The sequence below is a fragment of the Trematomus bernacchii genome, unplaced genomic scaffold, assembly GCF_902827165.1.
Source record: "Trematomus bernacchii unplaced genomic scaffold, fTreBer1.1, whole genome shotgun sequence".
Taxonomy (NCBI): Eukaryota; Metazoa; Chordata; class Actinopteri; order Perciformes; family Nototheniidae; genus Trematomus; species Trematomus bernacchii.
In genome coordinates this window covers 350,477-638,834 of record NW_022987591.1, presented here as the reverse complement: position 1 = coordinate 638,834, position 288,358 = coordinate 350,477, and the positions used below count along the sequence as shown (strand labels likewise).

General features: G+C 40.2%; 12 protein-coding genes and 1 pseudogene across 17 annotated transcripts; 8 read left to right on the top strand and 5 right to left on the bottom strand.

Annotated features, from left to right (window-relative positions):
- Positions 1 to 2,873, top strand: part of LOC117481457 — a 12,876-nt pseudogene extending 10,003 nt beyond the window's left edge.
- A 98-nt stretch (positions 2,874 to 2,971) lies between these two features.
- Positions 2,972 to 8,702, bottom strand: LOC117481446 (GA-binding protein alpha chain-like). The gene is given in 11 exon segments (XM_034129132.1): positions 2,972 to 3,603; positions 3,605 to 3,674; positions 3,858 to 4,050; positions 4,349 to 4,474; positions 4,868 to 4,924; positions 5,082 to 5,276; positions 5,371 to 5,592; positions 5,715 to 5,799; positions 5,961 to 6,105; positions 6,196 to 6,295; positions 8,451 to 8,702. Coding segments are annotated over 10 exon segments (1,323 nt in total). The 5' UTR covers positions 6,273 to 6,295; positions 8,451 to 8,702; the 3' UTR covers positions 2,972 to 3,450.
- Positions 8,703 to 10,777: 2,075 nt separating this feature from the next.
- On the top strand, positions 10,778 to 15,361 carry u2af1 (U2 small nuclear RNA auxiliary factor 1). Its single transcript, XM_034129142.1, has 8 exons — positions 10,778 to 10,889; positions 12,109 to 12,196; positions 12,459 to 12,525; positions 12,835 to 12,884; positions 13,249 to 13,347; positions 13,459 to 13,592; positions 14,763 to 14,855; positions 14,954 to 15,361. The coding sequence occupies exons 1-8, from the start codon at positions 10,846 to 10,848 to the stop codon at positions 15,156 to 15,158; spliced, it is 780 nt and encodes a 259-aa protein (XP_033985033.1). The 5' UTR covers positions 10,778 to 10,845; the 3' UTR covers positions 15,159 to 15,361.
- Positions 15,362 to 18,852: 3,491 nt separating this feature from the next.
- cbsb (cystathionine beta-synthase b) lies at positions 18,853 to 32,421 on the top strand. The gene is made up of 14 exons (XM_034129152.1): positions 18,853 to 18,989; positions 19,707 to 19,813; positions 20,882 to 21,016; positions 21,128 to 21,207; positions 21,778 to 21,982; positions 22,168 to 22,259; positions 22,446 to 22,559; positions 22,665 to 22,749; positions 22,856 to 22,961; positions 23,556 to 23,633; positions 23,702 to 23,836; positions 30,663 to 30,771; positions 30,870 to 30,954; positions 32,279 to 32,421. The coding sequence occupies exons 1-14, from the start codon at positions 18,853 to 18,855 to the stop codon at positions 32,419 to 32,421; spliced, it is 1,611 nt and encodes a 536-aa protein (XP_033985043.1).
- A 32,035-nt stretch (positions 32,422 to 64,456) lies between these two features.
- On the bottom strand, positions 64,457 to 73,641 carry sik1 (salt-inducible kinase 1). Of its 3 annotated transcripts, none has more exons than XM_034129121.1 (14): positions 73,402 to 73,641; positions 72,685 to 72,888; positions 72,470 to 72,586; positions 70,037 to 70,100; positions 69,739 to 69,900; positions 69,336 to 69,460; positions 69,116 to 69,239; positions 68,807 to 69,027; positions 68,437 to 68,583; positions 68,137 to 68,247; positions 67,826 to 68,051; positions 67,457 to 67,711; positions 67,155 to 67,344; positions 64,457 to 67,035 (listed from the first exon to the last, which is right to left on the bottom strand). In XM_034129121.1, exons 2-14 carry the CDS (start codon positions 72,835 to 72,837, stop codon positions 66,516 to 66,518), a joined length of 2,415 nt encoding a protein of 804 aa, XP_033985012.1. In that variant the 5' UTR covers positions 72,838 to 72,888; positions 73,402 to 73,641; the 3' UTR covers positions 64,457 to 66,515. The 3 variants fall into 3 exon arrangements, with proteins under 3 accessions (XP_033985012.1, XP_033985013.1, XP_033985014.1); XM_034129122.1 differs by having other exon boundaries at positions 72,685 to 72,851; XM_034129123.1 differs by having other exon boundaries at positions 66,893 to 67,035; positions 67,146 to 67,344.
- Positions 73,642 to 99,704: 26,063 nt separating this feature from the next.
- Positions 99,705 to 114,838, top strand: ankrd10b (ankyrin repeat domain 10b). The gene is made up of 6 exons (XM_034129134.1): positions 99,705 to 100,055; positions 100,886 to 101,038; positions 102,058 to 102,149; positions 111,285 to 111,550; positions 112,097 to 112,198; positions 114,178 to 114,838. The coding sequence occupies exons 1-6, from the start codon at positions 99,858 to 99,860 to the stop codon at positions 114,408 to 114,410; spliced, it is 1,044 nt and encodes a 347-aa protein (XP_033985025.1). The 5' UTR covers positions 99,705 to 99,857; the 3' UTR covers positions 114,411 to 114,838.
- A 773-nt stretch (positions 114,839 to 115,611) lies between these two features.
- On the top strand, positions 115,612 to 119,962 carry ube2al (ubiquitin conjugating enzyme E2 A, like). Its single transcript, XM_034129144.1, has 6 exons — positions 115,612 to 115,808; positions 117,424 to 117,504; positions 117,601 to 117,626; positions 117,871 to 117,960; positions 118,046 to 118,134; positions 119,166 to 119,962. The coding sequence occupies exons 1-6, from the start codon at positions 115,765 to 115,767 to the stop codon at positions 119,292 to 119,294; spliced, it is 459 nt and encodes a 152-aa protein (XP_033985035.1). The 5' UTR covers positions 115,612 to 115,764; the 3' UTR covers positions 119,295 to 119,962.
- An 827-nt stretch (positions 119,963 to 120,789) lies between these two features.
- ing1 (inhibitor of growth family, member 1) lies at positions 120,790 to 124,928 on the bottom strand. Its single transcript, XM_034129137.1, has 4 exons — positions 124,818 to 124,928; positions 123,544 to 123,715; positions 122,841 to 122,989; positions 120,790 to 121,746 (listed from the first exon to the last, which is right to left on the bottom strand). The coding sequence occupies exons 2-4, from the start codon at positions 123,680 to 123,682 to the stop codon at positions 121,105 to 121,107; spliced, it is 930 nt and encodes a 309-aa protein (XP_033985028.1). The 5' UTR covers positions 123,683 to 123,715; positions 124,818 to 124,928; the 3' UTR covers positions 120,790 to 121,104.
- Positions 124,929 to 125,556: 628 nt separating this feature from the next.
- naxd (NAD(P)HX dehydratase) lies at positions 125,557 to 132,808 on the bottom strand. 3 transcript variants are annotated; one of them, XM_034129127.1, is made up of 11 exons: positions 131,329 to 132,410; positions 130,778 to 131,224; positions 130,402 to 130,552; positions 130,247 to 130,292; positions 130,051 to 130,139; positions 129,463 to 129,571; positions 128,956 to 129,006; positions 128,748 to 128,852; positions 128,530 to 128,650; positions 128,284 to 128,407; positions 125,557 to 126,058 (listed from the first exon to the last, which is right to left on the bottom strand). In XM_034129127.1, exons 1-11 carry the CDS (start codon positions 131,843 to 131,845, stop codon positions 125,908 to 125,910), a joined length of 1,911 nt encoding a protein of 636 aa, XP_033985018.1. In that variant the 5' UTR covers positions 131,846 to 132,410; the 3' UTR covers positions 125,557 to 125,907. The 3 variants fall into 3 exon arrangements, with proteins under 3 accessions (XP_033985018.1, XP_033985020.1, XP_033985019.1); XM_034129129.1 differs by lacking the exons at positions 130,778 to 131,224; positions 131,329 to 132,410 and adding an exon at positions 132,550 to 132,808; XM_034129128.1 differs by lacking the exons at positions 130,778 to 131,224; positions 131,329 to 132,410 and adding an exon at positions 132,420 to 132,626.
- Positions 132,809 to 135,437: 2,629 nt separating this feature from the next.
- On the top strand, positions 135,438 to 139,897 carry rab20 (RAB20, member RAS oncogene family). The gene is made up of 2 exons (XM_034129141.1): positions 135,438 to 135,916; positions 138,791 to 139,897. Exons 1-2 carry the CDS (start codon positions 135,727 to 135,729, stop codon positions 139,384 to 139,386), a joined length of 786 nt encoding a protein of 261 aa, XP_033985032.1. The 5' UTR covers positions 135,438 to 135,726; the 3' UTR covers positions 139,387 to 139,897.
- A 657-nt stretch (positions 139,898 to 140,554) lies between these two features.
- Positions 140,555 to 194,896, bottom strand: col4a2 (collagen, type IV, alpha 2). 2 transcript variants are annotated; one of them, XM_034129117.1, is made up of 48 exons: positions 194,734 to 194,896; positions 194,368 to 194,487; positions 194,232 to 194,283; positions 178,105 to 178,185; positions 158,675 to 158,809; positions 158,537 to 158,581; positions 158,320 to 158,436; positions 158,155 to 158,223; positions 157,986 to 158,021; positions 157,815 to 157,868; positions 157,533 to 157,568; positions 157,362 to 157,403; positions 156,879 to 156,950; positions 156,691 to 156,735; positions 156,545 to 156,592; positions 156,416 to 156,451; positions 156,297 to 156,341; positions 155,895 to 155,958; positions 155,443 to 155,556; positions 154,865 to 155,014; positions 154,302 to 154,373; positions 153,957 to 154,108; positions 153,797 to 153,869; positions 153,389 to 153,495; positions 153,113 to 153,296; positions 152,691 to 152,732; positions 152,379 to 152,453; positions 152,196 to 152,294; positions 151,855 to 152,076; positions 151,536 to 151,697; positions 151,271 to 151,441; positions 150,806 to 150,949; positions 150,597 to 150,722; positions 150,335 to 150,516; positions 149,946 to 150,009; positions 149,766 to 149,840; positions 149,543 to 149,650; positions 149,335 to 149,442; positions 149,165 to 149,236; positions 147,074 to 147,199; positions 146,822 to 146,938; positions 146,333 to 146,494; positions 145,855 to 145,953; positions 145,603 to 145,749; positions 145,397 to 145,513; positions 144,390 to 144,581; positions 142,671 to 142,957; positions 140,555 to 141,860 (listed from the first exon to the last, which is right to left on the bottom strand). In XM_034129117.1, exons 2-48 carry the CDS (start codon positions 194,415 to 194,417, stop codon positions 141,606 to 141,608), a joined length of 5,031 nt encoding a protein of 1,676 aa, XP_033985008.1. In that variant the 5' UTR covers positions 194,418 to 194,487; positions 194,734 to 194,896; the 3' UTR covers positions 140,555 to 141,605. The 2 variants fall into 2 exon arrangements, with proteins under 2 accessions (XP_033985008.1, XP_033985010.1); XM_034129119.1 differs by lacking the exon at positions 152,691 to 152,732.
- A 136-nt stretch (positions 194,897 to 195,032) lies between these two features.
- col4a1 (collagen, type IV, alpha 1) lies at positions 195,033 to 231,660 on the top strand. The gene is made up of 52 exons (XM_034129120.1): positions 195,033 to 195,260; positions 212,834 to 212,887; positions 215,440 to 215,529; positions 215,698 to 215,742; positions 215,876 to 215,920; positions 216,201 to 216,263; positions 216,349 to 216,402; positions 216,586 to 216,612; positions 216,701 to 216,775; positions 216,895 to 216,957; positions 217,139 to 217,174; positions 217,284 to 217,322; positions 217,931 to 218,023; positions 218,158 to 218,193; positions 218,311 to 218,370; positions 218,477 to 218,512; positions 218,626 to 218,670; positions 218,768 to 218,800; positions 219,304 to 219,364; positions 219,602 to 219,637; positions 219,756 to 219,902; positions 219,997 to 220,080; positions 220,265 to 220,348; positions 220,962 to 221,032; positions 221,133 to 221,324; positions 221,457 to 221,625; positions 221,772 to 221,864; positions 222,141 to 222,245; positions 222,353 to 222,450; positions 222,756 to 222,906; positions 223,207 to 223,320; positions 223,588 to 223,755; positions 223,965 to 224,054; positions 224,201 to 224,353; positions 224,471 to 224,569; positions 224,775 to 224,864; positions 225,116 to 225,255; positions 225,880 to 226,006; positions 226,348 to 226,428; positions 226,585 to 226,683; positions 227,059 to 227,109; positions 227,196 to 227,381; positions 227,509 to 227,642; positions 227,734 to 227,806; positions 227,925 to 227,996; positions 228,128 to 228,256; positions 228,362 to 228,460; positions 228,546 to 228,758; positions 228,860 to 229,037; positions 229,286 to 229,400; positions 229,799 to 229,971; positions 230,134 to 231,660. Exons 1-52 carry the CDS (start codon positions 195,186 to 195,188, stop codon positions 230,219 to 230,221), a joined length of 4,932 nt encoding a protein of 1,643 aa, XP_033985011.1. The 5' UTR covers positions 195,033 to 195,185; the 3' UTR covers positions 230,222 to 231,660.
- A 21,425-nt stretch (positions 231,661 to 253,085) lies between these two features.
- Positions 253,086 to 265,770, top strand: irs2b (insulin receptor substrate 2b). Its single transcript, XM_034129116.1, has 2 exons — positions 253,086 to 256,634; positions 263,383 to 265,770. Exons 1-2 carry the CDS (start codon positions 253,298 to 253,300, stop codon positions 263,385 to 263,387), a joined length of 3,342 nt encoding a protein of 1,113 aa, XP_033985007.1. The 5' UTR covers positions 253,086 to 253,297; the 3' UTR covers positions 263,388 to 265,770.
- The last annotated feature ends 22,588 nt before the right edge of the window (positions 265,771 to 288,358 follow it).

Below are 288,358 nucleotides of genomic sequence, written 5' to 3'. Positions count from 1 at the left end.
CGACCTGGTGAGTGTGTGTTTGTGTGTATTTCTGACCATTTCTGAGTCCAGTATGACTGTGAGCACTTTAAACATGACTGGGCACTTTACATTTTTTTATTTAAATGTACCTTGGGGTGATGTGGCTGCATAATATTGTTTGATACCAATCATGATGTGAGGAGAACAAGTACAAATGTTCTGTTATGTTAGATCTTGTAGTTGACCTGTGGAGATTTCTGGTTAAAACTATAATTATTTTAACGCTCAGTTTAAATCTGGGAAACGCATCAACTAAATGAAGTAACGCTGAGTTTCAAATATCTTTTTAGCTTTTTTTTAATACAGTACAAATATAATATAATGCAATATGTATTTCGTTATTACATTCCTTTATACATGTATGTGTTTTTATAACAAATATTTGCTGTGTATTTTTGTTTCAGTATCACCCCTGAAGCCAGAGGAGATGCCAAAAGTGCGGATAAATACTGACGAGAGGCAAAGTGCTGGATATGAAGTCAACCCTCAGAAAACTGGTATGAAAGAGCTGAAATCCAACAATACGCACATAATGGTGTCTTTTATTTCTGGCCCTGCACTTATTTCTGTTCTTTCTTTTTCCAATTAACTGCAGGTGTTTTTCGCTGAGGATGTTGGATCCAATAAGGGGGCCATTATTGGACTTATGGTTGGAGGGGTTGTCATAGCAACCGTCATCGTCATCACCTTGGTGATGCTGAGAAAGAAACAGTATACTTCTATTCATCACGGTGTGATCGAGGTAAAGAAAGGGTATTTTGAAAAGATGTGTGTGAGGAATGCAGCAGTTAGTTTGTACAATCGTTAGTTCTTTGTGACACTGATCCCCTCTCTGTGTGTCTGTAGGTCGATGCAGCGGTGACTCCAGAGGAGCGTCACCTGGCCAAGATGCAGCAGAACGGCTACGAAAACCCCACCTACAAATTCTTTGAACAGATGCAGAACTAACAGCTCATCAACATTTCCCCCCCCTGAAGTATCCCTAAAACTCACTGTCTGTTCCTTTCTGCCCCCTTAGCCCCTACACCTTCAGTTTCTCACCACTACAGGCAAAGGAGAGGTGTGAAGAGTCCTGCAAAGGCTGATTTGTATCTTGCTTACAAGTTAGGAAATGATGAGAGGGAAGTATTTGTACCAGTTTATGTCTCAATCTGAAGTTTGGGGCCGAAATAATTACATGGCACAATCCCTTCTTTATCCCTCAATTGTAAAGCGCCACACATTATATTTACCTGTAATTGATAAGACAAGGGTCCCTGTTTTACCTGCACATTTCTGCAAATCAAAACAAAGACATCAGTGTTTGTAGTGAAAAACCCTGTTGACGATTGACTCGCCACTGAGACCAGAAACATGTAAATCCAAGCTGTTTAAATCCCTGCCTCTCCCTCTCGCTCTGCACGGTTTGTTCCATTTTGCGATGGCAGCTGTGCTTGATGACATAACAGCTCTTAGAGCTGACAGCGGGCGGAGGCTCTCGCACGATTAAAGCCCAACTGTTTCAGGTTTGTTTTTCAAAAAAGAAGAAAAAAAAGAAAAAACCATAATCAAAATATGTAAAAGTTGAAGAATTTTGAATGTTTTTTTTGTTTTCTTATTTTTTTTTTTATGTGTAATATATTAAGACAGAGATTAGCTGTAAGTATATGTAGTGCATGGCAATATTGAAGACAGATGCAGTATATTGTATGTTGAGGTCCTGGAGAGAGGTCCTCTTACTAGATATTTTAGCAGGATTGTACATTTCTCGTGTCTTCTTTGTGATCTTGTGATATGAAGAAGAAAAAGAGTATTCAGAACCGGTCTGCTTTGTTGTCACAGACTTGCTTTAACTTTGGCTCATTACACTCATCTCCATGCTTCACTGTTGTGTTAGCTGCATGGGCAGAATGCTCTATATGTAATATATATGAAGTGTTATAGTATCCGAAAGGAAGACAATTTTGTTACTGTTTGCGTTCTATGCACTCTGTCATTTTAGAAGATCACCAAATATTATTCCTGTTAATTCCCTAATGCCAATTCATGCTGCTCATTGGGTTTTTAACAGGTTTAAATCGAACTTTCTAAATCTATCATTCCAGATCTATCATTCCACTCTTGAGTTTATATATTTGGAGATCAGCTCTCAATGGCCCAGTTTCATTATCAAGCTCCACCTCTCAAGTCTTTCCCCCTTGTTTAGTTGTTCTTCACTCTCTTTCTAACCCCTGTCTTTCCTGTTTATCCACTCTTTCTGTCTGTGTCAGCATTATTGTGAAGCACAGCACTTAGGAGTATTTTGCTAAAAAGACAAGTTGTTGTTGAGCCAACAGATATGACGCGTTTCTCCTCTTCACACATTCCTTCACCAAATCTCTCTCTCATTCTATTTTTCTACATTTCCTGCGTAAACATGTACAGTGCTTCTGTTCGTCCTGTGGTGAATGTTTCTTTGCCTGCATATCTGTTGTTAACGATCATCATGAAGAGATGAATTATCACCATCAGTACTGGGAGTGGACCACATGTCACATCGGCATAGAGACACATTTCCCTCTCCCTTGATTAAGTTATTAATGCCACCTCCAGTAAACATGAATGTGACATGAATATTGTGCTTTTTATACCATAGAATACAACACATATCGCCTCTACACATTATACTCACATGTGATCAGACACACTTAGTGAAGCCCTTAATCAGGTGAATGTTTTAAAATTTGAATTGATGCTCACTCTGGGTGTCTTTGGAGAAATGTGTTTTAAAAAAAATGATGCTTTCCCCCATTATTGTGTAGTTAAATGGACCATTTGCGTAGAGTAAGGAAAAAGCTTTCTACACTCACTATAAATAAAATTTTGAATGTACATAAATTGCTGGCTGTTTGTCATTTTAAGTTCCTTACTATGATTTATACAGAATATTTAATAAGTTCAGAGATGAAAAGACTGAATCACAGACATTAAGAAAAATGCTCGCCACTTTATTCCCTCTAGTGGACAAAAAAGGGTCCAACAATTTAGGGAACAAACACTAAATAAAATACAAAGCAGGTCCTCTATAAATGGAAAATATGAAAATACACTTGTCCTGGTGGCTATCAAAAACATGAAGTACCGGTATATACAGTGGAAATGATTCTAAACTACAGACAAGGGACTCATTCACTCACTCAAGCATTCAAGCAACATGCACGCAGCAATACTCCATCACAGACACCCGCCTCCTCCTCCAGAACACATCTCTTGGTTAATTCATTTTTACCGCCTCAGACTCACTTCAAACTGTAAAGATAATAACAAAGTTGTTAATCCACAATGATCAGCCTTGCATTTTTGTGCCTGATAAACACAGTTGTATCAAAAAAAGAATAAAGTTGATTTGATTTCCAATCAGCGCTGGAGAGCAAACTTTGGCGGCAGGAGAGCGTTTTCACATGTCCTCCTTCAACTGTCTTTGTCTAGTGCGGTGGTGGCCAGCGTCACCGTGGTGATGGGCTGACCAATGCCGTGCATCTGCATGCGGGCCAATTTTTTCTGTTCACACTCGGTCACCAGGTTGTTGAGGTCAGCAGCACTGTAGCCAATCAGAGTTCTCAGGGTCGCACACAAACTTGTAGACGAAGCGCTTGCCCTGCACCTTGCTGATCATGTCCCCGTCGTAGTAATACCTGAGAGAGAGAATGAACGTTAGAAAACTGCCTGAAAGGAGCCCAAATAAAATCCTGCAACTTAAGTATTTTACCACATGGAATTAAATAATTTCTTGTTATCTAATATCTCATTTTGACCAAAAGCTCTTCAACTTTATGGGAGTACAATACTAAACACCCCTTTAAAAGGAAGAAACCAACCTGAGGGCTCTGCTGAGTTTCTCGTAGTTCATAGTAGGCTTGTTCTTGCGCTGGCCCCATTTCTGAGCCACCAGCTCCGGCTGGTTGAGTTTGAACTCGCCCTCCTCGCCCACCCAGGAGATGCAGTCTCTTGCATCCTTGTCTGTCAGCAGCTCTAACAGGAACTGCCACAACTGGATCTGACCGTTGTTGCCTGGCACCAAAGAAACAGAGCATTCAGTGTAAAATACCAGTCACAAAAATCACATGAAATAATAGATGCATTTCTATAATTGATTATTCTGCCAATTTATGTAAAGTTCCACATCTGTATAGACCTGGCCAACAATACTGACAGATTGAAAGCTTTGTAAAAATACAGTATATGGTATAACTCTGGTAAACAAACCCTCCTCCCAGTCTTTTTAGTACTTTAAGGTTGTGTGTCTAAAAAAAAGTATGTAACCTGCTTAGATTTAAATGACACATCAACATCATGGGTTATGAATTACCTGTGCGGTTGCCCGGTGAGCTTCGCTCCTCTCCTCCTGAAATACGCGGTGTTCTGGGGCCACGGCTCTGCTTCATCACCTTTATGGTAGTGGGTGTGCTTACTTGTGTTGGGATTATCTGTACGGCTGAAGACACAGACGGAAAGTTAATGATAACCAGAATATTAATGATCAGGAAAAACTGCTAGTGTCCATTACAATGTAAGTAGAGCTTTTCCTTCTGTAAGCCAGTCCCCAACTCCGGGGGACTTCCGGCCGGGGACTCTGGGTGGCAGTATACGCCGTGAAGTTGTTTGCGGCCTGCCAGTAAATCCAAAGCAGAAGAAGACGAAGTGACGTCAGCGGCTCATTTGCGTAATCTTCCCTCAGGGAATTTATTCCGGTGTGAACGCGATCTGCACTAAGTGCCCTGGGGTAATAAGTGCCGGGGCACTGAGTACGGCAAAGTACTTGGTGTGAACGCGGCTATTTTCTCCCCTAATGTGCTAGCTTTGTTGGTTTTTTCAATAAACCACTTACGCTGATCAATGGTGACAGTAGCGTCCCCACCAGACTGGTCCTGGCTTGCCAACACATCTGAAATAAATACAAGGCATTAGTACTGACACATTTATTAGGCTATGATTTCTGTCTTAGGTATAAACAAGGTGGGACTTGTACTTCCATTACATCTGGTGACCCCTTAAAACACAAACTTTACGCTACAAAAACATTTAATAACTATTTAACTTACATTTGCGCAGCAGCTCCAGGTGACTCCAGAGTATCTCTCCGTTGGGAACTTTCTGAAGGAACTCTTCCTGGCTGAAGAAGCAGAGATCTCGACCTGGAATGTGAATGCTTCCGATTTCCATCTCATCGATGTTGAACTCCTTCATTACCCACACTGCCCAGTGGATCACCTGGTCAGCAGACCAGAGCACAGGATCTGGGGAAGGAGAGGAGGAAACATCAAACACCATGTTCACCACGTTAAATATGTTTCTTCCCACAATAAAGCGTCTTATTCAAGTGATTCTCACCATATGGTATGCCCAGGCGAACCTGCTCTTTTCGGTATCCTTCCAGTGCTGCAGCCCAGCGTGTAACCTGCTCCGAGGTCTCATCAGAGAGGCCAGATCGCTCCACAGCAATGAGTTGACCCTCCTCTACCATCGTTCCATCCTCTCCCGCATCTGGGTCAATAACCACTTCTACTGTTTCTACCGGCTTCACAATTTCCAAAATGTTCAACTTCTCCTCTCCTGGACAAGGGAAAGAAAACAAATAGGTGAGTTTGGTTTGGTGTATGATGAATGTTAAGTTTGGATATCAAAAGTAATACAAAGCTTTATATTATCTGATATTTAAAGCATCATCCGAGTACCTGGTTTGGTTATTATCTGCAGGCTGAGCTGCACGGTGCCATCGGTTTTTACACCCTGGTCAAAGAGGCTGTGGTCAGGGTGAAGCTAAAAGGAAGAACACAACAGATAAGCTTTAAAAAAAAGAAGCAACACTTGGCAGTTCAAAGGACTACTATAAGATCAATTACATGACTATTGTGTTAGCAGCAAAAACATTATCGAATCATAGAGAGATCTTAATATGTTGTATTTATCTCAATTCTTACCTGAATGTCCTGCAAGCAGATCTCATACGGATCCAGTGATATCTGGATGCGGGGCTCCAAAAGCTTCTTCAAATTGCCAATGGGCTCATTGATGTCAATATCTTGTTGAATCAGATCTGACGCAGTAATGGTCTGCTCCTCAACACTACATGTACAAGAGAGGGGGGGGGGGGATTAGTGTTTATTTGCTTCATGTGCAAGAGTATGCCATTCAAATTATCCTCTTCCTGCTTACCCTTCCTCCAGGCATGCCTGCTTCTCCTGCTCATCTATCTCGATCTCTATCATTTCTTCAGGTTCACCTTTAGACATTATGTTCTACGCAGAGAAAAAACCTGTAGGAAATTTAAAAAAAGGTTGCGTTACTAATGCTTAGATACACTACATACTATAGCCGACCATAATCAAAAACACATTCACACCAGGTCAATGATGATGTCTTCAACGTATGCAATACAATACTGTAAGACAAAGAAATAAAGAAAAGTGTCACATTTCAAATGGCACTAAATGTTATTTGGGAGGGTCAGACTGTGACTACCAAGATCCTGGCAGACCTCATGCTGAATGAACATACTATATTTTGAGAGTCCAAAATTGTAATCGATACAGCAGGATTCGCAGGAACAGTTTGAATGTTGGAAATTAATGCAGACTACTTTCATATATTTCGGAGCTGCTCTCTAAACAATTCATATTTGCAAGAGATTCAATTAACCCTTTTTCTTAACACTACATATTGATAAATAAAAACTAGTGGGAAAATGGACAACATACTTAGGGGATGTGACCTACTGTTTTATATTGTTCCATGCTCACTGCTTGTAGCACTTCGGGATTTTAACTCATATATGAAGTGCGTTATAAATGAAACCCATTATTATTATTATTATTATTACTGTAGTTGGAAAACCCCTCAATCAATGTTTTGGTACATGCAATCTGTTGTACTACTCTTTTTTTCCCTCTTTAACCTGAAACTACCAATGCAATAAGAAATGGTAACCATGCATAATAGTTGTTTTACCTAATGCTATAAATATTGAATTATATATAGAACCTTTATTTAGTCAGGAAAATCAATTAAGAACAAATTCTTATTTTCAATGATGACCTGAATATATATATATATATATATATATATATATATATATATATATATATATATATATATAAACATACATTAAAAACATTAGCCTTAAAACAAAAGTTTCACTCTATGGCACAGACACACTATTGCCCACTGAAGGAAAATAACTGCTTGTGTTTTTGTATTTATTATTCTGTGATTGGAAGGTTTGTGAGCACAGACAACTAAAAGTGCATACAAAAAGTTTAAATAATTGAGGTTTCGATACGTGAGAATATTCCGGCTGAAGTGTGTATTTACGTGGTGCTGGCTAAAGTTTGCAGTTGGGGGGGGGGGGGGGTTCTACTATAGAGGCCTCTTGCCTCGACTCCTCATTGTCCGCCTACAACAGTTCACTGACTGCTAACGTTAGCCAACTCGAGGGCGAGGCATTGGTTTCTAAAGGCCAACTGGTAGGCCATTAGTTACATTAGGTGTTACCACGTATAACTACACATAATGAACTGATGTTGAAAAATCACATAAAAGTAAAATGTATACACCAGGCTACACGTGTCGACACACTGAAGCTTGTGTACAGTGAGCCGAGTTAGCTACTATTTTGCACGCGAATGCAGCACGGGGCGAGGCTGCCGTTACACAACCATTGCTCCCAACGTGAGAAACAGCCGTTAAAATACCACAGAAACACATCGCGCTTCATAACCGTAACAAATCGTTGTTAAATCCCACTTTAACTCTGCATGTAGAAAAGTTTTAAAAAACGGAAATAGAATAAACGGAAACAAAACAGCATAGGGCAAATGGAAAGGAGCCGGAAATCCTGGCTAAGGTTTACAGCGTTACAAGACTTCCGAGAGCAGCCGCCATAAATGCGACACGAGCTTCAGGAGAAAAGAGCAGCAGCGGTGTTGCTATGACACCTAAACATCGTTCAGTTACATACTGACTGCAACAATACGGAGAAGTACGAACTAAAAAAGCAGTTTTAATCGTGTCTGGACGTATACGCACTGTGTTTGAGGCTGGACGGCGATCAGAGGCGCGGCAGCAGTCTCTCCTCTTCACTGCAGATAGCAACCCGGCTAACACTAAACTGGTACAACAGAGATTGTCTTAAACTATACTCCGGCTGTTTTAATCTTCCATATGCAGAAATGGCACAAGTAGCAGCGTTGGCCTAGCTTCAAGTTGGCTAATGCTCTGTGAGTGTGTTTTTATGACTGCCTGAAGGTAGGCGGCCTCTTCCTACTAGGCTAGGAAATAAACAACAGCTAGCAGGCTAGTAAGCCACAAAATAGCGGGAAGAGTCTAAAGCACGGCAAACAGACCCCTTCACATGGCTGCGATTTAGTACATTTCCTCTTAAATAAGCAGCGCAATCTGCGAGATATCCATACCTGTGAAAATGCAGGCCTTGAGAGATGTTTGATTGTGTTCAACTGTGGTAGATAGGCAGCCAAATTTCACACAGTCGAGTCGTATCATGCAAGTTTTTGGTCAACACACTCTGGGGAGGGGCGGAGACTAACTGGCAAGACAGTTACCCTACACTTGTATGGAAAATACAAAATGTGACTAGTGTTTACTTGTGTAACGTTTCCATAGTTTGGGGTTCTCAATACAAATGTGTGTCCAGCATAATGTTTTAATAACAAACATTTTTTCCCATCAGCTTTGAATTTCATGTTAGTGGTCCATTTAAATGGCCAACACACTTTCCAGTTCTTCAACCATATTATTCCCATCAACTTAAGTTTCAAAGGCTTTATTGTCATATGCACAGTAGCTACAGTGTGGTTATGGTAATAGATAATGGAAAATAAATGTCACAAACCCAATACAAATAGTGCAAGACCAATGTGCAAGAAATGCAGGAGAAGTGAATTATATACATGTCAAGTAAAAAACAACAAGCTAAATGCTGCATAGGGTCTCTATGCATGTACATAGCATAAGATAAACAAGAACAGAATGTAAAATGAAATACTGTACAGTGGAATAAATACTGATTGTTGTAGTAATACATACATTTGTGAGAGACTGAAATGCTGTGAAGCCTCAATTGACTAAAGTCATATTTATGTTGAACTTCTTTGTGTTTCCTGCAGACTGTTAACGTTAAAAGAAAGCATTAGGTATAATTACAAGCAAGATATGAGGAGGATCTGGGCGGTGATAGCCCACTATGCGATACTGGGGCAAAGATGAGCCTCTATTTAGCCTCACTCTGCACACATTTGGTCACGGTCACACAAACCAAAATGTTTTCCTGTTTGAAAAAGTGTGCACCATGTAAGCACAACATTTTAAATGTATTTTGACACAGGCCCCCTTGACAAAATCTCAATACAGGAGCCACATTAATATTGAGGCCCCTAACAATTCAGTACCTGGTCCCTTGGGGGCTAGGGGGTTTGGAGTTCTGGGGCAGTTTCCCTTTTTCTGTTTCGTAATCCAACTTTATTTTTGCAATATACTACTTTATATATATATATATGTATATATACTATATAATAGTTTTTTATCGGTACATGTTTTGGATAAAACACATTAATACCAAGTACTATGGTAATTTTGTAAATAATAATGAAAACGTCTCTTAATTTTCCTTGATATACAGTATCATGACTCTTGTATCTGTTGAATGTTATGTTTGTACTGTTTCATGTTAGTTCATCTTATTAATCTAGTTAAATATTATATAAAGCTAGTGTCTCTACTCTCTAGATGTGCTGATGATGGTTTTCTTTTTGTGGATGATTTGTAGTCAGTCAGGACTTCACTTTTTATCAATTGTTCCTAAATAAAGTGCAAGAGATAGTTTAACTAATAAATGTATCTTGATAAAAAAAAATTGGTCATGTTTCTGTTTTTACATGACCTGTTCCTTGTTTTTGTATGTCTTATGTTCATGTCTTCCATAATGATGCTTCCCTCCCTGGAGATCACAAGGATGTATGTTATAACATCTTTATAAAATAATGTCATTACATTTAAATATCCATAATATTGAAAGTTGTTGCTTTAATGAGCAGGTGGTATTGCACACTCACTTTTACTGTAAGTCCCTCAAGTTCTCAGCAACACCAATACTCAGGCCTTGTTTGGGTGCCACTCCCTTAAAAAAAACCCTTACATTCAAAGGAATCTGGTAGCCTACTTTACCTTCTAATGCATATTTGTCACTGAATATATAATACATGACAACAAATTATTTAAGAGGTAAAATATTTAATGATTCTACAAATTCAACAAAAGAGGACTTTAAAGTGTGGAAAAAGCTTTTGTTTCGAAAAGCACTGTAGACACGGAAGTGAGCGAAATGACACATGTCCGGTGTGCGCGCTGCCCTTCAAAATAAAGGCCATCAGGTTTAAGTTTTGATTTCTAAACTACCTTATCAGTCGAGAAGTCTGCACAAAAAAGACAATCTGCATTATTATTTTTTAAATCATTTTCTTTGATTAGTAATAATGGTAAATCGATATTCTTCATGATGCAGTTTATAGTTAATGTATGTTATGCTTTTCTCAGCGAAACATAAACCGATGAAGCCTAATTACTAGCTAGCTACCATAAATAAATCCAACGAATTGATAAATAGGATAAGATAACATTACAATGACCACGTGTAATGAATATACTTTTGCATATTTCAATAATTTGAGCAAGTTTTGTGGGGAAAAAAACACATTTTTAGCGCAGTTATATGTGTGGAGACATTTACTCTGAAGGAGGAGGACGGAAGCCTTGACGCTGCTGCTGCTGCTGGTTGAGCGCAGGCTAGCCAAGATGGCGGAATACTTGGCGTCCATTTTTGGGACAGAGAAAGATAAGTAAGTATTTATCTGTTATTAAGTCATTGTTAAGCAATGTGTTCAATAATCACTTCTTGCACCTGCTTTGATGACTAATAATGTATACAGTAGCGTTTGTAGACTCTATCTGGACACGTTTCACCGGCTCTAACAACTAGCAGCTAGGCTAAATGCTAGCACGCTGGCTAGCGTTTGTAAAATACCGCGCCGCGACTGTTAGCCAACATCTGGCTTCTGCTGAGCATTTCTGGGATGGTTAGAATAAAACGATTACAACGAGTTTGTTTTTGTGAATACAAATCTCTTAACCAATTAAATACACTAACTACTCTCTACTATTGGAGTTGGCTAATGATACTTAGCTACTTAAGGAAACTCATAAGAAGCCTTTGTTACAGTAGGTCATACCCGGATTGTCATTATCCAACATTAAACAAGCTAATCACAATTGTATCCAAATAACAAATTGTACCAAACGCCATAGCATTTAATTGCACAGTGTTTCTTTTGGTTTTTGGTTGCCGATATTACGCCAAATCACAAGTTACGTTAATGAATGGGTGCAAGTGTATCTCCCCCGCTTCACTATTAATTAATTTCAGGATCGGTTTCTCCAAACGGATAGCTCTCCTTTAATCATATACGAAAGTTTAGAAAAAACTTAATTTAACCATGTCGGTCCAAAACAATATATTTTTGAATGAGTCCTGAACAAGATAGGACCTGTGGAGCATTTCAAACTACATACACGCGTAAATTCAAACGTACATCAGCAACCCACAGAATGAAAATATCGTTTTTAATCATATTTTGTAAGCATAGCAAGATTTTTATTTGGGTACCTCTCTGTGACCAAAATATGCATGTTTTCCTAGTTAAACTCAGCTCAAAAACTAGTCTGTTTGTATTACAAAGTAGCTTCACATATACGAGCACTAGGTTTTTGTATATGTGGTGCATACAAAGACACAGAAAGAAGAATACACACTGATAGACCTGAAACTGAAACTAGCAGATTCATTGGTAAATATACAAGGGGCTGGTAGATTTGCTTTTCTTACCAGCTAAAAAACTCAAGGATAATCCCTTAACTGGCAGGTCAAATGTGATAATATGCTTGCTATTTAGCCCGTGGACAAGAAACCTAAGCCACATAACCTTTAGCAAACATGGAGACAGGGTCAAGAGAATGCTTTTATGTTTACTTCATCTGCATTTATTGTGTCTTTCTCCCTAGGGTCAACTGCTCTTTTTATTTTAAAATTGGTGCCTGCCGACATGGCGACCGCTGCTCCAGATTACACAATAAACCAACATTCAGCCAGGTAAGATTATTTATAAATGTTTATTTCAAAGTATTGTTATGATAAAAATGATACAGACCAGAGCTTTTATTTCTCATGTCTTGTGTATATAATAGGAGCTATAAGATTGTCTAAGTTTTAACTGTGACTCACACATCTTATTTGTCAGTTTTCTATGCTGTGGACACATTGTGTGATCATTACTAGAAAATAAACACAGCAGTTTAATACCCAGCCCCTATCCAAACAAATTGTTCCAATAATTTTATTTTTTCTGTTTCAGACAATTGCCCTCCTGAACATTTACAGGAACCCTCAGAACAGTGCCCAGTCTGCTGATGGCCTCACCTGTAAGTGTTTCTCTGGATTTTCAAGCCAATTCTTAAAAAGCAAGAGCATGTTTTTATAAAGTGTACACAACAATTGTTTTTTTCATCTTATCGATATTTTAATGATAAATAAAGTGAAAGAAAGGCCAACAGTCTTTGAGGGTTGTTCAGGTGGAAGTCCTATGATCCGATGTCAGCATTTTGAGTGGCTGAAACTACTTAATGCAGGCTTGTCATTGTTGCATGAAAAATGTATTTGTTGAATCACTGGCATTGAAAAGAAAGGACATAATATATCTGTTTTTTTAAATTCTCTTTTATAACCACAAGGTGCCATCAGTGACATGGAGATGCAGGAGCACTATGATGAGTTTTTTGAGGTAAGTTCTGAATATTTTCCTCAAACCCCAACCACACCACTGTAGCTGATACATTCTCTTTGAGGAAATGATTCAACAAACCTTGTTTTAAAATGGGTTACACCTTTTACAGTATGTAGCTGTTGATGACATAATAATAGGCCTGTTTTAAAAATACATACATCAAGTATCACATTATGGCGGCTGTACTATTTTGCGTAAACAGACCCAACTATCTTTATATATTACATTTGTAGCAGTCATAAGGTAGAAACAAAATAAGAATGATTCAACAATCATTCTATTACTTTTCTGGACTGAAAATCAACAATGTAACTACTACTCATGATCATCTATGTCATTTTTGTCTTTCTTAACCTTACAGGAGGTCTTCACAGAGATGGAGGAAAAGTATGGAGAGGTGGAGGAGATGAACGTGTGTGACAACCTCGGTGACCACCTAGTTGGAAATGTGTATGTCAAGGTGAGCATCGGTTCTAAAAACTACATATATTACCACTGCTTTAATACCAAGGTTGTTAGCTTAGAAACAGAGACTGAGTTCTATCAACTACTCTCCATATGTCTCCTGTAGTTCCGTTATGAAGAAGATGCGGAGAAGGCTGTGATAGACCTGAATAATCGGTGGTTTAATGGACAGCCCATCCATGCTGAGCTGTCTCCCGTAACAGACTTCAGAGAAGCCTGTTGTCGCCAATACGAGATGGGGTGAGTGCTATGTGATTGCATGTATCCTATTTAATGATTAACCAATATCAAGGATTCATACCTCATGGTTACCATTTTGATTCTTTTACATCACAACAAGGAAGTAGGCGTCAGCTGCAGAATACCACTTTAAACATAATGTCTGGTCACTACTATATCCCTGAACCCACTTCCTGTTAACTTAACTCATTTTTATATTTACCAAGCGTGTCAACATTTATCTTGTTTTATTTTAACTATAAACTGAAACAGAATCTCTCAGGTATCCCCTTATACAATTCACATCACATTTTTTATATTAAATAGTAGGGATGCACCGATCGATATCGGCCGATACTCACTCTCTGCCGATCGATCGGTGCTCTCTAAAAATGCCGATCACGAGAGCCGATCGCATGATGTAAAATACATGACACTTTTCTCTGTGCGCAGCAAAACAAGCTCGCAAAAATGGCTTCACGAGTCTGGCAGTATTTTAAGGTGTCCGAAAAGGACAATAAAATAGCGGTATGCAACGTGTGTGTGAAGCAGAAATCCTGCAGCTCCACCTGTTGTGACGGACCGGTGAGCGGAGCGAAACACACAAGAGTTAGACCTAACACACTTAGCTATTTTATCTACCTCTGGAACAAGCTAAACTAGTTATAAATATATGTATTCTTCACTGTCGGGTCACTCATTACTGGATCAGTGAGCTGCATGAGATACTGACAGGCTGTCAGGAGAGAGAGAGGGGGGGGGGGGGGGGGGGAGGGAGAGGAAAGAGGAAAGAGAGGAAAAGAGAGGAGCGCTTATCTGCTCATTTCTCCCGTGTTATTATCCAAAGTTAATGTAAACTTGAATAATGTACTTCATTCAATGTATTAATTATGTTGGTTGTTGTTTGGAAGCGCCAGTGAATGAGCCCCATTAACTGAGTTTTAAACATCACTTTAAATGGAAGATCCCCATAGGCCCCGCCCACTCGATCGGATCGGTATCGGCCAATACTGATTCCGGCGATCGGAGCATCCCTATTAAATAGGCTCTCTTGACATTCAGAGCAGTGCAGCAGCTCGTCTTTCTGAAATAATTTCAAACGGATAACGTTATGTAGCAAATATTCTTAACATGATTTTATCTTCTTATACCTTACTGATATTTCTGCTACCCGTTGCCTTCTCTCCACAGGGAATGTACTCGTGGTGGCTTCTGTAACTTCATGCATCTGAAGCCCATCTCACGTGAACTCAGGAGGGAGCTCTATGGTCGTCGGAGGAAGGGGTACGAACACATCCAGTATTACATTGAGGCATTAAGTAAACATGCATGCGTAGTTGTTTGTGTGGCATTTTATAATAACTACTCCTTCTCTACCACAGCCGCCATAGGTCCCGGTCTCAATCGAGAGAGAGGCGATCTCGCTCAAGGGACAGAGGTCGAGGAGGAGGAGGAGGTGGAGCTGGTGGAGGAGGAGGAGGTGGTGGTGGTGGTGGTGGAGGAGGAGGAGGAGGCGGAGGAGGAGGAGGTGGCCGTGACCGCGAGAGACGTCGCTCTAGAGACAGAGAGCGTTCAGGACGATTCTGAAGCAGCACCCGTGACTACTTGTCCCTCCCTCCCTGTATCCACCCCCGGTCTTTTTTTAAGTTTGTACCCATCCAGAACTATTCTAGGACTTATTAAAAGGTACCAGATTTTGAAGCTGTGACAGCATTGATGAACATGTTTTTTTCTTGATTTCTGAAAATGACTTTCACTTCCATTAAATTTAACATTTTTACTGATTATGACTGATTTGTGAATTGTACGTGTTATTGGATTGCATAAATGGTTTTCTAAAGCACCAGCTGCTCCAGATGGGATGCAGTACTACATGTACACAATGACTATAATTGAAAGTAAATTGAATAAACTTGTTACATTGCTAATGGGTCACAATTTCAACACCATATTAACTTCATCTGAAACACTTAACAGTTGACCGTCCTGGACTTGAGCCTTACAGTCTCTTTAAAAAAAAAAAGGAAGCAAAACGTTTATTTCTGTGGGTCTTTTGAAAAACGGCAGACTTTCAGCCTTATAGGAACAAACATGATGTTTAAAAACGAGTTTAGCATCTCGTTAACTTGCACAGATCAAGCATACATCGTCTCTGCAGCCACAGTTTTTGATGTACTTTCTTGCCAAAGGTGCGGCGTTGGTTTTACATTTGTCCGTGCATGCAAATTAGTCGCTTTTCGGCGCCTCTCGCTTTTTTAATGCTGATTTTGGTGACTTGTGTAATTCGTGGAGAACCGAAGAGTTTTCGTTTTGGGGTGGGGGTCCGACTCAAGGACTGACGGACAACTTCTCACTTAAAAAAATGTTTAAGAAATCTAGACCGCAAAAGAATTAAACAAACTAGTGCCTGTTTTTCCTGGCCAAAGACACGTTCCTAGAACACAACACGAGCGTAACGTGTCATCACGTGGTGTAGTGCTGACGGAGAGCACCGGAACCCCAAGGAGCATGCCGTACACATGCCGCAGTTTTTGCGTGGCTGTGTCTTTAGTTGTAACTTGTAAGCCCAAAAATAAGAGACTAAATGAAAACGGGTATAAAATGCTATATGACAGAAACAAAAAAGTTGTTAACAAGAATACAGTTTAAAAGGGGAGTGATTTGTAAAATATCCATAAAGAAAAATCTGCTTACAGGTCTGTTTCATATGGGTGTTGAGAGATGTATCCATAGATCTCTTCATTTTGCTCTCAAAGTGCACCAGATTGATGCTTTTAACTTCAACAAAATCTTCCCGGGGGGCTTGCCCCCGGACCCCCCTAGAGAAGGTTAGGTCCCCCTCCCACTTAAATGATGTCCACATGGATAGGATACTAAATACATTTGCACACATCTTGTGTCCATATCTTTCTGTTTTGGTGGTCATGCCACAACAACCGTGTATGCATGCATGCGCGAGTCATGGTAAAATATCTGGATTAAGAGGTTGCTTTTTCTTTGCACAGCATGAAAGAAAGGCGAAATGAATTGGCTGTGATTTAGTTTTTTTAAGCAGAGGTTGAGTTCAATCATTTGTACGGCCCTCGGAGGATGTTGTAAAAATTGAAATGGCCCTCGGTGTAAATAATAAAAAAAACCTTGATTTATAACTTAACATCTCTGTCTCCTATTGATCTGAGTATATTATAAAGAATAGCCAGTTAATTGAAGCATTATAGCACAAGCCTTTGTCAGATGGTATATTACGCTTTTTTTTTTTCTGCTTCGAATAGTTGTCTCTTTTTTCAACATACGTGTGTTTGCATCCCTGATTTGTATTCAGGTTTAATATTGTCACACAGAGATGAATTATAGAAATGAGATGCTTGTGGATGGTTCTCATGGCTTTGGTGATTATTACACACTAAAATACACATGACATACATAATTAAATATGTATATATAAAACAGTGCTAAATGTATTTAGTATAATGCATAGTATTAGTATGTATCATTAATTAATAGACCATTCTGAAGGGTTGTCTATTCAAATAGAAAAAAACTATTGTAAGTTGCACGTGTATAACATGTATTTTCAGGCTCTTTAACACACTCCTACACACAATCCAATCGACTTCACATTTGGTCACTAGGCATGCCTTCTTACGACAGTAAGTATACAACGTTATTAAAAACGTTCTATTACATGGAACACCATTTGAAACACTCGCCATTAAACACCAAGTGGTTATAGAGAAGTCTCCAATATGCTCCAAATTCCTTGTGCTTAGTTCCCGACCTGAAGGATTTTATAGGTTAATATTGAGTCATAGTCACAGCGACACCTACTGGGAACAATAAGTCAGCCTTATGTGACAAACATCATCCCATTTATATTTGTATGTTTAATGTCTGCACTTGAAAGAGCAACATACTGTTTGTTTTGTGCGTGTTCTCTAGCTTTACATTGGAAGAGCTCCAAGATTTGCCAAACATGTATTTCAGCGGTAGGTTTGTTGTAGGTTTTAGTTTGTTTGTAGCCTAATGTTTTTTAATTAAAGTGGGTTTGCTATGGGAGCAGCAGCGTCAGGATGCAAGTGTTGGCCGGACATGGAGATAGGCAGAGGCGGGGCTGATCCGAGAGGAGGCTTCATGTCACCTGAACGCATCATGTCTCGGCTGATAGGTGAGTGCAAAGCTCCCTAACCCTCGACGCGTTTTCTACACAGAAGGTAACTATTGCATCGACTTTATTTTCATGTCGGCAGGATGAGAAGTAACCAAAAAATGTCTGGGACAAAATATCCTTGTTTCTGTTTGTTGCAATGGTTATCGTGAATTAATATAACATTTTAAATCGTAGGCCTATATTGTCCAATCAAAAGGATCAATAGGATATTTTTCTTTAAATTAAATGATAGAATGTTTATCTGGATTGCTTATTTTTGACCATCTGTCAAATAAAATAGAACAAAAGACTACATCAAAATCGGTATTGTTCAAGATACAGTATGACTATTAACCTATTATGACCACCTTATACCTCATAAACAGAAATTAAGCTAATGATTATTCCATCACTTAATCTGTAAAAACATTCTACATATCACATTTAGTCTAAAAAGTTGGTAAATAAAAGTATAAAATATTAAGTTAGAGGTGCACAAAATACTAAGATATACTGAAGTATAAGTAGTAATACCACATTTAAAAACGACTTAATTTCAAGTAAAGTCCTGCATCTAAAAGTAGTCTACAAGATTATTAGCATCATCATTTATTTTAAATAGGGCAAAGTTGCTGTTCTTGACAAATCAAAATGTGTTTTATAATTTAAACATGACAGGAACAAGACCAAAGATCATTTTCATTAACCTCCTCCTAAATTGCACTTCTATATTCAGAACAGCATCTCTCTTTCTGGTGATATAATCAACTGTTTTAAACCTTTCTGTGAAATAATCGTTTAGTTCACAAAGTCCAAACTGAGTCAAACTCTTAAGTACAGGACATGTTGGGCCAGATTTAAGTAGAGAGAACATGCTATTTATTGATTAAAGTCAGGATTTTGTTAATGTTTGATGGTTGCTTGTAGTACCTCTCCTATCTCCATACAGGTGATCCATGCAGTACATTTTAAGTACATGTTTTCAAAGAAGTTTCTACCCTTTGCCCAGTTCCAGCAAACGTTATAAAAGCAGATATCAGTCAGGATCAAATGTCTGCCAGTCGTCACATGTTATCTGCAAATGGAGAACAGGATTGTCTTAAAGGTGAGCTTGAATCTCACCATGAGAGTGGGATGGGAAGTCATTTTGAGCCGGACTACAGAGACAAATCTGCTGACAAGTGGAACTGGATCAGCCCTGATGTGCCCAGCAGATGTACCTGGAGCCTGGATGCACTCATTTCAGAGTCTCCACACAGCCTCCAAGCACGGTGAGGGTGATGTTAGTCAGATAGAAATCAATATTTGCCTTTGTTAAAATAATCACTTTAAAGTGATGAAATAATCAATATTTGAAAACCTTATTGGTAATTTAATCATTTAGTATGAATTAGTCCATAACAAAAACATTGTGAGGGGAATTCATATAAAAAGTGAAATAGATAAAAACAGATATACAAAAGAATACAAAACAACTTTAAACAGAGACTCAGCTGTGTTAGCAAGCCATTTCTGCAGATTTTGAGTTATTTTCAGGGAAACCACAGCTGTAGCTAATTACAATTGTCATACTATGACATTAATGCTAACTCTGCTCTGTTAAAGACACTCTGTGGAGTTTTTTGGTAAGCAAAGTAATAAGACGCATTTTGTGTATCCATCCAACAAACCTGTTCAAAGAATTTGCAATGTTTATTTTCCAAACCTTTTGAAATCTGAAACTGGTACTGTCTCTCATCAGTGTTTATGAAATTGCAGTCTTCTTCTTCCCTGCCTTTGTTTGCATGTTTTTGTGTTTATGTCACCACCACCTGTTGATTTGTTGAATAGTAAGAACCCATTGGCATAAAAACATTCTTCAATATGGCCATAACAGTGGTTAAATACTCCACAGGATTGCTTCCATGTAAATTACCTTCATAAGGTAAAGTGACAATATCCTATTGTATTTACTAACTGCTGATTGTAACTTTTTCACTCAATCACAGCATGGAGCCCCCCAGCATCCTCCCCAACATCCTTGGAAAAATTGGAGACACACCTCTGGTTCGTTTGAACAGAATCCCTAAAGAGTTTGGACTCAAGTGTGATATTTGTAAGTAAACGTTCTTTTTTGGTAAAATCGTTACTTTTAGCTTTATATAATAATAATACAACTTTGACTTATTGTGGAGGAAACTTCTGTGTAGCAATGCATGGAGTCACCGACTCAGGAAGGAGACACGGTGAGAGTTGGAGCTTTGATGTCAAACACTGATGGGTATATTCAGAGTATTCGGCCGGAGGATTCACATCACAAGTCAAAGAGTCAGAGGTTCCGACTTCACGGTAGAGTTGCCACGTCAATTCTGAAGAGCCTCTCTCTATGCTAGACCTTTTAACTGGTTCACAGAGAATCAACATCTCTGAAGGAGTAGACTAAACAGCTGGGAACACTGAGCCACCTGCGTCCGACACTCATGGCCTCAAAGATTTCACATCTTAGAGTCCACAAACACCGATAAGGAAGTGCCTTAGCGTTCTCACAACAATTACCATTCGTGCCAGACAAGTTGACCGGTCACAAACTGGTGACAACAACACATATGGCACCAATGCCTTTCCTTAAAGGAGATAACAGACGTCAGAGTAGATCATAAAACGTCACAGAGCAAAAGGTTAGATATCTAGAAGAATTATTCCTTAACACTTATCACAAACAAATACCATAGTAAAGTGACAGAAAACATTTTCTTAAACAAAATAACAGGAATAACAAGCAACACTTTCATGTAACATTCCTCATTTACTGCTGGCATGCAAAGAAAATATCTTTGAATGAAACTTGAATTGGATGTCACACAGGTTTTTTTACAACTTGGTCAGACTAGTTCCAGTCTGTTCAGATGAAATAATGATGCACACCTGCCGTCCCTGTCACTAATTGATCAGATAATCTGCAAAAACTGAACAAGCTTCTGTTCTGTTATAGTTAACCGATTAAATAACTTAAAATAATACTATACACAAAAAAATTATGTTGGGAAAAAGGAAGAAAGCAACCTGCAATGCTAACTTGTTGGATTTTGCATCCTATACTGTAACAGTGATTAACAATAAAATAATAGCAGAGACGATGAATCAAACTTCAACACTCATGTTTCTTTTTAAATGTGTTATTTAGTAGCCAAGTGCGAGTTCTTCAATGCAGGCGGCAGCGTGAAAGATAGGATCGCCGTGCGGATGGTGGAAGACGCTGAGCGAGCCGGGATCCTCAAACCAGGAGATACAATCATCGAGCCCACCTCTGGCAACACAGGTACCTGTAAAGAAAGATGTAGGAACAGCTTGTTATCAAGGCGAGAACACAGAAAACTATAACTTAAAGGAACATGGCACGTTGCTTGAATTCTCCTCTGGCCGTCTGCAGGTCTCGGCCTCGCCCTCACAGCTGCAGTGAAAGGCTACCGATGCATCATAACCATGCCTGAGAGGATGAGCATGGAGAAGGTACACAACTCCTTTAAAGGAATATTACCAACAAAATAATCATGTGTCAGATCCTCATCCTGCATTAGCTTACATTTTTGGAGAAAAACATAGTTTTTCTGGCACGGCTCCATGATGAACGAAGAATATATGGATAAGAGAACAGCACACATTTAACAACGGCAAATCTATATCAAAACATGAGTTGACCAACCCTCACAAAATGCATGCAGAGCAATCCAAGTCTCATTTAACTACTTCCCAAATGAATTTCACTTCAGCTCAGGATTTAATACATTGGACTTGTCCATTGTCTCACAGATTCGCTGCGCACACATGGACTATTTATGTTGAAGTGTTTTAAATAACATGTTTTAATGCAAACATGTATGTGTTTGTGAAGTAGTGACTGGATGAATGAGATTTTGATTATATTGAAAGCATAGTGTGAGACTTTGTAAACAGATGTTTTGATATAGTAATTGTGTAATAGATATGGAAATGGTAAATTTGTAGTCCTCCTTTAATGATCAATACTAGTGCATTATAGACTAGTGGCTAATGAAATGTAATTCCACTATATGTTTTTAGGAGGATGTGCTGAGAGCTCTCGGGGCAGAAGTAGTGCGCACACCTTCTGCTGCTGCCTTCGACTCCCCAGAGTCTCACATAATCATGGCGTGGCGTCTGAAGAGCCAGATACCCAACTCACACATCCTGGACCAATATCGTAATGCCAGCAATCCTCTGGCTCACTACGACACCACAGCTGAAGAGATACTGGAGCAGTGTGGTGGTTTGTGCTTTAACATTGTACGGCAGTCCACACAATATGATTTAGCTCAGTGATGCTCTATGCTTAGTCCTTTAGAAGACCAACATGTGTAAAACAAATACAAGGAATAGCCATAAGTGTCCTGTGTAGATTTATGCTAAACTATTCCTAAAGATTGGAAAAGAAAGGGTTGCTTTTGCTTCCAGGGAAATTGGACATGTTGGTGGCAGGAGTTGGCACAGGCGGGACACTAACTGGTGTTGCTCGGAAGTTGAAGGAGAGGTGCCCCAATGTCAAGGCAAGACACACACCTCATTGTGATTAAGAACCTCATTCATTGCTTTATATTTAGCTAAAACGATTAGAAGATTTGTATGGAGAACACGTGATGTTCAGGTGAGTTTATGTTTCAGGGCGGTGGTGCTGACTTTACATTTTTACACTTCAGAGTTTACAGTTTTCACTATTGTTTTCTATGTTTCAGATAGTTGCTGTGGTTCCGGAGGGCTCCATTCTGATTGGATCAAATGAAAATAAGACTTCCTATGAAGTGGAAGGCATTGGATACGACTTTATCCCAACAGTGTTGGACAGATCTGTGAGAGAGTTTGTGCATGCATACATTTAAACTGTGCAAGATACACATTTTGGTTTAATCGGCACACTGAGCAATAATCATGTGTTTCCCTCTCCCTTCATGTAGCTTGTTGACATGTGGTATAAATCGACTGATATGGAGACGTTTACCATGTGTCGCAAGCTGATCAGAGAAGAGGGCCTTCTTTGTGGTACGATCACTATGATACGGTTCAGGTTTTCCTTATATTGTACATTTTGCTACAGTCATTAGTTCCCTCTCATTAAGTTTGAATTCCTTTTTGTTTTTTTCTGCAGGTGGCAGCTCTGGCTCGGCCATGGCAGCAGCAGTGAAGATGGCTCAGCAGCTGGAGGAGGGACAGCGCTGCGTGGTCATCCTGGCAGACTCTGTCCGCAACTACATGTAAGACACAGATTTACTGAACTCTCGTAACATTACTTAATAATATTGACACCCAGAAAGATAAACATCCAATTAACATGGTGCTAATTCTACTATACTTGATTTAACTGAGCCTCACTGTTATCCTTGTTTTGGTGTCTTCTACTGAACGTTGGCTGCTTCTCATTATGATTACTGGATTCTATTGTTGTTGTTTCTATTTGAATAATTATTTGCATTTATTTAAATATTTTCTTAATTTATTTTTGTTTTTTTATACATCTTTGAGCTTTTGTGATCTCAGCTAAATAAATAGTTGCTCACAAAACAAACAGACAGAGGACATGGTGCAGTGAGTGTCCAGTCAGGATTATCTGTTGTTTTAATTTGCCTGTCCACCATGATGAAGTTACTAGGACAGACACTTTGATACTAAACCAAAGGGCCTGGCTGTTAGGGGAAGACACACAACAACACATTGCTGGCTGCATCCCCTAATAATGATGGAAAGTAACAACTTTAGTCTCGAGCCTAACCAAAACGTGGTATTGTGTCAAAAACAAGAGTTGCCAATTATCTGTTTTGTTTTGTGCACAAACTCATTGCTACGTCCAGGTCAAAGTTCCTGAATGACAATTGGATGTGTGAAAAGGGCTTCCTCAGCCCCGAGGAGCCAATGGACCTCAAACCCTGGTGAGAAAGTTAATCATAAGGCTAACGGGAAACCTTATCCAGATGTCAAATAACTTCCTCTCTTTAAGGTGGTGGAACATGACGGTCCAGTGTCTGAAGCTGTCTGCCACCTTCACTGTGTTACCGTCTGTATCCTGCCAGAAAACCATCGAGATCCTGAAGGAGAAAGCCTTCGACCAGGCCCCAGTCGTCGATAAGTCAGGGTATATCTCTTCAAAAGAATGTTTGATTGTTTTCATATACTTTGTTTTTTATCTGGTCCTCCTCTCATAGCACAACCTGCTGTTTTTAAAGACATATACTATAAATGACTTCATTAATTTAAAATATATATATTTTCCCACTATCGAAACCCCTGGGTCTTCCACTATTTATTTAAATCATTAAAGTAAATTATGTTTAAGTTATATAGCCCAATTTCATCAGCATAGCCGACATTTCCTCAAGTTGCATTAAAGGCACAATGATCAGGTTTTGTTGGTTGCAGTTTGTAAGCACAACATCAGCTTCACACTCATGAGCTTTGTCTGCATGTCTTCTTTGCCCTGCTATATATGCTATTTATGAGCTGTGTTGTCCATGTTCATAGCTTTCTCTGTACCACTTTACAATAAGACTACCCTTATAAAGGGTTTACGAATAGTTTGTAATTCATTTATTAATTAGGTTTTGAACACTTTATAAATCATTAATAAGCTTTTATAAGACATGAGATAAACAGGGCAACTGTGACCGGTTGCTTGCCAAATAGTGAGCCCACATTTATCTGTACTGCTAAGCCTTATATTGGCTACTTAGCTTACTTTGTCTTCTTCATCAGCCAGCATCCTTGGTATCTGTTGCTCACTGAATTGATTCTCCCCCCATCCATCTTGATGTTTCTTGGCATCTCTTATGACCATCTATGAATGAGTTACTACCATTTATCATTGGTAAAAGGGAGCCTTATTGTAAAGTGTGAAACACATCACCATCTATTGATGAGTCACTAACATTTATAACTACTGAAAGGGTGCGTTGTTTTTAAGTTTAATACACATGTCCATTTATGAATGAGTTATAACATTCACGCTTACCTAATACACATTTTTCACATGAAATGCAAAGTAAGATGCAACAGAACCAAGCAACACACATGAAGAAAATCAGGCCTCAAAATAATGACTGTTTAGTATGACTGTAGTGGAGAGTTAGAGATAACTCAGTGTTGGCACTAGTTTTGTGTTTATCACTAGGTTCACGCAGGTGTGTCGGCCAGAACACCACTTAAGGCCAAAGGTCCAGAATAGAGGAAATGAGGAGCTAAGATGAGGCTTGACTTCTTTACTTATTTAGGCAGACATACAGATATTTGTCTGTGTGTGGTTTTTCCTACAAGGGAAATAAACAAAATACAATCAATATAAGATAACTTATGCATACATAAATAATATACATAATAATGCCAAACCCTATAGAAATAATAATCTAGACAAGCTATAATACAACATGTCTCCCTTCTCTTATAATCATAAACACATTAACATATAATGTCAAACACTCATTACGAGGGACACGCAGAGATTCAAAGTTAAGCTACCGCTAATGAATAACGTTCCACTTCCGGTTGGCGGAAAGCGGCAGCCGATGCTCTTATTGTGAAACGCTACAGACATGCTACTTCCGGTAGCCGAGTAGCGGAGCAATAAATGAACTGTAAACACATAATATCTCACCTTTAACGCCACATAAACATTTATCCACATAAATTACATCCTATTACATTAATAATAGGTCTGTGCCACTGAGCTGCCATAATAAATATGCACGCAGCATGCACAGATCACATGAGCACGGAGACTCTGCATTAAGCCACATCGGCACAGAAGTTATCACAATAATAATAAAGTGTAGAACAACATAACAGGCAGCACTGTGGACAAACACTCACGTTCATTTACGCACACAAGACGAAGATTAAGACGGCATAATTTTCCTGCAACTACTGACGCACATAGAGTGGCGAAGTCCCTCCCCTTCCGGTGGACCTCCATGGGACCTTATTTCGGAAAAATTATGTATTGAAGTCAATGGAGAGAGAAAGATTATCTATCGATCCCGTTTGAATTGTGCCACGAATTACACATATGATGTTTGTCAATTTAAAAGATAATTTTGCAAGTCAAAAAAAAAAAAATGTGTCGTAAAACTGTGAAGTAACACATTTGTTTGTGTGAAACGCTCAATGAACTACATCTCTGGTCAACAACACACGTCACCAAGATGGCCGTCACTACTGTCTTGTCAACAAAACGATTGACTACCTTCCAGAGGTGGGAGTAAGTCCTACATGTGCAAGTCATGAGCAAGTCTCAAGTCTTGACCTACAAGTATCAAGCAAGTCCCAAGTCACTGTGGTGAGAGTCAAGCAAGTCAAGTCAAGTCATTGCTCAGGTCAAGTCAAGTCAAGTCTTACGAAATTCTGATGAATAAGCCCAGTTTCCGCATTTAAATCAGTTAAAAGACAGTGGTTATGAAAATGGATTTAACCCACACTATGATCTTCATTACATACACAGTTAATCATTTGAAATCTAATTTAGACCGATGACAATCATATTAGATTCATATTAACCCTAGAACTGCAGACAATATAGCTAGGACTCAATCAAAAAGTCTGTTCAAAAAGGCAGAATTCCAGGTAAGAAAATCATATATGGCATTTGCCATTACACATATTTAATTTAAATTTCTGTTAACAATAGAACCGCCAACAGCGTCAGCACCTACATAGATATCATTTTCAAATCATTTAATTTGTTCCTCTTCATAATTTCCTTATAAACTAAGTAGGACGATTTAAAACTCACTTAATTGGGTTAATTTAGAAATTGCTTCAGTTTATCATCATAACAGATCAAAAAGTTCAGATTCATTTTACAATAAATCAAGGAATGATGCACTTCTACAAACAAAAACAACATAATTAAAACATTGAAACAAACTACTAAAAGTAGATGAACTACATTATTCAACAGTTTACAGTAACTTCTGATAACACAGGGGAAATAAACGAGGCATCTTTTTTCCTCTCTCTCTCTCTCCCTCTCCTGACGGCCCGTCAGTATCAGGGTTAGTCAAAATGAATCCCTTGGCGGTTCTAGTGTTCATTTACCGTTTTGTCTTCTCTTTGTAATGCTTAATCGATTTGAAACCAAGTCTAACGTAGCTTAAACTTAACGTTAGCTTTCTAGCTAACACAACACATTCACGCACCTTTCTCTGTGGATTTTTTTTGTAGTGACGAATGAAGTTGGATGTTGTGGTGGTCGTGTCACTGATCTTTATGCTGCAGACCCTGCATACCGCTGCTCTCTTCTTATTAGCGTCATCAACAACATAATCCTTGAATCCATCTTCACTATTTGTGGAGTAACGCTAGCCGCTGCCATGTTAACTGACGGTCCTGCCGTCTAGTGGGTTGCCAGGTTTGCGCGCACGGCGCTATAATCACCCAATCACGTTTTTCGAAAAAACTAAATGCAATATCTCACTACAAAAACAAACGCAAATATTTAATTTTAAACAGACAAGTCCTTTCAAGTCATCTGTCTCAAGCTTAAGTCAAGTCTCAAGTCATGAATACCAAGTCAAAGTCAAGTCAAGTCTTTTATCAATGTTAGTCAAGCAAGTCTCAAGTCAAAAATATGCGACTCGAGTCTGACTCGAGTCAAGTCATGTGACTCGAGTCCCCACCTCTGGCTTGTCTACATGATCGATCATAGCGAATTTAAATGAACCTTAGCGATGCATGCATACAGTTACCTACCTCATAAAATATCTATCTAACTTACAAGGATGACCTTATTTTACCAACCTCAAACAGAAGCCGTTTATTCTACAGTATTATCCCACTTAATCCTTAACACTTCTCTATTACGTTTTAACTTGGAGGCTACGATTAGCATCGTTAGCACAGATGTAGCTACCACTTGCTTACATGCTAACCCAAGCCTACATTCATTAACGTTAGCTGACTCAAAACATAAGCCACACATAAATAAAGTTCTCGAATTTCACTTACCGCAAAACCGCATTTATGCACCGTCTGTTTTAACCGCAGAGCGAGTCACAATAGTCCGATAGAAGCATGAAGAATAGTCCACAAGGCACCAGCAAAACAAACACGGCCGAGTTCAAGTTATGTTCCCCGGATGAGTTGAGCAGGCTGAGCCCCTGTAGCATCACGGAGCTGCTAGCAGTGCAGAAATCTAACAGCAGCAGTCACTGGACATACCTGTCACTCAATGTGACCACGCCCTAATTTATGCATAACTTTAAGGCTTAAAGGGCCCATGTCATGGCCATTTCCACTGATCATAATTACATTGTTGAGGTATACTAAAATAGATTTATACTGTGCAATTTTCCAAACTCACATTGGTTTCGCATACAGCATCTCTGTCAAGCATGTGTATTCAGCAGTATTCACTTTCTCCACTAAACGACTCGTTGGAGCTCTTGCCCCCCCCTCCCTGTGAGCCTAGTGTGCTCCGATTGGTCAGCTCGGCCACTCGTTCTGATTAGTCAACCACCAGAGAGGCTGCGCCCATGTCAGTGCTTTTCCCGGCTGCTCTCAGCGTAACATCAGTCTTATCATGGCGTCGGTACAGCGGTATATTTTATATACATATATATTTTTAACTGTTGTTATAGAAGAGTGTGACGGCCCCAGGGCCTTTGTCTTACGATGGGGTGGAGCTGAAGAGGCTAATCAGCACGATCACGGACACCTCCGGACACAGTCTCTCTCCAAAGCGGCTGCAGGAAGACTAACTCTGCGATCCTCTCAACCACCTATCTTTGCATTTACCACAATAAATGTGCCGTGGTTTTGTAAACTCGTGTATGTCTCCTTGTCTTTCCGTTGTGGCCTACGAGCTACTCTCATAACAAAGAGTAAGTTATTTTTACCCGTTATAAACTACTACTGTTTGATGAGAAATCAAATCATGGTTTGCTATATATGAATTCAGGGAAGAAAGGATAGGCCTACTAAGTATTTCCATTAAACTTTATTTTTAGAAATGTACAAAATGAACATAAATATACATATATACACACGGTATATCATCCATTCCTCCTCCTCTTGCCTGCGCACAGCCGGTGCGGTGCGGTGCCTTTTAGCACGAAGCCTCAGTAGTAGTAGAATCCCTTCCCCGTCATGGATTGTCCGCCAGGATCTGGCTGGACGAAATCAAATGCAAATCACAAAATATTAGAGAAACTTAGTTGTTTTAGATTAGTTAGTAGTAGTTGTGTAATGAACAGCTTGCCTGCTAATATGCTAACCTAGCTTTGTTTACCTTGGTAGCTAACACGATATGAACGTTAGCTTGGAGGAAAGGCAACTATAATGCAGTGTAATAAAACTACTATGAACAAAAGCTAGTGGTTCATATTAGGCTAGCAATAACGTGTTTATAATTGCAATCGTATACGGGTATTCTGCTACCATACAATGTAACTTGCATGAATACATTGTTTTGCGCTAGCATACAGCTAGCCTCGTTAGCTACATGCAGTATATGTACGGTCACAATGTACGGTAAATCACAGTACAGTATACTGTATGAGTATTCCGTGTGTGTGACTGCAGACATTCTCCTGCCATGACAAACATGTAAGGCCATCTGCTGACATTGTAGTTGATATATTTAAACGCTAGCAACGTAGCATCACAAAAATGTTTTTCTGACCAAAACTAGCTCTAGCTCCGTGTGTTAGATCGCTACGCCAGCTATAATGTAATTACGTTTCGCGACTGACCGGCAAATCACCCGGAGTATACTGTCAATAGGTATTTTGTGTGTGAATGCAGACATTCTCCTGCTATGAGATACATGTATGCAAGGCCATCTGCTGATATTAGAGTTGATATATGGAAACTCTAGCAACTTAGTTAGCACAGTTAGCACTGTGTCAATGGCTTAGCAGTCCAACACAGTTTACACATTTAAACAGTCTTGTTTGATAAATACACAAATAACAATGCAAACTTACAGGTTGTATACCCAGATCTTCCCCTGCTCCAAACGGTCCAAACAAGCTGTGCATATCCGGCCTCAAACTGGGCAATGTTTTGGAAGCTTTCGTCTGTGAAATGCCGGTTCTTCGAACCTCTGGAGGAGGAACACGCCGCTGCTGGTGTGGCCATAGCTCTTCGGGATTGGTCCATTTCGTTCCGGGTACCGCATGACATCATGCGGTACCCGGAAGAATCAAATGGGCAGTGACGTATCTCCAACGAGGCGTTTTGGGGAGGTATTTTCTGTGTTAGAGTTTTACTCGCTACAGGGTGTACTTTGAGGGTTTTGACTCTGCACACCGTTTACATGCATAAAAACCTTCATAACACACAAGGGGACGGGTAATAACCGGAAAAGCATGACATGGGAGCTTTAATATAACTTATAAATGGTAGTAACTCATTAATAAATGGTGATTTGTTTAACACTTTACAAGGCTCCCTTTTGGCAGTTATAAATGTTAGTAACTAATAAATAAATGGTCATAAAGAGATGCCAAGAAACATCAAGATGGATGGGAGGAATCAACTCAGTGAACAACAGATACCAAGGATGCTGGCTGATGAAGAAGACGAAGTAAGCTAGTGCCAATATAAGGCTTAGTCATCTTGCCAAATAGTGAGCCTGTGTTGATGTATGAAAACTATGTTAGAACTGGTTTATAAATGGTTCTTAATTAATAATAAAGTGTTTACAACCTAATTAATAACCTAATTATAAACCCTGTATGAATCCTTTATAAGGGTAGTCTTATTGTAAAGTGGTACCGCTTTCTCTTTTTGAATGTGCACTTCTGATTTGTAAACCTACGTCGTCGTCTACACTTGACTTCCAGAAATTTCCCGAACATTTAATCAGAATACTGATATCATTATACCGGTACAGACAGTTTACACTCCTCATTTAAAGCCATAGGAACTGTGTCATAGCTAATATATTATCTGTGTGTGTGTTTCCACAGTGTGATCCAGGGGATGGTGACTCTGGGAACAATTTTGTCCTCTGTGACGGCTGGAGAGGTCAAACTCTCAGACGCTGTCAGCAAGGTGCTCTGCAAGCATTACAAACAGGTCAGTCCGTAGAAACACATTGTTTAGCATACTATAACATTCCATGCATTCAAAGTGAACATGTTTACATGATGGACTCTCTACACTTGTTCTCCCAGCTGCACCTGACAGATAACCTGGGCAAGCTGTCCCACATTCTCAAAACCAACCCCTTCGCCCTGGTGGTGAATGATGCGGCTCAGAGTAAGATACTATTTTGTTTAGGTTGGTAAGCTTGTTGCTTTTCTGCAACTCAGCAGCACAGATGGGTTGATAAAGGACTCCACCTAGTGGCTGAAATCTTAAAACAGGGACATTTGTTGCTGTGTTTGAAAAAGCCTGGAGCCTTTCGCACACTGATTGAAGTGCCTTTAAACTCACATATTCATTTTAAAGTCTCCCTTCCCCTAGAAAAAAAGAGACATTCCTATGGAGCTAATTTCCTGCCATAACTCCACAAACAAACTAAACAGGTTTTACAAATGCCTCATGATTCACTAACAAACACAATGTGGTTTGCAAATACAAAACACCATCTACAAACTAATGCATTTAGTTTTGCAAAGAAAAAACGTATCTATCAAATAAACACATACCATTATTCTAATAAATCATGTTTCATAGACAAATTCAGCATAGGTTTTACAAGTACACACATTTTTTTTACAACTACAACACTTATTTTTACAACTACAAAACTTGTTTTTACAACTACAAAACTTTTTCTTCTCACGGCGGAATATTACTGCCAAAAGTCACGTGACTGAGTCACGTGACTTTTGGCAGTAATATTCCGCCGTGAGAAGAAAAAGTTTTGTACTTGTAAAAAAAAGTTTTGTAGTTGTAAAACAAAGTGTTGTAGTTGTAAAACAAATTTGTGCACTTGTAAAAAAAAGTTGTGTACTTGTAAAACCTAAGCTGAATTTGTCTCTGAAACATGATTTATTAGAAAAATGTTATGTGTTTGTTTGATAGATACGTTTTTTCTTTGCAAAACTAAATTCATTAGTTTGTAGATGGTGTTTTGTATTTGCAAACCACATTGTGTTTGTTAGTGAATCATAAGGCATTTGTAAAACCTGTTTAGTTTGTTTGTGGAGTTATGGCAGGAAATTAGCTCCATACATTTCCTCTTTTGTTACTTAGGCCTACTTAAGCTTCACTGTGCAGAATCATGTACGTGCAGACACTGTTTTTACATTTAGATGTTGAAGGAAACGTTTTTTTGTACTAACTCAATTCTCAGTTTAACATGTGTCCATATATGGTTTAAAAGAAAATCATGGCCGGATAGCATTTTCTTAAGAATTTTGCATTTGTTTAATTGTAGATGGTAGATTAGGGATGACAACATGCACACACATCCTGAGCTGATCAGTAGTGATGGTTTTGGGTGTGAAGGTGATACAATTGCTGCTTCATTTTGATAATGGTGTCCACTTTAAATGTGCTTGTATAGGCTGATATTGTTGTTAAGGATTTTTAGAGAGTATTGTCAGTGTAACTTCAGTCTACTCTGTCTCTCCAGATGGGGCTGATGGGTCAACTTGTCAGAGGCAGATGGTGGTTAGTGTTGTGACACCTATTGACCTCCTAAACCACATCACCACACACAAGATGCTGGATCTCTCGTCCTCTGAATGCTCGCTGTCAGACACACCGTCTCTGTGAGCACTTCCTGTTGAAGACATCTATAACCTCCTGCACACCATGAGGCAGCACAGAAGTACTCTCTCTTTTATATATTTAAAGGTGGGGTAGGTAATTTTGGAGAAAACCAGCTTGAGTGCGCTAGAATTTGAAAATACACAACCGGAAAAAATCTGCCACTTCCTTACAGAGCCCCTCCTCCAACACACACGAACGCGCACATGACCAATGAGGGCGCAAGATAAGTTTGTGCACAGATGGAAGGCTGACAGGCAGGTAGGCCATCCAGTTATTTTAGCCGGGCCGACTAAAATGATTGGTCGTGCTTTTTACAGTATTACGGCTTCCACAGATGACATTTTTTTATGGATTTATTGTCAAAGCACTTAAGATATTCATTGCTATCGGGATGTTAAGAGCATTCCATGGAATATAACAAAAAGTGTTTCTCGAGCCGGTTTCTCAAACGGACCTACCCCACCTTTAAGTATTAAAAGAAGTAAAGGAAGTTATCATGGCCACACATTTTTCATACACTTGTTTCATATCAAAATCATTCATTATAAGTTTTAATTGATTATTGATTAACTGATTAGCGAATATAAAAAACACTGTTTTATTCAAGTTAAAGTAAAAAATGTGCAACATTTTGTTTAGTCAGTCAATTTCTTCTTGTAAATGTGAAATGTTCCCAAGAATAAAATTAGTTTTTTATTAAAAAACAAAGTTATTTGAATCAAATCTATCACCTTTGAAGTTTATATAAATGTCCTCATTCTGAAGTTGACCCGTAGTCTCTCATTCCCACTCAGCGGTGACGCCTGTTCTAAAATGAAGTTACCATGGTGAGCGGGTGAATTGCTCTATTACAGTCTATGGTCAAGTGCGAATTTGGTCGAACTTTGTCATACTTCATGATAAAATGTCTTCATATACACTCTAGTTTCTTTTGAGGACCGAATTATTATTGTTGATAGACTAAAGCTAACTGCTGCTAACATTGGCCGCCGTTAGCTAATTAGCTGTTAGTACCGTTAGCTTTGAGTGTCGCTGCTAACACAAGCGCGCTGGACGGACGCCCCGGGTGTCAGAACCAGAACCGGGAACGGGACCAGGCGAAAGTGAAACAGAAACGGGTTCAGCAGCCTCTACGGAAAAGTGAGTGAAATAAGATCGCTTTTTTATCTCGTGTTTTTGCAGTTGCACTTTGTGATGTAAAGTTGTCATCTTGCTAGTTATTGGTCGATCACAAGTAGCCTACAAATATTAATATCCTTCTAAAACTAGCAGCGCTAAATCGCAAAAATACCAAATATTGTTATGTTATTTATTTATTTAATAGTTTATTTGGCAGGGACAATGCACAGTAATGAACACTTAAAACATTAAAATGTATCAAGCGTAACAGTGCCAGATTTAGCTTTGAGCTAATTTCCATCCACAGTCCCTCACATAAAACATTTAAGAAAATTACATTTGACAAACATAGCAAAAACAAAATACATGATATACAAAAAGTGCAAAAGAGCAAGAGCAGCATCCACAAGTATTTATGACATGGTAATACAATACAGCAGCAACGACATATAAAGTGCAAGAGAAGATACAAGAGCTACATACAGTGCAAGAGAAGATACCCCTGTATTAAAGTGCTTTTAGCGGTGATTGTATGGAGCTAATTTCCTGCCATTCTCCACAAACAAACTAAACAAGTTTTACAAATGCCTTATGATTCACTAACAAATGTGTGTGGTTTGCAAATACAAAACACCATCTACAAACTAATGCATTTAGTTTTGCAAATAAAAAACGTATCTATCAAACAAACACATAACATTTTTCTAATAAATCATGTTTCAGAGACAAATTCAGTACAAAACTTTTTTTTACAAGTACAAAACTTTTTCTTCTCAAGTCACGGAATATTACTGCCAAAGGTCTTGTGAGTCACGTGACTTTTGGCAGTAATATTCCGCCGTGGTTGTGCTCAGGATTTTCTCACAAATGTACACATGCTCACTCACACATGCTCCACGGCAGCAGGGGGCGCTACTGAGTCCATTTGGACGGCAGGAGGTTGAGCAGAGCATAGAGAGGCGAAGTCCCTCCCTTTCCGGTGGACCTCCATGGGTCCTTATTTCAGAAAAATTATGTATTGAAGTCAATGGCGGGAGAAACGTTATCTTTCGATCCCGTTTGAATTGTGCCACGAATTACACATATGATGTTTGTCAATTGAAAAGATAATTTTGCAAGTAAAAAAAAAAATGTTTTGCCGTAAAACTGTGAAGTAAGACTTTTTTTGTGTGAAACCGCTCAATGAACTATATCTCTGGTCTCGCACAACAACACACGTCACCAAGATGGCCGTCACTACTGTCTTGCCAAACAAGGGATTGACTACCCTCACTTTCACCACAATGAAACACGTCCAGAAGAATGTCATGCAAAGCTGCCTGCCTGCCTTCCTTCGATTCTCCCTGAACTGCCTGATCTTTTTAATGTTCAATGTTAACCATTTGTGCAGATAGCATGATGTAATAAAAGATCGCCGATGCTAATGTAGCGTTACTGTAGCATGTCTCCCTCGGGGGCATCCGGGCTTAAAGATGTATTATAGAATGATCACACCGGTGTGACAGTACTCTTCAAAGGGTTCACGAAATATGACTACTACTCTACTGTTTAACACTGTGGTTAACTTAATGTTACTTCATGTTAAGGCTAATAAAAATAACAAGGCTAAGCCGGCTGTAATGCTAACTAACGTGCTTGCTACTAGCTAGGTAGCTAAGTTGATCCAGCCAGCCACTCCTGGTCCTTTCATCAGACGGGAAGCGAAAGAACGAGTAAGACCCATTGCTGGTATGATTACAACCTGGTACTAAGCACACAGGCATATTGTTAAAGTTATCTTAGCTATCTCTTATATGTAGTGGAGGAAAACAATTGTGACATCACTTACGCGACTCTGCGATTTGTAGTCTTTCTAGTTGTGTATTTTTCATAGTCTTATATTTCAACAGTTTTACGACAAACTCTGACTTTTTTGACATGGAAATTATTTTTTAAGATTGCCAAACATCATATGTGTAATTCATGGCACAATTCAAACGGTATCGAAAGATACGTTTTCTCTCCCCATTAGGCGCTTTCACACCGCAGTACTTTTCCCACAAAGGTTCATCAGAACTTAGTTAATGAGAACTCTTTAGTTCTCATGAACTAAGTACAGATCGCGTTCACACCGGAATAAGTCCCTGGGGGAGGATTAGGCAAATGAAGCCGCTGACGTCACTTCTTCTTCTTCTTCTTCTTCTTCTGCTTTGGGTTTACTGGCAGGCTGCAAACAACTTCACGGCGTATACTGCCACCCGAAGTCCCCGGCCGGAAGTCCCCGGAGTTGTCCCAGCAGCTTCTACTGAAGCCTTCCGAGTAAATCGCCAGAACGCCGACACCTCCTCATCTCCACCGCTCCCATGTTTTCTTTTGTGTTGCCATAAGTTAGTCTCTCTGCATTTCTGCGCTGGGCTAATGCTAATGCTAATAATGCTAATGCGAGGATAATAAAATGGCGGCTTCACAAAACTTTTTGGGAGTTTTACGTGGCGTGGTTTGCATTCCGCCCAGCCAATCAGACATAGGAACCTTTTTCTCCCACGAAAGTACCTGCTCTCTAGCAGGGACGGAAAAGGGGGTAAAAAGGTTCTCATGAACTAATTTTAGTTCGGCTCTTTTTGGTGTGAACGCGACATTTCGGAACTATATCGGAACTAAAGTGGGAAAAGTACTGCAGTGTGAACGCGGCTATTGACTTCAATACATACTTTTTCAGAAATAAGGTCCCATGGGGCGGAAGTAGAAGGGCGGGACTTCGCCTCTCTATGGAACAGCCCTTGCCATTCTGATGACAGCGGTGTTTTTAGCGATCCAGCGATCTGATACCGGACCTCATTTAACAATGGGTTCACAAACAGGTGAGTTTGTTGTTTTTTTCTGGTGAAAAAGCCAATGTTAACTCAACTAATTTACTGTTTCATGAGTATGAGCAGACTGCAGGAGCTACTTTACACCAAGCTAGGCACATTTCATGTTGGTTCAGAAGGAGAACTCAGGGTATATACACTCATTCCTCCACTGATCACTGGTGGGCAAAAGCCACATTTTTATATATAAATATATATAAAGATATATATAATTGGTGTAAGCTAGCTCCTGCAGTCTGCTTGATATCATCCTACACATAAAACAGTAACTTGTGGAGTTTAACATTTTTCACCAGAAACAACAACAAACTCTTCTGTTGGATTTTTTTCTTTCAGCAATTTAAGACATTACACAAACACATAATCCCCAAGAGAATAAATAAAAATAAATACAACAACACAATAAACAAGAAAAAAAGTAATACTTAAATAAATAAAATATACAAATGGTGTCAGCATAATTCATAAGAGAAAACTCAAAACAACATAAATTATAAAAAATTATGTAAATGGGTATGGGACATTTACAAAAGGTTTCAACATTAGGTTACAAAGCTGGTAGTATCCTGAACATCAGCATGATGTTCATTCAATAATATCTAGCATATAAATCGCCAAAGTCATATCTAGTTCCTTTCTAAAACTGTAAGAATTTCCCCCATATTTGATTAAAGATATCAGATTTTCCCTTAAGGCCAGACAATGAGAGATATTTAACATATTGTTAGTCTGGTATCAGATCGCTAGAAACACCGCTGTCATCAGACAAGGGCTGTTCCATGCTCTGTTCAACCTCCCACCGTTCAAATGGACTCAGTAGCACAAAAGTCACGTGACTCACGTGACTTTTGGCAGTAATATTCCGTGACATGAGTAGAAAAAGTTTTGTACTTGTAAAAAAAGGTTTTGTACTTGTAAAACCTATGCTGAATTTGTCTCTGAAACATGATTTATTTGAAAAATGTAATGTGTTTGTTTGATAGATACGTTTTTTATTTGCAAAACTAAATGCATTAGTATGTAGATGGTGTTTTGTATTTGCAAACCACACTGTGTTTGTTAGTGAATCATAAGGCATTTGTAAAACTTGTTTAGTTTGTTTGTGGAGTTATGGCAGGAAATTAGCTCCATATAATTGCACGTCTGTTTGTTTCTCAACCATTCTTTGAGTTGACCTTTGAAGCTATTGAGAGTGGGACAATCCCGTATCTCAGTTGGGAGGCTATTCCACAATGAGCTGCCTTTAATGGAAAGGACATTTTGTCCAAAAGTGGTCCGTCTGCAGTGGACTTCACTAGTTCTATTTCTGCTCCGTTTAAAAACACGTTGGATCCTTCGATTCTGACTGGTCGTTGACGTTTACTGAACATCATGCATACTGTTTTTTTTTACATTTAACTGTAAGCAAATGTTGTTCAGCCAGTGTTGAACCTTGTCCAATGCATTACACAAGGTTCATGAGATCATTTCAGTGATGTACTGTAGTTGTTCAAATTCACTAGTGCTTTATCCTAATGTCAATTTTCATGTATATGTATAAACAATATATGTTCCAGGGTGTTTCTTGTTTGTCCAGTGTAGTGATAATATGTAGTATGAATGAGTTTTCAATAAAACACGATTTTCCTAATAATAATACTAATTATATAAATTAGAAGAAGCACCAAAATCCAATAGAAAGAGGTGTGCTTACTTGTCCATTGTAGAAATACAATTCTGCATTGAGTTGGATTAGGTCACATGATGTGGAAGCTATTGAGAAAATCCAACTGTCTGTGAAAAAAACGTTTTCTTATAAATAAATAATAATATTCATATAAAATACAAGGTTGAGTCCAATTTAGAGAGGTGTGTTCTACATTTAGTAGATGCAGTGTAGTAATAGAACCCGTTTTACATTTAGCTGCTGAAGGTGGAACGTTTCTCTTAAATCTCAGTTTGACGTGTAAGAAAATGTTTGGTTTGAAAAACAATCATGGTTCAACAGGAGTGAAGTCCATAATGTGATGTGAGAACTTGAACCTCCAGTTCACAGAAACTGACATCCAAATATTGCATATTCATATAAGGAGATGTAATTGTAAGAAATGTCTTACTTAGTAATTGAACTCAAGGACACAAATTATGGCTCAAAGCAAAGTGTTTTTTGTCTTAAGACTGGAGGATATTTTTTCAATAATGATAAAAGAGTAACCTTTCATAAAAATAAAAAGCAAACAAACTGATCACTTGATTCTTGAATCCTGTCCTCATTTGGCCTGTTGTTACCACGTGTTGGCTCTCAGTAGACCAGAGGGAGGCAGCACTGACGCACTTAAGGGCAGTTACAAAGGCAGTAAACTGTGTGTAGTACAGCTCTGTACTTCAACACACTACAGTATATTATGTTCCTCATGAGAACATTGAGTTCTTGGGAACTTCAAAGGCCATGGTGTCTCCAGTCATTCACAGTGTTTATTCTTCATTCAAGTGGATTTGATGCATTGGTTTGTAAAACATTACCTCATGGGAATTAGGGGAAACATATTTTTAATCATAGGAATCCTAAAAGGCTAAATGTGAAAACAGATTTGCGGGGCCAAATACTTTCATTAGATGATACATTGAAGCGTCATCCCCTTTCACACCCTATGTTGTTGCAATGTCTAACATTTTCTTCAAAGCTTTTCTTTTTCTGTTATATGCCGTTTTAAACGTTACCCTGTTGAATATGAATTAAATGATCAAGGCATTGATAAAGTGCTTTTGTCAGAGACTTCTAAAGTGTTTGTTTTGAAATAAAAAAGTTACATTTATGTAACTGCATGCTACAGCTTTGCATTGTAGCATGTGCTGCTTGTGCAACTGAATAATAGGACAAATGGTCATGTCAGCATAGCTGTTGTTATATTATTGATCCCATCAAATACAAATAAATTCAGTTTTATAACTGAGAATTATTCCTTTTTACTTTTGTGACTCTTTCCAAGGAGTGTTTCAAGAATGAACAATTCAGTGGTTTTTGAATATGGAGGTGACACTGACATTGTGCTAAACTGGTAGCTGTAACCATCAACGTCATTATTAAACAGGACCACTCTAAAGGGCCAAACTAGTCATATAGCACAACCAATATAACAGCCGATGGAAAACCCCAGACAGAACATCATACTGTTCTTGACTGTGGATGACGCTCGTTTCTAACAGTCATGAACACAAGACTGCATTTACAATAATACCTAAATGTAGAGTTTCAGAAACCATTTCCTCAAGGACCTTTTGCAGCAATGTGTCACAACACTGGACAAATAGGACAGACTTATTTGAATTTAATCTTTTTAATTAATTCAGCATTTTTTATTGTCAATTTTAGTTTTTTTCCACTAGCTTCCATGTCATGGTCATGGTCATGTGACCAGGAGTGGAGTGCACCAGCTGGGCGTAAAAAAGTAGGTGTTAACCAGAGGTGGGGACTCGAGTCACATGACTTGACTCGAGTCAGACTCGAGTCGCATATTTTTGACTTGAGACTTGCTTGACTAACATTGATAAAAGACTTGACTTGACTTTGACTTGGTATTCATGACTTGAGACTTGACTTAAGCTTGAGACAGATGACTTGAAAGGACTTGTTTGTTTAAAATTAAATATTTGCGTTTGTTTTTGTAGTGAGATATTGCATTTAGTTTTTTCGAAAAACGTGATTGGGTGATTATAGCGCCGTGCACGCAAACCTGGCAACCCACTAGACGGCAGGAACGTCAGTTAACATGGCAGCGGCTAGCGTTACTCCACAAATAGTGAAGATGGATTCAAGGATTATGTTGTCGATGACGCTAATAAGAAGAGAACAGCGGTATGCAGGGTCTGCAGCATAAAGATCAGTGACACGACCACCACAACATCCAACTTCATTCGTCACTACAAAAAAACCCACAGAGAAAGGTGCGTGAATGTTAGCTAGAAAGCTAACGTTAAGTTTAAGCTACGTTAGACTTGGTTTCAAATCGATTAAGCATTACAAAGAGAAGACAAAACGGTAAATGAACACTAGAACCGCCAAGGGATTCATTTTGACTAACAGCCCCTACACACGGCGGCGTGCGTTGACGCTTCAACGCTTCTGCCCATTCACTTTGAATGGGGTGACATCACGATTCGCCGAACTGCATTCTGGGAGCAAAGCGTAGCTTTTCTCGCGGTGCTCGCTGCAAAAGTAGAGCAATGTTCTACTTTTGAAGCTGAGGCGGAGGCGTCAGCCAATCAAATCCCGCGTATGCAAATCTGACAGTTCAAGCGCTAGCCAATCAAACCGCGTGTATGCTGAGAGAGCCAGACCGCAGTTCATTTCCTCATATGCCAAAAAATGGAGGAGTAAATAATCGTAGCAGTAGGGAATCACCCGGTGCTTTCAGTCCCTGTTCACCTACCGGGATACAAACCGGAGGAGCCAGGCGTAACCCTGACGCAGCCTACACACGGCGGCGTGCGTTGCCGCTTGGCGGTGGGCGTGTCTTGAGCTTGGGGAGTTTACGCGAGCAACGCGACCAACAACCAATCACATGAATCTCCCGTGTCCCTCCCCAAGGGCTGGAAAATTGAAGAAGTGACCAGAAAGTCGGGTTTGTCAGCTGGAAAAAGCGATGTCTATTATTTTAGGTACTAAACGAACGGGGGCTTGCAAAACGTTTAGCTGCTGCAGGACACAAGAGTTTGCGGAAACAAGACATGAGTTGATAATTGGAAGGGGGGATCTGTGTAAAGTTTGTGATGGGAAGGGGGGGGGGGGGGTTCTGTTTGCAGCGGGGTAAAAAGGCTTTAAAAAGGCTCCCGTGTATGAATCTCACCATAGACATTAATATCTAAAAAGCGATTTTTAATTAATGTCTATGGTGCTATTTTATGCAACATTGCATGGTGGCTAAATATACTGTCTATGCCTGCTGTCCATTCAAACGAAGTACACTGGATATAAACTCCCCAAACAGGCGAAAACCTACCAGTTTCACCCACTGTCTCTACCACCTCCCTCCATGCCTGGCTCCTCCGGTTTGTATCCCGGTAGGTGAACAGGGACTGAAAGCACCGGGTGATTCCCTACCGCTACGATTATTTTCTCCTCAATTTTTTGGCATATGAGGAAATGAACTGCGGTCTGGCTCTGCCAGCATACACGCGGTTTGATTGGCTAGCGCGTGAACTGTCAGATTTGCATACGCGGGATTTGATTGGCTGCCGCCTCCGCCTCAGCTTCAAAAGTAGAACATTCTCTACTTTTGCAGCGAGCACCGCGAGGAAAGCTACGCTTTGCTCCCAGAATGCAGTTCGGCGAATCGTGACGTCACCCCATTCAAAGTGAATGGGCAGAAGCGTTGAAGAGTCACCGCACGCCGCCGTGTGTAGGGGCCGTGATACTGACGGGCCGTCAGGAGAGGGAGAGAGAGAGAGAGGAAAAGAGATGCCTCGTTTATTTCCCCTGTGCAGTGGCGGCCGGTGGTCTTTTTTTTTGGTGGGGCTCTTGACGTACCGTAAGTGACCTACCCGGGGGGTCCGGGGGGTTTCCCCCCGGAAATTTTTTTCGAGAAATGACCCCTTAAATGATGACTTCTGGTGATGTTAGAGGGGGGGGGAAAGGAGAAATCGAGGCTTAAAAATATGAGAAGACTGATCAATACCTCCATAATCTTCAGTGTGGAAAATATTATTTATCAACCTGAACATCTACTACTTTACCAGGAATTTGTGTTCTCAGAACTGGTCTGTTTTTTTCTTTCTTAAAACTGTTCATGTTTTATGAACCAACACCTTCACCAAGTAGCTTTACAGTGAACTGCATGTGAGATATAAAATTAATAGCATCTTTTCAGTAGCATTAATTATAAATATTTAAGTGGTTCATACAAGTCACTACAGCATTTCAAACTGAACTGTGAATAAATGCAATTTAAAAAAAAATAACCACAGCACAAAATGTCATAAATTGTGTTTTTTCTTTGTTTCTCTGAGGATTATTTACAAACAGGCTTATTTACATATAGCAATAACTCAGAAATGAAAAAGCTACATCGTCTAACACGAACAACCAGTTAGCATAATGATAATATATGTGTTATGTACAATGTAACTGGCAAGGCTAGAGCAAGAAAGAACATAAAGTTTGCAAAAGGTTTAAATAACTTCAAGTATCTGTCTTCAGATTACGTGGAGGTTTTAGTCCGATGGGAAGCAGATTTTAAGCGACACCGAAGATAAACCAAAAATGTGGTGGAGCTGCAAACCGTGTAGTGTTGCTGGGACAGAACAGGAGCTATAACCGTTGGAAAATACATCACAGACAATGCAACAAACGTGGAGACAGAACAATCACTTCTGTGATAAATGCCCACTTATTAATAAACTTCTAACAACCATGGGAAACCTCCTCTCTACATATAAAGTGATATCCAAGCATGGGAAACAAAAGACAGCATTTACCTGTTTGCATCCAGCTAGCCAAGCCTTTCTTGTGTACCAGCTACTTGTGAAGCCTCGTGTATAAATGTTGTCTTTTTCACGAGATTGCTGCGATATATTCAAATCGGGTTGGTCCGGTGCAAGGTCTTTAAGCAACAATTTATCTGCCAAACTTCTCCTTTCGAAAGGATTGGAGATTAGCTCTTGAACAGAATTAGGCGCGGACCGAGGTCCGGAGACTCCACCTGCACACGAAGCCATCCTCATCAACTACTGCGTCAACCGGATACGAGTCACTGTCCAAACTACTCACAGACTGCACTGGGCGCTGACATTGGCGCCCGGTGACCGTCATCTTTGACGACGCTGATTGGCTGAAATTATATTTTCGCGGCATAGTTTACACGTTACAGATAGCAACAGTCAGCTGCTGGTGGCTGCTGCTGCACTGGTTGAAGGCTCCTCTCTTAGCGCCCAGACGAGAGAAGGTGCATGGGCAAGGCCAGGCAGGAAACATGTGACTTATCAGTAACTTTAGACATCGTAACACAATTTTAAACGAGATTTTATTGTAGATTATACATTTTACTGATACCAATTATATAATATTTACCTTGTTCATTAAAAATAAAAATAAAAACATATATATTTTTTTAAACATATATATTTTTTTTTATTTTAATTTTAATTATTATTATTTTTTTTTTTTTTTCAATATGGGAAGAGGTGGGGCGGCGCCCCTAGCGCCCCTATGGACCGGCCGCCACTGCCCCTGTGTTATCAGAAGTTACTGTAAACTGTTGAATAATGTAGTTCATCTACTTTTAGTAGTTTGTTTCAATGTTTTAATTATGTTGTTTTTGTTTGTAGAAGTGCATCATTCCTTGATTTATTGTAAAATGAATCTGAACTTTTTGATCTGTTATGATGATAAACTGAAGCAATTTCTAAATTAACCCAATTAAGTGAGTTTTAAATCGTCCTACTTAGTTTATAAGGAAATTATGAAGAGGAACAAATTAAATGATTTGAAAATGATATCTATGTAGGTGCTGACGCTGTTGGCGGTTCTATTGTTAACAGAAATGTAAATTAAATATGTGTAATGGCAAATGCCATATATGATTTTCTTACCTGGAATTCTGCCTTTTTGAACAGACTTTTTGATTGAGTCCTAGCTATATTGTCTGCAGTTCTAGGGTTAATATGAATCTAATATGATTGTCATCGGTCTAAATTAGATTTCAAATGATTAACTGTGTATGTAATGAAGATCATAGTGTGGGTTAAATCCATTTTCATAACCACTGTCTTTTAACTGATTTAAATGCGGAAACTGGGCTTATTCATCAGAATTTCGTATGACTTGACTTGACTTGACCTGAGCAATGACTTGACTTGACTTGCTTGACTCTCACCACAGTGACTTGGGACTTGCTTGATACTTGTAGGTCAAGACTTGAGACTTGCTCATGACTTGCACATGTAGGACTTACTCCCACCTCTACTGTTAACTAACTCTAACGTCGGACTTAGCTACGTCCGACTTATTGATTCGAATTTACACCGAGTGCACCAAGCCTAGCAGGCCCGCCCCTCCCTACACGCAGATCACGCAGACTGCGTGGGGCCTCACCTTGCGGAGGGGGCCTCATGTTGCGGCGGGGGCCTCATCGTATGCGCAAATGTGGTGCAATTATGCGCGCCACAGTTTCCCCGCTGCGAGGCTCCGGTGCTCACAGTACACGAGCGTGCTCCACTAGCAGCCCCCCACCCCCCCGCCCTCAACGCTCGCGACACATGATTGACACAGACCCAGAGGGCCTCATGAAACACCTTTGGGTGGGGCCACAAGTTGGCCAGGGGCTGCCCTGCTGACTAGTCACGGTCGTAGCTGCGCCTAGTCTTAAGATGCACGTCCACGTCAATACGCGCAAAACAGTAATTGTTGCCAAGCAACACACGTCTACATAATTTAACACTCAAACTTCTCCATTCAAAGCAATCACCACCTGCAAGGTTGGGGAGAGCGGCGCGTTTCGGTCTGATCCATGCTATAGTTGAGGGGAGATCTCCTCGATTAATTCAAAAAGGGCTTGTCTGCCGAAACGAAACCTCTCTATCAGCTCACTGTCTGAATAGATGTCCAGTGGGTTTGTTCGATCAGGGATGACTCTTTCTCGTCTTAATGCCCTTTTGTTGTTAAACCTGTAAACAAGACGCACTGCCATCGTTATTTTCCTTCTTGCCTGTTTTACGTTACTATGGATACTAGTCTGTCTTTCCGATTTATGCCTCTTCCATACTAGGCGTAAAAGTTACACATGGGCGCAATGCATACAGGGCTTAAGTCTAAGTGGTGCACTAGTCATAACTTTAGTTTCGGTTCTACGTCGGACGTAGAGTTATGCCCAGTCTTACGCCCAGCTGGTGCACTCCACTCCAGGTGACTCCAAATTAATCCAGTGTTGTAATACTACTCTTCACGAGAACGACACACCTCTACAAATTGTTTTTTAGTGTTTTTTTTCTATTTGATTTAGTTGAAAATTCAGCATTTTTTGGAAGCTTTTATTTCATATGACCAAGTGACTCCTAATCAAGTGTTGTTGTTAGTGTGCCTCCTGAGGGCAATATTCAGAGTTGGGACATGGCCTTTAACTTTCTCTGCTAAAGAAGCAATAATTAATACTTTAATGTGAGCAATGGATCAGATGATTACTTCACTCTCACTGCTTCATGTATCCAAGGGTTTGGTCTTTCTTGATCCTCTGTATTTAATGCACAGTTCTTGTTTGAAAGTTAATGTATTTTCTTGTCGACTTGAAGTCAACATTAACAGGCTGTAAATCCAAATATTTATTTATTAGCTTTTTAAGTTAATATGAATCTTGGTATTATACTGGTGTTCATTTAAAACATCCACCTTACATCAAACAACATCATCTGAAGTTGATTTATTCATTCATATCCTGAGTAAAATATTGGCCTCTTTAGCTGGTAAATCTGCTTCTGTGTTTGATTGTGTCTGTCTGCAGGTGGGTACTGAGCAGGTACGTTGTTTGTTTGTTCTTTTAGAGCCTGTTTCACTGAAAACAGCTGCCTTCTGCTTCCGAGAACATCCCTATGAAAGTGGTAAGAGTCGGCCCTGGCTGTTTTCCGGTCACCTGATGCTGGTCTTGCATCATAAGATCTACTCAAATATGTTTAACTCTTCAGTCGGAGCAAAACGCAGATTAGCCTCATTTCTTTGAAACTCCCCTTGAAGCCTTGACCTCTTGCATCGGTTGACCTCTTTAAGACCCTACCGACCACATAAAAGCATGGAGACGCCCTTGTTTTCTTTGACCTACAGTAATCAGAGGGCGATTTAATCCTGTCAAAGTCCATGGGTTTAGCTAAGCCAGTCTGGCCTTTTGCTCCCCCCCACCTCAACGAAGTGATTTCCCCCTGCACATTGTGATACTACTAAGTCAAGTCTAACCAAGACAAACATAAATTCACTTTGTTCATATTACATCACATCTTTCAAATAAATGAAATCAATCTCCAACAGTACGATAGACTGTCGGCAATACATTTCTGCACCACAGCAAACACTACCACTTATACAACAGAGCATACCAAATGTAGTGCAAGCTCAATAAACAACGTAGCAAATTAATTCCATGAAAAAAACATTTAATAATAAGCAGTCACTTTTATTTTTGGGCAGCATTCCCTGAAGTCTATAGTTCTTGAATGTAAATGATCAGATAGCCCTTCTGATGCGAGGATGAGCGCGATCTAATCTTGATCAAGCATTGAAAGAATGATGGATCCCAACCGGCATTAGTCCCTGACATTGTTAGGAATAATAACAATATTTTCATGCTGTCTTCGTATTAGTTTGAGCTGTAAAAGGGCTGACGTATTTGTTTCTTGGCTGCACCTAAACTCCCCAAATGAAACAGTTTCTGCTGCCTCAGGTGCGTTACTATCATTGTCACCATGCTAACATTGGTGCTAGCAGTCACAGAGTTGTGGACTTGCACTTGCCATTTTGTTTCTTTGAGCCTTTTTGATGAATCACCTTCACTTTTGGAGAATTTTAAAGAAACTCCTGTTCTTGTTTATTTATTTTGCTCAATGTAAACCCTTTGCTTTTGGGCACCACTCCCATGTCTCTCCTGCCTCCGTTTGGAGGACATTGCAACAATGTGACACCAAACTGACCAATCAGTACACAGACTTTATCACGCTAACCCCTTAAGTTTTCAATTATAATAGAATTATATTATTCATAGAAATTCAGAAGGCTTTTGAAATCCAGGACAAGCCAGTGTACCCACAGTTAATGACAGTAATAATGCATTTCAGTCTGAAGCCTGGAGGCAAACAGTTAATCAGAGCAGGCAGCTCCTTCTTAACCATAGCGCTGCTGCTTCCTTTGTTGTGGTAGCGATCACGGGATAAGTGACGTCAATAAGTCACATGAGTGGTCATTCTGAACTTGTGGTATTATCTATTTAAAGTCATGAAACAATACATCACTCGTGGGCTAATAGTATAATTGGCCAATCAAGTAAAATCTCATGTTTGCTTTTATCTGATATGGAATATACATTATTTAAAAAAACACTTTTTTGTCATGCAAGCTTTTCCATTAATCGACCAGTTTGACAAAGTTGAAAGACTTTCAGATTGTTTCATTTAAACAGTTTTAGACACCTGGATAGATGAAACTATTCAGAATTAAAAAAAAGAGAAAAGAGAGAGTAAAGCAAAGTAAAATATGTATACACTGTATAAATCAATATGAATAAGTATTTATACATTAAATAACAGCTGGTTTAGTTACTTACTCTATATGTGTACCTCATGCACCCATCCATCTGCTATACTAGTTCTATAAAGATTATACTCAGTCAACATGCTATACAAGTAAAAGACAATGTTATGTTTTATATATCAGTCAAATTCCAAGTTCCATAATTCTTATATATGGGTCACATTTGATAATTCTGCTTTTGTGTTAAACATCATATTTTCAGTTTAAACTCTAAAGGTCATGGTAACTAGTCTTGATCTGCCCTCTTGCTGATACGCAGCAGTGTCTGTGTTTCTCTGCAGTGAATGAAGTGTAATATTATCCCTTGTTTTGAAAAACCATGATCTGCTCTGGTTAGTTTCTACCTGCTTTCAAAGTGTTAACACTTGTTTGTGGTGTGATCTGGGCAGACCTTGCTGCTTCTTGACGTAATGAGAAAATTAAACCATTTTCAGAATCAGCAGGTCATTTGAGGCGCCACAATTGCTGCCGTTGTATTACTGGCTACTCAAAACAGTGGGTGCGTTTCGAAATTAAGTGTGACGCATGTCCAGTTACTGCTCATACTTTCAATGCTCCCTTTGCCTTCTGAGATGATTATAAAATTAGAGGTTCATTATGTGCGTCAGGTCTCAGGCTTTAAATGTATTATCAAGGTGGGTGAATTCTATGTCACAAAAAAGCCCTTTGAAAGTCTGAAGCAGAGCCTAATGTAGTGGTATTAAAAAAGGTATACCAAATACAAAATAGATTCCTTCATATAAAGTAAAAAGTTGAGTTTTCCATGACCGAACAAGATTACCACTGTCAGGTCTGTCCCGTAAATATATTTTCCCAAATCCAGCAGTCAGTTAACTTAGCTCTGCACAGGACCAACAACAGGTTTACAATGTTAGCCTGGGTCTGACCATTACCTACCAACACCTCTAAGGCTCATTACTTAGATTAAGAATCTTATGTGCTAGGCTAGTGTTTGGCTGGGAGCACACACACACACACACACACACACACACACACACACACACACACACACACACACACACACACACACACACACACACACACACACACACACACACACACACACACACACACACACACACACACGCATTTCCTGAAGACTTATCCTAATCTTAACCATAACCAACACATGCCTAACCCTAACCAAGTCTTCACCCTAAAATTAAATGACACACACGTACGTACATGCACCAGACAACAGAGAGGAAGGATGGGCGGATGCATTTACGGGCACATATTCTCAGCTAATAATCAAACAGTTTAAGGAGTACCCTTAACCACACACACACACACACACACACACACACACACACACACACACACACACACACACATACTGACATGTCACTGTGTGTGGCACAAATTGAACCCCATCAGTTTCTAAGCCAGTGCACAGCTACTGGCAGTGACGGAGGCCGCGTGTCACTGGCTGCCAGTTTCAGTAACAGCCCCGCGGCTTCAGCCCTCACACCTCCCGGCCTGCGTCAGCTCTCCAAATGGTTCAAGCTCTCAGCTATTATCATCGCCATTCCTCTCTGGGAAATCAATAGGGTTGAAAATAGCACAGTTCAGTGCTAAATGATGAGGAATACGCTCTGCCCAGAGAGCCACTACTGAACAACAAACTGTGTGTTCTGTAAGGGAAGTCCCCAGGTGATTTTCCTGTTGTATAAAAAAGAAATGAAAATTAACAACAAGAAATTCTAAGAAGTAAAAAAAACCCAAAGGAAAATCAAAATACTGAGATATATTTATGTATATAGTAATATGTAAGATGAGAGTGAAAGTGGAGCAGCTCCAGTGTTCCTTGACCTTTCCACAAGGCGTTAAACAATAGTATATTTTCCTTTTAAAAATGAGTGACAATTTTTATGTGTAACTGCACCTGGTGATCGCATTACAATCTCAAATCTGATCTGCACTCAGATGACTTAGCCCGTAATATTTTACAGTTTGCTCTGAGAAAAGTCTTCCAGGGAATCCTGTGTTTGACTCCTGATCGGAAAAATCTCTTTAGCCAACAGGAACACAGCACAATGGAGAACATTGTGAGGAATCACAGGGTATGATGAGGCTGGTAGCAGGAGGCGGCAACAAGAACATGTCCTAGTTTTAATTGTACTCATTTACGTCATAGCTCTGTAAAAAAAAGAACATAAGCGTGTCATCATGTGAAACGATGGAGATCCCTGCCAGCTCTCATCTTCTCTCTGCTCCATGTCCTCTCCAGATTTTATCATTCTGTCCCTGCAGTTACACAAGATAGCTGGAATGAATTCAAGTTGGCAGATAGACATGCAAACAAAGTTTGTGTTGAAATGACTGAATTAGAAGGAAGAAAGTCAAATGAGTGGAGGGCAAAGCAGCTGTTTGCTCTGATTTCTCTCTTGCGTCACACTCAGGCCCCTCAGGGGGAGCACAGCAGTTTAAACTAACCTTTGCACTTCATTGGGAGGGGAAGTGGGATACAGTTTCCAGTTGTGTTGGTTCCAAAAAATGTTGATTGTTTCCTATATTTTATTACATTGTCCTTTAGGCGAGACTAAATGTTGAGTACTCATGCCTCTGTTTCTGCTCTGATCCCTCTCCGAGCTCCAGATGTCAGCCAAGTGTTAAACTATTCCACTGCAAAGGACACTCCGGGTTGTTTTGGCATATTGAAGAGCGCTCAATAATATGTGAGCGTAATGCTTTCACTTTACAACAAATCACAACACTTACAGTAGTTTAGAAGTGCTTCTGATTCCAGACAGGACTAAGAAGTGTCTTGATTATTTTCCCTATAGTAATAATAATAATGATATATTGATATTAACAACTGTTTTCAGTGCCCAGCCAAATATGTGACACCATTCAAATATTGGTATCATCAAAGTCAGTATGTGAGTTCCCTCTCACATTGGAAGAGTGAATAAAACCTTAAAGGGGCCCTATTATGCTTTTTGGGGTTTTCCCTTTCCTATAGTGTATTTTATGAGTTTGTGTGCCTGTAAATGCTCTGCAAATACTAAAATCCCAAAGTTCCCTCTTGGTTGGACTCCTTTGTTTACTTCTGTACCATAATGACATCCCTATGTGACACTTGCGCTTCTATTGGCTAGCCATCCAACACATTGTACATGATCGGCTAAGGGGCGGGACATCTCTAAACAGTTGACTAATCACAACAGAGCCGGCCAGCTAACCAATCAGAGCAGACTGGGCTCTGGTTCCAGACAGAGGGTGAAAAGAGGTGCTGCAACACAGGCAGTATGAGAAACATTCTGAACATAGTTTGTTTCCAAACATATTATTCATTTCAGAAAATATGTTCTGATGTATGTGAACAGGCCCTTAATGATGTAACTCTTTGAGGTTAAAAAAACACACACGCACACACACACACACACACACACACACACAGACAGACAGACCATATACATCACTTCAGGGGACATTACATTGACTTACATGCATTTCCTGAAGACTTATCCTAATCTTAACCATAACCAACACATGCCTAACCCTTACCCTAACCAAGTCTTCACCCTAAAATTAAATGACACACACACACACGTACGTACATGCACCAGACAACAGAGAGGAAGGATGGGCGGATGCATTTACGGGCACATATTCTCAGCTAATAATCAGTTTAAGGAGTACCCTTAACCACACACACACACACACACACACACACTCTAACACACGCAAAAAGACACAGTGTGTGGTGCCTCTGAGAACAGTTTGATGGTGATGTGCAGTGAAGGGCAGAGGTGGTGCATTAGATGGAGCGTGGAGCTGCTGTGAGTCAGCCGGTCAGACAGACGCTGCTCTCAGGCTGTGAGTAGGTGTCTCTCAGGGGACAGGCAGGCTTTCCTGTTACGAAACCCAGAGTTCAGGCCGGGCAGCCACTGCAGTTTTTCAATGGTGGCCTGCTAGAAAACACAGTGGAGCACTTCATCTGAGGGTCACAGTGACTTAAAATGTTTTTAAATCCAGAATCCATCAACAGATTATCTCTGCCCCTCACTGTTTTTGAATAGCTTTGTTACATGACATGCTCACGGTAAGCATCTGTAATCTGTTATTCAACTGCAGTTATCAAGATCTTTCCTCAATAACAATCCAATACAACCTCTGCTCTCTTAAATATCAATAATTTGTACATGGATTATAGGATTTTGTAAATATGTAACTTCATGCAAAACCATTTGGTGTAACTATATGATCTGCTTGAACATATTGCATTGATGTGTATCCATCAGAAAACCTTTTCCCAGCCTTTTCAAGACATTAAATACATTTAGCAGACTTACAATAAGTGAGTCTGCAGTGATTTAGCTAATTATTAAATTTGCGTTAACATGATGCTAGTCGTGTCCGATTTCGCAAGTTCCAAAACCTCCAATACTACTGATATTAGAAATACCATGATGGGTTTAAAGGAAGAACGAAATCAAACAAACTGTCAAAATGTGTTTAATGCTATTCATTGTAGTCTTCTCCACTCTCAATAATTGTAATATTTTCTTTCTTCTAAAGCATTGTGTCATGTAGTTTGGCATACAATTACTAATTTGTTAGCATTAAATCATATCATACAGTCTTAAGTTATTGGTTGTCTGAATTAGTTGATGGCATTACGTTTTGAAGCTAAGCTAACTACTTTGGCTCTTTATTGCTCAGGCTGTTGTTTGCAGTGGACTTAAGAGTTGCATGTACTGGCCACTGACATTTACAGTATCAGCAGCATTGTTACCGTGGTTCTTAAAGTCATTAGGAGCTCTGCTATCAGTGGGCTTGCATACCTCAGGCTTGTGTAACTGTAACAGTCTCTGTTTTCATTGACGTGTAACAGAGTCCCACACAGAAGCCATAAGCAGCGTATAGTGTGTGAGATCAGTCTGCAGTGTTGCTTCTCACACGGCTGCTATTAAACACTTTCTGTTTCTATCAATTTATGGCAGATAGGTGGCAGATTGTGCGGTGTTGCTTTAATGCAGCACATTTTGAAATATTAGTGGGAGAAACTTTAGACAAATGGCTTTATGAAGACTGTGCTAGTGTAGTACTGGAATGTTATTATTAATTCAAACACTTCTCACATAATAGCAAAACACTAAAAGGGAATATTTTACTGCACAATGACTACTTGTTCTCTTTATTCTTTACAGTAAATGTTTCTTATAAAACTAAAATACCTTTACTAATGTATAATTTTGAGTCCTGGACTTGTGATTAACATGTACTATAAGGCTAGTAATTTTACCTTAGTTAAGAATCTGCTCGTCCAACGGCCTTTATGGAGCTAATTTCCTGCCATAACTCCACAAACAAACTAAACAGGTTTTACAAATGCCTTATGATTCACTAACAAACACAATGTGGTTTGCAAATACAAAACACCATCTACAAACTAATGAATTTAGTTTTGCAAAGAAAAAACGTATCTATCAAACAAACACATAACATTTTTCTAATAAATCATGTTTCAGAGACAAATTCAGCTTAGGTTTTACAAGTACACAACTTTTTTTTACAAGTGCACACATTTGTTTTACAACTACAACACTTTGTTTTACAACTACAAAACTTTTTTTTACAAGTACAAAACTTTTTCTTCTCACGGCGGAATATTACTGCCAAAAGTCACGTGAGTGAGTCACGTGACTTTTGGCAGTAATATTCCGCCGTGAGAAGAAAAAGTTTTGTAGTTGTAAAAACAAGTTTTGTAGTTGTAAAAATAAGTGTTGTAGTTGTAAAAAAAATGTGTGTACTTGTAAAACCTATGCTGAATTTGTCTATGAAACATGATTTATTAGAATAATGGTATGTGTTTATTTGATAGATACGTTTTTTCTTTGCAAAACTAAATGCATTAGTTTGTAGATGGTGTTTTGTATTTGCAAACCACATTGTGTTTGTTAGTGAATCATGAGGCATTTGTAAAACCTGTTTAGTTTGTTTGTGGAGTTATGGCAGGAAATTAGCTCCATAGGCCTTTTACTCGTGTCTGTTTTAGTAAAGGTGCCAGGGTGTTTGTCGATTTCGTGTTAGTGCCAGGTGATGGGAGAGATGTATATTGTTGTTCTGACTCAGGAGCTTTTCCATTTTGGGAGCCCCCGTCCTCTCATCTGTTTTTTTCATCTCTTACGTCAATGCCTCCAGACTGTCAGTGAGTGGAAGGGCTTTTCCCTCTGGATGCCCCTTGAGAGCTGCTGCCAGCCCTGCTCTATTAATGTAGGCACTTTAACAGGCAGTGGTGGAGAGAAAACGGCAGGGGAAATACTGAATCTCCTTCCTGAGTAATCCCCCAACTTCCTTGTGTCCTAGGTTGGGCCCATCCTTTTCCAAACAGGTGTTGTCAGTCCAGTGATGTAGTAAACTTACTTGTAATATCTTTCCTTCATTGAAATGGCAATAATGAACATGTGAATATGACGTCAACAGGATGTGTGCTCACTTCCTTTGAGCAAAGTGCTTGTTCCTGTCATTTGACTCGAGCTCATGCAATAACTTGCAACAGAGACAGGAAAAAGCTGAAGTATGGGTCGCGCAAATGAACTGAGACACATACAAGCAGAGGCTTTACAAAGTTACAGAGGATCCGGGTATGTGACAGAAAATAACAACAGTGGACAAATGGGAAAAAGCAAAAGAGCAGCAAGAGGCGCATTCAATTCGACACGACTGTTAATTATCTCGACAAATTCAGTCCAGCCTCATGACTGCTGCGCTGGAACAAAATAGTGCTTCTTGTCTCAAACAATCTGCTTGACTAATGCTAACCCATGCCCTCTACGCAACCCATTTCCCTGCCCTCTGTGCGGTTGTGCAAACACCCATGACCCACTTAGAGCTCACACTCATGCTGTCACACACACACACACACACACACACACACACACACACACACACACACACACACACACACACACACACACACACACACACACACACACACACACACACACACACACACACACACACACACACACACACACACACATAGCCCTCTGCAAAATTGTATAACCAAGCGTTCGGGGAAAAGAAAGAAAGACAGACTTGTAAACATCTTACAGACTGTTGGCTGTATTTCGGAGCTGGAGTAGCTGACGTCAGTGAGGCTGATGACTTCATTTGTCCCCTGCAGGCCGGGAGGTGACAAACTGAAAGGTGACACAGAAAAACAAACATTCTGCATCAGAAGCAGAAACAAACACTTCATTGAGAGGAGAGCACGAGGCAGCGGTTTTGACCTTTAACCTGCAGAAAAAAGGGGCACTTTATGTGTGCGAATTGTATGTGTTGTTTTTCTTTAACAGACAAATGCTCGTTGCTGTGTTATTAATGTTGTTAGGAGTAAATGCCATGGCATGCTGTGTGTATGTGTGCATTTCAGTGTGTGTGTTTGTACTTATTGCCACATATCTGCCTCTTTATGTGCTCATAAATCTTCTCTAAAATGTGATGTGCATTGTTCTAACTCGCATTCATTTGTTTACGTCACAAATCAGAATCAGCGTGAAACATCCAGGCTGTGAGTCGGGGTGCATTAGGTAAATGTTCAAAAAAAACTACTGCTGTCATGGTCAGGATTTATAGTCTGAGAAAAATGAATGTCAGTTCACCATTTCATTACAAACCATTCATGGTATTTCAACTGTTGCTGAGATATTTCAGTTCTGGACCAAAGTGGTTAGTCAATCATCCTCCACTAAATATATTCTTAAAAAACACAAAGTGAAGGTTTAAGGGGGACAAACAAGAGTTGACAAACAGATGTGGTTATAAAACCACATATGAGGGTGTCCTGTTAGAAAAGTCTCAACAACTAAACTCAGGCTCTTTGTAGTGCAGGAAGAAGCCGCGGGGGTGGGGGGTGTTGTTGATCCCCATGACACCCACCTGCAACGTGTGGTCTCGTGGCAACAACGTAGTAGCACTATCTCTGGTGTCACAAGCCAAGCGTAACCGAAGCCGGAGGCCCAGGACTCAGGCTCTGTGACGCACCTACGGTCTGACTTCAAGTCTTCAAAGTTTCCACGGAGACACAACTTCTGACACTCCTGTGCCATGATACGACCATGTGGTGCAACAAGGCACCGTGACTGCTCTCTGATCAGTTGCTCTAAACACTTCTCCTATGCAAACGTGCAGAGAGAGATCAAACACTGGAGATAAGACTAGGAGGAAAACGCAGTAAATCACATGATATTCAGAAACAACTCAACTACATCCATCCCAGCTCCACTTTTACAGAAAAGAGAGCACATGGAGTTCAAGGATGAGGCTGGTAATGTTTAACAGTTTTGTCAACAAAAGGAGTTCATGAAATGGAACATTGTATTTATTGAGTTATGTATATCCATATGTCAGTAGCAGCTGCCGTAAGGCTTTGGGAGCTAAATTAATTTAAAGTTTGTTCAAGTGTTTGAAAGTTGAATATATACACTTTATCAAAGCAGTAGGTTGTTTCTCTTGAACAATGATAATTGTCAATTGAAAGCAAAGTCTCCTAAATGTTAAATGTTCTGGGCTAAAAGTGTTTCGTTATTGCTAAATCTGATTTTAGAAATAATCTGATTAGGTCATCCACTGTAGGCCTTTTTTTCCAGGGAAATTTAATTTCTCTGAATGTTATCTCCCTCCCCTGGCCCCGTATTTATTTTTTACCTACCCTAATACTCTACCACTCATGTCCTTCTGCACTGTTCTCACAAGTGGCTCCAGACCTTATTTGTTTTTTATGAATTGTTGTTCAGTGCTGTTTTTTTTGTTGTAGACAAAGGTTAAGAGTCCAATTCAGCATGTCCACATACTAGCACGTACACACACACACACGCACGCACACACGCACACAGACACACACACACACAGCTGCTTTGTGAACTAAGCATGAGAGTGATGGAATGTAATGCCTGTAATGGAATGCTCACACAGACGCCAAAGCCTGCTGTACAATATCAACAGAGCCCAAAGTGCGTCATAGCTCTCACAGCTGACTGTGTGTGTGTGTGTGTGTGTGTGTGTGTGTGTGTGTGTGTGTGTGTGTGTGTGTGTGTGTGTGTGTGTGTGTGTGTGTGTGTGTGTGTGTGTGTGTGTGTGTGTGTGTGTGTGTGTGTGTGTGTGTGTGTGTGTGTGTGTGTGTGTGTGTGTGTGTGTGTGTGTTATATGCACCTCCCTTTAATCTCTCTCTCTACTGTAAAGCCACACCAGTCTTGGTGATGTATGAGCATCCAAATCAAAAGTCCTGGGTGTTGTCCTCACTTCGGGGGAACATTGGCAGCATATTAACCTAATATGCAGTGTCTGTGGTATGTGGAGCATTGATGCTATGAATGGAGCGTCACAGTGAGGCCAATTACTCATTGGTGTTTTGGTCTTGTATATGACATGGTAGCTCCTTTCTAATGATTGCATTTTTGATGAGAACATAAACAGTCAATTCACACAACTTCACATATTAGTCCATATCTTCTTAAGAGGATAAGGAGTGAGTTTTAGGTTACTGATTCAAGCGTAATGAGCTGGTGACACTTTTGTTGTACTATTTATTTTTCAAGCCCCACTGCTGTACATACCAGCTTTAACACTGAAACAGAAATGCTACACAATCTCAATGGTTTTCTTACTTATTCCTGCAAATTTAGAGGGAGGTCGGAGGAACGGGATGGTTTTCTTATAAGCCAACTATAACATTTTCCATTACACCATTCCATTGCGTCATTTCGAAAAAAATAAAAAATAAATTGTGTTTAGTATTCTTCCATAATATGTAAACAGTATTAATTAATTGAAACAGATACAGTTTCAGAGTTTGGTTGGAAGCTAGTTTAATTAAATCTTAGATGTGCAGTGTAGGGAATTTGGGACCTTAGTGCTGGTCACCTGTACGCTTGGTGGCTTCTTGTCAGACTGCTACAGTTAACACTAGTAATTACTAATGCTTTGTTTTAGCTCCAACGCTGTGATGCTCCCCAGCTACAGTCCTTAGCTGTGTCATAATTGTGGTATGGATGTGTGGATCTAAAGGTCAGGCTTAACCTGCACCGCCTCCACCCAATGGGACACTCAAGCTTCCCAGAAACCAAATCTACTTGGGTGGTCATCATCGACAAGCATAGTTAAAATTCCCCAAGTGTACAATATCACCACAAAGGTGCCCACAAACATCTGACGAAGTAAATAAACAAGTCTCCCAATGCTTGAGTTTGAAGAGTTAACAAATGACAAAAAGTGCAGAAGAGTAATCTAAAAAACTTGTATTTCTCGGCAGTGCCATGTGATTAACATCATGTGCAGGCTGTTGACAAAAACAAACTTGAGAGTTCTTTCCACGCTTTTGTTATTCACTTCCTCCAGAAGTCCCATGAGCTCAGGTCAAGTCAGTTTTAATTTTACAGATTTGTCTCAGAGGGCTTTAATCCGTCAACAACATTTATCTTCTTAGACACTTGAACTGGTTTAGGGAAACTAATTTAAAGTCAAAGATATTTACCATTGAATGAGCTTAAGTGGCCAATAAGTATAGCACATATTATCTACTTGACAGTAATAGTAAAGCAAGGTCAGTAAAACATGTCTTTCAAACCTGTAATCACTTTGGTTCAGTGGATGCTGTACAGTGGTTTTTCTAGAAAAATATAGTATGAGGGCAATACTGTGGCGCTGATCTTGTATATAAGATATATCAATTATTGCGAGAACATGACGCCCGTATTCAAGATGGAGCCGCGGACATAAACAACAACGTGACTTCGGAGCTCCGTAAAAACAAAGCTGTCTATGCCGTCTGACGATCTATTTGACAAGATTTTCACTTTTTTGGAGTAATTATACCTTGTTTGGACGAACAAAAACATTGTTTTCTATCATCACTTCACACAGCATCTTGGTATGAGTGCGCAGGGCCCCTGTTACACAGTTTAGACAAAACCCTTCAGTAAATATAAAATTAACATCAGAATCAGAAATCCTTTATTTGTCTCGCAACGGGGAAATTTACACGAAAACAATTTGTTGCTCCTTTTTAAGTTGATTAAAGTTAGGTTGTTCCCAAACGATTCCTGAAAATGTTTCCAAAAAACATGTTTATGGACACTAGCCTAGTATAATGATAGCACTTAAAGGTGGGGTAGGTAAGTTTGAGAAACCGGCTCGAGATACACTTTTTGTTATATTCCATGGAATGCTCTTAACATCCCGATAGCAATGAATATCTTAAGTGCTTTGACAAAAAATCCATAAAAAAATGTCATCTGTGGAAGCCGTAATACTGTAAAAAGCACGACTAATCATTTTAGCCGCCCGGCTAAAATAACTGGATGGCCTACCTGCCTGTCAGCCTTCCATCTGTGCACAAACTTATCTCGTGCCCTCATTGGTCATGTGCGCGTTCGTGTGTGTTGGAGGAGGGGCTCTGTAAGGAAGTGGCAGATTTTTTCCGGTTGTGTATTTTCAAATTCTAGCGCACTCGAGCTGGTTTCTCCAAAATTACCTACCCCACCTTTAATCAGTTCTAGCTCTAAATCAGAGTTGTCTCAGTACTATGATGTATTTTCCTCAAATGTTTTCTGCTGATAAAGTCTTGGGAAGGTTATTTTTAAAATGTAAAAATCTAGGCTTCCTTTGGCTGCTGCTCGTCCCAGCAGTGAAGTAACTGACGTAGCAACAAACTCTGTTGTCGAGCACTTCCGATAGTTGTTTATTTACTTAACTCTAAACCTCTAAAGTTCCACATATCCTCTGGTATTCATACTCGTCCTGATTATTGGCAGTGACGCATGTGTACAGTGTCTCACTCATGTTCGCACAATTAGGAGGGTGCTAATCTCACATAAAGGGGAGGAATCCAAAAGCCCACTACAGAGGCTTCCTGATAATATTGAGTGTTTTCTATGTGCTGTACTTCAGGCCAGTGGTTTTATGTGTACAGTATCTGTCCCACAACAACGTTTCTTATGCAACTGTTCCCCAGGCTAATGGAATGTTGTTCTCATGAGTCAGAATTTCCCTTTTGTCATCAGACATTAACTTCCCCTCTCGCTTATAGATTCTCATTGAGGTGGGAAGTTTGTTACAGTATTTCTCCCCAGCCGCTGCTTCCCCCCCCAATCTTCTGTCTCTTCTGCTTTTGTGGACACAAATACATTCGGGAAAAACCTCTGTGCTCAATGCACTTTAACTTTTGATAACCCAAGTTACTTATTCAAAACTCTCTGAATGTTTTATGGCGAGTGTTCTTTGCGTGGAACCTTGGATTCTTTTTACTTTCTGTACGTGTGTGTGTGCATGTGATGATGAGTGTGTTGGGGAGTACAGTGGGTGAGAAAGGTCCATCAAAGTCACACTTGTGTGCGTAATACTATTGTCAAAATCCCAAAATGCTTTGTAAATTCCACTTTCTGGATTGGATTTTCTTCTCTTACCAATTGGTAGAAGTTTATTTAGTGTGGATGAAGCTGATATAATTATTTTTCTTGTTGAGCACCCATCTCAAGAAAAAAACTCACAAATAGTTGTGTCTCCTAAGCCTGATGTAACTAATACAATGTGCCAAAGGCCTCCTCTGTTGTCCAAAAACAATGAAAAACATATCAATGAGCCATACAAAGTATTGAGACAATCTCCCTTTTTAACAATGAACTGCTATTTATTTTCATTCAATCCAACCATCCTGCTGGTGTAAATACCACTAGTACACCAAATACGTATTCATCCACAGGTGAAAGTAGTCCCCAACAAATACAAATACACAGGTAACTACTGTTTTTGCATAACGTTTGTTTGGTTTTGAGTTTTTTCGAAATAACAGTATAAAACAATTAAAATGTAACAAGTAATACACAGTTAGCTCTGTATATCTGTTGCTAAGATGGATACTTAACATACAGACAAACACTGATTTGTCCAAGGACAGTTCAGTAAGGCTTGAGATGAAGTGGAAGTATACTGGATAATACATAAACAGGATTATATATATTATTATTATGTATGATAATATCAGTACATCATGTGTTAATGTATATTTATGTTTTTCTGCAGCCTCTGACAGTCACAACACAGTTACTTATATGCACTATAAAGACTTTTCAGTCACAGCTCTTAATTGGTTTCACACTGTGACTAGTCTTACGATGTGGCATAATAGAGTGGTGCAGGAAAGAGTCCTAAAACAGGGGCAAACAAACTTAGCGGGAGTGTTTACATGTTCGGCGTAATGACGTACAACGTCCTCGACAACTTCTGTAGTCCTATTCAGCCACTTGTTAACAACCATCGCTTTTCAGACACGTAAACTCTTCAAAAACCACCAGTGGGGTCACTGCTGATGTATTTAATGTCGTAGAACAAAACGTGATCCGTCTCTTACATTTGTGTCAACCACAGACCTTATTTCGAGCTGATTTCCTAAATCCTATGGAGAAATCCCATTGACTCTGAGACGAGGGAACCGGTAGTGGTAAAATGCTAACTCACTTCCGGGTTTTAGGACTCGTCACTGCACCACTTTATAGGACTACAGAAGTTGTCGAGGACCTTGTACGTCATTACGCCGAACACGTAAACACTCCCGCTAAGTTTGTTTGCCCCTGTTCTGCTTGAAAGCAAGTACCTGCGCTCTTGCAAACTGTTCAAACAAACGCTTCAACTTGTACAATCTGTATTTTTGAATATCGATCTTAAGTTGGCGTGAAGTTGAAGTCGTGCGACCCTGCTGTACTCGGCTGTAGTTCGTTTATAGCATAACGTTAGCATTTAGCTTCTGGCGATTAGATTTATGATTCGAAAATTATAAAAGTAGGGTAGACATGTGGTGGCTGAACAAAACGTGCATTTATCTAACAGGTTAGTTTTCCACAGATCTTATTTTTTACAATATTCCAAAATAAATCCTGTTGCTTTTTGTCGAGGGAACCCTTCATGGATGTATAATAAGAACGGAACCCTTGCGCAGCTTACTTCCGGGTCGGCCTACAAAAATACGTCATCACTGCACCACTCTATTGGCCATAAAAAAGTAGACGCTGCATTTAAATGAAAATAATAAGATTAAACCAAATTAAAAGTTTAACTTGAGTAAAGAAATCAAAAAACGAAATGAAGTTACTGGAGCAACACAACCTTAAAAGAAAATGTGAAGCAAGAAACGGCACATGCAACCAAACATAGAAACAACTCCCCAGATTCTCTCTAAATCCCCTGCAGAGAGCACAGACAGGAGAATCACCCAGACGTCCGCAGATCACATCACAGTGGTCATCACACGACACTCAACAATTCCCTGTGGCTCTTATCTAGGGCCACTATGCTAATACACTACTCATTTTTATATATTACTTATATTTATATTTTTATTCCATTGCAAAAGCTCACTGTTCCTTCTCATTGTTACATGTACAACCCCAAACTGTATTTAATGATAGCTTCTTAGCCATTTGATAATCTAACATTTATGTGCAAAATGTGATTAAGTGTTATGTCATCATTATATATCCAAACCATTCAACATATCTTTAATTATTTATCTTAAAGGTAGGGTAGGTAATACACTTCAGAAACACTTTTTGTTATATTCCATGGAATGCTCTTAACATCCCGATAGCAATGAATATATTAAATGCTTTGACAATAAATATATACAAATATTTCATCTGTGGAAGTCGTGGCGCTGTAAAAAGCAAGTCCAATTATCTGCCTCGGCCCACGGCTAAAATAACTGGATGGCCTACCTGCCTGTCAGCCTTCCATCTCGTGCACAAACTTATCTTGTGCCCTCATTGGTCATGTGCGCGTTTGTGTGTGTTGGAGGAGGGGCTCTATAAGGAAGTCTGAAGGAAGGGGCAGATTTTTTTCGGTTGTGTACTTTCAAATTCTAGCGCACTCGAGCTGGTTTCTCCATTCTTACCTACCCTACCTTTAATACACAGAGACATCAACTTGTTAAAAGAAGGCAAAACCACAATACTGCCCTGATCTCAGGTCTGCTAAAAAGTCTATAAAACTAAAATTCTAATTATCTTGTTTTTTGTTGTGTTTATGGATAGTTTCCCTGCATAAAAAAATGCAATACCTTCTCACATTTAGTGATTTTGACTTACGTATAAACTTATATTTTGTGGAATGTTCAAACATAACAAAACACATTTATTTCATTTATGTATTGCCTGTTCTGCACAACCCTCCATATATTTTGCACATTTGTACACCAGCTATATACCTCTCATCCACTTCCATAACATTATTGCATTTTATTTTATTATTCCAAGTACTTTGCAATAGCATACTGCACCTAGTTTTTTTGGTATATCCAGATTTCATGTAAATAAGTTTCTATATCTTAACGTTTAATAGTTTAAATGTTCTACTCTAACTGCGTTTACACCAAGGCAAATTCCTCGTATGTGTTAACCTACTTGGCTCTAAGCCTGTTTCTGATTCAGATGGTCACAGTGTGCTGTAGCTTGTTACGAAAAGCTTAATAGCTCATGGCATGCAAGGTTCACGTCTGCAGCAGGCATCAGCTGATGACAGATGCGTTTGTGACGTCTGTTTTTTAAATGCATGGCATTCCTTTTACGCTCATTCCCACAAGCAACTCCTCAAGGGTCATATGCCAAATGTCACAGCATTCGTTACATGTATAATAGGTGTGAACATGTGTGTGTCAGACAGTGTAAATATGTACATGAAACAAGCAACAAATCATTAAGTCTGGAAAATGCAGTTCTCCTGCAGGAGTTAAATCTGAGTTTATTTTCTTTCTCTTGACTAAGTGGAGATAACGAGCACGCAGCCAGAGTAGAGCAGCGGAGCTCACTTGGATGGTCTGCCTTCTCATTTTGCTGTTGCGTCACTCCATTCCCACATGGCCTTTCCTGTTAGACGTCAGACAGCTGTCCATTCTCAGTTTGATGAATAATCTGCCAGCAGGAGGGTCATGGGGGTGCAATGCATCATCACTCTGCATCACAAGATAATCATAGGGTGCCAGCGAGTGCATCATCAGAGAGCCTCGTCATCAGTTGGTGGAAGAGGGTGAGGCGTCATTAGAAGTCTTTAGTCCAGAAAACGCACAGGTTATTCTGCTCCTGTAATAACCCTGTCGTAAGCTGCTATCGAAATATTATAAAGATAAAACAGTATTTAGGAATACACAATGTTTTTATCCCACCAGAATTATTATTAGCGGTTGTCACTGTTAAGGATGATTATTAGTATTATAGACATGTATTAAGAGACAACATCACTTTTACATACGTATTGTGAACTTTTAGCATATCTATCATTAGATTTAAGGATGCAAAAGGTTTTGTTTGTCACATGCTCATTCAGTATGTGCGAGAAATCTAGATTTGCATAAGGCTGTGCCTACAATGCCTACGATAATCACATGTGAGAATTAAATACAACATGTCCAAATAGAAAATGTTAATTCTACATTTATATCTAATTTAGTATGGCATTCCTTGCTCACTTAATGTAAATAATATCCTACTTTTATTTTGTGTTAGCTGTAAATTGGCCCTTCAATAGTGTTTTAATTGTCAAATAGTTACAGTCAAGTCCTGTTTTATTTCGATTTTTGAAATGTTTATATTTTATAGTTGTTCATTTTCTACTCTTTTTCATTTCTAATTATGTGCAATGCCTTGTTTTTTAGCTTCTGTAACAAAAACATTTCCCAATTTGGGATCCATAAAGTACATCTTATCTTATCTTGCTTTGCTTTAGCGGTTTCCTTCATATTCCTTTATCATAATGAAATATATCTACGGTTAACATGTCGGTCGATAAGTTATTGAAAAACATCCAGACAACAGACAGTTTAGGAAGGGAACTTTATTTAAATAAATAGCCACATAAATACACAATCTTTCTTGAACTGACATTCTCTCTCTCACACACACACACACACACACACAGACATGCACATGCTCACACGATCAAGTTACAAACCAGGAAATAGGATCTTATTTTTTTTTTATCAAAAAAGAGAACTGCATCAAGAGTCTTAGTGTTTCAATAGTTTGTGAAGAATTGTTTTCCTCATGAGAAATAAAATATAAATAAAGTGCAATTTTCGCTTCTATTTACACAGCAAGTTCAAAGGTCCGATACAGAAGAAGAGAGAGAGGTCCGAGAAGGTCTCAAAAGGGCCATTAAGCTTCTTTCTTTAATGTAACGATCGGAGATGAAGACCTCAGATCAGGAGCTTGTTCAAAGGCACAAGTGTTTGTAGTGAGTGCAATAAACCAAAGTTGTTCTATAGAAACATCAACACTTTTTCCAAAAACAGAACTTGGTTTGCAAAAACACTGCTCTTCTACAAGTTGTTTCACAGATATGAGGGCTTAATAAGCTTATAATATTACACATCTCGTTCAGCCTTAAACTGTGTAAAGTTCAGCTTCCAGCACAACATAGTATTGCTATATCCTGACATTTTTTTCTATTCTAGAAAAGTACAAAAATGAATACCACCATGGTAAGCTATAGGTATAGATAGCACTTGTAGCTTCGGGATTTGGTGGTAGCCAGAGTGTTCCCATGGCAACAGCTAAGGAGATCATGTGAAATATGTTTGCTAACCACCTTGCTACATTTTGAGACAGCATTCAAAGTGAGTAGTCAGTAGTGTATCTGATAGATCACCCATCTCTTGTGCTGTTTGCTCTTTGGTAAAACCCAAATTCTTCCTTTCAGTTAAAGAACTACAAGCATGCTGAGAAGAAACAACATTTTGAAATGCCTTGAGTCTTTTCTCTCAATTTCTACAGTAACATGTTATTATGTCACATAAATAGTACCTGTTCTAGACAGCTAGCTAGCACAGCAAAGAGATACATTACAAATAAGAAACACAAACACCTCAGGCAAATGTACATTTGACCATCCTATATAAAGCCTTATGCTTCCTTGGTATTTCAATGTGAAATATTGCACATTTCCCACAGTCTTTGTTCTGTGCATTTGAAAATGTTGTTTCCTCTGATATACCGGGATTGACAGCATTTTCTTCGGGGATTCTTTTTACAGGTTTCTAATTTGTTGCCTGTGGAGGTAGTAAAAGCATCTAACGAGAAGTTGTTTATCAAACAAGGGAATACGGATCAGTGTATCCACATGTGTAGGGTGCTACCAAGCTGAAGGAATGTACCTGTTGTGCTTTACTCAATCAGTGAGACACCATCGTCCTTCAGTTTTGGCTGATGAGGATGTAGCAGTCTTTTGCGGCTTGAGGTAAAAGCAGCATTTGCGTAACTATAATTATCTTGCACAGAAGAAAAACAAATCACAGTTTCAATACAAATGAACTCCTTCAGTGAAGCTTTGGGCACTATACTGCATGTTAATTGCACTGCTACAGAGAGATGTCTCTTTAGAAAGGCGAACAAAGTGGAAAAAAAATCATTTTGGTCTTCTGTCCAGTCAATTGAAAAACATAGAGAACAGGAAATGACACAAAAGTGTCTAAAAACAAGAAGGAATAGGGAGCCTTCCTGTATTCAACAGGTCACGTCTCAGAAAAACAGCTTCAAAGTACGGGAGACGCAACTTTATCAGCTACCGTCAACTCCATTTCATTCAAGTGACACCATCATCAGGGCGCTGCCTTTCAGTCTATTATTGCTTCTCTTGCTCTCTGATACGGGTTTAGCGCCTTACCCAGAGTCTGATTATTGCTTAGTCTTTAGCTTATATGCTATTAAAGTATACACAACATACACATTCTCCCATGTGTACCGCATGTTGTTAAATAAAGTGTACATGTGTCGCTTGCATCTGCTTTTGTTCTTCTTCCTCACTTCTGCTTTTTTTCTTTTTACGCCTCCAAATCTTTATCTTCCACAAAGAAAATAGATCTGGTCGTGATCGTTTTACTTCACCATCACACAGCTACTGAGCTGCTGCTGTGTGGACAGACACGAGTCCTGCTGGTCCGGGTCTGTGCTGGAGGCCGAGTCCGTGCTCCACGCCCCTGGCTTGGACATGATGAGGAAGGTGCCTTGTGTTGTCGACTGGGGCTGCTGTTGGAGGCCGATGTGGGAGGGAGGGGGGGTTTGCTGGCTGATGTGCAGACGAGCCTCAAGGAGGTAAGCAGCGGAGGCCACGGGGGACAGAGAAGAGGCATAGCAGGCTGAGGAGGATGATGAGGAGCAGCCGGAGGAGGAAGTCTCCAGGCTCTGTTTCCACGGGCTGTGCTGTAAACCCACTGACGTTTGCTGAGGAGGCAGGGCTGAGGGGGTAGGGGTGTCAAAGATGGACGAGGAAGCAAACACTGTAGTGGGTGGAGGAGAGGGTGACTGCTGCCGGGCGAGAAACAGCAGGGGATTCTGGGTAGATGCGATCGGAGCAGCTTGGACCAGAGGCTGAGGTTGGATCTGGATCTGTAGCATCCTGAAAAATAGAGACAGAAGATCAGACTATTAACATCAGGGCTGTAAAGTCTGACCTGATTGGCCACCTCAGACGACATCAACAGTGTGCTCTTGAGTAATATTGCTCACGTTTCTCACCTCTGCTGGTGCAGCACCTCCTCCAGCATGCTGCGGTGTTCAGAGAGCGCCGGACCCAGAGACCCTCGGCTGCCGCGGTTACAGGAAGGGGGAGAAATGACTTGCCTCGTCAGACCTTTGATCTTATTTAATCCCAGAAGCCCTTTGGTGCGTGTGTTTTTCCTCAGCTGCTGCCGGAAAGCTTTGAGGCCTGTGTAAAGACAATGGAAAGTTATTCAAAATGCTCCTTTGATCGCATAAAGTGACAAATGATAAAAAAAAAAAAAGGATGGATGAATCAGAGTGGATGAATGCTCCTGTACCTTGTGTGAGGGAGGTGTCAGAGGCTCGGCGACCCTCCTGGAAGCTGACAGCGGGCAGGCTGCCCTGGGCCTGGGGCAGGAGGTGGGAGGAGAGGGTCAGGTGGGTCTCAGCAGGCAGCAGGGCTCCACTTTCAGCACGAGAGGCCAGAAGTGTTGACATCCCACCCATAGCACCCTGCAAAGTGTGGGCTGGACTGGACGAGGACTTCAGACAGCCGTCAGAAGAGGCACCATCGGAAGGACAGACTACAATGCCTACAGAAACACAACAGGTAAAACAATTAAAACGTTGGATATGCAACAGTGGGCATCAAAATGTGCTGTATAGTGAAGCCTTTCAAACTGATGGTTTATCTATAACATACTTACATGGAGGGTTGCACTGGTGGAAACGGGCCGACACCTCAGCCAGTGTGTGTCTGCGGGAAGTTGTGCTTGGAGGGAGCAAAGGCGCAAAGGTTTGTGTTGCCTCCTCTTCCTCCAGGTCTCTGGGTCGCACCTCTTCACTGATGCTGGTCTCCAGCAGGCTGTTGGGGGAAATGGAGCGGTTCCAGAGCAGTCGGTTTAGGCTGGCCTCCACTGGAAACACCACACGCTGAAATACAAAGAGTGGGACTGTTAGTAGAAGATAACACTGAGCTGCCGACAGTAGAAGGCTGTCAAGTTTAATCAATTTTTACCTGAAACAATCCAGCTTGGTCATACTCCATCTCCGGGTACACTGGAGCAGTGCTTTGGGCAGGAATGGAAAATGCTGTAGATCCAAAGCTGTCAGCTGACTCCATGATCGCCTAGAAACAAGCAGAAGGCACACAACGTTTTAGAATCAAGGTATAAAGTGGCAGGTTACATCACAATGAAATGGAGGGCTACAGGAGATAGACAAGTCATAGAGAGTGCACTTTTGATCTGTACACTGTCCTTTTTGTCAGCCTCTCTAATCTGACGTTGTATGACAATCAAATTGCTGGAGTGCTCACCTCTGGGCCGGGGGAGTCGGAGGTGCTCCTGGGTCTCTGGCTCCAGGTCTTCTGGCGGCTCAGCTGCTGGCTGCGGTGCTCTCTCACTCTCTCCAGCAGCAGGTAGTAGATAGCAGAAAAGTGGTTGTAGCTGCTGCTCTGCAGAGACTGTGGAAGAGGACAGACAGCAGATTAGTGGTGTTGCCACTTTGTTATCCTTCTGTGGCTCTTAATGCCAGCTTGTATCTGTCACTTTCTCTCTTTACAGCTTACTTTAGCTCTTCTCATCTTTATTGTTAGAGTTAAAGCAACGTCTGTGTTCGGGCTTGCTGCCCTTGTTGAGTAAAATCTCTTTGGAGACGACATAGTAACAATTGAATCTTGAATTCACCTCAATAGTCTTTTGGCGGTCGATGCCCAGTGTGTTCATGATGCCCAGCACTGGTTCACTGTAGTCCCCCAGGTTGGAGTTGTACTCTGTCAGGGAGTGGCTGAGGGTCTGGTGGGCGGCTGTGGGGTCTGCCAGCATCCAGCGGTGCTGCTTGATCTGGGCCATGGTGATCCTCCGGGCCGGGTCCACCACCAGCATCTTACGGATCAGGTTTTCACAGTCTGGAGGACGGAAAACAAGGAATGAGTCTTGGATTCACAACACTTGGAAGATTAGACAGTATTTGTTATGATTGTGTTGCCGTTATACCTTGAGACATGAAGAAAGGGATTCTGAATCGTCCCTCAGTGACTCTCTGTCTCAGTGCAGGAAGGCTGGGTCCATCAAATGGAAGCGAGCCGCAGACCAGAACATAAAGCACCACACCAAGGCTCTGTATAGAAAATAGCAAAACGGAGAACTTAAGCATATGAAGGAAAAAAATGCTAGAATTAATAATGCTGTCTATATATTACTTCTATAAGCCTACCCATATGTCCAGCTGAGGCCCCTCATACTCTTTCCCTTCAAACACTTCAGGGGCAGCATAAGGCGGGCTGCCACACCATGTCGCCAGGGGCTCCCCTGCATTATAGAAGTTTCCGAATCCAAAGTCTATAAGACACAGAAAGAGATACACAAAACTGTTATTATTTAAACTTCTCAGTTTTCTCTGTTTCCAACATGAGGAGCTCATCGCGCTGAAAGTGATGATGCCTTTCAGTGTCATATCCTTATCATTGTCGAAAGACCAGATCATAATGAGCTTTAATATATAGTTTCCCACACATGAGACAGACAAGGGTATGAAAAGATAATATTAGATTCAAAATATGCTTTCTAATAAAAACAAATTAACCCTTCTAATCGAAGTTACAAATCACCAGACCTACCGGCTATTTTGATGTTCATGTTGGCATCCAGCAGCAGGTTCTCGGTTTTAAGGTCACGGTGAACAATGTGGTGTTGATGGCAATAGTCCACAGCTGTAAGAATCTGCCAAAACTTCTTTCGCGCCTCATCTTCACTCATGCGGCCATTTGTCGTCAGGTGGTCTGTAGGGAGAGGATATTTTAATTCAATGCCAAGTTTCTGACTTGAAAATGTATATTATTTTATCTTTTGGAGAATATATTTGGCCAACATTCATTTTAAAAGTAAAATATTAAAAAAATCGAAAGCTGAACTCACCAAACATTTCTCCGTTCTTCGCATACTCTGTCACAATGTACAGCATGTCTTTGGTCTCCATGACCTAAGCAAAAGGAAACAAGGCAGAGTTTTAACTGACTATGCCATTGGCAGCTGGCTATGACACAGCGTAAAACCAGCTCCAAATTCATCTGTTTAGCCCGCTCCAGGCATCTCTTGGCATAAGAATGTTCTAACCACCAAATTCCTCATCTCATTATTCCCTGTATGAATTATCTTAAAAACACACCCAAAAGGGAAATGTGTAAAATGCATATCTTTCGCACAGATAGACTACTATCAAATGTTTGGAGATGTTCTTCCTGAGGCTGACACTATATTGGCAACAGTCCTAGTGTTGTATTTCAACACTACTCCCCCTATCTCTTTAATTCCAGGAAACTGAGAGACAGATTCACATGGGCAGTATTCACGTGTCCGTCTGTGTATCAAAAACACCATGAGTGCAATCACTCAATACACTCTTTGCACTATGTAGGCCGGAAAGACGCAATTCCCAATTCATTCCTTGAGCTCATAAAAAGCTCCCATTCCCTCAGAGCCCTCAGGAACAGGGCAGCTGAGCAGAAAGGTTGCAATACAAAGACTTTTTTTTGTTGTCAGGTGACAAAGCCCTTTCTGGGAAAAGCTGCTGTGAATCAAATGTCACAAAATTAAACTGAATACTCCAGGTTAATCTTTTTCATCCACCAGCCCCTTTAGAAAACCAAGAGAAGAAGGATTCAATGCACCGCTCCTCAAAGCCGGGGGGGGGGGCAGTCTTTGTCCGTCCGATAGGGCAGCTCTCCAGGGCTCTGTCACCTTGAGGTGCTGCTGACGTCACAGCACTGAAGAGCAGGCACGGCACGTCAAGCACCCTCAAGCTAACCCAGAAGGAAGATTACCTCCTTAACATTCATATTTTCCATTTTATTTTCCATAAAGTAGCTTTAAGGTTGTTTAAGCTGCAAAATATTCTAACCTAAAACATTTTATGGTCTCCTTATTCCATCACATGCACATATTTGACAGGTCTTGTGCAGCATTTTATAAATATTGCTCATTCAGTCCAATATAATTAAGAATTCCATATTATTTCCATATTTCCGCCATCGATTATCAAAAACGTGGTCATTATTTTTCTGTCAATTCACTAATCAATTAGGGGACTACATTATTGCCGCTTTAGTGATTATCTGGCAGCTCCAGTGTGACGGGATTGGCTCGAGCCATCCCCTGAATAGGAAAAAGCAGCTACAGATAATACAGGGATGGATTTGTTTTGTGTTTGAGATCATCGGAGGTTGTACTGCCGCACAGTAGTGGGGTGTTGTTCAAGGGGATAAGAGGAATGTGCCATTTACACAAGGTCAAACAGAGGAGACAAAGAGAAAGGGAGAGGCTTCAATTATCCTCGACTAGAGAGGGGAAACTAAATGTTACTCTCATGAGACCGGTGAGAGAAGCAGCAGCTGATTTATCAGCCAAAAGGTCTCAGACCACCTCCTCCCCTTCACCGAGTACCAACCATCTGACTCGCATCACCTCAGACAACCCAAGGGCACGCAGATTAAAGAGGATGCATCCCATGCAGGATACAAACAGAGGTCATCCATGTTAGACTTGAGAGCCACCTTTACCATGACCTGATCATAATCCAATCTAATGCAATTATCGGTATATCCTTTTCTCGGTTAACAGTTAACAAGGTGATTTTTGTCATTTAAAAAAATCTAATTATTTACATTTCTGATAAAGATTTATGAACAAATTGCTCCGTCTCGACAGGAGCTTGTTTGATTTGAGCCATGATTTCACAGTAAATACTGCTTAGCTTCTTAAAATCAGGCATTAAGTAGGTCTAATCTCATAAAGTAGCAAAACAGCACAGAGCTTAACAAAGGGCAGAATGAGTCCAAAGGAAGAAAAAAGAAAGGGCATTGTGTGTTTTTGCCTTTTCTTGCCAGGCACGAGCCAGAACACCAGAAAGGCCATCCTAGCAGTAAAGCTAATTGGAGGCACAGATACTTTGCACCGGGCTTTAACGGCTGGTAATTGGGCTCGATGTCCAGACCTGTGGATGAAGCTTTAACCAGAAGCGCTATCTCTACAATCTCTTCAACCAAAGTCCTGCAGTGAGCCGGTACAATATCACTTGGTTAACAAATTATCCTTATTTGGCACGGCTGCATCCACATATCAATGATAACAACCACACTGTAACTGAGGGAAATCAATGTGCCCCTATTTTGCAAAGCTTTCCACACCATTGCATTTTCCCTCCCAGATGCATGCGTGTGTTCAGACTGGCTCTTTGCACTTGGGGCCGTCACACAACCAAGCTTCACCATTGAGGATGTAATACAGGTTGAACAACTATTGCTGCAGCCATGCATAGAACAACACTGCACAAACATGAACAATTATACACACCTGGTAGAGTTTGATGATATGAGGGTGGTTAAGCAGCTTCATTATCTGCACCTCTCTGTATATTTTCTCCAGGTTAGAGGGGTTCAATCTGGTCTTATCAATGATTTTAATGGCCACCTGAAAAAAAAAGATAAATTGTAAATGTCAAAAAATAATAATTTGAAAGGTTATGCATCTTTAAAAACCAGCCACAGAATTATAGCAGAGATGCTGACCTGTGTCTTAGTGACTTTATGTCTGGCCAGTTTCACCACGGCGAAGTTTCCCTTCCCCAGTGTGCGGATGATCTCGTAGAAGCCGACCTGCAGGGGTCTTCCCTGGGCCGGGCTGGACTGAGCCCCCTGGCTGCTCTCTGTCAGGATCACCATGGTGCATCAACAGTCTGGAGTTACAGCGTTGGGATAGGTTTGGGTTAATACCTGCAGAGAAAAACACTTGCTTTAATTTCACTGCATATTCAGATATAGTTGACATAATTGCATTACATTCTTATTTTGTGATAGGTAGATACACGTATGTATTGGTGTGCACCAAAGGCAGGGCTCTACATCACATGCAGCAGGGTGAAAACGTGCTTGTATAACAAATGATGTCAGTGGGAGAAAGTCTCACTAGAGTGGACTGAGTAAGGTTCTATCAAAAATGTTCTTCACAGTGTTATCCTCCAAAAATATATTTTTTAACATACACATTTTCGAGTTTTAAAAAAAAAGGATCAACAACGGATAACTTCTCCTAATGTGTTAATCATATAGACATAATTTGATTACAAAATGTAGGTCACTTTTGTTAATGTTAAATAGAAAGTAAAAGACAAATCAGCTTAACTAAAAACGAAAGCACTTTTGGTTGTGCAATAAAATTACAGAAACGGTTTATTGCCTCTGAGGTAGTAAAAAGTAGGTATTTTGAAGAGAGGAGTCTCGTCTTACCTTAAAATTCGGACATAAACCACCTTCTCTCAAAGTTCCCAGAAAAAAATGTAAACCATTCCACAAGAAGAGGGAAGAAACAACAACGACAATAGGGAGGAAAAACTGTAGAAAACACGCGCGGATCAACTTTTTTCTTCCCGTCTTAATTTGAGTTGTGAGTTCATACAACAAGTCTCTCAGCCCGGGACTCGGCTGCAACCGTGTGTATCTGTGCGCTCCGCCGGAATGCAGAGCAGAGCCTCTGCACTCACAGGGGGAACTCCTCCTCCTCCTCCTCCCCCTGCCCCCATAACAAATTGATACCCACCTTATTAACGTCACACCCGCGTCAGAGCTCCGAGCTGGGTGCAAGGCCGGGCTCGAGCGCAAGTCACTGTTGCCGAGCAACCGCGAGGCTCGGTCGCACGGTGACGCGAGTGCTGATGGAGGGGTTGCCTGGAGATGGGGACGATGACGTCAGTGGTAGAGATGTGTCACCACGTGATGTTTCCCTGCTGCCTCGCGCTCTCACTCCACACAGTCCAGGTGCGCGCGCGGTTCCAACAGAAACAGGAAGCAACTGGTGATCTTTTAAAACAAATATTAGTATTATTATTGAGCAATCAAATGCACATTTCATTTCATTTGACGTGAAAACAATGATCTTAACTAAAGGGTATTAAAATATGTAGTTATTAACATATCTATAGTGTACTGTACGTCAAAGATTTTATTTAAATTAGTTTATTATGTTTATTATATTATATTATTCTGCTTATGCTATTATATCATTATCTTACATATAACTCAAATAATTAATGTGAATTAAACTCAAGTTAATTTGGTCACAGATCATTAATAGGCCCTTAGGAATACTTTTATCTAGGCTACGTTGTACAATTACGTTTTTCAGGTTTTCTTTTTTAAAATGTATATTGTTGCGCAGGAAGTGCAAGAAAATCCACTTTGCAAAAAGCAGGTGGGACTGAAAGAGAGAGGCAACACCGTATCAATCAATGTGAGAAAAGCAGTTTGTCACTGAAAAGAATAGACAAGACTTGCAGGAAAATAAGGGAGGGGGAGTGTTACCAAAGAATGAGAAAGAAGTTGCATGAGAACTAGTAGGAGGATGCAGTTACGATAGAGACAATGTGCACACACACACAAACATCCATATAACTCCTCACATTAAAGGGGACCTATCATGCAAAATGCACTTGTGGAACTCACCAAGTGTCAGAAAACACAACCCTCTCTATTTTCCTCCATACCCAAATCTCTAAAAAAGGGGGCTGCAACGGATCTGATACAGACTGATCCAGATTTGAACACTTCTATGACGTCACAGAAGTGGCGCTACGGCTATTGGGCCAACTCTCCACCTATCAGGGGAATGTGGGGTTGGGCCATTTCTCATATGTGAAATTGCAAAGAAAGCTACTTATTTATTAAGCAGTCAAGCTTAGAACAAAGTGACAAAGTTACACAAAAATGACAGGACCATATGGCCAAGAGTGCAAACAGTCAGTGTGACACCCCAAGAACACCAACAACTCTATTATAACATGTTTCAGATGGGGGACATACTGTAACATTTCATAGCATGTGAATACAAGTAAGTGCAGGTTAGTGTAAATACCATACCCAGTAGAGAGACAGTTTGTACCCTCCCACAGTCTGAAATGTTAAAGGAATGCAAACTGCATGCAAAGTGTCCCAACTGAAAGGTCATGCAATATTGTGATGCACATTTACAACAAATCCACACAGCCCACGCTGTTTCGTAACCAAATGTCTCTACCTGTTGCCATTTGAATATCTGTCTGACTCAATTTTCTTATTTTCTCAGTGTGAGCAAAGCATGTATTTACCTGAGTCAGATTGTCCAAGTATGATGGGGGATTTGTTTTAACAAATATTTGTGACAAAGCATGAGCTCGTGTATCTAAGAGGATGAAATTTAAATTGAGACTACATAACTTTTGCTGAACACTTCTTCTATGAACATGAGTGGTAACCCTACGCAGCAAGTTGTTGTATTCATAATTACTTTAAAGGACACCTATCATGCTATATTTAAATGATATATTGTAGGGCCATACCTATATAAAGTATATTTATACGTTTCTGTTTTCAAAATACCAAACAGATCATGCATTTTAGCCATGCCTCATTTCGCTCTATGTGATGTTTGCTGTCTACGGGGCTGATTCTGTGAGCTGCAGCTGACCACGCCCCCCTGCAGGAGATGGGAGCTGTGCTCTGATCAAGTCAAGAGGGGGAGAAAAAAAGATCTCCGTCCTCCGTGTTTTATTATTATTATAGGCCTATAGAGACGTTATTCATTTGTTTTAAAGCTCAATAAATAACAAAGAAGACCTTTGACCGGCACTTTTCTAATTTTGTCCGGAAGATTTAAACTTTAACGGACATCTTGACCGGCGAAAGAAACTGAAACTGCAACTCTGCCGCACGGTCCCCTCGTTCGTTGGAAGAGGCGGAGAGGTGGGTGTTTGTCATCTGCTGGTGGACTAACCGGAGAGAATTACAGTGCTTGCCTCGACGGGGAGGGATTGCATTGAATTAAAGCAGCGGGAGCAAACGCTTGCCTCGGGGAGGGAGAAAAAAAGCCACAGCGGAGAATAAACAGAAGGGTAACCATGGTAACTATGGGCGGGAAGTCTTCTTCGCTGCTTTTGTGGCAGACTACAGTGTCACTTACAGGCCTGGCATATGTACTACAGCGTCTCCAGCGCTTTCGGGCGGCAATGGCCGGCCGTGGCCCAACCCCACATTCCCCTGATAGGTGGAGAGTTGGCCCAATAGCCGTAGCGCCACTTCTGTGACGTCAGTGAAGTGTTCAAATCTGGATCAGTTTTGATCAGATCCGTTGCAGCCCCTTTTTTAGAGATTTGGGTATGGAGGAAAATAGAGAGGGTTGTGTTTTCTGACACTTGGTGAGTTCCCTGGAACACCGGGGACACATATTCATGTATAAAAAACGTGCAAAAGTGCATTTTGCATGATAGGTCCCCTTTAAGTTTTCCTTTCTAAGAGAAGGAATATTTGTGTCTGTCATAAGATAAATAATATAGCTTTAAGTGGAAAAAATCGGGAAAATCCTTCATTTTAGATTGAAGGGAGCTCCTGAAGTCTTTCATGTTTTATGAGATTAGATCCTAAATGAATGAATAACAGAAACAAGAGAAAACAAACGCCTTCTGAGGCTAGTTACAGAATATAAAATTGATAAAATATGAAGATAAAAATCTAAAATGCAATGGGGCAGGTTTAAGGCAGATCATTTTATAGTTCTTCTCTTAAGAACAAATGTAATCAATCATGAGATAATTTGAGAGCTGCTCTTGTAAAATAAAAATATGCCCATTGCCCAGAGAAGAAATGTGTTGAACGTGAGCCAAACCACATTCAGCACAAACCAGTCTAACAGGCACAACCTTTCATTCCTGGTAATAACAAGAATACTGGCCTCCCACACACTCTCACTTTCTGATACACAAACATACACGCACACACACATATTCACAGTCTACGCATTTTTAATCTCTTTAAGTGTGTGCATTTTTGTATTTATTCATCACTATTAATTGCTCATCGTAAACTTGTCGACGAACCTGCAAAATCATTTTGTGTGTGCAGAAAAGAAAAGATTATTCCTGCTCTCAGTCATGTGCTGATTACAAAGAAATACAAATATGTACGGTTGAGCAGTGCTGGTTTTGTCCCCAAGAATTATCAGCGTTTACTAAAAACAGGTGACTTATCAGGCACGTTCCCAAGGACAGTCACAGGCATTTTTTGTCTGTTGTTTGTGTGTTATTATCAAATGTGGGCACACAAAGGTCGCCTCAAAGGTTATATTTGCCTCTTCAAGCACTTAATTTAGTTGAGGAAATACACTTTCCCGTGCTGACTGACAGTAATATATGTATGACAGCATGTAATGAATCACGCTTTTCAGCCGAGGACTTGCTGCTCGCATAAATAAGCATATATTTACGTGGAATCTTTTCTCCAGTACTATAAGTGTCTAAATGTATTGGAAGCGTCAATAATGGCAAACTTCAAAGAGAACCAAGGAGGGAAATTATTCACAGTGGAGATTAGAACATTAACTTCTGTAAATCTTGTTTCATGTAGTTGCAACTAACGATCAGTTGTAATTACTGTATATTCTCATGTCCCCTGGCTGCTCTTTAAGACAATACTTATCAGCAGAAAATCCTTTGAAGGTGAGATGTGCGTCTACAAAACAATATTAAACCTGAACACTGTTGAAAACATAGCTCAAACTATTGAATTCAGAAACTATCCATACATTTAGCTACAATTGAAAGCCTTATCTCCGTCAATGAGGTTATGTTTTTGGTTGTCAGGATCATTGAAAAACTATTGGAGTCCTTATCATTTAACCTAAGGGTGAACCATGTGCTAAGTAAGAAGCTATTACATTTTTGGAGCGGATTGGGACCACAGGGTGGATTCTCACATATTTCTTGCTTAATGGCCTTAGTGAAAGTCTGATAAACACACTGTTAAACATTAGGCTACATATGCTCTTTGTTATACTTTTCACATCCTGAGTGATCCGTCCAGCTGTAGAATCACTGCTTTCCTTTTCTAATAGTTTCTTCTGTACGTCTTTTACATGACCGCAGTGACATCTGTGTCGCACATCACCACTCAAAATGTGATACTGTGTGCTCTGCAGAACATCTGTTCAGCCTGACCTTGACGTACCGAATAGTCATCGTGGCTCTTTTCAAGCTGGCCACACTTGCTGCCTGATATTTTCATAATGTAAAATCACATTTAGTTTATGATACAATTGCAAGGTCAATATTTTACAACTGCCTATAGATGTTTTATATGCAGGCATTTTGTATTGGTATTGATATTCGATTAGAAACTGGTCATGTGCAATAAATAACAATAAGAATGCTGATGTTTTTCCGGCTTAATATTTAGCATGTTTGGAAATATGCTTTAGTGTGGTAACAAGCTAACATTTGCTAAATAGCAGTTGTGTGAAGTACAGCTTATTTGTCCAATGCTCTGGTTTATGACCAAATATCTGCAAATGTATCTCATCTATTCTTCACATATGTGCTAATTTGCAAATGCTAGCATAGTAAAAAGCTAAATGAAAATGGTGAACATGGGAAAAACTACAAGGCAAGCTAGCATTGTAAATACTAGCATGTAAGCATTAATCTCAAAGCACCACCGCCATTTCATCATCAGCATCACAGATTCGCTAGCAGGACTGGTTCTCTTGTTACTTTATGTACACTTAACATAATCCAAACTCCTTCACTTGCTGTAATGACAGACGTAGTATTTGAACAAAGATAAATAAACATCTCTTAAACCACTATTAGCCTATTAACCGCTACATCAACAATACATGTCATTATGCAAATGTTGTGATTAAATTGGGTGTATTCTTATTATATTCACGGTGTATCAGTACATATTTTTGCAGTACTTCATCAACATCACTATGTCATGTTCCCAGACACTGTGTTGACAGATTACCTGGGGTAGATGTTCAACTCACTAAACTCAGTCCATTTATTTTGCTATTTGCTTTTGCAACCTCTGACAGTGCGTGAAAGGCTCCTTTGTCTGATCATTCGGTGTCATTGTGTCTCACGGAGGACAGGGGTACCATTCTTCTTGCTAATTACCACTGGTCTGTCCCCGATTGTTGACTTAGCAGGAAGGGCCGGCCTCGTGAGCTTGTGCGTCAAACGATCATCCAGGAGGGCCAGCACCAGCCCTTCTCAAATAAACAATTTCAGTGATGAGAGCCTCACAGACCTCTCACTCGCATAAACTCACACATGTTTTTCTCACTGATCTAAGGGGTTTGTGGTTTTAATAGTTATATAAATATTATATTATCAATGACAATATGTCACTGATTTATGATGTTTCAACAACAATGTTTTATTTAGAGGGAACAAGAAAAATAAATAATGTTTGACTTGGCTCAGTATTGTATGGTTATGGAAAAACACAATATTTCCTAAGAAAATAAATGATGGTAGTAGACCCGTCATTTAGATGCTTTTCCTGAGCAGAAGTTTAGTGGTAAAGGCCCCCAGGGTGCCAGAAAATTGAAAATACTTTATTGATGTGAATGATTTGTCTTTCCACTCATAAAACGAAGCAAAACTTACAGATGGTTAACCTGAAAAATGTTCCGCTTTTGATAAAAACAATCAACAAGCTTAAGTGTTCAGCTAACTGGCTAGTGATAGCAGAAATGCCATTTTTAACAAAGCACATATTTGATAATGTTTTACACATCTTTGTTGAATACACTATTCTTAATTTGTCAATCTCAACATTTTACTTTTCGTTAAATGAATTTGAATAACATACCAGATTATTATTCTAGAAGAAAAAATCAAATATGTTGTTTATTTTTATTTTGAAATGGTAGTGCAGAAGGACTAATTTCACAGTTTCACTTCCTTTACTTAACCTGAAGACCTGACCTCTGAAATAATCCCCTACAGCAGAGGTCGGCAGGTCTTGCTCTCACTTAATTGTAGCCGGCTCGCTGTACATTATCCTTGAAACATCGCATGCTATGTGCAAACAAAGCATTATGTTACAGAAACACTGCTCAGAAATCAGTGGGCTGTTTTTTCTGCTTTATCTTTGAGACTGAATTGTTGTTCCTTAAACAATTGAAACCAAAACGTGTCACCTTTTGTATCAGCTGACTTGAACGTATCAGTGCTTTTATTGGGTTTTACTTTGATACAAAATATATGTGAATTTGAATAACAAGGCAAAATGATCTGCCCATTCAATACCCCTGTTAGCTACACAGTAACAAAAGCCTTTTCTGCTAAAGAATGTGCAGTGTATTGTATCAACAGAGCTGCTGATACAGTAATCTGTGGTGTCAGTTATCTCAAGATGTAAATACCTGGGTAGCGCCTGTGTCTGCACACCAGGCTACGCAGAGCCCTTATGAATGTTCGTGTATGCAAAAGCCCCTCAGGAGACAGAGCCATGTGCGTCATACCACGGATCAGTCTATTATCCAGGGCTGAGGGTGGCAGGAGAGGGGGTCGGGGTACCCAGATAGGTGATAGTAAGCTTGGCAAGGAGAATGAAATGAATTGTAGATAAAGCACAGTGACATATAAAATAATTGTTGGTTGATACAATTAAAAAACAGGAAGAGCATTATTACATGATCCAAAGATGGCATGGGAAAGAGATAGCACAAAAGAAGGAAGCATTAAGAAGAGGTCATCTTTGAGTGAAGCAGCGTGATGCACCTCTCAAAGCGATTGAGTGACGTAATGCTCCTTTTCTACTGCTCAAAAAATACTAACGGTGAGGATTTTTAAAGGCTGTATCACGTTTTCTCTCTCCACTCCAGCCACACTCAGACACACACTAAACCAACAGGGGATTTACAGAATGTAGCTTCTAATGAGGAAATAGATTTTATATATGGGACAGTGGAAAGTGGAAAAAAAGGCAGAACCTGATTATGTACAAACAAACAAATAAAGCCATCATTACTACCCCTGATGTCTGGATTTAGAGGGGGATAAGGGGTTTTAGGAATTTAAAATAACCAAATGTGAGCAAGCAATGTTTAGCAGGTGTATGGTTACTATGTTCACTATAGTTTAGCATGTTAAAAGCTTTGCTCATTGATTAGTTGGTAGCTTTGGAAAATCCACACCATTTCTATACTTTCCCAGTATTTAAATAGACCTTCTTTTAGAATAAAAAAAACATGTGAAATTCATACTTTTCACAATATGGGACCAAATGTCAACCTCATGGTAGCGCTTCAGGAAAATTCATCGGATCAACAAAGACATTGAGTCCATGAAACTCTCAATCAAAAATCGAATTTCCTCTTCAGCAATGTAAACCATCTGCCACGACTAAGATATGTATACCACCTAATGTCTCCAACATAATTTATTTACTGAGGCGATGAATAACAAGTATGACCTGGAAGTGACACTGAGTTCAGATGGAAGGAACGTTTCTGTTTATCCCTGTAGGTGTTGCTTCATCTTGTGTCCATATGGTCTCTCAGCTGGGCCCCAACAGCCCTTATCTTACTAGAGGAAGGAGAGGAAGAAAAGTGAAGAGAGAGCTGGAAACATGTACAAATGTCTGCAGGGTTTTTCAAAGGAAGTAACCACCCAGGTCTGATTGGCTAGGGGAAGAACAGGCTACAGTTACACATGATTGGTTACATGATTTGGAGTGGGGACCATTCCCAAATATGTGTTTTTGCGTGTATAATTCCACCAAATTAACTTATCATTTCTTTGTTAACTCCAATGTCTTAATTGACTTCCTCATTCTCTTTGCTAAATCTCTTCCACCTGACCTCCATTGTCTCCCTGCACTGCTGAGGGTTCAGAGCACAACAGGCTGAGTGAAACGAGGGGACGAGATCCTCTATTGCACCAACGCCAAATAAGGACAGCTAGAGCTGGGTTCAAGTCCTTATGATTTGTATGATGGGTTTGAAGTGGTATCTGGCACAACAAGTTTATCCAACTTTACTATCTATCCAATAACAGCTGAGAGGTTGATATATAGTGCTGCATGTTTAATTTGGATGAATGAGACATCTCGTCAGAAAGTGATGTAATCATTATCGAAAACCTTCCATCTCCAGCTTCTCTTTTATCTTCTTAACAAAAGCACTTTTGTACCACTTTCATCTCTTCTGAAGTGTTCCATCTGTCTTTCTACTCCCTTTCCTCATGCTCCGTACACTGGGGGAATCACAGAGTCTGACCCTTAATGCTGGCTGACCACTGTACACACACACACACACACACACACACACACACACACACACACACACACACACACACACACACACACACACACACACACACACACACACACACACAAACACACAGTCACATATTGCTGTTTTTATTCGCCGGTATGCCAGTGATTTTGATTTGCTATAACAATAAATCCAGAAAATGTATTGCAGCATCCCGCAGAGCCAAAGGACTTTGGGTTCATTTAGTCACACATACTGGCTTTTTCATTTCTGTTTTTTGCCAAGTGAGACTTTCCTGATTTTAAAGTACAAGAATGCACACGCTACAGAGAACAAATGGAGTAGAACACAGTGTACTCAAAACTCAGTGTGTGGTTGTGTGTATTGTTGTTCATTTCAACCATGTGGGGACCATTTCTCTTTTGGGCCAAACGCACCAAGGTCCCCACAGTATTAATCATGACATTTCAGGGTTAGGGCAATATATCAAATATATTCTGTTTATATGTGACTTGTTCTAGGATATTGTCATAAAACAAATATCAATTGATACTTAACTTTTTAATGCAATGTCCACTCAAGTGATTAATGAAAGAAGAGTGTGCGTGTGTTCAGTGCAACTGTTTTACTGTTAAAGTTGTCTGATAAACTAGTAAGTATTTCTCTTGTAATTCAACAGCTGAGTTCTAGTTCTGACAATAGAAGAAGAGAGCATGAATGCTTTTACATTAAGTCTTTGAACCATCCAATACGATTTGCTCTGGTGCAACTGTCTAACATGTTGACAGGCACTTCAGCTGACAGTAAGCGCTCCCCTGTTCGAGCGCCGAGTGTTTAGCATTGTGTTTGATTTTGTTGCTAGGGCTTTTGTGAGATAAAAGCAGACGGCAGATAGTTTGACACAGTTCCTCCTCTGTTCTTGGTCCAGCTCGACCTGCTCTCTTCATCTAACAGCAGACCACCCACTGCTCACTTTAATGATTAACTTCAGATGAACTGCAGCACAAGCCCTGCTCTTGTTTCCATCTCCCCTCCCACTCCCCCTTTTTTCCTCCATAGTTTATCTACTTCCACTACCTTCTCTGCAGCTAGTAAATGTCAGACACTTAGTGCTGAAAATAAATATACAAGAGAGTGAAGTATCCAGAGGAGTACCCTGCCACACTGTGCTGCAGTATCTGCACATCCCACCTAAAGCGCACCATCCACAGTCAGACCATTTTTAACAGCAGAGATAAGAGAACTGTCTCAATCAGCCCTTTATCACAAACAACTATTATCAAATAATAAAGGATATATCTCTCAAACTTTAACTTGTTCTCTCATTAGGTCACCTCCAGCTATAGCATTTATGCATTCAGCCTCATAGTATGCATGCAGCTCTTAAGGAAAGTTTCCGTCTTTTTAAAATGGTATCCATACCTCCTACACTATGCGTCACATATCATTATCTCAATGTGAAACTCTGTATAATTAGCGTCGGGCTCATGGTGACATTTTTAAAGCCATAATCATGTTTTGAAGGCATGAAGAAGAAGGTGTTGAGATTGCTTCTTTGCAGGAGTGACAGTATAAATATCCTGGTAGGAGGGGTCAGGTGGGCGGTTAAATACCATTCCCTTTTATTTTTCTTAAATTAGCCACACTACGAATTTCCTACTCCATATAATATCTTCTTTGTCATTTTAGTGAGGCCACAAGCATTTCTTAGAACGCTTCTTCTACAATATAAATCCTTTTTTCCCTTCACATCAAGCCTCCTCGTTATTGTCCCCCTTCCCCTCATTTCCCCTCCCTCCCTTCACCCTCCCCCTCCTCCTCTATGGCAGTGAGCAGAATTGGTCAAAGGAGGTACAGGCAATGATGTCAGCAGCCTGCGTCAAAGTCTCGGGGGTACATTTATAATCCCCTTACCTAACTAAGCCTTCCATTGAGAACGTGCGCACTAATCAAATCTGTACTGCCTGAAGCACGTCAATTTCCTCCCTCAGTTCAACCTCCATTTCATTAATATGCAGAAAAGTGTAGATTCTCTGAAAACATGCAGCAGCTTGACGTTGACGTATGCAGGCACACCTTTACTCAGGGCATGTGTGTAAACAGGACGACAAACACGCTCATATACACACAGTCCTTGAGAACGATGTGTAACCTTGAGATTGCTCAATACAGGGTTTTTTTTCAATCAATGGAGGCGACTGAATCCTTTCTGAGGTGCACCAATCCATCTTATTCGTCCATGTGGGTCATGAAAAGTCTATTTTATTCTAATTGTTTCAAAGAGTTTAGTTGTAATGCTTTCTGAGTTCATGAACACAGATAATGTAGGACGTTGTCTCGCTAAATGTGTTGGGCTTCCAGTGAAATGAGTCAGCTGGACTGTGGTGTGCATTAATGCTTGACTGCATCATAAAGTGGCATAAACACTGACCTCAGTACAAGGGCGCTGGTTTAGTTGCAAAATTGTAACAGAGAGGGTGGGGGGAAATGTATAAACAATGCCGGTAAATCGGAGGTATTTTTAAGGTTAATTTTGTAATCAAGGTCCAGTTGCATCAGTGAGGATGTTTAAAAGGCATGGTTTATTTCCCTTTTTACCCGAGTAAGATTTAGGAAATGCAGTTGTTGGTACTCATCTATATCATCCCATATGTAAATGAATGGCCATGCTTCTGTCACTGTCTTACTTTGTTAGAGATCCTTTTTCCATTGATCTCCCTGAGGTTCTTCCATTTTTACTCTGTTAATTATGTTGTTTCATCTTGGAGTGTGCTGTACAGTCTTTAAATTCTGATCTTCATGTCATTTTCCACATCCATGGGTCCATTAAACAAATGCTATAGCGTTTCCTTTAGCATTGCCTTGTCTTAAGCCTGTGCAAATGAACGACATCACAAAAAATATCTCTGGAAACTGGAAGTACTTGCTGTTTTAGACAACTCTTTCCTAATGTCAGTCTTACGCAATAAGGCACTTTGAGCCCCATGTCATTACATGATGGAAATTTTATTAAACAGCCATTTTAAAAGCCACAATTTGTACAACTAATAAGTAGTAAACTCAACTTGATTTGTACAGTCGGTGGAGGACCCCTAATTGGGCTCCTGCTGTGTCTCGGCTCTGCATGCACAATGACGTAAATCTCAAGCTGATATGTACACAACAACCTCAGATGGCACCATTACAGACAGATGACAATCTGTTACTGTTTTTCACACAAATGGCTCCCAGCATCTGCTCAGACTTGACTGTAACATCCATCACAAGGTTTAGCTACACTGCAGAAGTTAAATGAAGGGTGTGTGAGGTAAGCCGTTAACTGGTTAGAGCTGTCAGAGGGGCAGCGACCGCACAAACGTTTGTGCTGCATTTACGTCAGACAGCAGCTGTGGTTCATCCCTCCCCCCTGCAATACTATGAGAGTAAGCCAGACAGGCTTCAGGACTGGGAAAGAGAAACACTGCAAGGAGCCCTATGTTTGCTTTTTCAGACATGCTGATACGCTACACAATGGGTACTCACAACACAAAGACAAACACAGGAGATTTAAGTGGTAGCCCATGGCATTTCCACAGAGGTGACAGGGAAAGATTCATCCACATACATACATAAAGCTTCCATAATCCATGACATGACATCTGCTATAATCCTGCTTGGCATTTAGCGCACACGACTGAGTGATTATAACAGGTGTCATGTTGTGTTTAAGACAGGTTTACGCCGGCTTAAGCCTGCAAGTTCCTAACAGCAAACATAAGTGTGTGTGAGGGTGTGAAATAACCCTGCTGCAGACTCATAAAAGCCGTTTATTGTTTTAATTAAGGAGTGAGTTGCTGTTAGGGATTTCAACTTCCCAGCCTTATTTCTCTGCGAACTTGAGAAGTGCTGGAAACTTGAGAAGAAAAACACAAAAGGAAATGAAACTAAATGTGCCGGCGCTGCTCAGGGTTAAAGGTTTCAACACAGGGATAACATCACTAGTAGAAACTTTATAATATAACTTTGTAATTCAGAAAATGTTTCCCTCCCTGCATTTAATAGCGTTAATAGGCATCAGGAAATGTAGCTCTTCTATCTCCATATTGGCCAAATCAATCAAGTGTCAAATTTGCAACATTTCTTTTTTAGCGTAACTTTAGCTGATGGTGAAGTTGAGAACATTTCACACAGTTTACACAAGTACTGTAGCCACTTTTTTTTTAATATTACAACCGGTGTAAAAGTGAGAATGTTTTAAAGAGGGTGTGTTATCCGGCATTTAAACACTCAACTGCTCCATAACAAGGCTCTATGTCGTTAATTCAAGTACTACCCAGCTAGCGGGGAACGTTCTCACAACTTTGGCTAACGTTACCTACAGGTTCTAATAATGTTTTAAAGAAACGTTTTAATCTGATGTTCAAAGAACCTTTTTAGGATGTTTATTATTTCAAATAATGTTCCTATAAGGTTTAAGGTTAACTAAGACATAACGTTTTAACTGCAACATTCAGAGGATGTTTTGAGGATGTTATTAAGGCCTGAGATGACAGAAAGCTTTTTTATAAAATGTTCCTTTAATGTGATATGTTAACAAAGGTGGAACGTTTTGCCTGCAACATTCTGTGTTTTGGACGTTGTTGGGGTAACACATTAAAGATGTTCTTTATAAAACGTTCCCTCAATGTTACATGATAACAAATGAAGAACATTCTTCAAGAAACATTCTGAAAATGTTTTCAGGAGGTTATTCTTTTTTTATAAAACGTTCCTGTAATGGCAAATATTAACACGGTCATGGTCAACGTCAGATTTATTTCTAGAGCGCTTTAAAAAACAAACTTGTTGCATTTGTTTGAAAAGGATTTTTAAAAAATCTGATGTCACCATATTTTCCTTTTGAAAAAAACAAACAAGCACTTCATTCATGATAAGCTGTAAGCAGATATTGCATGTTTGCGGTGGCATGTGTGAGTTCCCAGCTAGAAATGTTTGTTACCATTCATTGTTCTAGGAATGTTTTCAGCGGGACGTTTTATTTTGGTTCCCAGAATGTTCTTCTGAAAGGTAGGATAACGTTCTTTAAAAACATTCTTGAAATGTTTGGTGATAACCTTCTTAAAATGTTTTTGATATCTTCTTAAGATGTTTTTGATAACATTGTTAGAACATTATGCCCTACTATTCTTAAAACTTTTCAGCGGGAAGTTTTAGTTAGTCCCAGAATGTTCTTCTGAAAGGTAGGATAACATTCTTTAAAAACATTCTTGAAATGTTTGGTGATAACTTTCTTAAGATGTTTTTGATAACCTTCTTAAGATGTGTTTCAACAAAACATTTTAAAATCAAATGGAACTTAAAAGCTATAATTATTTGTTTGACACATTTTTATATATATATAATGTCAACATTTTCAACAAAAACATTTCTAAGCACAGCACATTATCAAGCTTGTCATGTTCAAAGAATTGCATCGTGACAGATTAAAACAAACAAACGTTTTTCCGCTTTGGTTGCCAGCACTGCCACCCTTTTTGTAGTGTAACCATTGTTTTTTGTGAAAATATAATATGCATGCATATATTATACAGTATATATGCACATATTTTAAGTTCATTCCAAAGTTGACCCTTGTGTGGTTGCAAACATAAAAAACAATGGAAAGATCTTAACATATACAAATGGCATACAAATTTGAGAAAAAACAAGACATTTTCCCAAAGAAAGACGTTGCGTTTATGTAGCTACTTTGGGATTATTGATTCTGACCTTTAACGGCATTCAAGCTTGTTCAATACAAAAGAAGAGAAAACATCAGACTTAAGAAGGACAAGGAATGAAGGAAAAAAAGCTGTTAATCATAATCTGTCTTTGTAGGAGCTGATGCTGTGATGGCGTCACTCAACCTCCAAAGCTGCCCCCCCCCCCCCCTCTTTTTCCCCAGCGTGCCCAAAGACTGCATCACTCCTGGGCTCGATGATCGCCTCGTCTCTCCCTGGAGGCCACCTCACTGCGTGCATAAGTGACTAATGACCTCCTCTTACAGGTATATCTCTGGTCTTCTAATTGTTTTAATAGATGGAGACAGGTGCAGTGTGCTACGATGAACATATGTTGAACGTACAGTCTCTTGTAGACAAAAGACATGTGTCATTGCAAAAAAATAACAGTGTGGTCGTGACAGATCAAAGAATTTAGGAGACAAAGCAATGTATATCAGCAGATACTGTGAACAACAGATGGTAAAACAGTGTGTGTATGTGTGTATGTGTGTGTGTGTGTGTGTGTGTGTGTGTGTGTGTGTGTGTGTGTGTGTGTGTGTGTGTGTGTGTGTGTGTGTGTGTGTGTGTGTGTGTGTGTGTGGTGTGTGTGTGTGTGTGTGTGTGTGCGTGCGTGCGTGTGTGTGTGTGTGTGTGTGTGTGTGTGTGTGTGTGTGTGTGTGTGTGTGTGTGTGTGTGTGTGTGTGTGTGTGTGTGTGTATGTGTGTGAGACTACATAGCGTACTTCCTCTCTGTATAGTGACGCAATGACTCACAAAAAAGCCCACAAATGGCACAGTACTTACACCTCAATCCCATGCAATCCAATACATCAATGTATGAGGGCTATTGTGGGGGGGAGGCAAAAGACGTCAGAGAAAAGAAGGATCAGCATGTGCAGTCCTGAGATCAGACGGTAAGGAAAAGAAAAGGAAGGGAACAATCTTTCATACACAGAGGAAATACCACAGAGTGAGGAAGCAGATCTCATGTTATCATTTAATATGTCTAACAGTCATATGTGTTACTGCTGACAGCATTACATCAACAGTCATTATCAACTTTTATTTGACAAACAAAATCTGACAGGATGTTGAGTCACAGTGATGTTAAATATCATTTGTAATTCAATCTATTTAAATGCAATACTGCACTTTTATTTAAAGCTGGTATAAAAAAATAAAATATTGTTGACACAGCAGATTAACCAGAACGTTTCAGAATGTTTAAAAAACAACTACGAGCCAAGCTGTTAAACTTTATGAGCAACACCAGTAGGTTTATAAAAGCTTTGTGTAAAGTTTCCAAAGCAGTTTATAATAAGCTGAGCAAACATCTGCTCCAGAAATGCTAGTAGGTGGACCTTGAGTTTTTTAATTGTCTTTGTAAAGGATTAATATATAGGGTTTAGTCATTTGGGGATCACTGTCCTGCGTCTAATCTAGAATTATCTAGATCTGCTCAATGCATGTACTACAAGTCTTCAAATGGTTTAGAGCTCTGCACACAGAACCTTACTGAAACTATATGTGACCACATTACACCAGCTTTAGCTTTCCTTCATTAACTCTAACGGACCGTCCACACAGCAGCGTTAAAAAATCTTGAAACGCTTCTGCCCATTCACTTTGAATGGGGTGACATGACTTTGCCTCACTTTTCGCCGAACTGCATTGTGGGCAGGCGAGCGGAGATTTTCAGGATTTTCAGGATACAAAGTTGAGCAATGTTCAACTTTTGAAGCTGAGGTGGAAGCGTCAGCCAATCAAATCCCGTGTATGCAAATCTGACAGTTCAAGCGCTAGCCAATCAAACCGCGTGTATGCTGGGAGAGACATACCGCAGGTCATTTCCTCATATTCCAAAAAATGGAGGAGAAATTAGCGGTAGGGAATCACCCGGTGCTTTATGACCAGTCCCTATTTACCTACCGGGATATAAACCGGAGGAGCCAGGCATGGAGGGAGGTGGCAGAGACAGTGGTATGTTTTCGCCTGTTTGGGGAGTTTATATCCAGTTTACTTCAAACTGTTTTGCTTCGTATGTCGGGGGCGGGAGATTCATGTGATTGGTTGTTGGTGCCTTGCTCGCAAAAAATCCCCTAGCTTCAGATACGCCCACCTCCATGATTTTTTTAACGCTGCTGTGTGGACGGTCCGTAACTCATGTCAGACATTAATGCCACTTATTCCTACATCTCTGGTCTCCTTAAACATTATACTGATCTCAGATCTTTTTAGGATGTTTATTATTTCAAATAATGTTCCTATAAGGTTTAAGATTAACTAAGACATAACGTTTTAACTGCAACATTCAGAGGATGTTTTGAGGATGTTATTAAGGCCTGAGATGACAGAAAGTTTTTTTATAAAACGTTCCTTTAATGTGATATGTTAACAAAGGTGGAACGTTTTGCCTGCAACATTCTAAGGACGTGTTTTGGACGTTGTTGGGGTATCACATTAAAGATGTTCTTTATAAAACATTGCCTCAATGTTACATGATAACAAATGAAGAACATTTTCAAAGCAACATTCGGATGATGTTTTCAGGAGGTTATTCTTTTTTTATAAAACGTTCCTGTGATGGCAAATATTAACACGGTCATGGTCAACGTCAGATTTATTTCTAGAGCGCTTTAAAAAACAAACTTGTTGCATTTGTTTGAAAAGGATGTTTTAAAAAATCTGATGTCACCATATTTTCCTTTTGAAAAAAACAAACAAGCACTTAATTCATGATAAGCTGTAAGCTGATATTGTATGTTTGCGGTGGCATGTGTGAGTTCCCAGCTAAACATTTTTGGTTCTCAAAAGATTCTGAGAATGTTACCATTCATTGTTCTAGGAATGTTTTCAGCGGGACGTTTTATTTTGGTTCCCAGAATGTTCTTCTGAAAGGTAGGATAACGTTCTTTAAAAACATTCTTGAAATGTTTGGTGATAACCTTCTTAAGATGTTTTTGATAACCTTCTTAAGATGTTTTGATAACCTTCTTAAGATGTTTTTGATAACATTGTTAGAACATTATGCCCTACTGTTCTTAAAACATTTTCAGCGGGACGTTTTATTTTGGTTCCCAGAATGTTCTTCTGAAAGGTAGGACAACGTTCTCTAAAAACATTCTTAACATTTTTGGTGATAACTTTCTTAAGATGTATGAGCGCATTGAGACAATGAATAGGACGTATACAAATGAATTTGCATGCCAATATTCACTCACATGCACTTATAATCACACTAAGGTATGTAGGCCCACAGTATTCATAATATCATATGTGTAAAATATCAGAAAATAATCACACTTTTTTCTGACTATAAAGGTTGTGTCTCGTATGTAGGTTCTAACTGTTAGATAAGCTATCTGGCCGTGTGTGGTTTGTGAGGGCTGCGTATAAACAGTGTCCGCTGTTTATGCATATTGGATAAAAATCGTTATTGCACCCTTTAGATTTGAGACCGACAGACATATAGAAGAACGGACCGACTATCACTGCCCGTCCCTGAAACCCCTGTTAGTGTTTGTATGTGTTTGTTTCTACTGTGTGTCTCTCTCCCCCCCCCCCCCCTGCCTGCTGGTCTACTCTACACGACTGGGAGCAATCTCCAATCAACCACACCTGCAACCTGCTCATCAGCCACACTGCTTTTTCCTCACACTCATTTTTATGTCTCTCCCAGGAGGAATCCAAGGCCTTCCACACTCCCAAGACCAGCCAGGCCTCTCTACCCACCCTGGAACAACTGTTTCCCACTGCCGCCATAACCAACCTCCACAACCAACCTCCACTCCCAGCTCCACTTTTCTAATAAACAAATTTTACTTTCACCAGCTGATTCCGAGTCTGATTCTGGACCCCCTCCAGTACATGTGAGAAAAAAAAGACTTCTGATAAATCGGAACGATAAAGCACGTTATCCTACTCTAATATAATAACATTCTGGCAACATAACAAATCTAACTTGCAGCTGAAAACGTTTTAATCGTTTTATCAAAAACATTTAAAAAAGGTTATTACCAAACATTTTAAGAATGTTTTTAGAGAACGTTATCCTACCTTTCAGAAGAACATTCTGGGAACCAAAATAAAACGTCCAGCTGAAAACGTTTTAAGAATAGTAGGGCATCATTTTCGAAGAATGTCATCAAAAACATCTTAAGGTTATCAAAAACATCTTAAGAAAGTTATCACCAAACATTTTAAGAAAGTTATCACCAAACATTTTAAGAAAGTTTTTAGAGAACGTTATCCTACCTTTCAGAAGAACATTCTGGGAACCAAAATAAAACGTCCAGCTGATAACGTTTTAAGAATAGTAGGGCATAATGTTCGAACAATGTTATCAAAAACATTTGAAGAAGGTTATCAAAAACATTTTAAGAAAGTTATCACCAAACATTTTAAGAAAGTTTTTAGAGAACGTTATCCTACCTTTCAGAAGAACATTCTGGGAACCAAAATAAAACGTCCAGCTGAAAACGTTTTAAGAATAGTAGGGCATCATTTTCGAAGAATGTCATCAAAAACATCTTAAGAAAGTTATCACCAAACATTTTAAGATTGTTTTCAGAGAACGTTATCCTACCTTTCAGAATAACATTCTGGGAACCAAAATAAAACGTCCAGCTGATAACGTTTTAAGAATAGTAGGGCATAATGTTCGAACAATGTTATCAAAAACATTTGAAGAAGGTTATCAAAAACATTTTAAGAATGTTATCACCAAACATTTTAAGAAAGTTTTTAGAGAACGTTATCCTACCTTTCAGAAGAACATTCTGGGAACCAAAAGAAAACTTCCCGCTGAAAACATTCCTAGAACAGTGAATGGTAACATTCTCAGAATGTTTTTAGAACCAAAAATGTCTAGCTGGGTCACTTCTTACATCAGACACAACTTATTCTGAGGCCTTTAAATCCACAAATTGCTTACTTTTTATTTTCTGACTTCAATTGTCTTTGTTGTATTTTATTCGTTCAAGAAGTTCATCATACAGAGAGCATCACTGTCTGTAGAGTGAAAGACGAAGAGTGAAGTTTCAGTTGCATATTTAAACACAGAGAGAGAAGGGGAGGGGGTGGGGGCACACCTGGTGGTACTTGATGGTACAAGGTCACAACTCACAAACCTCTTTGCTCTGACTCCCATCAGAGGAGTGATCCGGCCTTTGTGAAAGTAATAACAGAATGTTTTAGGTTCAGCAAAACATGAAGGTCAAACTGTGTGCATAGAGTGTAAATAATAACTTTGTATGAAAGACAAGGAAAAGGACTTTCCCCAAGCTTAGCAAAGAGGTGAACGCCAGTAAATAGAGATACACATTAGCAACTAATAATCACACAGTGATATTATTAAAATAGGTGAGTAAAATACTTTTTTGTTACAATGGCAGTTGGGTCTCAGTCTCAATGTATCATGTAAGCCTCTGAGTCCTGCCGAGGTGAATAATATGAACTGTCTGAGAATAAGCCACCGCTGTGTGTGTGTCTCTCATGTCTGTGTCTCCTGGGAGAGGGATCCCTTCTCAGTAATTGTTCCTGAAGGTTTCCCCATTTTTGTCTCATTAAAGTTTTTTTTATTCACCAATTTCAATGCAACCTAAACAATCAAAGTCATCAACTATTCTTATTCTTAACTATGTATTTTTTACTGAAAGTTACTAACAACTATGTTTACTTTGTATTTGTTGCAGTAGAGTAACCTTTTCTTTTAAACGTTTCAAAGTCTTCCCCCAAACAAACATCACCAGTGTGACTGGGAAGCGTTGGCAAATAAAGTCAATTACTTTTCATTTTGGGACACAATAAGAAATAGCAGAATTTCATTTCATTGTTTTATTTGTTTCATTCATGGTATGCACAACTCAATGTATAATAATTATTTACAAAACATGTCTCTGTAAAAACACCATACCTGAAAAGGACCTGGGAGAAGAAAAATAATCTTATATTACCTGCCCCTTTCTCAAAATAATAATTAAACAAAACAGAAATAGATGGTCTTCATATTTACTTATTCACAGCCAATCATTACAGTATTGTAGGAAAATATGAGAAACACAAAAACTTACAAAAAATACTTAGTTCCCACTAGACAGTTAAGGGAAAGAAAACAAAAACAACAACACCAAAACATCACATGAACAATGAAAAGTGCAACACCCTCATCTGAGTCCTCCTACTCATCTCAAAAGACTGCTATAACATTTACTATTAGTTTTAATCTGACTACTAAGAATACTATTATTGACCATCTTAAATGTGGCATGATTAATTACCTAGTGATGTACAATTCAATTAGACTCTTATTTTGTATAGCGCTCACCCCACAAGTAAATATCCCACTAAACCTGCGTAAGAATAACTAACACTGATAGAGGCTGCTGACATTACCAATGTGTGGATAAGTTGCTGTTCAAATATTGTTAAACTTAAGCTCCCATGGTTTGTAATGCTTACTCCTACGATACTGGTCGGTCTGAGGCTGGGAAAAGATTAACAGCAGGAGGAAGCTGGAGCTGCAGTCTTGGGGGAAGGATTTGTACCTTTGACCTAGATAAAGAAAGGCAGGAAGAGGGAAATACTTGGGAAATGCGATGGCTTGTTGCAGCACAGTCTGAACTTTATCCTGTGATTCTGCATGCTTTCTGAATGTTGTAAGCTACTTGCTTGGTGAGGAAATCAACAACACAGGGGTCCTCTTACAGTGTATGTCAGAGGTATAAACACACACAAATGCACACACTGAATAACCCAACATTTATAAGGACAGCTTAAACTGTTGCTGATACACTCAACAAGTTGTAATGGATATTTGCAGATGACTATGTTAACCATAAACACAACACATTTTAACTTTTTGTTTATTTTATTTTAACTCCATGTTATTTGCACATATCCATAAAACAAAACCATAAGAGGAGAGATGTTTGATGATGAATACTCACGTTTTTTTTTGGAGAAATCTTCAGTTTGGTGATAGTTCTCTCTTTTACTTGGTATGTGTCTAAGAGAAAGGAAAACTTTTCTATTTTTCTATTCTTCTTTTCAATTCAAATACTGAATTCTACACATCTGAGATATACAATAAGACATCATCAACAGAGGTTTCTTATGATCATAATGTTTTGCTTTTAATATCTAGTATCTAATCTCACACTATTTGTAAAGGTTTTAACCCTGTTAGCAAAAAGAAGCCATGAGACATTGCTCCATTGTTAGCGTCTGAAAGTTACCATTCATTTGATAGTTCAATTGATCCTACAGGCTCTTTTTCACACAACTTCTCCCATCATTTTATGTGTGTACAAATGACAGAAACACTATGAATGCAGAAAGATTATGTCTTTAATTATCTTGCCCCTCTTTATATCAACAGTCCTTTCAGCCCTCTTTCCAGACGCAGATGGATGACATGTCACACAAACATGTTTTGTTAGCAGCCCTAACAATGATCAGCAATTATCTCCAGGTGTAGGGAAGGGCCCCAGGGTGGAACGATCAAATGCTTTTAATCGTTGTTAAATCGTTTTTTGAGAACGCATGGATGTAACCCTGTGAACTCCCCTCCAATTATTCAAAAGATAAGATATCGGATTTAGAAAATAAAATCATTAACCCAATTTCAACATTTGAAGGTTTAGAGTCAAACTTGGTCAGTAAAATGACAACCTGATGACACATTAGACATTAGATCCTGAGCAAAGATGTTTAAGGAACATTACATTACTTTGAGAAATAGGTAGAACACTGTGTGTGACCTTTTTCTGATGACTTCACTTATTTTCTTGTAAGTCGAACATCTATAACCCATCAAACTCCCTGCTGTTTACCGCACTGATACCTAACACCTTTACGTCATTGCTCTTTCATCTGTGCAGGGCTGACTCAGTGGTGTATTTCAGACGTCAGCACATCATCCTTTGTACTCCTATAACACAATGTGAAGGGAAGACTGGGAAGACCATGGTTTGTATGCATGACAAATGGGATGTGCTGTGCCTCAGACATACTCGCTCCTTGAATTCATCACAGAAATCTAATCTATTGTGTCAGTGTTGGGGCAGAGCTCACCTCACTCAGTAGGCTCATCATTATCGATGTATACGCTTAGTGGACGGAGGCCAACTTGTTTGGGGTCAGTCCCTCTGATCTGAGCAAACAGACAGTAGTCAGGCGAGATATTGACCATGGCTGATAAGCTATCAGTGGACATTCCTGCGTAGATGTGTAATCAGGGTCGGCGACAGAGATCAAGACATGAGAACTGACAGCTGGTTCATAAATTCACACAAGAGTGACGCATGGAGAGACACAACGACTCATTAGACTGACCTAACTCTCATTAAAACTGAATGTGAATCTTCTACAAAAAGGCTTTAATGACTCTGCTTCAATTTCAACTTATAACCATCTGTTACCAACGTTCCTTTTACTTTACTCTGAATGCTGTGTTCTTGTATAGTTATTTTGGTTTACAAAGAATATTTTAGCCCCTTACATACTTACTGTGCTTCCAGGCGTTTTCAGAAGAGAGTTTGTCAGACATAAATCAATTTGTTACACGAGGGTGTGTTGGCAAGGTACAAAATAACCGTGTTCGCCTTATTTTACTGCCTGACAGCTTTAAAGTATTTCTTGTCAATCCAACAATGCAGTTCACTTTACACTAAAGCCGTACAGGAACAACTACAGCAGTACGTTCACCACACTGATATGTATTATACATTTTTGAATGCCGGTTGCTTCATGATGAACTTAGCTAAACATAATACTATCTCAAATGTGTACTTAACTTTATTAAAGCATAGGACAAATAACGCGATTATGTTTCACACATTTGTTTTAACTAGGGATAAAACCAGTAAACTAGGGGGAATTGCATAGTTTTATAGAAAACTGTATCAGCAGTGCTATCAAAACTCCCACAACACTGAGGTGGCATATTTCAATTGTTGATTAAGATCAAATTCCAATTGAAGAGATGTGCATCGGACTTTCTCTCGGTGCAATACAGACTCTCATAATGCTGGTTGTTTTTGTAAGCTGTGAATAGATGTTTTCCTTTAGATAGATTAATACAGATTAATTAAGTGTTCGGTACCCCTATGAGATCTTTAACTGTTGTGAAAAAGATGCTGAAAATGTGTTAATCCAATGGAAATGTTTTAACACATTTGCAAGAGGTGATAAATACTAAGTGGACCCCAGTTTCATTACGTGTGTCTTAGTAATCAAGAAGAACAATAAGTAAGTCTACATCATAGCTTATTGTAATGCATTCTTAACTAAATTAGTAGAACATGTTCCTGCATGTGGCAACAAGTAATCTGATCTACATTTGGAACATCTGATCATTATTTCCTGTATCATTTTTATATTTTGTGTGTTATGCATATGATTTCATATGAATTGGGATGAGTTTCCAAAGTCATAAACGCTGACCTAGAAGTCACTTATGAAGAAAGGTGAAGGAGGTGACTTGGGGAAACTGGGAGATGAAGTGCCTTCACAGTGCATGTTAAACTGTTGTGCCAACGAAGTGGAGCATGACACCATCACAGTAATATCAGTGTGACGCACGTCAATGGGATTCATTAACATTCCCTTCGTTCCAAAGACTTTCTCATAACAGAAAACAGCCCACTGTGATAAACTCCAGTCCACCACAACCCCCCACAGGATAAACTGCTTTATATAAATGAATAGGTGGATATGTCCAGTGTTGGGGCTTATTTGTATATGCAAAACGAATCTTCAATGTTAATTAAAAAAACAATAATAATGTTAACAATTGTGATATCGCAACTTGTGTAATTTCTTAACTGTCTACACTGGTCAGAGCCTGACTGCATTTGTCTATTTCTTGTTTCTCACTCCCATCTTGTGGTTAATAAGAAACATAACACTTACTTCGAGTTCCCTAAGTGAAACTATAGGCAATGGTAAATATTGTTTCTCTGTTTCTGTCTGTAGGAGGGAAACTGGAAAGAAATGATGGGCTGTGCCTGTGTAAGACATCCTGACAGTGATTTATATGAAAGAGGGACAAGGGCACAGTCCTTGTTTTGTGTTTACAAAATTACTTCTAAAGTTAATCTCAAGGTAATGTGAGACTGCAGCTGTCTGAGTTAGACAAGTTCATCAATACCTATTAAAGTCTTTATAATCCAACATCCTTCTATTTGTGTTTCCGCTGTTTCTTCGATGAGATTCGGCGGGTAGATAGTAAAATAAAGATGGAATTTATTACAACAACAAAAAAACATCTACGCTTCAGAACTAATTTTTACATAGACATACTCATTGCACTGACATCGGTTTGAGAAGGGACTAGTTACTATCTGTGTCAACAAATGGGCATCTGATTATTGTTTTTAAACACTTGAGAACATTTAAAAGAGATAAGAAAAAGAAAAAACATTTGCACCATCACAACAATGTCATTTTCATCAATTAAATCCTGGATCCTGAGTCCTGGATCCTTAGTCCTGAGTCCTGGATCCTGTGTCCTGGATCCTGAGTCCTGGATCCTTAGTCCTGAGTCCTGGATCCTGTGTCCTGGATCCTGTGTCCTGGATCCTTAGTCCTGAGTCCTGGATCCTGAGTCCTGGATCCTGAGTCCTGGATCCTTAGTCCTGAGTCCTGGATCCTGTGTCCTGGATCTTCTATCCTGAGTTCTGGATTTGAGTCCTGGACTTCGAGTTGTGGCTGAACCTATCACTGTGGTCCTGCCTGACTCTCATCATACTACTTCCCTGATGGCCCCCACAGGATTGTTGACATCCTCGTGGATTCATCTTCTTATTATAGACACATGCATTTCCAAACATTTGGTCTACCTATGCTGTAAAATGTATTATCTCTTCGATTTACACACAGCATCTATTGCACGTCTGTCCGTCCTGGGAGAGGGATCCCTCCTCTGTTGCTCTCCCTGAGGTTTCTCCCATTTTCCCCTTTAAACTGGACGTTTTTCCTTGTACGATGTGAGGGTCTAAGGACAGAGGGTGTCATATTGTCATACTGATATTCTGTACAAACTGTGAAGTCCACTGAGACAAATGTAACATTTGTGATATTGGGCTATATAAATAAACATTGATTGATTGATTGAAGTAGCTGCAAGTATCACCGTACCTCACCCATATATCAAAGCTAAATCAAAAGGGGATAATTTTTCAAGTGCATTTCATAACAAAATTATTATTTGTTCTAAATCTTTTTGATTTGATTTATCACCCTTTTTTTTCTTGAGAAAAAAACAAATGAAAATAATTAAACTGACACATTTAGCCTGGAGCACAAATCATAATAACACTAATACAACAGCAAAGGCAAAGTGCAGATCAAATACAAGTTGATTGACATGTTAAATAAGGAGGCAAGCAAACGCTAATCAAATCAAATAAGTACACATCCATGGTAATATATAGCAGCATTTAAAGGACGTGGACATATTCAAGTATTAAAAGAGCCAGTAATAACTTTATTAAATTGTACAAATGAAGTGACTATTGCACATAAGCAATTGCATTGGAAACACGTTTTTGAAGTTCTTCTGCCCCCTGGTGGCCATTGAAAAAAAAAGGCATTATTTCCACCAATGATTCAGACCCACCCTACTCTCCAGAAGGGGGCGACAATGGTCCAGGACAAGAACAAAGCCTGTAATGGTAAATCCAGTCCAGAATGATGCAAATCCAGTCCGCAGTTTGCAGCTCACTCGCGTTTCTCAAGTTTCCCCCCAGCGCGTGCTGTCTGCTTTGTGTTGTCAGGCAGAAAGACGTACCAGGCAGGGTGGCGCGTGTCCTGATACACATGCACCCCAACAACGACCAGAATAAAACAATAGATAGTCCTTTTTGTTGTCTGTTTTGGAGTAGTTAGATATTATTTATAGTTTTTGCTACAATGTCGGTGGGTCTGGAGTCTGGATTCTCGAGTGAGGAGGTCTTAAACAGCCGCTTCCCTCTCCACCGGGCGTGCAGGGATGGAGATGTCGGAGCCCTGTGCTCCCTCCTTCAGCGCACCTCAAACCCGGCTGACCTCTCGGTGGAGGACACCTTCTACGGCTGGACGCCCATACATTGGGCCGCTCATTTCGGAAAGGTAACTTGCAACTGCGTGTTTGGCGGTCCAGTTTTTTCTAAATGGTTTTCCAAAATGAGCGCCAACGCACAAGCCTCGTCTCGGCCATTTCCTGATGTTTAGCCTCACTGTAAGCGGATGAGACTTAAAACGCAGCCATCGTTTACTGGATGCAGACAATGGACCATACACGTCAAATTAACGCTGTTCACCACCTTACGGGTTTTTAAGAAACTGTACCAATTGTTCATTTTATGTGAAGTTACGCTCTGCACGTGAAAGCGTTAGCTTAAAAAAAAAACTTAGGTTGATACGGAACAATTTTATTTGAACTTAATGGCCGTTACATGAGACGTTGACAAGAAACTGGAACGTAACAAGAAAGCTAACGTTCGCTCAACTGACGCCTGCTAACTGTTACTATTATAATAAAAGGTGGTATCTTAGCAACAGTTATTATATATATTTATTTTTATATATGTTTTTGTTACATCTTTCTTTTCTTTTTTTTCAAAAGCCTCTCAATGAAAACGAGTGGCGACTTGCAAGTCAACTTTAAACGACACCTTTCCAACGAACTGACCTAACCCACACAATTACATGTGCCAATATCTGTTTTGCTAACTACACCCTAGGAAGGGCAGGCCTGAAGTCAAATAGATTGGATGCAAGCCAACCAGTAATAGATATGAAGACTCCAGGCCACACAATAGTGTTGCATTTTTGTCTCTACTCTAACACGCTTGTCCAAACGTGCCCAATGTCTCCGTGGGAAGTAATGATTGAATACATCATTGCACATATATAATTATACTTCTGACTCCTAATGCATGGGCTTTGTGTCTTTCCAGCTGGAGTGTGTCATGCGTCTGGTTCAGGTGGGCTGTGGAGTGAATGCTGTGACCTCCAGGTTTGCACAGACGCCCACTCACATTGCTGCGTTTGGGGGCCACCCTCAGTGCTTGTTATGGCTACTTCAAGCTGGTGCAGATATTAACAGACAGGTATGACATCAAGAAGCACACTCAACACATGTCTGCATAAAAGTTCTTTTTAGGACTTTGACCAAACTTTTCAAGTAAGATTCCCTGGAGAGATGCATGTAAACATGGTCTTTCACCAAGCGTACTGACAATGCTACCAGGAAAGCAACACTTTACAAAGGGGCTGTACACTGTCACTCAATTTAACAGCAAATTGCAACAACAACAAAAACGCAAATGTGTTCAGGCAGATGTACACATGCATCGAGAGACAAAGGTTGAGCAATACGAGGTTAATCTTAGACTGATCCCATCAAGGAGGATGACTTAAGTGGGGTCACGGGCCCAAGCTGTTACTTTTTACTGTTTATTCATACTATGTTTATCTTATTTTCCGGTAATGCATGCTCTCAGAGTGTTACGAGTATTGCCTGTCACTTCTTTTCCTCTCTGTATATTCATGCAGACTCATGCACTGGGGCTATATTTTCTGCTCGGCTGCACTGCTGAAAGAAATCAGATTAGTAGGTCAGGATTACCTAATAACTGTCGTCATCATGAAACTAGTTTCTATCAATTGCCTTTAATTTTGCTCTGCACATGTTGGAATAAACACTTTTGGAAACAATTATTTGTGACTTTCCCTCATTTGGAGGGAACATTTGGACATGGCTGCTTTTGGAGAGCAGAATAACTCAGTATTTAAGCTCCGCCCACTGACAGCCTTCTGGTGTAGTTTTTTTCCCTCTCTCTCTTTGATCTGCCTTCCTACTAATGTGTAACTGTAAATGTGCGTGGGCGTTAGAGAAGTCTGGTTGAAAAGTTCAGGCTCTGCCCTGCAGAGTTACGCCCTGTTGTCGTCTGTTTTTTCAAACTGTGGAAAAAGAGGAAGGAGGGAGGCCGTTAGGGAGGGATTACTTGATTTAAAACATACTCCTTCATGTTAAGTATCTTATACAGGGTTTTGGCTACTACTACTGTAATTGTACACAACACAGGCATGTTTTTTTGTGTAACTACAGTCTTTTGTCATCTATCAGGATTATGTGGGCGAGTCGCCCATCCACAAGGCTGCTCGTGCAGGCAGTCTGGAGTGTATCAACACTCTCTTGATTCAGGGAGCGAAAGCTGAGTAAGTCCTGTGATCAGATCTGTGACTTCATTTCTTTCCCTCTGTACTATCCAACATCAGTTACACCTTTGCAAGGGATCACCACCAAACTCAAATCAGAGCAGTGATTACATTTAAATTACCCTTCCACGGTATTTCAAATTCAAGAGTCAAAGGCTCAGCAAATACATTTTACAGGTCTGAATGTTAGATTCAAGAAATTATGAATTTGTAAAACATGCAAATACTTAAACGTTTAGGTAATTTAGAGCTCAACAATTGTATACTATGGCTGTTCTTCACAGATGCAGCCGGATGGAAGCTGCTCAATTAAATGCTAACTTTACAATCATTTACTTTAGGCTCTATCGTAAATAAACACTGCTGGACATAAGTATAAAATAAGCACAACTTTGAAGGGAAGTGAAGACTTCGTCTTTTGAATATCCTGCAAATAAAACACCACCTTGTCCTGCTACTGTGAGTTTAATGCTGGTGTTCAAATGAACTCAAAGGAATTGTGTGAAACATTTATATATTTTGCCAGTGGCTTTAAAATAAGCTGTGTGCAGTTTATCAAACAACAGGACATTTTAACTCTCCTTTTATATAGCTTGAACCCTTTTTCGGTTGCATAATGCTTAAGTTTACAAAACAAAATCATTCTTTAACCATCCAGCTTAAATGGTTTGAGGATGAGATGAGTTTTAAAATAGAAAAATAACAGAATTGGTGGTGGTCTCTTGAAAACGTGACACATTTTGTTAATCCTTGAAATTGTTGTTTATCGTTGCAACAATTCACATTAAGTTGTCCTCTTTGTGTAAAAACATTGGCGAGGAATATTAGTTTTTATCAGAAATTGTTTTAAGTAACTTTCCTTCACATTTAACAGAAACTTTCATACTGCCTTTGTGATTTAAGGAAGAGCTGCACTGCCCTTTGAATACCAGTAGATCATTAACTCGCCGTGCCTTTCAACTGACGGCTTTGTAAATCTAGAACAATAGTTACACATACCAGAGGACAACGTGATGTAAAGGTTGATAAACTGTTCTTAGTCTAGTAGGCCATATTGCATGATCTTTGTTCAATCTAGATTTGTGGTTTTCTTTGTTATTAATATTTGTTTTGGTAAGTGTCTTGCATATACAGCTAGATGACCAAATGCACATTCCCTCTTTTTTTCTGAGGCCCTTTTACATTTAGTAAGAAAAGGCTATAATTATGTTGCAAAAAATGAAAATGCATACATCATCCATGATTGTTTGCATATTTAAATGATTATGAAACTGCACAATAACTGGAATACCATATCTCCTAGTTTAAAGAAACCGCTTTGGATCCTGCCTTCGTACATGTGTAAAAGCATATGTCAATTGAGCTAAAGCATACAAAAAAAGCTCTTAGCACTGTGAAGATAAATAATGATCAGATAATGAATGCTACCCTGTGTCTCAGTGGTATTCAGATAGTGTATACATAATCTTCCTAAAGCCTATTGCTTAGTCGCACCTTTTTAGTTGGCAGCTCTTTTTGTGTGTTACCATTTTAAAAGAATACATTCTGTTATTGTTGGTGCACCTGAAGCGTGAAGAAAGGCAGAAGAGGCACAACCCATATTTCTTGTTTCTTAAAATTAGATCTTGTATGACCTGAAGAGACACAAAACCATTACAATGGATTATGTTTGTGTTGCCTTTCACGTCTTAACCGATCATAGTTGGTATTTCCCAAAGACCATGTTCAGCCGTCAACACAAAGGACGAAGCGCATAACCTAACTTCTAGCATATCTTATTCAAGCATGTAAATGTTACTATTTGAGCTGCTTGTAATACTCTTTCATAGTTTCTTTAATTTATCTATATTTTTAAAACTAGAGTAACAATATCAAATTACATGACGCTGACATTTAACACAGCAGCATATTTTAAACAAAGATTCATATTTCAATCTTAAACCTTTTCTTTCTTGGCTATTCTTTTACTTGCAGTTTCATTTTTTGCAACAAGCCATATGCCTTTTTTTTAATGCCTTTGACGTCCAGAGATCCAAAACAAACCAGGGGTTTCAGAAGTACAAATTATCTGTGTAGCTTTTTTAATCTTTTTTATCCTGAGAGAATATGGTGGTCTTTATAAATCTGAGCTCAGCAAATTACGGTAAGAGAAAAAGTAATATTAGATTCACCATGGTGAATGTAGACTCTACTTATTAGCACTGGTGCAAATGAGGATAGATCACATTAGTATTTAACAATATATTTAATATATATTTAATTCAGTTTGATACCAGTTACGCTGACGTTTGGGCCTCCAGTTAATTCTGGTTCCAAAGAGGAATGCAAACAATGCTAACACACATTCTGTTCAGGGTTATTGAAACATTCACGTATGTTTATGTATTCACCTTGTAGTTTGTTATTGGACTATATGGCCTTAGTCACATAACACATACTAGATATAAAAGGCCTAAACACATTTGTATACATGTTTGTTAGTCCTAATTGTTGAGACGCATCGATTTTTTGTTTTTGAATTATAAATCAGACAGTAAACTACGAGGTGATTAGATTTATACTCTTATTTAAACCTTCTTTTTCTATGAAACTCCTGGTTTATTTGGCTGTTTTAACTAGCCAAATTAAAGTGAATTTTGTTCATGTATACATGATTAAAACATGCTTGATTTCTTATCGGGGTCTTGTAATGTGCATTTGGTTATCAGCTGATGAGTAATATATTTGATGAAAATGATGTGTGATTTATTTTTTCCCTCCTGCAGATTATAGGTAGTGCATTTAGTTCAGTTTATTATCAGGTTATCTTTTCAATGTATGACCCAGAAATGAATAGAGGTACAACTGGGATGGAAGCTATGAGAGGCACACTAGGCGGGAATGAGGCTCATGACAAAATAACTAACTTCAAAATGAGTATACTTATAAAAAAAACGTATGTTAAAATGTATCACTGATCCTTCTTATTAAAAATATGAATAATAATAATACGTTTATTTAGTATAGCACCTTTCACAGAAAGACCACAGAAACATAATTACAATAACAACATGAGGCAGAAATTAAGGTTAACCTAAAACCAAACAAAGACCACGCGGAGTCCCGAAAGGAACAAACATAAGAACACAACGCATCACACGAATAGCGGGGGCTAGCGTAAAAAATTAAGATTACCCAAAGTTAAACTAAATTGAAAGGCAAATAATCCTTAGGCACTTTGATGGAGAAACAAATATATATTGTATTGATATGCTGAAGAAAATATTCAATAAGTTAATAAATACAAATATTTGAAATATTAAAATAGCTTGGCATACAATCTACATAACAATCACTAATCCAGGTTTGATTACTATCCCGTTTTCTTTTCTTTAGTAGGTGCAACTAGGGCTGCTCGATTATGGCAAAAATCATAATCTCGATTATTTGGGTCACTAATTGATATCACGATTATTAAAAACGATTATCCATTTACTTTGAAAACATCAATTTATTGGAGAAAAAAAAATTCAACAGTATGTTTTTAACAGTTGATTATCCTGAACTTGAAGTATAATTCAACTGAAAAAAAAAAAAGTAATAATATAAAAAATAATCGTTTTATTTCGATTACGTTGTTTTCGTAATCGTTGCAAGCCATAATCGTAATCGCGATTTAAAATACGATTAATTGAGCAGCCCTAGGTGCAACACAAATGCATTAAAAACTGTGGGTAATTGAGATCAATAGGCTGTGAAATTAAGTTATAACACATTTCTTTATTGTAATATTAATATAGTAATATTTAAACAAATCAACAATATACATAATACATTACATCTGTCTAAGTATTCTCCTTGTAAATAACCGATAGCAATTGACAATGAACATCAATTTAATTCAAGCTCAATTACCTTTTATTCTAGGCTAAAACCTGGGTCAGATCTTATGAATGGCCTTTTTAAAGGTAACACAAACATTTTACTGGATACCTGCAATCTTTCAGTCTACCCTCTTAAGATCTCTTGTCATTTCGCTGGTCTGACGCGGGCTGGTTTCTTTCATCTGTGAAGACGTCGCATCAAAAGAAGTTTCTCCGCGCTTCTGCCACACCAAATCGAGACGCCAGTGAACAATCTGCAGTGAAGCGCGATACACTCTTTGTCCAGTATTTCAGGAGATAAGCTCAAGCAGTGTTTCCGCCAGGGGGGCGTCTTGCCGTCATTTGACGGCCTTATTCAGCTCAGAACGCCCTGAACTCGAGCCGAGGGCGTCCCAAAAAAAAGAGTTTTTATCACTTGAAATTATGAAAAGGACAAGGACATCCCTCTGTTGGAGGGGCAAAGGAGCCTGGTGGGATTCTTTTCGGAGTATTGAAGATCGTTTGCCCGACATTGGCCTCTTTTCAGCTTTTCGTATCTTGGACCCACGGTGCCTGCCACAGGACAACACGGAACCCGCCACAGGACAACACGGAACATGCGCGATCTGGACGCGATGAGCGGTGGAGCACACGCGTGAACTGCGAGCGCCGGAGCCTCGCAGCGGCAAAACTGAGGCTCCGTGGTAAAAAGAGCCGGCTCTTCTTCTTAGTGAGCCGAGCCAAATGATCCGGCTCACTAAAAAGAGCCGTAATTCCCATCACTAACGTAAGGGACGGCTCAATTCAAAATTCAAGTCACGTGACACAACGTGAAGTCACTCCCCCCGCTCTCGGGGTGGAAGCACTCTCAGCCCTGGTCTGGCGGAAACACTGAGCTCAAGTGAAGAATTTTTTCTTGATTTATTCGTTGGAGTAAAATGGATATATATTTTTTTACTTGCAGAGACCTTCTATGAGACACTCATATCAAAGTATAGGGCCGTGTCCACATACAACTTTTTAAAGCGCCAGCGTCTTTTTTCAGTTGATTCTGATGCGAACAGAGTGCATGTGCAGCCACCTAGAGAGCGTCACGCCCAAGGTCTTTTTTTCCCGGTGCATCGCCTTTTTTGTGCGGCTGCTCTGAGCACTTCAAGCAGAAAATATTTCAACTACTACTATAAGGATTCCACGTCAAAACCTATGGCCCTATTTTGCGCAGGAATTTTCACTTGGCCTGGATAGCCCCAATTCCTGACGATGGGACTACAATACATGTAGTATTTGAATGACAGAAGAGTAAACTGCGCTAAATCCTCAAGTGATGCTCATCCTTGTCCCATCAGAAAAAGGAGAAGAACTTTCCATTGGGTCAGAAAGTACTACATCTGGATTATTTTAGTTCTGCAAGACTGGAACACTCTCTTTGTCTTACCATCCTTGATGAAAACTGGTCTTATTTGATCGCTTCCTCTTATCTTCAACCCATCAAATTGTTCGTTCACAGTCCTTAAGAGTTACAAAAATGAAGAAATAACAAACTTTAACTAAAGGAACTTTTTCTTAAAGGAAACTTTAAAGAATACAATTAAAATCTATTGGTCTCAAAGAATAAAATAGCCTTACTTGATCTACTGTGGTTGAAAATGAAAACCTTTTATATTAAAATAAATATAAGAAAAATTGTCTAAATGGAATCTAAATGGATTATACAAAACTAAACATTTTTTAGGAAAAAAACTAATTAAAAAAAAATGTCAACAAAGCATTTTTTTTATCATTTGTCATGAGCCTCGAGGTGTTAAGGTGTTCTATTAGCGAGCTAGCTGCAGGCAGGAGTGAGTTTGGGCTGCCGGTGACGAGAGTAGAGCAGAGACAGAGGCTTAGCGGAGTGAGATGAGTTAGATTTGCATACCATCATGTACTGAACTGTGTAATGCTAACAATCATCCTGTTGCAATGGTTATTCACTGTCATTTCACTGTACCAAATATTTTACTTCATACACAGAAATGTTTTATTTTGAATGTCACAGTATTAACCCTATACAATATCATAGTCTGTTTTGACATCTAATCTTTGTCACCTTTTCCTTTATGAAAGTGACAATAAGTTTTAAAAAAAAAAGTTTTTTTATACTGAAACAGAATCGTACGTCTTAATGTTTTGCAGCCATTGAATTGGAAATGACTTGGTTTTTTCAAGTAATCCTAGAAAGGGGAAGAATAGACACTGCTGAGTCTGCCCCGTTCCCTGGGATAGCCGCACTGTTGTGGCATTGAGTGTTCTCACTATCGCTTCCTATCTACACACTGGCAAACTGTTGAGGTATTTCTTGCGGTGATTGGTTTTAATGCTAGGTTTTTATGAATCAAAACTAAAGTTTTAGACCTGCATGCTTTGCTTATTATCCATGATTGTTCCTGTATCTAGTCTTTTTGTTTTTATTTTATAATTTTTTTATTTTATTTTGTGAACTAACCATAGGAGCCCTTTATATGGACAGGTTTAATCACGTGAGTCCCATGTCAACATGTAGCATGATATTAGGCTGCCTCTGGAAGGTTAGGATAGTTAGAGAAGATGCATATTGTGTGCTTAGGACGGAAAAGCAAAGCATACCAGGCAATTACAAAGAATTAACGCTTCCTTTTCAAATTTCCACACAACCTGGGTAAATAAAAGACTCTGTTATCCTTTTTTTGGATCAGCGCTTACTGTAGATGTCGGGTCTCACTTAAGGAACACTCTTTTAGGACATTGTGAAGGTACTATTGATTTTGCATGAACTAAGTTAAGTATGCAGATTAGAAGCAAGTGAAAAAATGTATACGTTTTATAATAATTATTATCTCATTTAAGCTAAATATGTGTGCTCAAATTACCTATTTAAAATATCTCATTTGTCTTTCTGTGGATCCAAGACAAAAACATATTTCTCAACATCTGCTGTTGTAATGCTACAGCACCGTATATATGCAATACTTATTTTTGGTCCAATCATTAAACAAGGGTTGGATGAGCAAACATCTGGAAATCTTTGTCAGTAAAACCTAGATGTTTTATTCCCTGAAGTGAGTGGATGACTTAACAGCCACCCTCAGTATAACAGTTTTTTAGCTTGAGGAAACTGAGATAGTTAAGTGACTCCAGAGGCTGCAGACTTAATCACTGCACTTCCTCTGCTCTAAAAATGTATCCAGTACTTTGTGTGGAATTTTAAACATGGAGATAATTCCAATAAATGTATTTGACAGTTATTGATATTTGTTAAAGGTTAGGATTATAACATCAGTTCCTTAAAATTACATTTGCTAACCGCAGTGGGGCCTCAACAAGTACATCATTGTTGAGTCTTAACTGTTTTAAAACTCAAAAAAAAGTTTTAACCGTTTTGATTTCTAGATGTATGTTCCTGAGAGTGAGACCTACCCATCTATCTTGCCATTAAATTGTTTAAACGTAAAAATAATCTTTTGGATTAATCCTTTGGAAGCGTTAATTTGATGGGGACGGGTAATGTGCAACAAAATATTGTGTGATTTTATTTTTATTTTTTTCAGTCTTATATTCTTTATGAAATGTTTTCCATGTGCATTAGCTGTTGAACTGTTATTTTTTTGTTTAGATAAAATGCAGAGAAGTTTCGGAACAATTGTTACACAGAATGAATGACCAAACAGTAACAGTGTATTTTAAATGAATTTGATTGCTGTATGGAAGTCAATGTCACCAAATTTAAATACAATTAAATAAATACAAAATAATGTTAGAATAAACTATTCAAAGCGTTTCAGTAAGAATGCTGCTAAATATACAATTCCTGCTGTCTCGTGCATATATACAAACAAATGTACCTGCGAATGATATAGATTTCTGTGTCTCCTTTGCTTGGATGCGGGCCAGAGTCCCGCTTCTCAGACAAAGACCTGACTGTTTGCGTAGAGAACTCATTTTGCAGAGACATTTAGACAAAACAAGTGCCGTATTGTTGTGTAATTGGCCAATGGAGATGGGAGCATTCTCATCATTAGGATAAACGGCCTGTATTGGTTAGAGGAAGACTGGCATACATTTATCCACCACAATAATCTCACATCAGCATGAGAACATTTTATCTAGGAATCGCTGCACCAACAGCATTTTTTACTTAATTACGTATACAAATAGAGTATTCCTTATTAAATTAGTATTACTCATTTGCAATAATAAGTTTATCTGTCATGGTTTTCATTTGCAGTGAAATTGCTTCCATGCTGAAGTGCCATGTTCTGGTAAGAAAATGTAAAAGTTATGACACGGCACTGTTTGCTCATTCATTATTGAACTAAAGAAAAACTCCCTTTTTGCTGCAACTGGATATGATTAACACAACTGTACACATTGCAACAACTTGAATTGGACTTATAAATAGTTGTACAATCTCTCTTTATTATTCTTTCATGCTCATCATTCTTGAAACAAGAAGAATTCCTTACAGCTTAACCAAAAAGGCGTGAGGATGTCTAATGGTTGAAGATTTGTCCTCGTTTCATTCTCCTTCCTAATCCTTGGTTCGAGTTTCCTCTGAAGATACAACTTGCATCAGGGCCTCCTTTCTGAATGATCGACCTGTACCAGAAGAATTCTGCACTCTTACTTTTAATGGAGTACATGTTATTTTCCACTTGACACACACACACACACTCATTATACACAGCATACATTCACAGGGACTTGTGCGCCGCTCCGGGTTTTATTTGCAACTTTAATCTGAGACTTGGCTACATCATCGACTGGAGTTTGGATGCAGCTTTACAGAAATCCTTGAGAAGTATTCCTGGTGGAAATGTGAGATGACGGCAGCCTTTCACCCTTTGCAAAATCCCCCTTGATGACGCATTTCTCCAAGACCAAGCTGGTTACATCTCAGAAATCAACGGATCTTTTTATAGCAATTTCTTAGTCAGATTATTTCACATTCTCATCAAAACAAATGCACCTACATTTGTCTTAATCATGTCTTCTTGCAGCAGACATGTTTCCCTTATTTTCTGGAAACTGTCAAGGTTTAAGTTTTATAGAAGATGCAGATGATCCAAAAGGATCAGTCGTCATCTCATGAGGATGACGAAGAAGATGTGAGAGGGTAGAGCAGCACAGGATATTTATTTACATCTGTGTGTCTGTCTGTGTGAAGAGTCTGTATGTGTGTGTGACTGTGTGCGCGTTTGGGCGTGTCTTATTTTGTTTGTTTTTGTGTAAATCAAAGGTACACTGAGTGTCTCTAACACGCCTCCTTCTCGTTGTGCAGTATGAGGAATGCCAGTGGGCTGACGGCTGCCAACCTGGCCCACGCCCAGGGATTCCAGGAGTGCGCTGAGATTCTCTCCAATGCCCAGAACTTCCAACAAAACATGGCCCAGTCCCACAACGGGACTTTTCTGAATGGCATGACCCAGAATGGGGGCCACGGTCGCCCCACGATCCAGGGACGCAGCTTCTTGAATGGCGCGCCCAACAGAAAGAGGTCTTTTGATGGCATGGAAGCAAACCCAGGGAAAAAGGCTAGACCTAATGGTAGGTCACTCAGCTCATCAGATTCTATTGTTGCTTTGGGCAATGAAAATCTTATGACCCGAGCTCCTCCAACGATGCAACATATATAATAAAATACAAATAAAAAATATTGCAAGAAGTCTATATACATGTAAATAGAATATGATGTGTACAAGAACAGAATGTGAAATTAAATATTGTACATTAACACGAAATTAAATACGGTTTATTCCGGTGATAACTATTTAGATAAATAAGTAGATTGCAAGATGACAATCAGATGAATGTTTATCTAGGCACTTAACAGAACTCAGGTGTTTAACAGTCTTATGGCCTGTGGGATCAAACTGTCCCCGAGTCTGGTGGTTTTACTCCGGATACTGCGGTACTGCCTGAGCGCCCTGCAATAGTGAGCTTGTACTCTCTAGTCTTCAAAGTAGATGCAGGCGCATAAAGATATGCAGCTGGGGACTAACATCTTAACCCAGACTTTCTGCCATGTTTGAAGTTAAAAAGTTATTTTTTCGAATATCATTCCTATTGTTTGTGTCTGCATCTTGCTCTCAGGTCTGGGCATGCCAGCAGAGCTGCGCAATGGGAGCGGGCCACTGGGTGGTGCTGGAGAAGCCCAGATGGAAACCATGAACATGGAGTCGACTGTAACCTCAGGTGGGCCAGGACCCTTTGCTTTTGGGCTAAATGGGGTTGCACCCCCACAAGGGCTGGGGGCCTTGGATCAGTGTGCGGACAGAGGGGGGCCGGAGAGGTCCTACCCTGCCACTAAAGAGCTGGAGGTCATCACTGTGGCATCGATGCAGACCCCCTGTCGCTGCACCAACTCTTATGCCTACCTGTAGAGGGCTTGTGCTAATGTTCACATTGTGCAGTATATCTCTTTGGTATCGTCGGGCACATTTTAATTTTGCATATACTGCATGCATAAAAGATACATTTGTTTTGATTTGGTGGTAAGCTACATTTGAACAATGTATAGCAGTGTGTGTTGTATTTTATACTTTTCCATGTACCTAACTATACTCTGACGGATACAAAAAAATGAGATTTCTTTGTTATACTAAATGCATCCGTCCAGTTATACAGATAGTTGTTGTGTATACCTTTTTATTTTTAAGGATCATGATAAAAGGAGTTTTGTTTTGCACAATTATACGGCAGCATCCCAGATAACGCAAACGTATTGGCATTCCCTTCAAACAGCAGTGCAACCGAATGTAGGTCATATTGGCTCAATGGATAAAAATAGTCTTGGTCGAGTTCTAAATCAGTCATGACTACCTGTTAGATTATGCCTCGTTGCATAATAGGAAAAACGTCAACTTCATTGGTCACCTGAATATGTTACTACGGTAACGTCTGATTTTCTGTATGGAATGGCTAAAGCATGATCATCCCATATAGCTTAGAAAAAGTGTTTCTTTGCAATCCTATTAAGAGAAATCTATATAGACATGATATGTAATATCTACATGGTGATTACCTTTTAGTGATATGTTGAGTTTACTGAAGCTGATTGATTATGACATTTATATAAAAATGATTAGGGCCTTAGCACTCTTTAATATACACTTTAGCTGACGCTGTTTTGTATTCCAGAATTTGTATATGCCAAGGCATATCCCCAAATGAATGTAGCTGGTAAAGTATAAACGATGCAGCTTTCCTGTAGTTTGTAGATGTCATGTACTCAGACATTGTGTTCCATTAACTTGGAGTTTGGTTATTCCTGTTTTTCATGTTCGTTTATTTGGGCTGTGCTTATTTGATGGTTAAATATGGTGAATGTTTATTAGGCAACTATAGCAGAGCTTGCACATCTGTATGTTATATTCTAAAACCAGTCTGATTTTGTAATTGGTACTTGGCCATTTTACAATCAGTAGTTATGAGTTAACCATACCGCTCAAGAAAGTTTGCATGGATTTGCAAAAAGCCTTATTTCTTGAGCTGTATTGAGTAGTGGAACAGTCACTTTTGGTAAGGGACATTCTTCTTTCTGAATTTTGTGTTTCATGTTACAGTTTTTTGTTTATTTCGTTCGACATGGCTGAACATTTGAGTGTATAGACTTTACCTTTGGAACATCCGATGCTTAGTACTGAGAAGGTTGAGCTTTGTACTTTATTGTGTGAAATCATTAAATGTTGATTAATTTGATAAATGTGACTGTGGTGGACCTTTGTTTTCTTGATGTACTGTATCGTCATGCATCTGTCAAGTCCTGTTTATGGTTTCTGGAGTGCAAAACAAGGACTAAACTTCTCTAATTTGAGTTGGGATTATGCCAACATGTTTTGTAGATTTAAGGTTTCCTAGAGGGGTATCTTAAATATCAAAGTGGAGACAGAAACGTGTCCTTGACATACAGCTGTAACTGTAGGTCAAAGCGACCTCAGATCAGGATTTGAAACAGCAGGAAACATGTGGCTTAATGTAAGGCTTTGGAATTTACTTTGAAAACTGTTGATTTACTTTTTCTAAAAGTATTTGCTTGTAATACCCTTCTAATAGTTGTGCAAAACAAAATCAATCCTCCCTGTCTCTCTTGTTATATTTAAAGAAGCAGGAATATGGTAACACAATTATTATATCCAGTATATATCCCCTTTGACAATTTGTCTCATTTTCAGTGGCAGGTGAGAGACTCAGTGGGGATTTTTCCTCAAATGGTCACAATCTACCACAGCCTTCAGTTTGGTGTGATCCTGCAGCTGAGATCCTCCAGAGCCAGCTCCTCTACAGCGACTCCTCTGAGAGCGGCGGCAGCGCAGGCAGCCAGGTGGAGCACCAGAGGTCTGTGAAGGCAGAGCAGCTGTACGACCATGCCTTCTTCACCACCATGCTCCTTTACCATGGATCCTAAAGTACAAAAGATGTTGACAAGCTGTCTGCTTTTGCCTGAATGTCATATAAGCCTAAAAAAAAGTGTTGATTTGCCTTAAAGCCATTGAGTGGTGCAGTTATTCATTGAATGTTTTTGGTTTTGGAAAGGGCAGGCCCATTGTTGTGGACTGATATATGTTACTGATTGATTGTTGATTAAGAAGTGGATTAGTTTGTTTTGTTAAAGAGAAAGTGTTTTTTGTTTATAATTAACGTTTGATCCAGCTGTAAATAGCCTTGTTCTAATATACTCTAAACTAAGCATTAACTTACCAGTGACAATACTTACATTTTGTTTGTGTCAAGTGGGAGTGTGGGGGGGTCCCTGCCTCGTGATGTTAAGAAAAACATTGAGTTCATCCCATGTTACTCTAAAGAATAAAAAAAAATGTTTTTGCAAAAGTTAAAGTTTGATGGAATTTACTTTTTGTTACAGAAAGAAAGAGAAAACATTGTTACAAATGGGTCTTTAACTTATTTTATGTAACTTTTTTTAGACCAGTGCACATTTTGTTTGCAGAATCCAGAATACAAAAAATGTGGACATGGGACTATCTTCCAATATGTCTGCTGGTGCATCTGTTATTCATATCAAAACGATGTATGAGTGCAGTCAACTCTAGGAACATGTTAATGTTGTATTTATAACTATTATTATAAATAATAATATATTATCGTTTTAAAAATGTGCTATATAAATAAAACTTGATTTGATTCATTAATTATAATCACCATTGGGTATAGATTTAAAGCTAATTTATATCAACTTAAAAGAGGATGCTTTCGACTTTTTCCTTTATACTTGAGACACAAATATAAACTCGCTCCAGCCTGCACAGCTTCATTTGTGTACTTTCTGGTCATCGAGCACCTGTCTCCAGGGGCGGCCGTCGTCAGAGCTGCGCTGCACAAACAACGCGTCACTGTGACCACGCCCCGCGGCAGACGGCGCCCCTAATGCGAATGGGGGGAAGGAAAAGGCTGTTATAATACAATAACGTAATACATAACTGTATCTTGCCTGTATGTAGAGAAATGCATTAACACACATGTATGTATAACGTTTCGGATGTATGTACTGATATTACAATGCCAGAAAGTGTTGTGAAACTTATAATTTGAAATGGTTTCCTCCTCTCTCCTTGATTTGGTATCGTCCAGTAAACCTAGCTGGCCTAACCAGGGAATCAGGATTATCGGCAGAACGACTCTGGCTGCTGCTAACAGGGTCACTGTGAAGGTGCCAAATAACTAGTAAAAACAATATTACCTTTTGATAAATACGCACCTGTTCACGTTTCAGTGTTACCATTACGTGTTTCACAATTTAAACCATGTCCACCCCGGCTAGAAGGAGACTTATGAGAGATTTTAAAAGGTAAGTCGATGATTTGTCAAAAACAGCTAACATTAGCCTAGCGTTAGCTTGAAATAGCTCACCTGTATTTTTTTTTCATATAAACAGTTGGATTCAAACATTCTAAACAGTAAAACATTAACGTAACGCAAACAATGTATAGTTAAATTTGAGTTTGTATGAACCTTGGACATTGAAGTGAAATAAAGCTGATTTTGTAGAAGAGCTTCGCCCGTAGCTAGAAGCTAACAGTGCTAACCGATAAATGCTAGCAGAATATTCGATATAGTTACTGTCCCAGTTTATGGCTGTTAGCTGGCAGTTAAATATATTTTTCCATTGACAAGATCAATTTAATGCCATGTATCAAACGTTAGTGTTCCGTGAACTTAAACCAGTCGCTGTTTTGTATTATATGGGGTAAGATGGTGTAAGTTACAATGCCAACCAACAATAGCTTACCTTATTTTGGAATCATAGGGTCCCTAAATTGTAGCATTAAAATAGTTAGTAAAATGTTTGTGTTAGGTTAGTAATTATAGATGGATTAGTCGTTTTTAAAGATCTAGCAACACGGATTATTATACTGAAATCCCAGACGAGTACATTGTGTTGTAAGCAAGAACAACATAAAGCCAAAGAAAAAGTATACTTCATCTTCTGCAGTCACCACGACACGGTCTTGTTATTCAGTAACAGAACACGTTGCCTTTTTCACTCAGGCCAATATAACGAAATCCCTCTATATATACATTTTCTTCCAACGTGTGTACACCTCACTGTACATTTTATTTGCCTCAGATCCTTTGATTGTCCTGAGTGTCAGCTTGTTTTATCAATTCTGACCGGAAGTGGTAACCTGCAGGGATTTGGACAGAGCTTTGTTGTGGAGTTCAGATATACAGGACTCCTTCTTTAAGACAGTCCTTTTCAAACTAAGTCTGTACTCAGTGGTCATTACAAGTGTTTCTACATAAGCTAGTGAAACCTTTTACAAGTAGTGGTTGTTTTTCTGACTAATAAGAATAACACAGATATGGGTCCTTAGGTTTATGTCGAAGGGTGTGATATTAACTTTTTAGATTTTTCCTTGTATTATTATTTTGCTAGGGTCAATAGAAAGAAAAAGATAGAACCAATGCCTACACAATGTTTTCAACTTGGACTTTAAGCTGCCACAATATGAAGGTCTCTGTCCCATCCTTAGTTTGCTAACTGGTGATGACATCACAGTTTCTCTCAGCTGAAAAAACTTTGAAGCTGTTGTGTTTGGTAAGAGGTAACAATCCACAATTTAAGCATGATGGCATTGACTTGAGGGATTTACAAAGACTGTTGCTTAGTTTTTTTCATGATATGTATATATTTCTTTCTAGCAGGCTTAATTGTTTTTTGCAAAACTTTAAAACCACGTTTTAATGGCATAGCCAAGGTAGTCAAGTAATCGATCTGTAATAATTTGAATGTGGCAATTCAGTCCCCTTTACTTCCACTTTTGCTTGTATGTTTGTTTGTTTAAAATATCATATTTGTCTGTGGCCTAGTGTTAAAAGGTAGGATGTCATTCGATTACTGAATTCACTAAACTCTGGCTAAATAAATAACGTTTCTTTCTTTGTTTTCTTTTCTTGTAAAGGCTACAAGAGGACCCTCCTGCGGGTGTCAGTGGTGCTCCATCTGAAAACAACATTATGGCGTGGAATGCAGTCATATTTGGGTAAGACATTGATACACAATCATCATTTACATTGAAATAATTTGTGTTTGGTCATTGATTTTGAACATCAATCTTCTTTTTTCTCTAACCTCACAGCCCTGAAGGAACTCCCTTTGAGGATGGTACGTTAATAACTTGTTGTTTTTTGTAGTCAGGCATATTGTCACTGTATTGAATATAAAACATCACAAACATAGAAACTTTACAGCATGTGAACCCATTATTTAATTTAGAATATATTTAAATAGATGCTCATTTTCAAACAATCGTTTAAATGTGTGTTTTTCTGTTGTGTTAAACAGCCGACTCGCAGTCAGGTTTGAAGGCTAACAAATAAATAGTTTTTGTGTCTTCTCTCTGTCCCAGGTACATTTAAACTCATTGTAGAGTTCACAGAAGAATACCCCAACAAACCCCCCACAGTACGATTTGTGTCAAAGATGTTTCATCCAAATGGTAGGAAATAGAATGTGTTCTTATCTCTTCACACATTAAAGTGTTAATATTTATGTGCAGTGTATAATTGTGTTTTCATCCACAGTCTATGCAGATGGCAGTATATGTTTGGACATCCTACAGAACCGTTGGAGTCCCACTTATGATGTGTCCTCAATTCTTACATCTATCCAGGTAGGAAGTGTTAATAAACAATGACTTAATACATGTTAAAACCAAAAAGGAAAAACTAAGAGGTGCTCAGGGTTAAGAGATATAAAGCAGAGCAAACCCTATACTTAAGATTAAGAAGCTGTAAATGCACATATTGTATGTGTTTAACTAGACAAACTGAATTGTTTTAATATCAGAATTTAAATAAAGGTTGCAAAATTAAAATCCTTCAAGTGTTTGCAAATACAGTCAACGTTAATACTGATTGGTAGGATTGAAACTGAAAATAGTTTCCACAGCCTAATCTGACGTCAAATCTCTTTTTTTTGTTCGATTAACAGTAAAAGATTCCAGTTAAAATCACCTTACACAATAAAAGTGATTTGCAGCATCATTCTTGGAAATATATTCATATATTCAGCTGATTGCTGAAGTTGAATGACCCATTAAACAATGAATAGTTTTCTACCCATGTAGTCTTAAGCCCTGTTTAAAACGAATGTTCTTTTAAATGAGAACGTGCATTTGTGAAAGGGTGTGACTGAGAGAGATAAGATGGACCTTTATTTTCCCTGTGGGGAAGTTCAGGAGTTTAAAGCAGCAACAGAGAAAGTGAAAAACAGGACAGTACAGATTCACACGAGGATAGTCAAATAAAAAATATCATTATATTAGTAACTGTTAAAAGGAGATATCACAACAAGGTAAACTTTGATAATTTTAAGGAACATGAATACATATTTGAGTTTGGGTTACTAAATATATTTACATGTATGTGTGCAGATGCAAGTACATGTCATTTGTACAAACAGGGCAGATTTTATATATTTACAGTACTGGGCGGGGGGGGGGGGGGGGTTCTCAAGGATACTGTCGAGCTTCCTCCTCGTTCTCTCCTCTGCCACCTCCAGATATTCCAGTTTTACTCTACCTACAGGCCTAGCCTTCCTCACGAGCTTGTTCAGCCTGTCAGTGGATGAATATGGCTACAGGAAGATGGTTATATTCCACTAAAAAGGTCTCACCATCAGTGCTTCTTTTCTCCCCCCCAGTCCCTGCTTGATGAACCAAACCCCAACAGTCCAGCTAACAGTCAGGCCGCTCAGCTGTACCAGGAGAACAAGCGGGAATACGAGAAGCGTGTGTCGGCCATCGTAGAACAAAGCTGGAGAGACAGTTGACCTGATCGTCCTGCTAGCTGCTCTCCATTGTTAAGCTGTGTGTGCTGCGAGTTTTAGTGGAGTACCTGTTCATTTCTGGGCCCCCCCTCCTTTTTGATTTTAAGCTTTTATGCACTTTACCTTCAAACTCCATTCATAGAATGTTTTTTTGCCCGCTAAGAGGGATTTTTTTTTTGTCCTATTCCCCTCTTCATCAGGGGAAACGTGCTGAATCTTGCCTTGATGTTTTGTCAGTATGGACTTCTGGGCCATTACCCACAAATTCTGGTGTGTTCTTACTTGCTGTAATAACTCCCAATGATAAATTATGTTTAATGTCTTGGAGGGTGTGTGAATTAAGTCATGGGTCCTCTTCTGTTGTGCTCCTCATCTTTTCTGCCAGTTAGTTTTCACAGGGCAGTTTATCGGCTCCAGTGTGATCATCGTACCCTTCCTCGTGAGAATGAGCAGCCTGAGCATCACGGACTGAAACTAAATCAGACGTATTTACACCGTGTCTTTTGCTGTGTTGTGAACTCTGTTACATGCATGACAGAAAAGAGTGTATTCACGTTCCTGTTCAGTACTCATGTATATAAGAAGTCTGCATCTGAATTTATGTACAGATTTTGCACTGGTTGTTCCCATGTCATTTTTTCAGCACTTGTAAATAAAAGAAGGAGAATCCATCTTTGTGAGGAGCTTTTATTGTGGCTGCAGATGTGACGCTATTTGACCGATAATACTTTGCTTGTCACATGAGTTAGTCTATCATGAAATCTCAGGTTTTGAGAGTGATATCAAGAAGACAAAATCAATCAAATGGTAAAACATGGTTTCACATTTTCACTGAGTATTGCCAAAGAATATTAAACGAGCCAAACAATGCTACTGCTAAGGATATTTATTTAGAATTGTATGATGTAAATCTAAATATTAAATTGTGAATTGAAGACTGACAATATCCATAGATCTCTATTGCCCAGAAATGCTTTTTAGTAAAAAAAAAAAACAACCTTGTGATTGCTTTAGCTCAGCAAACATTTGTCACCGAAAAATAGACTTTTGTGCTTAAAAGAAAAATATTTGTACTGTCTGACCTTTAGACTGCTGAAGCCTCATTTTAGCTTTAGCTGAACTTTAGAAGGCAGAGCACAGAACGAGGACTTTGGATTATGTTGTTCCCAAACCACAGAGAGGGATTTAGGAGATCTCTTCATAGACAGCAGTCGGGGGACATACTAGTGAATAACGATCCTTTTAATGTACATAAGGCAATTAGAGTGTTTTTTTTCCTTCTGGATACTAACTGCATTTCATTGGCTTGTACCTGTACGTTGCACAATGACAATAAAGTTGAATCTAATCAAATTTTGTAAAAACTAAATGTGAAACTAGCTTTTTAAAATCTGAAATCTCCTCAGTTTTGTTCAAATAACCACTCTTATCTTTGTTTGTTGTCTCTACGAAGTCCTCAGGGTAATATGTATGAATAACATTTGACAAAAGTCTTCACAACATCCTGAAATTCTCCTTTATTAAGAAATGTTTTATTTGTTAACTGAGCATAACGGACTGGGTTAAGTTGCATGCATGATGAAAACAAAGGGGATGTAACGTTAATCCAGGTTGTACTGTGTCTATTCTTTCCCAACCAGGAAGGACAAATATTTTTTTCTCACAGCTATGCAGCAGTTACAAAAATAACTATTTACAGCATCCCTCTTTACATTGCTTATTTTTTTTAACACTGTTGACAATATGGAAAACAAAGACACTACATAAAAATGTAATTTGTATGCAAAAGTGTTCATGAGGTGGATGGAGCGAGCTACCTGTTGTAGGCCCGCTCCTTCTTGGCCCTCTCTAAGGCCTTGTCCATGGTCTTCTCGTTCTCCCCCCGACACTTGGGGCAGTACCACTTGCCCTTTGGCTTGTGATGGAGCCCCACACAGGAGAAATGGAACCATTCGATGGGACATTCATCGTTATCACAGCCAATCATCTCTCCGTATGACACCTGCTCACAGAGGCAGTACGTGGGCTCATCTGGGTCGATGGGCAGGTCTGGGGGGGACACTTCTCTCTCAGACTTTCCTTTGGACCTCTTCTTCTTCTTTGAAGATGTTTTGGCCCTCTTTTCCCGGGATGCACCCACTCCCACATCCTCGGGTTGATCCAGAGCCCCGTAACTTTCCCGATTGTCTCCATTTTTCTGACGCCGCGAGCGCTTCCCTCCAGCCTTGTCTACACCTGCAGAGCTTGGAGTTAACTCATCACGCTTCTTGTCGTGATGGCTAGTTTTCCCTGGAGTTACGGTGGCTGAGGATGACGACGAGGACGACACCGTGGACGCTGCAGTGGTTGTCACGGAGGCCGGTACGGGGACCGGACTTTCTGGGACTTCTTGAGAGGAAAGGAGGAGTTCAGAGTGCCAGTCTATTTGTCGCGTTCGGTTCTCGACCAGCTCCACCTGAAATTAAGAATGTTTACATTTTACTGCAAAGCTCATCCTGCTGTTTGAACAACATGTAGTTATCTATGTGCTTGCAAATTGAACTAGAAAATAAGACTAAACTTGATTAATTTAGAGAAAGTAGTAAGTTGAAGAATGGTGTTCTTCTTATAATACGTTTTGATGATTGTGTCTGTAAAAAAGAAAAGGGTTTACTGCCTAATTCGACAGACTTAAAGGTGGGGTAGGTCATTTTGGAGAAACCAGCTCGAGATCGCTAAAATTTGAAAATACACAGCCGGAAAAAATCTGCCACTTCCTTACAGAGCCCCTCCTCCAACACACACGAACGCGCACATGACCAATGAGGGCACGAGATAAGTTTGTGCACAGATGGAAGGCTGACAGGCAGGTAGGCCATCCAGTTATTTTAGCCGGGCCGGCTAAAATGATTGGTCGTGCTTTTTACAGTACTACGGCTTCCACAGATGAAATTCTTTTATGGATTTTTTTTCAAAGCACTTAAGATATTCATTGCTATCGGGATGTTAAGAGCATTCCATGGAATATAACAAAAAGTGTATCTCGAGCCGGTTTCTCAAACTTACCTACCCCACCTTTAAATACAAATCGAAGCCACTTCTTGTTATCTAGTAATACATTATGTTACGTTGTGCTGATAACCAGAGGTGGAGAGCCACAGGTATGGGTTAACCACTTTTCTAAGAGCTAAAAATGAAGTTGTATGTTTATAATATAACTGTTTCCAACATCCCTTGTACATATGTTTTATAAGAGATACATATTCTTGTCTATATTCTATATTCTATTCTAAGTCAAAGGGGGAAGTTATATTTGTTGCAATGGTTCTGATGACCCTCCAGTGTGAAACTATACTAATAAGATTCTGCGTTTTTCAGATTTTCAAAGATTTTCTTCATGGTGTCAGATTTGGAGAGTCTTACACAAAAAGCCCTTTAAGAAGGTCTAAAATACCTGTTTTTATTTACTCTGGGTATGCTTTCTGAGCCCATTCATTCCAGGAAAGCACTTTCAAACACTAAGACCTGGAAGTTTGCCCCCTGATGCAGCGCAGGGCGTTCATAACGTACCATTTGACCGGCAATCTGTATCTTCTCATCTCCGAGCTCCTGACTGCGAATCAGTGCCCTCTGAATGGATAACTGAAGCTTCCGCCTCTGCAGGGAGTCAGACTCCCGGCGATACCGCTCATAAGCGTCATCGAGCTCCTTCAGAACATCTGCCAAACAAGAAATCAAGTGGGATAAGAATACTGTCATTTAACATATTCAAAAAAAGTTCACACTAAGTAAATATAAACTTTCAGCTTATATTCAATCACCTTGACTGTGAAGGTTTTTTTTTGCTGAATAACAGGTGAAATAACGAAAGGGGTCTAGCATGACATTTGTTTTAGCTAGGTGTCCTTGATAAAATAGCAACTGAGAATTAATGTTTGGTTCAGATATGTCAGTTCAATCATTGAACTATTATCACTGCATTCGTTTTTGTTACATTTACGAAAGAGACAAATTGGTCAGTTTTGTTTTGGTGGGTGAAGTAAGGAAAAAACCTTGTGATAAATGTAAGTCACTCTCCATAGGTGCTCACACACTAGCAATACTAATGTATAACAAATAAACAAGGACACATCCTTAGAAATCAGAGCCACACACACATTTATGTATACAAATCATTATGGTACTATGTTGTGCATCTTACAATATGATTATTGTTACCTTTTATTTTTGATTGATTTATAAGAAAAACGTCCACACTGTATATCCTCTTTACCTTGATACCTGGCATCAATTTCCTTCATGAGGGACACACTCCTCTGCAGATCAAAGGGCAGAGACTCCACCAGGTCCAAATACTCCTCCACATAATTCACAACGACGTTGCCTGGGTCGCCATTTGTCGGGTTCAACATTGCAGATCCCTCCTTATCCGGAGACACCTGCACCTGTTGAGAGTAAATCAATATGTGTATTGTTGCTGAAACGATGTTTAAATGCTGGTTTTAGGGAAAGTAGTTCATCGTTTAGTACCACTGCACTTCTCTGATGCAATTGTGTACAATATGTGTGCATTCTGTCTCGTTTATCAGTATAGATTATCTGAAATCAGTCCGGAAATATTGACTGTAATGGTGAAGATATGAAAGGGGGAGGGGACACTGATCTGGAGTCAGCCATCCTGAAAATTGCTACGTGTGCTATGAAACTGCCAACTGAGAGCTCACTAGTTCGTGGCCAAAGCAAAATAACTCATTTCTAGATATAATAAATAACTATAGTTAACATAGATAACTATGGATAGATAACATAGTAACATACAGTTGTTGCTGAGTGGACCTCAGGGTGCCCTTCTCCAATCCAACGAAGAAGACAACAAAGCTAAACAGTAGCATGATTTAACATTAGCTGGGTGAACTAGCGTATGACTAGAGATAGTGAACGAGTTAAAAAAACACACCGATGTTTTAGTGTGAAATCAACCCATAACATTCACTGATCAAATGAATAATCTATCATTTACATCAGTAACAGCTGAGTTTCCGTGTCTAATTTTAGTCGAGATGATAAACGTCAACGTATCCTGCTACGTCAAGCAGTGTTAACCAACTTTCTGTTTTAGCAACTTTGAGATTGGCTTAAAAAGCATACAACGAAATAAAATGTTCTTTAATCGTTGGCGGGCAGCGCTGAGTTATAGCAACCGACACCCCAATGTGTCAAAAACAAAGATTAACGCTTAGCCTCTTCATTCAACCACAAAGTAAACAATCACATAACACTTACATCCATATGCTAACATTACACCGACAAATCACTGTAATAAAAACCATAACACACATTATTATCAATTACTTTTACACTGTTAGTGGCCTATTTTCTATCACGATTGCTTGTATTTAACTGCTAGCCAAATTAGCTTTGATTAGCTTTCAACGCTTTGTATTATTAAACGAAGCTTTTAATAAGAATAACAGAAAAAACTTTAATGGGACTTAACCAAACGTATCTAGGTAAGTTGGTATCCAGGTGGCGTGCAGAGGAACTTACCTGTGTGGATATTATTCGTTTTTCTGTAGCAAAAGTCTGACGTCTAACCCTCCGTGATGCAGCGGCTGTTGATGCTATCGCTAGGTCGTGTGTGTGTGTGTACGGCGGATCTGTGGGTCCTTCAGCAAGCTAATGTTAGCTGCTAGCCAAAGTGCCTGAACAAATATTTTTAAATATGCGCCACAACAAAGCTGCTATGGCAACCAAAGATACAAGTGAACTATTTTAACATGTACTTCCTGTCGCGTTATCTTTGAACAAATGTATTTATTTATTGGACATTTTGCCACCAACACCATTACAACATTTAAATGTATAGTAAATTATGTTTTGTTTTAATACAACAGCTATTTGAATGGACCCAAATCACACTGCACTTTTAAGACTGCCACAAATTCCCTCTTTTTGTGTGTACGAATGTTATGTTGTACTGTGTATTGTGAGTGTTATTTTATCTTATTTGCCAGTGCCAAAGACACATTTCCATTGTATGTAAATGTAATGGCCAATAAAGTATTCTGAATCTGAATCCCTTCTACCATACATTTCACATAGGTCCCCTTATTTCGGCACATAAAGTATCGTTCTCTGCTCTCAATGATTTTGCAATGACCCTAAACACATTAAATAAAGCAGCAACAAACCACAAGACCATGGTCCAAGTCAATATTGCCCTCTATGGCCACAAAGGGACATTACCATAATGGCTTTCAAGAACTTGGTTAAAAGTCACTCCAACAAAATTTGATTTATAATTTATTTCAAAATTCAAACAGGTTTTTTTTACAGTGGCCCCATTTATCTTACCATCTCAGTTTATTTGGTGGGTTGGGAAAAATGTATCTACCTCATATTTGGTGAATGTATTAATGATCAAATGGAAGACAGTGTTTGTTAGGCTTCATTTAAAACACTTCAAACGAGTCAGTGTGTATTCCTTCGTTTCAAATGTGATAATTCAAATTTAACATTAAAACATTTTTCAGTGGTCCACCAACCACCAACAGTCTATATTACGGCTTCAAGAATGCAAAACTTAGTATGTATGTATAGTGTTTAAAACAACAGTTTTGATATAAATGTGATTCTTTCAGCTTTCAAATAGCTTTTTGAAGGCTGAACCAATCTCCTGGATCATGTCCGTTGTGGTGGTGGAGCGGCCATGTCGCTGGAACGCTTGGTTGTTGCACTGTCTTGTTAGAGAACAGGCCCCGAATGCTGCAACCATTGATGGATTCGCACTGGAGAAATAATAACAAAAATAATGGATTAGGAAACAAGGAGACATATACTTAACATGTGTTTGTTCATACAATACTACAAGTCAAAATAGCATACTGGTGGTTTAACTTTCAAAATGCACTATCATGTGAAAATAAGAATACATGAGGGCTGCAAGTAAGAGATTACTTTCGTTATCAGTTAGTCTAATATAACCTTCTTCAAGTTCATATGTATCTACGAAAAACTTTATTGGAAAAAACCCACTACAGTTTTTTACCATTTTCCATGGTGTATAATTTACAATCGTTTTTAATAATATTAAGATACATAATTGTATTAGCTTTACAAGTTTAGTTTTTTACACCAGAGGCCTTTACTACGAAACCGGTTCAACATAACCTGGATATGTTTGAGTTACCCGGCTTACCTAATCCAAAACAAACGCGCTCTCGCTAAACTGTCCTACGACGCTGGTTATCAACTCGTTAACTCAAGCCAGCGTTGCCCTATCTAGTTAGGTGCGCGTTCACATAAAAGGGGTGGTATTTGGAGCATTCGACCAATCACAAACAAGCATACTGACAGCGCAGCGCGTCATACTTCCTGAATGAAAAGTCAACTATAATATTAGACAAATATGAAGATGTTAAACCTTAAACATCCATGACTTAAACAGTTTATCCAGGATAAAAGCCACATAGCTGCACCTGCAAGGTGAATACAGCTGGTAAAATAAAAAGAGTTTGAATGCGTTCATTAACAGGTTTATGATATCACTGCCCCGTCCAAGACACGATTGGATCTGACTTTAATTACATTTGACTCGAGTGTTTCGTCAACTTAATGTGTTGCTTAAAATAATACTTCTGCATACAGTATGTGACACTGTGAGTGTTGCACGGCCAGATACGGCTCAAGAAGCTGACTCAGATAAGGAGATATATGATAAATTATGATGTGATATCATGTGATATGAATAATAATGGGACACATCGATGTCTGCACTCACAGTGCCGCGGACTGTAGGCTACGTAATGTTACTTTGATCCGGTTACTTATGTTGTGGCAGATATTTAAGTAAGCTTTCTTAACGCTAATGTTATAATAGTCAGATTGCTCTGAAGATGGGAGGGGATATTCTATTAATTTTCACGTTCACACAGTCAGTTGATTTTTGCCGGCCGTCTTTCCTGCAACGGCAGTTTAAACTGTATTTCCTTTCTCCTGTCATATGAATTGATCGCTTTAAACTCCGCACACTGAGCTCTGATTGGTCAGCAAGCAGTGCTTTTATCCTGGAACCTATCCTGCTCCGGAGGCTAGCCGTTCAGAATAAGTTATCTAGTCCGCTAAGAAGTGAACCAGCTTCGTAGGACCGGAAACCCCTGAAGTTAGCTTGCTAAACGAAAATCCTGCTTCGTAGTATAGGCCCCAGGCTAGCCGTTCAGCATAAGTTACCATGGAGATCTAGCCCGCTAAGAAGTGAACCAGCGTCGTAGGACCGGAAACCCAGAGTTTTCCCTGAAGTTAGCTCGCTAAGCGAAAATCCGGCTTCGTAGTACAGGCCTCTGGCTGTCAGGAGGCTGAACTCTCTCCCCTCCCTCCCCTCCCTCCCCTCTTTCCCCCCTCTCCCCCTTGCCCCCACTGGACTATAACTCCCCACACACTCAGACACTCAATTCCAGCACCAGACACTTTTTTACGCTGCTATGGACAATCTTACACTATGTACATTCCCTAACATATTGAAGTGACTGTTATTTTGTATATTGATTGTTGTGTTTTATCTTAATGTGTGCATATGTGTAAATGTGTCTGTTGATTGTATATATGTATAGAGGATATACATATTTGTATATTTGTATTTTGTATTCGGGATTGTTGGAAACGTTATTTCGATCTCTCTGTCTGTACAAACACACAGAAAAATTTACATTAAAGTTGACTTTGACTTTACAATATATAAACCAAAAATAACCCTATATTAAGTATGATGAATTACAACTCACACAAGTTTAAACTCTGCAATTTGAGTTTTCAATGCAAACAAATCAATGGGGGCTGTAAAGGTATATCATTTATCCTGAAACGTACATAATGTTTTTTAAATTGTTCATATATTTAAAATGGTATGCTTTTTGTAAGTATTGTTTGAAAATAAGAACACTTGTTATGGTCCTTAACAAAGGAGCTATATACTACAATTACAACAAGATGTACAAGCAGCCAATCATGCCCTCACCTTCTGCCCACTCCAGCTGCAGAGGCAGCGTGGGCCCAGTGTGCAAACACTCCCAGAGATCCAGAGAGAACATCCCCCTGTCCACCACATCTTCTCCCACTGCCCTCCACACTGCACGCGATCACTGAAAACAAAGTCAGGAAGTCACCACATGTCTCCAGAGTAACATTGCAAAGGGTGATAGATCAGCTGGAAAGTGTGTCTCCTAAATATTGTTTTCATACTGTGAGAAATCTTGACACTTACCTTTACCGCCATCTGTAATGAGATCCTGTTCTCCTTTTAGCACCATAGTGATATTGCCCATGGCAACACTGAGCTGACTGACGCTGCGCTGACGATCACTGATGTCCATGGGCTCGTGGTGCTGAGACAGCAAACACACACATGCGTACATTAACACCGAATAATGTGTTATATGCCATTATTTGGTGTCTAAATCAGCTCTGCGGAAGAACACCCACCAGCGCCTCATACAGTCGAGTGAACTCCATGAAGTTAGGTGTGAGGATGCCTTTGTGGTACCCGTGAATAACAGATGGTTGCTGTGTAACTAGCCATAATCCATCCTGTTGGAAATAAACAAATATAATAACAAAACAGACTCATTGTTCTTTGTACAGCTCTGCGAATAAAATCCCATCTGTTCAACAGCTTGAGTTTGAGACTTACTGCATCTATGATGATCGGGATATCTCTTGTTTTAGACTTCTCTATCACCTCCTAAAAGACAGGGAAAAAATAGTTATTTGGAGATAATGTAGAAGCAAATATGCAAAGAACAACAAGACTTAGGTTAAAGAAACACACTGTCCAGTTCTCTCAGGCTGCACCAAAGAAAATCTGTATATACACATCAACTTGTTTGATAATTCTTGGCAAAGTTGGGTTACAACTCAACAGTAGAATTACCCAATTTATATAAAATATATGTAGTTCAAATAGTATACACGTTTGCCAACAAGGGACTGATGGATTTAACTGTCTTTTTAAGAGTCTCCTTAGCATCAGTGCAGATGTGTCCACAGAGAGGAGTTGTTTCATGTGTAGCCTAAGTTCATCACTGTATTATAAATATCAAATGTGAAAAATGTAATGTTAGTACAGTTTTGTGTTTATGCAAGCATCTGTTCCAAGAGACTGTTTAAGTGCAGGAGGGAGTGAATATATTCCACGTGCCTTGGCTGTTTTCAGTAACGCGTCTTCTCTCCCTAGACCTGGTCCCACCACCAGGGCGTGAAGTCTCGGAAGCCATTTGTCTATCTCTTCCACTGCATTAGGACTGTCCCTTGATACACACACAGACACACACAAACACGTTAGATTTGTTTAAATACACTACTTTTGACCCGACATGGTATTGCTCTTTTTTCCAAAAGCCATATTCTTTTATGCCTTAACTTGCACATAAATAATCCAAACTTGTTCTACTAGAGATACTACTACTTTATGACATACACGGGTGATGGCCAGTAGTTGGAAAGAAAGATGTGTACATGCCTCTGATTCTCAAATAAATTGCATGCAGGATGTTCACAGAGTTGTTCTGGGTTACTGTTTGGGATATGGTACTTGCACTACACTTCTATTACAATATATTACTTTTGGCACGTTTATATTAAGTATACAGGCATAATAAAGTTGCCAGTGTATTCAAAAAATGTGTTGGTGTTGAGGACTGTATTACATTATACAGAGGGGTGTTCTAGTGAACAGGTTATTAGAGGACATTCAGAGAATAATTGGTCCCTGTGGATCTGTACTTACAGGACAGGATGAACGATAAGTTCAGGGCTGAATGATTTGATGACAGTAGCAGCATCTTTGGTGCAGAACACATGAGACAAGTCAGCCCCCTGGAGAAAAACAAAAGGTACCGTCACTGCACCAGAACTACACTTTAACTGTTTTATATGTCATGCTGGGTAATATTAATGATAATTGTCTCATAATTACTACATACCGCTTTCAATGCTGAGATGGCGGCAAAGTACGGTGCTCCAGTGTAGCTTTAGAGGGTGGAGATGAAAATAATTAGAGCAAATGTATTAAAGAACAAACAACCTCAACTGTGTTTGGTGAAGGATGTTTGTGTTGAGAACGAGTTGTGTTTCATACTCTTGGCATCCTCCAATGATCCCAATACGTCCATCTTGTCCCTTGTGCTTTTTTGATGTCAGTGGAGGGACGATGCTCTTTACTAGTGAGAGGAAGTCCTCATCCATGCCTCTGTGTGATGTAGATCCCGAACTGTAGTAGCGTTCAAACACTGAGGGAATAAACAAAGTGATCGTTTTAAAGTGTGGGATAACAGACTAAAGATGACAAAAATACACAAATAGCAATATACTGAAAAACAAGATAAATTAACAAACCACCTAACATAAAAAAAAAACGTGTACTGTGGTGACAGCTCCCTCATGGAGCCTTCACCTTGAAGCTGATTTGCCTTTTAATTCCCCCTCGAGGCTGCACACGACAGCTAAACTAATACCTATTGCCTGTGGATCTGGGTTCAACAGTTGACTTTTTGGGGCGCAACAGTCTGTCTGGGCTGAAGGGCGTCTGAAGTGACCGGACTGGCCTTGTTTACATGATGGAGAGGCACTGGAGAACACTGGAGCACGGGCAGGAGGAGCTGTTTTGGGGGGTTCTGCTGCAGATCCATCTCTGGTGGAGGAGATGCTGGAGAACATCTGTCCGAGCATCTGAAGCATGTGCAGCTCCCTGGTGTGTTCAGTTTCTCTTCGGGTGTCTTCTGCCTGCAAGCGCTGCTCCTCCATTCGGTAGAAGTTGTCCTCAGCATGGACGCTCTGCTCCAGGAACTGCTCCATTAGTTTTTCCATGGGGAAATTTGTGCGCCGCTTCCTCGGCCGTTTAGGTATCCTGGCTGACAAGTTGCTGGCCAGCTGGCTGCTGTTATGTGGTCTCACTGAAGTACCTGAAGGAGAGAGGTGCAATACAATGTTTGAGGCATCTTTGAGCACATACAATCAAATCAAAGTATTAGAAATAGATAAATGTGGAATAGGAAGGAGGACTTACTGTTTATGCCCACTGTCACTTTAACCGGAATTGGGATGGGAATAGTAGGATATTCCAGCTTCACTTCAGTCTCTGCAGGGTAAGGACACTCCCCTGTGCTCTCTGAGTAAGCATCCTGAGCATCCTCTGCATCCTCCTCCTCCAGGCCCTCCCCGGCCTCCTCTCCCCCCGCCACACTGTCTATGAACTCCTGAGGGTCAAGAGCAGGCCGGTTGCTCAAAATCCTCTCCATGGTGTCATAAAACTTACAGATCTTATGATACTGCCCGTTGTTCCGTAGATTGCCTTCCTTTGCCAACAAGTACTGTCTCTTGAGGCTTTTGATCCGCACCCTGCATTGCTCCGGTGTCCTCTCAAACCCCGTGGCCCCCAGCCTCCGGGAGACGTCGCGGTACACGAAGCTGTTTCGGAAGTTCCCATCCAGCGCCGCCTGGATGTCCTGCTCCCCCCAGATGTTCAACAAAGTCCTCGTCTCTACGTCCGACCACAAGAAGCCCCGCGTTGTGTTCACTTGCATAGCGGATCCAGACAGGCGTGCTTACAGAGCAACCTGCAGCCCCAGGAGTTGAATGGAGATGTTGACTCTGCGGATTGTAATGGGCGTCTGGATCTTGGCATCAAAGGCGAGGAGCGACGCTATCCCAAACAGCAACAACTGGCCATTAAAATAGCTTAGAAGGACTTGTAAGGATATTAATAATTGTTTTAATCTTGCTAACTATTACAATCTATTGTCAAATCAACTCTTTGTTTGCTAGCTAAGGCATAGCTGTCTATGTTTATCCTTTTACGTCGTTAGGAAATGCGTAGCTAAGTACTTTGGGAGGAGCTGACCGGGGATCGGTGTCCAAAGCCCTTTTCACAATCTCACCTTTTATTAGAGGGAGAAAAACTGACCTGTGATCAGCAGTCTGGTTATAACTTCCCTTTTTTCTGCCTCTGTAAGGTGTCTGCGGGGTCCTAGAGCTACCACAAGCTTGTCATTACCAACATGGAGGAAAGGCACCACTAAGATTAAAGGCTGCTAGCTAAACTAGCATCACAGCTAACTGGGCGGTGCGATAAACCGTCACACTTTTAATTCACTTTACCTTTCTCGTTCAAACAGACCAATGTGACGAAAAGCGACAGAGCAACTGAGATAAAGCAAAAGGCGAGCATCTGAACCTCTTGCGGCATGTTGTTGTCATTCTTCACCCCCTGGTGAATAGTTCTTCTTACCTAAACTGGAGCTGCGTTTCAGCTTGACACAAAGTATCCTGATCATGAGGCTCCAATGAGTCCTGCAGTACAGGAGGAAACGATGCCTTTACAGACGCCTCGGACAATCCTATATTGATATAGGCTGATATAGTCAAAAGTCAGCTGCAGCACACACAGCTGAGCAGCTCAGCCAAACTGCACTTCTTCTGATGGCCGCTATATGATGCTGGTTGGAGCTTTGAGGGAATTGATGCTCCAATAATATAATACAAACTACACTTTAAAAAAAAAACTTTTATCACTTTATTTCTTTTGTGTTGTGTTATGTTGAATCTGTTCAATATCAGGCCTGCACATTTGGCTTGTTTTATTTTTAGATAAACAATATACATTGTCTCTGTATTTCTTTGCTTGGAATGTGGCTATTAAATGTTGCACTTAACAAAAAGAAACAATTTGAGAAAGAACACCTTTAAAACCACATACTAAAACATAAAAATGTTTCCTGAAGTTTAGAAATAATCAGAACACATACAATTAAATCTTACTTAAACTACAAATTGCTGTTACATTTATTGTCCAATGCTTAGCATAAAGGGATGAAGCATGGCACGGTATTACGATATTTACGACAGTACATGAACGCAGCATATGAGAGGCTGAAACTGTGGAGTTGATTTAAAATCTTAAAGGGCCCATGTCATGCTTTTCCGGTGGAGCCGTTTATGACAGAGAGTGAATACCGGTGCATACACATACTTTACAGAGATGCTGTATGAGAAACCAATGTGAGTTTGGAAAATTGCACAGTATAAATCTATTTTAGTATACCTCAACAATGGAATTATGATCAGTAGAAATGGCCATGCCATGGGCCCTTTAAGTCATTTAAATTGAACATAAATGTCTAATACAGCAGTTTTAAAGAATAAAATGTGACCTACTGTCACTACATGTTATTGCATTATTTAGATTTCTCCAGTGAAAAAGTATTTTTGGCTTGCTTTTAAAACTTTACTTTAGTCTGAGTAACATACGCCTACTTTGTCCACAGACCAGATTTATCTGAATTTACCAAGAATGTCTGCCATGGTAAAGCTCGAGTGTGAAAACTACCACCCACGGGATCATCCCACGGATTTATAAGGGTGGTACAACGTGACAAATCAGGCACGAGTAATACGTGTAGTTTTGCCCTGAGTTTGGCCTTGAAGGTAGAAATTAAAATCCCTCTCAAATTGTTCTCTGTAAAAGTCCTTCCTGCGTCATTTAACCTGGAGAGCCCAAATAGCATTCATTTGGAAAGACAGCCTCCCTGTAATCAACTGGTTGTACTCTAATTTCAAAGTTTACCTTAAGCTTTACTGTCATTTTCAATTATATGCATATTCTCCTACTTTATCTTGTTAACTACATTTAACTGGATACATGCATATTGTTATGCAACAACCTATTGTTGACTCTGGGAATCTTTCTAGGGGTTCAAGTTCCTTTTTTTATAAGAAGTTTTCATAATGGTTTCAAAATATTTACTAATAATGCGGTGAAACCATAGAGGGTGAAACTAAGGTCAGAAGGCCTGAATCAAAACCAGAGCTTGTCCTTATGGCATGCGCTGCTGCAAAGCCGTTTTTTCTAAAAAGGTGATTAAAATGTTATCTAATGAGAACTTGTAATGTCGCAGGAATATTTAACAATATGTATGGTGGCCCTGAAGTGCAAGACACCACAGCATTTCAGAAAACACTACAGCATTTCACAAAACACCACAGCATTTCACAAAACAATACAGCATTTCAGAAAACACCACAGCATTTCACAAAACACCACAGCATTTCAGAAAACACAACAGCATTTCAGAAAACGCCACAGCATTTCAGAAAACGCCGCAGCATTTCAGAAAACGGCGCAGCATTTCAGAAAACGCCGCAGCATTTCAGAAAATGCCGCAGCATTTCACAAAACACAACAGCATTTCACAAAACGCCGCAGCGTTTCACAAAACACTACAGCATTAACCTCTTTCCTTTCTCTCGATCCTCCTTAGCAACGGCAGTGGCGTTTTTATATGTACTAAAGTGGTGGGGCACGAACAACTTAGATGTGTATAAGCTTCTGGTGCTTTTTTAAACACGTAAACAAATCCATGGTTCCGATAGAACTTCATTCATTTTCTTTCCGTTTTAATGATTTTAATCGCTATACACTGCTCTCTCTCGTCTCCTCTTCACATCTACACTTTTCGCGGCACACGTACTTACAGCCAATCAGCTCTCTGAATTATGAGATGACGTTTGGTGGGTATGGCAGCACAGTGCCCCTATGGTGATTCTTTTTTTGCCGCACACATTGAATAGAAAAATGCTCTGAGCATGCGCAGTGTAGTTTTTACAGTACACGTTCATTTTAACAGCAGAGAGAGGGGCTTGATCGGGGCTTGCCCCACATCGCTCAACACGGCTCAATAGGCACACTGTAGACACTAATTAGAAGAACGCAGACTAAAACAGCAATGTACAGACGAATCAGATGACTAAACATGATCTAAAATATATTTTAACATATATATGTTTTGCATATTTTGGGAATTATTATTTGCATTACTTTCTGCTGACACTAGGTGGGGCTGTGCCTGCCCCTAATGACGAGTCGCCACTGAGCAACAGCGGTCTGTTCTACTGGATTTACAACGTGTCACATGTTGTTGCTATTGTCGGGACCCCCTTGAAAACGAGATGGTGCATCTCAAGGGGTTTATCCCAATAAATAAATGTCTATATATGTTCTGAATTGACCACTCAGAACTTTATTTAGCTTCCGTATGGTTTATGGTTGAATGTGGGCCGCGAATTGAAAACGTTTGGTAACCGCTGAGCTAGACTGCTGGGGCAGTTCACGGCCTGCCAGCAGTAGTAGAACCTGAAAGACACAGCTCAGGGTAAAATCGCTCACTGTGAATCATTAGCTCCTCACCTACTTCCTGTTTCACCTCAGTTACTTTTTGAAGTTCGGACAACAGATTGAAAATGAGTATACACTGATGGTTGTTGCGCTGTCCCACATTCGTTCAGAATCATAACATGGCTTTTGTCAGAGGAATTCGCGACTTGAATTTTACGAGCTAGACCTATTGTTTCACGATACGGAAAAAAAGAAAGAAAAGTATCCTCGCTGCAGCGGGACCGAAGCAGCACCATGCCCGAGGTGTCGAAGATGAAGAAGCCCGACGTGAAGCTAGTTCTCCTGGGGGACATGAACGTGGGGAAGACCTCGCTGCTCCACAGGTACACGGAGAGGAAGTTCAAAGATACCGTCAGCACTGTTGGAGGGGCTTTTTTCCTAAAACAGTGGGGACCATACAACATCTCTATATGGGACACTGCTGGTAATATGTTTTTGTTATTCGACTTTTCCCCCTGTTTATTTAAAACTCTTATCTCATTCCTCCTGTTTATGAGCTGTGTTTACCTGATAAAGCGTGACCCCCCCACCTGAGGCAATCACAGGCATGTGACAGCCCAGTCTGCACAGACACTCTGCAAACACGTTTGTGTTTTTTTTTGTTGGTATATTACATGCATACTAATTACTTTACCGTGTCCTGTAAAGCTTTGAACAATTCAAACGTGTCTGGTCAAAAACAGTTAAATAATCTAACACCATCTGGGGAAAAACAACCCTTGAAAGCACATCAAAATAAATCTCCAAATCTATACACAGTCACACACCAATACCAGGGTCCCTTAAACCTCTTTGATAAACATGTAGACTAATCTACTGGGCAAACCTATAATCATTAACATGATATGTATTAGCCCAAAGTTATTTGCTCCAAGTTGCTTTGTGTTTAGCCTTAATCTTAAAAGAAAAAATAACGGTTAAACTTAATGAAAAAATACCATATAAGATACAACAGTCTTAAACAACTCAACATTATTGTTGATTTTGAATACACTTATTTACTCATATTGTTATTAACATTTAACACATCAGTTTCTGGCAGTTGGCAAGACTATCTGAGAAAATAATTTATAACACATCTGTTTTGGCTCTGGTTATTTGTGATTATCATCTCTCACAATTCTTCGTAAAATGCAGAATAAAGCATAAATTCTTTAATTGGAAAGAATGACATGCATTAACAATGAAATAACAAGTTTGTTCCAGTTTTAGCTGGTTATCATATGCTAAGGAGCATTTGACACCCTTCAAAATATGAGTAAGCAAACACCACAAACGTACCCACCATGCAAACAACTGCTTGGTTAAAACAAACACATGGAGGCCTTGTATATTATTGTGCAGTTAGCTTAATGTTGTTAATATAATAGGTCACTTCAGTTTTCCCTGCTTGCAAAAAACAGAGAGGTTAAAAAAATCACGTGTGCTTTGTTTTGCTGAATTGCTCAACATTGGACAAATCTCAACCACCATCCGTGTACTTCTGCATTACTGCTAATTCTCGTACACAGAACACATTTGACCTTATCATTTCGCATCTTAAAGAGCTGCTTCAGATAGCTTGTTTGATAGCTGCCCGATAAATAACAACAACTTATTTACATGTGATTTGGCCTTCATGACAGATAAACGTCAATGGCCCTTACTATATTAGGTAAATATTAAAGTTGAACAATTAGATTTTATATTATCGAATTTTCAGTTGCAAATGCCCTTGATTATTGACTATCTATTTCAGCATTACTTGAGACAATGTTATACAGAAACATGATTAGTAATCTCTATGCTCTGTCCCTGTTAACACCTTTATAAAGAACTCTATTAATTTGCCTGGAGGATTTGTTATCCACAGAACCAGTCTGATGCTGTATGATGTCCTTTTTGTTGTTCTGTTTATGTTTTTATGTTTCATGTGGAACCTACTTGAGCAGGTCTCCCTTGAAAAAGAGATCAATGATCTCAATGGGATACACCTGGATAAATAAAGGTTTGAAATGAAATGAAAGTCCGTTATATTGCTCTTATATTGAATACATTGAAACTTGTGCTTTTCTCGAACTTCACTCCTTCATTGGCCCCAAGGATCACAATGACTTAATAAATCTTTGATCCTAAATACACATATTTATATTGTCAGTGGAAAGAATAATTTGGTGAATCATCAAGTTACTGCTGATGAAAAAGCTTATAACATTCCAGTATTGTGTAAACATGAATTACAGTAATCCATCTACAGCAAATACACACTGCCAAAAGTAGAGCTGGTGAGCCACAGAGATAAGGAAAGTCACAGTAAGCCATTTCCTGTGTATGTTCCCCTACTCCGTGACCTCTGACAGGACGTTGGTGTTGCATTTTATTTAGTCACTGTGGTAGAAAATGCAGGATCAGCACTAAGTCATTTTAGGGCTGCTGTTTCAGAGCCCAGCGGCGGCCATAAAGAGTAATACTGGTTGTACGAGGACCTGTATGGGGGATTTGCTCGGCAGCTCATTTAAAACATGCTGTTGCTTATTTTTCTGCTGACTTTCAAGCCGTTTTTGACATTTCAAAGCCCCATGTTTCAGCTGCCTGCCCTGTTCCTCTTAACAGTCACATGACAGGGCTACCCGTCTTCCCAGGCTTCAACATATCCTTTCCAAACTTGCATAAACAGTCATTTCCAAAAGCATGAGAAGGAATGAATGAGTTTTATCACTTCAGTCAGTAGTTTGTAAGAAATACATTTCTTCCTGCCTTGGATCTTTAGTGTATTTAAGAAACTATTTGTGACAAATTGATGTAATGAATACACTCATAGATTCTATTATAGCTGAAATTATTAGTTGATCAGTTAGTCGACCGGCACTAATAATCGGAAACAGTTTCAATGATGAAATAAAAGATAAACACTCTCTGGTTTCTTTGCTCTTTTACTTCATATATAATAGTAAACACAATATATTTCGGGTTTACCAACAGTCGTAGCGGAAAACAAGGAAATTTAAAGAATGTTTATTTGGTAATTTTATGGTTATTTTCCCCAGTTTTCTGACATTTAATGGACAAAGCTATCAGTAAATCAAGAAAATAATCTTAGTATTATCCAAGAGATGCCACTGTAGCATCGAGTCACACAACGTGCCCTTTCAACAAAGGTTGTCTCTGTTTTCAAACTGCTGACTATCTTGCACAACTTCGCTCTGTGCGGTGTGTCCTCCTGCAGTGCTGCTCTCACAGTCTGTTTTTAGTTTTGTATGTTTACACGGATTCATGTTGAAAATTAAGCCAGAATTTGTTGACCTCGCTGTCTCCTCAGGTCGGGAACAGTTCCACGGTTTGGGATCAATGTACTGCCGAGGTGCAGCCGCTGTCATCCTCACCTACGACGTGTCCAACTGGCAGAGCCTAGCCGAGCTGGAAGAGCGCTTCCTGTCCCTGACTGACACCGCTAACCAAGACTGCATCTACGCTTTAGTGGGCAACAAGGCTGACCTAACGGACCCTAGAGCCCAGCTGTCCCAGGACTCAGATGAGGCATCCAAGGACCGAATGGATTATGGGGAGGAGAGGACAGAAACCCAGGTTCTGTCTGCCTGCCCCACGCCCCCGGCCTCCCCTGCCTCCCTCTCGGGGATAACGCTAGGGAAACAGGTGACCCCCGAAGATGCAATGGCTCTTTACGGGAGAATACTGCGCTACAAGGGCCTGGAGGAAAAGAGCAGCCTTCCTGCAGAGAAGATGTGCTTCGAGACGAGCGCCAAGACGGGCTACAATGTGGACAATCTGTTTGAGGCCTTGTTTGATTTGGTGCTGCCCTCCATCCTGAGAAATAAAAATGAGAACCAGCAGTCCCCCACAGTGGACCTGGAGGAGTGCAGGGGGGCCAAGCGGGGCAGACCCGGCTGCTGCTAGAGAGGGCTCCCAGCAGAGACTTGTTTTTAACAATAGACTATCAAAAGTTTGTCTGTGGACCAAATATAAACTGTGACGGTACTACTTAATTGCCTTGACTGAGACCTAATAGCATTAATGACCTCCCGGTAACACAAATCGATTCTGTGATGGTGTCCACTTACATTTTAAGGAATGGAAATAAACTTGTGCTGCGTTTTGACTCTAAGCTTTGAAGCCTTCATCCCCAACGACTGAAACCGCACTTGTATCCCAAAGATGTGCCTCTGGCCAGATAACACATAAATGTCAATTACTGCTTTTTGTAAATGTTTTAGATTGAGAATGTCACAAATGTAACAGCACTAATTGTTAGGTGTGTGGCAGGTTGCACTGTGTTTATTATAGTTGTATTTACCACCAATCACTTGATTTATGCTCTGTTACTAGCATTATTACTGATCTTTATATTTTATATGCACATTTTCAACTTTTTAGTGATTGTATATAGTTAATAAATCTGTAAAATGATTACGGCAATTGTTTTTTTTGTTTTTTATCGAAGGGACAATGCACATCAATTAACATGAGCATTTCATTCCATCACGTTAACCTGCCAGATTCAGCCCTACAGGCTAGTTTTGATCTACTGGGTGTTTCTCAATCGCGAGTAAAGCTGCTTCAGAGCCACTATTTCAAGCATACTACGTCATCGAGTGCCGCCGAAGTACTGTTCCAATCTCCAGCATACTTGTAAATCTACCGAGCCCGGCGTACTCCGTTTGGAGAAATATCGAGGCTGCACATGAGTAGACTCCGCGGTCTTAAAATCCCCACAATGCTTTGTGCACGGACCAATTTCCCCAAATCTGTGGCGGAAGATGTAAGGCGGGGCCTCTCATATGACGCACACCTGCACACTTGCTAGCGTGTTCCACACTTCGTTTTTCCGAATGCCAGGAAGTATTCTTGACTCGCTTCTGAAGCAAGATGCTCGGCAGACATGTGCTACCAAGCAAGCGTACTCACGATTGAGAAACACCCACTGTCATAAAGATTTATTTTGCAGCCTTTCTGGTCTGCCAGATTCATTAAGTGTCTATCACTTAAGGGGTAACCAACCATGCTCTTGTTATATACATTCTATGACCAGATTATGATAAGATTGTGAGAGTAAAAGGACACAATCAGAAATATAACCAACTTTAATCTTTACAATCCAATGAAATTATGAAATTACTAATATTCCATTACAGTTGTTTGTCAGTATATTCCCAGTTTATACAAACTGTTTATTTGCAAACAAGCAACTCTTGGTGAAGTAGAACATTTGACCTTCTTTCTAAATTGTGTAAAGTACTTTAATCTCACCCAGGATCAGTGACCGCAGCATGGATTTGCTGCAGTCAGACCTTTGATCCGAGCCGTTTGCAATCTGTCTTGTTGGAAGTTCAGGTTAGTAGATTTATAAAGGAAAATGAGTGTGACATGAGTAGTATTAGATAATATATATATTTAACCTCTTAAAGAGGGGCTTCAAATTCATTCAGCTGGTATAAATACAAAGATAATCAGTGCATTGTGTGAACATATGGGGTATGAAAAATAAAGAGTTATAGATGATTTTGCAATAGTTGATAAATACATAAAACAGAAGAACAGCTTGAAGAGACTGTTGTATTATAAAAATACATTTAGAAAATAAATGGAATAAAAGCAGGATAATACTGTCGATAGTATCAACCAACAATTGTTCAAGACACATTCTTCAATTGGCAAAGAAGCAGTGTTAGTGGCTTTATGGTGGGCTGTAAACCCTAAACAATACAAACATCAAGAGAAACTGAAGCAGTGCATTCACACGGGCGTCTTTGGTTCAGCTGTAGTGTTCTGATCTACTCTGATTGTTAACAATGAGTCATCGTAGCTGAGGTAATAAGTTAAACAGTAAGCACCAATCCACATTTAACATAAAATACTTGTTTTCCCATAATGCTGTTGACTTCATAACGGGGCTTCTCCGGTTTTATCTTCATCAGGACATTTCACTCAGCGTTCAGGGCATCGCACAGTCATTGCATATCTGAGCTCTGTGGCTCGGGGAGAATGTTTCCAATTTACATTGATCTAAATCAGTATTTCAGATCCCCCTCTGTTTGGTTTAGTACACAGATAGAGAGACAACACTAGGCCACTGTCAATGCAACCGATACTTTGTGTCCATGCTGCTGTTGCGTCTCTCACAAGTTCTTCATGCAGACCTGGCAGCGGCTGATGCGTGACAGCAGCTGACCGGCTTTGAGCGTCTCTGATGACGGCTCAGTGTGGAAAGACTGATCTATGGAGGTTAGCCAGAAGCTGTGCTTGTTAGCAAAGTAGTGGCATGCGCCTTTGGCCCCGTTACACTCAAGGAACGGTGCTGTGCGGAAGTCCTCCAGGCAAGAGCCAGGCGATGACAAAGACTGACCTCCGCCTTCATTTCCTGCTGCTGTGTGCTGTGGAGACAAAGGTGAGAGGGCGACAAATGAGGCAGGTGTGAGTTCAGATCTACACAAGAGATTTTGGTTACATGTTACAATTTAGAATCTAAGTTAAATATTGATGTTGTGTACATTTTATTTTTGTAACACCAACAATGAATTCATCAACTAACAAGTTATGTATTTTATGGAAAAGCCTAACATTGCATATCCTTCTATAGTAAAGACCTCCTATCAATTCAGAAAATAGTTTCCAACAAACACAGTTGTCTCATACTACATTTTCTTTAAAACTACAGAGTATCCAGCCTTGCCCGACAAATAACACTGCTTTTGATTAGGAGTTACTTTACACATAATTCCTTTATGTTGCAAAAACACATGCAGTTCTGTTTGAGATGGGTTAATACAGACACAACGAACAAAAACCTGTAGAACAATGGAGGGTAGGGAGAGGAGTGGCGACCTTTGGTCTAAATCAAAGCAGCAGAGTTTCCTGACTTTTAGCCACTAGCATGGGTCAAGTTTAAAAAACGCTGCATCATTGCGACATTGCAATACATGGAGCCATTTCATGAAACCCTCCCTTTCTAGCTGACCAACACCCACACTCCAGTTTGTCACCAAGGCGTTCTGTTTTACATTCTGTAATAATTAATCCGAGATTTTATAAAATTTCCCAAAAGCAAAAGAATACATCATACATCATACAGATGTTTTCACAAGCCAAGAAATAGAACCCATCCTTAGAAAATATATAACGCCAAATAGAAGTGTTATCAAGCATTGTCCTCTTGTGTTGTTGTATCAAGATTGGCTACTCACCATGAGGAAGGAGTAGCCGATCCACATGCTGCGCCAGCCCGCAGGACACATAGGGATGGTGATGTCCTGGCTGTGGATTGCGATGGCAACTGATGGAGCTTCACATACTGAGCAGCGGCTGATGTACGGTTTAATCTCTCCCTCTTCCACAGGCATCATGGGAATAGGAGCGGTGGTCGACAACCAGTAGGACTTATCATTCCTGCTGGCATAGTAACAAAGGTCTCCAGGGTTGCAGTACAGGAAGGGCATGGTGTTGAACCGTGGGAGGCAGGAGCCAGCCAAACCTGAGAAGGACAAATACAAAATTATAATTTAAAAAAGGCACACATTTAATAAACAAACTCGAGTTAAAGTGTATAACACAATAAATAAGAAAACTATGTAAATAATCATGATATGGTTAAAACTTAAAACAGATTAAAATGATGAGAGGAAATAGGGTGAGGGTGAGGGTTAGTTAGAGATAAGAGATAACGTGTGGTTAAGCACAATAGAGTACATTTGAACTTCCTTACAAGTGAACACAGCAGCCACTTTGCCACAACTGACAACTATGTGATATTGAAAAATGCTAAAATGAAGTATAACAGTACCACAAGTGCAGAAGAATAATTCAAAAATCAATAACTTGACTAAGTAATGTCAGTTATCAGGCAGAATCCAGCAAAAACGACACTACATTATACCAGAAGAATTAAAACTTCTTACAAATTATATAGAGCCTAGCAAGGGTGCCTTAGCTAACTTAGGTTAATTTGTTTTAAGAAGTTATATTGTTATTTTTTCTTTGAAAATGTATGGTTTGTGGTGTGACAGTAGTTTCAATACAAAAGAAAAGGTCCTGAGTTCCTGGGAGTTCAAACAAGTGAAGGTGCTCTTTGGTCTGGAGCACAAAAGCTCCAAAAACAAAAGTCAAAGTTGTTCTTCTGGGAAAAGTCAAGAAACGCCCGGTTGCCTTTTAAACTTTTGCGTTGGCCTTTCGTATTTTTTTTAAAGGAGTTTCTGCATCGGAAATAATGTTTTGAGGGTCTAACCCAGTTTTATAGTCTTTATAGTTTTAATGTTTCACCTGAGAAAAACGACTTTTACTTACTAAGCACTTTGAATTGCCTTGTGTTGAAAAGTGCTATATAAATAAACTTGCCTTGCCTTGCCTTAGTGAAATGTGGTCAATTGTATAGAAATCTATAAAAAAGGATTTCTGTTTTTAGCCAAGTCCTGTCTGTCATGCATAGTTCATTCACTTAGAGACACAATCTGATTACATTGATGAAAAGTCAATGATTGATTTAAATCAGGCTTGAACAGGAATACCCAATTGAATTAGACTTTAAGGCTTTAATGGTTTCAGGGGCCAAGAGATCAGCTCTGAAAAACAAGTCTATCCTTTACTATAGTGAAGTCTATTTATACTATATTATCACATGTACCATCTCATTTATTTCACCCCCATAATGCCACTATAGTTCTACTTGTAAATGTGAAATTCAAAAGTAAGAGCCCCGGCTGCTCTGATGGTTTCAATTCTAACTCAGCCAGCACATGATGAGCCCGGCTGCTCAGGAATGTCTTCTGGTTCACTGGATCACAATGTCCTTTCTAACAGGACCGTACTGTTACAAACTCTCACTGGCACATGTCTAGACAATGCACTGACAACATTTTCTCCAGAGATTAGAGATGACAGTCACCACGTACTATTGTACCCAGACTTACCGAGGTCCTGGTTGTGGGCCTTCTCCTGGCCCTCGAGGTATAGCAGACTGTATCCGTCCCACAGTTTGGACATGCCCACAGGACACATGGGCACCTGTTCTGTCTGACTGTGTTTAACCAGCAGGTATCCCACGCTGACGCTGCGGCCCGGCATACCAGGTAACCCATGGATACCAGGGTTGCCGTGGTTACCTAATGAGGAATGATGTAATTATCGGTTTGCTTTCATTCATACTCAGAGTAAGGCAATAGACGATTGGAAAATGTTGTGTAATTTTCATCATGGCCAAAATAATTGCAATTCACAATATCATCCCAATAATCATCAAAATAAGCTTAAAACTCCTAAGAGGCAATGAAACACACTGCAATAGCTTCACAGTTACATTTTGTTAAGAAATAAGTGTTTGTATTGCATAACAGATACGTCAAATCTTTCTCTAGTGAGCATCCTTTTTAATTGAATAAAAACTGATAACAGTGTTAAATAATGTCTTCATAAATCATAGGTCAGCTTGCATAAATAAAGGATTATTTCTTATATGTTAATTCCTTTTGAAAAAGGTAATATTTTTAACATTTCTATCATGATGCGCTAGACAGCTTTTTCAAGCCTCTCAGGAGAGTATTCACAATGATCCCGGCAATGGAAATTCAACACAATCAGTTTAGTAAGTAAAGACTTGATACATGCAAAACTGTTTAAGATGGGCTAAATATAATACAAACAAGTCATATATCCCTTGACTTTACTGATATATCTGTATGCGTAATGTATCAATTATCTCTGCTAAAATAATGATATCATATAAACTTACCTTGAGGAAATCTCTAGCCAAGCTCAAAGCTATCAATGCTTATTTATTCAGACTTTCACAAAAAATAACAATAACAACCTGAAAACCCTCTTGGTAGCTGGGTTCCTGCTCAAGTCTGCACATACTTTAAATCCTTTAATCCAGGTGTATTAACCCTAATCCTAACCAGCCCCACAGTGTCGGACGTACCTTCACTGCCTTCCAGACCGCGGTGACCGATTTGTCCGGACTCTCCACGGTATCCAGGCGTTCCTGGTGTACCACCAATCCCCGGCATGCCCTTCTGCCCGATGGGTCCGATGAAACCTGCACAGGAAGAGAATACGTTTGTGTTGCTGAACCAAACACTACAATAAGCGATGCTCAACAACACATGTTTAATTAGAATGATTTACCTGTATCGCCAGGGGGCCCCTGTGGCCCTGATTCCCCTCTGACCCCCTCTGGTCCTTTGATACCCTGTGGTCCTAAGAGGCCTCTCTCTCCTGGGACTCTTACTGGAATTGGAAGGGGACCCTGGTTTCCTGGTATTCCACGAAAACCTGCAGCAGAGAAGGATAATCTAATGACCGTGACAAAAAAACACATAAACTCACATCTGGTAAGGAGTGAGCTGTCTGTAGATTATGTGAAAGTGTATCATATACCTGTAGGTCCAGAGTTTCCTTTTAGGCCAGATTGCCCTCTTTCTCCCTTCAAACCAAAGATCCCGGGAACGCCCATCACTCCTTGCTCTCCTTTTCCCCCTGTAAGGAGAAAAGCATACACACATAGGGGGTGATCATGTTATCATGAAGTATGGGTGACAGGAATGAGTAGAGATGATAAAAAAAATCTAAAATGATTAACACACATTATGATTTAATAATCTTTCCAAGCCTTTAACATTTATATAGACAGTCTATGCCTTTGACAGAGAAAGTGTAACATACTGGTTGCCGACTTTAAAACCCTTTTTTAATTTTTTTAAAATGTTCAATATGTTTAGGTTATTTCATTCTTTTAACGTTCAATCTTTCTACTTTATTGAATATCTTATATTTAAGATATTTTGTGTATTTTATTGATTTCACCTTGAGATCTGCTCCTGTAAAATGTTCACTCATCATTTGAACACATGCTTACCTTTCTTCCCAGAAACACCGTTTGGTCCCCTGTATCCAAAGGAACCTCTATCTCCTTTGAGTCCTTTCCTGCCAGGGATTCCAGGGAAACCATTTATTCCCGGTACACCTTTTTCCCCAGGAGGAGCATCCACTCCAGGAAACCCTTTTGCTCCAGGGACACCTGAGAAACAAATCATTAAGGGTTCATAAACATAGCATTAAAGCCAGTCTGAAGTGACACTTCCGTCAGTTCACTAATTCTTTTTAAAATTAATTACTTTTACATTTTAAACAACACCATGAGTACATCATGCAGAATACTAATAATCAAATGAATTGTGTGTACCCTTAAATCTGAAACTGGTTATTTTCATCATATAGTCAATTAAGTGATTGTTTTCAGACACAGTCATAGTATAAAAGGTGATGCAATACCAGGAAGAGTAAGAGAGATATGGCTCTGTTTATTTTAAATTTGGCTTTCTTTGATCCCACTGCATCTTCTCACCTGGGTACCCTTTAGGTCCATGAGAGCCAGGGTCCCCTATGAGTCCTGATCTGTCAGGAGTCCCGTCTGGTCCAACGGGGCCTCGGAGTCCCGACGATCCAGGTTGACCCCGGTCACCTGACCAAGTGAAACATGAGATTGTTTCAAGTCTTAAGATGCTTAAACCCTTTCAAAATGTACACTATGTGTCGCTGTGCATTATTGGTGCTTGTTTGGAAAGTTTCCCATTAATGCAGAAGAGTAATGGCTTACCTAGAGGGCCCTGAAAGCCTTTCAAACCCACTGTGCCGGGAAAACCTGGCTGGCTGTTGGGGTCCCCGTCTCCTCCCTTCAGTCCTTTGCTTCCGGGTTCCCCAGTTGGTCCAGTGGTATCCAGACCTGATGAAAATATGAACAGGGGACAAGTGTCGGAGGTATTTACATAACAGAAAAATGGATATCCTCTCCACATTTAGTGAAGAATATACCTTGATTGACTTATAGTACAGTATACTTACTACTAAAAGCATAGTAAGAACGTTTTTATCTTTAACCAAACATGTCTAAGTAAGCCACAATCAAAGTTTAAAAAGTATTTTGGCAATATTTCTTAAGAGTTTCATACCAAGAAGAGCACATTCAATAATACATGAATCTCTCATGAGCAACAACAAGAGAATAGTGTGTTCAAGCTGATAGACAGGGTTCCTGCAGGTTTCGCCTACTCAAATTTAAGACTTTTTAAGACCTTTTTAAGACCACTTTGAATAGAATTTAAGACCTATTTCACGGCAAGAAAGTATGAAGGAAAATTGCTATGAAAGAAGAAATACGTCCCATAATTACTTACAAAGTAAATGTAAAGGCATAACAGTACAGAACTGTGTTAGCGTGTTAGACAAAAAGTGTATGTGTGTGTGTGTCTGTGTGTTAGGGGTGTGCAATTAATCGTATTTTAATCGCAATTACGATTTTGGCCTGCCACAATTACGAAATTATTTTGCTTTGCTAGGTTGTGACAGTGCACTACAACATATTTGATCTAATTAATTTTAGTCTAATTTATTTTTATTTATACATGTTTAATAGCTTGTGGAAGTGCGCTCCAAAATATTTGTTGATCTTGTTTATTGGTATTTATTATTTTGATATTATTTATTTAAATGTATAATTTATTTAATTTATTTTTGTATTGGTTTTGCAGTTGAATTATAGGTTCAGGGTAATCAACAGTTAAAAAGATACTGTTCAAATTATTATTTGTTTTAAAGTTCAATAAATGGATGTTTTCAAAGTCAATGAATAATCGTATTTAATAATCTTGATATCAATTATTGACCAAAATAATCGTGATTATGATTTTTGCCATAATCGCACAGCCCTAGTGTGTGTGTGTGAGAGAGAGAGAGAGAGAGAGAGAGAGAGAGAGAGAGAGAGAGAGAGAGAGAGAGAGAGAGAGAGAGAGAGAGAGAGAGAGAGAGAGAGAGACAGAGACAGAGACAGAGACAGAGACAGAGACACAAGAGCTATATTCAGAGCTCTGCTGCCTTGGCTACAATCTTTCATCGTTGCTGTTGTATGATCGGTGTTTAGCTACGGTATTTAGCGTCTACAGCACCTCCGCTTTTAGGGTTGACGTACACCCACACGTCGCCCAGAGGTCCGCCGGTGTTGTTGCAGGAGCTGCTGCACTAGCTAACGCTACATTAGCATACGCTACTTTCTTTTGCAAAAGGTGCAGCGGGCTTCAAACACGTTCCCCTCCCCTGGTTTCAACCAAGCACTAAATTCGATGTTTTCCAACCAAATACGGTTGAACTTACACTTCCCCATATTTATTTTTAAGTAGATTCTAAGATACATGAGTTTCTGACTGCCGCTAGCTGAAGCTTGCTAGCTGGGTGTTCTCCAATAAGGGGCCGGGGGAAACAAAGTTAGTGATTACTGGTTCCATGTTGATTTATTTCAATACAAATTGTTGGGGGGAACTGAAAGGCTCTTACCGTACTGGTTACTTTGCAGCCCGGACATTTCCCCCAAAACACATTTAGACGCGATCTCAACACAGAAGTACCTTTCAAATCCGATCATTTTTAAGACCTTCTAAATCATATTTAAGACCTTTCTTATTTTTTTGGTCATATTTAAGACCTTTTTAAGGCCTTAAATTCAGATTATCAAATTTAAGACTTTTTAAGACTTTTTAAGACCCCGCGGGAACCCTGGATAGAGAAAATACGTTGTTAGTGGTTTTTAGCTTTATGAATGTATATAAAAGTTGTATCCAACCCATTTTTAACTGGCAACATTTGTTCATTATGTTCTAGTCGTGAACAGTACAAAGAGACAATTCTGGTTAAATACCTGGTGTGCCGGGGACACCCTTTTGTCCTTTAAGTCCATGTAATCCATAAAGACCCTTCAGGCCAGGGAAACCTGCACACATTTGTATAGATGGAGGAATATGGTGGCCCACAAGTACAGTATGCATTTGATTGTAAAACAAAGAAAAGACATTGGTTTGGTTATGTTACCTTTGTTTCCTGGGAAGCCTAGAAAACCTGGGTGTCCGTTCTTTCCAGGAGTTCCAGTAAAGCCTTTTTGACCTTGGTTACCAGGAGTTCCCTTCTGCCCATCAGAGCCTGTATGAAACAAACACAATTACAATATTGTGTACACATTGCTATTTCATTCTGCTACAATGTCCATTATAACATTTTATAAGGAATGGGATTCTTTTACCTGGGTACCCTATTATTCCTGGATTCCCAGACTCTCCCCTTCTCCCTTCAATTCCACCAAATCCAGGCGTGCCCCAGTCCCCTGGTTGTCCAGGTAACCCTTTCTGGCCTGTAAAAGAGGTATTACACATCACATGAGATGCACAACTTGGCCTCTATATGTTAAGTGATGCAGATCAACATCAGAGGACATGGAACATAAACTGTTAAAGCTACAGTCATACCTGGATCTCCTGGAAGACCATGCTCTCCTCTCAATCCGGTGGCTCCTGGAAGGTCTATGCGTGGGCCTTTCTCACCTGTAATCAAAATGCACCATCACTCACAATATTTTTGCCACTTTTCTCACTTTATAATTAGCATCTTGGTCTCCATTTATCTGGAGACTAAATATGAGGTCGTACCTTTAAATCCCTTCCTTCCTGTTTCGCCTAATGCACCATAGGCACCAGGACCTCCATTAATGCCCTGAAACGTAATGAGCAATTAACATAAAAATTTATCATTATGACATGAGATGTTGCAATGAATATAATGTATTGAATAATAAGGTATATAAATGTATTTGTAACTTCAAGACAATTAACATTACACAAACATCCGAACATGACGGAGAGAGTACAATAACAAACAATAGACTTAAAGGAATACTAAAGGAATGGCAGATTGGAACACAGACAGACAGAGTCATCAAACAACTGTGCCTCTGTTGACGAGTAAACTGAATTTGAACTAAGTGGCTCTTCAAGGCGTAATAATTAGATTAGATTTTTCCCAGTATGATTCTGCTCACCTTGTTGCCTGGCATTCCCCCAAACCCAGTAATTCCTCTGTTCCCAGTTGGGCCCGGCATTCCTTTTATTCCCAGCAGCCCCTCTGCACCTGATTCTCCAAGGTGACCCTTGTTATTGCTGGGCTTTCCAGGATATCCGTGAGATCCCTCTTTACCAGGCACACCGGGCAAACCCTTAAGACCTGTGGAGCAGAGAAGGAGGTGAGGAAGTGAAGCCTGAGAGGACATAGGAAGTGAGAAGGAAAGAGTGACTGATGCACACCTCTCGGCCCGGTGAAACCTTGATTTCCATAATTTCCGAAGTCCCCCTTCGCTCCCTTCATGTCAACAACCATCTGGGCGGGGATGAGAGGCTTATCCCCGGAGGGCCCTCTCAAACCACGATCACCTGGAAGACAGAGATGATAAGTCACACAGTTTTTGTGGTGGTCCCACTGGCATCTCAAAGACTTTATAAAAGAACAGTCTCACCTTTCACTCCACTTTGACCCAGCAATCCTTTTAGGCCGACTTGGCCCATCGTTCCTGGGTCTCCGCCTGGCCCACTGAAGCCCTTCCCCCCAAAATTGCCCCTGTTACCCTCAAAGCCTGACATGCCGGGAGATCCTCTGTATCCTGCAAAAGAGAAGGATCATCAGGAACCACTGAAGACACATTTTTCAGATCAAAACTGCAAAGTACACAAATTACATTTTGTCTTATTATTTGATGTCTGTTTATTTCAGTCTGTATTCTTTAGAGAGTAGAATTGTCTTGTTTAATAACCCTGCTTCCTGATGGAATTCGTGATGGTAAACATTTTACACCAGAAACAGTAACAGGAAGGCATACTCATCTTCTAACAATGGCCGTTTTTAGATGGTTTTCCCACAACAAAGCTGCCTATACGTGTTCATTCAGGTAAGCAAAGGGTATTAGTAAATGAGAGGAACAAACCCTTCATTCCTGGAACTCCTGGGTGTCCATCTTGACCAGACCCTCCAGGTTCACCTGATGGGCCGTACTCTCCGGTACCACCATTAGCACCGTATGGCCCAGGGACTCCTTTTAATCCTATAGGACCTGGAGGGCCCGGGTCTCCCTCAGCTCCCCTCTCTCCAGTGACACCTGGTGAGCAGAAAGAAGAGCCAGAATGATGTTGGACGTGCACATTTCTATTAATTTCTGAGAGACAGTGTGTTGGAGTGTGTGTTCCTCTAACCTGGCTGTCCGGTACTGCCTGGCTGCCCAGGTAGACCCGCTCCCCCAGGGTCTCCAGGGTAACCGTACTTGCCTGCTGGCCCAGGCCTCCCTTCCTCCCCCTGCAGACCCAGAGGGCCAGTCTCACCCTTGAAGCCGATCATACCAGGCATGCCGCCCATTCCTGGAGAATGGAATAACAACATTAGTGGCTAATGGCTTATTTGTTCATAGGATGCCACCAATGCTGAAAGTAAAGCAACAATGAAGTGTGAGACGAAGTTACAGGAAGGCTAATCCCATTGGATATAAATTATAGACATGGTGAGGGTGTGAATAACCTGGATAGCCTTGATCTCCTGGATCTCCAGTCTGGCCTTTATTCCCTTGCAGTCCCGGCTGACCTGGGTCACCGGGGGATCCTGACGATGCTCCAAAGATCTCTCCGTGAGCCCCTTTTTCACCTTGCGAACCATATCTGCCGGTCACACCAGGCACACCAGGGGATCCTACTGAACCTTTGCGGCCGGGAACCCCCAACTCTCCACGGGGGCCGGAAAAACCTTTATTCAAAGAACCATAAATGTTAATAAAATAATCTGTATTTAGGAAAAACCAGAAGATCAGATGTGGTCAGGTCTATCTGACTATGCCCAGTAAGTGTTTTCCTGTCACTCTTTACCTGATGGTCCAGTACGGCCACCTTTGCCTTGTTCTCCTGTTTCGCCTTTCTCTCCATGTTCTCCAAGTGGACCCTTTGATCCCTTTTGGCCCGGAGAACCTGTTGGTTCACAAAATAGAAACAAGGCATAAAAATGTACTCCAAGCAGGTTCCTGTGGGCAGCACTCAGCACTTATTTCTTACCTTCGAAACCCGGTAATCCACTGGAACCTGGAAGTCCAGGTAGCCCAGCAGGTCCGGGAAAAGTGCCACAAGGACCTAAGATTCAAATAAAAAGCTTTAGGGCAACATCATGGTCATATGTAGAAGTTGAATGTGCAAATGACTACTTTGGTGCAAGTGTTTTTTATCCGCTGCCCAGCGTGGATTGTTTTAACAACATGACATCATAACTATATTAGCTAGTTTCTCTGTACACTTTATCTCAATTGGTTAACAAGAAACAAGAAAATGATCCAGAGGCAAAAGCAAAAACAAAGCTATTATACCAGCTACCTGTTACATCCACCTGTCCTCCATCTCCTGGACTACAGCCGCCTTTCAGTTTCATTGAGAGAAAAGGAAAAAGAGAGAGGCATTCGGAACAAGAGTTACTTTAAAGCACAAGCATTATCTCAAACAAGCTTTGCTGCAGCTTGTTTAAGGGATGCAGCTCTTGCATCAAAATGACCACAGGAGGCAAGAAACAAATTAAATGGTTAAATACAAATGTCATGCTCTCTCCTTTTTTAATCTCAAGCTATTAATGTTCATTCCCGTTTCAGAGCTTTTGCATTTGAAGACAGGCCAGGTAAAATGGAATAATTAAAAGAGTGAAAACAGGTCAAATCATTATAAAGACAAAGGCATTGAAGGAGAAATATGCAACACCATATTGAGATTGAAAGGACATAAGGAGGCAGACAGCCACCTCTCACCTGGAGCGCCAGCTGTTCCTGGAACTCCATCATAACCTGCAGCGCCATCGTCTCCAGGTAGACCACGTTGGCCCTTAAAGCCCCCGAGGACTTCACCGTCTTGTCCACTTACCCCGGCTGCGCCAGGTCGACCAGGCTGACCTGAGTAACCTTTGTCTCCATATTGTCCTTTTGGACCTTCTCCCTGTACAAAAACAGATAATGCCACTTTAGAATAAACCCTAAGTCAACAGAATATGTAAACTATGAAACAGTTGTTCTGACAGTTGCACTCACTGGAAGACCTCGGGTCCCAGGGATACCAGGAAAACCATTTCGGCCTGAAACACCAAATGTTCCCTGCACACCGTCTTGCCCGGGATCCCCTGCGTCTCCAGGATATGCTGTAACGACACACATGCACATACAATCAGTACACAGCACTGCTCATGGGCTCGCAATGTAATGGGCCAACAAGTCTTGATATTCTCTGATACTGCTTTCTGTGTTATAAATGTTAGCGTGTATCTTTGGAACATTCTGTTACTACCGTATTTTCCAAGCTTCCCTTGGAAAATAGATTTCATTAGGACTTACCTGCTTAGATAAAGTTTCATAGTGAAACAAATCAGCAGTTGGGGAGTCAGTGTGTGATTTCTTGGCCTAGATGTTCTGAAATGAGATATAATACCAGGTACACTGCACCTTTCCCGGAGACCACCCTTGCTTCTCCTTTTCGACCTTGTGGTCCCGGCTCACCGTTGAGCCCAGGAAATCCCTGCAAGGCGACACAGACAATTGTGAGGAGACAGAAACGGCTTGAACAATGGAAAAGAAAGAATATAAATGACTTGGTGATTCTTACAAGGGATCCGAAGTCTCCATGTGGACCTGGATCTCCCACATCCCCTTCTCGACCGAACTCTCCAGTCATCCCAGCGTCGCCGCGCTCTCCGACAGGCCCAGGTCGCCCCGATGGAGAGTTCACGATGGTGCATTCACACAGCCCGTGATCACCTACACGGAAACACCATTGCACCCACACGTCAGCAACACAAAGAATGTGTTCTGAATTTAACTGACTCTTTTACTCGGGGTAAATTAAATAGAAGAGTAAGTAATTCAGAAAACTACAACTTTCTTTGCTATTATCTAATAATCCATCATTATGTCAACATCCTCTTAAGCATGAACAGTATAACTACAGCACCTTTCAATCCTTTAGAGCCTGCATTGCCGGGCCTTCCGCTCCCACCAGCAGAACCCTTGAAGAACTCAACCCCTAAGGACGAATGGAAATAGAAACATGTAGAAATACAGGTAAAGGTACAGCTCAAAGGAGACAACATGTTTGTATATTTTGAAGAAAATAACTTGTATTAAGAATAAAACCTAAGATTTTCATTGTTAAAAAAATGTATCAGTATTTCCAAAAGACTTGGAAATACTAAATACTGAAAGACACTAGGTCTCAAAAATCAAATGTTCTGCCAGCAAAATGAAATAGTTTACGAAAAAAACTAAAACCATTCAGCCTTTTTTCATTATATCACTATATATTTTACAAATGTTTGACTCTTTCTTTAGAAGGATTGTATAAAGTTGATTCCTCCTCAGCATGCAGATTTTGCCTGTAACCATGTATGACTTTTTCCCTTTTCACCGAATATTCAATTTCTACACCTTTGGCATTTCAGAAAATACTGGAACAAACAACCTGTTGGGCATAAACGCCTTTGTGCATGCTCGTAGCTCACATCACATCTCACTCACATGATCCTTTGGGTCCCAGAGGGCCTCTGGACCCTGGGCGCCCGTTGGTGCCTGGGGGTCCTGCCCAGTCAGCAGGGAGTCCTGGATCTCCTGCTGGGCCCTTCTCTCCTGACTCCCCTTTTATACCAAATGGCCCAAATAAATCCAAAACTGACAGAGAGAACGGAAATGTGTTATTTTTGGCCTTTGGCTTGAACTCAGTTCTTAAGCAATTTTTTAAATGTTCACTTTATTTTGGAGAACACTGTTGGGATAGTACATTTTCCTTTTGTTCCTTGCTGAAGCAGCTACATTGTTACGATTATGTATTGTTTCACAGAAGAGGGATCCCTCATCCAATTCTCTTCTTGAGTTTATATCCCATTATCCCAAATCAATGTTTCTCTATGTACTTTTATCTTAGCTAAGGCAAGTTTCTAAATATATAGGATGTCATATATTGTATTGTACAGATTGACATATTTGACATTTTTGGATGAATAAATAGTTAAGTTGAGTATTGCAAGTTTCATAAACTGGTTCCTGTATGTGTGTGTAGTGTGTGGATAAATATCTTCAGATGGCTTCAGTTCACAGACCTTGTTGCTGTGATTCAGAGGGGGGGGGTCCTGGGGGTCCGGTAATGCCTTGGTCTCCAACCGGGCCCCTATCTCCCTCGAGACCCTGATCGCCAGGGGGACCGGGAGGACCACCTTATCAAAGTTAAAGCATATTTAAAATAAACAATTATAACAACAACATCTTATGCTCATACATCACTGACACTTCAAACTATTTTACTTTGAGTAATAAATGGATGATTTATTTTCAACTGTCAAATGTGTACTCCTTAATGACTTTTTCGCTCTGACAAGTTTGTGCAGTCTGTTCCGATTTGTCAATAATTCCCCCCCACAGTTTCACTTCATGTCAGCAACTATTTCCTCAGAGTGCATGTTCACACGTGTCCAACAATGAGTTTCATCCTCAAACTATTTATCTTTTCTATTGGCTGATTATTTGACAATTTATTTGGTAAAAATCAACGTACCTCCTGAAGACCAAGGCCATAAAGATCCTGATGAAATCAGTTCTCCTGGTTCACCTCTGACTCCCTGAAAGAAAAATGATGTCAGTCTCTTTTTTTATAAATGAGATCACATGCTGGATGTGCACACATGGCTGAAGATAACAGTTACACATATCCGGTTGTTGAGTTCTGTGCCATATCTTTGACTCTGATAATGTTCAAATTGGATATTAATTTAAATCAGATAAGAACATGAGCAAAATGTTGTTGATCATTTTTTAAGTTGCATAATAGCATGTCAATTATGCAATATGCCCAGAATAGTTGACTATGTAAAGCCACATGTTAAAACAGTCCATTCAGGTTTTGTTCCTGTGGGTGCATCGATGCTTAAGCAGTAACAACGATCAGGTACATTCTCACCTTAAAACCACCTTTGCCTGTTGTTCCTGCTTCCCCATAATCTCCCTGCAAGAGAATTGTAATTATAAAGTTATACAATGACATTTCATTCAGTTCGACATTATTTTTCAAAAGCATACCCTTGGTCCAGGACGCCCATCTGCACCAGATGTACCCTAGAAAGTCATAAACAACATATGATATGAATTTCACGAACACACACAGGACAGTTTTTTAGCAAAACCCTAAAGAAATGTGCCTGAGCTCACCCGGGGTCCAGGTAATCCCTTCACTCCAGTTTTTCCTTTATTGTCAGCCTGAAACAAACGAAAAGATGAGCAGAGGATTGACAAGCTGAGAAATAGATGTTGATACGTTTCTATGTACATAAACATGATCGTTCATGAGTTCATACCACATCTCCTATTTCTCCTTTGAGACCTTTCTCGCCACGGAGTCCCTATAAAATAAAAAAAGGCAGATATTATTGGTGCATGTGCGAGTTTTCATAACCCTCAAATGTATCATTTATATTTTAGACAACATGTTTGAACATTACAGTAGGTTAATGTAACAAGTTGAACATGATGCACATGTACAGACCGTGGGTCCGTAGGGGGGCTGAATCTGCTGATGAGTTGAGTTTCCCTGCAGCCCTGGTTGTCCGATGTCCCCCTGTGGTGGAGTTAGGAAAAGCAAAAAAAGTCAGACAACTCGCAGAGAAATAAAGATAATCTAGTTCTCTGAGCCTTTAAGTAAAATTACAAAAAAACAATTTCATACAAAAAATATATATGTATAAATAATGCCTTGTATATTTGTTTATCCTTTTACTAAAAAGGTTTATCACAGCTTTGGACAGAGGGTCCTAAACACAAGATTTGATAACATCTCTAGCCGTAGAAAAATGTATTGAAGTCAAACTTTTTTTTTGTATACAGCTCAAAGTGAAGTGGTCTAAATGAATTCAAGAGCTTCCGTGCAGAAACAGCAAGTTGTTTTGGGTCATAGCATTTGCTTTATAGAAAGGCAATTACACTTGGCTAACAGATATTAGCAATGCATTTGAAAAACATGGTCACTCACTTGGCTTCCTCTGAGTCCTTTAAGCACTTGGGTCATTGTGCCCTGCCAGGAAAAACAAAAAACACTTAAACTGCATTCATAAATTCACATCCTGTTTTATACCATTATATGCAATACTTATACATCATATTTTTACAACATTATATTAAATATATATTGTTGTTGCCTTACCTTTGGTCCACGGGAACCTGGAAGCCCATGGGGTCCCTGTAGGAGATGAAACAAAATACTGATAAGCACTTTGCGTCACAATAGATAGAGTTTCACAAACTTAAATAAATATTTCACTCACACACACACAAGCACAAACACAAACACAAACACAAACACACACACACACACACACACACACACACACACTCACACACACACACACACACACACACACACACACACACACACACACACACACACACACACACACACACACACACACACACACACACTAATTACCTTTGGTCCTGGATAGCCTTGGTTACCCTCTCTACCTGGGTTTCCTGGAGGCCCCTGACGACAATCAAGTAAAGTAATTAGATGAGAAGGTTTGCAAATACAGAAGTGTTAGTTTTGAGCATTATCTGCTCATGTGTCCACATTATGAATAGTTTGAATAATGTGCCTTACATATATTCCTTTGAAACCTGGCGTGCCTGGATCTCCCTGTGGGGAGATGGTCAGAGATCCATGAGGTTGTGGAGATCTTATCAGTTTGGTTACAACAATATCAATATATATATATCATAATTTATGATGACAGGAGATTAAAATAAAGTGATGTGTGGTGTGAACTCACCCTGAAGCGCTCCATGAACACACTCAGCTCCAGAGAGTCTCCCTTCTGTCCCTTCCAGCCTGCTTGTCCCTGAGAGTGGAAGACAAAAACACAGTCAGCTTGTGCACTTCAAACCATTACGCATTTTACTAATTACTATCTGTGTAGGTTTGGAGTTGCACTTACAGGAACACCAGGTGAGCCATTAAAACCAGGTTGCCCAGATGAACCGGAGTCTCCATGTGTCCCGTTACAGCCGTCGGCCCCTGGCTTCCCCCGGTGGCCAGCTTGTCCCGGGTGGCCCTGCAGAGCAAAACGTCAGTTCACAACAGAGGTCAGAAAACATGGCAGGCAGCAGATTCAAAACAGTGAGCTTCTCTTGCAATCATCCAGACGGACTTACAGGAATTCCATTGTGTCCAGCAAAACCAGGAACGCCGGTCAATCCCTGCGGAGGGGCAAGAATGATACATTAAACAGGAGGACAAACAGGAGTGTTGTGATCTTTAATAATCAGATTAAAAAGAAAATAATATTTTACCACACTTCCTTTCGGACCCATGGAGCCACCACGGCCGTGGTCACCTTTCTGCCCCTTTGGGCCTTCAATGCCTGCATCGCCTGGTCTCCCTAGAGGCCCTGAGGAGCCCTGAGGACCTAGAGGCCCTGGGCCACCCTGAGATTACGGAGGTAGGAAAAAATATGTTGATCCACTTCTGGTTAAGGACATATCATTTTTTTTTTTGCAATCCAAATTGGGATTAATAAAGTACATCTTATTTTATAATAATACAGTAAATGATCTGTCAGAGGCTGCATGACACTAATTCACCAGAAGCCATTATTTATTCTTGTCTATTCATCAGTTATGTAATGAGTGTTAAGAGTTCACCAAAAAGGTAAGCTGACATTGATGAAATATGGGGTGGCAAACAATTTAATTACCTGTTAAAAAAAGAGAAGAAAAGGTTTGAAAAGTGTTATCAAAGGCTTAGAAACAAAGTATCACAACAATGCAACAAGAAGTATGATAAAACACTTTCAATCAATTAAATATATGTTCTTACCTTTTTGTAGCCCTAATTCCCTGTTCCTATTATCCTGCTTGTATTTGCTGATTGCATCACAAGGGGGAGACAAACACTATTTTATTTTTCGAATGAAATATTCTCCCTCTGCTCACCCGGCTCTCTACATCCATCCAGTGGTCAGACAGTGTACCTACACATGTGCACTCAGCTGATAGATACAACTCAACTGACAAGACTTAGGTACTAACAGTCAAGAAAGATTAACAAAAAAATACATAACGTTTAATGAATATATTTAACGCCACTTAACACCTATTCGTTTTCTTTTTTACATTTTAGGGGACAGCACAGGAATACAAGAGGGTTTCTTAGAATCATCTAGGTCCCGTTTTTAACATGCAAGCCTCTTTGTCTAATACATGTCAAATAGAGCCATGAAGATATGAAGTTTGGGTAGATAAAGCCAGACTCAGATGTCAAATATCTCCTTATTCTAAAAATACAGCCCTGGCACGGCCAAGCAAGCTTGAAAGGCAAAGTTAATGGCTGTTTTAAGAGGAGTTTGACTGCTGAATGTTTGAAACTGCAGACAGTCTCCTAATCTGCAAGCTAAATATAAAAATGTGATTATGATGAGAGTGATGAAAGAAATAAGGCAGGGACGCGGATAGGGAGGAGGGAAAATGTCTGGCTGCCGCGGAAGTATGTTGCAACTCTTCAAACCGTACCTCATTTATCAAATTAATGTGATCTCCTATTTGCAATGTTTCTGCAGACGAGGCGCAGACAATGTTTTCCTCTCCTCACACCAAAATTACTGCTGCATTTTCACAAGCAGAAAAGCAACTTACAACCAACACACTCCATGGCTATGTGAATATGAGGACATGGAGATTTAACCAAAATATCAGACCGAACAGGTGATACAAACACAGACACACACACGTATAGCTCAGTGGGTGTGTGTCATTTACATCTCTAGGGTTAGCAGGGTGGAAACATAAGATGAGGACAACGCTTTAAAAGTGTTTAGGTTGTAGATACCATGGGAATTGTGTGGTTTTTCATGGACTGGGAGTTCAGGGGTCAGTTAGTGAGGACCTCTGAGGTTTGGGGGGCGGACAGTGTTCCTGTGAGAACCAACAAACAGGGATGTTGTTTGTCCCCAGACACAGACACTCTGGGCCTTGTTATATGAGGCTCAAGCCAAGGGTCTGAAAGGCATTGATACAATTGCACAACGCCTAAACAATGTCAGACAACAATTTAAACAAGTTTACAGACAAATCAGATGCAGATAGTGAGAGATAAAGCCTCAGATGAACTCTCGAAACAGGAGGCTACTTGATGTGTGTGAATGCAGCTGTGTGTGTGTGTGTGTGTGTGTGTGTGTGTGTGTGTGTGTGTGTGTGTGTGTGTGTGTGTGTGTGTGTGTGTGTGTGTGTGTGTGTGTGTGTGTGTGTGTGTGTGTGTGTGTGTGTGTGTGTGTGTGTAAGGTATTCAGAGTTTTGTCTATGGCTGGCTTTTTGAAACAGGAGGTGTGTTTTGTCTTCGATCTCAACCCTGCAGCTGTTCCTTATAATAGAGCCAACCACAGACAGAAAACTTTCCTATCATAACATCTCCAACTCTGCATGAATAACGAACATTCTGTGATTTATTTCCATTTCACGGATAAAAACTGAAAGAAGACTATACTGATTAGTTAGTCGATAAATGATCAAATCTGTACATCTTGCCTAGATTGTGATGTTTCCACTGTACTGACTCAACCCAATATGCAATATTATTCTAGATAATTGGGATAAAACCGTGACTTAAAGAAAAGGTAAACTACAGTCAGATTAGGTAATACAGCGTCAAGAATATAGATGTAATTTAAAGGGGACCTATCATGCAAAATGCACTTTTGTACGTCTTTTATACATGAATATGTGTCCCCGGTGTTCCAGGGAACTCACCAAGTGTCAGAAAACACAACCCTCTCTATTTTCCTCCATACCCAAATCTCTAAAAAAGGGGCTGCAACGGATCTGATAAAAACTGATCCAGATTTGAACACTGTCCTGACGTCAGGACGGTGGCGCTACGGCTATTGGGCCAACTCCACCAATCAGGAGGAGACAGCCACGGCCATTGCCGTTCGAAAGCGCTGGAGACGCTGTAGTACATATGCCAGGCCAGTAGATGGTGCTGTTCTCACAGAATCAGCCCTTGCAAAAACAGGGGTAAAAAAGTGCAATTTGAGTGAAATGAGGCATGGCTAAAATGCATGATCTGTTTGGTATTTTGAAAAAAAAAAAGTATAAATATGCCTTATATAGGTATGGTCCTACACTATATTATTCACATATAGCATGATAGGTCCACTTTAAGAGTCAGGTCTGGAAAGAAACAGCCTTTACTATGAAACGTCATGTTATCTATTGTTACGGTGAAAGAAAAGCCTCTCAGGCACATGAAGTAAGGGGAACTGTACCAATAAACACTCGCATTGTAAATCATTCAGCATCATGAAGAGGAAATTAATCAAACTGGCTAATTGTCTATGACAAATGGTTCTGTCCAAAGTAATAATTGACATAGAGGAAGAAGTAACACATACACTGTTGGGCTGGAATGGTGGGTCGTTACTCAAAAGTAGATTATTTCTGGAAAATAAAACTGCGCTTATGTATACGTGTGTGTGTATAAAGCATTAAGTTAAAAAAAATATCCATGTCTTTACTCCTTGCATGGTACACTCTGTGCACTGGTCTTTATCTTTCTGCATGACTTAAACAGAGGGTTGATAAATACCAGCATCCTTTCATAGCTGATAAAGTGCATTCTTGTGTGTGTGTGTGTGTGTGTGTGTGTGTGTGTGTGTGTGTGTGTGTGTGTGTGTGTGTGTGTGTGTGTGTGTGAGAGCTACAAATGCTGTACCTGCTGTAAACACTCAAAAAAACAATGTACAGCAGGATACAGTTGAGTGAGACCTGGAAAGAACATTATTCACCGATATACCATTAATGGTTTTCAGATGTTTTACTTTAGTTTCCACATTAAGGTCCACAATTGTAGTAAGTAAGGTAAACTTGAACCTATTTGGCAACATATTGTTGTTGTTAATACTTTCGAGAGAAGTCAATTCAAATATAAGTTACTTATTGAAGTCAGAGATAGTGGTGATGTTGTACTGGAGTAATTATTCTGAAATATATACCCTTATTTTTGTAAATGGGTGGAAAGGTGTAGCATGGACCAAGAAAGATCCGAACCAAAGCGAGGATACATTATTGATGTCTTCCTTTTGTTAATGTTACGAGATAAGACATTTGACCTTGGTGCGGGTAGAAGTTGAAGCTGAGCTGTTTTATTAGATTGCATTAGTTGTTACAGGTGTATATAAAGTGGCCACCCAATAAAAGAAGTGCAGCAGTTTTATTTGCCTTTAGACGTGCACTTTAACACTTCATAATAACTATTTTGATTGCTCAAGTATGTCTCAATCAAACTGACAAGACCCTTTTCAAACAGCATTGTTTCTTCTAATTTGCACTCTGGCAGTTCATCATTTCTTGTTTCCTCTTTTCTCTCCAGAGCCAGTCTTTCACAGCTCCACTTCCTTCAAACCTCCATACTCCCCATTCTTATCGGCTCACTTCCACCCAGCATTTCCTCCCCATCCGCATTTCTAATTTTCAAGTGCTCTCGCCTCCCTTTGCATTTCTTCTAACCCTATTTATTTTGCCTTTGGTCTTTTCCTTCCTGTCTCTGCTGGGAGTCCCCACATGTAAGCCTAAATCATCGAGCCACAGACTATGTGGGGAGAGAGATGACAAAACAGCATCAAGAGAAAGCATACATTGTGATCTAAACATTAATGGAAAACAAATATAAGTTTGAGTTGTGATGCAGCAGGTAGTGATTTCATTTCATTTCAAAACTTTATTTATCCAGGTTGTATCCCATTGAGATCATTGACCTCTTTTTCAAGGGAGACCTGCTCAAGTAGGTTCCACATGAAACATTAAAAACATAAACAGAACAACAAAAGGACATCATACAGTAGCATTACAGGGATTACAATTTACATAACTATCCACATGAACAGGTACCAACAGCTTCCGATTCAGTAGCATCCAACCGAGCTTTAAAAACATTGAGTGGCACCAGATTGCTCAGTTTCCATTTTAATTGCAGACTATTCCAGGACAGTGGAGCTGCGCATCTAAATGCTATTTTCCCTAAGACAGTCCTAGCAGTTGGCACATTTAATAAAACCACAGCATGCGATCTCAGGCAGTAGCCACTTACAATTCGCCGTGAGATCAGGGAGCAGATGTAGGATGGAAGTTTCCCTAACATGGCTTTATATATAAAAATGTACCAGTGACTGAGCCTCCGTGCAGTTAGTGAAGGCAGACCAGCCCTTATCTATTGTAGTAATCACAAGACTGAACCTTCAAAAGCTTTCATAAAAACGATCCAAGGAAGTTGAGGGCTCTTCAAACTGACATGTCTTGGATTCACTAAATGACAGTGAACGTACATACATGCGTGTCTGTTTAGTTCCTCTTTCTTTGAAGGCCGGTCATGACTTTTCCAGATTATGAAGCTCAGGAGACACATGCTGCCCTCTGTGTAACTGTAGCTCCTTTATTTTTCTTTGGGTCACAGTCGGCTCTCGTCATACCTTCAGCCTCATGTCTCGTGAGCTTCATAATGGGAAACGACGAGCCATCAATCAGCAGTTGAATCTACTGAAGTCACAGGGGGAAAAGAAGGAAATGAGGCAGGCAGAGGGTGGACAAATAATCTCTAGGAATCTCAAGGATGTATTGTAGATAGTCAAGTCAATTTCATTTACTGTACACAGCCCTGAAATTGCTGATTTGCCTCAAAGGACTTACAGTCTTAACAACATACACCACTCTATTTTACTCTACATTAGGCTTCAATTTGTACAAGGAAAACTCAACAAATAAAGTTCCAGCTAATCAATTGTGATTATTTGTTGCTTCTCTTTGACTAGCGTCTTGGTTAATTGGTTATTTCAAGGATTTGGACTGCTTAGTTTGATCCTGATAAGGTTAATGGAGCATACAACTGCATTACATTTTTAAACCGCTAAAGCAAGACTCTAAATCTGTGTGTGTGAGTGTGTGTGTGTGTGTGTGTGTGTGTGTGTGTGTGTGTGTGTGTGTGTGTGTGTTAATATGACAGGTTAGTTTGTGGACAAATTAGGCTGTGAAAACATGCTCCAGGCACTGATGTCATATTAAGTAGAAATTACCCTTCTTCCTCAATTACATCAATACATGGATGTATGTTGCAGTTACAAGGATGGTAGTCACTTCCTGTTAAACATATCAAATGTAGGGTCCCAGCCAATGCTGTGTGGGGGGGTAAAATCATCAAAATTATAAGTGGGACTAAAATAACATGAGTTAACCACATAGGGAAGTAGTAACACATGGCATTAAAACAAAGAGTGACTGAATATATACAATACATTAGGATTGTTAAACCATACAGGACAGACTTTAAAAGCGCAATAAAAACACCAGTCCTTCCCATACAGGTCTGCCAACTGGTGTCTGCTTCTTATCCGATCACTTCTCACTTCATTGAAGGGTCATAAACCACACACACATAAAACACACACGTTGGCTAGGTGAACAAAGTGACTGAAGTTAAGGTGTGGGGGATGATGTGATGACGATAGTAAAACAAATCCCTCTTTCTTCCTGCAACTAGGCAGAGAAAATAGCAAACACACAGTAGATAATATCTTAAATCCTTTAATACCTTAAAGTCTTGTCTTGCTATTCCTATCCCTATCACAGCAATATTTCTGTCTCTTCCAAGGATCAACCCCTTCTGTTATTTATCATGTCCGCCATTGACAACGACATGTTACAGGTCCACCTTCTGCAGCTGGAGGAATGTGTTGGGAGGATTCTGACTTTGTAGCACAGCTGATTTGAAATAAACTTCTAAACTAAACATTGCTCTGAATGTTGTGGCGCTACCGAAAAGATGGAGAATTCTACCAAATCCAGATATTCAGGTTTGTTTAAATCTTGATTTGGCTGACCTACAGGGTGTGTCAGTACACCACAACAGAAGTTGGTGTACTGACTTTGACATTGATGACTTTCAACATCTGTCCAGGGACTACAGATGAAAAATAGCCTGTTGGCAAATAAATAAATAAATAAAGTTAAGTGCAAAAGAGCTCTGTTCTGACCACACATGTTAAAAGGAAGTTCATATTTTCTACTTGTGTATGTTAGACTGTATACAGTCACATGTGATGTTGTATGGTTTATGTTTAAGGTCCTAGGGATAAAGGATGTAAATAAGCATTTAAGGTCTTATGTTTTTATTCTGATGTTCATTTATATGATCTGTCTCAAAAAATAAAACCACAACCATCAGTGATGCTACAAACATTTAACCACAAATAGCAATAATTATTCTTTCGATTTTCTCTCTGCCTAAAAATATTGTTTCTATATAATCCATGTTTATGTCTGGAAGAGTCAGCGATTTCTTAATAGTTGGAATTTTAAGTGGACACATTTACATTTCCACATTTTACTTGTGTAAACTTGCAAGTGCTTTTCGTGACATTGGACGTTCAAGAAATCTCTGAGAAAATCTATCCTCTTTACACTGTATAAAATGCAGTAAACATAATTCCTTTCTCCCTCTGTGTACGTGGGCGTGTTTGCATTTCTCATTCCTAAATCACAGATCTATTAAAAGTTCCCCCGTCTGACACCATAAATGTCATCTGGACCCAGACTGTCCCCTGGGGTGGACGGTTTGGGAATGGCCCGTTAAGAGCAGGATGGGAACCCACAGCCCAGTGCACAGACCTCTGACCTCAGAGGGGAATAAAATTAATTAATAAACAACTGGCCGGAAGCTTCCTCTGTTATTACATCTGTCTGTCCGGAAAAACCAGGACATTGTGCAATTTATTTTTTTAAAGCAGAGAAATGGAAAGAGTTACTGATTAGAAAAAGGAAGGTTAACAGAGATAAGAAATATGCTTAATCAGAGAAAAACAGATAACATGAACCTAGTGACATCCACAAAGAACACAACTCTAATATTCTTTAAATATTTTTAAATGTATAAGCTCGGGTTACAATTGTTATGTCACATATTTTTTGTCTTTTCATGTTTCACAAATAGCCCACAGCTAATCTTAGGAGAAGAATACACACTTGGGGTGTTTCTCAATGTCAAGGAAGGATGCTCCAGAGCCACTATTTCAAGGATGCTACGTCATCGAGTCCCACCGAAGGACTGTTCCAATGTCCAGGCTCCTTGGAATTCTACCGAGCCCGGCGTCCTTCGTAGCGAGACATTTCGAGGCTGCACATGTGTATCCTCCGCGGTCTTAAAATCCCGACAATGCTTTGCGCACGGACCAATTTCCAAATCTTTGGCGGAAATCGCGCTCCATTTAAGGCGGGGCCTCGCATATGACGCACACCTGCTAGCCTGTTCCACCATTCTTCGTTTTCCGAGGCTAGGAAGGATTCTTGCCTCGCTTCTGAAGGAAGTGACTCGGAAGACATGTCCTACCAAGGAAGCGTCCTCGACATTGAGAAACACCCTTGCACTACTTCACAAACTTTGACTCCCAAATAAATGAGGTTTCCATGTCTCTTTTTGGATATTCAACTCTACGTTTACTCAGTTGCAAACAATGTGAATACCTTAAATCCTTCGAGTGGTTGTATAAACTGTATCTTGTCAGAAATAACAATGGAACATAAACAGAAAATGTGGCAGTGAGAAGAGGCCGATGCTACGCAGTGTGGACATTATCCTCTGATGTCATCAATGTGAGACAGGCCACCAACAGCCACATACTTCCACAGTAACATCTCCAGACCAGAGCTGATACACTAACATTCACACAACACTCACTGGTGTAAACTGTGAAGTCATGGCGAGTTAGGCTTACTTACAAGCTTAATAGTTTGTACAACGTGACATCTGAACACAACAGGCGGGAAAAAGTGTTTCGTGTTTGCGGTGGGAAAAAGCCTGCTGTCTAAAGGCTGGACCAGACCTAATATTTTAACAAATGTTTTATTTTTTCCTGGAGGCATTCATGATGCGTTTCGTGTTTGTACATACCAGAAGAATGAAAAAAAGAGAGTGTGTGAAAGAAGTCTAAATCCTAACACCTGGCCAAACACTGCATGAGGAAAGTTACAAAATGTGTTGGACTGAGCTTCCCTGATTTAGATTACAAAGAAAGTGTGGAGAGGTGATTTCATCCACCCAATAAGTACATAGAAACATACTGATATCTGAATTCACTGAACATCAGCAGTGTTTCAGCAGTATTGAACTGATCTGCTCTGTGCATACTATCAAGGAAATGAGAAAAAGCATTGATCCAGAAAATGAGGAAAAATGGAAGGAAGGAAGGAGCTAAAGAACAAATGAAGGAAGGAAATAAGAAGGTGGAAGGGGAGAGGTTAACATATTATTTAAGAAGTAAATGTTGTATTAAATAAGAAAAAAGGAGAACAATTATAAAGGAGAGTAGAAAGAAGGAAACAGGGAAGGAAGAATAGAGGCCAGGAAGGTAGATTACAGCGTGTAAACTAAATGTCTGCCCTTTCTCTCTGACTCCCACCATAAGGCTCAGACACTTTAGTGGATTCGGTCCCACTGCTCTGAGACCTAGCTCACATGTTTTTCTTGGATACATATTTCTTGGCTCATTTCCTGAAGATCCGCATCCCCTTCTGCCTTATGCTGGAGGAGTGGGGGGCTCAGGGGTTAGGTGAGAGGCTTCAGGGGCTCCGCTTGGAGGATGAAGAGGGTCCTTAACTGGATGCCCTGAGGAGGACTGAGGCAGAACAAATAAACATCTGCAGATGATGTTTAGATATCTATTAGAGTGTGTTTAGATCTCCTGGCTCAAATCAGCGAGGTCAGCTTTCCAAATTCCCGGCTGAAATATCTTTTTCCTACTTCTGAAAATCCTTGAAGACTGTGTTGGATCAGAGCGGATATAAAATGACGGAAGAGGGTAAAAGCAAAAGCAACAAGGCCGTGCAGGCTACAAGTGGAACAGCATCATATCAAAAAACAGTATCTGATGAAGAATTACCGTGAGAAAGTGCTTTGTTGCTGTGGAAACAAAGCTCCAGCCAGATTTGTAAAAACATAATTTAAACCTTCGTCATCGGTTCCTCTGACTCATCCGCTTAAAATGTCTCATGTCTAAAGAGAGAGGGATGTAAAAACAGATGACATGCAAACAGGGATTTCTTGTCACTTGTTTCTCATGGAGGCCTGCTGCTTTTTGTTTAGCTGTTTGGCACACAGTGGGTTGAGACCGGTTTACATTGGAATTAATATGTTTAGACTCTGAGCTCATTTCTGCATGCACATGTGACACTTTCACAGAGCATGTGCACACCCATGAGCCAGAAATCTGACAGCATCCAGACCAGAGACGAGGCTGCTAATGACCGGTTAGACTGGAGCGTGTGAGAGAGTCTTCATGTGAGGGTGTGTGTTGTGTTGAAGATCAGGACTCCAGGGGGGGATCCCAGGCTGAGAACAGAACAGCTTGAACCTCCAACTATCCCAGGGGTCTCTGGGGCCCGACACCTGTGCTATTGCCTCACGTCAGAGGAATGAGACGTCTCATGTCTGCGCTACAAGCACATGTGTGTCCAAACAGGACGCAGCTGCGGCCTGTGTGTGTGTGTGTTGTGTGTGTGTGTGTGTGTTTGTGAGAAAGATCGAGAAATGGCTGGTCTGAAATTAGGTGTTGCCCTCACCTCAGAGAACAACCACCTGTGGGCCTGTATCGTGTGTCTGAGTGTAAGTCTGCGTGTAATGAAGTCCATCATGGGTGTGTTGCCTCCATAATCCCACTGTTACATTTATCACCATGACTCCTATGCCATTACAGCTTCCATACAGTGGATCGCCCGAGGCGCAGTGACCCGCTGTTTATAAAAGTCCACCAAGGATCACTCAGTTTCCTCAACAAAGCTGTTCTCTGTCGTTGTACATCACACCCAGGGGCACAAAGGTATGTATATTGACTTGGAGGTGTGCGAAATGTACTTATTTGAATACATTTTTCAACAAGATCTGCTCTTTAAAAGTAGGTTTTACAGATTTTATTATTTATTGTACAGTAAAAACAACATTATCATAAGTGAGGGTATGAAAGAAAATACTACTGGAAAACGTTCAAATGCTACGTTTGTAAGTCCAGTCGCAGAAAATGTAATGAAAACTTTAATTCATATTATTTAATCACATAATTGATTTATTAAGCAAAAATGACACACATACTGTACAGTATCTTCAGTCTCTCAACTATGAGGCTTTGCTGCCTTTTTATAATGAATATAGAAAAAGTATTATCTGACATTTAACAGACTTAAAACATTGTAAATCTTTTGGAACAAGACTATAGGCTGCAGCCAAAGTACACACCAGAGAGCAGAACAAATTATCTTGATTATGACGCAGACCTAATTGATAATGAAAATAATAGTTTAATCCATACAGCTTTATGTATCTAGTTGTTTTAAAGCAGCCTTACAGGCTCTTCACAAACAGTTAAAAATAAATAAAGCACAGCTATGGGAAAAAAACAAGCCTGTGAAATTAGATTTATAGTCAAATACCCAGCTGTGATCGTGGCCCTGATTGAACTGCACTGCATCTAGTCACATTAGTTTCGGGGATACCCATTTAATCCTTGAGTTCTCTTTCTGCACCCCCCGATCCATCCAGCTGGCCAAGCCCACAGCCCAATTTTGCCAGTCTGGAAAAGTTTTTCATTTTCCCACAACGCCCACAGCCATTCCAGCTAATGCACATTCCTGGATAGTTCACAAGGGAGCAAATCTGTGCAAAGGTCCATGTATGTATATGTGCCTGTGGTTAATTTACTGGATTACTGGCTTCTCAAGTGAATACAGTATCTTGTGTGTAAATGTAAATTACATCAAGTTGATATTCATAGTTTTAGTAAAAATTAGGGCACAGTTTTACCTTGACCTTTCCTATATATGAAGGGGTAAAATAAATCACATATTACACAACATTTCCTGAATCACAGCACTATTTAGAAAAAAGTACTAACTGAAAACACGTCTTTCCCTGAAAAGAGGAATAAATATGAGAAGAAAAGACATCTAATTGTTTCCACTACAGCTGGCCCCCAATATGGGTTTCACAACAAGGCCTGATGGGGAACACATGGCGTTGCCGTGGTGACCCACAACTCTGGTCAAATCTTTCCTACAGCCCCGAGGACCCTCTTTATTGACCAAAACGTTTTGTTACTGCTGTCTGCAAATCAAATGCATCCCACAGGAGGTACCGCGTTAACACCTTGTACGCCCAACTTTCCTTATGTGAGGATAAAGAGGGTGCAGATTTGATTGATGTGGAATACATGGTATGTGTCTGTGTATGTTTCTCAATGAGACGCAGAGGAAGATGGATTCCGCCGGAAACAGAAGGAGTCCACAGGGGAAAAATAAGGAGGAAAGCTCCAAGGGGGAGGCTTGTTATGGAACATAAAATCGCCATATTTCAAAGTGATCAGGGCTAAAGCATTCTTGGGTTTAGAGTCCCATGATGCACTGATCAGCCAAAACATAAAATAGAATATCTCACACTTATAATACTCTTCTGGATCTTTGTTCACCTCGTTTGTCCTCGTTACAATCAACGCTATGATGACAACACAGTCAGGCCACAGCTGGTAAGGACAAGGCCAATGTTTACCGCCTTAAACAAGGTCTCACAAATACTTGACTACTGACTGACTGTACTGTCAGTATTAGTAAGTGTAACTATCATTGCTACTGATAGACCTATGGCAACAACATCAAGGTCATTGAATGACATAAAGATTTCAATCTTAACTTCAAATCCTCTTTCCAAAACAATAGGTCCTTGATTTCAGACAGGCTTAGACAAAAGCCGCTTTTCATTTTTTACTGCATATTTTACCGGCTGACAAATGTAATCAGCTGTAACCAATTAGCTTAATACGCTAATGTTCACTTTTTCAGGTGGTAGAGAATGCAGTCTGTAACTGACTCGTTTTAGAAGGTCATGCTTAATCTCATAAAAAAAAGACTGAGGCTAAAGATGCATGTTTTAGGCAAAGAGTTGGCATCCTCACTTGAAGAAAAAAAGAAACAGCATTGTTTCTGTGTTTTAGTGCCAGGGTAGTTAACCCTATAGGTGTATTATAAAAGTATATGTATTATAAATATGATAAAGTCAAATGTAACATCAGTAACGTATTTAACTCTAACAGAGCCCTCTTTGACCATCTACAATGCTTGGAAGATTGGCGTCGGCTTCATTGTTTGTCTTTTCAGACAGTATGCCTTACTTTTAACAATACAAAAGGGTTTTGGAAAATAACTAACTGTGTTGAATGAACATATTGCTTTATCAGGTAACACTGGCAGGGGTACTGAAGTTTAAACTTCCCTCATTCTAATAAAGAGGAGGACAGAGCCATGGACAGCAGGAGTGAAATACAACACAGTGTTTAACGTTACCTGTAACCCCACAAAATGCAGAAACCTAATGAAATGCTTCTTGGCCTGGGAAGTAATGCCGGGTTAAACTACTGATCTAAGCTGGACCAGTTTGCAATTCACATTAAAGCAGAACAAAACACATTTTAATCAAATGATAATACACAACATTTCTGTAGATATTGAGTTTTAGCACCATGCATGCACACGTCAACATGTAGAAAAAACCAAGGCCTCTCTGCTTAGTTACGGTTACTGGACAATTTTGGGGGGGATGAGTTCAAAGAAGGGTCAATGTATAATTACTACATCTTAAGTAAAAGTATATACCCATTTGCGCGTGTCCCCCCGTGTTTGTGTATATTTGTGTGTGACTTTTCAAAAGAGATGCTCCTTTGTCCACACCAACAACAGTCCTCTTGTTCCAGAAACAGCACCCATCATCTTAAAATGTGAGAGAGCTACTTTTATTGGTCGGTCTGCAGCTGGGTGCAGGACGAAGGGTCAAATCGGCTTCGACAGAAATGAAAAAAAAGAGAAAACAACAGGAAAAAACGTCTTTGATTGTAGAGGCAGACGAAGATTTAATCTGAGAAATATGATGTGATCTTGTGATGTTCTTCTTATAAATTATCTGGAACATCTTCTAGTTTGTTCATTGTCCGTCCACTGAGCTTTATCTTTCTGTACTATATCATAGTAGCACACAAACACTTAAGGGTGATTTAATATTTTTTCCTACCAACAATAATTGTAAAGATAATGAAGAATGTAGATGGGGAAAATCATACAAAGTGGATGAGCAACATCAGTTATTATGGTTTATTGTTTATGGTTCAGAGTAGTAAAACACACACAACCACATGAGGAATGTGTGGAGATTTAACAGGCTTGTTTTTGTTTCTTCTTGGCATGACTTAGAGCCTTGCTAATTTCTACAAGGTTCACACAGTGGCTGAGATATCTCAACAGTTAAGCCATTTCTTTCCCGCTTTTGTCTGAAAAATGATGTGTTAACACTCACAAACAGCTGTTGACTGTCTGTTGGTCTAAGTGTCTCCCTAGATATTTCCTCCTGCTCCACAGCTTTAATTTTCATACAGGACAAAGCCAGCCTATGATCCCCACTGAATTCCTCTTTCCAACAATCTCAAGAAAAGAAAATCCTCCCGGCCAAGAGTTTTAGTGATAGCAGCAGGTTTTCGCTTCCCTCCCCTTTCATCCACTCACACAAACCATATTTTCAACATTGCTCTACAGTTGGTAGTTCTTCCCTAATAGGGCCTGTCAAGGTCAGGGTCAGGGGAGAGGGGCTACAGGAAAAGGCTCCTGATTGCAGGTTTGATTGAGGGGCTTACAAAATACCATTACGCATAATTTCGTCTGCTGATATGTGAAGCTACAACAGGCCGTAATACAGACAGACATGCTGCCAGTGCAAGTGAATCAGTTCAATTACTTATCTCGTCTCCCTACTGACAGACAAATAGTTTCTATCACAGGAGATGAGTCCTTTTTTATCAAAGTTACTGATGGAAATGCAGTAACAGTATCTGAACTCTAATCAGATGAGTTCAACCTGATTTAAGTTCAAGAGTTTATGTTATACACACACACTATAGTGCTAAGAAAACACATCTACAAGTTGAAAAGTTTCAGGGACTAATAAAAACCGTATGCACCATAAATGTCATGCAAGTGTGAGTTTTAAAATTTGCTTTGTAAAGTTTTTATATGGCGATAGGTTGTAAAATGTCCTCAAGGCCTAAACGTCTTCCAAACAAAGCCAGAACCTGAAAAACACCGGCTTTGACAGGGCTTTGGTAAAAATATATTCCAAAGGTTCTTTGATCTTTTCCGAACCTACAGCATTCCTCTCTGTGCCGTTATCCTGGTCCTGAGCAAACAGGAAAGTGCATGACAGTCATGGGTACAGGGCAAAGAATGTAGGTAGAGTAGACTTGTTTTTATGGAACAAGGACATCTTTGCCATTTATAGCTGCAACTGAACACCCATATGATCTTGTTTCCACAAAAACAGAGAGCGTCTATATTCAAAAAAGATCAGTGGACATTCATTGTGCTCAGCATCCTGGGACGTGTGTCATTTCCTGTTCTACATCATCAGCTGTCGCGCTTTTTTCCCATGGTGGAAATCTTCTGCATAGTGTCTATAATGGTAGCACTTCCATCATCCGTCTCTCTGTTTCCCTCTGGATGTGTCCTTATCTCTCCGTGTCCACTGTATAGCATGAGGCGAGACAGTGAGCTCATGCAGATGGACGCTACTGTTCTCTAAGCCCAAGTTTCTTTTTCTCTATAAAACCCGGCGCCACTCCCCGCTTCTGAGAACTGAAGACGGAAAAACTCCCAGCACAAAAGACAGCATTGATCTGCTAAACATGTTTTCTGGTGAGGACGCCTTGTGCTCAGTTACTCATGCTGCCCTAGTTTTTCATGCTTTAGGGGCCACACACTGCTCAACCTACTTTAGCTTGCTTTCTTTTCCTTTTATTTGACCACATTTTACTTTCTTCGTTCCTTTTTATGGCAGAATCTGAGAAGCAAAATCCACTAATGATTCAAAGGAAACAATGAGGAATTTTGGAAGTGTGCAGTGGGGAGCTTGATATTTTTCTGCCCACATGCTATGTGCTCTCTGCCAGGGCAGTGGGTGGTGAGGCTGGAGAGTCAGCTCGCCAAATCTCTGCGTTCCGCCCAAAGCAGAAAACCAATGTAATAAATACATTAAGGCAAACTTTACAATCTCTGTCATTCTTTCACTCTCTCTCTCTCACGACTCAGAGTCTCTGTACTGCAGAAACAGATACACTTTCCTTGTCTTCCTAGATTGCTCACATCTTGTCTTTTTAAGGTGTCTTAAGGTTGAATGCGAACATTTGGTATGTGTTTGTTTGGACTGTTAGGGCCAGTACAACAAGCTATAAACAAAATATTTGACATATAATAACCGTTAAAGGTTTTCTGTGTTAGCAAACAATTGCCCATTCACCATCCATAAGACCTAGAGCACCATTTTCTTCTTTTACAGTCAAGTGTTGGTTCCCCTATTAAATACAGTTAATTGTTCACTCTCCTGCAAGCTGATTTGGTCCACAACAACTCCTGAGCAAATTATCTGGCTCTGCTGAATTTGGCTTAGGTGTCTGTTGTTTGGTATTGTTGGCCAGTCGTTTTTTTTAGATATTTTTGCAGAAAACAGCTGCCTGCTGAAGATGAGTGAGGTACAAAGTTGCAGGCCAGAAAACCACAACAATTGGCGAAAACATGCTGAAATGTTAGAGCTAAGGTAAACAAAAGATTGGATGTAGTGATGACAATACTCAAATTAAAGACTCCCTGCAGCACGTAGTAGCCTGACCAAGATGTGGACATGACTACAACATTAACCCATTAACAACCATCAACAAATCGCCACAGCTGTGTCAGGTCTCAGCCAATCCGGACAGCTGGGAAGGATCAGCTCGACCCATTCAGTGAAGCGGACATCGCCAGGACTCTCCTCAGGGGAAAGACAGAATGGAGATAGACGTAAAGCAGAGGCAGCAGAGGGATTAACACATCTGTGAGAATCCATCTTGGTTGCCATTGTATTTACAAACAACTACATGATTTGCTGAGGGAAAGTTTGCGTAAGAATCTTAGGCCTTGGGAAATTAACAGCTTAAACATGCACGCAATGTGTCAGAGACAAAACGTGAGAGACCAAAACAAAGGGGAATTTATAGCCACATGTCTGGTTTCTCGGAAAGTAGAATCTAATCTTTCACAGTAATACATGCTTTAATAGCAAAATCAGTGTGGGCGAGTGTTTTTACTGTTCGTCATTAGCATACCAGATGTGTAAAAGACGTAGGAAAAAGAGTATTGCTTTTTTTCTATTTCATCTTGTGTTAATAGAGAAAGCACAAACAAAGGTTAAGGTTTGACTGCGACTAAAAGTCCTTCACTTTCATGGCCCTGCCGTTATCACTTCGTCACTGAATGACCAAAATCCTTTCCTTCACATCCAGCTGACGCAGAGGAACAGCGAGAGAGAGAGAGAGAGAGGGGGGGGGGGGGGGGGGGGTAAAGGAATAGAACGGTGGTCTGCTGATCCCGTCATCCGACTTTTGCATCCTTCAGATGTGGAATGTGGGACTTCCTCTCTCTGTGCTGTGTTTCCTGTACCCAGAGGTCAGACCTACTGTAAAGTTGGTCTGGTAAATTCTCAGCGCATGCCAGAGTGCCATTCCTTTCTTCACCTTTTTTTAAAGATCGTCTCCCTCAGGAGCAGCTCTTTACTGGTAGACGGGGAGTTTTATAAGAGTCCATTTTTGTCCTTGAGTTTACCACATCATACTGCTGAACTGAGACTTTTATAGTTCCTATGAGCACTCTATAAAGTTTCTCTTTAAACATACATTTGCTTTACAAATGTACAAGGTGTTCTAAAGATACCTTTTTGTAGTCAATTCATTTTACACACGTATTCTGTGCAACTGCTCTTTTACACAACAAATATCCTATAGAAATTGGCCTTGCTGGCGCCCTTGCTCAGTCACATCCATGTTCGTATTGATCACTACACATCTGAAAATTGTATTGACCCCAAATCTGGACAAGGGTGTAAAGTAAAAATATCAAATATATCCCTGAAAAAAAGAGTTACGAAAATAAAAAACTAGACCTATGAGCACCTGATTCAACTTGGAACCATAACTATCTGACTGTTTTTCTTTTCTTTGTGTTAGATCTTGATGGAAGTTAAAGTCCAATTCTTCTCCAGATGTTCTTCCATACTCAGTCAACTAGTACAGCACAGTGCTGAGGGCATGCGTAGTGTTTTTTATTTTTATTTAACCTTTATTTAACCAGATAAAAACATTGAGATAAAATCTCATTTTCAATGCTGACCTGGCCAAGAAGGCAGCAACGTTACACATAACACTTAGTGTAGCTAAGGTGTTTATGTATGTCAGCTCCTCTAAAAGCCTGTGTGTACTAAGGTTAGTCAGAAAGCACTTCTTTATTCAAAGCATGTTTCGTCAGATGAAACCCTGTTTGTTTTTTCACTCCTAAACATGTCTGGCCAAATGTTGTTGAGAGTAGGCGTTGTCTGTCTGATTCTGAAAGTTACAAAACGTTATGGATGTGAATCCCCCTGCCCAACGATCAGAAAGCTATCTGATGATCTGAGCAGCACGTGTCTGAAGCATAAAGCAGCCGTTAGTCATGCAGAACACCGGTTATTCCCTCTGAGTTTGTTATCTCAATGTGTTTAGTCTATGTCTGTCTCTTGAGTTAAAAACCCTCGATCCCTCTCTCTTTCGTTTCTCACCCTAATGGGTCCGCCTAACTCCAGACACACCTGCCCCTCTGACCCTCTCTTTAAGGGGTTAATGGTGTGAATTTCATCGCTTAAACTGTACGGAAGTGAGATAAGTATTTCTAACTAATGATTTTCAGCAGCACAGTCTTACATAAGGCTGAAACAGACTCATACATTCAACATTATAACATATTCATGTTGCACTGTTGTGATGCTTTTGTTTCCTAGAATAGGCCATGATTACACATGATGCTGTTTGTTGGAGAATATATGAAGGATGGATGTTTGCAACTACTATTTGATATATTTTGGTCTGTCAACAAGAATCATTATAAGAACAAAAACCATTATAAGAAAAAGCCACAACAATGTGCCAATCCCTCTATAAATGCTTTTAAAATTTCCTAACATGTGACCCACAGCGCATTGGTTACAACACAAGATATACATGTTTCAAAACAGGTCACACAAATATCAGCTGGGCACTGTAGTTGCCCAGTGCATAACTACTCGAAAAGCTTTGAGTGTCAACATATTAGAATAGGCATGTTTAAATATGTTTGGTCTAACAAATAGCCTCAAGTTTTGTATGAAATGAAAGCTGCAGAACATCACCTGGTGAGAGCTTTGACGGTTCGACCTATTTTCAGATATCATGTGATTAAGGAAAGGCACACTCTGTCGGCTTACATCAAACATGTAACATACAAATAAAATAATTGATTATGTTGCAAATAGCATTTTATGGTAATTTAGGCTTTAAGTTGTGTTGCCGATTTAGTTAACATGTATACTACTCAACTATGCTCCCTGGTGGTCAGGGATAAGATTAGGTAGAATTATTTGATGACTACAGCCATTGTTTCAGCTAGTTAGAGAAAGGTTTGCACACTTAGCAACCAAAGTATTGAAATTGCAATTTGCAGAGGCATTTTGAAAACATCACATGTACTCATGACCTAGTTTGAAGAGGAAGAGCTGGTTGACACAGGGCTTAAGGAAGATAGTGATAGATAGAGAGGGAACAGTAGTTACAGTTTGGACTTACCCTGGCACCTTTCTCTGGGAAACATTTACAGCCTCCGCTGCAGTCTCTTCCTCCACAGGGGCCACTGTGCTTCTTCCCACCCTGTCAGACACAAAACAGAGAACATGAACGTTAGAGCTGGGCTATAGGAAGTCATGGTATAGATGTCACATACTGTATACAAGAAACGTAAAACAATTCGCTTTCCACTCAATTTACAAGAATACAGTAGAGATAAGTCCATCTGTTGTAGCCTACTTTCCTCTTTGTGCATTAGATGGCACAGGGTGTGGGATAAACTGTTGTTTACTGTAGGTGTTACCGGCTGTGTTTGTGTACACTGCGGTGTATGTGAATACGCTTGATGTTTATTTGTGGAAGATTGTTTTAGAGTTGTCTGCACTGCTGTGTATAGTGGTCTTGTGTGCAAAGAGGATGTTTTGCATGTGGCTTCAATGACTCATGACGCGCGTCCAGACATAATGGATGTGCATATAAATGCTATTCATCAGATGGGCTGGGACCGGCCTGTGACGGGGACAATATTTCTTTAGAGGTCTGCATAGCAACAAAACCACCCACCATCACAGACTGTTCTGTGCTCAACACGACAATCACACACACACGTCCACAGGGTTCAGCGGGTTCATGACATGATCAAGGACAGCAGTCACACAAACGGGGTTTCCCAACCCACAGGTCAGAGGTCTCGAGACCCCGAGCTAGCGGAGATAGCTGGAGACATTCATTAAGACAGAACGGCATCTTGGGGAACGTTTGTGTTCATGTGGTGTTTCAAATCAAAATCACATGCAACATCCAAGTTTGCTTTTGGATTCTTTGCCATGACAGCATTTGTCACTCATTAGAAGCAGAAGCAAAACAGCCTTGACAAAACTGTAGCAAAACAAACGTGTTGAAAACCGCACCTTAACCCACTATACATTGCAAATCAGTGATCCAAATGTTCTTAAAATAGATTGTTGGGTTAATCAGTGACTGCTTAAACCCCCAGCACGGTTTGAATGTAGGACTGGAAACCTAATTAAAATGTTCCATTGAACTCTCTCATTGAGTCTGAGAGAGATTACTAATGAAACACACAAGCTCTCACATGCAAAACTTTCAAAAATAAATCCAGACACTTAAAATTACCACTGCAAAGCTGACTTTCAATAAGTGTTTTAACATAAAATAACAATTGTATTGCTGTGTGTCACAAACATAAGGGCCACCAGCTAACATGGTAGGGTGTAAGGGTCACATCTAGACTCCATATGTAGGTATAATCTTTAAAATGATACAGCTACATTTGAAAACTTATAGTAAACGATTTTGCGGCTCTAGAGTGCTACATACTTTAAGAATTGCTGGTTAAGGGGATTGGGTGCAAAGCCCCATTAGTGGCTGTCTATTACAATGTATAAGTGAAACTTTGACTAGACATGCTAAGGCTCCATGTAGTCGGAGATGACGTCTCTCTTTTGTGTTCGCCTACGTGCTCCACCTACACAGCCATACCATAGCAAATGCTTCAATACCCTCCCCTCTCCCTTCTTAAACAAATACAAAATCAAAATGGCCACTTTATGCCCACAATGGCAACAAATATGCAGAGAAAGAATCAGAATAATTCCCCCTCCTCACTTTGACAGCAGAGATCCCAGCAGACTCTCTTACAATGGCCACATTCAGACACTCTTAGCACACAAAGACCTTCTTTGACTATGGAGACGTCGTCCTTTAATGATCCCCTATCTCCACAACAAAAAGACCCTCTTCCTCTATTTTATGGAATGCACAAGGCTGCATTTCTTGGTTAACTACCAGAGGATCTGAGGGGTTCCTTTCAAATGTTTGATATAGACATGAAGTGATGGGTTTAATTTAGCCTGCATGCCATGGTGGCAGATTCACTCTGTCCTTAAACAGCATTTGTTACTTATATCCTGATGCTTGAAATATGGTATATCCAAGCATCCTCTCTAGGGAATACCTTTATGCTTAGTTTCAAGTAGAGAAGGTCATGTCATCCCAATAAGGATGTAACAGAGTCATAGCATGACCTTTCTCCAGGTCGAGGTGGAAGTCCGCAACCCAGACAATAGACTGCTCCGGAAAGAATCACAAAGGAATGGCTCCCATAAAGGCAATTACAAATGATTGTGCTATGCGTCATGAATTAAACTTTAGAGTTAACAAGTTCAAAATAGATGATGTCTGTTTTAGTAAAGGACAATAGGAATGTGCTACAGTATCCTGTTTTCTCCACCCACAGTCACAATGACCCACTGATCACTTTTTCCCTGATACTGCAAGGCACACCTTGGTCGATTAAACAGTATGTTGCTGTATTTATTCATAGTTTGGTTCATTTTGTCAGGGTGAAAGAAAATACAGTTTTTTTGTTCACACTGACTTATTACAAACAAAAAAAGAGACAGTTAGCTTGAAGTTGGATGGATTGTTAACTCATTGATATGTCAGTTTATTTATCCTGTATCATCAAAGCTATGGGGCCATGTCTTGTAGTATTGAAACAAGGCAGACCCACAGCACGCTAATTATGATAAATGGTTAGATCAGATGAAGAACTACAAATCCCTTTAATGCAAACGTACTGTTAAATGCAACAAAGAGAAATACTGCATGAATTGAGACACCCCAGTTTAGGGTCTTACAGATGTGTCATACATTTGACACCATTGTTGTAAGATGTAGTGAAAGAGGACCAATCCTGATTCTCAACAAGCAAAACGGACTAAAACAGACTTCATCTGTAAGCCATAGAGACCAGAAGATACAGCTAGATGTCTGCTGGTGATTATTCATGCCCACCTCTCACATTTTCAAATACAAAGTATAGATTATAACTCACTCCAATGACTTTGTTATGAAAATTGTAAGACCACAGTGTATATGATTTAAAACAACAAACCAGGTAACAAACCCCAGTTAGCCGTGTTCATTTGTCTCTTTATCTAGTTTACATTAGGGCTCCCCGGTGTTGACCATCTTGTTTGTCCTGCTAACTACCTTCAGTAATCTGGGCTGCCACTACAGTCATCTGCTATGCTTCAAAATTGCAATCATGTGCATAAATGTAAACATGCTTTCCACAAAAAGTCACCCACTTTTCATTTATATAAATGAACCTGTACACCACTCAGACCACACATGAAGGTTAAAAGAGAAATAAAAACATTCCTTGGAAGACAGATTAGAAAATTAGGAGAGAAACGACTTGCTGTTATCCCCCAAGAGCCAACATGGTGTCTCCTGAGCCAAACAAATCCTACAGTATTACTCTCTTGCCAAGTTCCCAAGTTTTAAAGTATGTCTGGAGGGTGTTTAGTAGTTTATCCATTTCTATAAGCATAGACACAAGAACAAAATAAGCATTATTGTGGAAAACAATTAAGGATTGTTTGTCCCTTAAAGAAACACACCACATTTAGAGAAATACACTTATTTGCCATCATAAAGTTCAGAGGGTTCAGCTTACCCAGAGCAAATCAAACTGTAATAGAATAAGTCAATATTTATGATTTATATCAGTCTGTAAAAATAGAGCCAGTGAGGTCACATTTGTATGATAGATGTCTGTTACTGATACTGTATCTATGTGTGTCTATGTATGTTTAATGAGTAGGGGCGTCTACTGTAGAGGCAAGCAGTTCACATGTATATTTATTTTTAACAGCTACCTTTATCAGTTTTTCCTGTCAAAGTGCTGGATAAAGATAACCTGGAGTTTGAGTTCTTAGAATAGTTCAAGGTCTTCAGGAGACAGTGGTCAGATTAATGCTTTTCTTAATGAGGAAATGTGTTTTTGTTGCCTCCCTGTTCTTTATGGCTGCACTGGAGCCTCGCTCACAATGTCCTTCAATGTACAGTAAATTAAATAAATCCAGCTGGGTCAACAGCACTCTTTCTCACGCTCATTTTTTTCTTTCCTGCTGGTACTCATACATGCATTTTTGATAATAATGCTTGGAGAGACTTTTAAAGACCTATGTAGGTAGGGTTAATGGATGATGTAGTGAGCTCTGATTTCTGATGCAGTGAGCTCGGATTTCTCTGATGTGTATAATTGCCTTGATAAATACAAAGGATGACCAAACTACATGCAGACATGATGATGGTTGGCTTGTGGGATTTGTCTGTGGTCAGCCTGTGAGTCACTGTAACATATACAGCAGGTTAACCGCAGACATTACCACTTCCTAGCACTTCTGGATGATGTCAAATGTAGCAAAAATCAACACAGCATGACAGTATGTTTAACTAAAAGACTGAAAAACTAAAATACACATGCAAAGAAATAATGAAGGATTTGAGATGGGCAAAACGTATGGCTATGGCCTTCAGCTAGCACTTACTAAAACCAAGACACCCAAAGCACAAGGTTTATGGTATTCCAGAGCAATAAGGAACCTGCATGATGATGACTAAAATAATTAGAGTCAAAAACCTTTGAAATGTATTTAATATATATATTTAAAAAAAAAAACGTATGTAATGCACATTAGTGCATAAAACAACCATGAATGGAATTTAGAAAATGCACCCATTGCGTCTCGTCTTGCAAATGGCAACATAAAACAGGGCATAAAACACAGGGAGTCCATGATGTTGACACGCAGCTGTACATTCCACATCTATCATGGTATTACTCACTTAAACATCCCGTGATACCTAGAGATTAATAATCTAAAAACATAATTCAGAAATGTGCGTGCTGACCTTGACTGAAAGGAGTGACGTTGTTGAGACACAGAAGGACACATTTCAGATAACATCTCCAGTTTCCTCCTAAAACCTAAATTACTTGTTTGCAGACCACAGCCACTTTTAACACTCTTTCTGTCACACGGATAGTATTTCTTACTCGCTGTTGCTTAGACATTAAATCATTTACAGGTAAACCGTGAAGCCACAGGAATATCTCTTGTAACAGAATCACTCTGAGCCCCAGGTGGTGGAATTGACAAACTGCCTATTTTGAGATGGTTACTCAGTTTTCACACATGAAACGAAACAGTGAAGCATAAACAGTGTTTGTGTGAGACCCCACCTTGTGTTTGAGGTATCAAATGAACAGAGATCACAGACTATTGCAGGTCAGGATGTTTGATCTGGGATAGGTGGTGACATTTCTACCCGTCAGTAACTCAGCCTATAAGGAGGACAGAGGAAACTGAGGAGGGAGAAAGAACCGGTAATGAAGGCTCTGAAGGCTACCAGAGTCAACAGAAACCAAATCCAACTACAAGGAAACCTGTGACCATAACAAGTGGTTGATCTGTGGGCGGATTGTCTGAGGCTGATGTTCATCCTTTATAAAGGATCTGACCTGCGGCCTTTCCACTTTGACCGTGGCCAAGAGGAATGCTTGATCCCATCATCAATTTGATGGACGCCAATTGCTTTCTACAACCACTTGTCTGGTAAACTGAGCCATCAGAGGGCTGCTGCCATCGCCGCCTAACTTCAAAAGACATGACTAACATGACTGACATCTTCGGACTCATTGAAAACCCATGGGATCCTGACACTGAAGCGTTGGAGTTATATGAAAAAAAATTGTTCATACAGTATACTTATCTGAGTCGCCTTAAGATGTTAACGTGCGGCTCAGTGCAATCTGCTTTACAATGAGCAGCGAATGGCCAACGGAGTTTTCAAGCCTATTTACGCAGGCTGAATGAAATATTTTTAATATAATTAAAAGACGGTACATAAAAAAATGCAGTGCTCTTAGTGGCAGACGTGCAAATATAACATTGTCTATCATACACTGGGTATCAATGAACACAACTAAAAAGTGTTTTCCAGTCGGGCAACTGCATTGGCGTTTACATCCCATGTATGTTTGGTTGTACTACCACTGTCATTTGACTTTTTTTTTCACATTTGTTGGTTACACTGGTATATATTCATACCAAAAAAGGAAGTAGGGGGCACTTTCATGGCATTTTGTGTTTGCTTAAGTGGAACCATTTTCATTAAAAATGTGTATTTCTTTGTGTGTAAATATATACACTGTATTTCATCGGTTACTAATGTTCCAAGGTTGCAGCATCCTTTCCTCACACTAATGATGAGAAAGTGCAAACATGTAGAATTTGAAACACCTGGCCACTTTTAAGAAGAAACTATGTGAAGGGGAGTTTCTGTACGTATAACACTCATTTGTAATGGAAACATGCTGTTTGATGTGTATCTGCAGTATATCTTAATGTTAGTTGTGAGACTCAATCTGCACTGGGTGTGTGATACTCCCTTCACCAGCTGAGAACGATCTCTGTTAGGACTCGCTGTAAGCATGCAGGCCGGAGTTAACATCTGAATAACTGCTTTAGTTTATGGCCAAATATGTACAAACCTATAATGACATTTGTTAGCAAGTTACTTAAATCTTTAAAAATGATAGTTACAAGTCTTTTACATCCCATGCACACAGCTTTAACTTACGAAAGTGATAATAAAAAACAATAAATCAAGTCCTTATGCTGCGGTTCAAGGCTTGATCACCATTTGTACAATTGATAAAAGATCTTGAACATAATTGAAATGACTTCCCTAGCCTCCCTGTTGCCTACGTGAAAAAGGAAGAGTTTGTGTGAGGACATTTGCTTGATAAAAGGAGAAGAAGCAAGTCTGTCCGTCATGTGACTGAAAGGTATAAACATAAAACTGCAAATGTCTGTGTCTACAATACATTTTGCTGCTCATTTTTGCTGTCTTGCTATGTGACTCTGGGCTGTAAGAAATGTCACGAACATTTTTACAGATACAGCATAGTATGTGAAATGATAAATAGTGATTTTACTATTTCAACTATCAATACACAGAATGTATTGCATAAATGTTAATGCCTTTTTAAGTTTTTTATTTTTAGTACAGTACTGAAATACAAACTTGTTTAATAACTCTTTTATAACGCCTTATTATATATATTTTTATTTTACCTTTATTTAACCAGGATAGGTCTCATTGAGATTAAAAATCTATTTTACTTTTATATTGGCTAGCGTGTAGAAAGGGGGAGTTTATACTTTCTGTGCAGATTCAGCTTCCCGCAATAGTCTCACACAGAATTGAATCAAATAATCAAATTCTAACTTTTAAACAAACACACTTACAAAACGGTTAGAAACACATACACACATACAGAAGCCGGAAAAGCAAAACATCAAACATGAAAATGTTTGTCTTGGCTTAGATTTTATTACTGAGGCATGTCTTGATATAACACCAGTTGTCCCAAAGGCCCCCATTATGTTGATAAGGGAAGTTCTTGTGCCGGCCATTATGAATCTCACAGATTTCCTACTTGATATTCAGTAAAGCTTGTCTGCACCATCACGTCTTTACAGCTCACTCTGCTTCCTGTCAAACACCATCTACATCCTGTTGGAAAGTTGAGTGTGCACTCAAAAAAAACACCCCAAGACAAGTACTTTTAAACAAACGGACAAGTGAAAGAAAAATAGGAAAAGAAGGGAAGACTTAGTGCATGAACTATACAATTTCAAAAACAAAGTTCTTAATGCTAACAGCTGTGAGAATAAACATATCAAGGTATGATTTATCACATTCCTGTGGAGCAGCTATGGAGAGCCACTCAACATTTTAAGACATATCCACAGATCTATGGAAAAGATCCAACTGTGTGCACTGTATGGTTTCTGTAGCTACAAATTGAAATACATAGAGGTTTAGTGAGAGGGAACTGTAGAGAGAGAAGGACATGACTTTAAAGGAGAACATGAACTAGAAGCAGGGCAGAGCAGAAACTCCTGTGGTGCTCCTCTGGCTGGGCTCCAGTATAAACACAGCTCTGGTTTCTGCCCTGGGCCTGACACAGCTGGACCTCCCTTCTCCTTAACTGGCCTAAGGTCACAACAAATCCCAACTCAGTTTCCCAGTGGGACACACTTCTAATCTATGCTTCCTGCTACAGTCTGAGCCAAATTGAGGTGGGATTAGAATCATTCTGGATCTTGTGCTAACAGTCCAACCTGTCAAAGTGTGTTATGTTGACGGCCCTGCTCCTCAACCCCTTCTTGATGATCCATCACATCCAGACGGGAGGATCCATTCAGTGAGAAACTGGACACCTGAGAGGCCTGAGAACTGTCACGTCTGCTGTTTTACTTCTACCAATGAGCAGACAATGTCATCAGAAGAAGGCCAACATTGTGACTTTTTGAATGAAATAAATTGTTCATTGGTATTTATTGCTCTAACTGAAAAGCTATGGGATCATTAAAGTTATTACAATCCAAAAGTTTTCAAGGGATCATGGTGGCGGTAGATGGAAAATCAGAGGATCACTGAAGTTATAAGGATTCATCTACTTGGTACCATCGCTATCATTAGCCTACACAATGTCATATCAATCTATAACATATTGTCATGGAGATATAATTGTCTGAAGCAAAGTGGCACAGGCTGGGGCTGACATTGCCAACCCTTAAACAAAAAAAGCACAAGACAGATAAGGGGTAAGAGAGAGAGAGACATGGACATTTGACAAGGTCATGTTATCACAAAGTGCGTACTTAACTTTGTTAACATTCTTCCCATGACAAGAAATAATTCACTCTAATCAATTAGGCCACAGCTGGGAGGGAAATGTGGTTTTCTCTGGTCCAGATGAAACATGTGTAAATCCGGACAGTGAGATCAGTGAATGGCGATGTTCTTACTAGATAAAGTTGTGTCGTTATGGAGGACCTACATACCGCAAGATATGACTACATTAAGTGCATCACCAAAATAAGTATCCATAAATAAAATTCAAACAGATGACTTCAGGAATGTAATCACCGTGTGGAAACCAGTTGGACCAACCGGCACATAATCTAACAAGTCGAGAGTCATTTTGTAAGAGTACGTATGGTCTTTGTGTAAACACAGCTGAAACAATCCTTCCGTCTGAGCTCACTGAGAAACTCACCTCTACTGAGGAGAGACAGACGAGCAGAGACGCACGTGTAGAACGAGGGAGGGGAGGGGAGGGGGAGCTGAAATGTGAAGGAGACAAGCTGAGGGAAGTAGAGTAAAAGAGAGGGAGGACACAACGTCTGCCAAGTGTCCCTTTCAGAGATAGATGGAGAGCGAGCGAGGGGACAGTAGACTGGGGCAGAACGAGGCTATAAAAGGAAGTGAGGGATGGAGCTGTGCAGACTGAAGCCTGGGAGCACTGAGAGGAATTCTTTCTGCACGGCCTGATGGGACCCCTGTGTCCCTCCATTAATCACTGTGAGATGGAGAAAGGGCAAATGACAGGGGTGGGTATGTACAGAATATAGGGAATTCGCAAAGACAACGTCCACGAAGAGTTTACTTTCAAACTTCATTCCAAGTCAAAGAAAAGTCAGGTTAGACTGCAGGACCTTACAACAGCAATGACAGTTTAAACAAAGCCCTGATTTACAGTTCAGAGGAGAAAGGTCGAGAAGATGCTTAAAAAAATGCTTAAACAAAGTTGCATGTATAAAAACTTCAATCAAAATGGATTAAATATTTGTATAAATTGTACTATATAAATTCCAATGTAAGAAATAAAGTCAAGGGTAAATACGTATGGGCATGTGTTTCCAAGTTTGAAGTAATTATAAGAATATTTCATGGCATTTATTTTAGCGCTCAAAGCGCTTTACATTAAATATTACATAAATTAGACATCAATACTGTGGACAATACCCACAATAAGAAGGTAGGTACTGTATTTACTTCATAGTATATTTACATACAGTAGGAATACCGCAGATGTGGGCAATATAGATGAAATCCTTATATGTACTAATGCATTGATATAGTGTATTGTGATGATGTTCATTTCTTAAAGTTAATGCAGATTAAAATCAAGATGGGAATGATAAGCAAATAAACTTCATCATACCACATCACATTGATAACAGTGATGTAGAAATTAAAGGGGACCTATCATGCAAAATGCACTTTTGTACGTCTTTTATACATGAATATGTGTCCCCGGTGTTCCAGGGAACTCACCAAGTGTCAGAAAACACAACCCTCTCTATTTTCCTCCATACCCAAATCTCTAAAAAAGGGGCTGCAACGGATCTGATCAAAACTGATCCAGATTTGAACACTGTCCTGACGTCAGGACGGTGGCGCTACGGCTATTGGGCCAACTCCACCAATCAGGAGGAGACAGCCACGGCCATTGCCGTTCGAAAGCGCTGGAGACGTTGTAGTACATATGCCAGGCCAGTAGATGGTGCTGTTCTCACAGAATCAGCCCTTGCAAAAACAGAGCTATAAATTGTCAAATTGAGCGAAATGAGGCATGGCTAAAATGCATGATCTGTTTGGTATTTTGAAAAAAAAAAAAGTATAAATATGCCTTATATAGGTATGGTCCTACACTATATTATTCAAATATAGCATGATAGGTCCACTTTAAGTAAAAATCCAACCTGACAAAAATTACGAGCAATATTGCAGTATTATACACAATGGCTTAATGCACAGAGATTCAAGAATACAAATGTGATTCATTTCTTGATCATTTCAAAAAGCTATCCAGCAAAAGTAAAAGCAATAGATAATGAAAGTTGTTAGTTGTGTGTGTGTGTGTGTGTGTGTGTGTGTGTGTGTGTGTGTGTGTGTGTGTGTGTGTGTGTGTGTGTGTGTGTGTGTGTGTGTGTGTGTGTGTGTGTGTGTGTGTATTCACATACAGTACTGTAGCAGGGCAGTGGTACTGCTGGCTGTCACACATGACTTAGGAAGCACATGAAGCATAAAGGGTGATTATACACAATCAAAACACTGGTATTCTAATATTCCTTTGCCCTGGGATATTGAACTCTTATATTACTTTCACATCGTTATAACTGCTAAAAAAAATACAATTATATGTTTTGATGTATGAGTGCTAAGAAAATAACTGATGGAGAGAGTACAAAGATGACTGTAACCACCCGTTAGCCTCAGAGACCACACAGCATCTTGAAAAATCCACTGATAAGCCCATGTGAATACTTTCGAAATAAAATATGAACTGTATATACTAATAAACACTCTAGACTTAGTTTATTTAAAGTTGTCCTTTAGACTGTATAGTGAGTGAACACTTCAAGGTATCTGGAGAGAGACCAGAACAGAGACAGAACATTGGCTGCCATCATTCCCTTAGACATCTAATATATATTTCCTTCTCTTTCTCATGTACAGTATGAACCAGAGTCTACATTGTGAATATACTGTACAACTCTCTGGAGAAGTGGAACTATGTGAGGTCCAGTAGGGTTGTAAAGAAACTCTTGACACATTTAACTTCACCCCGTTTCCTTTTCCTGTTTGGAGAGCTTCTCTGGATAGTCTATTTTCTCTAAGCACAGGATGTTTTCCATGAAACCAAACTTTACTTACCCCACAGATAAACAAAGCCCCCACACACAGCCCGTGAGAAATGTAGGGGCACACACTCATGCATCCTGACAATGACGGAGAGCAACTTGGGTGACTAATTCAAGACATCTTTCGGAGCCCCAATATAAACAAATCTCGTGCACATTTACTGACGTTTTACTCATCTGCTTTTAACATTGTTCAAAATTGTACATGTGTGCTTGTTTAAGAAGGCATTTTGTATCCAAATGGGGGCAAACAGCCAAGCTCACCAAGCCTTTCCTCACCATTACAATGCTAAAACCACAGACACTAATCAAATAATCACCAAGTCAAAGACCCATTTTAAACAGCTGTTCCTGAGGAAACAATTCTTAAGCGAAACAAAAGACACGCACAGTGTACATCCATTCACATGGGAGCATGCATGCACGTGCATCCACACAATCGTTAGGCAGTAAAAATGCAGAAAGGTCAGAGAGGTCGGTCTCTGAGGTGAGGGCAACACCTCAGTGGAAAATGCCTGTCGCCACACAACACACACACACATTATTGCTGGCACACACCAGTGACAGGGAAGCCCCACACATGGGTTTCTCATCTGAGGCTTCCTGCAGCACAGCACAATGGGCTCTTCCCCTGATTGTTACAGCCAGGCACTCTCTATATCACAGCCACTATTTTGGCGGGATGTTCTGGACATTTTTCTATCCTTATCACAGGCAGACATCTTCCCCCTCGCCCCGGACACACGCCTTCCTCAAACATAAAACAATCAAATTCAAAAGGTCAGTCACGTGTCGGCTTTCCATTACTGACCCCATCACACAGCACTCATTTACATTTAGGCTTATGCTTTGTTCTTTTTCCCAAATGAACGGCACAGATGTTTAACCAAGTAAACTGCATTTCCATCATTTGCATATTTTTCCTATTTTCTTAGGAATATTTATAACATACGCAGTTTGATATAAGTTTGCCTGAGTAGTTTCAATGTGAAACTTGCCAGAAAAGCACAAGGCAAATGCAGAAAAAACATTTATCACGATCATCCACTTAGCTGGTAATTGCAAAAGCAGATGTTGCTGCTGGGGTTTCAGGTACTGTTAAACATCTGTAGCCAAAAACATCTCTTCCATGGTCACAGTGCGGATTCCCACAACTCAGGAAAACCTCAGCCAGCATCATCCCCCTCATTAAACCACGCTCAAAGACATATTGAAATATATTCTCAAACACACAAGAATAAGAGCCTCTCAAAGGGTCCTATATGAAACATCCTGTTAACATTACGGCCTCAAGAGCCTTCCTTCCTCCGCCAATGGACACTGATAAACAGTTTTTGTGTGCAAGGTTCATGTTCATGAAGTGGGGTGCACATGAATAGAAGTTGTTTTACTTGAAATGTTAGTCTTGCCTCGTCATGTAAAATAAAAAGCAGGAAATCCAGAAAAGACAATCTTCTGATATAGCGAATAAACTGTGGCCAAGGCCTTAGAGATATGACCGACACACTTAAAAGGTGGGTTAATAAGCTTGTCATTTATGAAAGAACACAGTGAATTTCAGTGATTTTGGAAAATTCCGGTTTGCCAAATTTCAGGAGATGATAAATGTTTTTGTCATACAGTATATGTGACCAAATACATTTGTGTTGGTCGAACAATACAAGACATTTGAAGCAATGGGACACTTTAATGGAATGTAATAGAAATTGGTTTATTAATTAAATGTTCTGCAAATTGATTAACTATAAAAAACATGCTTAGTATGCACAACAATTTCAGGAACAACAATTGGTGAACACTGAGGAATTTCAGGTGGAAGTACACTCAGTCAAAACTGTGTGTCGGATGATTAAACTTGATTGGAAAAGCCATAATACTTGAACTTTTCCAACATTGAAAATGGGTAGGATGCTTTTCGTAACTTTCCGAAAGACTGACCTTTAGACATTCACACCCACTTCACACTGTGATGGCCAGCAGTGCTGAGATGGGAAAGCAATCAGGGTTGCTCAATCCCTTTTCTTTGACTCACTCTTTTATGTTTACAACTCCTTGCAACACTCTAAATGCTTCCCAGGAAAGAAAATATGTTCTGATGAATAGTGCTATCCCCACATGTAAGTGGTAAATGCGTAAGCCCTCTCTTCCTAAAGGTTGGCTTTTCACCCCGCCTTAACGTTCGGAAAACAGACGCAAACACATTTTCCCACCAATGTGCTTGAACAACATGCAATTTGTTACTAGTCCTACTCACAGAGGTAAATCTCACTATGGCAGAGTGAGAAGGAAGGTGACACTAATTAAATCTCACATGAGAAATATACTTTCAATAGGAAGTGTAATTCTAAATCTAAAACATGAGGTGGAGACGGATGGTGGGAAACATTTATCCTACAGAGAGGCTGGGGTCTGGTTCAAAGTACTGAAACTGTCCCGTGGGTCAGATTTCGATTTGATATTACACAGAAACACATTTCCTGGGAAGCGGCTTTAGAAATTCTGTGTCAGATGGGAAACTTCAGAGAGTGATGTTTGGTAACTGCTTTTGTCACCCTTTTGACATTAAAATCACTACCTCATTTCTCAGAGCTCATAACAGCTGAAACAGGATCCTTATTACCCTTTCAACAGCTTCTTTAATGAGTACAGATGTAGGTGTTTCACCAAACATGTATATGCTGGTTGTACTGTAGCCACACTCAGACTAACATAAACTCAGACAACTGAATCTATTTGGTTGTAACTTAAGTAATTGTATAATCAATAAGAGCTGTTTCTTCATTTGACAGTTAACAGCCTGCACAGAGCACATGGATGTTGCCAAACTAAAATTAGACTTCTGTCTTCCAGTATCACCGCCTTGGAGCAAAGCTGCACAATACACAGAGGAGCTGAGTCGGGTCACATGCTTTTAATTAAGGTTTGACCAAATCTGATCAAAGCAAGAGACAATGGGCCTTTTCATTACACCCAAGGAAAAATAAATGGTTTATCCGAGAGCCTAAAATATGATTTCAAATGTCTGACCAGACCAATGGCCATCTGATGTTGTTACAAGTTGCAACAAACAACAAAAGCAAAAAACACACTTGCATGCTGCATGCTCACAAACACATAAAGAGTGGACACATGTGCAATCTTATTTCCTTTCATCAAGCCAACATTTTTTAGGTTGATGTAAGGAAAAATAAAGTATGTCATGCAAAGTCAGGAGGTTAGGAGAGAGAAAGAGATTCATTAATTATTGGAGGACCATTTTTATTGGTATTCTCTTCTGTATTCTCTCTTTAACTTTAATTCAAGTGGAGTTTTTATGCATATAGGGAAACATAATAAGTACATTTACGTGAACAGGAAGGTTTAGTCCAAAGGATTTATTTATTATTTTATTTGTGCTTTTTGGATTACATCTTTGCACCTGTCACAGTTGGTTTGCTAGGGACAGCAACTTGTCATCAATCCAGTGTTAACATACCTTTAGACAGATTACACGTGAGTTGAAAGAGGTAAAGTATCAAGATCTAGGACATTAGCACATTGGGCTGCTGAAGGGACCTGACCTTTGACCTCTCACCAACTCTTTTCAGCAGGACCTCATGATGGTGAATCTTTCCTTGAGTTTGTATTCAAGGAAATATATTATGCATTATATATATATATATATATATAATGGTTGTGCAAGTTTCATTTTCTTTGTTACAAAATGTCCTCTTATTGTTTCCATGGACAAAAAGACGGAATCCCACACTGATAAGATTGACACTGACTCATTGGATTTGTCTAACTAAGACTGCTAAAATGTTTATTAGCTTCATCTGAATTTAAGACAGCTCTTGGATTAAGGACTGTGCATTTTGAACCCATTTCCTAAAGTAAATTGATGGGTCACCTTATGGTCAGTGTGAATAGGGGGAATGATTAAAGAACCAATATCACATGTCCACGTGAGAATTGATTTAAGACAGATTTGAACAACGAAAACCTCCAAATCATGAATATGGTTCTTCTTAATGCATACTGTATGGATTCATAGCTTAGGCTGTTGGTTTTGATTAATTTATGCACAATATGATCAGCGATCTCTTAAAATGTGCTCGAGACAGAAACTATATCAATCCATTACATAAATGTCAAAATGAACTTAAGGGCCACCATGCAGACATAAGTGAAGACTGTATTGTCTTTTTATAATGTAAGTCTGGTTCTTTAAACACTGACAGAAAGATTGACACATACAAACATAAAAGAATGTTGAGCATGCCTTTCTCATTAAGAAGTTATTTTGTATCATATTAGCCCAGCATGGCACATTTGTAGTAATAAAGATCAGCATTTTGTTGTCATGCCTTCAGAGGTCATGACCCCACCTTTCAATCACTACCAGGTTAAAGGTCAAGCAAATCAAAGCTAAATTCTAGCCTTATTATGATAGCTCATTTCTGTTTATCCAGTTTGCAAAACAAATAGAATGTCCTTATTTAAACCACTGGCATTTCAACATGAGCTATTTCACAACATTTAAACATGCTGTTTTTTACCGGCATGCAAAGCCAAGGACCCTCCTACATGAGAACCTCCCCAAACAGACACTCCCACGGTCTGCATGGGCATCTGCCGAGCAGCTCCCAGATACAAACCCAGCCCGGAGACACGTTCAGGTTTACGTTTTATAACTTCATTATCAATCAGTTTGCAAGTGAACGTTTACAAGCAAAACAAAATTAAAAACACGAGGGAGATAACACTTACCGCGTGCACTCCAGAGGCGAGGGTGGCAATGAAAAGATACAGAAGCAGCAGCCTGTAGTCAAACAAATGACAGTGTTAATAATGCTGCTAATTTATGAATATATGGAGATGATTTGCAGTAAAATGCCCCGCTCACCTCAGGTTCTTCAGTCCTCTCTCGTGTTGTCCTTGCATGGTCCCACTCATGCGCACCGCAAACTTCAGGTCCACTCCGCTGTCTCAGTATAGAGACACTTCTACAGCATGTCTGCCCGACCTGAGGCACACCAACACCATAAACGTCAAATATCACTAATGCTTGATGAGAGTCAATATATTTGACCCGCCTGGTTAGCGTCTAAAGTGATTTACAACTTTATCATTGTAACTATTTTGCTGAGAAATTGACCTCATTAGGTGCTCCGTATTAAACCCCTCTCCTGCGACAGTTGCAATGATACATCGTGTTTTCTCTTGTAAATGTAATTCATTCAATATCCGTTTGATAAAGTAATTTACTTACAGTTACCCCTGGATTGGGTGCGGTGGTTCGGTAGAGGAAATTGATATCACGGGAAGAAGATGCGCGGGATCCCGAGCAAAACAGTTTAAAAACAGGTAGCAGTTGCACCAAAACCTGCTGAAATATTGTCACAAAAACACACCAAAGTGTGCCGAGTAGTCCCTCTTCTTACGGAGAAAAGTCAAAGTGTTTGTTAGAGCAGGGTTTGAGCTCGTTTGCATGGGCGAGGGTGGTCGTTTTGGGAGGGGGGTGTGGTGCAGAAGAAACAAGACCAAGTTGCATTGATCAGAACCTCATAACGTCTCGGACAAAGATGCAGCCAAACGTGCTGTCCGTGCTCTGCCGATAAGTTTAACAGTTACTTGAAGAAAGAGGACAAGAAGCGGCACACAGGTGGTTGTTAGCGGACACTCTGCACTGTTGCGCACAAGGTAACCAGCGCGCACCGCACAATGCTGTTACCGTCCGGCACCCTGTTACTGCTGCTGGCGGCTCTCTACTCCACTGTGGACCTGACAGGGGCTGAGGTAAGTGGATGAAGCATTTAAAACACAGGGAGCTTAAAAGTATACTTGTGTCACCTACACTTTCTACCTGTTTAAGTTAAGGTGCGCAACTTTTAGACAGGAGGATCTTAGTTTGTCATAGTGTGCATACATAGTAAACTGTATGTCCTATGTATAGGCGAGTCTGTCTCTGGGCAACCGGCTGTGTTTGTGTCAAATTCAGTGTGTTTAAACATCATTAACTGTGATCATCTGTGATAGAGTTTTAGTCGTTGAAATAGACACATTTCTGTGTTTTATGGTTACTCTCTTTATTCCAGATTGTGTAGAATATATATTTGTTGTATTATAAAGTTGTTAATGTTTCTTTTTCAACCACTGAATCTACTCCAGTCAAAGTATTCCAGTCCAGCCTCTTCTTTTCTCTCCACTGCTGGAGGAGAAGAGAGACAGAGAAAGAGAGGGAGGGTGGGGCAGACTGCCTACAGTAGCTGAAGTGTGTGTGTGTGTTCGTGTGTGTCTATGTGTGTGTGTGTTACAGGGAGGTATGACGAGGTAATGAGGGAGACACAGATGTGTATGAAGTTAATCATTGGTATGTTTAGATAATCAAATAACCTTCATGAATGGGTCTCCTTAGAATAAAGTCTATTTGAGCTGTTATGTTGGTATGGTCTTTTTCCCGTAGTCCAGAAAGCCAGAGGAGATTTAACTATTTCTCAAGTTTGGCAAAGAAAATGTAGGGAATCTGATAAACTTTCCCATTAACATTTTGAATATTGTCTACTTATATCCGCAAGTCTGAGGCAAGTGGAACTATACCAGCTATGCTTTACATTAATTAAGAATTAACTATTTACATGAAAGCAGAAAGCAGATTTATTTTTATCGGAGTAAATGTTTGACCAATGTTATTTTCACAGCTTGAGTTTGTGTCCAACATTTAAAACAGAAGACAGGTACACTTTTAAATAGTTTTCCAGATAGAGTTTCCCTATTCATAAACTCCTTGAATTTAATGGAAAACAGGAGAACAACTGGGGCTCCAAACCTCCCCTGAGAACAGAAAGAGTTGAGAGGTTTACTGCTCTGTGTGTTGATCCTCATTTGGGCCGTTTGTTGAAATGAACATAACTACAGCGGTCACCTTCTGCTGAAAGGCTTGTCAGATGTGGGGCTTTATTTTCAAGCGTGGGTGGGGTTTGCAGCGGAAACATCTCTCACACAAGAGTATCAGAAATCCAGGTGAGGGGGAGTAAATCTTGGTGGACTGTGTCACATTCAAAGTTAAGGCTGTTGATCAGTTTGTATTATTTCACATTGCGGAAGATTGACACCCCTCAAGGGAGCCTGGATCATCATGTGGGGAGTTTCACCATTATTGCAACTCTGAGATGTCCTTATAAAGTGCCAACAATTTCGTTCATGAATGACTTGTGATTAACATGTTGACAAAAAAGATGCCAAAAGAGCTTTTGCGTGTCTCCTTCGCTGGCATCAAGCTGAGCAGAGTGTCTTTAACATTCATTTCCCCAGATGTTTGATCGACAAAACAATATTGTTTGCTCTTTTATTGGCAATGGAATGAATTGTTCAATGTAGATTAAGGTTAAAGAGCGGTTATGATTGCGGAGGTTGAGAACCAACGTATGAGGTTAAACAAATCCGCAGAGGAAACCTTTATCCACAGCCTGCCTCATTTAGAAGCACAAACACGACACAGACATAGGACATCTGGACAGATGAGGAGATTGGTGAAGAGGTGTATATCTGGGCTGAACATCTTGTTACTGATTAAATGACGCCACTAAAATCTGGGTTATTAAACATTCTGGATTTATTGTTGGCGGTAGTATATTTTCCTATCCACCCACGGGAGGTCCATAACAGGAAGTTTGTGTTCCTGTCATCCATCCAAAGCTGCACGGTGAACAGAAAGGGGCTTTCCTCATCACTTATACAATGACACACATACTTGGCTCAAATGCAGTCTTATACATTTCTCTTCTCATTGTCTTATTGCTTTTGTATCCTGCACCTTTGTTCATGTGGATCTCAATGTTTAGCCCATGTCTACAGGTCGCTTCAGAGTGTTTGTCTCTTCTTTGTCTCCACATACACAGTTACATGTCGTTGACTGAGTATCAGAGCATCCTGTTTGGGCTTCTTTACAATCAGTGGGGCTGAACGGTGGCCAGGAGTGAATATACAGTATAAACATTTCACGGTCCACCACTGCAATCACCATCAAATGTCATAACTCTGAGACTCGCATGGGTCAGGCTGACTTAAATAGAAAGATCATAATGAAAAGATAATGTCAGATTGCCTTTACCCACTACACTCTGTTTGAGAGTTAACCAACAAGCTAATATTTAGACCAATGTGACCTTTGCTCCCAATAATTTCACCGCATCATCTGTTCTTAAGTACATTTCCCCTCTGTTTATATAATATTAACAGAAAAGAGTTTCTCTCCCTTGGTGGTCATTTAATCAGAATGAGTCATTAGTCATTCCTAAAGGAGGAGGAGGAGGAGTATAGGAAGAAGGGTAGATTAGCAGATTCTTGCAGTGAGAGTTTGTGTGTGGGATGTTGGATGGAGGGATTGTGGAAAGGCTGGTGGGAATGACGAGCTTCTCCGTGCTGCCAGGTTCCTGCTCCTGGCCATGATGTTCCAGGGCAGTGTGAACCCCAGGGAACACAACTTATATACGGAGGAAGCATTACTGAGTCCTGTTAATGCCTGTACAGCCTGATAAATATGTTAATATTCTCCTTTATAAGCTAATAATCGTAAGACTTGATCTGTTGGTCATGCTGCCCAACATGCTGACAAAGCTGCCTGTGGTCTGGTTTGAGTGTGATCTTATTCACCCATCTCCCGCCCATCACCCCCCACAGAGACAACAGCTGACCCTGTTCCTGTGATTGGCCACCAACCAAGCAAAAGCACCTTGGTTAGGCAAAAACAGGATGACCCTTGTCCCCCAGAGTTATAAAAATGCCTACGTTTGGAAGAGTTGTGTATTTGTGTCCCTGTATTTTCACAGGCTCTGTCTCTGGGTGGCAAAGATAATTCTTCCCTGACCCTGATACTCAAGTAGCGAGGCAGGCATGCCCCACTCTGCCTGTGTGTGTTTCTGTGTTTCTGTGTGTGTGTATTTGGTCTGTACCAAGTGAGGAAAGGATTAACCCTTATGTTATATTTGGGTCTCCCGTGACCCATTTCAAGTTAAAATTATATAATAACTACGCTCTAGTTTTTTTTATCGGAACAAGGCTTCATGATATCCTCCACAACAGCTATATAAACACTACAAAACTGATTTTGACAATTTTAGCCAAGTCTGAAGGTCTCTTAAAAAAAAAAGTGTATAATTTGGTGTTTGGGTCTGTGTAGACCCAGCAGCATTGTTGTGGGTGACTCGAGGTCAAATTTGGCCCAATCAAGATTCATCTTTGACTTTAGACACCCCACCCCCATCCCCTTCATCCACTGTAACAATAATTTTTTCGCAACATGCACCTGTTCTCCCATCCCTCTGCCCCCCTCCCCCCACGGGAACTCGACCTTTCACAAAGAATATGTACACTAACCCCTAGTTTCCACCCATTGACTATAGAGTGGCCGTGATCTTTGCGAACGCCGCGGCGCAGCCGTAACGCGGCCGTAACGCGACGCAGACAGACCCGGTGGAAATTAGGGGTCACACTTGAACCTGAACACACACATGCACGTGTGCAATATGTGGTGTAATGTGTTTTGGGGCCATAAAATAAAAATAACAACAGGATTGTACGGTTATGAATGCATTATAAGTTAGTTATGATGTAGTTAAAACAATATTGGATGATAGTCATTATTTTTTAGTGTTTTGGACTGCGATAAATCATGGGTCAAAATTGACCTGCGAACACCATGAACGGTAACGGCCCCGTCCACACGGCGGCGTGCGTTGAAGCTTCAACGCTTCTGCCCATTCACTTTGAATGGGGTGACGTCACACTTTGCCCAACTGCATTGTGGGAGCGTCGCTTCGCTTTGCTCGCGTTGCTCGCTTCAAAAGTTGAGCAATGTTCAACTTTTGAAGCTTCGACGGAAGCGTCAGCCAATCAAATCATATGCCAGTACAAGCTCTAGCCAATCAAACTGCGTGCTTGTGTGTCCGGGGCGGGAGATTCATGTGATTGGTTGTTGGTCGAGCTTCAGACACGCCCGCCGGCAAGCTTCAACGCACGCCGCCGTGTGGACGCTGCGTAACAGCTTTCGAACACAACACAAGGGTTAAGTGGTAGATTTGAGTTTTTATGAATAAACCAGTTATTTTGTCCCACGCTAATATTTCCCCTCTTTAACTACCTTAGGATCAACTTGTGTTTGTCCTGGAGATCTGATACTTCCCTGAGGTGTATTGTTATGGTGAAACTGCAATTTAGCCGTTGAACTGTGAAATTGGTGAGTCATAAATGTCATTTGTGGTTTGGACGGAGATGGCGTAATGGATACGTCGGTCTGACAGGGAGGTGGGAGGTTGAGAGTGATGGTGGGATGAAGGGGGAGATGTTATGAGTCCCAGAAATGGAAGAATGTGGGTCGGGGTCCGAGATGATACCCCTCAGCAAATCTTTTAGTCTCACTCTCTTAAACTTGACCTGCCCTTCCACTCGCCATTGCCAAATTGTCCAACTGATGTAAGATAATAAAGACAGTGATGATACTGTAGCATCATTAGATTTATGACTTCAGTGCTTTTTTGTAGTTGTCCACATGAAGTGAATAGTTAGAATTTGGCTGTCTTTTCTCCCAGCTGTCCTATTTGTCAGTTTTTGGCCTGAAAGTCTTCCATTATATTGTCTCGCTTCAAAAACTAAGGACAGGTGCAAGATTAAAGAATAGTTTGTAAATGATCCCATAAACTACACAATGCTCAAGTGTTTTAGAAGTACATCGCCTTATAGACAACATGAGCTTCATTACAATATTTGCTTACTCTATGTATGTTGTTACCTTACAGGACAGTGTATTCTTGGGTATGGGTGTGTTTGTAAATACAGTAGATTTGTGTGTTTTGGCTCGATTCAATGACCTGAATAAGGGGAAGTTTTGCGCTGCCTTGATGTCCTGTCCTTTGTGAGACTTTGCACGTGTCAGGCAGAACAGTTTTAAATACTTTATAATACAAGAAGCTATCATCTTTTTTTTATCATATTCTCAATGCATGTTTACAATAATGATTAACTTTGATTCATGCTTGATTATCTGACAACAAGTGATGGTGAAAGTTGCCCACTAGAAGGTCTCAGATGTCAGACTCTTTCATGTGTTTAGTTGTTTCTGGTTAAAACTAAAAACGTACCTAGAAATGTTGCTGCTTTTGTATCATCATTATCTGCAGTGTGTGTGTGAGTGTGTGTGCAAACATACAAAATACCAATGATGGCAACAATCAAAACACACATTGGAGAGGCAACCTTTTTTTGATTAAAGTGCCTGTCTTGTTCCTCTTGTATCAATACACATGTTGAGCTGGATCCTCTCAGATACACATCATAGAGTTTGTGCCTTCTCCCTCTGCCAACAAGACATACTTCGCTTCATGGCTTGCCTCTATCATGCAGAAGAAGAAATGTTTTAAATAGATATTTCGAATGCGTTTTATCTTATTTATCTGACTGCAATGAAAAAACCTCAGGGTATCTGAAAGAAAAAGACTAATAACATATTCATCAAGTAAAGATAAAATCTGCAGCGGCTTAAATGAATAGCTCTCTTTTTATAACACCCTGCAGAACTGAGTGTTCCTGAACTAAAGTAACACCGGCAGGATAGTCAGGATGCTTGTTGTTTGGTAAAAGTGAAAAATCACAGCAGACAGTAGATTAAGTTTTAGCAACAACAAACAAATCTATGATAAACACAAGTGTTCAGGGATCTTGGTTGAGTTGTATATTGCCTGGATGTCAAGTCTGATAGTTGAATACGTTATAATTGTCTCTGAACTTTGTGAAAGTTTTCCTTTCACTTTCTTTTAACCTTTTTAGTAGTTCAGACATTAGAACCAAAATAACGTACTAAGAAGGATATTGCAGAAAAAGTGAGGTCATAGGTTGAGACATTACATAGTTGGACAGGTTTATGATGCTCCCCCGTTTTAAGATTACAATGTTGGACTTTTCCACAGAAGAAATAAGTGAACAGATTTGTTGGTAGTTAACTCACAACACATGCAACTATGGCAGCTTATGATGACTCCTTTTTTTGGATAAACTCACTTATAACTTTGAGACCTACCACGATCATCAGCGGTATTTGCTTGGGAATTACACATCACCTCAAACACAGTCTATGTTAAATGCCCCGTTCATTACACCCTCCTTCTTTTGTATGACCCTGTCCAAGTAAAATCTCAAGCTATTTTTTTTGGTTTGAAGTCCATGCTCACTTTCATATCCTTGCTGACGTACCTCACTCATTTTAGAGTTCAGATGAGAGAGCAGGGCTCGTTTGTGTGCTGTGTGTAACTGATGAAGTTAGTGAAGGTACATTCTACCAGGAAGCTGGATGTCGCCAGTGCTGAAGAAAGAGAGACACTTACAGTAAGAGCACATGATATTACAGATGAACCGGGCACATGCTTCATATTTGTCCGTTGTATGTGGTATATATAGAGTGAGGCGCCTTTCAGCAAGTATGAGCATTACATCAATGGATACATTTATTATTTCTGTCAGCTGAACATGACAGTGATGTCTCAAGTGGTGCAATCTGAGTTTTAACTCTGTAAGTGCCTTGAAACTGTCAATGCAGACCTCACATATTCCTGCACAGCCTTAACTGAGCTAGAGTTACTCCGTATTTTCACAAGACATGGTAGTACTGAAATGATAGGACACTAAATGTACAAAGGAGGATTGATAGAAATAGCAGATCCGACTGTAATTCAGAGGACCTGAGAGTGCCTGTGTATCCATACCTAGAGCTTTGAACCTATTTCCTGGAAGAACAGATGCTTTATCCATCTTTTCCTTAAGTTGCTGCTGGCGTTCATGCTCTGTAGACTTGCTGGACAATGAGGATTGTCATTCAACCAAAGGATTTAAGAAAAAAGAGCATAATCAGATAATGTGGAGTATAGGAAATTAGCTAAGCTAGTCACATCCCGTGGTTCACATCAGGGAAAGAGATGTGCTAATCTTTCATTGCTGACTCCAGGGGTAGATTAAGACATGTTTAACTGATATGAGAGCAGATCTGTTGTCAGGGTTCGGCATCTCTGAGGCTGCAGAATGGGAAAATCTTTAAGTTACAGTTTCCATATGTCCAGACGGAAGTTATGCAATGTTGATGAAGGAGATAAGGCTTGATATGGAAACAGGAGAACAATAGAAAGCAGTTTTTTCTATTAGATAGTTATCATCTGAAGTGTATGGTAATGGGCCTAAAGAGCTCCATTACAGTCCCATTAGTGTGTTGCCAACTTGTAAGTTAAGTGTGGGGATAAAGGCCGTCTTTCTCTTGTCCCTGGAATTTCCTCTTGCTCTAACATTCTTACTCTGTAGTGCCGCAATTATATGTTTCTGATGTCAAGTTGAGGGGTAATTTCCTCATTGGGAACAAACAACACCAACATATGTGAAGCATGCAGAAATTGAAAAGCCTTTGTTAAATAGGATGTACAATAGGGCTTACATGCTTCCTGTATTTGCATACTCCCTGATGGATTGTATTTCCCTGTATAACAGTGATGGTGATGCATCTGTGTATAAAATACTAACACAAATATAACACGTGTTTTTTAAGAGAGAGATAAAGAGACTTGATATTTGTATTTAGTTTTTACAGGATGGCAATGTTGGTCAACGATACAATGTTGATGAATTGTAATGAATATGTTGAACCTCTGACTTTTCCTCCATGGCCTCCATGAGGTTGATATTTTGTCGCTTTTTGTAAAATGTTTCAGCAACCACATTTTTCGTGATTCAGTCAGAACTCTTTTTGTCCAATATTTTGGTTTATGGCCAAATAACCCAAAAGCTATCAGATTCCTATCACCGTCACATGTGCTTTGTGTTAAGTGCTAATAAGCAAATCTAAGTTAACATGCTAACATTTTATTATACCAAAAACAATCTGCGTATTAGCATTGATAGCATGCTGATTGCTAGAATTAAAAGACTGGCTGTATCTATCAGTACAGATCCATGCCTTTGACTGCTTTTAATGCAAGTGTATAAAACAAGCAGGATAAGAAAACTGGGGGAAAAAGTGAGTGTGAGAATATTCCAGGCTGGATGTATTGAGTTGGTACAAGTCACAGAGGTCATTCCCTGTCCTCACGCTGACGTTATCCCAGATACCAGAGCACTCTTGAGAGAGACGCAAGGCTGACCAAACCCCTTCTTGTCTTTGTGAGCATAAAAGGCAAGGAAGAGGCCTTCCTCCTTAGAGAAAGAATGGCTTCCGAAATCCTACATCCTGTGGCACAGTGCTGCACATTCACAGAGGAGCAACAGGCCGAGCTGAAGTCCTCAGAGCTGTGCTCTCGCTCACATGAACTCAACCAGCCATTTCTCAGAGAAAACAGACGTCTTTACAAAGTAATTGTTTCTTTCTCCCCCCATCTCTCTGTTTCCACCACCCCTCACTGCCTCAATACCAGATTTGTTGCAGAGAAAAAATGCGAACTCTGTTCTAGATTATTGTCAGATATTAATTATTGCACAGGCATCCAAGGCTGTTCTGCAAACAAGAGAAAGTATTGCAGAGAGAGAGATTTTCAATTTGATGTCTGTTTGTAGCCTACTGATCCTGTTCCTGTAGGATTTAAGAAGAATGTCTTTTTTTTCTTTCTGGAACAATAGCCGCTCATACCAGTGATGTGTGGGCATGAGAACAGAGCCCTGCACACAAACCAAAAAGCCTGTCTCTCCCACTGACTGAAACAACACAACTGTAACAAGATAAATCTCAGTCAAGTTGCCAGATTTCTAATACACATATTTTCTATGAGAGAGACACACAGCATCTCCTGCATTTGAGTACTAATGTTTCTTGTATCCTTTCGTAGAGGGCATAATTTAATCAGCTGTCTTTGGGTGGTGTGCTTGAGTGTGTAATGTATGTGCGTGTTTGTGTAGCAGTTAGCGCCGGAAAGTCGCCTCAGAGGTCAACAGCAGTCTTGCTTAATTTGTTAACAAAGTAACATTTAATTCAGATGCAAATTAACACTGAAGACTGAAGAAGAGTTATCAAGATGACCCAAGCTCTGTTTGGATGTCTAAATCCCCTCTAATGGCCTGGCTGAGGTTAAAGGTCAACAGGATGAGCCTGTGAGGGTCATTTGTTTCTGGTCAGGATGGGATGAAGATGGACTAGTTGATTAAGAGAGGTCAGGGACCTTTGTAATATAACACAGGATTATTGTTTAGAATATGTTTGAAGCACTAACTTGCTTTGGAATTTTTCTAAGAAAATGTTAAGTGAAAGTACACCAATTATGTTTGCTGTTTCTACAGATTACTAAAGCAATTTCAATAAATAAAATGATATTGTTTAATTGAATTGGTGATTTTTTGGGGGCTCTAATCTAAACTGTTTCACAATCCCTCCACGTCCTGTTTTCTTAACATGCAAAGCGAGTTATCGGCAGAGAACTGTTTTCTTGGACCAGCTAGCTCTTGAAGATCAGCCAATTCCAGGGTTTTCATATAACCATACACACATACAGTACAAGTGAACAGTCAGACACACACAAACAACATTGTGCCGACCAGCAAGTCCTGAGAAAATGTCTAAAATAATTTCCCCATTTTTTGAGTTAATTTGGCATGTGGGACTTCCTGTTTCTGTTCTGATGAAGAGGACTGCACAGTGTTCTGTCGTTATGTTGCATGTCTGCTGACATGTTCAACAACTTTTGGACTCCCAGAGGATAAGAGTTGTTTGCAGTTCGGTCTATAGTTGGCCACCGAATTATAGTAGCCACGACTTCTGTTAAGTCTCCCAGTTTGTTGAGATTCTGAATTCAGGCATAAGCTGCATGGTGTTGATAAATGGGAGACATACTTGTTGTTTCTATTGGTAGGGATTATTGGTAGAGGTATTGGCCTGCATGCTAAGGCATGTGTGTGTGCAAATGTACATTCCTATATTTAAAATGTTGCCTAAGTATTGCATTCCATATATTTACTTATAGTTATTTATATAGTTTGCTTTTTCCAAGGGATAAAGATTTCCTCCTAAATCTTTATGCTATTACTTTTTATTTCTTTGTTTTCATCAATTATATGTGTGTGTTTCTGCACATGTGCAGCTTTGTGCAGACATTGTTTGGGCCTGTGTGTGTCGGAACAGCTTTCTGCCAATGCATCTGTTTTCGGTTAAATAAGCACTGAATTATTTCTGTGGTGGAGATGAGAAAAAGCTTTGACACTTGGAAGCATGTAGTGAATTGAACAATGTGACACAGTGTGCCATCTACTGAACATTAGAGTTGCCAGTTGACAGACTTTGTACCTGGCAAGAAAGTTACTAACTGTTTTTCCAAAAATGTCCAACTATTTCTTAAAGTACATCCAACAAAAACAAATGTTGCCTGAGCCAAGGACACTATGATTTCGGTTCATTTTATCTGTTTGTTTTTCAGCAGGATAACCGAATAACGAAACTTGGTCGAAGAGTGTTGAATATCTTGACGGATAGTACACAAACTTGGTTTAACAATTGTTAACATTGTGAGATTGACCTTGTGTGATGCATTCATGGTTGTAACGGAATAATCAGATCAATTAGTTCTGACTAATTGCCCCTGAGGTTGGCAAAGACTTTGGTTTACCTATTTACGGCTCATGACTTCTAAATGCAGGCAATGTCCCTAGATATAACTATTCTTATGAAATCAATAACAAAAACATTTCAGTTGGATATTCTGGTCTATTAGAATTTAATTTAAAGGCTATATTCCTTCCCTGGATTTACTCTAATGTTAAATGTTGCTTTCATATAATAATTCACTAAAAACTAAAGAGAGTATGAAATGTATTCACAGAATCAGGCACAGGAGCACTTAACATGACAAATGGTTCTGCTTAAAACGATTTATGTTATCTTCTTGGAAATAAAAAAGAATGTTTCACATCATACCAGTCCAATTATATACACACACACACACACACGCACACGCACACGCACACACACACGCACACGCACACGCACACGCACACACACACACACACACACACACACACACACACACACACACACACACACACACACACACACACACACACACACACACACACAGTCATGCTGTTTACAGAGCAAGTTGCACCAGGAGACTTGTCTTCCAAGTATGGCAGTCAGACAGAGAATTCCCCTCCTCCACTTCATTCTCACATCCCAGCCTCTCAGTACCAGGGAAGGCCAGGAATGCCAGAGCAGCACGGTTCAACCCACCACAGTCTGAAATATCTTATCTAACCTCCTCCACTCATCTTTTGTTATTTTAGTTTTTTTTTCAGTTTATCTCCCTCTCTCTCCAGGTTCAGTGTGGTTAACCGAGCATTACAACAGCATAGTTGTGGTCAGAAGCACCTGTGATCTTATTATCCGTGTATAAAAACTACAAATAAAAACCTCCTAACCACAAAAACCTGGAATGAGTCAACACTGCTGAGACACTGATCTCATAGCTTTTTATTACAGAATCAGTTTAGCAGTAGCAGCAATACAGCTATTATTGGTATATGTGTATTGTTTGTACACATGTGCTTATTTACTGTATATGTTGCAGCTACATTTATCACAAGGTGTTGTATGGCCTGTACTGCACTTAGCTCCATAATGTCTCATTTAGTGTTGCTCAATCATGCCTCCAATTGAGATCCTTCTTACTTTATGGAGTAAAACTATCCTGATTGTCTCCATATGGAAGCCATGATCTGCGGTTTAAAGCCATGAGCACGTTTTTACAGGGTGACTTACACAGGTTAAACATCTAAGACTTACTATCCCACTGTAGTAAAGTGACACAGGAGCTTGTCAAAAGTACTAGACGCACAAAAGAAAGTAAAGAAAGAAAATAAAAGCTGTATAACTCTACATGTTATTTCAGTGGGACTAAAAAACCCAGATGTTTATGTAAAATGTCATGGATGCATTCTATTTAACAGTGTTTCACAATATTGTGCGGGAAACTAAGCCAAAATGTCATTGGATGTTTGGATGAGTAATTAGATCAACCAACTTGAAATCAACCCAAACAGCCAAACCCCCAAAACTTAGTGCAAAATGTAAACCCAAAGTGAAGTGAAGAAACAATGTGGCTAACTTGTGTACTTCTCCTCACATGGAGAGGCTGGTGTTGTTGGTAAACGTGGTTAAGAAGTCTTGTGACAGTTAATTTTAGAATTGAGTCAGAGGGACAGTCTTAACCTCAGAGATTTTTTTCGATTTAGCTGGTAGTAACCAATGAGAGAAATCCAAGCAGATAAATACTATTAAAGCACCATCTAAAACTCCAGAACACCAAGTCAAAGTGTTACAGCTGAGTTAGCATTGTTATCTGGTTTCCTCCTCACTGAAGCCCATATCAGTGTGGAAGGAAGGCTCCCCTCACAGTGGAGGAGATAAACTGAGAATTATTTCTCCAGTCAAATCCTTTTCTCTGGCTCCACAGACTTTAACATTTCTGCGTCAGGAAAACGTTTGTTTTGTTTTCTGCAAACAATGAGGAAAAACAACAGTCCACAGAACTTTCCAGATAAGAGCAGCCAGACCTTATATGCAGTACTAGCCAGGATGCCCGCTACGGTCCTCTCTCTCTCTCTCTCTCTCTCTCTCTCTGTGTGTGTGTGTGTGTGTGTGTGTGTGTGTTGTGTGTGTGTGTGTGTGTGTGTGTGTGTGTGTGTGTGTGTGTGTGTGTGTGTGTGTGTGTGTGTGTGTGTGTGTGTGTGTGTGTGTGTGTGTGTGTGTGTGTGTGTGATGTGTGTGTGTGTGTGTGTGTGTGTGTGTGTGTGTGTGTGTGTGTGTGTGTGTGTGTGTGTGTGTGTGTGTGTGTTGTAGTCACATAGAAATTAAGTTAATCCAATTCATACACTTATACCATAATTGCAAGGCCATGATGGGTCCCAAGATGCATTTCTGATAACCAATACTGTATTTTAGGATAGGAGGTTATCCAAATGTGTTTGAATTGTGCCTGTATGTGTGTCTGTTTGAGTTGTGTAAAGAAGAAGAGAGGATGTGATATTAGCATATCCTCCCACACTGTATGTATTCAGCCCCTCCTGGAGACCCCTAGGGGTTTGTGAGATACTTCGGCAGTGGTGGGAGGTTATGGCAGGAATGTGCTGGGAATATGATGTCGTTCTAAGAAATGTCTGTATATGACATTGACCAGATGTTAGCGTGATCTTCAGTTTTCCTTAACATGGTAGGAAAGATACATCCAGCTGTTGAAGATGTAGAGCACTCTAGTGATGGGAACATTTTCACCCCCAGGTGGTTACAATCAGCACTGCTGCAGGACTGTTCATGAAAACCTTTTTTTTTTATACTAAATACATGCAGCAGGCTGACATTTGTCAGAGTGGTGTAATTGTTTCACAGAAGACAAACACTTAAAACTTGCTCACACACTTGCCATGTTATGAGTTGAATGAAATGGGTCTACATGAGGGTTGGATTTGCCCTCTTTGGCAAGAAGAGTAGAGGCAGTGAGTCATATAAGTTGAAGGACAAAGTGAATGAATTTATCCTGTGGGCTGCAAATAAAACCACCCTATTTGTTTTTGATTGTTTCGTTAAATCCAATTGCCTTCCCCATCCATTGTTTACGCATGTACAAAATGTAGTTAAGATGCCTCAAGTCTCTTGAAGGATATTTCATGAGAAGTAAGAAGAGATTTGTTGAAGTGGTACTGCTTTGATTTGTTTTGGAAACAAATATTTCTCTTAAGGCCCCATAGTTTATGTACCATCCTTAATATAGTACAGAGTCTAATCATAAGTAAGACTCGTGGTAGACTCCTGTGATGTGTGCAAAGGCACATACAGTAGGTTGTTTACATTTTTTATCAGAGCATTGGTTTGATTGCCGTATTATCTTTTTCTAAATACATTACCCACCTTAGTACCTAGAGTAAGGTTAGGTTAATAACTGCACAATGTTGCATTTTTTGTAGCTTAAGTAGTGTATGGATAAGGCCCAATCCACACAAGCTATTGTGTAACAGGCAGTGCTTGCGTCAGCCACGAAGGTGCTGCTATAGTCCTTTTTAGGATCCAGTTATACTCTGTACCCTCAACGTTGGTTTGTTGGAGTGTTTGTGCTAATGTCGGGATCTCTGGACCGGCCCCTCTTGCTGGCCGGATCCCGTAATCTGGGGAGAAAACATGACTCATCACTTCCTCTCTCCTTGGCTCATCCTATGTATCTAATGATGTCAGACATATCGAGTAAGTGTTGTTGAAACACCAGGCCTTTTGGGATGTGTCTTGAACTGAAGAAACCTCCAGCATCTCTGACACACCAGACACTGAGACACCTGTGTACTGCCTCTGTGCACCATGCCACAAATCTCCGAATTTCCATGGCGCCGTGGCCTTGTGTCTAAAAACGCTTTGCAAAGACTGGAAACAGCTACAGTATATGAGTGCAGTCCATTTACAATTCACACCAGCTCCTTCCTCCTCTTTTGTTTGAATTTTCTATCCAGCCACAGTAAACACTCACAGACACACTGTCATATACGCACAATTATGATGAGCCACTGTTTTGCGCAGTGCCCAGGAAACGTAAATACTCTGCCAGCTCACGTCATATTGATTTTTTTACAGTTTAGAAACATGCAGGCCTTCCATCCAGACTCAGGAAGGACATAAACACTTGTCGAGAGACACATGGGGCTGTCTGCTGAGATTTGCTGGGCTGATACATTTTCTCGAGAGCTCAGTGACTCATTGCCAGCCACTGTATATTCACACTCTAACCCTCTGCTGTATCTCAGGCTTCTGCTCAGTTTGTTTGCTCTGTGGAAGATCACACGGGCACACCACATACTCCGCTGATGCACCTAAAGTATAAGCAACAATTTAATTTGTGGAGCATTGGAGGAGTTAATTAGATATTTGATTTACTTATGGATATTTAATTAAAGAAAAGTATGAATGGAAACTAAGTAGTTATTATATATATAATATGGGGATGCTCCAAACTTTTTTTGGTAAGTATAGTTAAAAGATAATCAATTGATTAAAACGAGATCTACTAAAAGGCCTTTCAACAGCGTTAACAAGAATAGTGGTGGCTTTTTATCTCAGGCTTGTGTGTAAACTGGTTGGTCTCATCCTCCAATCAAATCTCTCATCATCAGATGCACCCGGGCATCTGTATGATAAGGTCTTCCTCAGATCCCTTTTTCTTGCAAAGCCCAGATATCAAATCAGACATCTTCTCTATAGCTTCAAGACTCATTAGCACGATGTTCTTATTGTGCCGATGTCAGATGTCTTTGTGCCACCTTTACCATTGAATGTTTGGGTTTATGGCGGTGCACAACGGACGTAAAAGGAAAACAAACAGGAGAATCCAGAGACACCGCTTTGATCTACCCGCAGATTACTGAGCTCTGTTTGGAGATCCAGCAGTAGACATCACAGTGTTGTGGCTTTTTATCACACGGGAGTGCACACAGTCTTCATCATTGTGCGTGTCGGCTTGATGCTTAGGTCATGCCTTCTAACATGCAGGAATGTCTGCTCATCTAAGTTGCTCCTTACAATTGGTGGAGAAAACTGAAGAGACTAAAATTCATAGACAGAGAGCAACAGGTGACTGAGGGAATGCGTCAACACGAGCAGCTGTGATTAACTTGAACGGTGCTGACAATATGCGAGTGTTACCTCATTGCATTAGCTTGCCTGAACTCCCCTTGGTGAATTGTAAAAAAAAACAACAATCACGTTAATCCAGCACCAGGAGCCCTTATTGCTGCGTGCCAGGTTTGCCATAATAAAAGACACATGTGCTTCATTCTGAGTTAATTTTCCTCTTCCTCTGTTTGACTTATGACACTAATCTGATCTGAAGCAGGTGTTCGTTAGGTTTTATTTAAGTGGCATAACAGAAATGAATCCTGTGAAACAAAAACACACCTTATGAACCAGAGGTGGAGAGGTGAGATGGAGAGAGTTTTGAGGTGTTTGTAGGCCACACATGAGTTATAAATACTGCAGTAAAGGAGAACAAGTGCACTTTGACAGGGTGGGGGCTGTTGAGGCTGAACGTCCTGGTCTGTTTTCTTGTATTTTCCCATGGTTTTAGAGCCACATATTGATTCAGTTATCAGGTATGTTTGAGAGGATTGTGTGTAAGAAGAAAGGAGGTTTTAGGACTTGGACAGAAGTTGCATTACATAAAGTGTAGATTTAAGAAAGAATCATTTGTCAGGTTTAGAAAGTTGGGAACGGATCACAATGATTGCTAATGGAGAGCCATTTTGTTGTTGTGTGTGTGAGAATGAGAGGCAGCCTGAGAGAAATATTTGTGGTTGGTGTAGCTGTACACTCTCTGACCAAAGCCATGACAGACTTTTGGCTGGACGCCTTCCACGTGAGTCGAGCAACAGCTGGATGATGGAGGGAAGAGGAGCAATGGAAATAAAGCCAAGGCAGTGCAGGCCAGTTCTCAGGCTCCATCCTCTGGAGACCCCAGAAGAGAGGAAGCAGGGCGGGGTCAGGGGGGGGGGGGGGGACTGAAAGGGCTGAGAACAGCTGCACTGATGTTCTGCCTGCATGTCGTTTTAATAGTCTAATCTATTAAGAAAATAAATCCTCTCTCCATTGTCTGAGATCAATCAAGTTAAAGCTGCTGCACAGATTACTTCATATTTTTACATTAACAATGGATCAAATGACTAAGTGGATGTGAACTTGGCTGCTTGTAGTGACAAACCCACAGAGAATTGTCACACCACCCTGCAGTTTTCTTTAGCTCTATGGGGCATTTGAGCATATTTCAGTACATCTTTTAAGTTTTCATCCTGGTAACTAAGCTGTTTTGGCCCACTCGGTGCATAGCAACCCTTTTCACCTAAAACAAGTGAATGTTTATCCACCAGGTGGCGAGACAAACAACCGCTGGGTAACGCTGCCCCCAAGTGGCCAAAGAAAAAAATAAAATGATACTTGTGTAAAATGCAATTCAGAGCATTCTTTTCTTTTTTTAAATACAAAATGTTGATTCATAAATGCTTATCTTTGATGGATCAACAGGCTTGCATGAAAACACTCGTTGTCTGGCAGCTCACTGTGGTGATTCACAGTGTCAGTAGGGATGTCTATGAGCTAGTGGACAGAGGCAGGACACAAGTTGCCATTACAAAATGAAAAGTTTGCAACGCTGTTTACACATCTGATGGATGACATTTAAAAACCCTCTGCAGATGTCTTTTATAATGTCCAGCTGGCGAACCTAGTTTTCTCTCCCTGTGTTTATTTTCTTGTTTTGTTGAACCCAAACCAATGTTCCCTTGTTTTGCCTTTCAAGTGATGGATCATTAATTTTTACATTTCTTCTCACCCTCAGGGCTGCGGGGCTTCATGTGGAAAATGTGACTGCAGTGGTGTGAAAGGAGCAAAGGTGAGATTTTCTTTCACTCTTCTTTCACTGTCAATCAATCCACGTGTGTTCTCTCCCCATTTATTTGATATCAGGCTGCCATGTTATAGTATGCAGTTAATGCAAAGTTCATAGCGGACCAAAGCAGCCGCGACAGCACCTCCTATGTTCTGAGAAATGGGGTCAGCTCAGTGGGACGGACTGGAGCTGGGCCCGGGTGGAAAAGCAGTCACGGAGCAGAGACCAGGATGGGAACAAAGATCAGTTTGAATTGGAGCATGTCCGGACACACAGCTGGGCTGAAGGTCCTATATTTCCAACAGAGGGAGGCTCTCATACGAGTGTATGAGCGGTGGGGACACTAGCCATGAACTGGCGGCGAGCCTTTGAGCTGTCAGCACTCTAGCATGACCTGATCACTGACCTGAAACATGAAAAGTTGGTATTAACTGACTTGGGAAAAGGTGTTTTTTGCGGATTTTTAAAATCTTTCACTAAACATTCTTAGTTGGACTCTTTTCTCTGTTTAATTGCATTTAAAGGTTACAAATCCTAAAAAAAATAGTACATAGACATTCAAGAAATTACTATCAAAGGCCAAAACTAACAATAAAGTCATCCTCCTAACAAGTATTGCATTTGTAGTAAAAGCCTAATTGTATGTGGACTCAAAATAAATGTTTTATATAAAACCTTTATATACTAAATAATTAATAACTGCAATTTTGTACACATGATCTTTCAACTCACATGCTTACATGTTCACTGTTTAAAGTAAAGATAATGAATTGCGTGATTTTGGATGATTAACAGGATATAAAACAGAAACACATATTCAAGCCAATTAGATATATTAAATAAAAAAGTTTTGTAAGTTAAAAAAGCTCTAGATTTAATTAAAGACAGATAAATGTTTAGTTAACCTATCTACAAACAGGAGAAATATGCAACATGTAGTGAGGGGTTAAATGTAAACATTGCTTTGTTTTTATGTTTTCACAAGTCAAGAAAATAACCACTTTTTAAAAGTGGATTTATTTTCACTGCTTCTGCTGCTGTTTGAGTGTACATGCCTACTTTTGGCTCAGTTATATCAGAAGTCTGCAGAGTGTTTTCTATTCTCTTCGGTCTGGCTTTTTTTTGGCTGATTCTTACAGCAACAGTAGCCAAACATTCAGCTACTTTTATTTTGTTTGTTTTAAATTTCATTTGTAAGTTTTGTTTTATTGTGTTTTTATTGTGTCTTAATTATGCTCTGGTGCTTTTATGACTTCTTAACATGTGGGTTCATTGATCATTGTACGCCTCCTATGTGGATGTCTTATTGTTTTGTCAAGCACTTTGTGACTTTGTCTAGGAAAAGCGCTTTATAAAAAACTTTACTTACTTACTTACTTACCCCGACAACAACAGCTCGCCCAATCCACTGTGGATTCAAAGAACCTCTTTGTTTTGAAAATGTCAGAGAGGACTCAAACAGCCTTTCTAAAATCTCATGTGAGCTTTATTTCCAATGATATCACTTCCTTAGAAACAACAGGATTTGCTTTGGTAAAGCTATTGATGATCCTCATGTTTCAACTGATGGGCGTCAAATGTGTTGTGGTCGGGGAATGCAAATTGATCCAAAAGGTTTCAGCATGTTACTCATCACTTCCTCAGCTGAGAAAGATCACTGGATTATGACACTTGTTCACAGAGCAATGCCCCCATCCATACAACATTCAGCAGTCGGTCTCTTCATGAGGATTATTTGTAACCAAATCATCCTTTTATTGGATTAGAATATTGTGCACAAAAAACTATGTGGCTTGATTATGAACTAAAATGCAACTAAGTCTGTTTATAATGTAAAAATATGGTTTATTATTGGCTGATTTTGGAAGGAGGGTTACAAAAGGGAATTAAACATTATTTGAAAGTTTGTTTTGAACTAAACAAGAACTCATAAATATCATCTCACAATTCATTTTGTATTTTTCTAAAACATTCTTATTTTCATGCAAACTTTATAGCAATGAAGGATGAAATCATAAAATCTTTGGTCAAACGATCCCTGTAAACCAAAGTTGATGAAATGCCCAATTTTGAATGAAATCTAATGGCCCCTAAAGTGTTTGAATTTACTTAAGATTCAAGCTCTGTAATTATTCCTGTAATTTATTTAAGGAGCAGTGTGTAGCATTTAAGGGAATTTATTGGCAGATATGGAATATAAAAGTCACTATATTATTTGTATAATCACCTGGAACAAAGAATGTTTCTGTTTTCATTATTTTAAATATAACCCATCATGTAATGTTTCTACAGTAGCCCAGAATGGACAAAAAAGGTATGGTGCGAGCAGAGGGGTATTTTGTTTGCAATCTGCAACCTCACCACTAGATGCCACTACATCCTGCAAACCTGTAAATCCATTATTGATTGTATTTATTAATGTTACTACAGTAACACATTATACAACTTAGTCTTAGACTTGGCATTGTGTTATAGAATCGTGTAATAAATCTAATCTCAATTCAAATTAAAATATTTATTCTTGTATAATTAACACCAAGGTCTATGCTTCACAGGGTGAGCGTGGATTCAATGGTCTTCAGGGTAATATGGGATTTCCAGGGATGCATGGACCTGAAGGTCCTCCAGGACCAATGGGCCCAACGGTCAGTACACACACACAGAATAAATGTTTAACCGTAAAAACCTTGCCTGACCAAATTGTTCTCCCCCAGTCAACACGTGTATCATTGTAAACTAATTTTACACACATTTCTCAACAATTAAGATTAACAACATGTTATATTATAATGATCCTGATTTGTTTCTGTTAGGGCACTTTTGGTGAATCTGGAGCTCCCGGGTTGAAAGGAGTGAGGGTGAGTAACTAACCAACATAATTATGACGTACAGTATGATTTGATACAGTATATGAGACAGACTTCTATTCCACAAATGATTGGTTATGTTTTGTCATGACTCAGCAACGCTGATATGGTTGTCATCCTGCAGGGTCCTCCTGGTCTGCCAGGTTTCCCAGGAAACTCCGGACTACCGGTAAGTTCCTTTGATCTGTGTCACATCCTGCAATGTGACAGTCCGGTTAAATCACCCCAAACAATAAGATATTGTATGACACGCAATCATTAACTTAAAAGTAATACCTCTAAATAACATGGTTTAGGAAGACGTGTTACTTAATAGGCTACATTGTACTGTTGGGTGGTGTCTGTGGGGAGTTTAGTTGTTCAGAGAGAGACTAGTTGGGAAGCTGTGGAGACTATATCACTAAATGTAAACTGTTTCAAATTGTGTATTTGTGCACTCCTGCTCTCAGGGCATTAACGGACATGACGGTGCACCCGGTTCGCAAGGTATCCCAGGATGCAATGGGACCAAAGTAAGCCACTACAAACAATTCTACTGTGTTTTGAATCGGATCTGTTCACTGTTTGAACCTTCTGACTTGGTGTTTTGTGTTTCAGGGAGATAGAGGACTGGATGGCACCTCTGGTTTTCCCGGTCTTCAAGGACCTCCCGTAAGCAAACTTGATTCTCTTAACAACCAACCACCAATTGACCAGCAAATATTTCAGTTATTGCCCCTCTCCTGTGTAAAATATATGAAACCCATCAGAATTTTCAATAAAGCTGCACAAATATTGTTTTGGCAATTGTATCAGAAGATGTATAGATACATAACTATATTAATCTCTTCTCAGGGCATCTCAGGAATTCCTGGAATGAAGGTCAGCTTTGATTTGTGAATTGTTAACTTTTTTATATCTAAATGTTTCCCATCTACAACTTCAAAACCATGTATCTTCTCTCCTACAGGGTGACCCTGGTGGTGTGATCGGGATTGTTCCCCTGAGAGGAGACAAAGGATTTGCTGGCACACCTGGACTACCTGTAAGTTTGTTTGTGTGTGTTTTTGCTGTCTGTCGCAAGAAAATGAGAAAGACTGAGACAGTGTTATTTGAGTTTCCATTTAAACCCATGCGGTTCCCAAACTCGTCTTTCTCTCCCAGGGAACAAGTGGATTTCCTGGACCAGTTGGACCTCCAGGACGAACAGGCTTTCAAGGACCCAAAGTGAGTCAAAGTTATGGAATATTGGGTATACAGAGACCCATGATTATCTTTAAAAATAATACTACTCTGTATTGGAAAGAGCACAAAAAATGAAGTTGAATCTGTGTAGATTTCAAAATGTGCACATAATGGTGGCTGATTAATTTATCAGTGTGTTTACTAATTATGTTTCTGTTTACAGGGAGATTCTGGCCTCCCTGGCCCTCCTGGAGAGAAGGTAAGACTAATCAATAAAATGATTTTACACTTGTAAAAAATATCCACCCTTTAATGACTTTTATCACCCAGGTGAGATCTTATAGGAACTGTTTTGTACCTCCCTGTAGGGTGACAAGTTGGCCTTTGTGAGTGAGAAAGGAGAGAAGGTGAGCATTTTTTTTTTTTTTAAGTTGTCTGCGAAAAAGCTACTCTTCTTATGGGATGCTTTCACTGTCTACATAGCTTCAGGAGCACTTTACGGTTCAGTAATAAAACATTAACAATGGAGTAATATCTGGGCTACCATGTGTTGTCAGGAAGAAATACTTGCATTTAAAATAAAGTGTTGATGGCGTCTTAAAATATGTTATTTATTTAATAATCAACCTGATTATTTTGAGGTTATCTAATTTTTATATTTTACCTTTACATAACAAATATATTACAATCTCTTACCTCGATATTACTGTATTATAAAGTGGTAATAAGATTGCTCCTGCTACTGTATATACATGCTGTGTAAAACATACATATTTTGAGACAAGGGACATGTTGGGGGTTTGTGAAAAAAACATTTGAATGCTGTCTTGTAATATCTATTTAATCAAATGAGGATATCAATATCAATCAATGTCTACCGGGAATTCATATTTATTTCACAAGTTTAATTTGGTTTTCACAAAATGACTAGCCTGTGAATAATGGTTAATGTATTATTACTTTAAACATGTATTTGGTTGTGGAAGTTGTGGTGATCATTGCCGTCTGTGTGCAGGGTGATCCAGGATTTCGTGGCCCCCCCGGCCCTCCTGGGACAACACTGGGAGTGGAAGGAGGACGTCCCACAGTGCATGTACCTGGACCACAGGTACTCACTCAGCTCTTTCAAAACTGAATACAAATGTAGCTTTTTCGTGGATGAATAAACCACGATTGCTACATGTTTGATGATTCGGATTTTGTGATATTTTCTGAGTGTGTTTATGTTTGTTATTCCTAAAGGGTGAAAGAGGACTTAAGGGAGACCAAGGAGACAAAGTAAGTTATTTGCATTCAAATGTTGTGGTGTATGCTTTACTGTGCACAGAGGCTGTTTGTTATCTTTAGGTCAAACTTTTCTACTTTTTTGAGACTTCTGATTAATTTCCTTTGCAGGGCTTTTGCGTCCCTCATCTAAATGGTATCAAAGGTGAAATTGGACCTCCTGGATCAAGAGTAAGTTGCAAAAACATCTCTATGGGATGGTTAAATGTTTTAATACATTCTGAAAAAAAGTATGTGAAAACTTAACCCATTAAAGTAAGTGTTCCTGTCATTTTAGGGAAAATTTGGCAAGGATGGAGATGATGGGTCGAAGGTAAATATAACTTACTGTATTATCACCTATTGGCCTCCACCATCCAACTCTTGTTTGCTTTTGTTTTATTTTTGAAATATTCATTGCTAAAGTACCAACATACTTTAATACAGGGAGAAAAAGGCTTTCCTGGAACTGCTGGATTCGCTGGTTCCCAGGTAACTACTGCAACTTTTACGTACTTTGCAGATATTCAAGTCCAATACTTGAAATTTCCTGAAGTCATCCTAAATACTAAACTCTCTCTTGTTTCAGGGTGAAAAGGGAGAAAAAGGACCACCAGGATATGTAAGTCTTGAAACTACCAGCAGATGTCACCAGATCTTTATTTAGTTAAATGTGAGACCATGTTAAAGGGACAATAGACTGATTTTACCGGTTTATAATATCTTCCATGACTAGTTTGAGAAAAGTGCATCGGACAACTAACACCTGTTGTTGGTATTACATAAATCACTTTGAACAGAAACAACAATTAAGTTTATTCCTTACAGTCAGGATTTATTTGCCTTTTCTATTTCTATTTTTACTTCTTTAATAGAGCACAATTCTAAAATGCCTTTAAATAAGAGTAAAATTACAATAGTGTGTTGTGACTGTAGTGTGTGATTGTGTTCTTCAGTTGTTCAAATAAAAGAATATCTATATTTTCTATTGTGTGTGCATTCCAAGGATAATGACAGGTAAGAAATGAAGCTGTCAACTGTTCTTAGTTTAGGTAGATTGGTGTACAAAACATAATTTTAATCAATGGCCATGCATCCTTAATGTTTGTTATTATGTCATTTCAGGGTAATGGTGCCCCTGGTCCTCCCGGCCCAAGTGGTAACCCAGGGTTCCAAGGAGTAAAAGGTAATGTAAGGCCATAGTATGCCCCAGTTATTCATACGAATAAACACCTACCTTGGATCAGTTTACATGTTATGATATATATATATATATATATATATATATATATATATATATATATATATATATATATATATATATATATATATATATATATATATATATATATATATATATATATATATATATATATATATATATATATATATATTTTCATTTTGGTTTCCTCTTTATCCATAGGTTTTCCTGGTCCTCAGGGAGAGGCAGGTCCTCCAGGTACAATGGCATTATATTTATATATAATATAAAAACTTTGCATTAAGGCTTAATATGTCAGTGAGACACACGCTAACCTGGATAACAACCTAACTGGCTCCGATGACTTTTACTTCAGGCCGGCACATTGAGGGGCCTCGTGGAGAGACGGGACAGAAAGGACACTTTGGAGAGAAAGGAGACAGGGGACTGGATGGAGAGTCTCTCGCTGGACCTCCGGGACAACCGGGAAACCCTGGACTCCCTGGACCAGCTGGACTACCACGTATGCCTTATTTTTTAATATAACAATCTTTTCAATAATTGACAACAATAGTGTTAACCTACAAATATTTTTATAACCTAATGTGTCCACACAGTTGACCCTAATGAATGCAACAATGAGAAAGGAGCTCCTGGCCCAGCTGGACCTCCAGGGTTACAAGGAGAATTAGGACAGAAAGGTAGGAATCTCAACAATAAATGCTCATCAATACAGAACATCAATAAATGAAAAGATTAAAATTCAGTTTCTTTCTTTGAGGTGTTGTTGTACTTTAGTGGCCGAATGTACTACTTCTGCAGTTAAACTACATGTAAGGCACATTTGTATCATAGTTATCTTTAAACTGATGTTTCTCCTTTCAGGTGACATAGGAGATACCTGTGTTCAATGTGAAGGTTCCGGCGCACCTGGATTACCTGGCCCACACGGCCCTAAAGGAGATCAGGGTGAGTGAATTTGGTCACATTGAAAATAAACGGCGGGGTCTAGCAAAAAATGTATTGGGGCCGTGAGCTAGGTAGGGTGGGGTAGGTAATTCACTTCAGAAACACTTTTTGTTATATTCCATGGAATGCTCTTAACATCCCGATAGCAATGAATATATTAAATGCTTTGACAATAAATACATAAAAAAATGTCATCTGTGGAAGCCGTAGCACTGTAAAAAGCATGACCAATTATTTTAGCCGGCCCGGCTAAAATAACTGGATGGCCTACCTGCCTGTCAGCCTTCCATCTGTGCACAAACTTATCTCGTGGTCTCATTGGTCATGTGCACGTTCGTGTGTATTGGAGGAGGGGCTCTGTCAGGAAGTCTGAAGGAAGGGGCAGATTTTTTTCAGCTGCGTACTTTCAAATTCTAGCGCACTCGAGATGGTTTCTCCATTCTTACCTACCCTACCTTTAATATCATTATTTCCATGGCCATCTGAGGACTTGGGACCACAGCTTGTTTCATTGTACAAATCTTTACTGATTGGATATGTTTCTGTGTTTTGACACCCACAATGATGAATATTGAGTATGAAATATGTACAACTTTCCATTTTCACATGGCAGGGCCTCCAGGGCCAGTAGGAGGGAAGGGACAAAAGGGTACTTCTGGCTCTTCTGGACAAACTGGAAATCCTGTAAGTAGAATAATGTCTGCAACACTTGGGACAAATTGTTGTCAGAGTTTATCCTTCATTTAATTGAGGTCGAGATATATTTTAATCAACTTGTGTGCAGGGTTCTCAAGGTGTTCCCGGGTTGATTGGAGCCACTGGTGCTGTTGGCGAGCCAGGGGACGTTCTTGGAGTTGATGGTTTGAAAGGAGAGAAAGGTCTACCTGGTCTTTCTGGTACTCCAGGGAGGCCCGGCCTGAATGGACAGCCGGGGAAAGATGGTTTCCCTGGTATACAAGGCCACAAAGGAGAATCGGTAAGTGTGGGTGTTCGAAAAATATAGAATATTAGGACAGTTCCACTAGTTTAACATTTTGTTAATAAATGTATTGTCAACATTAAATCAAAGTATATTTGACAATCGGTAACTTTCTCCAATTTCTTTCAGGCCAGGGAGGGCATAAAGGGTGACCGTGGACTAGATGGGAACCCTGGTCTGATCGGGCCTCTAGGAGAGAGGGGTCCACCGGGCCAGCCTGGCTTCGGTCGAACGGGAGAGTCTGGAGAGAAAGGCGGTCATGGAAGGCAGGGAACTCCTGGAACTCCTGGACAACCTGGTAGGCATGAGATATCCACAGAGAGAACTCATATAGTCGGACATTTCAATCTCAAATGCACATCTGAACAAAGTCTCTCTGATAATGCATAAATACAAACCTAATGAACATTAATTCATTTATAACATAAACCTTGCATTCACCAGGTGTTAAAGGTGATCCAGGTCAAGGTGTGAGCACTCCTGGATCTCAGGGAGTACCTGGAGCACACGGCAAAACTGGCATTCCTGGACTTCAAGGTGAGCAACACCAGTCAACATGTTTTCATTTGAACTCATTTAGACACCTATAAAAGGTATTCTTAATACATTATTTGAAATAAGTTGCTTGTATCAGGATCAATCAATGAACTTAAGCGTGTGTTTTATCAATTAAATATGTTTAAAATTGGGTGGAGGAGCAGAGTTTCAGCAACCTTATTACAGAAAAAACGAAACAAATTGTGACGAATCACATATATGTGCTGATTGTTAGCGAGTGGTCCGGTTTACCTTGTGTCTTGTTGCTGGCTGCAGGTGACAGAGGCCTTCAGGGAGATCGAGGGTTGCCCGGTTTCCCAGGACAGAAGGGTGAATATGGACCCCAGGGTATTGGATTACCTGGCCCAACTGGTCCTAAAGGTATGTTACTCCATGTTTAACCTATTCCTCAAATCTGTTGATGCATCACAGAAGTTTGTACATTAACAGGACAACACTAAGAGGAAATGTTTTGACCATGTTTCTAGGAATCAATGGAATACCAGGAGCTCCAGGATTACCAGGAGAGACAGGAAGTGGTGGACAGGATGGCTTGACTGGAAAAAGTGGTACACCTGGACCAAAAGTGTGTATTTTTCTGTATATGTATTCTGATCCTAATTTCATTTCATACAGTTGGATATTACGGTAAGTGCTGCCACACAATGTGAAAGTGACTCAACAAGGGACCTGAGGCATCCTGGTTCTGATGAGTTGAGTTGATTTTAGGAACATGAGAGAGCATTAGACAAGTCTATCGGAGTACTTCCAACAGCTCTGTTATACAATACAAAACGTATGGACATGATTAGATGGGAGGATTGTATTTCATGTAAAATAACTGTTGGGAGAGTGGAGATGCAAATCAGAGATTATATTTTTACTCTGCAGGGTGATCCAGGGCGAGGTCTTCCAGGCCCAAAAGGTTTGCAAGGCCAACCAGGAATTACTGGCTTCCCGGGAGATAAGGGTGGCTTTGGACGACCTGGTATTCCTGGACTAGAAGGCCAGACAGGACCTACGGGAGATCAGGGAATCCAAGGTACTGCAACACGCTTACAACAGTGCTGGTGTTTTAATTTGAACTCATTTAGACACCTATAAAAGGTATTCTTAATACATTATTTTAAATACGTTGCTTGTAGTATCAGGATCAATCAATGAACTTAAGCGTGTGTTTTATCAATTAAATATGTTTAAAATTGGGTGGAGGAGCAGAGTTTCAGCAACCTTATTACAGAAAAAACTAAGCTTGGTTGGATGTAGTCTATGCCACAGAGTTAAAATGCCCATCTCCTGTAGCAAGTACAACATTGTTTTTCTTTGTTCTGGTCAAAATTAGGTGATGTGGGAGTCCCAGGACCTCCTGGACTGGTCGGCGTGCCAGGTTCTCCAGGTAAAGGTTCACCCGGAGCCCCCGGACCACCAGGACCAGCTGGAGAGTCCGGACCATATGGTAAGCACAAACTTAGCATCCAAACATTCCTGAGGGAAAAGTACAGGTGTAAATCATAAGATTAATAATGCCTTCATTAATTATAGTTCCTTCAGTTTCCTGGTATTGTGATTGCATGGACACTTGAACAGACAGTTGAAAGAAACAAAGCTATGTGATGTTCTCATGTGAGATGTTCCTGATTCAGCTTCAAAATGTGAAACTGAAACACACACCTCACCTGACTTCCTGTATGGTGTTATATTTGTGTGTGTGCATGCTGAATAGGTAGAGGAGGTGCAAAGGGAGACAGGGGCTACCCCGGTGCTCTCGGTCTGGACATGCCGGGGCCTCAGGGAGAGAAGGGACAACCCGGGGTCCCAGGAACGTCAGGATATAAAGGACTGCCCGGACAAACAGGTCTACCTGGCAGGGAAGGATTCCTTGGAACACAAGGTGAGACTGACTGATGTGTGATTTTGATGTATTTTTCTTGTTTTGTAATTGTAGCACTTGCACACGCAGAAAAAGGTCAGTTCCTTATATTATCATAAACAAGTACATTTCTACAACCTTAATGAATTATTAGCAATGTTTCATTTTGCCTTTTTAAAGCACACACTGCTTTTACTAATGTGGAAGTAATGTGTCTTTTTGTTAAACAGGTATTAAAGGTGAAATGGGTGTCATAGGGACACCGGGAATACCAGGATTTCCTGGATCACCTGGTACGTCTGGATCTCATGGACTGATAGGTAAGGAAAACCTTATTTTCTATTTATCTAAGTATAGTTTGTTCTACAGCCTTCATAATACTGGTTATACAGATTATGCTTTACAAGTTTAAATAGAAAGATTTATTAGCAGAAATAACAATGTATCTTTCTACCGTTGCTCTCAGGTGATCCAGGTATTACTGGGCCAAGAGGTAGTATTGGAGATTCAGGAGTCAAAGGAGAGAGGGGAGATCGAGGTCTGCAGGGTCCTCCTGGAAACATGAGTGAAGTGGACATGGAGCACATGAAGGGGGAGAAGGGAGACCTTGGAAACAGAGGTGAAAATCAACATACTGGCCCTTTGCTCAATGAGAGAATATGCGTTGATTCATTTCAAGCAGTTCCTGTTGTTTAAGAAATATGTCAATGTGATGTTTCATTAATGTTCCTATCAGGTGGCGCTGGGGGCACTGGAGAGAAAGGCCACCGAGGACTTCCTGGTAACCCTGGAATGTCAGGCAAAAATGGAGAGTCTGGATCACCTGGCCAACCAGGTGAGCACATGAACAGCAACCTCAAAATATTTTACATTTCTTTATAGGATATTTAAACTATGTAGACATTGGTTTACCATCTATATATGTCCTATTCAAATTAACTCTAATTTCAGTCCATTCTCTACACTTGCTTCATCACCCAGTAAAAATAAAGCAAAAATAAATTAGATATTGATCCATGACTCTCACTGATCTGTCTCAGGGGAGAAAGGAGACTCTGGTTTTCCTGGAGAGCCGGGCAATTTTGGACAACCTGGACAGAAAGGCACTGTAGGAGAGATGGGAATCCCCGGTAAGATTGCACAAATAAAACTAACAAAATGTGTGTCATTGAAATGCTTGTGCAAACATGTATCATGTGTGTTACAAACATAACATTTTGTCCAGCAACAGTTGAAGTATAAACAGCTGTATTGAGAGTATTTCAAGCAAGGGAAAATCAAAATGTTATATTCAATTGGGAATAACGTTTTTTTTAATGCATTTTAAATGCGACTCTTGTTATTAATCTGCATTTTTCGGCCTATGTGTGTGTTTGTGCAGGTTCGTCTGGTCCACAGGGTACTAAAGGAGATTCTGGTACAACAGGACATACCGGATTCAGAGGCACAGATGGACAGAAAGGTGACAACGGAACAGGTGGTGACCCAGGTATTGGGCTCCCAGGATCTTCAGGAGTAAAGGTAATCATTGGCTATAATAAATATTATGTTTGAGAACACTAGATGTACGAAAAGGAGCTCAAAAGTATACTGTGGCTCTCTATATTTAACTGCCCATCCTGTTAACACTCGCCATTGGTAGTTGTAGCTCTTGCCAGGCTTGGGTGGTCTTGAAACACCTAGGAAAATAATCACAATCAAAACTCTATCTTGTAAAAACCAACAGCCACTAAAATGTTCTAATGTTACACAACCTATGAATATACCTACAATGTACAGAAGAATGAATGTAAACTAAGAGCTGCAAAATGTACTTAACACGAAATTCAAAATCGTTGCGGCATATACTTCTAGACATACAACTTGTATACAGACTGAAGAAACCATCTTTGTGTGGTACAGACCCCTGCAAAAATCATTATTTTAATAGGTCTTGTTAATGAAAATAAGAATTGTAACGTTAGAATAATTATTTCCTTAACAAATTACAATAGTATTTATTTTCAAAACTACTCAGCCTTAGTTTGTTTGTTGGTTTTAATGCAAAATAGTATATAGTTTTGCAAATTGAATTTGTTCCTCATTAGTGATCAGTGTCTTATTAGTCTTTACATAGTATTCCTCTCCTCTCCTCAACTCTCACAGGGTCAGACAGGCCAGCCCGGATTCCCAGGAACTGCAGGAGAGAGGGGTCTGAAGGGTCACGAGGGGATGTCCGGCAAGGCAGGACTGCAAGGAACCAAGGGAAACAAGGGAAGCGTCGGGTATTCAGGTCAGATTTCAGTCTGTGTTGTTTCTTCTATCCTATAAGTCTTAAACACTGGATAGATGGATAATGTTGGTGTGTGTGTGTGTGTGTGTGTGTGTGTGTGTGTGTGTGTGTGTGTGTGTGTGTGTGTGTGTGTGTGTGTGTGTGTGTGTGTGTGTGTGTGTGTGTGTGTGTGTGTGTGTGTGTGTGTGTGTGTGTGTGTGTGTGTGTGTGTGTGTGTTGTGTGTGTGTGTGTGTGTGTGTGTGTGTGTGTGTGTGTGTGTGTGTGTGTGTGTGTGTGTGTGTGTGTGTGTGTGTGTGTGTGTGTGTGTGTGTGTGTGTGTGTGTGTGTGTGTGTGTGTTAGGTCAGTCAGGTAGACCAGGTGAGAAGGGAACTCCTGGGCTGGCGGGGTCTGCAGGAGAAACTGGTCCTGATGGTCGCACTGGTAAGTAACATAATCTATTTATTAAGCTAATCTGATAAATGCTAACATTAATCACCGTAATCATCAGTAATGTGATCAGTTTTTTTGTTCACGGGGATTTGTCTGTAAGAACTCTGCCATCCTGGTAAATGGTAAAAATCACATCTTCTCCTTCAGGGGAAGGCGGCTTGCAGGGACCTCCTGGTGTTCTTGGAGAGAAGGGAGATCCTGGAATAGATGGCATCCCAGGATCCTCAGGGGAAAGAGGAGACCCAGGTTAGTGTTGGGGAGTTAAGAAGAGACTAAACAATTTCCTTGTTTGTTGATACGCTTTCACATAGAATAGCCTCATCTAATATCATACAGCCATACTCTGCCTCGGGATATTCAAATGAAGCTTCATACAAGCACTCTTAACCAGTGCAAGCACATTTTACCGGAAAACACAAACACTTGATTAAGTAGTCAAACACCACCCATCACCTAAAGTCCGGGGTTCAGGTAGCAGTGCATTCTCCTATTATGGTAATATATAACAACTAATATCAGCAGACAAGGGGTAGATTTAAGTTGTTTTCCTCTGCAGACCCCCACTACTAAATGTTTTTTAGAGACTTACTGTAAGGTACTTTCTCCCCCCTCCTCCTGCAGGTTTATCTGGCCAAGGTTTCCCTGGATCTCCTGGAGTGCTTGGTGGCAAAGGTCAGTGTCTTTGCAACAAAGATCCATATCTTCCCTCAGTCACTCAATCAGAGTTTCATCATGTGGCATCCTCTCTCCCTCTCCAGGTGACACAGGCAGTCCTGGTTTCCCTGGCACTCCAGGTCATCCTGGCGTCTCTGGTATCAAAGGAGACAAGGGACTTTCAGGCTCACACGGACCCCAGGGCGAGTCAGGCGAGAGGGGGTACCCAGGTAACTCCCTCGAGGGCCCTAAGGGAGAGTCGGGAGCATTAGGACAAACCGGAGTAACAGGTATGCCATACACATGACAGACCAAAAATGTATTATGTTGATGAGAACCTCCTAAATGTAGGCATATTATATTGAATAGAATAACATTATCTATGGTTTTATTTGTCTTCTTAACTTTTTCAAACAGGATCTCCAGGAGTACCAGGGACCTCTGGTGTGTCAGGCAGAGACAGCCCTAAGGGAGACAAAGGAGGCCAGGGTCAGCCTGGTTTCCAGGGAGAGTCGGGACATAAGGGTGATGCTGGAACTCCTGGACTCCCTGTACGTTTCCCATGACTTTTTACTGTACATGTTGTGTTAGTTAATGTGCATGTCAGTCCTGATTTCATTACACTTTGTGTTTGTTTTACAGGGACAAGATGGCCTTCCAGGTCTTTTTGGACAGAAGGGAGAGAGGGGATTGCATGGAGTCCCTGGCTTCCCAGGTGAGTACATACAATCTGAAAGTCTATGACTTTATGTGTGTTTGCCTTCATGAATTTTGAAAGGAATGTGAGTACAATACAAACATTAAAATACACTCTTATTGAATGCAAACTCTAGGTACAAAGGGTCAAGGGGGTGACATTGGATTCAAAGGAGAACTTGGAGACAATGGATTCCAAGGAGAGAAGGGTAAATAAAAAGGGGAAACGCTTCAGTCTGTTGATATTCAAAACTATCTCTGTCTCAATTACAGAAATCATAACAACATATATTACAAATCATATCAGAACCAAAATGATCATCTGAACTGTATATTTCAGGCATTGATGGCCCCCCAGGTCCCCCTGGCCCTCAAACCTACATCAAAGGAGACATTGGGTTCACAGGTACTCAGGGCATACCGGGTCCCCAGGGGCCATATGGGCTCCCTGGACAAAAAGGACATCAAGGTGACGTTTTGCTTACAATTGTGTATCCCAACCACTTCACCTGCTCATTTGTCCTCCCAAATCCATTTTTCCTAATTCTATATTGCCGTTTTCTTTCTCTCTCAGGTGTGACAGGTGTTCAAGGGCCAAAAGGTGAAGATGGCATTCCTGGATATAATGGTCAGGCTGGATCCAAAGGAAACTCTGGTGTTACAGGGCCACAGGGTGAGAGACACATCGGGATGAATGGTGTGGGTAAGAACTGCTGTCTTGTCGCTGTCATTCCTCATTAATCACCTGATGTCTTTAGGACACAGAGGATACCCTGGCCCCCCAGGACCTGATGGTGTTCCAGGTCAAATTGGTCACACCGGGCCCTCATCCATGGATCACGGGTTCCTGGTAACCCGCCACAGCCAAACGGTGGAGGTTCCAACCTGTCCTGAGGGAACCCGGCTCATATATGACGGCTATTCCTTGCTCTACGTACAAGGCAACGAACGCTCACATGGACAGGACTTGGGTAAATAACACAGCAAGAGAGGAACATATAAAGGAGTAAGATAAAGGCAATCACAAAGGTTTTTGGGGATAAATGACATGTCTACTCGCTCTGTGTTTTAGGTACGGCCGGCAGCTGTCTGAGGAAGTTCAGCCCCATGCCCTTCCTGTTCTGCAACATCAACAATGTGTGCAACTTCGCCTCCCGTAACGATTACTCCTACTGGCTCACCTCCCCTGAGCCAATGCCCATGAACATGGCACCTATCACCGGTCTAGGCATCAAACCCTTCATCAGCAGGTTTGTCAGCATTTCTATCGTTTAGAGGTGTACAGGGTTGTCATCATCTGATCAACCAACAGATTAACCGTCTCTGGATCTGTATTCTGATAAAAGACGGGAACTTTACACGGTTTATACCGGAAGTCCTGTTAATTTGGGCAAATGTTGTACTTTCTAACCAAATGTTAATTGGCAATGCAAATGTTTGATACTCTTTTGACCTTAACATACTTTGTTCCTGTGTGCGCCTGTGTGTGTGTGGACAGATGTTCTGTGTGTGAAGCTCCAGCCATGGTGATAGCGGTTCACAGTCAGACCATCATGATCCCATCATGCCCCCATGGCTGGGACTCTCTATGGATTGGATACTCTTTCGTCATGGTAAGACAGACAGTATCTGATCTCAAGAATACATTAAGTTTGCCCGTGCACCACCAAGCCAGAGGAGTAATGATTCAGGAACGTGTGGAAAGAAGTGCTCACATACATTGTGAAACATTTTTTTTGTTATTTTGTTTTGAGGTCAATTTTTTAAATTACACAATTAGGAGGAACAGTAGATGGAGAGCAGCTAATGTAAATATAAATCTCTCTAACCTTCTTCATATTTCCTGCCAACGTCAGAACACACATGTTAATCACAAATCTAGAATTAAAGTGTCAGTGAAGAACATTTTCTTTACATTTAAACATTCTGTCTTTAAAAAAATCAAACAATAACTGTCTTCAAAATGTGTTTAATTTGGTTAGTAAGCAGTTTTCTTGGTGTGTTATTGTAGCACACCAGTGCCGGTGCAGAGGGCTCCGGCCAGGCTCTGGCGTCTCCTGGTTCCTGTATGGAGGAGTTCCGCAGTGCTCCCTTCATCGAGTGTCACGGTCGTGGAACCTGCAACTACTATGCTAACTCCTACAGCTTTTGGCTTGCCACCATTGAAGACGAGGACATGTTTACGTAAGACAAAACGCTCAGACATTGAATTTCACATTAAATAGTAACTTAACACCCCTAGAAAATCTTTGTTTTGCTGACCTTCAGTATGTTTAACTTTTATCAACTTTACATTATGAGCCTGGTAATAAAGGTGGACTTCTGATGGTTTTCTCCCTACCTCAGGAAACCTGTCCCGACAACGCTAAAAGCCGGAAGTCTCCGAACACACATAAGCCGCTGTCAGGTGTGCATGAAGAGGACATATACATAAAGATTCCTCCTTCCTAACCTGCAAGGAGTCCTGTGGGCGCTGACGTCTTTGACTTGGCTTAACTTGCTGTTTTCATACGATGGTGCTATTTCCCTGCATGTGACAGGAGAGGGACAGAGGTTTGCTAAAACAGCCGGAGATTGAAACATTAACAACCAGAACACAGAGACCAAGCAGCCTTCTGATTGATGCACAACAACATGATAACATTATGTCTCTAATGAATTGCACTAAGTTTACCACTGCACTGAGTACATGCCCCCTAAACTGGTAAGCTGGTGTTCATTTTGTGTGAGTCAGGTGCTATTCAATCTTACTTATCTGCCTTATTCCATTGTTTTATCTTTTTCCTGCCAATGCCACAGCATTCAAAGATATAGCCACATTTTATTCTAGATTTTAACTTTTTTACACATACTAATGTAAAGGATGGGACTTACCACTGGTTACAGACGCTTGTCATTTGCTTAATCACCATTATGTTGCAGACGCAGATATATAACAATCACTCTGTTGTAAATATAATGCATTCCTCTAACATAGTTCAACATACTCTCCTCAGGTCATTATTGAAATACTTTGTGTGTTATTAAGTCCATTTTTATTTATAAGATTTATGAGAATATGTTGGACTTGAGTGTATCTAAGATTCCATTGATCCCCAAAACATCTGATAATCAGCGCCTTATTAACATCCAAAACAGCACTGAAAGAGCATTTGTGTGCCTGTGTGTGCCTGTGTGTGTGTGCGTGTGCCTGTGTGTGTGCGTGTGCCTGTGTGTGTGTGCGTGTGCCTGTGTGTGTGCGTGTGCCTGTGTGTGTGTGTGCGTGTGCCTGTGTGTGTGTGTGCGTGTGCCTGTGTGTGTACATATGAGAGGATTTGGAAGTGGGGAAATAGACCAAACAAAAATCACCTTTGCGTATAACAGCTATGTGTTAAAGGATTTTCACTTCTCACATCACATGAACCAAATGTACTAATCCCAAAGAAATGCACATGTGTATATATACTTAGGCATAACATGAACTTGACTGTTCCTGTTTGTGAATTACTTTTTTATCCCTCTGACATAATGCAAAAAATATAGTGAAGGGTCACATATTTGTTTATTCCTAATATACATTTTTGGAGATAACCTCAGACAAAGTCTTGGTGTCCCTTTCACAGATATTTAAAGATTTAAGCTCTTTCTACTGTTGAAGTTACAGCAGTTACTCTACACTGACCGTAACCTGTTTTTGTTTTTATTTTGTGTGTGTGGTTGTGATGAAATGCTCCATGAAGTATATACAGCATCAGTTAACAAACTTGATTACTGTCAGAATAATCTATCTAATAAACAAACCGAACCGAACATACTTCCTCAACACTTTATATTCTCCAGATCCCATACTGTGTAATTCCAGCAATAAAGTGATATGTAGAATTTTCTTCTTAATTTATGATAGGTGTTTGTTTTTTCAACGTTGGGGGATATATAAGCTAGTACTTCAAGATGACCACAAGAGGGCAGCACCAGCACACTTTGTAGGTTAGTTGCTGAAGATTTATGACTTGAAAGTTCTCCTGTCATGTGGTTCACAAGCCCTCTGTGTTTTTGGGCTTTATGGCCACTGGCTATTATTACAAACAGAGACCGCAAAAGCTGACCTCAAATTCTTCAACCCTATTTTAAATGCAGCCTATGCACCGACACTTCCACTGTGTAATGCAGCCGATACCTCAGCACTTCTGCCGGGACTGCGGCCAACAAACCCGTTCACCCCATTGAAACACAAACAGATCGATACGCTTTGTGAAGAACCAGATAACCCCTCCTTTCATCACCACTCTCGTCTTTCACCTATTACCGGAATCCTATCCCTTGTTTCCTCTCTTGTCACCAGACAGACAAACACAGTCCTTGACCCCTGGCTATCTTCATAAAAATATCTAACAAGGCCTTGACCTTTGACCTTCAAGGACTAGGTCACTCAGGTGGGAGTCACACTGGATGCGCATACATCGCCAAAAGGCCAAATGATCAAATGACAGATACAACTGAGGGCAACGGCCTAATGACCAAGATCCAGATCATTTGCTGAACTGCTGACATGTCTGCAGGTAGGCCAAAGGCTGCATTTACAGACACGAGGCTGAAAGCTGTCCTCTGCTGTTGTAAAGGGTAACATGTCACGTAAGGAGAAGTTGATGCTACCTGAAATCTGATCAGTTTTCAATTTGAGCCACATTTAAATGTTTTAATTACAGCTACATTTACAGAAAGTACTGATGTAAAACTATGGTGTAATTGTCTTTAGTTCTCATAAATTAGTTGTAGGTTAAGGCTTATAACTATATATTTTAGAGAGTTATTAACTTAAGGATTTCATGTATCACTTTTTCCATTATGGAGCTCTAACACTTTGAAGTGTATCAAGGCACAACAGATGAAATGTAGTTGTGTGCTAGTGAAGGTAAAAGACAATTTAAAACTTCTGTTTAGAGTCAACAATATAAATGTAAAAATAGGCTTTCAACTATGGCAAGTAGTGTATTCATCAATTCATTCACTATTATTTGAATAGTGAGAGAGTAACACACAGATGATTCCTAAAAGCAAAGACAAATCACATTCAAACTAGTACATAAGTCAATAACAATATCAGTAATCTTTAAGAATCACAGTTGAAGAGATTATCAAAATAAAGACTGTAATATCTGTTGAAAAAATGTGTTATGACAGTAACTGATTATTATGCAGAAGTAGGTCTTATAAATTAAATAATATTAATAATAAATAATAGAAAGGTGGCCAAACTCATCTTAAGAAATGGTCTCATTTATTGCTTGGATTAACCATTAACATAAATGATGTAGAGTGAGGGAAACTTAAAAATAAGTAGAACACTTGGTTGCTGTTTAGATGGCTCTTTTTATTTGATAAGAAAATCTTTTTGAAGTCAGGAATTTTAAAACCTGCGTGCATGAAGAGGTGGTTTTCAAACAGATTTAGGAAATTAGGCACATACATGCCATGTGATTATGGTAAACAACCAGCCTTAGTTAGGGGCTTTGGAGGTCAACACCTTTAAATGATTTAATCCTATTCGTTGTTTGCTAATTTGAGACCTGACTTCAGAATTACAATCGCCTTCTGTGAAGTGAGGATTATAGTGGTAAAAGATTAGTGAAATAATCCAGCCATATAAAAGAGAAAACAGAGGCTGACTGAAATAGTTCATAAAATATTATATCATATTTTGTTATTCCTTATTTTAGGTTGCTTCAAACAAACAGCATTTTAAGGACAGGCAGGTATTTTACTCTTGCCTTAGTTTGTATATACAGTATGTCATATATGCAAATTGATAATGAGAACTTGACTTAGTTCCTGTGCAACTGTGTCATGTTTTCGAGAATGTGTTTACCATAGGTGCGGGAATGCCTCAGGAGGTTAGTATGACCCTGACCTTTCTCCTGAGTGGATCAAGCACACAAGGCCACAACCTCCACACCACACCCCCCTGACCCGAGCCAAATACAGATTAGCTTGCAACACAGCACCCAACTCAAAACATAACACAATCCACCCGGAGCAAACACCAACATACTCTCTCACAAAAGAGAGGGACTTTGCATACCAGTGATTTTGTATCATTCTGGGATTGCACAAACAGCTACAATCAGAGTTTATGAGAATCAGCTTTACTTTCTCACACACAGGAGGATAAGTACTGAAAAACATTTTAAGACTCATAAATCTTACAGATTTTAGTTCAGGTTTGTAGTTATTATATATTATCTTTTATAAAAGTTGATGGCAAACTATGGATTGGCTGGACATCTATGCAAATATTATGACAGAAATTGAACTTTTCACTTTAAAAAAACACTAGACTGGTCATCTGGTCTTAGTTAAAGGCCCTGCAATGAAATTATATAAAAACAAATGTAAAAAAAACGATGTATTCTCTTGGATTTTGTGTGTCAAAATGCAATGTGATTGAACTCGGCAAACAGATTGGGTTCAATTTGTTATCAAAAGTAAACCTGTTCCACACCGAGACAAATTAGGAGCAAAATCAGATGTGACCAGCCCTACACAAGAGGTCAGGGAAGTCAAGTGAAAACACCTATGTGGGGGAAGCATAGGAGAAGTTTGAAACCACTGAACAATACATAAAAGGTCTGAAAACCCTTGCAAAAGTCAAGATAACTGAGGTAGAAAACATCTACACTTTAAAAACCTTAAATTGTTGACCTGAGCGACTTTTTTTCATCCTCTAGTTCAGATTCGTTTTGATGTGCAGACTCATAGTTGACTAATTGTAACCGATTAAAGATATTTAGAAGATGGCAGTGAAAGATGCAACATAATAGTGGGTGTTTTAGTATTTCCTGCACAAGCTGCACATGCTGCAATCTGGCAGATATGTTGTCCTTAACTCCTGATCACACCTAATTGCAAGAAAAAAGCAAAAATACACATCAATCCTTAAAGTTATTTGTTTGAAGCGTAATATAGGTGTCATTCTTTACCATCTTCTTAACACAGCAAACAGGCTTTGATCAGATGTTAGCCTTGATAACAATACAATTGAATTTCAGGAGGTATTGGATGTTGTTGTCTGACAGGCTGGTGAGGCTGGGGATGTCACTGTTGTGTTTCATTTGTGCTTTTTAACTTCAGCTCTAAGGTAAAACACTTACAGTACTAGCCAATAACTAGTTGTACACCTTCACTTTACTCCTTCCTCAGCTTCCTGATTGATGTTTCCATCCCTTTGCAGCTCCATTATTAGCTCTAACAGACACACTATTAGCAGCACCTTTGAAATGGTTTCCCAACCAGCTGGTTTATGAGTAAAATATAATGTGTTGTGTTTTTCTTACTGGGCAAGGTGCTATCATCCTCTGATACAGGCTAATTTGACCCAAAATCAATTGCAGTGGAGGTGATGCACACACACACACTTCATTGTGAGCAGTTATTATTAGAACTTCTTTACATAAGAAATGATTTGTGGGAATGTGAACTTGAATGGTGCAGTTGTATAATAATTCATCAGTATGCCAGTTTGGAGATAATTACCGGCTGCGGCCAAGGCCTCATACTTTGGTGCAGTACATTTTGTTTCTTCCTTTTTTATTATATTAAACTTTTATCAGTTTTACATTTTGTACTTTTACATTTTTTCCTACCATTTTATGACTTTTCAGAGAACCGGCTGAAGGACGAATCTGCAATTTATTCACCTTAAAAGGAGAGGAATAAAACCGTGACTAAATGCCATAAATTCCTAACTGCATACTATAAATGAATGTTGGTTTGAATGTGAAGCATCTCCACATGTTCAATAGAAAATAAAGAATCATTAGCATTTCAATCGAGATCATCAATCATCAGAGTCAAAATGACTTTTTCTATTTATTTATAACAGATGGAATAATGAACAGATTGTAAGTGTGTACGCCAGAATATAACCTAACATCCTGAGCGCTGTTCCGATCAGGATGTCCCATCAAATGACAAATAGTTTGCATATAAATAGCACATAATTAGGAACACACTGTTCTCACTGATAAAGGATATCATTGTAGTAGTTTGAGCAGTACACGTCCTCCCCAAACATAACAAAAGGAAAAACACCCTGGAGTTTACCAACATCTCAAACTGAGTAGTGAGCTCAACAAAGTTATGTGGCACAGCATATATACTTTTTAATCTGAATTATTTGTAGAAAATGATTGCTATTGGCCATATTGGGTAGAATCCTGGTGTTCACATGGACGAAGAACGTTTGAAATGCATGATGCTTTTTGTTTTTAAAGTCAAATAAAAAAAGTTGTATTTTTGTAATTTTGTTAAAGACTGGACAATATGTCTGTCTAAGGGCTTGCTTCACTTTCCATGAACAAAGATTACATAATTCCATCTGTAAAGCTTGGCTCTCATGTGAGGTCTTGATCATGATCACAGCATGATCGGAAATCTGATCGGATGAGCCAAACATGGTATTCTTCTTCCTCCTCCCCCTCCTCCTCCTCCTCCTCCTCCTCCTCCTCCTCCTCCTCCTCCTCCTCCTCCTGCTGCTCTTCTTCCGCCACAGAAATTGTAACTCAATGCACACTGTCCACAAAAATGGAAATAACGTAGCAGTGTATGAATGAGGGAGAACAGAACGCCTCCACAGCCGAGCGGAGGAGTAAAAAGGAAGAGTGGACGTCACCGTAACAGAGAGTGCGTGGGCACAAGAGGAAGAGTGGGAGAGATCTGTAGGAGGCATTCCAGTATAACTCTCAATCTGTCTTTGTTCTTGTTATTCAGCTCAACTATATCAGTCTTAATCCGATAAACAACCTTTTATAGTTTTTCCAGTACCTTCCTCTTGACTTGTAGGCAAATCAGTATACGCTCCTGAACTACTGAACTGTTACATTAAATGACCTTTTGCAATCAACACCATTAACAACAGCCAATATTTACTGACACCCTGCCTCCTGTTTTGAAGCTACTTGTCCATCTGCTTATGAGACCTCAAAAGGAAAAAAGATCAAACTAAAAATAATTCAAACCAAACTATGGTTACTCAAAATAATAGAATAGAACCACTCATCAAAATAAACAAATGCGCTTGAAACAATTATTTGATGTTCAATTTCTTGCGAGATTTGAACAAAAAGGATCCGGACAGCTGACCAGTGATTTAGCTTAGCATTAAGACTGGAAACCGCTAGTGTGGCTCTGTCCAAAGTAAACAAATACATCTATCAGCACCTCTGACAATATTTTGTTATGACTTTGAGGTTTCCGGGCAACCAGTGTAAATTCTCTGAAACCCAATGCTAACTGTCTCAGTGTTCTTAGAAAAGCTAACAGACTTCTGGCTGTAGCTTTATTCATAGCACATTTTACAAAATGACACATTGTTGTTTTCATTACTGAAAAAGCTTCTGTGGAGGATTCAGATTGAGATTTATAGCTAAAGCAAAAAGAGGCATAGCATTTAGCACAACTGATGTGGGTAAAATGACAGTCAGCTTAGCACAGGAGGGTCTGCCTGGGCCTTCTGGACCGTTAGTACGATCAGATGGTTGGCATTCATGGAAAGCCGATATCTAGAACTGGAAAGTGAGAAGGGAAATGGGACATGGTGTGAGTGGAAGTCAGTAAAAAAAGAAGAAACCATAGAAACCGTCCATTGAAATCGAGGCGTAACTGCCAGGCGGAAGAGAGAAGGCGAGTTGAGATTACATCCCATCCCATTAAAAACTGGCATTGACAAAAGCTACACATGCAGAAATCAAACAGTTGATTAATATGTGGAGGAAGCAGAGCAGAAATGAGGATATCTGGTGTTGCATAAATTCATTTATCTGCGACAAGCATCTTTTCTTTAATACAAGCCTTTCAGATATGGGGAGCAGCGCATGAGTCTGGATGTATGCATCCATACTCTTTTGTTAAATATGCGGTTTATGTTTATAGTGTTAAACCACAGAGAAAAAAGGTACACTTTGTACGGTCCATTCGTCACACATAGGAGGAATAGTGATTAGGTACCGTTCTTTCGAGAGCAAGAAGGGGATTGTGGGTGTTGTGTGAACATTAGCAGCTAAGGGTGTGAAGACTCATAGTTAAAATTACACTTTCAGTACAACCCAACTTTCCTTCGTGTAATTATCTTTGATGTCAATAAAGAACAAACCTGATTAGTTGTAAATGATCTGTATTGTAGTGTAAGCACATGTATTGAGGATTGAAATATCTCATCCATGACTGACCAGTATTGGACTTCATGATGAACCAAACTAATGGCAAAACTTTCTTCAGTTTTTATGGTCTTGTCAATTCCTTATGTAAATGACCAACTAATGATTATTAAAGTATATGTTGAGAAGAAATGCACAATTGATTATGCATGACACTGCCATCTGTCTTAATGTCACTGCATTGTGTAAAGGGCTGGCTCACTGCACAGTTTACATTGGCTGTGTTTCAAAGATCACACCGTAACTTACATTCCAATTTACACCGCGGACACATCTATAACGGCACATCATACTTAGTAAATAACCTTTTACTGTGTTTCATGCTAAATTACCTCAGTTAATATTACAAGCTGGATGCAGGAATCTCTCACCCACTCGGCTGCCTCATTTACATGCTGAGTGAAGTCATCACTTAGTAAGTACCATTACAAAAACACTAAAAGAGGCTCAATTACAACAGATAAAACAGCCACGCATGCTAAAGCTCAGCTAACCAACTACATCTGCTAACGCTGAACATGGTAAACAATCCATTGGAGGGTGATTTTGTCAATTAAAATAAGACCAAAAAAGTGGGCAAAATAAAACCATTTCACTCTATATTTTTGCACACTGCATCACATGCTGCACTGCACTTCTGAGTAAAGCTATGCATATTGCACATAATCTGAGCCCTATGTGAGTTATCTGATGACATTGCCTGGAGTGTTGTTTGCTCTTTTGGAAAACTGGATTGTTGATTTTTTCAGCAGCTGCTAAATTATTGAACAAAGCTATCATCACACCAGCAGACCAAGTATTTACAGTACTATTAGGGTTGTTGTGGTGTTAATGGTCTCTCCCATTAGCCTGTGTGAAGGCCAGAGTAACACCTGCATCAACAAAAACACACACATGTACACACACGCTCACAGACACGAATGCTGTCACACGGTTGTTTAGGGGGGGGGGGGGGCCCTCATGGGAGTTAGTTGTTTTTCAGCAGTGGTCCGGACACGTCAGGAAATGTGCTTACACCATGGCAACACATGCTGACTCAACAGTATTACGGACTGTGGCTGTCCTTCAATGTCTCAGGAGACTCCAGATTAAATACAGAATCACATACATGAGGCCTTATGTGTGTGAAGGATGTCACAGAGCTCTAAAGACCATTTATATATCTGTGTGCCATGAGAATTTTCCATCATCAAGGTCAATGAGGGGAAAGCTAATGAGTGTAACTGCGAGCCTCTCCCGAGAGATAAGGGATGCCTTTGGCCTTTCACCGCATTATGCACACTTCCATGTTTACAGTCTCCATCACTGACTCACCTGCTCCTCTATCAGCTGACAGACTGTTATGTAAAGCAACATAGTGGCAACAACATGGTTTGCCAGTCTTTGATTTACTCTCTGACCCAGTTGACCTTATCATTTTACTCCTCCCACCTCAAACAATAATACACACATTTAACATAGCCTCATACATTAGACGACATATCACTTTTTAATTGATATTCACTCACCAGCTACTTCAAAATTAATTAAACTGACCCTTTGGTTACAGTTACCATGTCTTCAATACTGGTATACAACTGGGTACTTAAAAGAAAGTAGCTTTTGTGAGAAACAAGTTATTGTACTAGACACACAGTCAACACAAATGTAATTAAAACATGAATGTGTTCAAAAATAACTTTATTTGGATGCTTGTGGAGAAATTATACTGGGTCATGCATCAGACATCACTCCTTTGTTCAATGAGTACATTTGATGAGTTAAAGGGGACCTATCATGCAAAATGCACTTTTGTACATCTTTTATACATGAATATGTGTCCCCGGTGTTCCAGGGAACTCACCAAGTGTCAGAAAACACAACCCTTTCTATTTTCCTCCATACCCAAATCTCTAAAAAAGGGGCTGCAACGGATCTGATAAAAACTGATCCAGATTTGAACACTTCTATGTCGTCACAGAAGTGGCGCTACGGCTATTGGGCCAACTCTCCACCTATCAGGGGAATGTGGGGTTGGGCCACGGCCGGCCATTGCCGCTCGAAAGCGCTGGAGACGCTGTAGTACATATGCCAGGCCTTTAAGTGGCGCTGTAGTCTGCCACAAAAGCAGCGAAGAAGACTTCCCGCCCATAGTTACCATGGTTACCCTTCTGTTTATTCTCCGCTGTGGCTTTTTTTCTCCCTCCCCGAGGCAAGCGTTTGCTCCCGCTGCTTTAATTCAATGCAATCCCTCCCCGTCGAGGCAAGCACTGTAATTCTCTCCAGTTAGTCCACCAGCAGATGACAAACACCCACCTCTCCGCCTCTTCCAAGGAACGAGGGGACCGTGCGGCAGAGTTGCAGTTTCAGTTACTTTCGCCGGTCAAGATGTCCGTTAAAGTTGAAATCTTCCGGACAAAATTAGAAAAGTGCCGGTCAAAGGTCTTCTTTGTTATTTATTGAGCTTTAAAACAAATGAATAACGACTCTATATAATAAAACACGGAGGACGGAGATCTCTTTTTCTCCCCCTCTTCTGACAGCCCAGCAGCTGATCAGAGCACGGCTCACCTCTCCTGCAGGGGGGCGTGGTCAGCAGAATCAGACCCGTAGACAGCAAACATCACATAGAGCGAAATGAGGCATGGCTAAAATGCATGATCTGTTTGGTATTTCGAAAACAGAAACGTATAAATATACCTTATATAGGTATGGCCCTACAATATATCATTTAAATATAGCATGATAGGTCCACTTTAAGTTTGACAGGGGGTGTTTGAGTGTAAATGTCCCGAAACCAATAAAAAGAAGGATAAAATAACCTTAACTCTATTATAGCAATATCCAGGTCAAACAACTACACAGTAAATGTGTCAGTGAACAGGGCAACAGTGTTGTATAATGCTGCAATTTAAAATATGTATTTCCTTTTCCTGTGATGTTTGTTCACTTCTGTCACTGTGTTTGCCATCTTGTGTATTCATTTCTGTCCTTGTTTATGGTCTGTGTCATCAGGCTCCCATAGCTTACTGTACTGTGGACGTATTGAATTGGTAGGCTTATCATCTCAAAATGTGTCTCCGTTATAAATAAAGGTGTGGAAGAGATGTCTGATCCTTTAATCTCCATTAAAAGCTCCTATTATTTTATGAGGAAATGCTCGGCTTTGTTGTTACCCGCACATGTGAGGACTTATTATTGTCGTTGGGCCTTTCCTGACTGATGGTTCCCAAATGATCTGAATTGATACTGACAGACTCATGCTGTGTCTTTATTTATTAAAGGTTGACAGTGCGTAACTAACGAAAAGACATTGCTGCTGATGAAGACAAGTGTAACCGTGGAGGGCAGTGGTACAGTCAATTCTACCATTTCAGTACTGTCACACATGGAAGCTTAGATTGTCAACCACCTAATTTCTTGCATATCAAAGCTCCATTCAAACACTATCACTGTCGAGGCCTATCTCAGGAAGCCAAAAGGCCACTATTTCTAAGATCCCAAAGGCCTACAAACGCAAATGCATATATTATGGGTCTCCCTTATATCCTTTCAATTTATAATTTATTCTGTACACAAGAGCAGCCATGCGTTGACCAAATGCCTTTCCCCTATGCTTCTGGATGTTTAATCCTTCTTCCACACATAGCTATTTGCATTTCAACTGCCATTGGTGTTTTGATTATTCTTGGTTGTATATAATGTCATATATGGTAGGTATTGCTAGAGCATTTTTAGCAAAATTATGCAGATTGAACTCACTTTAATATTTTTTTCTAGTTGTACTAACACTGTATACTGCACAGTATGTAAGAATATGAATTTCATCACCCACATACATGTAACCACATTTAAACACGTGTTCATGCATAAAAACAAAACAATGTATGTACTTATAAGGTATTCATAGTCCTCACTCTTACCATCTTGTTGAAACCCCATTAAACAGAGAATGGCATAGGTAAAATGTTGGTATGTAAATGTATTTAAATGAAGAGCTCTGCTGCAGCATCAGTCACACCGAATGGTGACAGACTGTTTCAGTTTTGCTGTATCTCGAGAAATAAAACCTCAAGGCCATGGTCCTCAGACTCCCTGCCCCCTCAAAGTCAAACCTTCAGACTGCTTTTCATTATTCAGTGCACTCCACTCTTAATTGTCTAAGAAAATCATTATATCTGAAATGTATAATTGTGCTTAATGTATGCACAATTAGGGCCCATCTTAATCAATTACGGTCATCTAAATTAAACCAAGGATTCATTATTGAGTAAATGATCAAGATCTTAATGCTTTTCTATAAGATGTTCCTTTAGCTGAACTGCTTGGGGTATAATGTGTTTAAAAGTGATAAGAATATACAATCATATAGTCCCCTTGCCCAGTTATGTTGTTTTATTTAAACTTGGAATGAGTGAGTTGAATGCCTGGAGATTCTTTAAGGATAAAGCTAAAATATATGTGTGTAATTATAAACAAATCAAATTAAATGGGGAAATGCCACCGCCATGTTACTTTCCCTAAAGATGTTTCAATACCCTACTGCCGCTCTCAAACCCAGCTCATGCACATCTAATGAATATGTTAGTCTCAATAAACAGGTAACAGATTTAAAGTTGGATTTTTTTTAAATATATAGTATAGCAGTATAGCAATACTTTTATAGAATATTTTCACATTTGTGAAACCTTGTGGCTTTGTTTTTGTTGGAACAGGCCATATAGAACAATGGCTACACAACAGCAACACTTATATTATCTTTAATCTTGTTGGTTTGTCTGGGTGGATTTATGCATTTAATGAAATATGAACCAAAAAAAGCATGTATTTTATTAAATACAAAATAAATTGGATTAAAGCAGTTCTGTATTCTGAGCTCTGATATTCATACAAATGGTATTTATATTTTAAGGGATGAATGATGAACAGACTTTTCCCTAACCCTTTCATACAGTGGATGATGGCTCAGTGTGAAGATACTTTATTGCAATATTGTTGACTCAGGATGCAGACACCCCCCGTGTTGCCCGTCCCACGGGGGGTGTCCAGTACATAAGGAGGATATTTCCTGGCAATCAGTCCACCTCCTCACATCCACCCACCAAAACCACTTCACTACTCCTCTCACTACCCACACAGCCAGCTTCCGACTGAAGAATGTGCCAGTAGACAGTGTATTTCACCCTACTATGTACCACACATGTGATCTCCAGTGATCTCCACCCACTACACCAGCTCAAACAGATACACCGCTCAATCTTCCAGACTATGACAATAAGCTACGAGAGACAGCTTCTTTCTCAATATGGAGATATGTCTGATTCAATGTAAAAGAGGAAGATGGACGCAGATCATTCTGAAATGTTAAATATTTAAAAGCTTCAGACCTCCGACCAATAGAAGGAAGGGAGGAGAGGAGAGGGGATGAGGGAGGAGGACTGAAAGTGAGAAAGATGAGGAAGGAGAGGGTATAACGATATAAAACTCCATCCTTCTAATTTCAGTAGACTTCATTACATATTCATGTAATGGTGCAACCGTTATGTATGTGTGTGCAGCGCAGCCAGTGATCATATATATTACCTATCACTTCCACTTTAATTGCACACGGCCAAGAGAGGGTGGGCTCATATCAATAATTCTGATAATGTATGAAAGCAAATATTCTCGTTTTTCGAATTATTTGGTTGAACGCTCTCTCTGGGGTGTTGTATGAATGTATGTATGTAAGCTGGTCTGGGATATGTGTTATGACTGATTAATTCATTAGCATAGCCTCTGTGAATTCATGGTTCTGTCTGTGCATGTGGCTGTGTATCTGTGTGTGTGTTCATGTGTGTGCTTATAGATTTTCATTACAGCCCTTATGAACGTTCAATTGATTAAATCATGTCCCTACTCATAGCATGTTGCACTTCAGATAAATACTATTACGGTGCTGTTGTGTGTGTATGTGAGGGGCATTCAACAAATTATTTATGTTATTTGAAGTTCATGTGCTGTGACTAATGAGGTTTTTAAACAATTATAAAACAAATCACATTCATTTCACAACAAAAATAAGAACTAGAACCAGCTACTACACATTCACATTTAGTCCAAGTTTCACCTTCACCAATACAGTAGTGAATAAGGAAAAATACAGTAAATAACATTTCCTGATAAAGAAATTAAGTGCTTAATACTACATTACATAGTGGGCCCATTTTGCTTTTGTGACCACACCAGAACGATGGTTCTTAGTAAAGATTCAAACAGGGAATGTTGCAATTACATGGTATGCATTGTATAGACCTCTGGGCAATGTGTTGTTTTTTAGTGTGAAGTAAAATCAATGCAAGCTGAATGGGGACATTGTTGAATGAGTTCTAAATTGCTAGACATTTACAGTACAAGTGCACTACAGGATGTGTTGAGGATTCAATTAAATCAGTATATCAGATCCGCTAATAACCTCTTAAAGGCACCGTTAGAAAACAAATAAAAAGCCTAATTTTAGATAAGCAATACTTATGATTAAAAAAAAAAACAGAATGTATGTGTGCACTGGAAATGAGTGGTGATCCTCTTTCCGTTGGATGTGCCCTTTTGGACCTGAGGAAGTTTCCTTTTTCTCATTAGTGGCAAAGAGTCGTTGACATATAATTTAAACACTTGATTAGCTAATTACACTACATGCATAACTTAACTTTGTGACCCCTCTCGCTCTCTTTCTGTCTTCATTAGAATAAATACCACATACACACATGCACACATGTATCCCGGAATGTATTGCTTGGTAAGTAACACGATCATTTCAAATACTGATACAGTAGCACCGTTACAGGAATTAACACACACACACGTACACACACATACAGATACAGATACAGATACACATACACACACACACACACACACACACACACACACACACACACACACACACACACACACACACACCACACACACACACACACCACACACACACACACACACACACACACACACACACACACACACACACACACAGGGCCGTCCCTCCCTACAGGCCGATCACGTAGACTGCGTGGGGCCTCACCTCGCGGGGGGGGGGCCTCATCTTGCGGAGGGAGCCTTAACTGAGCTGCAAATGTGGCGCACCTATGCGGCGCAATTAGTGTGGCGCGGCACGGTTTCGCCGCTGCGAGGCTCCACTAGCACCCAAATAGAGAAATTGAAAGTGTGTATCCCAGGCCAAAAAAAGGCTCCAAATGTACAGGGTCTATATTCCAAAATATCCTACATATGGAAACCTGGGAAAAAGGTTCATTTCTACGCGACTTGCTCCCTTGGGCATCAGCTGGCTGCTTCCTTTTTACTCAAACACATGAATGAGATTAAATAATTCAATCATTTGCCTCTTCTTCACTTTCCAAATGTGATTAGTTTGAATGAATCAAATAATTATTTGCAGGAAATGCTTTTCCAACAAATGTCAATGTCCATCATTGTTTGTTGCTCGGATGGGTTGAGAGTATTTGATGAGATGTAGTTCTGATATCAAGCAAAACAGGGGGAGCCTTTATTCTGAGGAAACCATCAAACCCTGACCTTTAACATCATGTGATCTTTGCAGCTGAGATCATCCTTAATCAGTTCTTTATCCAACCAGTTTGCCATTGAGTCTTCGTTAAGCAACTGTTCTTTAAAACATCCTGTGGCACTGACATACTCAACAAGGACAGACTTTCTTTCAGTCTGTGTTTAACTGGTGGCCCTCACACAAAGCAGCTGCTCACGCATGTAATCCACGTGGAACAATGTGATAGCCTTGCAATGTTCCTCATTTTATTACGTTTTTGTGTCTTTGTCTGTCTGATTTATTGAAACTGCCATGGTCAAGTCAGACGGGAAATAGATAGACACTTTTATGTAATGTAACAGTGAGACCTGCATTAGTTTCCTCTGTGTATCCTCTGCAGACCTTGTTTCCTGTACCAATCTATTTATTCAGATCGTTTCCACAGCCAGTTAAGGTGGATTAAAGTTAACTTTTGAAAAAGGAATGCACATCAAATTTGTGTCAAGTGACCATTTGGAATTGGATTTTGTTTCCCTACTCCCATTGATTTTGGTTGTGGGGAAAAACGAGACTGTTGCTACACCAGAGACAAGAAAATACACATTTTCTGGACATAAAAACAACCACTCAGAATTGTTCTGCAAATACCTTATCTCACAGTCTGTCTGGATACAGGTTTAAGCACACTAACAGGGTGACTGGTTGGTCTTTGTTGATCGAGGACTAATTTGCTATTACACTTTGCTTAAAATGGGTCACACACACCCTTGACCGCCTTTGAATGTGACACCAGATGTGGTCAAGAGGGTCAGACCAGTTTGTTATGAGGGGTCACTGGTGGCACTGGACAATGTATTCCTGCCTGTTGTGGCCTGCTGCTAATTTGCAGGCTGAAACAGTTGGTGTAACTGTGAACCACCAGATTTAGTGAGGGGGACTCTGGACACACAACAGGGCTGCAGCCACCCCACTGTGTTTTATCGACGCACCCTTGAACATGTAACCTTATACTTTTAGGTTGCTCTATTCAAATCTGTCCTCCTGCGATCTGCTCTGAACACTTATTTAGTGCAAACTGTGAAGGCCTTTTGTTGTTTTTCAGTTTTTAAGATTTCAATCTCAATTTTGTTTAGACTTAATCATTTCAGTTTGACTTAATATCATGTAACCTGTTTTTTTGTGGATTACTTCATAACCCGTTGTTCATTTGTCATGCTTCTGTCTGCCGCCATTGTCCTGTGGTTTATTTATGTTATTGTTCTTTAGTATCTTGCATATAGTACATTTTTTTAATAATATTTAAAAAAAGTAAAAAATGTTTGTATTCCTGAAAGTGATATCTGAGTCTCTATGGGGCTACAACCATTAAGTTAAGGTTACATTCCTGTGGTCTTTGTTTTGGCTGTACTATTTATGCTGTGTGTTAATCTGTGAAGGCATCCAGCTGAGGTGTTTATTCGGAAACTCTGGAATGAAATGAGCTTTTAAAGGGAGTACTAGTATCTATAACATTGTGTTTACCTCATCTACCCTCTACCAGCACAATTTTGGTTTAGTGCCAGATGCTCGAAGGCACAAAGCAATTATGTGTACTACATTTTCTTGTGTGTGTGTGGGTGTGTATATGTGTGTGTGTTTGTGTGTGCATGTGTTCGTGTGAGAGACAGAGAACAAGATAAGAACAGAATGTGTGTTTAGGAGAATAGAATGAATATCAGCGGGTCAGATGAGGAGAAGTCACAGCAGAAATCAATGTACGCTTAAACTGAACTAAACACACACACACACACACACACACACACACACACACACACACACACACACACACACACACAGGGAGAAGGAATGGGTAGCTTCCTACACACTCCTCCACAATCTTTCTTCCGCTGCAGGGTGGTTTAACTTCAAGGAGAAACATCAACACATTGATTATCAACTATGCTGTTGCAGTAGACTACAACTGATTTTTTTTCAAACACACCTACATTTCTCTTTGTTAACAATTAACTGGCATATGTTATCATTTGGGCAATTGTCTCGAGTCATGTGATGGCCTCAGATTTAAACAGTTGTTGTAGTCATTATGTTTGATCATAGACACACTTCAATTCATATTTCCTGCACTCTTTCTGTCAAAGTCGTATTATTCCTCTTCTGACCAAGGCACAGAGGGGGCTCATGTATCATTGTCATTTATATCAAACCTTGTGACTCCAGAAAACGCATAATTATGACAAATGACTGATGATGGTATTATGGAGCCTGAAAATCATATGCATTCATTTATGTTTAAAGGTGGGGTAGGTAAGTTTGAGAAACCGGCTCGAGATACACTTTTTGTTATATTCCATGGAATGCTCTTAACATCCCGATAGCAATGAATAAGCGCTTTGACAAAGAATCCATAAAAAAAAGTCATCTGTGGAAGCCGTAGTACTGTAAAAAGCACGACCAATCATTTTAGCCGGCCCGGCTAAAATAACTGGATGGCCTACCTGCCTGTCAGCCTTCCATCTGTGCACAAACTTATCTCGTGCCCTCATTGGTCATGTGCGCGTTCGTGTGTGTTGGAGGAGGGGCTCTGTAAGGAAGTGGCAGATTTTTTCAGGCTGTGTATTTTCAAATTCTAGCGCACTCGAGCGGGCTTCTTCAAAATTACCTACCCCACCTTTAATCAAAGTTAAATAGAGCTAACATTTCAAATGACAGGCTGCTGTTACGTCTCTCTGTGTGGCTTAGAGAGTCATTTGTTAGGGGAAGACGTGCTCATGAATAAAAATGTTGTCTGTGTATGTCAGCCGACATACACATATTATCATTGCTTTCTGGTCAAATGAACAGGCTATATGGCTGCGTTTGCCTGCAATCTCTCCCTGTCCTTTCTAATGAGCATATCAAATAAATATCTGTCTCAGTGACCTGTGAAATGAGAAAATCCAAGTAATTTACAGTTTCTATACAACAAATTATTTAAAAGAGGTGGATACATTATGAGGAGATAAGATATGGATAACAGTTAAGAGGGACATTTTCACAGTTCAGAAAGGTCTTGTATCCCTTTAACTCTACAGTTCTTTATCAAACATGCACAAACTCTACTACACAATGCAGGTGGAGCACAAAATACAACATAGAAAACACTGCTATTGACTTTATTGTACCATTCAACCATGCCTTCTCTGTGTCCAATTTGTAAATGAATCAAAAATAGATTATGTCCACTCCACTGAGTTGGTTAACTGAAGTAATCAAAACTGTAATCACTTGTGCTGTGGCTCAATACAGCCGCATGCAGTCATGTCCAATAACACAAAGATGTCTATCGGCACATGCTGTCTTTCCTCTAGGTCAGGCCGCATGTGATTAATCAGCACAAAAATTAAGTCGAATTTTCAATTTCACATTTGCGGTATCGATTAGAGAATCGAGTCAATTATGGGTGACAACATGAGATTGAACCAAGCAATCTATATAGTATGTGCTCAAGAGAACAGAAAACAGCCTCCATTGTCATTATCGGGTTACATGGTCTGATTTAAGAAATTCCAAGGTTAGTAAGGAACGAAAATAAAATGGCACAAGTTCAAATTGTTTACCCTAATTCTTCCTCAAATATATAACATAGTGATGTCACAGATTGTTACTTATCCTTACTTAGCCATGTTTTCCACATTGTGCTATTTAAATGCTTATGTTTTGCTGAGCTTTACTTTCATTGGTTTTTTTCTCGCATTTTCCTCTGACCTCATTAAACCACAATAAGAAAAATTCAATTTGGTGAAAGCAACAAAATCTAACAATTATTTTAACTACGAATAATCAAACATAGGTCTTTTCTGTTTTGAATAAGATTTTTTCTTTTTTTATTAAACGTCCCTGTTATAAATCTTGCTGTCAAACAGTTGTTGTTCATTTGGGATTTGGGAGGGGTATTGCTTATGGAAAATCATAGATTTTAATCATAGACATTTCCATTGTATTGAACAGTGTTTCCCCGCTTGGATCGTCCTCGGTTATTCGAAGATAACTTCCTCCAACTTGATGAAGACAAATCTTAAATAATATTATTTTTTACACAACATTCTTTTAATCTTCTCATTGTAACTTTATTAATCGCTATATAAGTAGGACACATCAAACCTGTTTAATAAAAGTTTGATTGTTTTTAAAAATTTGATATTTTACATTATTCTCTGACTTGGAGAAAACTATTCATGCATTAACTGGGTCAAACAAACAGATCACATAACCTAATTTTAGCCGATGTTCATTGATGTATTCAGGATTGATTTTAAGGTTTTACTCTTAACTTTTTAAGCATTACATGGTTTAGGCTCATCATTCTCTAGCCAAAGTGCTCCAGGACTCCTTACAGAACATGAAAAACATGTACAGATAGGCAATCTATTTCAGTCCGTGACATAAACAGTCCTGAAAAAAAATGTCCTCTACTCAGGAAAGTAAATAACAAAAGGATAATATTCAGATCCAAAACATACAAACAACATGACCACAACAATACCAATCAGACACCCCAGGCTTCGGCTATAATCTGTTGTGCCTATGACTAATAGGATGTGACAGAGGTTGGTGAAGAGTGTGTGTGATGTTTGGGTGCCAACAACACATGTTTGTGCTGTTCATTTGACGTGGCAGTGAGTGGAGTATCAGCCTAATCTTAACCCCCCCCCCCCCTCCCATGTCCTTAATCTTATCTCATCAAATCGGCGATTCTAATCTGCTTTATGAAGGCTTATGAAACTAATCGTTGCACACAGTGACAGTGCAGTGGGTGAGTGAGACCATTTGTGCTTATGACTCAGCACATGGGGCATGTGAGACTGTTTGTATTTGAAGAACAGCCATAGAGCCTGAATGAGATTAGGTCTACACAAAACTACCGGCTACACAAAGCTAGCAACTACTAAGTTAATTTAAAAATACATTATACTTTGCTTATTTACCATACTTTACAGTATTTGATTGTTTGCTCACATTTCAAATTTCAGAATTAACTTCACTTGCACCAAAAAAAGTAAACAATGTATATACACACATAACAGTAAGATGGCCCTATCTGTTTTGTGAGGATGGGACACACCCTTATCCTTTTACTAGATAAATAAACCTATAAAGACCTAATGAGTTCATACTAGGAGACGATGAGGGGGCCCATTTAAAGCCTTGTCAATCAAGTTCAGCTGGCTGTTTAATTAACTTGTAAATTAATGCACCATGCTGTGTAAATTGGAGGATGATAAATATTCATGTAGTTATGAAAAGAGCAAGGACGTATCACAGACACAACCACATTGAGTTTGCAAGCAGCACATTTTATGGGACAATCACCTACCTTATGGTATTTTATAGACAGCTGATTTGCATTTCTTATGCTTCACGGGTTATACAAAAATGAAGGAGTTGCTCCTTCAACCCCTCCTTTTACTTCACACTACCCCCACTCAGCCTCTATTTATCTTCCCAGTGTCAGGTCATTGAACAAGGCGAGCTGTCATGGACTTCAAATGCTTCTAACAGAGACGGTCTGTTTAACATTTATCGATTTTAGCAACTGTGTACTGTAATATTACATAAAGCACCACATTCACAATACAAACATTCTGTAACAGTTGTTTGTTATGAGAGCGTGTAACATTTAAGCCCACGTCTGTCAGGTAGGAAACCAAATATCAACACATACAGTAGGGAACCCTCCTCATCCTACAGGGAGATATCTGAGCCTCAGAGGTTTAAGCAGATAGCTCTGCTACATCTATTTATATCTGCCTTCATGGTGCTTTAGGCAAGGCTGAGGTAAACACAATGTGTCAAATAATTCAAAAGAAAACAACCGCATGGAACTCTAAATCTACTCAGCCCCGCTCAAATCTGCAAGCTAAAGGTTATTTAAGGGACAGATCACAAGAGGTCGTTACTTGATTTGATTCTTTTTTCTCATGATAGTAGAATTCAAATCATTGCTACTGGAGACATAATTGACCTGAGCAGGGCAGGGCATTGTCATTGACCTCGCCTCTAAGGACAGATTGGGTGGGTGCTGAGCCAGCATTGTGATCTGAAGGGAAAAGGGGATGTAAAGTGTGTGTGTGTGTGTGTGTGTGTGTGTGTGTGTGTGTGTGTGTGTGTGTGTGTGTGTGTGTGTGTGTGTGTGTGTGTGTGTGTGCGTGTGGGTGTGTGTGTGTGTGTGTGTGTGTGTGTGTGTGTGTGTGTGTAAGGTGGGGGTAGTTTGTAACATATTATCATCATGGGACATGCAACTATTAATAACTGGCACTGCAGTGATATGACTGATTATTTATTGATTATTGATAATGTGTCAATATAGATAAATCCCTATCAATGGTTAGGGATTCGGTTTGATTTCCATGTCTGCCTTCGTTCACTGTCTCGTATCCTATTTTCCCTCTGCCTACTGGGCAGGAAGGGGTAAATCCCTCACGAACTAAAGGCAGCCAGTTAGACACTTTCATCATCACTACCACCACACCACGTTATCCAATTGGCTCCCCCATTTCATCATTACGCTACCAGCACTGACGCATTAAGATCAGGAGAATTTTTTGCGTCATCATTATGTTGTTATAACCTTAAATGGGTCATACCGCTGTTTCGCTGACAAAAGAGGTTCATTTGTTGTGGAAAAAGCTTTCACCTAGTGTGACCTTTATCATTTTGTTATTATGAGTCCAACAGTTTTTACGGTTTCTAAATGGGAAAACAAATATGCGAGAGAAAAAAAAGAGCCGGAAACTGAGTAAGGGGCGGGCAAACATGAATATAGCAGTAGGCGACCGCGTTACGCAACAACACACACTGCACTATATCTGGGCTCTACTCCGATTCGTGTACACGTTGTTTATCATGGACGCGTTGATGCTTTCACTGAATACTGTAAAAGGGAAAGAGGGCATATCCCGTTTTAAACCGTGATAGTAGTCTGGTTTGGCGACGCACAGGGAATATTCAATTCCTGTCAGAGCTGCAGTCTCCACGACGTGATGCTTGTTTACCAGTTGGGGAGGACTAGAAGGACTCCATCTACAGTCATGTTAAAATATGGTCAAGGGGTTGTGAAAAACACCAGTGGTGGGTATAAGAATATACTATGGGAATACAACAATAAGATTTCTAAATAAACACATTATTCATTATAATAAGCTCCTTAGTCTGCGCAAATAATAACCAAACTATTCCCATTCTTGTTATTATATACTCGAGTTACTATTAATACTAATATGATATCCACTTTAATTCCATGACGCAAATGTACTGTAAGCTTTCGGTTCAGAAACATTTTCTTTGATATATTTAGATTGACAAAAATATTCACAGAAAATGTTGGATCACAGGACCAGAGCTGCTATAAATAAAGTCCTGACCGACTACGCTCAAATGAGTCGGAAGAGGGCAGAGTAATAGTAGGAGGGATTTTTCCTTCTCTCTCTCTCCTTTGAACGGTGCCATCTCACTCGAGCATTCATAGCGTTTCCACCAATAAGCCCAATGAGCTGAGTGCGCACCGCCCACTGTCGGTGTGTGTGTATTTTTTTCTCCTCCTTTTTTATTTTTTACACAGAGCTGGATGTGTAGATCGTCACATGTTGTTTCGCCTCCACAGTCCGGACACTAGCAGACATGTGTTATTTATTGCTTTGCTGTGGGAGAAGACGAACGATCGCACAACCGGCTCTGGAAAGAGAGGATTAAAATAAAGCGCGTCGTTTCTTTAACAACTCGAGGAAAGGAAGCATTGTGTCTGATAGCGAAGGACACGAGAATGGCGAGTCCGCCAACCACGGGAGATCAGCCGTTATTGACCAGTAATACGATCAACAATATCAAGAAATGCGGATATCTAAAGAAGCAGAAACATGGACATAAGCGTTTTTTCGTTTTAAAAGAGTCGAGCAAAGGTTCCCCTTCCCGACTGGAGTACTACGAGAGTGAGAAGAAATGGAAAAACAAATCAGCCGCCAAGAGAGTTATTCCCCTGGACTGCTGTCTTAATATCAACAAGAGAGCGGACGCAAAACACAAATATCTAATTGCTCTTTATACCAAGGATGAGTATTTTGCAGTGGCTGCAGAAAATGAGCAGGAGCAGGAGAGCTGGTACCGGGTGCTGTCGGATTTAATGGCAGAGGGGAAAGTCTACGACGGCTCGGCGTCCAACTCTGCGTCCTCGCTGGTTGGCTTCGACGAGGCGAGCTACGGGGTAATAACGCCGGCTACCGCCGTCTACAAGGAGGTCTGGCAAGTAAACCTGAAATCAAAAGGCTTGGGACAGACCAGAAATGTGACCGGAGTGTACAGACTATGTCTCTCCGGCCGGACTATCAGCTTTGTGAAGCTGAACTCAGAGGTTGCCTCCGTCATTTTACAGCTGATGAATATCCGGAGGTGCGGCCATTCTGACAGCTTTTTCTTCATTGAGGTTGGTCGGTCTGCAGCCACGGGTCCGGGGGAGTTCTGGATGCAGGCGGATGACTCTGTGGTGGCTCAAAATATCCACGAAACTATCTTGGAGGCTATGAAAGCCTTGAAGGAGCTGTCGGAATTCCGTCCCCGCAGCAAGAGCCAGTCGTCTGGGACAAACCCCATTTCTGTGCCCACCCGGAGGCACCTGAATCATCTCCCCCCCAGCCAGACCGGGCTCACCCGGCGCTCGCGCACTGACAGCATGGCTATGACCTCTCCTGTGAGCAGATTTTCCTCCTGTAGAATACGCACGGCTAGCGAGGGCGATGGCACCATGGCACGTCCCCTGTCAGTGACTGGCAGCCCCCTCAGCCCAGGGGTCCACAGGACCCTCCTGACCAGGTCTCACACCATTTCGATGCGCCCTTGTAGAACATTTGAATTTTCTTCCCTCCAGCACAGTAAGTCCATGTCTATGCCCCTGTCTCCTTCCCCACCCATAGCCACCCATAGCCATGGGAGTATGTCCTCCTGCCCAGACACCAGTGCCCCCCGCCCCTCCAGCTGCAGTGCCTCCTTCTCAGGCTCCCCCAGTGATGCTGGTTTTATATCTTGTGAGGAGTATGGCTCTAGCCCTGCGGAAGCACGGGACCTTAGGCTACCGCTCTCCCTCCGTAGCAACACTCCTGAGTCTCTGAGAGCAGACACCCCCCCCTCCCGGGATGGCAGTGAGCTTGATGGCTACACCATAATGGAGCGGCAGAATGGTTACCGCCGGTTACCGGAGCTGGACAAGGCTTATCGAAAGCGCACATACTCCCTCACTACCCCCCGCCAGCCGAGGGTTCCACCCCAGGTATCTTCAGCCTCTCTGGATGAGTATACTCTTATGAAGGCCACTTACAGCAGTGGAAGCCAGTCTTTTCGAAGGTGTCACACAGCCTCCCCAAAAGGCATCTATCCTGAGGATTACAGGGACGTTCACATTGGCAATAGTGGTCTCCAAGGTGACAGTGGCTATATGCCCATGATGCCAGGTGTGACACCGACAGGGTCCAAGCATGACCCCTACATGCCCATGAGCCCAATGTGTGTTTCTGCTCCAAAGCAGATCATCAACCCCCGCTCACACTCTTCAGCAGGGCTGGTCCCACACACAGACTCCCCTGGGAGTGTTTCACTGGAGGACAGTGGCTATATGCGGATGTTGTGCGGAACCAAAATGTCAGTGGAGAGCACTGATGGAAAGCTCACCAATGGAGAGTACCTGAACATGTCTCCTGTTGACCCTCTGGGGTCTGTCACACCCCCAGACTACATCCTCAGTCCTTTAGGGGGAGATACCTATCCCCTGCATCATCACAGACAGCCTTATTTTTACAGCTCTCTACCACGCTCAGTTAAAAGCCAGTTGCAGCGCAGCGGGTCCACAGACAAAGACCAGTATGTGGTGATGAGTTTACAGAGACAGAGCATAGAAGAGGAGTCAAACTATTGTCCTATCTCTCCGGTGGACTCTGAGGCCAGCAGCTCTCCGGGGACACCAAGCACCCCTTCTTCTGCCCCATCTCCTATCAGATTAGCTCTTGTGGATGGAGGTCTTGTACACAGGAATAGGGTGTGTCGGCCCACCCGCCTGGCTCTGGAATCCCTTAGAACACTACCATGTATGAGTGAACACCCGCTTCCCTCAGAGCCACGCAGTCCTGGAGAGTACATCAACATAGACTTTGGTAGTGCTACTCGCGACCAGCTGGCATGTAAAGAGAGCTCCGAGTCATCTTTGAGTTTTATCTGTGAAGAGGGGGGATCCCTGCCACTCTCAGACTATGCTAATGTTGATGTCATCTCCCCGGGTCACCTTGGCCTACACAACTCAGGGGCTTCTCCCCCTGCAGGGTGCCTAGACCACAAGCCTGAAGTTTTGTCTTGTCCTAGTGTGGTGAAAACCCATCAGAACAGGCAGGGATGTGAGAAGGGAGAAGAGACAAAAAGCATAGAGAGAAATACTGAGGAGAGGGGGATGGTAGAGGAATATCCTCTCCAACAGCAGGTGAGCCAGTCTGCTCCAGTCAAGGATGACTACACTGAGATGACTTTCAGTCCTCCGGCCCCTCTACCTGCTCTCTGCCCCCCTGAGGATGCCCCCCTCCCCACCAGCCCCACAGCCTGTGTCCAGAGACTCAGCCTTGACAGCAGCATTATGGATGGGGTGCCCACTGTGGACTCTTTTCTCCTGGGGGGTCTTTCGTTATCTGGATCCCTTGTGGATCCACACAGAGGGGCCAAAGTGATCCGAGCTGACCCTCAGGGGCGCCGGCGGCACAGTTCGGAGACCTTTTCCTCCACCACCACTGTCACACCAGTGTGCCCATCCTTTGCCCACGACACCAAGCGGCACAGCTCTGCCTCTGTGGAGAATGTGTCGCACACTGTCTGCAGCTCTGAGGGTTCAGACGAGGACAATAGCAGCAACAGCCCCATGTGCAGGGACTTGTCAGCTGGTTATCAAAATGGACTTAACTACATTGCCTTAAACTTGATGGAGGGAAACCTCGGAGGATCCAGGTTAGGCAGCTGTGATGGACTTCTGAGGTTCAAGACAACAGCCTGTGGATGCAAAGGGGGCATGAACGGTTTCAACACTAGCCCCTACGCCAGCATGGGATTCAAGGAGACTGCTGCTGCTGTTAAAGGTGAGTGTTTTCATAATCGTCACACACACTCATTCATGCAGTATGTTTTCCTTCATGAAGGGAGTGGTGTCAGGGCTTAAGAGTAGGATAGAGATCCGCCTCAGGGCTACTGTATACTCTGCAGAGATATGCTAATCGTTGCTAACCAGCACTTCTGAGCTCCTATTTTATTCCAAAGTTGAAAATAATGATAGTTTTTAAGAGAACAAACTGAGAACAAGCAGCTTCATTTGTGTGTCTGCAGTTGATCCTATGTGCTTAACACAGACAATAGATTTAACCTGGAGCCAAAACATAGTGTGTAATCTACTTCTGGTTAGCTATATTATAACCTTTTCCTTTCATATAATCCTAATATTGCATTACTTATCTGTAGTTTAAAATATAGGCAAAGCCACAACCATGATCCTCTGAAATAACAACCTATTGTGTTATGTAATAAAATGTATCAACAGCGTTAACCAGTTGCATCCGTTTTACACTAAAACAAACCGACAGCAGTTGTCAGTCTTAAAGCTTGGGCTACTGGAGCTCAGAGGAGTAAAGTTGTTATGAATATAGCTGTTGGGTGTAGGCTGCGATGTTTAGATTAGTCACCTACTCGTCACACCCATGACACATCGACAAATCTCAAGGCTGTTCGATGCTGAGGAAGGCTGTTTGCTCAGTCTTTGATCTGCTTCAAACTGCACAGAGTGAGATTGCAGAATAGAGACACCGGAAAACGATGGTTTACATAGCTCCAAATAAAAGCTTAGAAAATAAAAAGCACTAAAGTGTGCCAAACCTCAAAAGTACATACTATTCGCAGCATGTTGTTTTTGCAATTTATTGATTTTCTCAAGGGAAACCACAACTGTATTTCAATTTAGCATTCAATACCTTTAACAAGGTTTTATTTTGAAACCACCTTATTCTGAAAAGTATGGCCGGAGTTGTCATATTATATTTTGGCTTGCTTGATGCTGCTGTTGTGTATTTGTGATTGGTCTCTTCCCTCAGTGACGCAGTTTTATTCCACGTCAGTGTTTAAAAAAAACATGTAGTCTGATCCAGTGACGCATGCAGCACTACACATGATGCGCACATGGAAGTAGCTAAAACATGCAAAGAAAATCTATTTATTTTCCCTTTTATAACAGTGTATTGTAGCTTTTATAAGGCTGCTATGGGTGTAAAGCCATGACATCCTAATGACTAGGTGTTTTTTTAAGTAGGACGAAACAATAGCCTAGTATATTACCTTTCACCTCATTTTGTTCACCATCCCTGTGAGTCAGGAGGCTGTGTACACGATGGTGAAATACTAGAGTTTAATTGCTGTTTGTGTTTTTTACAACAAGCTTGTCTCTCTTTGTATCTGTCTTTGCTGGCTCTCATGCTCTGAGCGCAGGCAGCATGGGGCTTGGTGCAAGTCATCGGGTTCCCCAGAAAAACAAGTGAGTCAGTTGTTTATCAATTGTCAGGTACTGGGTTTCAGGACTGGAATGCGGGCTGTGTGCAAAGGTTGCTGGGAGAGGTGAATGCTCACTTGTTTTTCTAACCTGGTGAGATGGACCCAGAGGGAGGATTTTTTTTCTTACTTCGTTCACAAACACATTCATTGAACAATGTTACACAAGAGGTGGCACTCACACATTTTATTAAGAACATGTAAATGTATGCAGGCACACACACTTACTTGTGAACCTTAACACCCTATGTGAAAGTTCTTGTCCAAAGACTTCATTGTGTCCTGGAACTTTGTCTCGTATAGGACAGGGCCTAAATATTGAATATTTGTACCACACTGGAGACGTTTGTCCAAGGTTATGAGAGCAGGGGTGGAGGAAAGAAGTAGGCGGAGGAACAATGGTGAAGGATGGATGACTTTTTGTGGTCTTCATTGACAACAAAATATACAATTGAACTGTTGCAACGGTGGAATGGAGGAGTTACAAGGCAATGAAGCAACAAAAAGAAGTTCCATTCTTGTAAGAGTGGGCCTTTCTTGGTTACATAAGCCCTTCCTGACAAACAAATACCTTTGTACACAGTAGTGAATGACTGCTCTCTGATCAGGAATGTAACCAGTGTGGCAAGTCATTGATACTTATCAAAACACAAAAACACCTCTGTTCCTTGTGTGTGTGTTTGTGAGGATAAGAAAGTACATGAAAGTACTACAACCAGGAAGGCCTTACCACATGCTTGTGTTATCACTGAGTGAACTATGGTTTGCAATTCCAGCAGGACATACATTTTTATATTAAATTAGGATCCGGAAATCAAAATCCTGTCGGAGAGGGATAGAGACTTTGCTCTTTAAGCAGATCCTCCCAGTCTGTATATTCATGTAGCTCTGTGAGGATTATTGGGTCCGTTAGTTGAGGGGCTACACTGTTGTTGTTTGGGTTTTGGCCCTGACATGAGGTGCATGGAAAGGGTAGATGATGGGCCAGAGGAGAGGGCTGTTTAGCTTTCAGTGCACGCCTTCTGGCCCTGTCGACAATGTCAGTTTCTTGACCTTTGAACTACCAATGTGTGTGTGAGAGACTGTGAGCGGGGGAGGGATATTGCAAAGGGGACATTTCCAGAAAACCACACACCTCCATCTCTGTGGGGACAACAAAACAGGGAGTGTGTGCACTATTTTTACATCTTCTTACTCCCACCCCTTTTAGAGTAAATCTCTCTTGCCACTTCTCTTTTCTCCATTAAAGCTCCTTTAATGGAGAAGCCCCTGTGTCCCCCCCCCCCGTCACTTTTTTCCCACTTCTGTCCTCATCTTTGTAATGTTTTTCTCCCTGGCTAAAAGCAGGGGTGCAGACAGAGGGGGAGACTGACTCACACTCTCCATGACTTTCATTAGTGGGCACAGACTACTTTGTCTGCGCGTCTTCATCTCTTGTGTGTGTACATGTATATGGAGCCATAAGCAGATGGTGGAGTGGTGGAGAGGTGGGGGGGTCAGGGGTTTTGCACCTGCCCTGCCAAGCAGTGCTCACTGGTTCTCCCTTCAGAGGAGAGTGACAATACGCTAATGGCTGGCCGCCATCTGCCACAACAACAACAGGGAGAAGGTGGGGGTGTGGCGAGGCAGTTTCAAGAAGCCATACACCAACCCAAAACCCTTCCCCCCCTTCTCCTCTATGTCCTCCTCCCCCGTTTGTTTCTCTCTCCAGGCATTGGTTTCTGTTTTTCAGAAATCATGTGGTCTACCCCCCCTTCGCCCCCCCTCCTCACACACACCTTCTCCACACCGGTTCGTTTGAGCTGAGTTTTTGCTGTTGTTATCTGACCTCATTGGAATGTCTCTGATTGGCTTTTCACACAAGGCCATTGAGGATTGTCTAACGATGCATTAAACAATTAGCTAGTCATATCTGATCAGAGCCAATAACAACACTCTCACTCCTCTTGCTGCTTCACTTATCTCACACTGCCAACAACAAAACCAACAATTTATAGCTAACTCTTTTTTTTAGCATTGAATTCAAATGTTTAGAGCATTCACTGTTATTGGATCAGTCAATTTACAGGAAATTAGTTAACAGCTATTTTGATTGATTTATCTTTTTATTCATTTTTAAATCAATTTTTCTTTGGTTCCAGCTACACATATTTCATGATATGTTTCTTGTAGTTGGTTCATATCATTGAATTGTTTGGTACTTATGGTGTGATAAAAGCAAGACATTTAAAACAATGTTTTTGTTGTGGCTTGTTAAAGGCCTGATGGGAAAGTCTTTGACAGAATAGCTTACAAGTGCAATTAGTTTGTCCACATATCATACATATATATATACAGTAAATACCGTATATTGCCTTTTTATAGTTAAATAATACGCCTACATAATATGTTGCTGTTGAACAGCCAAATAATTCCACCCTGGAACATTTAGTGCCACCAACAATGCCTCATTATTTAATTACGTACTATAATTTGAGGAACATTAAATCTTTGTCCTCACCTGTACTGTACACCTCTCCCCTTCAGGCAAATACACACAGTGCTCCTGGCCGACTGATACATAACTCTCTGAGTAAAGTAGGGCGGGATGTTCCAGTAGATACAAAAAAAGGCAGCCTACCATATCCTCAGTTTAGCTTGGAGGTAAGAAGGATTACATTCACTTCAGGATTAGACATTGTTGAGAAGCTTGTTTTGTCTAGAGGATAAGGAAGAGATAGAGCTTCTGTGTGTAGCAGTACTTCCACACAAAACACACACTAGTGTAATGGCTTCGGGCCGATTTAGTAGATTTTCATTCATAATAGTCTGGCTCATCATAAATGCTTCTCTAGCTCTCTGGACCCAATTACTGTATTAATGCTTCTTCATAGAGGTGTATTATATACAGTAGTTAAGCATAGGATTAGCTCTCGGCTGAGAGGATTGGCTTTGTCATGTGTGATAGCAAAAGAAAATATTTGGCTTTAACACAGTAGGTCAGACTAAAGAAGACTTACATTCACAAACTTCGGTTCTGGGAAACTGCAGTTGGCTTCTTTCATAACGTTCGGACATTTATAGACCACATTTATTAATTGAGAAAAAAACACCAAGTTATCTTGCTCCAATTTTTCTGTGAAAAGCCACAGAATGAATGTTCAAAGATACAAAACAATGACAAGTTTTTCCTGAATGTGTAAGAATTAGTCAGCTGGAAGCAGGGTAAACATGTTGTTTTTGTTTTGTTGGTCATAGAGGTGTGGGAGGTCAGGGGTGAAGAGTCAGTCAGTGTTTGTTTGGTCGAGCGCTGCTGTAGATCAGGGAGGAGCTGGCAGGGCAGGAATGTAAACAGAGCAGATCCAAGCCTGTAGAAGGAAACCTGCTCTCAACATCGGTTTAGTTGTTTGCAGAAGCTCTCACAGCGTAACTACAATAAAAAAAACAGTTGATGATCCTCTTCCTTCCTTGCTACTCATAAAAACAGTTGGAGCAGTTCTTCTTCATTCACAGTTCTGCCACCACACAGAACTACTCGAGCAGGCGACAGCAGACTCGGGGACATGTTTACTCGGCTTCTGAAGCACCAGAGAGGCTGCTAATACATGCCTGAGTGTGTGTCCTAGTCCTGAATGGAGCATGGCTAAATTTAGCCTGTGAGAACTAAATAAATAATGAACAGAGCTTGTGGGTTGTGACAGGGGGCACCGTTTTTTTTTTTAGAGGGGTGTGTGCTCCAAAAAGAGGAGGGGTAGGAGCCATTGGGTTCATTCCCCGCTGGACGACTGTCCCCTTCTCTCAAACCCCCTCCCCAAATCTCCCCGCCCACCCACACTTTTTCTCAAAACAGCATGTTTTTGAATAGCAGTGTGTGTGGCGAGTCCCCATATGTGCACATTGTCCAATAGCACCATTGTTCATACAATAGTCATAATGTTTTTTAGAGCTTATGGACATGGCTACACTTGATTGCTAATCTGAGCTGTTGGTGATTCAACTCTCCTTCCCGGCAGATCTCTGTCATTCTCACCCAAGTGTCTGCCTCTACAGGCCACTGTAGAAACACACACACAGTTTGTTATCGACCGCCCGGTCCCATGACCTCAACGCATTCCCCTTCCTCTCTGTCAGGTTGATTCTGTTACTGTGGTTTTTCCACAACTTTGAACCTCAACTGTTTCTATTTTCATCTGTCTCTGACACCCATGAAAAGATGAAGAGACAAAGCTCAGCAAGCACAGGTGGCCCCAGGATGGAAATCAATTATTCTGCCTTTAAATTGAACTCTGGGGTACCATATTTGAGTATTTGTAGAAATTCATCAGCCTTAATGCATTTTATTAACTTCTTTGATGTGTTGGTCATCAGTAAGTGTTATGGCAAACGTCATTAAAGCTTTAGATTTTATATTAACCTTGATTTTCCTTTATGGTGCATATAGGGCAAAGAGAGAGAACAGACGTGTGTGTGTGTTTATGGTGGGAGCGGTTGAGAAGGGGGTACTAGTGAGGACTCTGAATGAAAGGTTTGTTTTACAGAATGACGATCACATCCAGCTTTGTGAAAACAGCTCTTGTTCGTGGCTGGGGAAGAGAGGAGACAGCAAATGAGGGAAGAAATGCAGCCGCGTAGAGGGGCTTTGTGTGTGTTTGTGTGTGTGTCAGCCAAGACTTCCGCTCCCATTTGATAGCTCTGCATGCAAATGAAACCTCACAAACAAGTACACCGGGGCAAGGGTCAGCACAGCTTTCCACTGGGAGAAAAGTGACACTCTGTAGATCCAGGAATTATAGTGGGCAAATACACAGCTGTGGTGTGTGTGGGAGTGAACCTGACATTTTTTGTTCATTTGACTTCAGTAGGTTTGCAATCAAGAATACCTAGGTGTGTGTCACTGTGTGTGACTTGCTGTCTCCTTTTCCATCACAGGGGAGTCCTGTGTCAGCTGCACAGTGCTAAATGCCACTTTGTTTTTCCCCTGCCATGAAAGCACCTGCCACTTCAGTGTCTACCAGCTGAGGAATACACACACACACACACACACACACAGACACACACACACACACACACAAAGGCAGGCGACTTGAAGAGCACTTATTCCTTACTTGGTAACAGAGTTGGGGTATCCGTTTGAACTCCCTCTCTTCCTCTATTGCTTCGTCCTATGTAATAAATCACACATACTGTATGTACTTCCACTTAAATGAAGTCTCCCTTAAGTAGTATAAACAAAAAAAGATAATAATGTTAGATGAAAGATCATGTCTATGAATCTCATGGCAAAAAAACTAACTTGTTTTATTTTTCTTCTTTCAGAATAAAGGCTGAAGGGTCCTCCCACCCCTCTCCTCTCCTCCCTCCTGTGAACGTAGGATTTCACTGCAGCCAAGTGACGAGGTCGCCGCAGCGACAGCTGGACCATGTGCTGCAGTCGATGTCCTTTGACCTCTTTACCGCCTTTGAGAGTCGCGGGGTCAGCCATCACCATGGCAACACGGACACTTGAACCTTGCCCCAAAATCTTCGCTCTGCTTTTTCTTGGCACTAAACATTAAGGCGCCATTGCTGCTGCTGTACTAGATTACCTTAAAATAACAAGAACTTAAACAGACTTTTAACCCTAACTCTAGATTGGTAACTATTTATCTCTACATACACCTGCAAAATTATTCTGCAGTATATTGTTATTTTACTTATTCTTATTGTTATTATTGCCATTCATTCATTTTCAGCTGGTCTGCTTTTGGCTTCAGCCAATAGTTGCCAGATCCTCTGAACCAAACCTGCAGAGAATAGTGTGCACACACATACACAAAATACCTTTCATGCATACAGATTACATATATTTATTTATTTATCATGTATGTATGCATTTAATGAAGTGTGTGTGTGTGTGAATTTGTATACAGATTGTACTGCAAAAAGAGGCGGCATTTATGAACATATTTAAAAATCAAAGTTAACAATTGCTAAAAAGAAATACCTACCTCAGCAAAAACCAGGTTGGTACCAATTCACAAGGTAGAAATATATATAAAATATTTATTTTCAGAGGTGAATGTTTTTTAAAAATCACCAATCCAAAGCCTTACTCTAGCCATCAGCCCCCGTCTGATGGACCTTTTTAAAGTTTGGACCTATAAACACGCAGTATATCAAAGAGATAACAGATCATCTGACTGAATGTTCATCAGAGACAGCCTCTCTGAGATTACGATTCTTCTCTCCCAACCTTAAGTTTATTACAAGAGTATGTATTAAAGATCCAGAGTAATATATTTATTATTATGCCTGAGATGGAGGATTCAAACACGTACAAAATATCCAGAGGACTTTAGAGGAATACCTGACATTGCATTGTCCCAAACATGCATGCAGGTTTCACACATCCACACATTGCAGCATGAACCAGATTCAACTGGACCTGAAAACCAGATCTGTGGCCTGTCTGAGCCCAAGTCTCCCCACCTTTATACACTTTATACTCAGCCACTGCACACGGTACATCCTGCACAGTCTGCAGGAAGTTATGACCTGTCAGGAGAAGAGACATGGACATGAATGTTTGAAGTTATTAATACAAAGTAACTGTACAGCTCAGAATCTTACATTTTCTCACCTGATGCCTCATTGCAGAGCTCTGCCACACCACATGGTTGTCTGGCAGGTGCAGGAAGCGCTGGGCAATGTGGCAAATCTGATTGGCTGTTCAATGAGCCGCTCGATAGCTTGAATCCACTCGAGGCTGAGAGAGAGCCAGACGAGACACACAGGAGCTAATGGTCTTACACTTACAAACTTTCTAGATTGTAACACAAGACACATTGAATGTAGTACATGCACAACCCAACAACGACCACAACAATTGCAACAACGACAGTAAAATATGCAGAGGTACTGAATCAAAACTATGATGCTGATACAAGCCGAATTAAAGAAACAAACCAGGGGAAGTATCTTTTTATTTATCTGAATTCACTGGTACTTAACCGTTGCCTATATACTGTAAACAGTGCGGTGTTACAGAGAATTACATTTAACAAACGCTGAGAAACGTTGAGAGATGTTAAGTTAAATAACTTATGTTGTTTGTACTGTACATAGTATGTGTTTGAGTGAACTTTCTGATACAACAAAAGCACTAATTAAGTTATATGCTAACCAGTTTGGTTTGGCTTGATTTTTTTAAACTGTCATGGGATAGTCTTGTGAAATGAATGCCACTACGAGGACATTTTCTAATGCTGTAATTCTGAAAAAAAGATTTTGAGAGAAATCATTCATAATTGACATCAATAATTCTTGTTACTTAGGTACAACACAAATGGCATATATTTACAAAGATGTACCAAATGTATAAATACTGTTAATAATGGTTGTTAAAACTTAAATCTGATTTTTGCTGTTTGTACATTTTTTTCCTCCAAATTTGAAATGAAAACTTTTTTGTGTTCGTTTTTTGCTAATCGAGCCTCTTGGTGTTTTGAGCAGTGTTTTGCATTTGAATAAGGTTTCAAGTTTTTATTCTGCATCTAAAGGATACGAACGTGGGCTTATCTTGCTGTGTCTTTCATTGTAAATATTTCATATTCTGCATATTGTAATGCTACTAAGAGATGATCATTTAAACTTAGTTCATTGCTTTAGATTGAATAGATTCTTTATAGACACATGCAATAAATAATGATGTTATTTAAGAAACCATTTGCCTCTCTGTTTCTGTTCTCCACCCTCTCTCCTCCCCGACATCACTAACAAGCACTATCTTTTCATCTTTTATGTGAATAGGCACTCGCCAGAGCAGATGTTTCAATTCAGTTCCCTGCCTCTTTCATTAAGAAACCCTCATTAGGAAAGAGAGGACATATCTTGATTCTCTTTCATTTCCCATGTCCCTCCTTGTGTTTTTAAAGCCCTGCTCCCTATCGAGAAACAGCGCATTAAGAATTGGGTGTAGGCCTAACCTTGTGTTGCCTCCAGCATTAGCATTGTTATTGTTTTTCTGCGCTTGGCTCCCAGTCCCCACCCCCAGCAATAGTAATTAGACCAGCATGTTGAAACAGACCCTGGAACTGGGAGGGAATCAATAACACAGTGATAGGATTATGATTTTGCACCCTTAGCCATATGCTGTCAGATTATTCATTCTCACAGCCTTGCTAATTAAAATGGTAATTAATGCTAAGGGTATAGGTCTAATAGTCTGCTATGGCTAGTGTTGTGTGTTTGGATTGGAGGAGGGGTTGGCTTTAGGTTTGTATGCATTTGCAGGGTGGGACATGACATGTTTGTACTTAAATCTTAAGTATGTGAGCAGTACAGATGGCTTAAGTCAGAAAGGCGTGGACGAAAACAGCTGGAAGGGAGGGGCGGTGGAGAAATGTGCCGGTTGACTGACAGAGCAAGGGTAGAACGGTTAGCCTGAAGGTAGATCTCTTCCATTAGGCTGATTTGTCCCTATAGCATATGCAGAAGCTAAATGGCTAATGAGAGAGCAAAATCCTTAAGAGCAAAGTGTGACATATTCTCTGTAAACCAGACCTCATCCATCACTGGTCTCTTCATTGCTCCTGTTTCCGCCTTGCTCATAAAGTTTAATTAAAGACTAAATTATCTCATTTAATAGTAAAGAAAGGATAGAACATATTTTATTCTGGGTCTTTTTACTCTATTCTGACCGAATCAGAAACCCTTAATTTGTCACGCAATGGGGAAATGTACTACTCACTGTCAAAAGGCTGATGAGGAGAAGAGGAACATTATAATACTTGTGTAACCGTAAGTTGATAAAGTCAAACAGAAGATAATACTTTAGCATAGTGTCTATGTTCCATGCAAATCAGTATTGCCTCGTGAATATTGTCTACGTGTCAGCTGTGTGAATGAGTATATGCGTGTGTGTGAGTTTGTGTATGTGTGTGTTTGTTAGGGGGGTTGTGCAACAGTAGATAGGTCCATATGAGCAGTGTAAAGTAGCCGGTCTCCCCAGGGAGTCATCAGCCTTATGGACAGAGACCTGCAGAAGCTCCACAGGAAATGGCATGTTTCCGGAAAAGCTGTCTGGGACACTGCCACTACATTAGAGGCGGTGTGTGTGGGTGTGTGTGTGCTTTTAAAAGGGTTAACCGAGGTCCCCCACAGCAATCTGTCTTCAGTTGGTTTGTGTGACCAGCCTCGGTCAATGTCTAACATATTTTCTGTATTGCAGTGTGAGTGCTCTGAAGAGAGAGAGAATACCTTGAGCACAAACATACTGTTAATAAATAAACACATCACTTTATATTTAATTTAATTTTGTTGTACTGAAAATAAAAAAAATACCGCACCATTTTAATTATCTTCTCCATGAGCAGAATACTGACATTGCAGGTTTATTTCAAATCACACTGCATGATTGGTTTAATACCATTTTGGCTGCAATCAATTGCATGTGGTACAATATAAATTATGGGGCAAATCAGACAGTGTGAGGAATGCTCTGAGTATCATGATGCATTTCAAATAGAAAACTTTATAGATCAAAGAAAAATAATGTAGGCAGTTACGCATTCATTTTTTTCTATAACGTTTTTGAGACTTTCATAGAAGTTTCCATTAGGACTTAAAGTGGCCTTTTCCAAATGAGCATGGCTGTGTATGGTGACGTTCTCTGTATTACGTATCATTTTAAAGTCGTGATCGTAGTTTGCTGAAGATACCATTTTCTGTAATCCAAACAGGTGTCAACACAAAAGATGTCTGACGCACAAAGAAATGTGTTCCTCCTCTGACCACAAGCCAAATATTTGCAATCCGTCAAGCTCCGTCAACCCTGGCAGCAGATGTGGTCTGGAGCTGTGCACATTCCTCATTCCTCTTTATTCAGGTATTCAGATATTTCCCACAGATCCAACAAGAAGGAATGCAAACACTATATTCTTATATACTGGTTACTGCATGGGGGAGAATGTCTGACAGGTTCTTGAGAAAGAGAGAGAGTAAAGGGGTGAGTGCATATCCTGAGGCACACAGGATTTTACTATTGTGAGTGTGTTTGTGTTTGGTTGCTTGCTTCAACACACTTGTGTCATCATTTCAGTGTTACATAATCCGTCAGCAATAGTTTGGTAAACAACAGTTGACTTCCTCTTTCCAGTGAAACCTGAGTATGCAAACATTGTTTCTTCAATCCATCCACTTTTACACACACGCACCAACATACATACATACACACTGGCTTCATTCAGACACAGTTAAGCATCAAAGTCTGCATTCAAACATTTAAATTCCCCTATGAATATTTTATCCGACTGATGTGGCCAGGGAAAGGAAAGTTTGGGGCTCTGCTACCTCCGCGACCCAACCACGGATAAGCAGGAGAAGATGGATGGATGAATATTTTAAAGAGAAAAACGAGACATGATATTATGTCAGTGTACGGTTGATAAAATCCTGCACCATTATGTTTAATCCCCATAGTCGGAAACAGTGCATGTCTTCCATAAGTCAGTATGGAGGTCCCATACTTGTCTATGGTCTGACCCAGCTTGTATTTTGCAGGAATGCTCATGTGTGAGTGACTTTTTCTCACTCACATGTGTTAGTGTGTGCGTATGCATGTGCTTCTAAGTATACACGTTTATTCAGCCTGTTCAGCTGACGTTCCCAGCTGGTTGCCAGGTAGTGTTTCTCACGCTTCTGCTGCATCTCCTGTTTCTCACGCTGGCTCTGACAGTTATTCCAATGAACACACAAACAAACAAACACACACACACACACACACACACACACACACACACACACACACACACACACACACAGTCCCGCCTCTTTACCTGGCCAACAGGTGAACAAAAAAAAACACCTAACACACTCACGCACACACACATGACTTCCTGTTTCTGATGATAGAGGCGCAACAAAGACAGGACAAGGATAAGCCCACCCCCAGACCAACAAACACACACACACACACACACACACACACACACACACACACACACACACACACACACACACACACACACACACACACACACACACACACACACACACACACACACACACACACACACACACACACACACACACACACACACACACACACGAATGACAAGGGAGAAACAGGAAGAGGCAGGTAAGCGAGATGGAAAGACAAAGACTGCGGGGGCGGACGGGGCGGACGGGTGGAGATGAGATGTGGGAATGTGCGGGAAGCGACATGATGACCTCATGCTCTCTCCTGGCCCTTCCCACTGTGTGTGACTCACACTCGGCAGGTGCGTCTGTGTTTGTAGCTGCAGGTCAGCTCAGGGTGTGTCCTCATTACACTGCTGGGGGAACATGTTTCCTCAAGCACAGGTAGAGCTATTCATCACAGAGGTGTTCCAACTGCTTCCCTTCTTTATTACCACGCTTAGCCTAATAACAGCCACTATGAGTAACAGAAAGACAGGCTTTTACACTATCCATTATTGGACATACATTTAAAGAATGGTGGCCCTGCAGAGTATATGATGTAAGGATTACACATTTATAAACTATTGAGTATGCAATCCATTGAAAGAAACCACACCCTCTCTAAAAAGCACCAATATTTGAGGCCCCGGCTACAAGTCTTCTCTTCTGTTCCCTTCCCGGCTTCTGCCTCAAAGTGATGGATAGGGTTTGTGGAGACGGCAAACGACCTGCAGACAGCCACCAGCTCCTTAGATGGAAACAAAATCTGCTTCTTTGGCTGCTGAGTGTCGTTGTGCAGCACGTGTGGATTTCATTTGGTGATCATGTGTGTATATGTTCGAGGAAAACTCACAACTCAGATATAACCTATGTTAAAGTCACTGGCAACAAATACAAATACATCACCCTGCCTGGTTGCTTTTCTGTTTCTGTTCCTTGCGTGCTAAAAATTCAACTTGAAAAACTGCACTCTGTCATGGACATCCTAAGCTGCCAACAATTCACTCTCTCAACACTCGGTCAGCCTTGGAGAAATTCCAGTTGAAAGACATTGCAGTAATACCAGCTTTAACAGCCCTTTAAACATGTGTCCCCGAATATCTGTCTGTCTGGAAACACGTTTGTTGTTTTTTATTTTTAGTACCCTAAATAATAGGGTAAAATACAAGGTAAAATAAGTTGAAGCCTACACACCAAAGCCCTCACTCAAATGTTCATCTCAATGAGTCTCGCTAATTTTGTAATACATATCAGACTGGTTTGGACAATAGTGTTGGAGGCAATTATTACCCAAAAACACAAACATACAGTCTGTATTTAAGTCAAGTATGCACACAGGTGTTTTGGGGGTTCTGACTCGGAGGGATTTCAGGAAGAAAAAAATATCTCATATCATCAATATCATTTGAAGCATTATGTAGTTTTGTACTATGTGCCAATGCTCTCTATAAATTAATCTGACTTGATGAACATGTGCGTGTTATTTAAAATAGCCCAAAAACATGTCTTTCTTGATACGAAAGTAACCAACCAATGCTCTGGACATGCCATGCTAATTTGTCTTTTATTATTCTGTAATGAGGATTGGAGACACCACATGTATTCATGAGTATCGGTTTCCAGTTCAAATCAAGGTGAGACTGGGATTTAGGCCTACAGGGCCTTCAACATCTAAGCAATACCCATTAGCTACCTGCTAGACAATATAACTGATGGTTCACATAAAAAAAAACAGGAATGTTCGAGGGAACATTTCACTACTAATCCAAATACATTTCAGAAATTGTGAAAATGATTCATATATCTTTTGACATGAAATGTATGTTAACATATGTATCTCCTGTTTGTCTGCGTAATCTTGATGGCTCCTTTCTCTGTTCATCACTCTCTTTTCCTTTCCTTTTCTTAAAACACATTTGTCTTCTTAACTGATGACCACACATGTTTCAGGTCCTCTAATCTCTGTGTCGCCTCTGTCTCCATTTCTCTTTATCTCTGATAATGTTCTGAATTCTTTAGAGCTCATGTCTTATCTCCGTATGACACACAGAGAAAGACCAAGGACATGCAGTTTCTCTAATAAACTTAGACAATGTCCTCAAATACCCAATCTCAGAATGACTCCATGCTTTTTGAAATGTCTCTATATTTGAGAGTGATGGGTGGATAGGAAGAGGGATATGATGGGAATGAGAGCTGAAGGACAATGCCATCATTGTTTACATTTACATTTTGAGTTATAACACCTCTGGTCACAAAAGACAAATTCAGCCTGTGCATTGACCCCTGCATGAGGTCATTGTGTGTGTGTGTGTGTATGTGTATGTGTATGTGTATGTGTATGTGTATGTGTATGTGTGTGTGTGTGTGTGTGTGTGTGTGTGTGTGTGTGTGTGTGTGTGTGTGTGTGTGTGTGAGAGAGAGATAATCTCACATAGAAACACACTAGCAAGTGGTAAACAGGATAGGTGGATGGCCAGAATGCAGAGCTTGTAAAGAGTGGGAGGAGAAGTGAGGGGGATGGGGGGCCTCATTTAGGAATTACCACATTATTATATGAATGATGGAGGCTGGTAGTGGTGAAGGGAGGATAAATAAATAATTAGGGAAACACACAGTTGAAGAACACATGGCTCTTTCTTTCCAAGACAAAATAGGAAAAAACAGCTAAGCAGAGAAAAACAGAGGCATGGATTGATTTACCCACTCCACTATTCATTTCATTGACGACAATAACAAAATGGGATCCCACACACAAAAGATTTTGTTGTTTGGCTTCTCCTGTATCAGTGTAACGAAAGCTGTTTTCCATCATTGAGTTCACACAGCAGGTTTACCGAGAGCTCCAAAGACATTGACACTGTCTGGAAGTGGGCCATCAGTTTCCTTCAATCACCCTAATGTGGAGGGCTGTGAGGCTGACAGCCATCTATAGCTGAGTGATACCCCTCCCCCCCCGAGCGCTAATAAACAAACACACAGCCTCCCCCGGAGTCCCCCAGGTGGTCTCAGTCAACAGATTGAATGGAGCATCACTCAATGATGGATCAAAAGAAGGACTGTCCACCCATCGCTCATCTTCTCTTCTCTCATCCGACCAGCTTCCCTCTCCTCCGCTCCTGTTCTCTCCAGCTCTCGTTGATCCACCTTTCCTCGATTAGCCCCCCTCTCATCCATCTTGTGTGTTCCTGCCCTGCTCTTTGCTCCAGTCAGGCCAAGGGGGCTTTAGTCCTCAACTCTCACCCGCATCTCCATGCTGGGACAAATAGGGTCTCCGAGCGCCCCTGATGAAGGATGAGGCTGTTACATATACAACCGTTTTCAGTTTGCTTTCCCTTATATGAATTCACACTTTAAAATCAGATCAAATCGAACTCAGTTTCCATATATGCATAATTGGGCTCCATTACTAATTGTGATTTGTTAGAGATGATCCAAGGTGTCCTCCCTACATTTGTTATGGACTAGACATCACTCAACAGTGCTTATGCCACAGACAAACATGGCAATTCTCACCCACTAAAGGAATCTTTACATGGTAAGTGATGTTTTCCTGTGGCAATAAGCACTGTTGAATGCTTTCAACCATGACATATTTTTCTGTTTACTTTACAGTACAGGATATGTGACTCATGTAGATGAACATGGGTCTCTGATTGTCAATGTTGAGAGCATATCACAACCAGGAAATTAGTTTTCAGGGCATCTTAGTGAACACCGTGCAGAACGCTGAATGAGACTGCACAGCACCGTGTCTTTCTGCACAGGCACATTTCACTCTCAGTGCAAAGCTGAAACTGTAACTGACTTGACAGGATGACAACACTCCAATGGCGCATTTCCACTACACGGCCTCGCTCGGAATGGCTAGGCCTCGTTAGGACTGGCTCACTTTATGGCGCATTTCCATTACAGTTTAGGAACTGGGGTAGTATCTATAGTAACGCAGTGTAGGCGGAGCCGTGACGTCATCTTCAATGAGAACCCCAGAAAAACAACACAGCCGTTAGCTGTTAGCACTCAGAGCTCACAGCTCCTCATATATGTTCAGAAACTAGACAAAAGTTAAACAAGTACAAACCACAGACTGCCTGTGTCATGGTGAATACAGTCGCTGCTTTATTTATGTCTGTATAGGCCGTTGTTGTGAGTGTGGACGGTCGGAGCATATACTGCGTTAGCTTAGCCAATCTCCATTCAGAAAACACGCATTTTAAAAGGTTTTTCGCCTGCCGTCTGTCTGCAGACTTGTCAAAGCATTAATTCATGGTTTTTACTAACCGGTATCAGTATGTTGTTACTTCGGCATCATTTTGAAACGTGTATTACAATTAAATCACGGTCAAATATGTCCATCTTGTTGTAGTTGTAGCCCCCTTGCCAGCAATTCTCTCTCTAGTTTAGCATACTCAGCCCGACTCAGCCTCGTTGTCTCTGGCCCTAGACCCACGATTTTATGAAGCCAGAAAAACTGTGAATTAGGACCCGCCGGCCGGTACTAGGCCAAGTGGAAACGCAACCAAAAACGGGCCGCTGACGTCACAGCCCTCTTAAACCGTGCTCCGCGCTGTAGTGGAAACGCGCCACAAGTAACCTCACATGTTGCTAAATGAGGCTGGTTATGTTCCTTTTTTTCAGATTTTCTACAAATCCCAATTGAAAGACTGAGAAATAATAACGTTCCTATCTTAACATAACCAATTTATTTAATGGCTTACTATCTGCATACATGTACATTCTGCACATACATGAGAAGAAATAACTAGTTAAGAGTCTCAGTACAAAAAAAGATCAAAACAAAAAACATCAGAACAAAAATCATTTTTTAAACCAAGTGGATTTGAGACTCCCTCCCGACCTATCTGAAATCAGAAGGAGGCTGCGTCCATATTATAAACCAGGTGTGCAGAGGTGAGAAAGTGAGGAGGCTTCAAACTTTTTGTCTCCATCAATTCTTCACACCTTTACTTCCATCAATTTGTGTATGTACATGCCTTCAAGGAAAAACTGTCTGTCCGACCTACATGCAGGTTTAGTGAAGTAGAAGAACATCAGAACTGTATATTAAAAAAAAGAAAGACACAGGGGCACAGTTTAGACTAACAGGCCAATAACAGGCAGGCTGTTATGCAAGTGTTGGTCTGGCCTCAGCACACAGCATCATAACAGCTGTAATGAAAACCAGAGACACAGAGACAGAGTAGTCAAAAGTAGCAAAACTCCCATCACAACTCCAACCACGCCAGGGAGAGTTCACTACCCCCCTGGTTTTCCCTGAACACTGATAGTCTGGTTTCTTACAACTACTTTTGGAAAGGTCCTGTCTTTTTATATATCCCCCCCCCCCCCTACTTCTCTTTAAATCCCGTCTTAAACTTGTTTTCTCTCCCCTCTTTCTCTCTTCTTTTCCTCGAGCATGATAGGTTTTTCTCCCCCTGAGCACTAGCAGAGCAAAAACACATTCCTGTCCGCATTCCAGCCTCAGGAAAAACAGTGTCCGGAACATAATAAAAGGCCAAGCACGTCATTTGTTTTTAAACCCACTTGCTCGCTGGAACAAAGCTGCGCTGAGGGCAGGATCGGGCAAATGTGTTTGTGCATAAGAGAAAGAGACAGTGAGGGATGTGTTTGTGTTTACATGATTCTGCGTGCATGTGTGTTTTCTGTTTTTCTCTGTGGTAATGACAGTGTGATGAGCTTTCCTCGCCACCACCAACAATATACCACACAGCATCCACCCAGACACACGACCTGGAATCAAAACGTTAAGCTCATAACTCTAGTCACGCTGTCAGCACATTATATGTTCCTGTTTGTACCATGTCTTTCATCTGCTTGTTTTTCCATTTGTCTCATTTCTCTTGTCACTCCAGTTCTCATGAAAATCCCAAGGTACACTGTGACCTTGTTTGGGTTACCTGCGGTCTCAGGTATCTGCTGTTCAAACATGCGCACTGGACAACGGCACACAAAGAAGGAAAGACACACGCACATATTTGGCTGTGCACACAATAATTATCATCAGAAAGCCGATAAGAGGAGTGCTGGACATGTTGGTCCAAATCTCTCTGACAGTTGTAGCAGGTTGAAGGTCAGGCCAATTTTAATGGAGTGTTTTGGCCGTGGTGTATCCTTGGCCAGAGAGCCTCTTGACCTCCACATCCTGCCTGGAACAATATCACTTTCACTCCGCATCCTCTAAGCCAGTCATCACTCTGCAAAAACGACTGTGACTGATTTCGGTGCAAAAGCCTTCGTGTTGACATTTCCCATCATTCATCCCTATCTTTATCTTTTAATCCACCCACTCCACTACATTTGCCGCAACCCCCCAAACTCTCAATTTCAAAATGTCCAGAGGTTGTGCGGTAACTGATACTGAGAGCTTCCGACCAGCCAATCCATAGCACTGCTGACCTCATCCTGTCCTCCTCTCTGTCTCTTTCTCCCCCCCCCGCCGCCGGCTCCTCAGGAAGCTAATAATCTCCTTCCTGTACTGGACAGGGAGCGTGGCGGCCAGCGAGAACAAGTGTGATCGGAGAGCATGATTGTGTACACTAGGCTGTGGAAACAAAACAAAACAATAACAAAAAAGTGAAAAAATCCGAACAGTTTAACAACATAAACCAACAATGTAGTATTACTTAAATTCTCCCTATTTCATCATCTCCATCTTATCATATCACAATTTACCCACTTTTAAAAACTGTCTGTATACTGTAAATAGTCTGAATCATGTGAGCGTTCTCATGGAGCAGTTTCTATGTGTACCGGTTTATGTGTGGGAAACAGCATATGCTTGGTTTTACACAACCTACAAATTACTTAGCCTTTTTCAAAAATGAAAGTGTGTACTTGTGACCTATTTTTAAAGATGTATATCTCCAGAAGGAACAATGGTTGACTTGCATTGAGAGTAAGACAAATATAGAATAAAACCAGCCTTAACTCGTATTCTCTTGAAAGCAGCTCTGATACACAGCGGTAAAACTATAGGGCCACTATCTTTGCTCAATTGTTAGTGATCTCACACAGATATCCCACATAGGGAACATCAGAAGGCCAAAGTTTAACAACCCACCAATAAAGCAGCAGTTCTTACAGCCCTCTCCCATTTGACCCAATATCACACTACCACTCTGTTAAGACTTGAGGGTCCAATAACGTGTGTCATTAATGACCCCTGTTTATCCTGCCTCTTGACCTGGACATCTCTCGTAAAAGAGGACGAATAAAATGTCAGCCTGGCCAATTTTCCACTTTTTCTCTACTGTAAAGCCAATGGCTGAACCAACCATCTTGTTCTCTTTTCTTAACCACACACATTTTATAACAGATAGGCTACTGCTGCTTAACACTGACAACACGGGATTATATGTTGTTATGCGAAGGGGGAACAATGTCCGTCTCGCTCTTTTTTTTATTCTGCCGCTCTCAGTCGCCGCTCTTCTGTGTCACCCTGCTTCTTGTTTTCCCTGTAGTGGTCTTGATGTTGTAATCCACACATGGACAGGCGCCAAGCCTGTCTGCAGACACCTGCGTCAGACTGCCTGAGAAAAACAAGAGTGAAAAGAACAGATCCCACCCCTTCATCCCTCTTCTGCCTCGCTCTGCATCTCCCTCTGTGTTTCTCTAACCCCCCTACCCTTCACCTTCTACTCTCTGTGAGTTTAAATGGGTCATGTGACTTCCTTCCTGTTGTTTTGACCCTGGGGTCAGTCCGCCTCAGGGTCAGCGTACCCCCCCCCCCCCTTTGATTAGTAAACCCAATCTTAAAATCTCGGTGTCCTTAGCTCCACCCCTCTCTCGGCCACAAACATAGAGGCGAGCGGAGCAGAGAGAGAGGGAGAGTGGTGGGCCTCTGCTGAATCTGATTGAACTTTAGAGGAACTCAATGACCACGGTCGACTTTCTTTATGGAGCTCTCCGGCTGACCTTTCTGTCTGTAGAGGACGGCAGACGGTGGGGGGTTGGGTGCTGGCCTCATGTTATGGCTAACTCAAATACAAAACACACTGTTTTTGGTCCAAACATTGACTATCATTTACATCTGTCTGCCACAGGAGATGCATCACATTCCTCCTCAGACTAGACAGCAGCGTGTCATGAATGTCATGCATGTCACTCTGAATTTCATTGTTGTCTAGGGCAACCATTATTTTTGACTTTCAAATAAGCAGAAGGTGTTCAAGTCTGTAGGAACAACACAATCCAAGGTCATCAGAGCAGAAAGTGCACCCAGAATCCCTCTGGAGTTTAGCATTATCAAAGGTCCTGCTATCTCACAGTTTTCCCACAGCAGCCGTCTCCAGCTCCTATCTGAACACCATTCACGACACTTTGCCGATTCAGAACAGGCGTCAGAGGGCACATAGTGGATGTGCGTTGTCATGGTTACAGATAAGGGTGTGTGTTATCACTCTCTTCAGCTATGAAAAGCACATGACTATGAATTGTAGTACAATTGGTTAGTGTGCGTTTAAGGGCATGCGTTTGTGATTATTTGTATTTGTGCATGTGTGCACAGAGTGCCAACGTCACAGTCTGCATGAATGAATACTGGAAGAGGAATAGTAAGGAAGTTCACGTAATAAAAGTCGCTGTTAATAAACTGATCAATCACTGAGCTCATAGGCCCCTTTAAAAGCAGTGTGCATACAAACTTAGTTTCTCAACAGAAACGTTCCTGTCAATGATGAGCTGATATAAGGACAGAGAGAGGAACAGTCTGTCTTGCTCTATGTTCAAACTTTCTGTGTGTTGTGTGTGTGTGTGTGTGTGTGTGTGTGTGTGTGTGTGTGTGTGTGTGTGGTGTGTGTGTGTGTGTGTGTGTGTGTGTGTGTGTGTGTGTGTGTGTGTGTGTGTACACTTCAGTTGACTGAGAGAAAGGACTGACTGCGTTGACAGCCTGGGGGAACGCAGGGTGCTAAGCAGACGAAACTAAACCTTGGTAACGTTCTGTTCCTGACCTGGGAACGACGAGCCCCCTCACAGTGGCACAAGTAAGAGTGAGTGTCTTATTCAAGCAGAGCATGTCAACTTATTAGTGTCATGTCAGCCTTTTCTGCATTAAAAGTTGAGAGAACAACTTTCCCTTTTTTAAAAGGATTAATTGATGTGTTAATGTGAGGGTTCTAGGGCATTCAGATGTTAAAAGTGTTGGAAGAGCTTAATGCAAACATGACAGGACCTTGACAGCTTGGAATAATGTTATCTAAGAAGCGTAACAAGCTCACTCTGAGGTGTACTTTAGTGAACCTGTATGAATAGACAAAAGTCCACCGCAAGGCATCCACCACAACTTAATAATGTAAATTGTAAATGTATTGCAACCAAAAGAGTACAGGTTGTACTCATCAAGCAATCGAACATAATAAAGACCTGAATGCATATATTGTTAAAAGTCAGTCTCATATGCAGGGAATGGAAAAAATAAATCAGTTATTTTGGAAGGCAAACACAAAACCGAATTTGTTGTTTAGTTTGGAAAAGCTTCCCAGCGTCTTTGTCTAAATCAAAAACAACGTAATTAATTCAATGTTGACCATCTGCTTGTTTCACATTGCAGTTATCCTAAACACTATTATCTATATACGTCCCTTTAGTAGACCTTTCACACATTTCACCAATACAATTGAGTTGTTATCATTTTCACTTAACATACGCAGGGCAACCACAGCAAAGCACAGAAAAAGTTATAGTAAACCTCAGTTAAGCTCTTAGTTGGATTCACAGAATACCTGTTTGATATGCGGTCTTGTGTAATGTGTAGCAGAAGTGGTTGAAATGTCTGTGTTGATATCTAGAAAATATGAAATACTGTTGCTAATTGCCATTGCAAGTGGACATTCACACAACTACTAAGTGTTTTAAAACAAATATTTTATTGTGCTTTCATGAACTATAATGACATAACAAGAACGTAATAAACATTTCAAATTATCAGAAAGCAAACGTCTCAAAGGTCTTAAAATTAGATTTAATTTGCTGTAGATTTGAAATGTTTTCCACATTCCTCTCTCAACTCTCCGTCTTGTATCCCTACCACGGGTTGCAAGAACTGTAAAGGGAAACAATTGAATCCAAGCATACTCATAAACGCTCAGCAGCAGAGGTTTTCTGGATAATTGTGTGTTTTGTGTTTTGTAAGAATTCTTATACATAGATAATACAGCAAATCCAGGTATTTAACCCTAATGCCTTTATCCTATACCAATATCCTTAAGAGCCAGCATCACAATGTCAGAGGATTGGCTAGAGCTGCAACAGTGTGTGTGTGTGTGTGTGTGTGTGTGTGTGTGTGTGTGTGTGTGTGTGTGTGTGTGTGTGTGTGTGTGTGTGTGTGTGTGTGTGTGTGTGTGTGTGTGTGTGTGTGTGTGTGTGTGTGTGTGTGTGTGTGTGTGTGTGTGTGTGTGTGTGCATTTGACAACTGTCTGTTTGTAGCAGAAGAGCCTTGTGCTTAGCCGCCTGTATACTAATACACAGAGCTAGTGAGGATATGCTGATTAGGATCAGATCTCTCTGATAGGATGAGGAGGTGAGAACCATCAGCTGAGAGGACTTGAACTGGAATCAGGCCAGCACTCATACACACCTCACCTCAGACGCAAAGACGATGGATGCAAGACTAGACTACCTTGACACAAATAACACACTTTTACTTGCATGCCTCTTATGCTTTATTGTATGCAAATATTGGAAGAAAATATTGTGCCAATACTTAAAAGGTGTTGATGGAGTTGTGAACATGTACCACACTGTGGTAAACTACAACTAATCAACCCAAGCCTCCATATGTATCAAATCCTTTGTGGCTTTACTTTCAGAAATGAAACTGCAACTTCCCTGGATCAAATGTACATAGTTTGATGCACCTTGACAATCTCCAATTAAAACTAGAATAAAAACGTGCCAATGTCTACAATGAATTATAAACATACTATGGACAATCTGCAATAAATGCACATTTTATGGACAATCTTGCACCAAAGTTATTGATATTGAAGTGACTGTTATTTTGTATATATTGATTGTTGTGTTTTTTTTATCTTAATGTGTGCATATGTGTAAATGTGTCTGTTGATTGTGTATATATGATATACATATTCTCTATACTATAGAGTGTCACAGTGACGCGTCCTAAAACCCGGAAGTAATCGTAAATCTAATCGATAGATTTATGATCGATAGATTTATGATTTGAAAATTATAAAAGTAGGGTAGACATGTGGATATTATCCAACTGAACAAAACGTGATCCGTCTCTTAAATGTGTGTCAACCACAGAGCTTATTTCGAGCTATTTTCTAAAATCCTATGGAGGAATTGCATTGCTTTTTTGTCGAAGGAACCCATGAGCAGCTTACTTCCGGGTTTTAGGATGCGTCACTGTGGCACTCTATTGTTATATATGTACGTATGCCTCAGGATATCTCATGGATAGCGCATTAAAAAAAGTGATCAAGAAGTAATCCATATTTATTGGGTTTGTTTAAAGCTCCTTTAAAATTGTAAACATATCCATTTTCACATACTGTAGTGTCTCCTATTGTCCCACACAACCAACAATACTGATTAGTGCGGATGTGTGTGGGTGTGTGTGTGCGTGTGTGTGTGTGTGTGTGTGTGTATGTATGTGTGTGTGTGTACATAATGTGCCTTTGTGTGCTTGTCAGGTGTTAACCCTTCATTTATTTGACAGACAATGAATGCAGATGGCCTGTGGGTGACTCAATGTGAAATTAGGATGGACCAAGAATCTCATTGTAGCACCCCCCCCCCCCCTTTCACCCATAAAGAAGAGCAGCCATGCTAATTAAATTACGTATACCTCGTAAGTAGGGCAATTATAAGATTAAATTGGTTGGCGAGTTGGTTGATTAGATAACCATTGCTTGATTAAAAAAGTGCTACAGCACTATGCGGTGCTGATTGTCATTCACACTTGGGGGAGGCATGAGGGGAGCTCAGATAAAAGAAGGCCCCGTTTACACGGAGACGGAACGGGTGTTATCCGCTACAGTTCTCTATCATATGGACGGTTCGTTCACACGAGGCCGTAACGGAACCGCGGAAACGGAGCCCTCAAACGATAACGGGTCCCAAGGTGGGTAGATCTGCGGACGGAACGCTCTGGGGGGTCAAATGGCTCCGTGTGTACGCCCGATACGCCATAGCCCCGCCTCTCCCCACCTCTCCTGCTCACCCCCGTCATTGCTGATGTGTTTCGTCAACAACAACAACAGTGTTCCGAGTGTTTCGAGCCAGGTCCCGGTATCTCGCAGGACAGTGCACCCAGAAGGAGCCTCCAGCAGACCCCCCCCGCACGGCAGAGTTTCCGTTAGCCGCTAATTACCGGACTATGACCGGTAAAATATGCTGAAGACCGGCAAATCTAAATCTCTCCGGTCAAAAGGCTTATTGTTTAGGCGTGCTTTGACACGTAGGCAGTCATATCATTAACTAGCTAGATTTGATTGATATGGACATAAACGCGAGTGAAGTCTAATCGAACAGGAGAGAGAGATCAGAGATCAGCTGCTGCTGACGGAGACACGCAGCTCTGCATGATCACCTGCAGCTCCGCCCGCTGTGATGGAGCGGTGAGCGGAGCAAAACACACACTTCAAGTTAGATCATCACACTAAGCTATTTTAATTACCTCTCAAACTACCAAAACTAGTTATTATTTTTACTGTCGGGTCACTCATAACTGGATCAGCCAGCTGCATGAGACGGATACTGACGGGCTGTCAGGAGAGGGGGAGGAAAAGAGAGTCTCCGTGTATTATTCTTATATTATTATATAGAGTCGTTATTTATTTGTTTTAAAGCTCAATAAATACCAAAGAAGACCTTGGACCGGCACTCTTCTAATTTTGTCCGGAAGATTTAAACTTTAACGGACATGTTGACCAGCGGAAAAAAATTCTAACGGAAACTCTGCCGCACGGTTCCCTCGTCCCTTGGAAGAGGCGGAGAGGTGGGTGTTTGTCATCTGCTGGTGGACTACCGGGGAGAATGAACGTCCTGCTCGGGGCTCAGAGTTAGTGGCAGTGGGTGCGGTGCACCTGCCTTTTACAGCAGGAGCACACGCTCGTGGAAACGGAGCCTAAATAAAGACAGGTCTGTGTATATACATAGATTCAAAAGAATAGGGTGTTTTCTTCTGTCCATTTGTCACTGGGACTCCCTTTGATGTAGAGCAGCATACATTGTCTGTTTTCTCTAATCTTTCATTTCACCGCTGACAGCAGAGAAAAATGAAGGAAGAAATCTTGGCAACCACACAAAGGCAAGGCCCGGGAGACAAAGCCAACAAACTTCTGACATTTTCCTGCATGACCTGGCTGTATTGTTTTTATAGCACATACATATCTCTCTTTTGAATCCAAGGAATGCATAATTAATCTCACATCCAAATGTACAGATCCATGGAATCGATCACAAACCCTGACTGAGTACACAAACAGGCTTGGACGCCATGAGGAATGTCTCCACACTCCACAGGAATATAGACCAAAGTATAGAGTGCAATATGTTTGCTTTTGGGAATGGCGTAGGTTTGTAATGCAAACATGATGTAAAGCTCGGAGAGATCCTTGGAGAGACAAAAGCAGCGCTGCAGCACAATGGTTGGGCTGCACAGACAAGGCCTCTCGTTGCTATGGAAACGATAAACGAGTTATTGACATAATTTTCAGAGAGTTACCAGGAATACGGCATTTCCATAATTTTGTCAATGATATACCTGATGCTATTTCCATACTCTTTGAACATACTCTTATATAAAAAAGGAAAAGAGCTGCTGGAGGGCAAAGGTCTGGGTTCTGTAATGTATAGTAACATTACAGACACAATTACACCTAATTACTGTTTTCCCATGATCCCCAATTAGTGCCTTACCTAACAAAGGCGACCAGTTGAAAACGTGTCTGGGTCTCTGTGACCTCGTCAGCAATACAGAGCCGTGTTAATTGCCATGTTAATTAGCTTTATCATCAAAGGCCGCCTCAGTGTCGGCCGATCTGCTGACTGCCGGGTAAAAGGGGAATGGAACGAACAGGATTCCCGTCTGGATTCAGGGAGGGTGGAGCAGACAGGATTCATCTTCTTTCACTGATCTGCTGTCAATGATTTATCACTTTGTTTTCCTTTTTCTGAAGCATATGAGCACGGGATCATTGTGGTTCTATATCAGGACGCAGATAGCAAGAGCGTCTACTGGTTGTTTATCAAGTTCAGATGGTGGAAGGAATTGCCATGGTTGCAGGGTATGTTGAGAGCTATTGACACAATACTTGCCCCAGCTTTGGAGCTGATGAACAGTGTTTGTTTGGGGGGTGGGCAGAGTGAGAACAGTAAAGTGATGAATACCAAACACTGCAGAGAGAAACAAACTCATTTACACACTCAATTATCTATGATTACAAGTCATTTAGCAGATTAAGCTTGTTTTTGTGGTGATTTGAAAGCATTGGAGCAATGTGAAAACACATCGGACTTATTATCACCTCATTACATTGGTTTTGAGAAAATGTTTGCCTGTTTATGCATCCAGCCGACATCGTGAATCATAAGCGTTCATTTGTAATCATTTCTGACCACCGGGGGAAACTAAGGCCAATATTCATTGTTTTATAATCTATCCTGTTTCAGTCTCCACTTACTCCAGAGAAAGAGAAACTGTTTACTTAATTGATCCACAATAGGAGTCATTTTATTAAAGCTTTTTCTACATGTTTTGAGAATTTTTCTTCCCACCTCTGTTAAAAGTCGGGTGTGAGAGCAACGTTTACGTCTCATCTGGTGATTCGAAGGCCGATCGGATGTGATGTGATGGATGTGTCTGGAGAGACAGTCATTAATTGAAAATTGAGACAGTGTTGAGATGATGTTATTGATTTTCACACTCTCAGTGCGCAGTATACGGAAGTCCGTGCCTTTGCGAGAAAGGGTTAAGAGGTGAAGAGGAAATGGGATGGGGGGAGTAGGAGGGGCAGAGAAGGGGATCATGAGGTTAGGGCGTGCCGTAAAGTGTGGTTGAAAGATGGACATTATGGGGCCTTTAAATGCTAGGAAAAGAGCTACCATCTTTTATGGCTCAATGTATGTTACGAGCATCACCCTAAACCTGGGGATATCATAAAGTTGGAGTAGGCTCACAGCCCGGGGAACAACCCTTATGACCTGTGCCTTTTCTCAGCACCATCGACCACACAGAAGCAAGCGAGTCCCCAGGCTGTTTACAAGTCAAGGTAAACCCGCAAACCCTACAACCACCAGCGCTCAACAGATCAATAGAGGTGGGAATCGTGTTTATGTCTCAGATGGAGGGGCGCGTACAGCTTTCATCTTCTTCCTCTCTCTTGTGTTCATGTCTTTGCACACACTAATATGCAGGCACAAAGGCAAACAGTATATGTCAGCCTGTCTCTGGTGAGTTCATAAAGATGGTTTGTAGACCAAAACAGGCAAAATGATCAATACGTTGCCTTTTCCTGCTCACTGTGCATGCCACATACAGCAGTCTTCCCTTTCCCAACACCCCCAACCATTCTGTGCTTTCCGGGAACAATAGCATCTCGGTTTGATCAGGCCTGCTATGCAAATACTAAAGGGCAATACTCCACAATACAAAGAAGGGAAACTTTGAATTGTATTATTATTTACATGCAATTTTCCTAATGTAATCTATCATATCTTTTATGTGGAAAAGATATATTTCAGTGTAAGCCACAGTGTTATAACATAAGATAAGAAAATAAGTAGGATTACACTTAAAATCCTGAAAACCATAAACAATTCTTTTTTACAAGCAACACAGAGGTCTCATTTATAATGAAAACCAGCAAGCTGTACTGAATTCACATCATCAAACCAACTGAAAAGTCATGTGTGGAAGAATGATGCATACAACATCATAAATACACAAATCAGGCTGAAAGCTGTTCATTGTTTTAATAAAATCTAATGACAAGTTAGCTTGTCACTAAAGTGAAGCAGCCGAGGCACCCAAAAAGAACAAAAAGATAATTATACTACATAGTTATCGATTAGCTGTGCATGGGGAACTAATTACCAAATGATATGCTTGTCTATAGAGCTTAGACTTGATTTTTTGCTTCATAATACTTAACTTGTTTTCAATGTCAGGAGGTTATACTAATTCCAAGCTTCAATATTGAGCCGGGCACGCTAACATTTACAGCTCATTTTTGAGAAAATACTTCTTTTTTTTGATCATGTGAATTTTGGTTGTAAAGTTATGATGAATTCCTGGTTGGAGAAGTGGCCCCGGCTCCACGAGGACGAAAACGGGTTGAATCCGCATATTTCTCATGCGTATAGCCCTCTAAGCTCGACGACGCCGTAAGGGAAACGTAGAAACAGACCCCGCAAACGACAACGGGTCCAAAGGTGGATAGATCTGGGAACGGAGCGCTCTGGGGGGTCCAACGGGGCCGTGGAGTCGCCTATACGGTCATTCGTTTTCATAGCCCCCGCCTCTCCCCGCCTCTCCCCCCGCAGGGTTGCTATCGTGCTCCAGTCGCTACTGACCATGCTACAGTTCTTTGTGCAACATCTACAGGAGCTCCTCCTTGAATTCAGATTATTTATCTTTATCTCGATATGGACATAAACGCGAGTGAAGTCTAATCTGACAGGACGGAGACACGCAGCTCCTGCCGCTGTGATGCAGCGGGAGCAAAACACACACTTCAAGTCAGATCATCACCCTTAGCTATTTTAATTACCTCTCAAACTACCTAAACTAGTTATAAATATGTTCATTTTTACTGTCGGGTCACTCATTACAGGATCAGCTGCTGCATGAGACAGACACTGACCTGTCAGAAGAGAGGAAAAAGAGACAGGCTCCGTGTATTTGATGATTATATATCATTATATCGTCGTTATTCATTTGTTTTAAAGCTCAATAAATAACAATGAAGACCTTTGACCGGCACTTTTATAATTTTGTCCGGAAGATTTAAACTTTAACACACGCTGACCGGCGAAAAACTCTGCCCGGTTCTGTCGGCCCCCACCGCGGAGAATACACAGAAGTGCAGCCATGACAACCATTCTTCTTCGCTGCTTTTGTGGAGGAAGTTGCTGCTTTTGTGGAGGAAGTTACAGCGCCACGTACAGGTTCGGCATATGTACTGCAGCTTTTCCAGCGTTTGGATGTAAACGGAGCCGTCTCGTGGAGCTTGACACAATCCGGTGTATATTGCGTGGGGACGGAAGGTTTTTTGCGGGTTGCATTTGCGTTACTCCGATGCGTTTTGCCGTATTTGTCCTCGTGGAGCCGGGGCTGCTATTATACTGAAAGGTGTCAGGTAGTCACACTCTCCTCCATCTTATTCAGCTTTTTTCATAGCATTTCTTTTTTAACCATTAAAAACAAACAGAAATACAATTTATAGACGCAGTACACACCTGGGTACAAACTGCTCCACAAAGTAGCCCTGAGGGAGTGATGAGACAAAGAGAATCAGGAGAAACTGAGGATATATGGCAAAGGTAACCACAGTTAGTGCCATAAATGACAGGCTGAGAGGAAGAGGATGAGTGTTTGATTCAGAGTTTATAGATGTAGCATCAGGGGGCAGCTTGGTCCAAATGACCTCTCAGCCATTTACCCCCTCCCTCTGTATAATGGAGGACCTTTTCCACCCCAGAATAAATGACAGAGTGACCCCGTTACTATTTCCAGTGGTGGGGATGAATTAGGAAACAACCCTCTGGGGGAGGTGCTTTGGGTTAGATTAATGGTCAACAGATGTAAGGGAACACCCAACCACCATGTCAACATTAAGAAGGGCGTTTGTGTAAAAATATATATATAAGTCATATAGTTGTGTGAAATGGAAATATTGGGAGATCTCTTGTTATTTTCTCTGTTCCAAAATGCTGTATAATAAAATCTACTCAAAAATAAATGAATCCCTAGGAGCTGTGTTCAATAAACAAAATGGCGTAAGTTGGAGATGGCCCATGGGGATAGATTCATGTTGGATCACAGAATCCAGGAAATGAACAACGAAGAGACAAAAGGGAGTGGAATGTCACCAGATAAAAACAACATCAAATTAGATTGAAGGAGAATGACTAAAACACTCTATAAAGTTAGTGTTGTTAGTGGTATAAACATGTGCAGCTTGAGTCTCTTTCAGTTCATATAATCAGATGCAGATAGATAAACTCAAATGATTAAATCTATGCTTGTTTGTAACAAAGAAAAGTTCAGTGCTTTAAACATCTCATAATGAATCATAATTGTTTGTTAAAAAGCTGCAGAAACAAGCATCTGGAGGCACGCACTGTTTACTGGAATATATTCAATAGCAATTATGGTTTATTATGATATTCTATGAACAGATATAATAGACAGCCACACCTTAAAGTCTTTGAATAAGTCACAAAGTAAAATCTGTATGGCAAATGAGATCAAATGGAGAGTAGTAGGTAAAGTGAATGCATAGATCAGTGTATTTTTGACTTTGGATTTAGCAACACCCAGATCTTTAAAGTTAAAAGATACAGAGGACCTGAGAGGGCCTGTACTATTATATAATCACTGCTGTGTGGCAGAAAATATGACATTTAGTTTGCATGCAAGTTGAATTAAAGGTAAGAAAGTAGTTCCGAGATTATCATTGTAATACCATCCATATGAAATATCAGATACGCCACATTGTATATGTAAATACCATAGTTTTTGATTTATCAGTAGTAGCTATATGTAGTCATATACACTCTAGTCTATGCTATTATGTTAACATGGTGAATCTGAAATAAAAGTCATAATATCCTGACCCCTCGCATGTTGTGTTGATTACGGTACTGCATTATTTTATTATTAAAATGTCAATCAATTGTGTTTACTTCATGTCCCAACAACCTCTCTTCACAGCTTCATACCACTCAAATATATTGTATTGTTTTTTTAATTTTCAGAGTAAAACCGCACACACCTGGGTGTGTGTGAGTAAGCGGGTTCGGCTAGAAGTTTTTAACGGTGACACACTGACACATAAACTTCAAACACAGGCTCCCACACTCTGAAGTGATGAACGCCTGGGGAAAACATTCCTCTTAAATACAAAAGCAGATTATTAATGTGGGAAGACATGGTTTGATTGATCTCACTGACTCGACTTGTGCTTGTCTTGACGTGACTATGAAAAGAAACCACGTTAGTAAACACCCGGAGGGGTAGACTCTTCTTCCTGAGAAACGGCACTTTGCACATTTTACCCTGCAAACATGATACATTTCTGAAAGGGTTGACTCACCTACATGAAGTAAATCATATTTTTCTCACTTTTTAAAAATTCGTATCTAT

Bases quoted from the DNA above. Each gene is read 5' to 3' on its own strand.
- ankrd10b (XM_034129134.1), top strand. From the start codon at position 99,858: ATGTCGGTGGGTCTGGAGTCTGGATTCTCGAGTGAGGAGGTCTTAAAC. The intron at 100,056-100,885 runs GTAACTTGCAAC...GTGTCTTTCCAG, and splicing joins GGGCCGCTCATTTCGGAAAG to CTGGAGTGTGTCATGCGTCT. The intron at 112,199-114,177 runs GTGGGCCAGGAC...TCTCATTTTCAG, and splicing joins GGAGTCGACTGTAACCTCAG to TGGCAGGTGAGAGACTCAGT.
- u2af1 (XM_034129142.1), top strand. From the start codon at position 10,846: ATGGCGGAATACTTGGCGTCCATTTTTGGGACAGAGAAAGATAA. The intron at 10,890-12,108 runs GTAAGTATTTAT...CTTTCTCCCTAG, and splicing joins TTTGGGACAGAGAAAGATAA to GGTCAACTGCTCTTTTTATT. The intron at 13,348-13,458 runs GTGAGCATCGGT...TGTCTCCTGTAG, and splicing joins TTGGAAATGTGTATGTCAAG to TTCCGTTATGAAGAAGATGC.
- rab20 (XM_034129141.1), top strand. From the start codon at position 135,727: ATGCCCGAGGTGTCGAAGATGAAGAAGCCCGACGTGAAGCTAGTTCTC. The intron at 135,917-138,790 runs GTAATATGTTTT...CTGTCTCCTCAG, and splicing joins CTCTATATGGGACACTGCTG to GTCGGGAACAGTTCCACGGT.
- ing1 (XM_034129137.1), bottom strand. From the start codon at position 123,682: ATGTTGAACCCGACAAATGGCGACCCAGGCAACGTCGTTGTGAATTAT. The intron at 122,990-123,543 runs GTAAAGAGGATA...CTTGTTTGGCAG, and splicing joins AATTGATGCCAGGTATCAAG to ATGTTCTGAAGGAGCTCGAT. The intron at 121,747-122,840 runs GTACGTTATGAA...TCTTAATTTCAG, and splicing joins TACAGATTGCCGGTCAAATG to GTGGAGCTGGTCGAGAACCG.
- naxd (XM_034129127.1), bottom strand. From the start codon at position 131,845: ATGCAAGTGAACACAACGCGGGGCTTCTTGTGGTCGGACGTAGAGACG. The intron at 131,225-131,328 runs GTAAGTCCTCCT...TCTCTCCTTCAG, and splicing joins AGTGACAGTGGGCATAAACA to GTACTTCAGTGAGACCACAT. The intron at 128,408-128,529 runs GTAAGTGTCAAG...CTTTGTTTTCAG, and splicing joins CATTACAGATGGCGGTAAAG to TGATCGCGTGCAGTGTGGAG.
- cbsb (XM_034129152.1), top strand. From the start codon at position 18,853: ATGGGAAGTCATTTTGAGCCGGACTACAGAGACAAATCTGCTGACAAG. The intron at 22,750-22,855 runs GTACGATCACTA...TTTTTTCTGCAG, and splicing joins AGAAGAGGGCCTTCTTTGTG to GTGGCAGCTCTGGCTCGGCC. The intron at 22,962-23,555 runs GTAAGACACAGA...TGCTACGTCCAG, and splicing joins GACTCTGTCCGCAACTACAT to GTCAAAGTTCCTGAATGACA.
- sik1 (XM_034129121.1), bottom strand. From the start codon at position 72,837: ATGGTGATCCTGACAGAGAGCAGCCAGGGGGCTCAGTCCAGCCCGGCC. The intron at 69,901-70,036 runs GTGAGTTCAGCT...CTCTCCCTACAG, and splicing joins GAAGAACGGAGAAATGTTTG to ACCACCTGACGACAAATGGC. The intron at 69,461-69,738 runs GTAGGTCTGGTG...TGTGTCTTATAG, and splicing joins CATGAACATCAAAATAGCCG to ACTTTGGATTCGGAAACTTC.
- ube2al (XM_034129144.1), top strand. From the start codon at position 115,765: ATGTCCACCCCGGCTAGAAGGAGACTTATGAGAGATTTTAAAAG. The intron at 115,809-117,423 runs GTAAGTCGATGA...TTTCTTGTAAAG, and splicing joins CTTATGAGAGATTTTAAAAG to GCTACAAGAGGACCCTCCTG. The intron at 118,135-119,165 runs GTAGGAAGTGTT...TCTCCCCCCCAG, and splicing joins CAATTCTTACATCTATCCAG to TCCCTGCTTGATGAACCAAA.
- col4a2 (XM_034129117.1), bottom strand. From the start codon at position 194,417: ATGAGTGGGACCATGCAAGGACAACACGAGAGAGGACTGAAGAACCTG. The intron at 150,950-151,270 runs GTTTGTTCCTCT...TCTCTTTTGCAG, and splicing joins AGGAGTTCCAGGAATGAAGG to GATACAGAGGATCTCCCGGC. The intron at 147,200-149,164 runs GTATTTAACCAG...TATTTTCATCAG, and splicing joins GGGTGTCCCCGGCACACCAG to GTCTGGATACCACTGGACCA.
- col4a1 (XM_034129120.1), top strand. From the start codon at position 195,186: ATGCTGTTACCGTCCGGCACCCTGTTACTGCTGCTGGCGGCTCTCTAC. The intron at 217,323-217,930 runs GTGAGCATTTTT...GTCTGTGTGCAG, and splicing joins TGAGTGAGAAAGGAGAGAAG to GGTGATCCAGGATTTCGTGG. The intron at 219,638-219,755 runs GTACAATGGCAT...CTTTTACTTCAG, and splicing joins GGGAGAGGCAGGTCCTCCAG to GCCGGCACATTGAGGGGCCT.
- irs2b (XM_034129116.1), top strand. From the start codon at position 253,298: ATGGCGAGTCCGCCAACCACGGGAGATCAGCCGTTATTGACCAGTAAT.